General features: G+C 39.0%; 18 protein-coding genes and 2 non-coding genes across 60 annotated transcripts in view; 8 read left to right on the plus strand and 12 right to left on the minus strand.

The window, feature by feature from the left end:
• Window positions 1-12894: 12894 nt before the first annotated feature.
• LOC127945576 (desumoylating isopeptidase 1-like) lies at window positions 12895-22958 on the minus strand. Its single transcript, XM_052541853.1, has 6 exons — window positions 22620-22958; window positions 16843-16864; window positions 16677-16746; window positions 16380-16489; window positions 16079-16201; window positions 12895-13950 (listed from the first exon to the last, which is right to left on the minus strand). Exons 1-6 carry the CDS (start codon window positions 22708-22710, stop codon window positions 13857-13859), a joined length of 510 nt encoding a protein of 169 aa, XP_052397813.1. The 5' UTR covers window positions 22711-22958; the 3' UTR covers window positions 12895-13856.
• Window positions 22959-27407: 4449 nt separating this feature from the next.
• On the plus strand, window positions 27408-31787 carry LOC127945799 (chromobox protein homolog 8). Its single transcript, XM_052541875.1, has 6 exons — window positions 27408-27703; window positions 28796-28839; window positions 29222-29287; window positions 29389-29455; window positions 29922-30240; window positions 30498-31787. Exons 1-6 carry the CDS (start codon window positions 27629-27631, stop codon window positions 31088-31090), a joined length of 1164 nt encoding a protein of 387 aa, XP_052397835.1. The 5' UTR covers window positions 27408-27628; the 3' UTR covers window positions 31091-31787.
• Window positions 31788-32636: 849 nt separating this feature from the next.
• Window positions 32637-72126, minus strand: LOC127945592 (histone acetyltransferase p300). Of its 20 annotated transcripts, none has more exons than XM_052541866.1 (30): window positions 70206-72126; window positions 67538-68121; window positions 64823-64984; window positions 61315-61555; window positions 61101-61214; window positions 60644-60871; window positions 60201-60309; window positions 59978-60109; window positions 59451-59568; window positions 59089-59176; window positions 57437-57535; window positions 57256-57344; window positions 57023-57175; window positions 53300-53758; window positions 50615-50842; window positions 48802-48967; window positions 47923-48074; window positions 44110-44349; window positions 43405-43493; window positions 40805-40915; window positions 40598-40654; window positions 40405-40482; window positions 39908-39975; window positions 39595-39745; window positions 38302-38448; window positions 37890-38169; window positions 37566-37733; window positions 37121-37282; window positions 36751-37032; window positions 32637-36625 (listed from the first exon to the last, which is right to left on the minus strand). In XM_052541866.1, the coding sequence occupies exons 1-30, from the start codon at window positions 70297-70299 to the stop codon at window positions 33767-33769; spliced, it is 7908 nt and encodes a 2635-aa protein (XP_052397826.1). In that variant the 5' UTR covers window positions 70300-72126; the 3' UTR covers window positions 32637-33766. The 20 variants fall into 20 exon arrangements, with proteins under 20 accessions (XP_052397826.1, XP_052397816.1, XP_052397817.1 ...); XM_052541856.1 differs by having other exon boundaries at window positions 59008-59176; XM_052541857.1 differs by having other exon boundaries at window positions 57458-57535; window positions 59008-59176; window positions 61315-61558.
• Window positions 72127-73395: 1269 nt separating this feature from the next.
• xpnpep3 (X-prolyl aminopeptidase 3, mitochondrial) lies at window positions 73396-84425 on the minus strand. Its single transcript, XM_052541882.1, has 10 exons — window positions 83647-84425; window positions 82843-82965; window positions 81411-81824; window positions 81142-81326; window positions 80868-80930; window positions 78592-78705; window positions 77541-77626; window positions 77260-77443; window positions 75451-75571; window positions 73396-74189 (listed from the first exon to the last, which is right to left on the minus strand). The coding sequence occupies exons 1-10, from the start codon at window positions 83726-83728 to the stop codon at window positions 74017-74019; spliced, it is 1545 nt and encodes a 514-aa protein (XP_052397842.1). The 5' UTR covers window positions 83729-84425; the 3' UTR covers window positions 73396-74016.
• Window positions 84426-94016: 9591 nt separating this feature from the next.
• On the plus strand, window positions 94017-100175 carry LOC127945819 (hsc70-interacting protein). 2 transcript variants are annotated; one of them, XM_052541896.1, is made up of 13 exons: window positions 94017-94183; window positions 94475-94626; window positions 94856-94907; window positions 95621-95705; window positions 96294-96367; window positions 96549-96615; window positions 96703-96787; window positions 96868-96978; window positions 97060-97162; window positions 97904-98020; window positions 98112-98169; window positions 98291-98382; window positions 99265-100175. In XM_052541896.1, the coding sequence occupies exons 2-13, from the start codon at window positions 94517-94519 to the stop codon at window positions 99394-99396; spliced, it is 1086 nt and encodes a 361-aa protein (XP_052397856.1). In that variant the 5' UTR covers window positions 94017-94183; window positions 94475-94516; the 3' UTR covers window positions 99397-100175. The 2 variants fall into 2 exon arrangements, with proteins under 2 accessions (XP_052397856.1, XP_052397863.1); XM_052541903.1 differs by having other exon boundaries at window positions 98112-98157; window positions 98288-98382.
• A 692-nt stretch (window positions 100176-100867) lies between these two features.
• LOC127945830 (RING-box protein 1) lies at window positions 100868-102536 on the minus strand. The gene is made up of 5 exons (XM_052541916.1): window positions 102380-102536; window positions 101556-101634; window positions 101394-101464; window positions 101216-101301; window positions 100868-101080 (listed from the first exon to the last, which is right to left on the minus strand). Exons 1-5 carry the CDS (start codon window positions 102455-102457, stop codon window positions 101068-101070), a joined length of 327 nt encoding a protein of 108 aa, XP_052397876.1. The 5' UTR covers window positions 102458-102536; the 3' UTR covers window positions 100868-101067.
• A 120-nt stretch (window positions 102537-102656) lies between these two features.
• Window positions 102657-102728, minus strand: trnaq-cug (transfer RNA glutamine (anticodon CUG)). The gene has a single exon. It is a non-coding gene; the product is annotated as a tRNA-Gln (tRNA).
• Window positions 102729-103813: 1085 nt separating this feature from the next.
• Window positions 103814-109930, plus strand: LOC127945842 (cathepsin D). The gene is made up of 9 exons (XM_052541938.1): window positions 103814-104031; window positions 105989-106178; window positions 106261-106384; window positions 106464-106582; window positions 107074-107273; window positions 107762-107884; window positions 108039-108183; window positions 108369-108467; window positions 109228-109930. Exons 1-9 carry the CDS (start codon window positions 103964-103966, stop codon window positions 109387-109389), a joined length of 1230 nt encoding a protein of 409 aa, XP_052397898.1. The 5' UTR covers window positions 103814-103963; the 3' UTR covers window positions 109390-109930.
• A 247-nt stretch (window positions 109931-110177) lies between these two features.
• On the minus strand, window positions 110178-117821 carry LOC127945835 (mitochondrial dynamics protein MID51-like). The gene is made up of 6 exons (XM_052541930.1): window positions 117735-117821; window positions 116676-116974; window positions 115489-115650; window positions 114930-115110; window positions 113457-113734; window positions 110178-112686 (listed from the first exon to the last, which is right to left on the minus strand). The coding sequence occupies exons 3-6, from the start codon at window positions 115633-115635 to the stop codon at window positions 111868-111870; spliced, it is 1425 nt and encodes a 474-aa protein (XP_052397890.1). The 5' UTR covers window positions 115636-115650; window positions 116676-116974; window positions 117735-117821; the 3' UTR covers window positions 110178-111867.
• Window positions 117822-119587: 1766 nt separating this feature from the next.
• On the plus strand, window positions 119588-126729 carry si:ch211-256m1.8 (uncharacterized). The gene is made up of 4 exons (XM_052541951.1): window positions 119588-119684; window positions 121105-121552; window positions 121690-122088; window positions 122353-126729. The coding sequence occupies exons 2-4, from the start codon at window positions 121106-121108 to the stop codon at window positions 126229-126231; spliced, it is 4725 nt and encodes a 1574-aa protein (XP_052397911.1). The 5' UTR covers window positions 119588-119684; window position 121105; the 3' UTR covers window positions 126232-126729.
• Window positions 126730-127761: 1032 nt separating this feature from the next.
• On the minus strand, window positions 127762-127833 carry trnac-gca (transfer RNA cysteine (anticodon GCA)). The gene has a single exon. It is a non-coding gene; the product is annotated as a tRNA-Cys (tRNA).
• A 195-nt stretch (window positions 127834-128028) lies between these two features.
• mpst (mercaptopyruvate sulfurtransferase) lies at window positions 128029-130021 on the plus strand. Its single transcript, XM_052541959.1, has 2 exons — window positions 128029-128649; window positions 129206-130021. The coding sequence occupies exons 1-2, from the start codon at window positions 128061-128063 to the stop codon at window positions 129505-129507; spliced, it is 891 nt and encodes a 296-aa protein (XP_052397919.1). The 5' UTR covers window positions 128029-128060; the 3' UTR covers window positions 129508-130021.
• A 3026-nt stretch (window positions 130022-133047) lies between these two features.
• On the plus strand, window positions 133048-138213 carry LOC127945868 (SUMO-conjugating enzyme UBC9-like). The gene is made up of 7 exons (XM_052541960.1): window positions 133048-133433; window positions 133645-133726; window positions 133852-133935; window positions 135525-135597; window positions 135791-135900; window positions 137290-137369; window positions 137659-138213. Exons 2-7 carry the CDS (start codon window positions 133661-133663, stop codon window positions 137720-137722), a joined length of 477 nt encoding a protein of 158 aa, XP_052397920.1. The 5' UTR covers window positions 133048-133433; window positions 133645-133660; the 3' UTR covers window positions 137723-138213.
• Window positions 138214-157679: 19466 nt separating this feature from the next.
• Window positions 157680-166006, plus strand: il2rb (interleukin 2 receptor, beta). The gene is made up of 10 exons (XM_052541967.1): window positions 157680-157852; window positions 160993-161083; window positions 161494-161605; window positions 161700-161772; window positions 161861-161948; window positions 162667-162800; window positions 162952-163153; window positions 163237-163333; window positions 163836-163920; window positions 164206-166006. Exons 2-10 carry the CDS (start codon window positions 161005-161007, stop codon window positions 164914-164916), a joined length of 1581 nt encoding a protein of 526 aa, XP_052397927.1. The 5' UTR covers window positions 157680-157852; window positions 160993-161004; the 3' UTR covers window positions 164917-166006.
• A 1807-nt stretch (window positions 166007-167813) lies between these two features.
• Window positions 167814-183101, plus strand: LOC127945889 (complement C1q tumor necrosis factor-related protein 6). Of its 4 annotated transcripts, XM_052542010.1 has the most exons (6): window positions 167814-169680; window positions 171220-171405; window positions 178308-179543; window positions 179901-179984; window positions 180300-180425; window positions 180510-183101. In XM_052542010.1, the coding sequence occupies exons 2-3, from the start codon at window positions 171228-171230 to the stop codon at window positions 178853-178855; spliced, it is 726 nt and encodes a 241-aa protein (XP_052397970.1). In that variant the 5' UTR covers window positions 167814-169680; window positions 171220-171227; the 3' UTR covers window positions 178856-179543; window positions 179901-179984; window positions 180300-180425; window positions 180510-183101. The 4 variants fall into 4 exon arrangements, with proteins under 4 accessions (XP_052397970.1, XP_052397961.1, XP_052397979.1 ...); XM_052542001.1 differs by lacking the exon at window positions 180300-180425 and having other exon boundaries at window positions 179901-180047; XM_052542019.1 differs by lacking the exon at window positions 180300-180425 and having other exon boundaries at window positions 179901-180026.
• Window positions 183102-185733: 2632 nt separating this feature from the next.
• LOC127945884 (beta-1,4-mannosyl-glycoprotein 4-beta-N-acetylglucosaminyltransferase) lies at window positions 185734-202884 on the minus strand. The gene is made up of 3 exons (XM_052541981.1): window positions 202591-202884; window positions 188921-189134; window positions 185734-187680 (listed from the first exon to the last, which is right to left on the minus strand). Exons 1-3 carry the CDS (start codon window positions 202614-202616, stop codon window positions 186430-186432), a joined length of 1491 nt encoding a protein of 496 aa, XP_052397941.1. The 5' UTR covers window positions 202617-202884; the 3' UTR covers window positions 185734-186429.
• Window positions 202885-205700: 2816 nt separating this feature from the next.
• Window positions 205701-210693, minus strand: LOC127945906 (probable ATP-dependent RNA helicase DDX5). Of its 2 annotated transcripts, none has more exons than XM_052542033.1 (13): window positions 210525-210693; window positions 209362-209536; window positions 209167-209263; window positions 208961-209094; window positions 208810-208875; window positions 208588-208729; window positions 208337-208497; window positions 208078-208250; window positions 207889-207999; window positions 207742-207803; window positions 207597-207656; window positions 206518-206739; window positions 205701-206375 (listed from the first exon to the last, which is right to left on the minus strand). In XM_052542033.1, the coding sequence occupies exons 1-13, from the start codon at window positions 210563-210565 to the stop codon at window positions 205984-205986; spliced, it is 1836 nt and encodes a 611-aa protein (XP_052397993.1). In that variant the 5' UTR covers window positions 210566-210693; the 3' UTR covers window positions 205701-205983. The 2 variants fall into 2 exon arrangements, with proteins under 2 accessions (XP_052397993.1, XP_052398003.1); XM_052542043.1 differs by having other exon boundaries at window positions 206505-206739.
• Window positions 210694-212116: 1423 nt separating this feature from the next.
• Window positions 212117-267170, minus strand: LOC127945977 (E3 ubiquitin-protein ligase SMURF2-like). Of its 2 annotated transcripts, none has more exons than XM_052542215.1 (20): window positions 266741-267170; window positions 243405-243443; window positions 242509-242617; window positions 238184-238317; window positions 235707-235772; window positions 233935-234019; window positions 233665-233748; window positions 230360-230562; window positions 229064-229148; window positions 227889-228047; window positions 227722-227766; window positions 225050-225248; window positions 219664-219767; window positions 219099-219213; window positions 218838-219016; window positions 217638-217775; window positions 216822-216942; window positions 216444-216645; window positions 214620-214695; window positions 212117-213939 (listed from the first exon to the last, which is right to left on the minus strand). In XM_052542215.1, exons 1-20 carry the CDS (start codon window positions 266790-266792, stop codon window positions 213840-213842), a joined length of 2295 nt encoding a protein of 764 aa, XP_052398175.1. In that variant the 5' UTR covers window positions 266793-267170; the 3' UTR covers window positions 212117-213839. The 2 variants fall into 2 exon arrangements, with proteins under 2 accessions (XP_052398175.1, XP_052398165.1); XM_052542205.1 differs by having other exon boundaries at window positions 238178-238317.
• Window positions 267171-268529: 1359 nt separating this feature from the next.
• On the minus strand, window positions 268530-272093 carry LOC127945988 (importin subunit alpha-1-like). 2 transcript variants are annotated; one of them, XM_052542226.1, is made up of 11 exons: window positions 272009-272093; window positions 271743-271848; window positions 271489-271629; window positions 271297-271382; window positions 270938-271206; window positions 270753-270847; window positions 269961-270224; window positions 269639-269872; window positions 269367-269549; window positions 269031-269180; window positions 268530-268774 (listed from the first exon to the last, which is right to left on the minus strand). In XM_052542226.1, the coding sequence occupies exons 2-11, from the start codon at window positions 271806-271808 to the stop codon at window positions 268685-268687; spliced, it is 1578 nt and encodes a 525-aa protein (XP_052398186.1). In that variant the 5' UTR covers window positions 271809-271848; window positions 272009-272093; the 3' UTR covers window positions 268530-268684. The 2 variants fall into 2 exon arrangements, with proteins under 2 accessions (XP_052398186.1, XP_052398197.1); XM_052542237.1 differs by having other exon boundaries at window positions 271743-271854; window positions 272009-272027.
• A 1319-nt stretch (window positions 272094-273412) lies between these two features.
• LOC127945917 (nucleosome-remodeling factor subunit BPTF) overlaps window positions 273413-288358 on the minus strand; it is a 24279-nt gene continuing 9333 nt past the window's right edge. For 2 of the 15 annotated variants that reach the window (XM_052542107.1, XM_052542097.1), the window contains exons 11-32: window positions 288213-288348; window positions 287836-288114; window positions 285901-287698; window positions 284867-284991; window positions 284660-284788; window positions 284370-284520; window positions 284064-284103; window positions 283505-283745; window positions 283029-283199; window positions 281933-282069; window positions 281730-281844; window positions 280824-280996; window positions 280242-280521; window positions 279000-279667; window positions 278727-278809; window positions 278281-278506; window positions 277300-277589; window positions 276716-276889; window positions 276436-276628; window positions 275983-276067; window positions 275554-275740; window positions 273413-274022 (exon numbers count right to left, since the gene is read on the minus strand). In XM_052542107.1, coding sequence (XP_052398067.1) covers window positions 273986-274022; window positions 275554-275740; window positions 275983-276067; window positions 276436-276628; window positions 276716-276889; window positions 277300-277589; window positions 278281-278506; window positions 278727-278809; window positions 279000-279667; window positions 280242-280521; window positions 280824-280996; window positions 281730-281844; window positions 281933-282069; window positions 283029-283199; window positions 283505-283745; window positions 284064-284103; window positions 284370-284520; window positions 284660-284788; window positions 284867-284991; window positions 285901-287698; window positions 287836-288114; window positions 288213-288348 — 5718 coding nt within the window. In that variant the 3' untranslated portion in view covers window positions 273413-273985. Of the gene's footprint in view, window positions 274832-275553; window positions 275741-275982; window positions 276068-276435; window positions 276629-276715; window positions 276890-277299; window positions 277590-278280; window positions 278507-278726; window positions 278810-278999; window positions 279668-280241; window positions 280522-280823; window positions 280997-281729; window positions 281845-281932; window positions 282070-283028; window positions 283200-283504; window positions 283746-283982; window positions 284104-284369; window positions 284521-284659; window positions 284789-284866; window positions 284992-285900; window positions 287699-287835; window positions 288115-288212; window positions 288349-288358 lie in introns of all 15 variants that reach the window. The other 13 variants (XM_052542064.1, XM_052542053.1, XM_052542182.1 and 10 more) reach the window with 10 other exon arrangements.

Here is a 288358-nt window from a genome sequence, read left to right on the forward strand (position 1 = left end):
TTTGCATCTTTGGATGCTAACAGTGCTACTGATACTTTCTGCTCCACTCTTACATCTTGTTTAGACACTGTTTGCCCCTTATATTCCAGGCCAGCCCGTAACACCCCTTCTGCCCCTTGGTTATCTGATGTTCTACGCGAACACCGTTCTAAGCTTAGAGCTTCTGAAAGGGTGTGGCGCAAGTCCAAAAATACTACTGATCTTATTGTTTATCAGTCACTCCTATCTTCTTTCTCTGCTAATGTCTCCACTGCTAAAATGACATACTACCATAACAAAATTAACAATTTGTCTAAGTCTTGCATGCTTTTTAAAAAAAAATTCCTCACTTCTTTGTCCTCCTCCTCCCCCTCCTGCTTCATCTCTAATAGCTGATGACTTTTCAACGTTTATCATTAATAAAATTAAACACATTAGTGCACAATTTTCCACACCACAATCAGTCAAGCTCATATCACCAGCAAACTTACACTCATTTACATCCTTCTCTTCACTCTCTGAGGCAGAAGTCTCAAAACTCATCCTTTCTAATCACTCTACTACTTGCCCGCTGCTTAAGAAACCCAACCTCAAACTTTCTTTTAGAGAACTACAGACAAGTTTCCCTTCTTCCTTTCATTGCAAAAACACTTGAACAATCTGTGTTCAAACAAGTCTCTACATTTCTCACACACAACAACCTCCTTGACAGCAACCAATCTGGCTTCAGAAGAGAACATTCAACTGAGACAGCCTTGTTCTCAGTTGTTGAAGCTCTAAGACTGGCAAGAGCAGAACCCAAATCTTCAGTACTTATCCTGCTTGATCTGTCCGCTGCTTTTGACACGGTTAACCACCAGATCCTCCTATCAACTCTACTGGTGAAAGGCATCTCAGGAACCACACTTCAATGGTTTGAGTCTTACCTATCAGATAGGTCCTTCAAAGTATCTTGGAGAGGTGAGGTGTCCAAGTCCCAACATCTAAGTACTGGGGTGCCTCAGGGCTCAGTTCTTGGACCACTTCTCTTCTCTGTCTACATGGCATCATTAGGTTCTGTCATTCAGAAACATGGCTTTTCATACCACTGCTATGCTGATGACACTCAACTCTACCTCATTCCATCCTGATGATCCGACGGTAGCTATTCGCATCTCAGCTTGTCTAAAAGACATTTCTTCCTGGATGATGGACCATCACCTTCAACTCAACCTTGCCAAGACAGAACTGCTTGTGATTCCAGCAAACCCATCGTTTCATCACAATTTCACCATCAAGTTAGGCACATCAACCATAACTCCTTCAAAAACAGCTAGAAGCCTTGGAGTTATGATTGATGATCAGCTGACTTTCTCAGACCACATTGCTAAAATTGTCAGATCCTGCAGATTTGCTTTATTCAACATCAAGAAGATCAAGCCCTTTCTTTCGGAACATGCTGCACAACTCCTTGTTCAAGCTCTTGTTCTGTCCAGGCTGGACTATTGCAATGCACTCTTGGCAGTTCTTCCAGCTAATTCTATCAAACCATTACAATTAATTCAGAACGCGGCAGCAAGATTAATTTTTAATGAGCCAAAAAGAATACAGGTCACACCTCTGTTTATCAATTTGCACTGGCTTCCAATAGCAGCTCGCATAAAATTCAAGGCATTGATGTTTGCCTACAAAACTACCACTGGCTTTGCCCCCATTTACCTAAATTTGTTACTTCAGACTTATGTGTCCTCTAGAAGCTTGCGTTCTGCAAGTGAATGTCGCTTGATTGTGCCATCCCAAAGAAGCACAAAGTCACTTTTACTGACTTTTAAATTAAATGTTCCCTCCTGGTAGAATGACCTCCCCAACTCAGAGTCCTTAGCCATCTTCAAGAATCGGCTTAACACACATATCTTCCATCTTTATTTGGCCCTCTAACTTTAACACTCACAATTCTATTCTTAAAAAAAATCTAACTACCTTTCTAATCTTTTTGCATTCTATTTTCTTTTCATTTATTATGCAATTGTATGTGTGTGTGTGGGTGCGTGTGTGTGTGTGTGTGTGTGTGTGTAAAGATCTCTAACACTATTTTGCTCTATTCTTTTTTTTATTTTTTTATCTGTTTTCTTTTTATTTATTATATTATTTAAAATCCCATGCTACGTGTACTGTGTTAACCTAACTGAGACTTGTTATAGCACTTGTATGTCATTGCTCTTTTTGTTGTTTTTGATTGCTTCCACTGTCTTCATCTGTAAGTCGTTTGGATAAAAGCGTCTGCTAAATGAATAAATATAAATGTAAATGTAAATGTAAATAAATCATTATATAATTATACAGTTCATAAAGATAGTTTGCATTATTTTTTTCTGTTCCACTCTGAATATTTCTCACTCTTTTTGTGTGTAGTTTGTGAATCATTTGCACTTTATTGTACGTTTTTGCACTGTATTGTTGAAGACACATTGTTGTGCAATTGTTTATATGCTGCATAGTTTGTGTTTATTGTTCATACTCAGAGTGAAAATATATTTCTCAGAAGAACAAAAAACCTTGTTTTGTTTGGTTTTGTTATCATATAACACTCTTTCCATTTTCTTTACTCATTAAAATGTTTTTGGACACATCTCTATTGTACGAAATAGGCCTGTTTTTCACTTAAAAGCGTCGATAACAATATTGTAATAAATGGCTATAACTTGCTTGGGGAATGGTATATATAAACATAAATTTTATTTGGAAGTGTAAAACACCCAGACACAACTTTCTAAAGAAAAATATCTAAACTCTAGGAGTTTCTGTTTGAGTACACAGTAAAAACACCCAACTGTTTTTCTTAAAATTCTGTAATTTCATTAATTCTTAGAGAAAACGAAAGGAACATTGAGACTTTAAATTGTTTAGACTTAAATTGTAAGTTCTCCTGTTTATAACTGAAAAACAATGAAAAGTGCAGGTGTGTCAGGCACCCCAAAAATGTTCTAGGTCTTTAAGGGTTAAATGCAGAGCACAAATTCTGAGTATGGGTCACCATACTTGGCTGTATGTCACTTCACTTTCACTTCATATTTTACTGAAGCTTCCTTGGGCGCTACCATTGATTAGTGGAGCCCCACCTGCTGTTAGCCTTTCCATTAACTCCCATTCATTTTGGCATCAATTTGACAGCAACTTTACATTACATTACATTACATAACTTTACATTTGAGGTGTTTAAAGACTCCATTTGTCCATTAATTATTTCTAAAGAAACACGGAAATGTATAAAAGGCTACATTACCTTGTATCTTACGCTGAAGCGGTTCTCAGAGTTGTAACACAAAGTTGAAAGTAAATCTGTAAAGGCTATATAATACACAAGTTTCACAATTTGAGTTGAATTACTGAAATAAACCAACTTTTCCTCGACATTCTAATTTATTGAAAAGCACCTGTATGTGTTTTGCTTGGTTTAGTTATATGTTAGCTATAGATTCATTTATTAAATCCCTTATATTCACAATTGATTTGTAACTGTGTGCTGCTCACAATTCAAAGTCACTGAAAGTTTGATTTCTTGTTACATGCTCAACTACTGCTAGTACTGGACAAAAAAGTAATGCTATTCTTTCTTGGCCAGGAAAAGAACCATTCCTAGAATCAATGAATGATTATAGTGTCTGCTCCTTGGAAGATCAAATAATTGTAATATAAATTCTGCTACAGTTAATTCTAAAATCAAATCAAAATTTCCATTATTAATTATAACCAGTTATAATTAATCATAAATATTTCCTTTTTCAGCTAACACCAGTATATGGAACAGGCTCTGGCCTGCTTATCTTAAGTGAGGAACCACCAGACTTTGTCTACTGGTTCCTCACTAGCTGCGTTCGTAGCCTGCACCTTAATTCAACTGCTCTAATAGAGGGGTAGCACATCCTGATAAGCTCATTGCAGCCATCAGGGTGTGCTACCAGCTTAAAAAATGAGGTAGCTAGTTGTTTCAGTGGCCTACCAGCCATCAGAATGTGCTACCAGCTTCAAAAAGAAAACAATGTCAAATTTGGAACAGAGGAGGGGAATTCATGACAACAGAATGTCAGGAGTTTGGATGCCCCTTTTCACAGTCTAAAGTCCGCTTCATTTAGTATGATCGTTTCGCTAGATAAGACCCTTCTTCATTCTTCCTCCAGGTCTCTCTGTGGGGATTCAGTTTGGGTTTAAACTGCTTCTTTCTATTTATATTATTTCTGATATTTTCCCCCAGAACCTTTCTGGGTTATATTTAGGTATACGTCATATATTTTCATTAAATTACCCCTTTGAAGGTTTTTTTTTGTTGGTGTTTTTTTTTTTTTGCATGAAATTTGAGAGATATTTTATTTACTCAGTTTTGGATGAAAGTATCATAAAGCTGAAGGACAACAGCATTGCCTTGTGCAACATCTCCATCTGGTGTTTTTCTAGGGGAACGCACTTTTAAAATATCTCCCTTTAAACACGTTCCCAGTTGTACTTCACATCACATTTAATCATCACAACTAAATATGATTATTATGGATATATTATGGATTGGTTGTACATATATTTGCATATTTGTGTTTGTATTCAGGTTTACATGCTATTATTTTTAGATTCCTAAATATCCTTAATAAAATTTGTGTCTCTATACAGGTGCATCTCAATTAACTAAGATGTCGTGGAAAAGTTCATTTATTTCAGTAATTCAACTCAAATTGTGAAACTTGTATATTAAATGAATTCAAATGCACACAGACTGAAGTAGTCTAAGTCTTTGATTCTTTTAATTGTGATGATCATTGACACCCTTCACAAGGAGGGTAAGCCACAAACCTTCATTACCAAAGAAGCTGGCTGTTCACAGAGTGCTGTATCCAAGCATGTTAACAGAAAGTTGAGTGAAAGGATAAAGTATGGAGAAAAAAAATATATCCATACCACCTCAGCAGTGCCACAAACTGATCACCTCCATGCCACGCCAAATTGCCAAACAGTAATTAAAGCAAAAGGAGCCCCTACCAAGTATTGAGTACATGTACAGTAAAAACTTTCAGTAAATGAACATACTTTCCAGAAGTACAATTCACCAAAAAAATTATTATTATTATTATTATTGGTCTTATGAAGTATTCTAATTTGTTGAGATTTGAATTTTTTTGAAGTATTGAATTTATTTAAAGTTTGAGTTGAATTACTGAAATAAACTAACTTTTCCACGACATTGTAATTTATTGAGATGCACCTGTAATATGAGTGTGTACTGTGTATATTTCTATACATATATAAATACACACACACACACACACACACATATGTGTGTGTGTGTGTGTGTGATATATACTGTATGCCTACATTTATATATAATATAAAGAATATTTTTATGAATATATACAAATGGGAATATTTCTTAAATTTATATGCCTACATGTATGTGTGTGCATTTATATTTACATGATACAGTACACACACATATATTATGGATACACAAACTTTTATTTTGGATGCGATCCATGCAAATTAATCACCATCAATTGATTTGTCATTTTTCTTCAAGACACTTCAAGAAACCTGCCTGCAATAACTTAAGGCAGTGTATTTAGTTTAGTTTAGACAATATATTTTATTTGTGTATCTATGTTCAACTATTCTTTTTAATAGTTAACATGTCATCAAAGCTCAGTAAATATTGGTCACAGACACAGAAAAAGGTCTACTTTAAATTTCTCCAAGATGATGACTCACTAAAAAACTTCCACAGATCATGTTTTCATGCCATTTTAAGTCTTATTTTGATGTACCAAAGTGATAATATCTAAGTGTGTGAGTTGTTTACTTTTTCCCATTAACACCATTATATTGTTAATTCAGACTGATTCGCAAATGCGCATGAACACAAGAGGTGGGGTTGAATCAATCACAGCTGATCATATATCCAATCATATTATGATGGAGGCTGTCTCCTCTCACATGACTTTCCCCTATTCATCTCACAGTACATATATATTTTGACAGTACTAGTTGAAACTTAAATGTCTGACAGACAAGATGGCACAATGTAATGCTGTTTTTGATGTAACTTTTCAAACATGAATATAAGACATTTAATCAGGACTGGAACAGCCTATTGATAGCAGCTTTCTTCACAGATTCCCATTGGCTGCTCCTGTTATGACCTAAAACCTTTAATGAATGTTTTTGAAGACTTTATGTTTGTAACAGACTGACATGAAATTGAATTAAAAAGTATTGTGACATGCGTCCCGAGCGCTCGTCAGCATCGCCCTGGCAACACACGAGCTCATCACGGGCTGAGCGGCCGCACCTGCAGCTCATCAAGCGGCGCCTACTTAGGCAGAGGAGGAAGGCAGAGTGGTGAGGAATGTCTCCCAACAAAGACGCTAACCCTTACCTCCTCTGTTTCAGAGAGCAGCGTGTGACCGTCAGCCCCACCAAGGAGAGCACAGCACGGGATCCACCACTCAGGACACAGCGAGCACGAGGGACTTGAAGCGCCACGGAGAACACCGCCTTCACCAAGAGCACTATTTCACTTATTAAATCCACCCTTCGGGGACTTTTTCTGTCCATCGGTTGTCGTGTAGTTCCTCACCCCGCCACACTGGTGGAGAATGCGGGCAAGAGTGTGAGGTGGACACCGACAACCGACCCCTGAGGAGACCGTTAAAGCCACCCGTTTGTTTTTTTTTGTTTTTCTTTTTTTCCCCCCCTCTCATTTTCATCTGCTCTGTTTCCACAGGCGGCCGCTCCTCCCCCGGCATGGAAGAACTGCTAAAACACCTCACCGAGGTGAGCATCCGCCAGCAGCAGATAATGGAACATATGGCCTCACGTCAAGGAGACGCCGAACGTGAGCTCGCCGCCCTCCGCGCCGCCACCCACCGCACGCCGCTGCCTGACCCCCGTGTCCAAGCCGTCAAGCTGATGCCACGAATGACGGCGCATGATGACGTGGAGATGTATATTCAGATGTTTGAGGCCACCGCAGTCCGGGAGGCGTGGCCAGAGGACGAGTGGGCCCGACTCCTCGCGCCGCTGCTGACCGGGGAAGCGCAGCGGGCGTATTTCACCATGACGGCCGAGAGAAGCCGGAACTATGGAGAAGTGAAAAAGGAGATCCTAAGCCGAGTAGGCCTTTCCCCAATCTGTGCGGCGCAGCAATTCCATGACTGGGAATATCGAGCTCGACAGCCCGCTCGCGCCCAGGCGGCCGAACTAACCGAACTAACCCGGTTGGCCCAACATTGGCTGTTGACCGGGGGTCCCTCCGCACACCAGGTAGCTGAGCGTGTGGTGATCAACCGACTCCTCCGCGCCCCGCGCATTGAGGCAGGCGGCTGGCATGAGGAACCCCACCGATCTCGACGGGCTCGTGGAGGCCATTGAGCTGGCGGAGGCCGCCCAACACCGGGAGATAGGGGAGCGAGCGCCGCCTTTTCCCCGAAGGGTGGTCCAGGAGCGACGCTCGCCGGAGGGCACCCAGCGACCCGTGAGCAGGCCTGCGGTTCCCGGCCCTCAGGACGAGCCAATGCCCACCGAGCCGCCGCGTTCCCCAGGACGGACATGGCTAGCAGGCTGTTCAGTCCACGGTCCAGCGCCGAAGGCACCGCGGGCCAAGGTGCGCATCAACGGCCGGCCATTCGTCGCCGTCCTCGACTCGGGCAGCGGGGTAAGCCTGATACAACCGACTGTCCTTCCGCCCCGAACAGGTTCCAGAGCCCGGCTGGCGATAACGTGCGTGCACGGGGATACCAGACATGTGCCGGCCCGGCGAGTGACCATCACCGCGACACCTGGTTCCTGGCCCGTCGAAGTGGGAATCTTAAGGAACCTACCGGTACCCGTTCTCCTCGGCCGGGATTGGCCGGGGTTCGATCAGCTCCTCACCTCCAGCACACAGCCTGCTAGCCCGGCCGGGAACCGCCGACGCCGGAGTCCAGCAAGGCGCCCTCGACGAGGCCCCGCGCTGCTGATGTCGGACAGCCCTCGAGGAGGTGAGTCCCCCTCCCAAAACTCTAACCTGTTCTTCGATGTCTTCCAGCAGATAGCGGGAGGGGGGACGCTCGCCAAAGAGCAGCGTGGGGACGAGCGCCTCAAGCATTGCTGGTCTCAAGTGCGGGTGGCGGAAGGAGAGGATCTACAACCAGCTCCCCACCCCACACCCCACTTCATCATCCAAAACGGCCTGCTCTATTATGTCGGCCAGCGGAGGGGGGAGGAAAAGACGCTGTTGGTGGTACCGCGGAGCAAAGTCCCGGCGGTCTTGGAACTCGCCCACGCCCACCCGATGGCTGGCCACCTCGGCGCCCAAAACACTGTGCAACGGATCCGGGACCGCTTCCACTGGCCAGGACTGGAGGCGGATGTCAAGCGGTACTGCCAAGCGTGCCCGACGTGCCAACGGACCTCGCCACATACTCCTCCCCCTAGCCCGCTGATCCCGCTGCCGATCATTGAGGTGCCCTTCGAGCGCATCGGGATGGACCTGGTGGGGCCGCTGCCGAAGTCCACCCGGGGGCATGAACATATCCTGGTTATCGTGGATTATGCCACCCGCTACCCAGAGGCCATTCCCCTCCGCAAGGCCACCGCCAAAAACATCGCACAGGAGCTCTTCCTACTGAGTAGTCGGGTTGGCCTACCAGCGGAGATCCTGACCGACCAGGGCACCCCTTTCATGTCCCGGATCATGGCTGACCTCTGCAAACTCCTCAAAGTCCGACAGATCCGGACCAGCGTATACCATCCACAAACCGATGGGCTTGTGGAACGCTTTAACCAGACCCTTAAACAGATGCTGCGGCATGTCGTGGCCGAGGACCGACGCGACTGGGACCAGATGATCCCGTATGTGCTGTTCGGGGTCCGGGAGGTGCCCCAGGCGTCCACCGGCTTCACGCCCTTCGAGCTCCTCTTCGTCCGCCAACCCCGAGGGCTCCTAGATGTCGCCCGGGAGGCCTGGGAACAACAGCCTGCGGTATGTCGGACCACCGTCGAGCACGTCAAGGCCATGAGAGAGCGGATCGACAGGGTCATGCCATTGGTCCGGGAGCATCTGACCAAGGCCCAGCAAGACCAGCAGCGCCTCTTCAATCGGGCTGCCCAACCCCGGGAGTTCCAGCCGGGAGATCACGTCATGGTACTGGTCCCCACCTCAGCCTGTAAGTTCCTGGCCCGCTGGCAGGGCCCATATACGGTCACCGAACGGGTGGGACCCGTCACCTACAAAGTGCGCCAACCCGGTCGCCGAAGGGAAGAGCAGCTCTATCATATAAACCTGTTGAAGCGCTGGGTGGGGACCGGGCCCCAGCTCTCGGCCCTCGCCGCCACCTCTCCCGTGGTTGTGGACATGGATCCCCATCTCTCCGCAGCCCAGAAGACGGAACTGCAGCACCTGGTCGGTCAGTTCTCGGATGTGTTCTCCCCTCTGCCAGGGCGGACGACCGTCATCCAGCACGAAGTCCGAACACCACCAGGAGTCATCGTCCGGCAGCGGCCCTATCGTGTCCCGGAGGCTCGGCGACACGCAATCGAGACAGAGGTACAGGAGATGTTGAAGTTGGGGGTAATTGAGCCCTCGCGGAGTCCATGGTCCAGCCCCATCGTCATGGTCCCGAAGCCCGACGGCACCCTAAGGTTCTGCAACGACTTCCGCCGCCTAAATGAGGTCTCCGAATTCGATGGCTATCCCATGCCCCGCGTCGATGAGCTCCTGGATCGACTAGGAAGGGCCCGGTTCATATCAACTCTCGACCTCACCAAGGGGTATTGGCAAGTCCCCCTGTCTAAGGATGCCAAGCCTAAGACAGCCTTCTCGACCCCCAGTGGCCACTGGCAGTACCGGGTCCTTCCCTTCGGCCTGCACGGGGCCCCCGCCACATTCCAGAGGCTCATGGATGTCCTGCTGAGGCCCCATATGGCTTACACCGCGGCCTACATCGACGACGTGGTCATCCATTCAGAGACCTGGGTGGAACATTTAGAGCGGCTCCGGAGGGTGCTGCTGGACCTCCGCCGGGCGGGGCTCACCGCCAACCCCCGGAAATGTCACCTGGCTCTCTCCGAAGCCAAGTACCTGGGCTTCTGCGTGGGACGTGGCCTCATCCGCCCCCAGGAAAAGAAGGTGACAGCTATCCTCTCGGCACCGCGGCCCTCTACCAAGACCCAGGTACGAGCCTTTTTGGGGTTGGCAGGATACTACCGATGTTTTATCCCTAACTTCTCCTCCTTAGCCTCTTCCCTGACAGATCTGACCAGGAAGGGGCAACCGGAGAAGATAGCCTGGAGTCCAGAAGCGGAAGAGGCGTTCCAGCAGGTGAAGTCAGCCCTCACCACGGAGCCAGTCCTGCGAGCCCCCGACTTCAACTGCCCCTTCCTGGTGCAAACCGACGCCTCGGACACCGGGTTGGGAGCCGTTCTCTCCCAGGTCCAGGACGGCGAGGAACACCCGGTGATCTTTATTAGCCGGAAGCTGACCCCGACCGAACAACGGTATGCCGCCGTGGAAAAGGAAGCACTGGCCGTCAAGTGGGCAGTCCTGGAGCTCCGCTATTACCTCCTCGGACGCCGGTTCACCCTGCTGACAGATCATGCGCCACTGCAGTGGATGGCCCGCGCAAAGGACACCAACCCCAGGGTAACCCGCTGGTTCCTTGCGCTCCAGGACTTCCACTTCACCATACAACATCGGGCGGGGACGGCCAACGCCAACGCGGACGGTCTCTCCAGGATAGGGGCAGCTTTCGCAGGTCTGTCAGGCCCCACTCCCCACCCTCCCCATATCTCCCCATTGTCCCGCAGGCGCAGGTCGACGCTTAGGGGGGGGGAGTGTGACATGCGTCCCGAGCTCTCGTCAGCGTCGCCCTGGCAACACACGGGAATCACCGGCACGAGCTCATCACGGGCTGAGCGGCCGCACCTGCAGCTCATCAAGCGGCGCCTACTTAGGCAGAGGAGGAAGGCAGAGTGGTGAGGAATGTCTCCCAACAAAGACGCTAACCCTTACCTCCTCTGTTTCAGAGAGCAGCGTGTGACCGTCAGCCCCACCAAGGAGAGCACAGCACGGGATCCACCACTCAGGACACAGCGAGCACGAGGGACTTGAAGCGCCACGGAGAACACCGCCTTCACCAAGAGCACTATTTCACTTATTAAATCCACCCTTCGGGGACTTTTTCTGTCCATCGGTTGTCGTGTAGTTCCTCACCCCGCCACAGTATTTTAAATGAATTGTTCTTGCCCTGCATAAAAATTTGATGTATTTTTATTATTTAAAATAAATAAAAAACCTTCAATAGTTTGACTGTCCCAGCAGTGACTCCTAACCCTAGGGTTGTGGGTTCGAATCTCAGGCCGGCAATACCACGACTGAGGTGCCCTTGAGTAAGGCATTGAACCTCCAACTGCTCCTCGGGAGCTGCAGCACAAATGGCTTCCCACTGCTGTGTGTCTGTGTGTGTGTGTGTGTGTGTCTGTGTGTGTGCGCATGTGCATGCGTGTGTGCGTGCACGCACTTTGGATGGGTTAAATGCAGAGCACGAATTCTGGGTATGGGTCACCATAATTGGCTGAATGTCACGTCAAAATATCAGTGAACCTCCACCATGTTTTACCGTAGGGGCAGTGTTCTTTTCTCTGAAGACTTCATTTCATTTTCTGAAGACAGTGGAATGATGTGCTTTACCAAAAAGCTCTATTTCTGCCTCTTCTGTCCACAGGACATTCTCCCAGAAGGATTTCAGCTTCCTCAGGTACATGTTGGTAAACTCCAATCTAGCTTGTTTTAAACAGTGAGCTGTCACTGTTGTACCCTATGCCTGCAGGTCAGCTTGAATTTGTTTGGAAGTTGACCAAGGCTCTTTATCCACTCTTTGAACAATCTTTCATTGCAATCTTTCATAATATTTCTCTTTCACCCACATCCAGGAATATAAGCTACAGTGCCATGGGCTGTAGACTTCTTGACAATGTTGTGTACAGTGAGCACAGGAATATTAAGATGTCTGGAGATGGACTTGCACCTTGAGATTTTTACACAGTTTTGGAAAAAGGTTAGTCACAAAGGTTAGTCAACTTTTCCTCATTTTAACTGGTTGAAAGTGTGATTTCTATATTGCCAGCACCTGTGAATTGCTTGATTTCAGACAGACTTTAGAAGCAGTGTAACGGTTTAATGACCTAAAACAAAATATAATTATTTTTTGTGATAACTAAACAAATATTTAATTACTAGAACACTGATTTCTCGCTAGAAATAACATCAAAAGTGCAAAACGTTATACACATATTGAAATATACATTTACGCACAAACTGACCACCAAACGCAACTTTCAGATGCCATCTTTTTTTCTTAGCTCAACCATCACGGAATGGAACGCACAGGATTGTGGGATATCAAAGACAACGAAGGATTCATCTATGATCTATGATGAGAATTTGGATTCAAATGTGCCTTGATGCCTACCTGGCTTGGGATGCTAACTCTGAAGGTAGCATTTTAAGAGTTTTTGGATGCAGCAAATAATTTTGTCCATTCCATTTTTGTCCATTCTCAGATTTGGCTTTTTTCCCTCAGCTTGACTACCAAAGCATTTGTAATTAATGCAGGGCTGCCAATATTTTTGTCCATTACTATCTATCTATCTATCTATCTTTCTATTTTTGAAAAACATATTTTGTTTTATTTCAGAATTGTGAACTCAGGTTCAAAGTAAGACAGGATTTATACATTTTCACAAGTACCATGATGTACTATGTCTGTGTTTAGATTGCAGACACAGTGAGGATAAGAACACACACACACGTTTATGTATACTCAGTGCTTGCTCTTTGATGAGATAACTTCCGTTAAAATGAGTGCAGTTTAGGGTATGCAGTAACAATTTGACAATGACAACAGCATGAAAACAAAATAAGAGTGGCAATAGTCTTTCATTTAACATCTCTGAATATTACATTATCATTTGTCCTCAATAAATGCATTTTAAAATAGGAATATGTCAATAAATACCAATAACAAACATGCACTGTCAACCATATAACATTCACAACAGCAGCAAACTTTCCTTTCATGAAAATAAAAATCATTGTAAAGCACAAATAAAAGCTGGTTAAATAAATGACAGAGACAATGTCTACCTTAAGTATTATATGTATAAATAATATGTACTTTACAGTTAAAAATGTTACTTGTGCCCAACCTGGCACGACAAAGGCACAGATACATATATTCCTCTCTGAATCTGAGCCACATTCAGTCATTTCTGCAGATTGTATCATATTATATATCATATATCATAAGTCATATTATAGCACGTGTGCTTCTTTGCCACAAAGTCACACACAATAATAAATAAAAATATTGTAAGTTGCTAAAATTAAAGATAGTCTTTTAACTTTTGGCCTGCCAATATTAAAAGACATATCAACAGACATATTATTGGGGAAAAACAGTATTAAATGATACGAAAGGAATCAAAACTAACAACAGGGAAAAAGTTGGATTGTCATCAACAAACAACAAATGACCTTTGCATGTGGTGGGCTGCAGAGATAAAGAAAATAAAGATACTGTACATATTAAAATGAGAACCAAAGAAACCAAGAAGTCAACACTGTAAAATATGAACCAATCAGTGATCTGGAAAGAATGACCCAGACCTTGTGAATGAAACACTAAGCAAAACTGTCTCGAAATATCTGGGCAACTCTGAATATGGCCCAGAACTGAGGAAATTTGCTCTTGAATTAGCTGTTTTTAAATGATTTATTTTACAACGGAGCTAATGTGTGTGTGTAAACAGCGTATGTGTGTATTATTGCATGTGTAGGTGTGTGTGTGTGTGTGTGTGCAAGATTGCATTACAATGCTGATCTAGCTATGATTATTTTGGCTGCTGATCACGTTTGCTCCTGGAGGGGCAATATGTATTGAGTCCAGGATTGGCCGTAACACCTGACCAAATGGCCTGAGAGAGAAAGAGAGAGCAAGAAGTACTGTGAACAAATCTTCATACATAAATCTTCAGCATTGGAAATGTGACAATTGAAAATGAGAGAACATCACCATTAATACATAAAATTACCAATGAGTGAAACTGAAAATGGTCAAGGTCACAATTCACTAGAAAATAAACTGCATAAAGAAAATGAAGCATATTTTAGGACCATAATATTAATGCAAGTAGCATTTTGCCTACACATATGCTGGCAACATTTACTACCCACTTACTGTTCTATAATTATTAGCATTGTACACTTCAGTTGTGTTCATTCATATGATCTTTTGACCTTTTATAAAGCAACTCATTTTCAGTCAATTGTTATTTCTACTTTTTTCCTGTCACATGGAACTTTTATTTTTTGAGAGTTGTTTAAGTGAGAGAAGATCCTGTAACATGGGAAATTGTTATGTTTCATTTTAATTTCTTGTATTATGAAAGTAATGTTTAGCTTTGATGAAAAGTACATTTTTGTTTGTATATGCTGTCAATTATGGTTCTTAGAAAGAAAAAAATTGGTTTCAGGCCATCCAGGATGTAGATGATTTTGTTTCTTCATCAGAACAGATTTGTAGAAATGTAGTATTATATCACTTGCTCACCAGTTGATCCTCTGCAGTGATTAGGTGCCGTCAAAATGAGAGTCCAAACAGCAGATAAAAACAGCTGATAAACAGCTGATAAAAACATCCAGTCCTTGAATTGTATGACACAATGTCATAAATTGAATGAACCAACTTATAAAGCAAAAAGCTGTGTGCTTGAAAGAAGGAAATTCAGCAAGACATTTCTGACATCAAACATTGCTTCCCGCTAAAATATGAGTCCTATATCCACAATAATACTTTATAAAAAGTCATCTTGTCATTTCAGGACAGAAATATGCACACAGCAAGTACTGTTTACAAGCCAAAACAGTTCTGAATAAGTGTGTTGGTGGATTTTGATGTGAGAGAGCTACAGGGGATGAACTTTTTCACTGGAGGAAACATTACAGACAGACAGAAACGATAGTTAAAATGCATTAATGCTGGGGGGTTTTCTTACAAACTTACAGCTTTTCTCTTCGAAAGAAGTTAACTTATGGACTGGAGTAATGTGGATCACTTGTGGATTATTGTGAATGTGATTGTGATTGGACTCTCATTCTGACGGCACCCATTCACTGCAGAGGATCCACTGATGAGCCAATGCTGAAATGTTACATTTCTCAAAGCTCTTCTGATGAAAAAACATTCCTATACATCTTGGGTGGCCTGAGGATAAGTACACTTTCAGCAGAATTTCATTTTAGGGTGAACTATTACTTTAATCGTATGGATAAAAACATTATTAAAACATTTCACAAGAATATGTAATGAAAAAAGTTTTTTTTTTTTTTGCATTGTCACATTATTTTCCAAACATTTAACCACTTTTCCCTCACATTTTTATTACTATAATGCATACAGACATTTTAGGTTTTGTTTATACTTTTGAAAAGCAATATTTTCACCTTTTTATGATAAATATACACACTGAAAAAAATAGTGTGGTAACAATTCTCTCTCAGAAATTGTTAGTAATTTTCACAATTACAAAGAAACATTTACATTTATTCATTTAGCAGAAACTTTTATCCAAAGCGACTTACAGATGAAGACAGTGGAAGCAATCAAAAACAACAAAAAGAGCAATGATATAGAAGTGCTATAACAAGTCTCAGGTTAACACAGTACACGAAGCATGGGCTTTTAAATAATATAATAAATAAAAATAAAACAGATAGAATAGAAAAAGAATAGAGCAAGCTAGTGTTAGAGGTCTTTATATATAATTGCATAATAAATGAAAAGAAAATAGAATACAAAAAGATTAGAAAGGTAGTTAGATTTCTTTTAAGAATAGAATTAGAATAGTAACATCAAGGAACTTTCTTGTAAAACTTACTCCAATAATCTTGTTATAATAATGCTTTATTCACAACTTTGAAACATAAAAATTTAAGTGCAGATCTCAAGGTATTTATTTATTCTCTAAATGTAGTTACTAAATATTTACGTCTCAGGTGGAAATAAAAATAACACTGGAAATCTACTTGAAATAGCGTACTCACGTGGAGAGCACCTCAGAGGGCAGATCTGTGATATAGGAGGGAATTTTATTGCCAGTGAGAAACTGGGCCAACTCATTAGTGAACGTGTTACAGTTGTGTTCAAACAATCTGTATTTGTCACCACTGCAGAGAGAGACAGAGGCAAGAGATTCAAACCAAACCAAAAAAAGAGGCTTACTAAATTCAAAGAATGCATATAAAGCCAATGTTTATACAGTACAAAAACTTTATAAGTACTTTATTCTGGAAGAAAGGAATACCTCATTTTATTAGCTATCAAATACACACACACACCACTCACCTATATATTGTCTCTCCAAGTGAGGACAGATAATCCATAAAGATCTCCTCGGTCACCTCAGTGTTTCCCAGCTCCACCACTGTGTCTGGAGGTCCGAGCATTGTACCACCCTGTACAAAAATAATATCCAAAAATAATGTGCTAAGATGTGCTGTTCAAATGTATGGCAATAAGCATGTAAAGTGAGGGATCACAAACAGCACAATATGGAGTAAACTAAATATATTTTTGGGCTACTCTTTCCAGTGCTTGTCTTATCTTGAGTTATAAAAGTGTCGCAATGGGTTTCGATTTTACCGGAGGGCAACTAGAGATCCCAGCACCACCATAGAAGAACTCCTCTCCATAGACCACAATAGATGTGTGCCTGTTTAGACATATGATCATACAGGAAAGGCATATAGTTATGTAACTAGAACATAATGTATAATATGCAGATATTTAATAACAATAATTCACTCACCAAATCCCATCAAGCTGTTTTCCTGTAAGAATGAATATGTTTTAGAAATCATACAATTATAGATATTATAGGTATTATATATGTTCCTCATAAGTTATAAATAATTGTATCATCAATATATATTCTTAAGATATAGTATTAGGACTGTAACGGTTTGAACCACTCCAATAGTTTATACTTTATATATAAAAAAAAAAAAATAGTTGCATTATGTTAAATTTAAAGAACCTTCATAGTCATAAATGCTAACTTCGGCACGCGATTGATTACGATAAAGAACATCATGTTCTAAAAGAGTTTGTTTTTTAAATAATTCTAGATAACTGTGAGAACCAGATAAACAGGTCTCGATTAATATAGATGTTACGGTTATGTGAATAACAGATAAAAGTGTTTTCGCAGATCAGCTGCAACCGGACGTGAATTTAACCCGTATAAAGTTGATTCGACATTTGACATTTGTCAGAGATTCAGCTGCAGAAATCTTCAATAGTTCTTTAATGATTTAGCACAATGACAGGAAACATACTGTGTTCTAATTGTTTTCAACTGTAGATGAGAAGACACAATGTGTTTTATTTGTTTTGTCTGCCTTAAGGTATTGTAACTTTATAATGTAAAAGTGCAGGATAGGGACCGTCTGCAAAGTGCAAAACGAAAAGCAAAAATTACCGTTATTCCATCTAAAAGCTTAACTTATGGAATGTATAAAAATAATAAAAATATTTTATAAATGTAAAATATAAGGGGTGTGTCTTATTACTGGTTCATAAACAAAAGTTATTGAAATGGAACAACTGAGAAAAGGCTGGCAAAGCATTACAAAGAAATGCAGTTTACAGTTTACAGCCATCTTTTACTATCATATGTAAGCCAGGATGAACGCTATTGAATTGAATTTGAATCTGTAAACGGGACAGTTTCTGTCTCCCCTTGATTCTGTTATCATGTTCAGGTGTTTTGTGTCACTTAACTTCATTAACATTCCCCTTATGAGCTGCATTCTGTTCAGTGTTTGGTTGTCCGGTCTCGTCGATGTATACGTGGATTACCCCATGTGGTTTAAAAACTTTGTATCATCATCTTCCTTGATTACATGCTTCTATCCTGCACCACACCGAGACACATATGTAATTCATGACGCATGCTATTGCATTAAATAGTGGTTTTCTTGAAGCATCTCGTTCTTCAGTTCTTCTGGATTTATTATCTCTCAGTTTGTATGTCATCTCGGACTGGATGATGATCAGATCAGACCTCTGTGTGGAGCACTGGCTGTTGTCAGACAAAAATCTCACTGGATTATTATCAATTAATGGCAAAATACATGTTTGGACATGTAAACTGATATTTCCTACTGACACTCTACATCAAAAGATAGAAAACTGACTTAAAACCATTTTTAGCTGGTGTAAAATGCTACTGTTCAAATAATTTTGGCCACCACTGTATATATAAAATGCTAATGCAAAAGAGAAAAAAACAGCCCATATATATTGTTTATTAGTTTATTGACATATAGTACATTCATTTTTAAAAAGTATAAAAGTATGGACCAATACAACTTGCAATGTAGCTATAGATCTATAAATACACATACACACACACACATATAAATCAGCATGAAATTTCTAATTCCATTATGCATTACCGCCACCAACACCTAAAAAGTAGTTTTGCAATCTTAAAAGAGGCCATATATAATCCTAATTTTTTTTTTTTTTTTTTTTTTAACAAAAGTTACTGTTCTTTTGAGTAAAATATTGAGGACAGTCCTAAATTTAATTTCATATAATACAGAAAATATATTCAAACTGGAAATTATATTATTCAATGAAAAAAAAAAAAATCACATTACAGAAGGTATTTAAATAGTAAAAATCATGTTCAGTCATTGAAATGGCATGTAAATACAACAAATAATTCAACGGAAAACAACTGTATTCGATCGAAAAAACGTAACAGACAGAATTTAAAATTCAGTCTTGTTAAAGTCAGCATGAACCGGAAGTTGCAAACGACTTTTCTCCAGTGTTGTGACGTATTTCCGAGAGAAACGGAATACTAAATGTAACGGAATACTATAAATAATACATTTTCCAACTATCACCTGATTGGATCTAGAAAAGTAGTTAATGACAGATATCTCACAAACCCCATTTCGTGTTCTGTCCAATTGTTGCAATTTTCTTGCATGGATGAATTGTTCACCAACAAAACAATCAATTTGGGCAAACAAAGTAAATATGGTCAATTTTTTTTTTTTTTCATATTTCTTTTATTATTATTTATTTATTTAAATGGTTTGTTTTGGATAGTAACATTTAGAAATGAGATTCTAAATAACAGTAAAAAGATAAATAAATATAAACATTTTCTAGATGTCATCATAGCACAAAAATGTACAAAGGGTACATTTGACCCACTACTGGGGTTTATTCTGACTTATAGTTTTATGAAGTTATAGTTGTGACCAAAATTATGATTATTTTGCAAAAATAAGAGGTATTACAGAAATTGCATTTTCTTTTTAGTGCTGTCCTGAGTAAGATATTTTGCATCAAAAATGTTTACATATATTCCACAAGACAAAATAATAACTGAATTATGACATAAGCATCAGAAGAAACCTATAGGTACAATTAGTACAATTTATCCAAAGAGTTTGTGAGACCTGGAGAGTTTTTATGAAGAATAGAGGACTGTTTAACTGCTCAGGAAAAATAAGGGACTCATGAACAACTATCAAAATCATTTTCATTGAAGATTGCATTTAGCTTAAACTATAATACGGATTGTTTTAATTTTCAATAGTGTGTGTTTATTATAGTTCTGTGGCTAAAACCACCATCAAAATGTTCTTCTATGAACCAGTAATACGACACCCTTCGGATTTGAGAAAGAAAATGGCATGTATTTTAAATTAATTCATTAACAGATTTGAATTTAATTTAATAGCATGTATCCTGAATTACAAATTAAGAGTAAACCGTCATGGAAATGCTCTTCTAGGCCCACACCTTTTGAAGTTGAGATGAAAAAAAAAAATTATGCAGTTTAAATGACTTTATTAAAATAGTTTGAATGTCAAACTCAGTCAAAACAACTGCAGTATCCTCCTCTAGGTGGCAGTAATACTGGAAACTCTACGAAACGCTTCGCAATCTATTTTCAAAAGTCAGTAGCATCACCTCTGCAAAACTCTTGACAATGTAAACTGTAAAAATGTTCTTAAAGAAATCTGTAACAAGATACAGTCTTTGAAGCGGAGATAGAGGATTTTATTTATTTTGAACAAAATTATGACTAAAACCACCCTTAAAATGTTTTTCTAATCTGTAACAAGACACACCCATTAAAGTTGTGTAATAAAACTGTTATAAAATTTGTTTAATACAATTTAGAGTTAAAACAATTTCATAACAACACTCTTTGCCAGCGTTGTCTTAATTCTTGAATTTCAATAGCATTTCAATAGTTTTATGTTATAGTTCTGTGACTAAAACAAATACAAAATGTTCTTATGAAAACAGTAAAAAGACACACTCTGTGAGGTTGATACAGAAGAGGATATTTATTTTAATTGGATTTATTTATTAGTTTTAATTGTAATTAAACATTAAAATGTTTTCACAAGGACCTGGAATCAGCCTACTGCATAACCACTGGATTATGGAATGAAAATTATTTTTATATTGTTTTTCTTTTATGAATATATTATTTAATAATAATCACTATCACATATCTTGTTTACAATATTTCTTAATTTAATTCCAGTGAGCATTATAAATTGCTCTTGTTTTGTTAATTTTAAAAAAACATTCCGGTGGGGAAATATTAATCGTTTTATCATTTTCATGACTACAGGCCTGTGGCTCTAACGTCTGTAGTCATGAAGTCATTTGAAAAACTGGTGCTGGGCCACCTGAAGGACATCACTGGGCCCTTGCTGGATCCTCTTCAGTTTGCCTACAGAGCAAACAGGTCTGTGGACGATGCAGTAAACATTGGACTGCATTATGTTCTGCAACACCTAGACAGACCGGGGACTTATGTGAGGATCCTGTTTGTGGACTTCAGCTCGGCCTTCAACACGATCATCCCAAACCTCCTCCTGCCCAAACTAAATCAGCTCTCCGTGCCCACCTCCATCTGTCAGTGGATCAACAGCTTTCTGACAGACAGGCAGCAGCTAGTGAGATTGGGAAAATACACTTCCAGCACCCGTACAATCAGCACCGGAGCTCCCCAGGGCTGTGTTCTCTCCCCACTGCTCTTCTCCCAGTACACCAACGATTGCACATCTAAGGACCCCTCTGTCAAGCTCCTGAAGTTTGCAGATGACACCACACTCATCAGCCTCATTCAGGACGGTGACGAGTCTGCTTACAGACAGGAGGTAAAAGAGCTGGCTGTCTGGTGCACTCTCAACAACCTGGAGCTTAACACGCTCAAAAGAGTGGAGATGATCGTGGACTTCAGGAGAGACCCCCCTGCACTCCCCCCACTCACCATCATGAACAGCACTGTGACTGCAGTGGAGTCATTCAGGTTCCTGGGCACCACTATCTCTCAGGACCTGAAGTGGGACAATCACATTGACTCCATCGTAAAAAAGGCCAGCTGAGGAAGTTTAACCTGCCACAGGAGCTGCTGAAACAGTTCTACTCCACCATCATTGAATCCATCCTCTGCACTTCAGTAACTGTCTGGTTCAGCTCAGCTTCTAAATCTGACCTCAGAAGACTACAGAGGGTAGTCCGGACTGCTGAGCGAATCATCGGTTCAACCCTCCCTTCTATTCAAGAACTGTACAAGGGCTGTCAAAATCACTCTGGACCCCTCACATCCAGCACACTCCCTCTTTGAACTGTTGCCATCTGGTCGACGCTACAGAGCACTGAGCACTAGAACGACCAGACACAGGACCAGTTTCTTCCCTCAGGCAATCCATCTTATGAACAGCTGATAATAACGGCGAATACACTACACTTTATATTTATATACACATACACTTTATTTATTTAACACACATACTTAGTATACACTTAAATTTTGCACATAATTTACATGTACATACATAACTGCATCTTGTAATATACCTGCCTACAATTGTCATTTGTATATTGTCATTCACTATCTACTTATTTGTATTTTTTATTCTTTTATTATGTGTTTTATGTTCTGTCTCTGTCATTCTGTTGTACTGCGGAGCTTCTGTCACGAAAACAAATTCCTCGTATGTGTAAACATATCTGGCAATAAAGCTCATTCTGATTCTGATTCTGATTCTGATTCTGATTCTGATACTTTGTAGACGGTCCCTAGCTGGCCGCTTCTAAAGCCTTTAGGAGGATTAAAACAAATGAACTGCGATACTTTTTATAGCTATATTCATTTTATTGACATTTTTCGCGGCTGAATATCTGTCTAATATCCAACATCAAACATCGAACCAACTTTATATCGGTGAATTTAAAACAGTAATGTATAGTTCCCAGTAGTGACGTCTCCTATTAAATATTCATAAGCAAAGCACTTGCCATTGGACAGTAACGTTATAATTAAATTATTTATAATCGAAGAACTAAGCCAATCAACTTTAGAATTACTTCATTTACAATTCAGTAGCCCGGATTTCTCATTGGAGGGTTACCAGGCAACGACAGCATGATGGAATATAAATGAGCTAAACCTTCTTCATGCTAGGATTGGAAACTTCGCGGCCCTCTCCAATATAACGGTGAAGATATAACGTTACTGTTTTTATCACTCACCTAACATTATCGGACTGAGCTGTCGTGCCATTCCCCTCGACAGATCATAAATGAAGAGCTGCACTCCAAACGTCGAGTCGCGCTGATCCATGTTTGTGGAGCGGCTGACTAACGTGAGCCTCTCTGCGGCGAATTCCTGCAGTTAAACGGCCTTACGATTCGCAAATGAGTACAACAGTCTGAAATCTCAGCTTTGAAATTTATAAAACAGTTTGTGTATATTTTACTTTTTGAGAATCAATGGCATTAGGAGGGTCTGAGCAAAAAATAAAGCAAAGCTGCTTAACCACGATTAATAGGCTCTGTCCTTCTGAGGCGCCAATGAAGACGCGCGCAACAGCGCCATCTACCGAGTGTGAACGCGCTTACGTCACGGTCACTACATTGCAACCACATTACCCTCGTCAAATAATAAATTTCACCTTATAAAATCCACAACAACCCGATGACACGTAATCCTTCCTTACTGTATTTATTTTATTGTTTTGTATAGTCTGGCAAATCTTATGCTATAATTTATCTTTTTTTAGATCAGCTTTGACTGTTGAGATCAGAGAAGAGAAGAGACAATTCATCTGAACTCTGAAAAAATATGTTTGTTTTTTTTAGAAAGTTTTCAAAAAGATTTCTTTTAATAAAAAAAATATGTCTATCCAAAAACAATGTCTACAAAGAACGTTTTGTTAACATTCCCATAAAGCATTTTCTTTTTTAATGCGAACATAACGTTATCATTTTGCAAACATTGTGGGAAAGTTTTATTCAGGGTAATAAAAAAAAAAAAAAAAAAAAAAAAAAAAAAAAATTTGAGAACATTACTAAAGAACAGATAACTTTGTAACGAACATTATAACGTTACTGAAAGAACTGAAAGTACTTGTTCATTACTTTGAATTCCCCAAAAACAATGAAAACATTCCCTCTTTTCTCAAAAAAAAAAAGAAAAAGAAAAGAAAGAAAACTCGGTTTCCATCTAAATCAGAGATGCATCTGATTGCCTTTACATTTATAGGTTGGACAATCCTATAATGAGACTGGTTAATTTTCAAGTAAAATCGTTTGAACGTGAAAAACACTTTGTAGCTATGATTAAAATATGATATCGGAGGACTAGATTCGATAGCCGTATTATTAATTATTTATTGATTGATAATTCACAATATAGGCTATATGCAAGAAATTAAACCCCAGTGAATGCAACACACAATGAAGGTAACGTTAAGCGTTTTCTGCCATTTTAATGAAAAAGCTTAAAGTTACTTCATGTATTAAAGGACCGACAGTGCGTTCTGGGTTTATCTGTTTGCCTGTAGGTTATTTTTTTATTATTATTATTATTTTGTCCTTCCTTAATTGTATTTGTGCATTAATTACACCTTCTCATATTTTCTTGGTTTGTGGGTCAAATCAGCAGAATTATTCCGAAGTGATTTAAATTACCTAAATACATCGAATAAACCAAAACACAGTGGTCACAACACGCGAGGGTGGAGGTGTGTGGAACTGTAAATGAGGGGCACTGGAATTCTCTGGAAATCTGCGGAACTTTCATGGAATTCTGTTGGCGCGAATTCTGGGAAGAACTAATTATGAGTGTTATTCTACGCATTTCTCGGAAAACACTATTTAAGAACTCTCTTTTTTCTAGGTGCACGTTAAGAACACGCTAGGGCTTTACATCAGCCTCGGCAATGACCCGATATTCTCATGGATCTCAAAAGTGACTCATCACGTTTTGATCGCTCAGAGAGAGACCACCTTTTCCCGTCTTTCATTTCCATTTCTTGGCAAAAACAGTCGCACTCCTTCCTCAGCGCGCGCAGACTCTCGTGGTGACTCGTGCTCGGTGCACTGTTAAAGGGACGAACGGAGTTTGGCATGCCATTTTAACATTTTTAAAACTAACTAGTAGCCTTACTATGCTTCCTATTTTTTTATTGCAATAATATCTATTATTTGTCGTTTTTGACGGAAGTCTGTCAGAATCCATAGGCAGCCTACTAATACTCACTGCGTTATTTGTTTATTTGTTTATTTATTTGGGTCCCCATTAGCTTCCACAATGTGATTGCTAGTCTTCCTGGGGCCCATAATGTGCTGAAACGTATGTACAATTAAAAATACACAAATATAATATACATATAACTTACATATAACATAACCACATGTATACATTTATCCACATATACACATTCACACACATACAACATTTGAAAATGTCAGTACCTATATAAGTCACAAATTAACTGGTGTAATGCTATTAATAATAATCTGTTTTAGAGTCTTCTTAAAATTACATATGTTGGATATATACCTTGTTCTTAAGTCCAATTTATTCCAAGCAGATGACGATCTAACTAAAACTGTTCTTGTCATACAATTGGACCTTGCGGATGGAACCACTAACACACCTGAGCTCACCTGACGCGTAACATGTGCGTGACAATTCCCACTAAAAACCAATTTATCTACAAAAGATTTTGGATTGCTTTTAAATAGAGCATTGTGCATATAACAGAGAAGACTTATATTAAGTTTGTCCTCCACCTTTAGCCAGCCCAAACAGGTATGCATTTTATCCACACTGGAGCGAAAAGAGCAACCAAGGGCTACTCTTGCGGCTCTGTTCTGAACAATTTGTAATTTTTTTCAGATGTCCCTGTGCAGCACTGGACCAAATTACTGGGCAGTACCCCAGATGTGACAGAACTAAAGATTGGACAACTGTTTTCATAACTAATGGTGGACAATATACTGAACATCTCCGGGAAAAAGCAATGCCTTTGGCCATTTTAGACACGTTAGACATGTAGGGCGTTAGCCCTACATCTTTAACAAAAAACTTTGTGTAAGTTGGCCACAATTAAAACAGTTGCTTCCCTGCAGTTAAAATTGCATCTACATTAAATGGAAAAGTATGATGTCTTAAATAAAGTAAATTAATTTATTCCTAAAGATAATGAATGTAACTACTTTGGATGTTTAAATATTTTCTCATAGCCTTGCACTGTTTAAGTAATGGAGATTTTTCAGCTGTGTGTTAAAAGCAGGGCGATGGTCTGGTCTTCACACATGAGAGATCCAACATAGTTATTGTGGAAATGGGATAACAGAGGCTGTTTATATGTACTTGAATTGCGCTTGATTGTTTTATTTTTACTTCTAAAATGTTTGATAAACAAATGTAAAGTAATTTATACATGTTTAAATTAACGGTTGGAAACTTTAGTCACCTCACAATCCGATTCTGGGAGTCACGATCCGATTTTTTATCTACTTTTTTTCCACCTTATTAATTAATTAGATTACTGACTTGAGAATCTTAAAATCCTTACATTTACATATCCCTACATAAGCTATTAAGTACTTGAAAAAATAATTTCAAATTAAAATTTTTTTTTAAAAGCTTTATTTACATTTTTATCAATTTTAACTACTATAACTTCAAAACATAACTAGGTAACATTAATGATACAATATTCATTTATCTGTCTAATCATGTATTAAAGTATAATAATTATGTCTACCAAGCTCTGATAATGCATGGAATATAATATTAACAGATTATCCTAATGTTAATAAAACAATAGGCCTATAGCTTTAGAAGCACTGATGTGTCTGTCACTTTAATGGTATGGTTCAGACTAAAATAAAATGAGTCATAATTTACCCAGGTTGTTCTAAACCTGCATAAAGTTTTTTCTTCTGTTGAACACAAAAGAAGATAGTTTGAAGAATGTGTCTCAACTAAACAGCTTACAGTTGTAACTTTCATATTAAGGTTAAAAAAAAAAGTCATTGGGGACAAGAAACTGTTTGGTTACCAACATTATTTAAAGTATTTTCTTTTTTTTTTTTTTGTTCAACAGCAGAAAGAAATTATTACAGGTTTATTTTAGAACAACTTGTGGGTGTAAATAATGCCAAAATTAGTATTTTGGGGTGAACTGTCCCTTTAGGTCACCGTGAACAACTGAAATGCCTCTCTGCAAACTGTGTGTTCATTATTAGTTACTGGACAGATACGTTGACAAGTTTATCCAAGTCTTGACTGGAAACAAAACATCTAATTCTTGCAATGTTTTTTAAATGATAGTATGCTGATTTAGTTACTGCTTTGACATGACTACTGAAACTAAGGTCTGTCTCCAGAATCACACCAAGATTCCTGACTTGATTTTTAGTTGTTTGACCCCTAGAGTCAAGGTATGCATTCACCTTGAACACTTCATCTTTGTTTCCAAACTGACTTCAGTTTTTTTCTTGTTTAACTGAAGAAACTTCTGGCACATCCAACTATTAATACATTTACTCAGTTCCTATAAGGGAATATTTTATTTGATTTAACTGCTGTAAAATGTATTCAGTATTTTAAAGTTTAAAAATCTTTCACCAAAAGAAAAATAGAATAGCTTAGAGTTGATTTTTTAAATAAAATTTTTACTACTAGCATTTTCAGTTTTCTTAGTAAATTTTTAATTAACCTATAGAGTTTGCTCAAGTCTACACATTACATCTGACGAGTAAAAAAAAAAAAAAATTAATAAAGAACCATAGTATCTATCTAATAACAACTTGTCTCATTTCCAGTAACTAGATAAACGTACTGTTAACAAATGAAAATGTACTAACCAGTGACCCTAAAAAAATTATACCGACATTAGACTGCCTAGTAAATAAAAAAAGCAAAAATATAAAAATAATAGATAGGCTACTCATTAAAAGAATAAATGTTAACACGCCTTGCCATAGACGGAGAAGTGGGTGGGCGCGAGCGCGTAGAGCGTGCACGCGCCAAGCCAAGCCAGTACGTACATGTGTCGCAGATTTTAAAACTCAGAAAGAGCTGCAACAGCAGCAGACCTGAAGCTGCACCAAGAGGACCAGAGGGCTTAAATCCTAAAAAAGAAAAGATCACTCCAAGAGTGTGCGCAGTATAGTTAAGTGATATTTCATCACCTGAAGAGAAATAAAGATTAGAAACTCTGTTTGCTGCACTGGATGATCTCATGAACATGGAGCTGTCATCAATAGGAGAGCAAGTGTTTGCTGTGGAGTCAATCACGAAGAAGAGGATAAGAAAGGTAAGGACTTTGCTGGTGCGTATAAAAATGCACATCGGTCAGTTTTTAAAGCATTGTATTCTGCACGCGTTGTTTACTTTCCTTTGAAGGCATTAATACAACCAAAGTCTGCACAGTTTTCTTCTGTTGCCAGTTCAGGAATCACTCATGAGTGAATAACACCTAAGCTTGTGTAACATTTCGGAACTTTTTCGTCGCATGACAATTCGTGTGCAAAATACTGCGACAACTTGTATGTTATTGTCTAAAGTTAGTGAATTCTAGCAAGGCTCGCGCTTGAATTGCAAGCTCTATAGATGGAGGGGGGCGTGTGAGAACAGCGCGCATGTCAACATCATTGCTTCTGATGCGCGTCGCGCTGGGAAAATATCCGCGTTTAGCGGCTACGCAGTTTATTTGTAGGCGCGCATGGGCCAAGGGGTGATGCGTGAAACATCCGCGCAGTCGTCAAAAATAATCGGACTAGTTTAGACTAACGACAGAATAAACAAGATTAAAGATGTTTGCATAGAGATAAATAAAATAGGTCATGTTTATTAATAGAGCACGCAAGAAGTAGCCCATCTCACCGGTAGGTGTTAATTTATTTATTATTTTGTGTGTGGTATATAGCCAGATGTTGTAACGTACAGTAATAGCCAGTGATTATGATGACTAACGCTGCATGTGCACGCGGCTTTCATTTCGAACGCTCGAGCGTGATGGGAGGAAAGACCATCGCAGCTTCACGTTGCACAAAATGAGTTGTTTACGCATTTCTATTGCCCCACCTATTTCCATCCCATGCATGTTCCTGAAACTCAATATTTTTTGGATAAAAAAAAAAAAAAATGTAATTCACGTGCTCGCCCCTGTATGACATCACGCACCGTAACATTCTCGAGCGCAGCGCCGCTCTCATCCTGCATAATCTTTCACGTCGAGAGACTACTGCGTGTTGACATCTTAAAGTGAAAGGCATGCTTTTTCAAAATCTGTGGCATGTTTGTATCCAGGATTGGTTAATAAAAGAATTGTGACGCATATCCCCCCTCAGCCCTCGCAACTTTAAAAGTGAAAGTGACTTCTTTTATTCTTTTTTTCTCATTTCAGGGAAATGTGGAATATCTGCTAAAGTGGCAAGGGTGGGCACCTAAGTAAGTTCTCATATAAGACTGAAAAAGCATACAGTCGTTTTATTAAGACAAAACACAACCTACAACTACGACACAATATGTGGGTGAATCTGTCAAAAACATGTCAAAGTCAAATGTCCCCAGCCCCCAATAAAGATTATGTAAAACATGAGAAAAATAGATACCGGATAAAACACAGCATCATATTATTCCTTTCTTTTCATCACAAGATAATACACTGTTATCCTCTGTTAAAATAATAATGAATACATTGACATTGCAGTTTATTGGTTTTCAAACAAATAGTAGCCCTGATATTTGAAGATCATTATAAGATGAAAATGACTCTTTTCGCCATGTGTTACTCCATTGATCTGTTTGGGACTGTCTGTGTGACTGTCAGGTACAGCACTTGGGAACCCGAGGACAATATACTGGACCCCCGTCTTGTCCTCGCCTATGAAGAAAAGTAAGTCGCACTCTGATGAGGAGATGAATGTGCTGGAGGCAACGGGATGTTCTTTCCTTGCCATCTCCCCATTCCTTTGCATATCTCTCTCTTTCTAACAGAGAGGAGAAGGAAAGAGCTCTGGCTTATAAGAGGAAAGGCTTGAGACCTCGTCGAGTCATTCTGCGGGTATGAGTTATCTCTTTACTATTTTGATGTCCAGTAGCAGTTCTTATGTAATTTAAGTAATTCTGATCTGTTATTTCCCCTTAAACAATATTTGAAGCCTCATCCAACTGTTGTCATTTCTATGCAGCTTCTGTAACAACAAGTACCAAAGGTTTTATATCGATTCATATATCCAACAATCTGATACGCATAATAAAAGTGATCTGATGTACCGAAGTGTCCCAGGATCTGAACTTAGATTCATTGTCCAAATTTGGCACAGGATCCAAAGGGGACTATACTTGACTTTTTCTTTCGGATATGGTTCAAAATAGTTTTCTGTAAGTGCACCAAAGGAGCCATCTAGATTGCAAGATAATGTATCTCAGCAGTTGTGAAGAAACTTCAGTATTTCAGAAAGAACAATCTAGTCTAACGATTATTTGCAACATCTGATAAACACTGCATAATCTCAACTTTCTGACAGAGCATCTACCCAATGGACCTACGAAGTAAACACAAGGTTCCAGATAAACCTATACCGAGAATCCGCCTGTCACTCACCCGCTCCATGGGGACGGAAATCGACCAGAATGGGCGACACTACCGTCCCATAGAGAAATACAAGAACAGGCAGTGCAGGTCCAAGCTCTTGAGTGACATCAAACTATCCCAGCATTCACCTCCTGCAAAAGACTCAGAGAAAGAATGGGATGGAGACGATGAAGATGAGCAGAAGAAAAAAGTGAATATGATGATTGAAAACGAAGAGAAAACAACAGAAGTGCACCAGGACATTCCAAGTAGTAGGTGTTGTGTGGCATCAATATGATAACTGTATGCTAAGATACTCTGCAATGACCTTATATTCAGGGGTCATGAGGGCCATTTGGTAAAATGTTGCCAGATATTTCTGAATCACAGTGACAAGTGGCTAACACATGTTTAATGTGATTGAGAAATACTCCAAACTGCCCCCAAAATGACAATGGAATGCCATTCTAAACTTGTAAGATACTCTGTCCTCTGCAAAACACAACAGGTTTCTGTCTTTTTCTGTCAGGTCAAGAGACAATGGACGGGTACAGCTCTTCGGCAGAACATGAAGCCGTTATCATCATCAAGGAAACTGAGAACTGCTCTTCCATACATGCTGAGAAGCCAAGCGAGGATTCAAGTCAAGTTTTAGGAGCAACAGAAACCAGTCCAATCTCAAACACACAAGAGAACGAGCCAGTCACAAACACTACAGGAGGTGAGGACTCCATACGGGTATCACATGACACAACAAACACTGACCATTCACTTCACAACAGCACAGAGTCAGGAGCCAAGCAAGGTGTGCTGGACAAAGTACAGAACAGACCTTCGGTTATCGAGGTACATTCGAGCACTAAATGTAGACAGGAAGAGGTAAGAGAAAGGGATGAGGTAGACCGTTCGGAGGCCAAAGAAAAGGAAGGAATGGATGGTGATATTACAGCAGAACACACGTTATTACAGGTCCCAACTGACCAATCACAGACTCCCTCCACCACCACAGTGCATCCTGGGAAAGTCACTGTGACTCAGGTGACGATAAATTCCTTGACCGTCACCTTTAAAGAGGCCATGAGTGCAGAAGGCTTTTTCGGTGACGATGAGCTTGAGATATAAGTTGACAAAGGAACCCAAGAACATACAATAGATTTATGTACAATTAGTCAGGAACAAGTGAATAATACCGTTTGTAGTAGTGAAGCAGATATTGTCTAAACAAGGTTAAGACGAGTTTATCCTTGTGTCATTGTGGTAAAATAACCTTTGAAGGACAACATTTCTGATTATACTCAGTGATGCTGTATGCAAAGACTTTAAGCATGTAAAGCGAATCTTTGTATCTGTACCACTACCTTTCCATCAGCAGCAGTCATTGACATGACATAATGAGAGGAAACTGTTTTTCAGTTCCGACTTGAAGACAAAACACTGTTACATCACCTCTTTTGTCCTGTAAACAACCAGGTGGGAAAATGAAAGGCCACCTGGCTTTGTCTCCATGTCTCCACCTGAGCTGTCTACACTCTGTTTGGATGCCTTTGTGCATTTTTAAAGAGACAGTATTGGTTTGCATTCACAACTGTTACAGTGGATGCTTTCGTAGGGGTAGATCCTGTTCATCTGAACACATGTGCTTTAGGTGTGCTTTTAGCATGGCAGAAATCAAAGCCAAAGCCTAAACTACATGTTTTGGTCGTAGTGCTAGTTGAACATGGCTTGTAAGCTCTGTTGTTGGTCTCAAGTGACAATTACACTTTCTTTTGCTTGTATTTACAGCAAATAAATGTACAAATAAAGTTGTGATTTTAAGTCATTTTGGAGTAATACTTTTTTGTGTGCAAGTCCATTTGTGCCTCAGAGTAAAATACGTAATGAAATCTAGTGATTTTGCAATTGTAACTTAATTCCCTGCAATTGCGACTGTAAAGGTACCAACTGCAAGACAGTTGCATTGAAATAACCATATAGTGAGTTACAGTTAAAACTATGAGATATTAAGTCATATTTACAAGAAAGTTGCAATTGAAGGAGATGGTACAATAGCAGGATAAAAAGTCACATGAAAACATTTGCAAGAGCGAGATTCACATTGTGAGACAAAGTCACACTGTGAGTTATGAATTTGCAATTACAAGAAACGGTCACAATTCTGAGACATTTAGCAGCTTTTTGTTCCTTTTTTACTGCGAGGCAGATTACTTGAAATGTATTTAATGAAGTCTTCCAGAGAGCAGAGAGCAGTCGTGCCGTCGGCCAGTCATTGTCGCAAAATAAACCCAGGAGGAATATCTCAAGATGATATTCTCTAGTCAATCAGACCAGGTTAAACGTTCTTAACTACTAGTCAAAAATTATGAAGTATAATAAGCTTTCAGTACCAAGTCATATTTGCTGACCCTAATGCTGATTCTTAAATACTTAGGGAAAGCCACACCTTCACCTTCAGGAGCAACAGTTTCTTCAGCATCGGTCTACATGTCAACTGGCAATGACAGCCGGCAGATGAGTCAACTATGACCAGCTTAACAGCCCTTAACACATTTAACCAAACAAACCCAAATCCAAGAGCACCGCCTTTCTGCCAAACAGAGATTAAAGCAGAGAGGCAAATGGTTAAAAAAAGCAATCTTCAAATGATCCTCAAAAATAAATGACCAATAAATGTATCACTTCATTTTATTAAAAAAGAAAAAAGTATGAAGTCCACAGTTTGTGTTTCCTTTGTACAGTACAAAATATTCAAATAAAACTCCCAAAGTTCAGAGCAAAGAAAGTTCTGGAAGTGGAGGAAAATCAGTGGTACTGAAGGACGAAAACGGTGAAATCAGTGGCTCTCCTCTTCTCCATTTCACTGCGTCATACAGTTCATGTGTGAAACGCTGCCCAACATGATTTTGAGCAGATGAACTCTAGCACCACATCCAACACACACACACACACATATATATATACATACACATATATATGTATATATACACACACACACACACATCCAACCAGTACAGACATCTCCACTATCCATCTTATAAAGAGTGCACAAACATTCTGAGGGTGGGTGTGTGCATCTGCAAACTTGTCTTGTTGCAAAAGAAGTGATGTCCAATGGAATTTCCAATGGGCAGTGGAGCGCACACCAAAACCTGATCCCCCAACACTGTAATTTATATTATACTCAATAACCTAAATCTCCAGCTTCAGTAATGGAATAGCTCCTCATTTTAATAGGTATTAACAAAAATATATTCTATGTGAATTGTAGCAGTCTCTGGGAACACACATGAACAAAATTCATCATGACGACAAAATGAAAGCTAGAATAAATAAAATGCAAAACTCAAAATTTACAAGGAAGATATGCATGACGTTCAGATAATTATAATAATATATGCATCACAATGTTTGAAATGTTCCATATGACTCTGTGAATACACATAACAGAGACTGGTACATGGTGAAACAATATATAAAAAAGTCCTTAATCATTTGCGCTTTAATTTTATACCACTTTTAAAATCTTAAAAAATATTTCTTGAAAAAGGAAAAGTTCTCCCCTGGACCTGACATAAAAAATATTACTTGTGGTTTGTTCTCTGAGGCTGAGAAACTATCCTCTCTTTGTACACAACTGGCAAAAGAAAAAAAAGAAATCCCCCCATGCTTATTTGCTATCTCTCTAGGCTGGTCCATTTTAAAGCATTTATGATGAAAAACACTAAGTTCTTCCTTATAGTATAAAAAAGCTAACACTGTCTCTGATGGGGCTTTGCAAATTTTGTGATGATTATATGATGTCTAAAGGGTTTTCATGTTAATGCCAAGATCCTGGCCACTAGGGGGCAGCATATCATTAGCTCCAGGTCCGTGGAGTCCTGCCAAGCCACTGAGCTGAGAAAGCATGGCGTTCTGATCTGCACCAAATCCACTTGGGTCCTTAAAGTTGTGCTGTGGCTGTTGGGGAGGTGGAGGAGGAGGAGCCATGCCTGAGTGATGCTGCTGAAGGTGGTTGGGATGCGGAGAACCCGTTTGGGTCTGAGTTGAGATGTGGTGGGGCGAGGGCGGTGGTTGCGGTTGCAGGCGTGGGGACGGACTTGAGTGAGGTGGTTGGGACTGGGGTCGTGGGGAGGGCTGAGGCGAACAGACTTGGTTGCTGAGGGAGGATGGGAGTTGTTGGCCCTGCAAGTGGGGTGACTGAGACATCTGATGCTGCTGCTGTGGGCTCATGGGGTTGTTCTGCTGTGCCGGCGAGGTGCCACTGTGATGTTGCTGCTGTTGAAGCAGACGCTGATGTAAAGCCTGTTGTAATAATGTCTGTGATGTCTGTAGACTGGGACCTCCTTGTGTGTGCTGCGGACCTCCTCCGTGCCCCATATCAGGACCTTGTGATGCTGCCTTCTGCTGCTGTTGCATCTGTAGATGGTGTTGCTGTGCAAGCCTCTGTTGCAAGACAGCTGCAGCTTGCTGTTGTGCAGGGTTACCCGAAAAACTCTGCTGCTGGCCAGGTTGCACACCTTGTAGTGGTTGACCTCCTGGCGGGACTTGCATGTTACCCTGCTGACCCACATAACCTTGCTGCTGTTGGAATGCTGCGTGATTACTCATTTGTTGCTGCTGCTGCTGCTGCTGCTGTTGTTGTTGTTGCTGCTGCTGAAACTGGAGTTGCTGTTGCCTTCTCATGACCAGTTCTCTGAACTGTGGATTCATGTTGGTCATGTTTGGAGCCCCCTGACCCTGAATTCCTTGCTGTTGTTGCTGCTGCTGCTGTTGTTGTTGTTGTTGTTGTTGCTGTTGCTGCTGCAAGGCAGCTACTTGCTGTTGCTGCAGTAGCGGCCGTTGTTGCATTTGCTGCTGCTTTTGGAGTTGAGAAAGTTGAGTCTGCATGTTAACACCCTGTCCAAGGTGCATGCCAGGCTGAGGCACCCCAGTATTGACACTCACTGGCTGGCCTCCCATTGGTCCTGGCCCACCCTGTGGTACAGCAGGGCCACCTGTGCCTCCTTTATACTTGTGAACCCGCTGCTTGATAAATGCTGCCATTAGTTGTGGGTTAGATCGAAGAATGTTGAGGACTTGCTGCTGCTGTAGAGGAGAACTTGGAGATCGTAGGGTCTGCAAAAGATCCTGCAGGGCTCCCTGAGGCAGATTCCCAGCTGCTGCCCCACTTACTACACCACTCTGCAGACCAGCCTGCACCATACTCATCAATGCATTTCGATTCGGCATTTGGGGTGCCTGCCGTTGTTGCATTTGTTGTGGTTGTTGCTGCTGCTGCTGCGGAGGAGGAGGAGGGGGCTGCATTGCAACCATTCCCGGTTGAGCCATCATGCCAGGTCTCTGCTGGGTTGGCATACCCTGTCCTTGCCACTGTTGCTGCTGAGGCTGAAGTTGTGGGTTTATTCTTGGCTGCTGTAGATGCATTTGTTGTGGCATCTGGCCTTGCACACCTACCTGTTGAGGCTGCTGCATGGGCCCAACTCCCGCCATCATTCCCTGAGATCCTTGCTGCTGTTCCATCTGCACTCTGTTCACTGATGTTTGTGCCTGCGAGGCTATTCCTGGTTGCCCTACCATGCCAATCCCAGGATGGGATACTCCCATCTGTCCCTGTGGCTGCTGATGATGCTGCGGCATCATGCCAGCTTGCACAGCCTGCCGTTGTAGCATCTGAACCTGTGCCATCTTTCGCTGTGCATCAGCCACTTGCTGGATCTTCATGGCTATCTCCACAGCTGCAGCGGGAGGCCCTGAAGGTTGCTGTTGCTGGGACATAGGTGCTGTGCCTGGGTTGCTAGGGAGCTGCGGAGGAGTTGCGGGACCAAGGCCTGGCTTACCCTGCGACTGTGGATTTGGGGAGAGACCAGTGGAATGGGGACCATACTGATTGTGTGGATGTGGAAGTTGTCCCACAGTTTGCTGAGGAACCATTTGTTGTTGCGGTGAGGTCATCATCCCACCTGCACCTGGCATCTGCTGAAACTGGTGGTGTACTGGATGCTGAGGAGGCTGCTGGGAAGCTCCAGCTGGGACTCCACCCACACCGGGCTGGGGCAGAGATGCAAGGTTGGGTGTTAGCTGTGTGGGTGTCTGAGGCGTTGCAGGTTGAGTACCAACTGACGTAGGTGTGCTAGGACCTGTGGCTCCATTGTTGCAGGGTGATGGAGGACCTCCTGGAGGCCCACCTCCACAAGGTGGTGGCTGGCCTGCTCGCTGCATGGTGGCCATACGTCTACGCAGCATTTGCGCTTGTTGAAGCCTGTGTTGCAGCTGCTGTTGACGAAGCTTGTGCTTGATGTTGAGACAGAAGGGCACAGGACACTTGTTTTCCTGGCAGTGCTTGGCATGATAGCAACAAAGCGCAATGAGTTGCTTGCAGATGGGACAGCCACCATTGGTTTTGCGTTTGCAGCCCTTGGTGTGTTGCACTACTCTCTTCATCTTCTGGCAAGATGGCAAAGAGCAATTAGCATTACGGCACTGGCATGCATGCACCAGTGACTGGATGCAGCGTTGGATGCTGAGACGACGCGAGTCACCAGGGTTCTGAGTGGAGGCTGCAGACTGGTTGTTGCTCTCGTCATCAAGACCCAGTCCAAGTTTCTCCATCTTGTGCTCATGGCCCTTAATGTTGTAGCAAGTGATGCAAAGATCATAATCCTACAAAAGAAGAGAGAAGGGAACATTTCAAAAGTTGCTCAGTCTTTTGATCTAAAATACATGTACCCCAATTTTTAGAAACCCTCTTCAAAGACATACAAACCAGCATACATGGCATTTCTTACCTCACAAACAGTGCAGTGAAAGCGTGTCTCAACGTGGTGCTTGCATTCATTGCACGTGTAGACAAAGCGGTCCTGGCTCTGGTTGTGCAGTTCTACAAGCATACACATGGAGCTCCATTTGGCACGCCTCAGCGAGCTGAATTCAAGGTGCTTGTCTCGTGCAAGCGTTAGGAAAGCATCTCGTCCGTCCATCAGATCGCAGGCCATCAGGGGGTCAGCGTCCAAAATGGGTGGAAGGGAATTGGCAGAAGGGCCAGCGATGAGACGGATAACAAAGAAAACCTTGAAATTAAGTAGAGTGTTGACATTTGTGAGTTCAGTCCAAATGTGTAATTGACAAATGGTTCAAATGTTTTTGGGAGCTACATACCTCTTTGTGTTTCTCCATTGAAGCATAGAGCTTCTGGGATAGATCATTGGAGACATTTGGCATTCCCGGTTTCTTTTTATTGGCCCGGCTCAAGCTGCTCTTGTTCTTGCTAGTCTTCTTGCTGTTCTTTTTTTTAGCATTCTTGCTGTCACCACTGGTAGCCTAGACAGTCAATGAAACAATATTAAGCATTAAGTTATAATAATTATGTTTTAAGAATACATAATAAAGCAGCTGCACTAGAATTAATTTTGCCTTCAAGTCAAATACAAAAAAAGGACAGTAGCGGTCTAAAAACCCAGCTACTGAAGTGTTCAGTTTCTCTTGAAGTACTTTTTAAAGTTAAGAAATCTAGTTTATTGAATTTTTATTGATCTATTCCTTTGGCACTAGAGTATATTTTCACCCAGTACAAAATGGTTACAAATCTGTGTTAATCACTCACATCAATGCTTTCACTAGAGGTGTTGTTTTCCTCTCGCTTCCGTTCTTCCTCCTCCTGTTCCAGCTCTTTAATGCTCTCTTCCAACACATTAGGCCAAAAATCACCCTCAAAATATGGGAGCTCCTTCGCACTGGTCAGACGATCCTCTGTTGCCTGCTTAAAAATGTCCTGGGCAAGGGGAAACATGCAATAGTTAGTGAAGGACTTCAAATAGATGGCACATTGCTGTCAACGAGCCAAACAAGGGAAACGACTATATTGCAGTATGCTGACTCAAGTCTAAACTTTTATTATTGTCAGCCAGAAGTACAGCTGTAGCAGTACCTTGTAGTCATGTACAATTCTTTCAGCTACTGCTTTGTCAAGCATCTTCTTGTACCATTCTTGTAAGCGTTTTGGTTTGGGAATCTTCTGATCCGATGGGTGGCAATGGAAGATATAGTCATCGCCTTCGCTCGGTGGACAAGCCCAGATGTGGCCAGTGACAAACCCCATTTTTTTAGCATATTCCATGTATCCAATCAGGATCTCATGATAGACTCCAGTTCTCAGGTGACGGGGTTGGAAAAAGTGCACGCTGTCAAGGTAGGAGATGTACACGCGTCTACATGGAGAGAAAATGACAGAGGATATCGCTACGTTACTTTTGTTTCTTAGACCCCTATGCAATGTCATCCACATGCGCGTGGAGGAAGATTCGGTGATGTATGACTGCATGGTCTTTGTTATTTTTAACCTTTGATTGGGAGGAGGGCAGTCGGAGCCATATTCTTGCACATGCATTCCAAAGAAGCAGACATCTGTCCCATCAATATCTTCAAACGCAAACAGAGCTTTTGTCCTGTACGGGAATGACTCTGACATTTCACCGCTATCAACAAACCTGTAAAAGAAAGACTATTAATTCTTTAAAAAATTTTCATGGTGTCCATTAAAATTCTTGTATTTCAAAAAGACAAAATTGAATTTTTAATTAAGCAAGCATGAATATTTATTTTTTTACAATTACAGATTCAAAGAACCAATTAATTAATCCACTTTTCAATACCGGAGTTTGTGTAATATATTGATCCAATGTTGTTTTCTCATCCTCCTAGAGGCCTTTCAGAGGCCTTTCAAAGTCAAAACACCTTGATGTCATTCATTTTCAATGGCTATTAACACAGCAGTGACTGATGGTGATACAATGCAGTCATGTACAAAGTTTAGAACAATTTTACTTTATGCAAATGATCAACAAAGCAATGAAATTGAAAAAGACATTTCCAAAGAGCAACAGTGATGGGTGAGCGTCTCCTCTGAAATACTGTAGTTGAGTGCAAGCAAGATCAAGATGTTATTGTTTGCTGAGAGTAATTCATCTGCCCACACACATCGACATCATAATAAAAATATATGGCAAAGCATGGACATTCCAAAATAGTTTGATTCATGCATTGATAATCGGTGTTGCTGTTCATGATAATCATTCATGTTCATTTGATCAATTATATAGTGCTGCAATTTCCTTAGACATACTTTCCCCTCAAAATAATTTCTTGCTTGACAATATATAACATATTAATTTTATTGTTTATGATGAGAAGCTATGAAAGGCCACCAATAACATTAAAAGACAAACAGTTTTATTATTGTTAACTAAAACAAGTTAAATCTGTTGTTTTACCAGTTGAAATAAGGCTGAAAATGTAAAAACAAATATTAGATGAAAAACAAACTTCAAAACAAATGAAAGTTAAATGTTGCCCTGACAACTAAAATAACTAAATGACTAAAACTTGAAATAAAACTATATAGAAATATTTAAACAAACTAAAACTGAAAATAAAAGGTAATACAAAATATTATTATTATAATATCCCATAATAGTGAATAAATAATACTAAAATAACACTAGTTAGGGCATGCAGTAGTATAAACAAAAGTACTTTATGGAAAATTAAAAGAAATGAAAGCAAACAGTTCCAAAATTCACAAAACTTAAAAGGAACGACAACAATATTTCAGAATATTCAGCACTGTCCCTCACCTGGACTTCATGCCAGGTTTGACTTCCACCACTTTATCAGACACGTGAACCACACGAATGGTGACATCACCGCTTTCTGGATGATTCTGGCGCTTTAGGTACTCGTTCACTCGTGTCTCCAGGAAGCTACCAAGCTTTGTCTGAGGAAGTCCTGGAATAAAGAGAAAGAAAAGCAGGGAAGTTTAAAATGATGCAACTACTCACCGTCTCCGTTAAGATCTGCCATTAAAAATCTAAATGACTTGATTCTCATTAGCCAAGTATGAACAAAAGGGTATTTCTTTCCCAGATTTTAAAGCTCTTAACCACTTACTCTTTGCAGTGTATTTATTCTCCTTCCTTGTTGCATTGGCTTTTTTCAGACAGCCGTCACAAACAAACCTGATTGAAAGGAACACAGACTATTTGGAAATGGAGCGACATCCCCTGAATATGTGGGAACAACTTAGAAACAATTCGGAACAGTAATATTCATAAAAATGTGTAGTAACAAAGTACATCAAGTTGTCCTACTTTTTCCATGTTTATAGCACTCATCTTGTCACAACATTTGAACATTAATTAGAAGAACTGATAACTTGTTTTAAAGCTAATTTAATGCTGATATATAAAATTCACAAATCAGAGTTGTATTTAACAGGAAAAACCCGGCAAACCTATAAAATATATAAAATAAAAGATAAATGAAAAAGTATTAACTTTTGCTTCCTCAGGTAAAGCCTTACATTCACTAACGGCCTGCTGACTCCATTTTTAAGCCATGTTTTGCCAATGTATCAAATAAAGTGTGCTCAAATAAAACTAGCTCACCCCGACGGCCATATCGTCTCATTGTGCAGAGCGCATATCTGATGCATTTTTCGACCACAGTCGGCACATTCCAACAGTCTGACGAGGAAGATCAGAAAACAAAGGTCAGACGATGACAGCAAATCCACGTCTTGACTTAAACTTAACAAGCAAACTGAGATGACACATTTGGAGGGAGAAAATATCTACATACAGCTCAGGGTCGAGGGTGTCATTCTTTTTCCTTTGAAACTGATCTTTATTGATGGACCTGAGGAGAGAAAACGAGAGACGGAGAACAGGAACCCGCCCAATCGAGTGCGTCATGAGAATCACTGAACTAACGCTCCACGAAAGGAATAGCATTACGACAATAACAATGAAGAAGATGATCAAAACTAGCTTTTAGATGGCTACTCACGTTTGAGGCTGGGTTGGATCGTCCCCCAGAGATACATTCTCCCCCTGGATTTCGTTGAAACACTTCTCACAGAAGTGGTACCTGCCAGCAAGAAGCCCATATTTGGGTGAACTAGACCGTTCGCCAAGAGCACAGCCAATCACAGTGAGGGCACGCGGAAGCAGCCACCAATCAGGGCAGGGCAGGCCAGGAGACAGGCGCACAGGAGAAGGCAGGTTCGTCACCGGGAGCAGCCAATCATGAAGCAGGTTTTTTTGGGGGGCCGGGCAGATTGATTGATTGGTTGCGTGTAAATTTCGGAGCGGATGATTGGTCACATCAAAGCAGGCCAATGCAGACATCACAAGCGTTAAAAAGGAGGGAGAGAAAGGGTAGGGGGGGTGGGGAGGAGGGCAGAATGAATATTTTAACAAAGTGTGAGAAACAAAACCGTTATGAGGGACAAAGAGCTCCGTGTCGGACAGGTGGAGGGGTGGGTCAGATGTAGAAGAAGAAAATTAAACTAAAACAGAGAGCAGGAAGCTGAGGCAAAAGCACAGACGGTCACCCTTGCATCCGCTGAGCTCGAAAACAACCGTGACGCCCAGAGGAGCGAGGGACAATGGACTGAGTGAACAAACTGAAGAGAAGAGTGAGAACAGGAGCAACAGAGACCCATCATCCTTTCAGTACATTTTAAAGAGGGTCTCAAGATTCGATACTAAAACAACACGGGACAGATGAACAGTTAGTACATCCTGAAGATGGCAGCATGAATGAAGCTGATTTCAGAAACTGAAATATTGTACTCTTTGTCAGTAGTTTCTGGGTCAATCTCATGCAACCCATCCAGGTCACATTTTGCCTCCAAAATAAAGGACCACTAAAATCTGAAATTATCATCTTACAAATGTATTTCTTTAAATGCAGCATAAAGGCATCACCACATAATAATAAAAATATATAACATTATATATGGCTTCTTCCACATGGGCTTTTTAGTCGTCTTTTTTGCCTACCATGTGTTGTCATACTCTTTTGTTTTTAATATATTTTAACAACAATAATATTATAAAATAAGTGTTGTTATATTACAACCTTTTATTTTAATAGATTTTTAATAATCACAATTTAATGTTAGATTACATGAAAACAGTAAAAATAAAAAGATTAAAAGAACACAATGTAATTGTGTCATAACATTTTGATTTCAATGTTTTAATAATAATAATAATAATAATAATAATAGCAACAACAATCCAGTACCTTGTGTTACTTTACATTATAACCTTTTATAATGATAAAAAACAAAATTGTAACAAAACTTAACATTTTATTTTTAATAGATTAAAAAAAAAAAAAAAAAAAAAAAAAAGACAATAGTCAGCCTTCATGTTTTAAATTAAAATCTTATTTTCTTATTTTAATTTTAGGCTGAAATGTGACCTTGACGCATACAGTACATGACGTTTTATGTAACGAAAGTAAGGTTAAGATTAAGCCTAAGGTAGCTAAAGTTATACGAAAGCTTAGCACAGCCCATGTTTGTTCACCGCTGAAACCTCCGATACTGGTGAAAGTCTAGGTGAATAAGTGTTTTGCTGTTAGGGTCTAAGATGATGTAACTCAGAAAATTGGCAATGATTTTCATTAACTCATCAGTGGAAGAGCACTGCAATCGTTTTGGTGCTTCCTTCTTATTAGCACTTGTCGTGCTTGTTGCTACCAGCTGAGGTAATCGATACAAATACTTGCCAACACACCTGCCAACATGTTAATTTGTAAGAACATCAACAAAGACGTCAAAACAGAACTGAAGTCAAAAATGCAGACCCTCTTTAAAATAACTGTTTGAAATCAGAAAAAGAGCAGAGATGTGAAATGTGGTCCATTTTGCCACCGAAAGTCAAATCAACAGGCCTGAAATTCAGCAACACCCTGATGTGGGAAATATGTGCTCACAGCAGAACAGCATTTTCAGTTTTACAAAGCACATGAAAACAGACCTCTTAAAAATACTCCCTTCAGTCTTTTAACATACAAATACACAATGGAAACCAAATCTGAATGTGCCAGATGTAGTGGAGCAGCCTAGCGTCCATTAAAACAAAATTAAAATTAAATTTATGCATTTAGCAGACGCTTTTATCCAAAGAGACTTACAGTGCATTCAGGCTATCAATTTTTACATATCATGTGTTCCCGGGGAATCAAACCCCAACCTTGCGCTTGATCGCGCAGTGCTCTACCAATTGAGCTACAGGAACATTAAACATTAGTGTTCAGAAAACAAACAGCTTTTAATCATACTTCATTCTAGCACTGGGCTATCAATGCTGCCAGGCAACATCAAATTGATTTTAGGCTGAAATGCAAATGATCTACAATAGTGTGATGGGGTCAGGCAATTACCCATCAGGGCACATTCACTATGATATAACTGTTCGTATTAATATAATAACATGTTTCTGTTTGTATGCATATTATAGGCCCAATTGGAGTCTGTTTGAACTTTCAAGTGGTTATTCTTACTCTAATAGGACTGAGAAGCAGCTGTACTGCATAGCATTAAGTTAAGGGTGCGAGTGAGTGACTATGTGGACATCATCTCTAATACTGACCTGTTCTGGTAACTGAAGTATGCAGCGTCTCGAGGGATGGTACACAGCTGTTTGCCATAGCAGCACAGAGTTTGAGGAGAAAACTCCAACTTGAAAGAAGAAAAATAGGAACGGAGGGGTTAAAAAAGAGAGAAAACAAGGAAGAGGAGAGTGGGGTAGCAATCAATATCCCATCAGTTTTGGTCAGGTAATGAATGATATTTAAGCAAGAAACCACAATCTACCTCATAATGTGCTAAAAACACTACAACTTAACTGTGGTATAAAAAAAATTAATAAATAAAAAACGCTGTAACAGGTGTTTTGCTGCTTTTAAATATGAAAGCAGCAATATGAGTAAAGTAAAAAAAAAAACGATAACATCATTATTATTATTAGTAGTAGTAGTAGTAGTAGTAGTAGTAGTAGTGGTTATAATAACACATATTAACATACATTTAAAGCAAGTATTACCTATATTGCTTCCTTAAAGAAGTTATTAATAACAAATGTTATATTATTAAAATAAGTTTGGTATTATGTCGTAGTATATTATAATACTTCTCAATAATAACCAAGTAACTAAATAAAAATAAGCATTTATAATTCACATTTAACATGCTTTGCTGTAATTACTATTACTATTATTATTATAATGTTAAATAAGTTTGGTATTCTAAAAAAACTAAACCCATTGTGATGTAGAGGCAAACACACACGGCTCACCTTCCTTCCACAGCAGTAGCCCAACTCCTGCATAACGGGGTCTATTTCCTGTTCAAAAACCTCAGCCAGTTTGGAGCAGTATTTATACACCCGTGACGTCTTCCTGTTATACAGCCAGGCGTTATTGAACATCAGCCACATGTCGTCCACGTACTGCCAGGGCTCCTGGTACTGACCCGTGTCCAGCTTACGCTTGATAGTGGACAAGTCCATCGGGTTTTTCACAATGTCAAAGTAGTCCTGGAGAACGGAGTCCAGATCGCAGATGGAGGTCGTCATCAAAACCAGGTGAAATGAAGTTGCAGTCGGACAGAGCGAGGGAGGGCGGCCCGGCGGGTTGAGAATCAGGGGGAGAGAAGAGGGTGCAGGGGGACAATGTTGAGCGCTGTAGAAGAGGTTCACATGCACAAACAGAGAGAAACGTAACAGACTCCCACTGCCTCACTCAAATCTGTACCCTATTTCTCTCCTGTTCTCCCATACACACAAAAACACAGACACATCTTTGGGCCAGCGGCAATGGCGGCAGACATCTACTCACAAACTGGGGCGAGCAAAGATATGTGAACATAATATGGTCAGACAGTATGCTGAATCGCACTTAAAATGTCGAGAAATGTCAGGAAAATCTGATTTTGCATAATGATAAATATTATGCAAACATTTTTAAGACTTTGCATTGTCTGAAGATTTTGCATTATCTTTATATTCATGACAATTAACCCCCCAATGCTAATTATTTATTACTAAAAATACAATAGTTAGTATATGCCGTTGAAAGTATTTGCAGTAGTTAATTTAGGATTTATAATATTATTATTAATAATAATAATAATAATAATAATAATAATATTATTATTATTAACACTTTACAATAAGGTTCCATTTGTCATACATTAATCTAACATCGAAAAAAAAAAACTTTTAAAACATTTATTAATCTTTGTTCATGTTAATTCCAATATTTACTAATACATTAATACAATTATTAATAATAATAATAATAATAATAATAATAACAATTAAAATAATAATAATTTTATCCATTATTGTTACTTAATAGACCTCAGATGACATGGACGAAACAACGGACAGTTGTAATTTTATAAATAAATACTATATTTTTACAATTATAATATTTATATATTATACATTCTATATATTTATATTATTTGAATATTATATATATTTATATATCACACAGGCAACAAATGGAACTTTATTGTAAAGTGTTACCATAAGGATAATGAGTGATATTATTATCATTATACTTTTCTTCATCATCATTTTAACAATGAATATTATTATTGATTTACATTTTAAAATGTGCTTAACTGTCATGATGCTACAATACAATAAAAATAAATCCTAAAAATAAGCAAAATATAATTGTTTTTTAATATATCAAAAAAAATATAGAGAGTTGCTCTTTTGATTTTGGGGTCGAATATAAGCTCAGCATTTCTTCATTAGATTCAATTGTTAACCATTCGGACTGTAATTCATTCTAATGCTCTTCTTTTTAGCTTGGAAACTGTATTTAAGAAAACATTTACTTATTTTAAATCCAGGCTTAGTGGATCAATTTCACATGTGGAGGACAACCTGGGAATTAAATTAATCCATTTGGCCAAAAAATTCAAATAAACTGAAGCTTTCTAGGATGATGTTGGCAAGGTTATCGTTTAGGGTACAGTACGCCGAGGTGAGTCCAAATTTTGAGGCGAGTAATATTAAATTACAGCAGCGTAGCTATGAGCGTTTACACCACAAAGCACAGCTGGACTCACTTCTTTACAGCCCAACAGCACAAATCATCAAGACACAGGAGAAATACAATCCTTTAGCTGCCAACACCACTGTATTCAGATTGTGTGCGAGACTCAACTTGTGATTCTTTATCAAAACGTTAGTTTTAGAGGAATTTAGTTAGAGGTTTTGGGTCTCATCAAAAGGTTTTAGATCTAATGACTCTGCAGGGTGCCTGCAACCACCAGAAGCATCTGAAAGATCTGCAGAACCATATATTAAAACATGAATGTGTGCAGCAGCGATTACAATAATGGTTCCCTCATCTGTTTACACAACCATGTGAGATCTTTAAGCAGATACGATGGGAACGACACAATGACAGGACAACCTGAGGTGTTTCAAACAAACACTGATCTTAGACCAGAGAAGAGAGTGAACAAACCCAGAATCAGATGGACAAGGCTCATTACACGCACTCTGGAAAGAGATTTACTCATTTCGTTTTCAGGGTTTACTTGACTTTTCGATTGCCCAATATCATACTTTTATACATATTTTACTCAGACTCTTTAATTTTTCGGCTAACTTCTCTCTCCTGTCTGTAATGTTTGCTTGTCACACCTTACATAGGGCCAGTGCCTCATTCAAACAAACCACTGATAAAGCAGCAAAATAACCAGAAAAGCAGGAGATTCATTTTAATTTTCACCACTATTTTAAGAAACAAAATAAAATCAACTGATCCCAAAAGTGATCAGTGTAAGAAATGTGGCTCTTTAAATGTAAATGAAAGCCAATTATGCTTCACATAAATGTGATGCACTGATCAGTCAGTAAATTTCCATCTGCTTTGCTGGTTATTACTAAAATATTTAAGGCCATAGCTCTGGGGAATGATGGTGAAGTCAGCATGAGAATATTATGTGGCAAAATAAAACAACTGCAATGGCTTGAAGTTCAGGTTAAGATAATGAATTACATGGATTTGTATCAGATGATAGCAAAAATGATACTAAATGAAGAAAATAAGGTCAGCACAGACCGTAACACCTTTCATAGCAGTCAAACAACATTTAAGACACATTACTAGTTTAATCTTAAAAATGAACTAGGGAAAAAAAGTACAAATAAAATGAACGCTGTTGAATTTAGATCCATTCATTACTCATCATATTTCTTTTTATGTGTTTACAGCGTTGCTTAATTTAACCCATCACACATGATTCTGTTGAGCTTATGAATGCAATGGCCAGTTAGAGGCATATGTTGCTGTTTGAATAACTGTGAAACTGAAGCATTATAATTAGCAACTTACAATGTTTTTTAATCTGTGGATCATTTTAAACACAAATTCAGACCTATTAAAAATATGTGTGTTTATATGACACAAATATTGGCAAAGAAAAATGTGTATAGTTAATAGATTTCACAAACATTAGTCTACTTCTATCCTTACCCTGGTTCACTCTTCATCTTTCCTGTTTTATTAATAAATGTATGTTAGTTTCATAACCCAATTCGATATCATATTAAAGCTACATATAAAAACAAATTTCAAGCTTAATTGTGTAACCTCTGGATCGCCGGATTCAAAATTAATTATTTGTTTTATAAACGCATCCTGTCTGCCATTGGTGGACAAAAACAAGAAAGAAAAAAAAGATTGTCCCATCCCAAAAACTCGCCAAACGCGATTGGTTGAGTCAAAGTTTAAAAAATAGCTTGTGTCATCAACACATTAATTCAGTGTAATAACTTCAAAATAACCACAAACTTTAGCTTTCAATTTTCCTGATTTGAATTGCATCTAACAAATGGTTAACATGTCAACCACAAAATTAGATGTTTATAGTCTGTGCTGCCTTATATTCACTCTTGTTTTCGGAGAGAAACGCTACAGAAGCAAGCTTGCAACGTCTCTCTCACATCCAAACACAATGTACACAACAGCAAGCAGAAGAAAGAAAGAGAGGGGGTATAAAATAAAAAAGAAGGAATGAGACTAGAACTGAAAAGTGCTAGGTTGTTTGTAGCGTAATGCGTGCCAGCGCAGGCCCTTACCAGGTTAGTTTTGTTACTAGTTCGAATACGTACGGGTATTCCCAGTAACTGGGGGTCCACCGGCTGCCGGAAGGGCAGCGACTCTGGGTCCTGTCTGTACAGAGCTTCCAGAGTGGGCATTAAAGCCTGGCGGAGCTCGTCGGGTTTAAATACTGATGGAGAGGAAGGAAATAAAGCAAGCAGCAGAGTCAAGAATCAGACACATAATCATATGAAAATCATGAGTACTGATTTCAAGCAGTGTTTGTCCTTCATATTAAACTGAGGAAAAGAACAAGCACCTGCTGATTCTAGGTCAGAATTAGTAGATTTCATGCAATGAGAACTTATGATTTCCCAATTTTTAACGTATAAATCTAACCGCAATATAAAATAACAAATCCATTTTAGTTCATTTTTTAAAGGTGCTTTGGTTAATGACTACGGTATATACAAATTATATAAGAATAATAAGGATCCTTAAAGGCGATATAAAAGGTCATCTAAGTTCCACTTACCAAAGACAATCAGAATTTTTTCATTTAAAAACCATGAACCAAACAAACCAGCTTAAACCGATATCAGTTACACAATTACACACTTTGATTTAAAGCAAATTACTTGAAACTGTGTAATTATTTGACCTGTATACTTGGCAGCTTGGATGAGGATAGTATTACATCCCATAAAACACTGTAAATAACACTCAAATAAAAAATGGAGACATCTACAACAAAAAGCATCTTTTCTGAGACAGTCTAACAATGGATTTTTTCCCTAGCACATTACACTTGCATAGAAAAATGGATGGGAAAGCATTAAAAGGAAAATATTTAGCCTAAACCCAAATGAGTTTGGTGAAAAACGCATCTACGAAGGTGTGCTTGAATTTAGTTTTACCTTTCTTCTTGCTTTGTGTGTTTGTGGGAGAGCTGTTCGTCCCTGCAACCTCTTCCTCTTTGGGTTCAGTTTTGACTTCCGGCTTCTTGTCCTCGCCTGTCGATCCAGTTGATGTTTCCATTGGCTCTGTCTTACAATCATCGTCTGCAGGCTCCTCCTTCTTAATCTGGCGGACCAAAATATGGTTAGAGACCATAATTTTGTACCAAAAAGTACTTCTAGATAGATTACAAAACTAAACAGGTATTCAAGGGCAGGCTCTAAGATGGTTTAGATCCTACCTGTCCGATCACTAACATTTTGTTTATATAAATGGGGAGTCATCTCATTTATCACCAGTAAAATATGGAGCGCCACAAGGATCTGTACTAGGTCCTCTTCTATTTTCAATATACATGTTGCCCCATGGTAATATTATTAGAAAATACAGGATTAGAAAACAGTAAACAGAATCTTGTAGATTATAATTTGCAACTAGACTGATGTACTGTTACTTCCTCTACAGTCAAAAATCTGGGTGTTATATTAGACAGCAACTTGTCTTTTGAAAACTATATTTCCCCATGTTACAAAAACTGCATTCTTCCATCTTAGAAACATTGCCAAGCTACGAAACATGTTATCTGTTTCTGATGCAGAAAAGCTAGATCATGCATTCATGACCTCTAGACTGGACTATTGTAATGCACTTCTAGGTGGTTGTCCTGCATCTTCTACAAACAAGCTACAGGTAGTCCAAAAATACAACAGCTAGAGTCCTTACCAGGTCAAGAAAATATGATCATATTACCCCAATTTTACAGTCTCTGCACTGGCTACTTATTAAGTTCAGTATCAGTTACAAATCATCACAATATCATTACTTACCTATAAGGCCCTAAATGGTTTAGCTCCTGCGTATCTAACTAGCCTTATACCACGTTACAATCCATCACGCTCCCTAAGGTCACAAAACGCTGGACTTTTGGTAGTTCCTAGGATAACAAAGTCTACTAAAGGAGGTAGAGCTTTTTCCCGTTTGGCTCCCAAACTCTGGAATAGCCTTCCTGATAATGTTCGGGTTCAGACACACTCTCTCGGTTTACATCTAGATTAAAAACACATCTCTTTTAGCAAGCATTCGAATAATGCATCTCTTAAATTGTGGCTGCAGTTGGTGACTCAATCATAATGTTTTGAGATGCACCATTCCATCTACGAGCTGCTCTATTAAGGTGCCACGAGAGCCCCTCCTTAGAACAGTATTTGAAAATCCATGCTATAGTAAGTGTGCATGTGAAGTCTTTGCATCTGATCAAATGCGCATTATTATTCTTTAGCTTGGTTTAAACTAATTAATTTTACTTTGTCGGAACAGCAGCTATGCTAACGATGTCTCTAATAGTTTCTCTGTTTTGCGCAACTAGGATTTAACACAAGCCCCAGTCTGGATCCAGAACACCTGAGAAGAGATGATGCTGACCCCTCAAAGGACCTTGGGTGATTTAACAACATACAGAAATAACAAATATTGCTACAAGTGTGACTGCATCATATTATAATTGCTGTTAATAATGTTCATCGTCTGGCTGAATTGTATTCATATATTCTTAAAAAAAAAAAAAAAAACTGAGTGCCACCACTTAAGCTACTACTAAATATTGTAGAAAGGTAATTTTCTGTAGTTACTTTGTAATGATTTGTATCGTAAAAAAAAAAAAAAAAAAAAAAAAAAGCAGAGCTATACAAATAAACTTGAAAATAATTGGATTTAATGGACTTTTTGTTTGTTTGTTTTTATGGCTTTCTTTGTCATCCATGTTTTTCTGCTTACCTCTGGTTTCTCCTCAGTCTTTATCTCAGTCTGCATGGCGGCCATTTTCCCTGAGGCCTTATCCTCGGTCTCATTGTCATCCTCTTCTTCCTGCTGTTTGACCTCAGTTTTGGGGTCGAGTGGGGCGGTGGGCTCGGATGATGTTAACTGTGAGCTAGGGTCAGCACTGCTGTCCGAAGCAGGAGTTGAGGCCTGACCATCGGCCGTCAGAGATGACTTCTGAGAGAGCTGAGGGGCGGGACAGAACACCAGATTAGGACAATCAGGGTCAAAAAAAAAAAAAAAAAAGAAAAGCCAAAAAACATACAGCTGATTAAGAGAGAAGAGCCAACATACAAAATGAAAGTGGAACAACCAACAAGGTGCAAATAGAGAGAACAGCCAATGAGAAATAAAAGAAAGGAACAGAGCAAATAAGAAATGAGTCAGAAGGGATGGGAAATGGGCCAATGGCAAACAAAAATCAGTAGGAACAGCTTACAGAAACAATATCATAAGAGCTGACAGTGAAATAAAATAAATGCCAAAAAACATCAATAAAAACAACAGAGCAAGATAAAACAGTCAATAGCAAACAAAATTCAGAAGGAAACTCAGCAAAGTAATGACAAGCAGCCAATGGCGAACAAAAGGAACAGTAAATAAAAAAAGTAACATGCAAACTAAAGGAACACGTGTCAGAAGATAAAAAGGAACAGCAGAGTAAGAGAACAAATAAAAAAAAGTCATAAAAGAAAAAGAAAAACACAACAGATAAAGAGAGCTTTCACGCTGGCCATGTTTGACCAAATCCTAGCTTCTGTGAAATCAGTTTTGTATTTAGATTTTTTTTTCTCCCAAATTCTGTTCCCTTTCGAGGGAACTTCGAACTGCGTCCTCATGAGGGGCTATTTTGGTGATTCTCGTGGTAATTTAGCAGCGTTCCCCTTTTTCCAAAAAAGGGTCACCTATGAGCACGCTACTCTTAGCTTGGAGTTCTCCTCTCATATGAGACTGAGTTCTCCATTTTTTCCCCAGAGCACTCCAGTATTGTTTATATAGATCGAGTTGGTGACTCTCAATCATAATGTTTTGAGATGCACCATTCCATCTACGAGCTGCTCTATTAAGGTGCCACGAGAGCCCCTCCTTAGAACAGTATTTGAAAATCCATGCTATAGTAAGTGTGCATGTGAAGTCTTTGCACACTTTCTGAAATCCACACTTTGGTAAGTTTGCATGCTAGTATTCTGCGTTCTTTCTTCGCTCGGTTGCTTCGTGCCCTTTCTTGAGTTGGTAAAAGCCCCATTCATCTTGGGTGCCACTCCACCTATGTATCCTCGGATACCTATCTAAACAGGGTGTTGCTACTAGTGAACTGTCGAGACCGCTCTTTCCTGCAAGCTTATGCGTAAGCTAGAGGTAGCCCCTGTGTGACAGGCAAGACTTGGTAGAAATGCTAGCTTCTTAGTCGTATCCCTTTAAAGGAATCTTTCCTGATTCCAAGCCTTCAGCTCTACCCTGGTCGGAGGCCCTAACAATTAAGTAGGGTATGTAGCTTAGGCCTTTTGACCGTAAGGGGTACGGTCACAGACAGCTGTCTAAACGTCTCAGGGGCAACTCCCATGGAAATGGTAGAGTTGGTACTTAGTGCTCGCCATGATTCTTGCCTGCACTCCCCTCAGCATGGCGGCGTGGGTATACTGTTCCCCAAAGCGACCCATAGAGGACACAGATCGAAGTTCCCTCAAAAGGGAACTGTCTCAGGTTACGAATGTAACCATAGTTCCCAGAGTAGGGACGAGACACTGTGTCCTCTAGCTCCCTGTCAAGCTTCAGACGAAGAAGTGAAGGACGTGCTCTCCTGGTGCTTGCTTATAGTCGCGCCGGTAGTGACGTTGGAGGCTGTCGCTGGCCAACAAGTTGGTATTTTTTCAATGTATGCTTCAGACACGGGTCACGACGAGGTGTTCCCCAAAGCGACCCCTAGAGGACGCAGTGTCTCGTTCCCTACTCAGGGAACTATGGTTACATTCGTAACATGAGACAGTTTTCAATTTTTCTGGATTTAGTTTAATGGATTAATTACATCTGAAAAAAAAAAACTAACTAACATTTTATTAAATGTTTAACAATGATAGTGCCATTTTTTTTTCAGAAAACCTTTTGTGTGCGTTTACATTTTTGGGGGATTCTGTGTTGATATATTTAATACATACTTGTTATCAAAAACGGTTGTAAATCAACTATTCAGTCTTTTAAAATATAATCAAATGAAATGTGAACAATTGTTTCATTTGTGGCGAAAACAGTCCTGCACAACAAAGGTTTACAGTTTAAATTAAAACAAACATGGACGGAATTTTTTTTTTTTAATAATATTTTAATAAACTGTATTATGACTGTTATTAGTTTATAAAATATAATTAATTAACAAAGAGTTGCAGTCTTTTGTGCTTTAATATTCATAGACACTACTTTATACTGTGATTTGAGTGTACAGCCCTACTTTTGATTTACTCATCCAAATTTTGACAAATTCTAACATTATAATATGAATTCAGTTTTTGCATCATGGAAATCATAGGGCCCTACATTCACAACAGAACATTGATAAATGGAGGCTCTTCAGCGACAGTCAACTTATGAGATGATGTGAAGCAAAAACACCCCAAACACAAACACATTCTCGATTGTGATACTCACCGGAGTGCGTGGGTGTGCACAAAGCCCATGTGCATTCTGGGAAGGCACAGAAGACGCTAGCCCTGTTTGGGGGCCTTCAGCAACTCCACCCCCATGCGACTGCTGCTGTAGCTGACTGGCTTTTTCTGAGCCCACCCCCTGTGCCATCGGGGGCAGCGGCTTTGTGGGTGGGGTCATAGTGGTCGAAGAAGTGGGGGTGTGGGGCTGGGGGGTCTGGTTACCCGGCATCTGCGGGGGCGTTTGATGAGGGGCAGGGGTAGGGGTGAGGCTGCGTGCAGGAGAAGGGGAGTTTTGGCGTAAGGGAGGACAGTGTGTGTGCAATCCGGGCTGCGGAGCAGGTGGAGGGAGGTTGGACGGAGGCCCCTGAGGGCCAACAGTGGCTCCGGAGCCAGAGACTGCAGCCTGGGTTTGAGCTACTGGACTATGGACTGCCAGCGATGGTGGAGTGGGCATCTGATTCTGAGAGAGCAAGACAACAAACAAAAATTATACTTAGCTGGCTGGTATTACTATACATCGAAGGCTGGGCGATTTACAACATATTCCTGGTAGCTTTGTTGGTGATGTAACTACGCATTGTGAATACTGCAGTGATATTCAATTTGTCATGTTTCCTGTAGACTCTTCCAAATTTGCTTCTTGTTTCACTTATCATTTCTGTCCATTTCATAGAATCGGTTCAACTGGTTCAGCAATTCACTTGTGTAAATTCTTACAGCATGGTTTTAGAATCTTTTTATTTTAAAATAAAAACATTCTTAAAACATTCTAGTTAGGTTCCTGTGTACCTAACGAGCCTTATACCACGTTACAATCCATCACACTCCCAAAGGTCACAAAACGCTGGACTTTTGGTAGTTCCTAGGATAGCAAAGTCCACTAAAAGAGGTAGAGCTTTCTCACATTTGGCTCCCAAACTCTGGAATAGTCTTCCTGATAATGTTCGGGGTTCAGACCCACTCCCTCTGTTTAAATCTAGATTAAAAACGCATCTCTTTCGCCAAGCATTCGAATAATGTATTTCTTAAATTGTGAGTGTAGCTGCATCTGATCAAATGTGCATTCTTATTCTTAAGCTTGGGTTAAACTAATTAATTTTACTTTGTTGGAACATCAGCTATGCTAATGATGTCTCTATTTTGTTTATATGTTTCTCCTAGGATTTACACAAGCTCCAGTCTGGATCCAGAACACCTGAGAAGAGATGATGCTGACCCTCAGAAGACCTCAGATGATGCTAACCCTGAATCAACAAACAGAACTAACAAATATTGCTACAAGTGTGACTGCATCATTTAATAATTATTTATTATTAATAATATTTATAATGTTAATCGTCTGGCTGACTACGTCTTGTATACATTTTTCTAAAGATCCTGTCAAACGTGCACAGTCACCACTTATAAGCTACTACTAAATATTGTAGAAACAATTTTCTGTAAAGTTGCTTTGTAACGATTTGTATTGTAAAGAGCGCTATACAAATAAACTTGAATTGAATTAAAATATTTTAGTGCATTAATTATGTATACTAAGTCACTTTACTTCACATCAAGTATTATACACATATAACATTGAGTTTTATTCATGTTTATGAGCACAATCAAGTAACACTAACAAATCGCTCAGCATAACTAAAACATACAAACAGACCAAGATACATGTTTATCAGTGATCAAAATAGGTTTCAATGAGGCAATTTTAAATGAGGCTAAATGTTATGCTTAAATATTATTAATTTACTTTCACTATAATTGTGCGTTTTAGTCATTCATTTCATTCACATTAGTTATTCATATTGTTTTTCACAATAGATCACAACAGAAAAACTTGTTTAGCCACCAAAAGAAAAATCATATTATTGTACTGTACTTATATGGTACTGAGTAATATGGTATGAATCAGGGCTCCACAATAAGGACTGCCCGATGACCAGGGGCCAGCGTGAAAGACGCTTGGTACAGTTGACTGCCACTGCAGTATCGTTACAAAAGTTTATCATTTGTATCGGTTTTAAAGCCACGCTAGTTAAAAAAATTCAAGCAACTTAAAAGCATTCAAGCAAAGCACGAAAGATAACTCCATTCAGTACTCGCGCTCTGTGTTGAGTACCTTTCCACGTCTTTCTTGCACTAACAAATACATACAAAAGTATGTCAAAATAACCATCTTGGCAACTTACTTTGAAGCTTTAACAATGACGAATCTATATTTAATTTATAAACTGGAGTAAAGATGCACCGATCGACCAGGAGTTTTTTTTCCAGACGATCTCTATTCCGTGCCCACACACAAACTGAATCACAATTTTTTTTCCCATAATATAATTTGTCAGGAAATATTACGTTAATTCTATATTTAGTCTGTAAACTGTAACTTTTTGCTGTTGTATAAAAAATTTTAATTGTAAAATTGATTTGGAATCTAAAATACTGGTTTCATACGGGTGCTGGTCATATAAGTAGAATAACGTCAAAAAAGTTGATTTCACTAATACCATACAAAAAGTGAAACTTGTATATTATATTCATTCATTACACACAGACTGATATATTTCAAATGTTTATTTCTTTTAATTTTGATGATTGTAACGGACAACTAAGAAAAAATCCTAAATTCATTATCTCAGATAATTAGAATATTGTGAAAAGGTTCAATACTGAAGACACCTGGTGCCACACTCTAATCAGCTCATTAACTCAAAACACCTGCAAAGTCTTTAAATGATCTCTCAATCTAGTTCTGGAGGCTACACAATCATGGGGAAGACTGCTGACTTGACAGTTGTCCAAAAGACGATCATTGACACCTTGCACAAGGAGGGCAAGACACAAAAAGTCACTGCAAAAGAGGCTGGCCGTTCACAGAGCTCTGTGTCCAAGCACTTTAAGAAAAAGGCGAAGGGAAGGAAAAGATCTGGTAGAAAAAAAAAAAAGTGTACAAGCAATAGAGATAACCGCACCCTGGAGAGAATTGTGAAACAAAACCCATTCAAAAATGTGGGGGAGATTCACAAAGAGTGGACTGCAGCTGGAGTCAGTGCTTCAAGAACCACTACACAGACGTATGTAAGACATGGGTTTCAGCTTCGCATTCCTGGTGTCAAGCCACTCTTGTCATCTGCTGGTGTTGGTCAACTGTGTTTTCTGAGGTCGAAGGTCAACTCAGCCGTATACCAGGAAGTTTTAGAGCAATTCATGGTTCCTGCTGCTGACCAACTTTATGGAGATGCAGATTTAATTTTTCAAACAGGACTTGGCCCCTGCACACAGTGCCAAAGCTTCCAGTACCTGGTTTAAGGACCATGGTATCCCTGTTCTTAATTGGGCAGCAAACTTGCCTGAACTTAACCCCACAGAAAAATGAATTTGGGATTTTCCTTAGTTGTCAGTTATAATAATCAAAATTAAAAGAAATCAACATTTGAAAATGAAGTGTGTAATGAATGAATATAATATGCAAGTTTCACCTTCTAACTGGAATTAGTGAAATAAATCAACTTTTTGATGACATTCTAATTAAATGACCAGCACTTGTATAAACTTTTTTTATTAGAATCCAAGATAACAGATTAAAAACAATGATAAAAGCAGCTATTGAATTTTTTGTGGCAGGGCCAGTGAAAATGTTGGCAGGGCAAGTAATAATCTGAACCACTGGCCGACTTGGTCAGTAGAAAAAATCCTTAGCGTTGAGCCCTGTAAAAGCGTTTTAGTAGCTGACCTGTGCCATGGCTCCCTGACCCGCAGGTTGGTTCAGGCCGACTGCTCCCTGGCCCAGTCCGGCACCTGTGCCTGGAAACTGGTTCTGCATGTACTGGTTTTGTAATTGGGGTACGTTGGGTTGAGTCATCCGAGGTGTTCCATGCATACCCATCTAAAAATACAATAAGGACTCTTAATAAACACTAAATCAGTCAAATTATTTGTCCCTCTTTAGGCCACAAGTAATTTTACCTGATTGTGGTTTGCGCCCATAGGCAGGGGCGGCGTTGCCCTTTGTCCCATTGGCTGTTGCATACCCACCTGGGCAAACTGATTCATACCTGCACAAAAGTTACAAATAAATTAATAAAAAATACAATACAAAACAGTGATTTATTTATAGATGTTAAAAAAAACTGCTTCAACTACAGACCATTTAGTGAGTGTGCCATACCAGCAGGATTCTGCATGCGGTTAACCATCTGATTGGGTCCAGCAGCTTGAACTAAGGACGGATCTGTATTGGGACCATCTACAAAAGACCAGAACATCCATCACAAACAGCATCATCTGATTTAACTGTGTGTGTTTGTACTTTAATACATGGTTTGAATTTAAAGGAATAGTTCACCCAAACACTAACAAACTACGCAACCATCTTTCATTATTGCATCGCTGATAATGAATGCGATACTGCTTAGCTTGTCAGTGAACTAAGGCTCTGTGTAGTAAATGCTGCTCCATCTGAAAGAACGTGCTGGAGATTTACTACCAATCACAGAACCGGCTCTACTTACGAGATGTGCATGATAAACGCACGTGATTTGTTGTACAGCCCTACTGAAAATGTACACATCCTCAGACCTTCCAAGATGTACATGAGTTTGTTTCTTCATGGGAACAGATTTGAATAAATTATAGCATTACATCACTTGCTAACTAATGGATCCTCTGCAGTGAATGGGTGCCGTCAGAATGAGAGTCCGAACAGCTGATAAAAACATCACAATAATTCACAAGTAAACCACATAACTGAAAAGCTGTATTTTTATAATAAACAAATCCATTACGACAATTTCAACTTTAAACCACTGTTTCCATCTATGGACACACATTTTTGCCAGAAGCAACAGTTTATATTTAAAATGCCTTAAAGGGGTCATATGATGTTTCTAAAAAGAACATTATTTTGTGTATTTGGTTTAATGCAAAGTGTTTATGTGGTTTAAGGTTCAAAAAACACATTTTCCACATACTCTACATTATTTTTTTTTTCCTCTATGCCCCGCCTTTCTGAAACGCATAGTTTTTTTTTTCAAAGCTCATTGGTCTGAAAGGCAAGGTGTGCAGTGATTGGCCAGCTATCCAGGGCATTGTGATTGGCTGAATACTTCAAGCTTTTGATGGAAATGTTACGACCCTTACCATACCGTCATGCCATGTCCCGGTCAAAACACCGGCATGACAAGACAAACAATAAAACACATTACAAATGAGCCATTTGTTGCATCCAAGTGGGGACATAAATAAAGATTTATAATGACTTGTACTGTGTTTTTATGCGTTGCTTTGCATCATGCCGCATAATCATAAAATCATGTCTGCATTTGTGATAAGAGAAACGACAAACAAGCACTACTCTACACTGCTTAAACTCGCGATTCAATCATCGTGGCAAATCGCATCATATGACCCCTTTAATGTTGGATTTGTTTCTTACAAACATGCAGCTTTTCACTTCACAAGATGTTAACTGGAGTCGTGTGGATCAGTGTGATGTTTTTATCAGCTGTTTGATCTCTCATTCTGACGGCACCCATTCACTGCAGAGGATCCATTGGTGAGCAAGTGATGTAATGCTAAATCTCTCCAAATCTTTTCTGATGAATAAAAACTCATCTACATCTTGGATGGGACGAGAATAAGTAAATCTTCAGCAAATTTTCATTTTTGGGTGAACTATTCCTTTAAGGTCAGTGTATGCATGTGTGTATGTGTACATACTGGGCAGCTGTGCCTGATTCATGCCAGCTGGTGCTTGAGGTAGAGCACTGTTGGGCATGCCAGGCTGAGCTGGCATCATACCCTGCTTCTGTAGTCTGGTTCTCCTCTTCTCCTCCAGCTCCTTCTGAATCTTATAAATCTTCTCCGCCAACAAGTGGTAATACTCCGCCTGGAAAAGATAGACAGGACTATCATTCTTACAACTCATTTTAAACAATTCAAATGTTTTGTTACAAAGTGATTTCATGCAGATTTTAGAGGAGCCAAATTTATTGACGTATCACGCCTGGTTAGAATGAGGTTTTCCAGCGCTCTGTCCAGCACTAGAACGTGACAGCTGCATCATGGGTGAAATGTGAGGAATCAAGCGATTCTGTGGATTCACTTAGATATTTACCAAATATAAAATCACAGACATGAGACTGTGAAAGTGTTTTTCTTACCCTGCTGTTTGCAGATTCGTACATGTCACCTTCCACTTTGCGCGCGTAAGCTACAAGGTTTTCCATTCGCCGATCCTTCAGTGCTGCAGGGTCCGGAGTGGGGAAGATAGCCTGCACACTACTCACACACACACACACACGTAACAGAGTGAGTTCACGAAATTAAATGGGACCCTATGTGTGACTTTCAAATTTTGTGTGATAAACTATATAAGGATAATTTTGTGGAGAGTAAAGACTTTTATAATGTAACAAAAGACTTCCATGCTGTTTTGCTGGACTTTCTATTCATTGAATGGTAATGTGTGTGTGTGTGTGTGTGTGTGTGTATAAAATGACCTAAAGTCATTAATTTTCAATGAGAGGTGCTTTCTTGTGACACGAGCAACAGTGACAGTTTTAGCCAGTCTTTATTAATTTTAATTAATCTATCATAAAGGTAAAATTCTCAGACATATTTCTACTCTACATCCGTTTATTATAACCGACTAATAAACTGACAGGCTGTGCATTAGCATATCACTCACAGTTTGTGTACGAGGTGATTGCGGAGGTCCTGTGTGATGTCTTCATGCCAGTTCTTCCTCATTCCTGCAGAGGGAGGTGTGGCCGTCACTGCAGAACCCATGTTACCAACACCAGAGCCGTCATTCATCAGACTGCAAGAGAGAGACAAATCATCAAACATCAACATAAAGCTTTCACTGACCAATCAGACCTGGCCCACTGAGCCGGAGTGATGTACAGTACCTCTGAGGCGTCACGTTCCTGTGCATCATGCCGTCAGGCAGCATTCCTGGATGCTGGTTCGTTATCGGAGCGCCGACTCCACCGTTCACTCCCATTGAGTTCCCACCTGCTGGGGCACACAGTTCAAGACTTTGAATGGCAAGACATTTTAAGCATGTGCACTAGCTGACAAAACAAAACAAAAAACAAGATGTATGATTAATAACAATATAAAAATGAAACTGTGGCTTGACTTTGTGCATTTATCAAATTATCAAACTATACAGCAGTAACACCTGTACCACAAAGCAACTCTGCACTCTTCCAGACTACTTCATCAAGCATTACAGGAAAGATGACATGGTTCTTGTCTTTCTGTCCACAAATGTAAGACCTCTCTACACAAATACTTTAAAAACACCATTAAATAACATATAGATACAGATGCCGGCTGAAGCTCCCACCTATAATGTTGAGCGACCTCATTCCGGGTTGAGCTGTTACAGAGGTCTGCTGATTTTGACTGGATGCCTGGTTGCCCTGGTAGGTGAGTCCAAGGGCAGCGTACGCCCTTTCAATGGAGCTTGGGTCAATCTGACTGGGTGGGTTTAAGTTTGGGGCTGAAGGCTGACCACCGGGTAACGACCCACCTAACGGACCACTCATGCCCATCCCAGCACCTCCCAGCAGAGCTAGAGAGAAAGATAACGAAATATTAGAATATTTTGATATTGTAGTATTTTAGCATTAAAAAAGTTGTAATGTCATAAGTAAAGTCAATGGAATCCAGTGTTGTTTCATTTCATGGGTGAAAACAGCTGATACATTCTTCTAAATATCTTCTCGTGTTGGACAGCAAACTGAAGTCTTGCAGATTTCGAACGACATGTGGATCAGTAGCATTTGTGCGTATTAACTCACACTGCTGGTTTCTTTTGTCTCCGGCGTTTTTAAGCGGCAGACAGACGGGACAGTCATGCCGCGTGCAGTTCTTCCAGTGAGAGATGATCTGCCTGGAGGATGCGCAGTGAGCCACTGCAGAGGAACCAAAAGCATTTAAGATGCTATATCATCTGGTTTATGTATCACAGAAAATATGATAAATTAAAAAACATAAATAGGTGACAAGGCTCACCCTGGCAGGATTTGCCGGCCTGACAGTGTGTCATGTGATTAAGGACGTTCTTCATGGTTCTGCAGTGGGGCAAGCTGCACTGGCGGACCTCTCCGTTGGCCTGCTCTCTGCGATGGCACTTATGAGCATGAAGTAACAGCACCAGCTGCTGCTGAATGAGTTTATGCTTCTCGGGGTCTGCTGCAGGGGGCGCCGCCGCTGCCCCGCCTGGGCCTGATACACCACCCACCACACCAGAGCTCTGCTAGAGACAGAAAGAGGGTTTTCATGGGTCAGGATTAGTGGTTGACCGATATATCGACCGATATTTGGCATTTTTCAAATATCGGCATCGGCCGATAAGTTCTTTTACTTGGCCGATGGCAGGACTTTATATTTTGACGACGCTGAGAGCAGCAGCGCCTGAGTGCACAGTACTCACATACTCTATCTTGTTAACTGTCGTTGTTAACAGTTCTGTCTAATACGAATAGAATAGAACTTGTGAAGTGTGCATTTTTATCCAGCATGATCGTGTTCTCTGTGTGGCTGTCGGTCCATGTGTATTGAATGCTTTAAACTTGGGATTTCAAATTATGCTGCGCTTTCTGCATTTGCCCACTGTCATATTCTTGTAATTTTCCCTGTTGCTATATGTAAAATGAGTGTAACCCTTGCTTTAATTTAAAAATATGATACACAATAGTGTTGGGCGATACGGTCATTTTTCTAATTGTCATATCGTCAGCCCGTGAGATCGACGATACACGATATAATCATGCATGGGTGGAGCAAGAGAGAGACTCTTTGTTCTTGGCATAGCATAACTATTTGGTGTTTTAAACCATGCATGTGCGCGAGAGAGAGCCTATGGAATTGCCAATAATCAAAAAAATACACTTTAAACCATACTGATAAACTAACGTTAAATATAAAAATACTGTATTTAAAACAGCTAGTTCATATATAGCTGGACGCAAGTGTCATATAGCACATCTTGTGACAAATCTGCCGCATCTGTGCACAGATGTTGTTAGTCTAAATGTTCTGCAAAATCAGTCAACGGTGAAAATCAATAGTAGATTTCTTTTAAAGTCCAACAATTGAACACTAATATTGGACATAATCGAACACTTTAAATATAAAGTATTTAAAACAGGTAAGTTCATATATTTGGAGTAAAGTTGAATTGAACTGATGCATCAGTCATACAGCGCTCTGGACCGCGCGCCTCGTGACGAGACCAACGCACCGCCACAGAAACAAGAATAAGATACTTTCTAACATGACTGTTGCATTAAACTCAGTTAGTGAGTGCTCGTTATAATATTGCAGGTATATAGGCCGTTCAGATTACTTGTTAAAGTGCAATGAAATACCTTATATCTGCAGACACATGCTACAAGCTCTAATCGTCATTTGCGCGCGCATGTGTGTGTGAAATGTGGTGCTAAAGTGAAATAGCTGTGCAATTGATAGCCGAATTATAATAGGCCGCTCAACAATAAAAACAATAATTATTATTATTATTATTATTTAATACATGAATAGTAGGGGTGTAACGATACGCGTATTCATATTGAACCGTTCGGTACGACGCTTTCGGTTCGGTACGCGGTACGCATTATGTATACCGAACGGTTCGTTGGAGTAATTAATTATATTTTAAAAAAAAAAAAAAGAGAGAGAAAGAAATATAATGATATGCGTTCAACAAGGTAGCCCAATAACCCAAACAACGTAACAGGCAACGCCCCTGACACTCCCGAAGAAGAAAAAAACACCATCTTATATGTTTATGTTAGGCTACTCAGCAGGCGCTCGCTCACTCAGTACACGCTGAAGGCTCGTTGCAAAATAGCCAATGCGTTTAACAGACTAGAAATGAGAAGATCCTCCAATAACCAACAGGTCTGGTGTTTGGGTGCACTTTGGATTCCCTTTAAGCTATAATGGTGATGGCAAGAGAGTGGTGGATAAATAAACAACGGTATGTCGCATCTGCAACATGACAGGGTACACCAGCGGGATTACAAAAAAAAAAAAAAAAAACAGCGGGAATATCTGGGATATATGCGTCAGTACTATCTGGGAAAAGACGAAAAAAAGGAGAAACATGCACGCAGCAAACTATCCCTGCAGCATTTAGACACTATAGCTTACAGGGAATCCAACCCAAACACCAGACCTGTTGGTTATTTTAGGATCTTATATTTCTGGTCTGTTAAATGCATTAGACATTTTGCAACGAGCCTTCAGCGCGTGCTGAGTGAGCGAGCGCCTTAGGGGCCGTTCACATATCGTGCCTAAAAACGCATGGAAAACGCTAAGCGCGTCTTTCTCCTGAGGCGTCTGTCTTTGCTAAGCAACAATGACGTGCTCTCTCCATGAGACGCGGAAATTTCAGCGAAGGATAAATGGATTTGCAGCTCTAAAAATCGCTTGCAGTAGCTCTGCTACTGAATTTATTTCAAAATTGCAATCCATATACAACTATGATCAGCTGTTCCTTCATCTTGGCTGAGCTCTCAACGTTGTTACGGGAAAGGATGAAGCTGATTGGTTGGTTCTTGTCACATGACCCGCGGTGCGCTTGCGGCATTCTGAAAAGTTGAGATGTTTTTACATTTTGCTGTATCTAAAACGTATCGAACCGAACCGAACCGTGACATCAATGTATCGTATTGAACCGAACCGTGAATTTTGTGAACCGTTACACCCCTAATGAATAGGGCTAATTTCATCTTGACTATCGACAGAGACATCTATCATCTATATCTCTGACTATCGTCGATACACGTGCACACAAACTTCCCAGAATACTTCCCAGAGTGCCCTGTTTGTTACAGTGTTTACTTCCTTTTTAATTCTATTTTTATTAAATATTTATTTCTTTGTGAAAAATACTTTGTCATCTAAAGTACGTTTATTTTACACATTAATGTTTTAATCCATTGTCGAAATAATTGCAAATGTATTCAGGATTTCATGTTCCTGCTGCTGCAGAGTGTTAAGGATAAGATAAAAATCTGATCAGAAGAGCTGGGTCTTACAATTTATTCTAAAAATATTTAACTTTTCCATTTATTTGAGTATTTTAGATATAAGGTCACACTAATTGTGTATTTGTTTGTACACATTAACTGGAGAGAGAAGGAAAAAAAGCATTCTGATTTCGTCTTTCAGTCCAGTGTGTCCAGATTTTCCAGTGGCTTACAAGCTTTCATTGCAACGCATCACTATTGAAAGCACTTTCAAGATTAAAACTAAATGAATGTGTAGAATTTCATTAATAATGGGCTTTCAAAGTGTGCAGAAATCTGGGGAAACAAATTTTGTGACTACCCATAAATAATCAATCACCAGGTTCTGTCTGAGGGATGAACCACTGGCTGAACTCGGAGGGGAAATAATGACAGAAGGCTCTTGGTGGCCGGTTAGAGAAGGAATTAATCCCCTTCAGTTAAAGAGGGTCAGGGAATGTGTGTGCATGTGGTTCACTATGACAATTCCCGTTTAGTTCTCTCACCATGCTGACCATGTTCTGCCCATGCTGGGGTTTCTTGTCCATGTTGAACTGGTTAATGCTGTTGGGTTGACCCGCTTTGTTTTGGAGCTGAGGCCCAAGGGACTGTCCTCCGCACTGACCATATGAACCCCCGTAGGCTCCTGGAGCACCCATCATTCCCATCTGAGAGAGAAAAAACAAAGAACTCCTAATCAAAAATTTAAATGAGGTAGTATATAAGTTTCAATAATGACAGAATCTGATCCATCATCCTGAGCAGAATCATAAACCATCAAAGATGAGCTTAAAAAAATTGAGAGAATGAGAGAATGTTAAGAGCAAAACAAGAAAATGGACATCAACAGACGAGCATCAATCATTCAGCCTGTTTGACTCTCACATTCCCATCGTTTTCTCACCGCATACGTAATAATATCAGAGACTGTGGTATCAATTCTGCAAAATAAACCTCAAAACAGCTGCTGAAAATCTAGAAGAATCCAGCAAAACAAAAAAGAAAATGTCATTCCCTCTTTTTTCTGCCCATTTCCTGCGGTCCAGGTTGTGCAATCGCCTGTGAATCAACAAAATGGTGCTCACAGTTCCTCGTATGAGGGAGTAGAGAAGGTTTTCAAACTCGATCACATCACTGATCGTCTCATTCAAACCAAAGAAACATTATTCTTTCACTTGAATAGTCCATTTCACTACCTGATTTCTACAACAGTCTTACTAGACAAAAATTGAACAAAGTTGGGTTGTGTTTTTAAAGGAGGGGGATAGAGTGCTGTCATAAGAACCATAAGCCATCAGATTCCTTTAATCAGATAATGAAAAACTAATTTTTTATTAAGTTTTTAAACCAAGCAACCAACGATGAGTCGTTTTATAAAGTTTGAAAATAAGACAACTTGGCCTTTAAAGGTTATAAATCCTGAGAACTTTTTGTTTGACCTTTAGTTTCTAATATAAGCTTCTCTCTAAAGCAACTTAACCATAAAGTTTGGGGCCAGGACTGATAGGTGTGTGACAGCATCAGAACATTCATTGTGCTTTTTGTTCTCTCCATAAAATAGTTTGACAACTGTTGAAACAGGAAGTTGGGATAGAAGGGCTTGCACTTTTTGTAAAAAAAAAAAAAAAAAATCATTCATTTAAAAAATTCTAACAAGCCAATGGTCTTTCATTTATTATTTTCATTGGGTCTATATATATATATATATATATATATTTTTTTTTTTTTTTTTTTTTTTTACTTGAATATTATTTTAAACAAACATTAGTGTTGCTTTTCATTAGAAAAAAAAAAAATATATATATATATATATTATATATAATTAGATCATAAAATTTAGACCTAATTATAATACCTATAATAAATTATACATAGACACTACTGTTCAAAAGTTGGTGGTAAAAGGGGAATTTAGGATTTTTATACATTTGTTTTTATTATGCTCACCAAAGTCAAATTTATTTTATCAAATACAACGTGAAAACTGTAATATTGTGAAATATTACAATATTTAATAAGTGTTTTTAATTTTAATATATTTTAAAATGTAAAATAATCCTTTGACAGCAAAGCACAATTTTAAGCATCATTAATCTAGTCTTCAGCGTCCCATGATCCTTCAGAAATCATTCTGATATGCTGCTCACAAAACATCATTTTACAAATGTTGAAAACAGTTGTGCTGCATAATATTTCTGAGGAAACGTGATATTTATTTTTGAATTCTTGAACAAAGTTAAAAAGAACAGCATTTATTTTAAATCTAAAGGTTCTCCCTGTATTCTGAGAAGTTTTGAGATATTGAGCTGCGACATTTTTGACAATTCTTATAACATCATATTACATTCAGTTTAATCCTTGATTTTGATTTTTTTTTTTTTTTTTTAATCTTACTGACCCCAAATTAAGGGGCAGTTCAAATGACAACTTTTTTAGCCAAAAACAGTAAACATTTTATGTGTTTTGCCTGTTTGTTTACACAACAACTGCGTTTTGAGGACTGAAAATGCATATTTTTTAAACGAGTTCCAAAGTGCAAGTTTTTGAAAATGCCACTGTTGTCGTTTCCATGTAAACACCCGAAACAGGATTTTTGTTAAAACCGTGACGTCATGCGTGTGTGTAGTACGTGTTAGGTTTATAGACATGCGCAGCAGTACATGTCAATTTTAAAGGGAAGTCCGAACAAACATACACAACAGTGGCGGAGCACATGGTACTCTTGTTTGATGCTCAGGAGTTTGCTAACGCTTCTTCAGCAAAGGGAGGATTTACTTTAATATTACAACCAACAGCGCAAACGCATCATATACAACATATAATGATCACTTCCCTACAGGTACGGTTTACTAACAAGGTGACAGCACCAACTACTGGCCTGGAATACGTTATACAGTGTTTTTGGACATTTCGGGGATATGCGTGAACGCAAATCATTTTGAAAATGTTGTCGTGTATATGTGAAACTTTTTTAAAAAGCAAGGGAAAAGCTTCTCTGGTTTTGACTTTTCCAGTCGTTGTCAAGTAAATGCAGCCTTAATAGCTTTTTCACACAAATCACATTAATTCATAGATGCATAATGAGATCTGAAACATAAATTCAAGTTAACCTTTAAGCTTGAAGCAAAACCATTTGACATGCATTTCATTGGTTTAGGGGCATGAATGCATTTTAAACCGTACACATATTATACTGACACGCTGAGTTGTTCACACATTACCTTGTTCACTGCTCCTGGTTGTTGCGGTCTCATTGCTGCCTGTGCCGTCTGCTGCCCTGTGTTCTGTTGCTGCAGAGCATCGGGCAGCACGTTCCCGTTACCAACCATGCCCGCATTCATGTTCACATTGGCGTAAGCCATTCTAGTTGCACCATTCATCATCTGCCCTCCCATCATGCTCTGCGGATGTCCGTTCCCTTTCTGGGCACCCATCATGCCCCGGTTCAGTCCTGCCACCATGCCAGGCTGTGGCATCATGCCAGGCTGCTGCTGTTGAGGGCCACCCAGTCCCTGAGTAACCGGGGATCCGCTCAGTCCTCCCATCATCCCCAAGGAGGACACATTACCGGGGTTGCCGACAGCCGTGGAGGTGGATGGAGGGCCGCCAGGGCGGAGGAGCTCAGACAGGTGCTTGTGTTTGGCTGCTGTGTCCTGGCTCGAGCTGCCCAGAGGGCCTGACATGCCTCCTCCACCCAGACTGGTGTGTAATTGGCTGGGGTCCATCCCATTAGGAAGGCCCAGGTCGGAGGAGTTAATGAGCTCATCTGGGAGGTCATGCTCCAGGTCAAACAGAGAGCCAAAATCTGAAAGAAAAGGGAAAAGAGACTTTAATCAGATTGTTGCTCACAGAAAAATCACTCATAATAAAATACATCAGAGAATAATTATAGTATGCCCAAAAGTTACACCTGTCCAGCGAAGCCACAGCAAAAGAAACCATATTTTACCCAAGTTGCCAGTTTTTAAATGGTTGAATTGGTTGGTTGGTGTTTTAACGCAATGCCAGCTTCCTTGGTGGATAACAAGTTAAAATAGCCATTTAAAAAAAACTATAGTTTTTAGAAAGCATTTAATCTGATGAGACAAAGTAATACTAAAAGACAACAACAAGTGCACAACACATCTGTAATTTCAATACATCAGGATGTGAGTTGGTCTCCTCAATGCATGGGATGATCCATCACTCTGCAGCAAGAAATCTAGACAATTTGACCGAAGCGTGGCAGAACGGATCTCGTGCAACCGTTTACTGCAGCTCCCGTGATGAGAGAAAGACTGAGATTATATCGGCTCACAGGACAGCAGTATGCAGTAAAGCCGGTGTTCATGTCCTAATGGTTCATCCTAATAAAAAACACATGGCATAACAATGGACAAGCGGTGGGACAAAATGGGAGGGGGGTCTCCTTCATAATAATAGGTCCTGATAACAGCAACACACCAACGACTAATAAACGCTAAACACTCTAAATATGAAGCAAGCAAGCTTTAGAGTGCTGTCTTCACATTAGAGATAGATCAATATATGAGCCAAACAATTAATCAGACAATATTTGGATTTTAATTTGAGATTATGGTGATAGACCAACAAGTTGATTTAGGCTACATAAGTGCTTTGCACATTTTTTTTTTTATGTTTTGATGTCCGCATATAACCCTCTTTGTTGTTTTTATTTGAATTAATTTTTAAATATAATTTTTAAATGCATGCCAATTTTGAAGAGACACAAATAAAAAGTGAAAGCATTTAGCCAATTTTGTGCTTTTTGGACTTTTTCTTTATTTCTAAAAATTTATAAAATTTATTACGACTTAAATATTCTGAATATTATTTATGGGTATCTTTAAGTATCTGCAGATAATAAAATGTGATTTAATACAAAGTATTAGTTGTACAAAAGTTGTTCATTTCTTACTGCCTAGATGACAACATAAACGGTGGCACAACTTGCCCCAATTTCCCTACCTTGTTTTTAGTTGTCAAATTTTTCCTTCTCTTTTACTTAAGTATTGTATGAAACGAAGTGCTGTTTCAAATTCATCCTATTTTGCTTTTATGAAATTATCTTAAATTACACCATCTGTTATGTTGACATCCGTTTCAGCCATTTAAACACCAGTTCTGGAGGACCACTAGAGTTCAGACCTGGCTTTCACTTTACTAGACATGCTTCACTTCTTCATCCTCGCTACTTGTAAAAAAAAACCTGCTCAGAAAGGTTTGCTGGTCTTAACCGGTCAAGCTGGTTTTAGAAGGGTCTTGGACACTTTTCATCTACTCAAACAGGAAGACCTGCAAACCACACGAAGCTCGTTAAAATACAGAGCAACCAGACGAATGAAGAAGCATATACTACTTCGCGTTGATCAGAAACTTGCTTGACAACTATTAAGTACGCATTACATGTAAACCAACTCGAAAAGAAACACCTCTGCCCAACTCCCGACCGAGTGTCAGTAAAACGACGTGATATATAACATGTTCCTGTCGAGTATTCCCTTTCCTGACAAGCTCGAAATGCATCACCTAATAAACATTTGACACCGAACCAAGCTCTCGACATCTCATAACGACGAACAAAGCGAAAAGTTTCTGTACCTCACACCCGGAAAAACACCGCATACTATTTTACACACTCAGATGACCAGGCACAAACAGTTTTGTAACACACATCATCAACTTCAAATGAAAACATTAGCCTGCTAGCTATCCTGCTAAGTTATTTAAATACCGAGGGGCTATGCAAGCAAACAAAAGAAAGCTCTTAAAAACACAGGTCGAGTGTATTTTTTAAAACAAATATATGCGTGCACGCGAGCAGCGGCAGTGTGCAGGCGCGAGACTCGCCTCGCCGCGCACCGCAGCGCGTGAAACATTATTATTTACCGTTTCCATCGCTCGCGGAGACCGACAGAGCCGGGGAAGACAATTTAGGCCTCTTAGCTGAAGGCGGACCGGATTCCAGCACATTATCGGCCATAGCTTTCCTCCGGTTTAGTGTTAAAGCATACAACCCCCGAAGGATAGCCCTTCCTGTGCAGTCGCGAGCCGATGTGCAAATGAAATCTCTCCTCGTTCACGAGCTCCGGACGGATTCCCGTTTCCCTTTCATGGGACGATACATGCATGCAATGCTTCAATGTTCAGTCCACCTTTAATGCTCTCTTTTAAGATTTTCAAGTCTTTAGTTCCTCAAAGTATATTTCCGAATGGAGGAGGTGAAGGGAGGGACAGGCGGTCATGCAAGCTCGCCGCAAACTCACGTAGCCTCCTCGGCGGCTGAGCAATTTTCCCGAGATTTATCCTCGCTGCTTGCATCCGTCTTTTCCGCCATTGTCGGCGGCGAGCTGAAGTGTTGGTTTTTTTTTAAGGCGTTGTGTACGAGAAACCGAACTCGCTCCGGTGCAATGTTTATGAGCAAACACTAAGATTCAGAATTATGTCTCTTTGCATTTTAGCATGTGCAATTCTCAGCCAGCATCACTTTATTTAGAAGATTAAAAGTCCATCATGCTCCTTAAAATCGACACAAGATGTTTGCATCTCCTTCATCAATGTATTTATTTCCTCCAAAGTCATTAAGGTGGAAGGAGAGAACAAATAAATACTTTGAAATGGGAGTAGAATTAAACAACCATATGCATGTAAAAGTTTCCTTTCATCATAGAATAAATAACACGATAAATGTGTATCCAAGAACTGTAATGACTTCAGTTTGTATGCACGAGCTACCACTTTAGATGATTCCCAACAACTTGCATATTTCAGCGTTCGTCTCTTAGTATTTTGCAACAATACTTCAAAGTGACAAGTTAAATGGTTTATTGTGCACTCGCATCTGACTATGGCTCGTGCGCCCTCGGTGTGAATGTGTCCACTGCACGAGTTAAAAGTGTTTGCAGAAAATCTCTGACCATTGCTTTCACGAGACCACGCTGCACTGCGCACAGCTCGTGCATGCAAAATGCACAGCAATTATTTCAGAAGTGTCTGGCTAGTGTACAGCACATCTACGCAATCGGTAGTTCGTCTGATGTTGTCTCGCTGTCGTGCAGTCCGCCGTGCACGGGATAAAGAATGGGAATCAAGCGAAGTTGGTCAATGCATATGCGTCTCCATGCACTGACACATCAAGCAAATAAGAATAATAAGTCACTGCACGAAGAGCCTAGCGGAGCATTAAGAAGGAGCGAGAGGAAGAGCAGCGGGTCGAAAACAGACTGAACCGAACCGGGCTTCAGTAATATCTCGGCGCTGAAGCATCTGCCGATCCGGGAGATATTGCCAGCTGCACCCCCCAAAATCTGGGGGTCCTCAAAACCCCTTCATAGGCTTTGTGATGCCGTGAACCCCCCTGCGCGTGCATCCCTTTTAAATTTCTCCCGTCCCCTGCTCAGTTCCAGCAATTTTTCGCACTTTCACTGTCGTCCGCCAGCAACCGGCGATGCAATTTCACAGATATTCCCACTTCGTGACGCGGTTATTTTCCTTTTCCCCTGACGAGCTTCCCTTCGTTTAAATGTATTGCTCTCTTCCGCCTCGTTTTTTTTTTTAAAGAACAGTAAAAGAAAGGAAAACCCGGTCTGCTCTTTGATTTCCACACGGGAGAATCTATAATCTCCTTCCGCTGCTTCGCTAGTCGCCCGGGTTGTGTTTTATCCGGTTGAGTTGCGCGAGGACGAAGCCGGCGGCGCGCGGAGTCGCTGTGGTCGGCGCTCGACTGGCTTTTTTTCGGTCGCTCCTGCCTCCTTCTCTCTCTCAGCACAAACAAAATGGCGGCTTGTTGTTTCTGCTCCTCTGGCTGGGGGAGGGAAGGCTGGAGGTGCGCTTACATTAGTAAAGGGGGGCGGAGGGGGAGATGGCGATCGGGATTTCCCGGACAGTGCAGTTTCCGTACTCTGTCGGAGTTGCTACTGTTCTGGGCGGGGAGCGAGACACGGTCCAGCATCACCAGACGATGGAGTCACTAGTGGTGAAATGATGCCCACCTGGTGACTGGGCTTCTCTGGAGGTTCAGTCAGCCTTCTCGGAGAAACCCAGGGTCAGGTGCTCTACTGAAGTGCAACACTGATAGAATCAAGAACTAGCTGTTTTTTTTTTTTTTTGGACATCCAACTGCCAAACTAGAGAGTATTTTTTTGACCTCATAGACATGTTCATAGTCAGCTTAGCTCAGAAGCATTGCTATACTAGGATTTTTTTTGGCCATAACTGCATTAGGCATCATCTCGGATGAGAGATTGGGTCTCAAAACCTTGCCTAGAACCAGCCTAAACCGGACGAAATCTTACTATGTAGCAGCAGTTTTGGCATCATAAACAATTTCAGAGTGAATTCTGCTAAAGAAACTCCTAAACCTGGTGAGCTACCTACCTAGGTGGCATTTCTGGACGTCATATGCACATTAAGAGTCTGCTCAGCTCAAAACCGTAGCTAGACGGGCAACAGTGTAACCGGAGCTAGGAGATTGTGTCCCAAAACCAAGGGAACTGAATATGTAGCAGCATAAGTCAATTTGGCTAAAAAAAGTTGCTTTCCAAGACAGCATTTTGGCCCAACTGGATTTTAGTAGTTACTAAATTTAGTAACTTAGGCTTGCTTTTTTGGACACCTTAAGTGTGTTATAGTATAATAATATGTTGAATTAGCTTTTATATACATTTTGTTTTTATTAGATTTGATACTTAAAAATAAAAAACAGCAGCCTCTACACACAAATTCTGATGTCCTTTTTTTCCTCCATTTCCAACCTTACTGAGGTTTTAGAGTACTATTTTAGTGTCTATATGTATTGTGAAAATGCTATTCAATTGTAGTTTTAGACTTAATTGAGCATAAATGTAATCACTTTAAAAAAAAAATAGAATTAAATTTGATTAATTTATTTAGACTTCTAGTAGTATACCATTGTGATTTATTTTAGTATATGTTAGTATGACTTATTTACTACATCAGATAATGTGTGTTTTGGAGTGATTAAAAGTTAAAATATGTATTGAAAAAATGAGTGAATCTGTTCAGATGACTAATTACGTGGTTTAGAAATGCATTGCTCGTACAAAATGCAGTAACATGATCAAGAATTAGACATTTATTTTGACAACAGTAAAAAAACACATTCATGACAATAAAAACCTTAGCAGACAAACACGAACAGAGCCTCTCGCAGTGAAACAGATAAATTATCTCCCAAACACAAACTGTTAAACATTGCTAAATCGTATAGTAACCGCTTTGCTAACACACTCGACAAAAAGCTGTCACTGGTGTGGTACCTGTTCAAAAGATAAAAGAATATGCATGCATGTATACATTTAGGTCCAGATATGTACATTTTAGGTACTAATATGTACCTTTAAAGTACTTTTATGTACCGGTACCTTTGGGGGTAAATATGGTACAAATGTATATTTTGAAAGGGTACCACCCTAGTGACCGTTCTGTAACCTTTTCTCTGAGAGTGTAGTTGTGCATGTCAAATACAAAACACGACCCAACTGGCTATCAGGGAGACGTTGCACGCTGTCCCAACACGTCCAGCTCTTAATCCTCCAGATTTAATACATAACTGGAGCAAGTTCTGTGAGATCCAGACCTCCTGAGTCGACTATTACAGAAATCCCTCCCAGCGGAGGTGTTAAAAGATAGGAAAAACAGTCTCATTCTAGAAGGACTTGCTATGTTTTCCTCTATTCTTTCAGTCCTCTCCATGCGCGCATGCACTCTCCACCTCAGCGATGGTTTTTGGGGTTTCTGCAGATAGGACGAGGGGTCCCCCGTGTTCTCGGATCACCACGTCATCCTCAATTCGCACCCCAAGACCCCGAAATCGCTCTGGACATGAGCTATCGTCCTCGCTGATGTACAGTCCTGGGTGAAAGGAGCAAGAAATGAGAGTTGAGAGATGATGTTCGGTTTAGTTTTTTGCAGTACAGCTTAAAATGCTGAGAAGTTGAATGTTACTTTGACCAGTATGCTAAAGTCCAGTGGTAACTACAGTGCATTTAAGATACAGGCCTGCGGTTTGTTAGTATTATTACTCTTATTTTAATAACATGGTGCTGTATGAATGTTCCCAACAAGTGCATTTTTCAAAACGTCTCTATTGAGACTCAAAGTGCAAAACAAGACTACTTCGCTCTGATTGTAAGCCAAACAAATCTGTCTACACCTCAAGTGCCGGTGCAGTGTGTCCCAACATGCATTCAGATGATTGACGTCTCCTTACGATTTTACTTCAGCTAGTCCAGCCAATGTATTTTTTCTGACTGACTAAATTGGCATTTATCTTTGCATTTTTGTTTTTAATTTAAGTATTAGTAATTTTATGTGCTTTTGTCATTTTTATACGTTTTCTACTAGTTTAACTGGTCTAAGCCCAGTCACGATTTTTTTCTGACTGAAGTAAAAAAAAAAATGTATAAAAAATGTTTTTTTCTGTTTAGTTCAGTACTTATCTATTTATCTAATTTTTTTTTTTTTTTATTAATAAAAAAGCTTTAACGGTTTCAGATGAGAATAACAATGCAAGAGAGAATGTCTTTCTATTTTTATTTTTAAAATGATTATTTATATTTATTTGTGATGGCAAGGCATAATTTTCAGCAGCCGTTATACAGTAAACAAACAGTTACCTCGACCTGGTTCTTAAGAAATCTTTCTAATGTTTAAATTTGATACTCGAGAAACCTTCCTCATTATTGAGTGGAAAATTATTGTGCTGCTCAATGAACTGTGGAAATTACAAAACAGCTGCTGGAGCATTGAGTACACCTGCATTTCTTGCAAGTCACCATACTTTCAAGCCCAAAATTTTGGGCCCAACAAACAATCTGTTGTTGTTTTGGGGGATGAAGGTTACTCAATGCAAGGAAAAAGCCACATCCGATACCAGAAAATAAAACGAAAATAATAGAATGGACAAATAGTAAATGGTAAATTATTATTGTGGATGGATACATTTAAGTTTAAGGTGCTGAAGTCCATGAGAAGCAACCTACAACTCAATCACTAAAGCATGGGATGGAACTTCAAGCAAATATTTTGATAGCTAGAATGCATTCTTTGATGAACTAAAAGTTTAAAAGAAGACATGAAACACTAATTGTTTTGGAATACAAGTGACCTTCACCTGGCTCTATTGTGATCACCATGCCAGGTTGCAGCGGTTGTGAACGGGACAGCTCAGGAGTGTCATGAACATCCATGCCCAGGTAGTGACCCACATGATGGGGGCAAAACTGCCGAGCAGCCTGGGCGGAGGGGGAAAAAAAAGGGACAGGCAGACATCCATTGAGAAAAAACAACTGTAATGTGATTATAATGCATGTTACAACGAGAGAAACAGTTGAAAAGCTGCATGTGAGGAACATGAAAACAGATTTTAACTGAAGTCAGTGCACATGTACATCTCCACAGCCACAGCAGGCTTAACTGACCAATATGTCGGTTTGTTTGCCTCATAAACTCGCTGCATTGAAAGTGAAATGGTGCTTTTAGGGCAGTGTGGTGCTTTACAGACGCTATAAGTGGGTCAGATCTTTGGCCATTTAAATTGGGCAGAAAGTCTTATAGTCATTTCCTAACCACAGAGCTTTAGAGAAGTTCAATTAAATAAATGAAGAATGCTTCAAATTCTTGGTGTTTCATCACTGTGAAGCAGAATTTGGATTGGTGTGACATGCCAGTGATACATTTTACAATATATGCATGCTTGGAGAATTGCAATCGATTACAAACAAAGAAGCAAAAATCAGTTGCATTTGGCATTTATGATGTAAAAGCTGGAACAATGCAATGGCTTTCTGTACATTTGTGGATAGCTGCATGAATTTGTGGATTTTCAACCATTTCTAGCATCAAGACGTTAAAAACGAATAAATGCGTAGACTCCACCCACTGTCTATCAAGCCAATCTCATAACCACATTTCGCCGACCAATCGTAGTACATTCTCGCTATGGCCAATCACGCTTTGCTTTACAATCAGGGCAGTCTTGCCCTGAAATAACTTCTTTCTTCTGCATTGGCTCAAATAGAGAATATAAGGGCCATCAAAATTGGTACAGTAAAAGATGTTTAAAATTGGATTTCATTAAACCATTAGATTGTGTGTATCGATCCACAAGCCACAGTGTTATATCTTAACAATGCTATACTGGATATACTGGAAGAGTCATGTTATTCAAGATGGAAAGAAAACATCAAGAACTGACTAATAAATAACTGGATTCAACCTCATGAAAAACATTAAGTTTGAGTAATTGGTTATATTGTAGTCAAACAACAGCCAACACAGTCTCAGCTTCAGACGTCACGCCCACGAACTGTTGGCTAAACGTCTGATGCATATGCGACACAGAAGTAGAAACACTTCTGGTGTGTCGAAGTCATCATCGGATTGGTTGAATTAAACAGGATTTCCACGAGACATGTGTCGCGTTCTTTAACATTCTGCCTGGGAACAAAGATGACGTGCCGCCAAACCCCTTCACGAAAGAAGAAAGCCTAGTGTTTACAATTGTGACAGCAAGTGCTTAGCAGGATCAACATAACGCTGGTTTTCAAAAATAAATTAGTTTTATTCCTGTGATGCAAAGCTAAATTTTCAGCATCATTACTGCAGTCTTCAGCATCACATAATCATTCAGAAATGATTCTGATTTGCTCCTCAGGAAAATTGTATTATTATCAATATTGAAAACATTTGTGCGGTTATAAATGTCTACTTTATAAAGACTCTCATTTTTGATCAATAAAAAGCATCCTTGCTAAATAAAAGTATATTTTTCCTTAAAAAAATGTAAAATAAAAAAATTCTTACTGACCTCAAACTTTTAAATGGTAATATATTTTTGATATATATTGGAGTAGATAACATCAGAAGTAAAATTTTTGGATTAACTATTCCCTTAAACAGCAAGCTTTTTAAACCGGAGTACCTTCAGTGCATCTGTATCACTAGTGCCTTGTGGGACGATCCCGAGCTCTTTGAGCTGCCGGGCCAACAGCGTCAGCATGGTGGAGTATATGTAGTCCAGACTGACGCCAGGACTGCACTGAGACAGACAGCCCAGCTGCACCTCCAACACGGCCTCATACAGCTCTCTCTGAGCAGGACTGAACCTGGAGACGGCACACGGAGCTCACTGATCACTTACTAATAGCACCAAATTAAAGCTACATTATGAAACAATGAGAGTTCTGTTGAAAACAGACTTACTTTCCATTCACCGGCCAAGTGCGTGTGATGTCGCTCACATAACCGAAATATTCACACCCACCATCTAACAAGACCATTTCTCCATCCTGAGAAAAAAAAGGAAGCATTTAAAAAAAAAAAAAACACACAATACTCAAACATTTGTCTAGATCACCCAGTCCTATGACATTGTGTATACTGTACATTTGACTAAACGTGCACAAAACAGTGATGCACCAAAATACATTTTTTACCAAAACACTAAAACCGATATTAATACCGATATATAATACTAAGGTAATTTTTTTATTTATTTAATAAATCAACACTCAAATTAATACTGAGGGACACAAGTCAGTGTTTCGTTTAACTCTAATTTTTTTTGTCAAAATATAAACATTTAAATGGTGGCTTTAATTTAAAAAAAAAAAGAATTTTAAATAACAGTCAAAAGGTTAAGAAAAAATATTATAAATATGTAAAACAGTGCATATATTTAGCAAAATGCTCCTCTCCAGAGTTTCTAACAATTTTATGGTCACTGAATGGCTCCTGAGGTAATCATTGTTTACAAGCTGGTTTATTATGAAACACTGATTAAGTGATTACATGAGGCATGACACATTTCAGCCAGCTGTACTGCTCCTTCAACATACCTTCTGATGTTCATTCATGTTAATTTGATGTTATAACTAGTGGTAAAGGGAAAGAGAAGATCAGTTGCGACTAAAGCGATGTGTAACGCCACTTTAAAGAGCACTAACAGAGCTAAAATGGACAGTAAAAACAGGCCACTGGAGAACGCTAATTAAATGTCACCATTTCAATCAATGATTTTGGCCCTCCAGAACTATTTGTGCCAAAATGATTGAAAATCACTGAAAAATCTGCTTAAAATTTCTGGGTGCTAAATTTTAACCCTAACCCTAAGTTTACGTATTCATTGAATACAGAATTATAAAAAGAGAAATGTCAAGTTTCCTACTTGTATATCTCATGAATCTTTTCTAGATTCCCACTTTTAGAAAAAGAAAACACCCCAGCAGTGAATATGAGTGCGTTTGTACTTTACCTTCACTATTTGATTATTATTGATGTAATGAAGTGTGTTGGCTCGGTTTCCACCAGCAACCACGGGTGGATATGCAAGGAAGTTCGCACCATGGGCACGGCATTCAAAATCAAACTGTACGGAAGAGAAAAAAGGGAAACAGAAGAAAGAAGAAAGAGAAAGGAAGAAAGAAGGCACAGATGTTAGTCAGCATGTGGGCTGGGCACACTCAAATGTGACTCTCCAAGAGCCTGCTGACGTCACTTTGATTCTGTGCTACATTTTCAGTTCTCAGACGGCGCATTACCTTGGCATTGGCCAAAAGCCAAACAATGACAACTTTATGTAGTAATTCTACCCAAAAATTTCAGAGCTACAAAAAAAAAAAAAAAAAAAAAAACCTTCTGAAAGGCTTTCTGCTACAAAGGAATATACAGGCGTTTCCTACACTGTTGCCAGTTTTAGGTCTGTGGGCTTCTAGAACCTCTTAAAACAATTAATTTGTCCCCTAACATTTTTTTTAAGTATGTTTGCCACCACATCCCAAATGATATATTGTGTTTAATGGTATACTTCATTGGACAATCATTTTATTAAAATAAAATGGCAGATTTCTTCTGTCCGGCATCTTATGTATCCTAAATACACACAATAAAATTATATTTTCACATTTTTTAACAAAGTCACAGCCAGTTAGATGGTAGCATTTTTAGAGTTTGCATACTTCATCATTTTTCAAAGGTTTGGGGTCAGTAAAAAGAAGTAAATTACAAGCACAACAGAACAAATAAATATGAAATAGACTTTTAATTTATTCATCTACAGTAGGCTAGGTTTATTTACCATGTAGTAAGAAATATTACAGAAATTGAATAAAGTGTATCAATAAAACACTGCATAGTCTTCACTGTATCAATCAAACATGATTAACATTAAGATAGCAGCAGGTAATTAAGGCTACTGTCCCTTTAAGACCGACTGCATGGATCCAATACCATTTTCACCCCACTGTTTTACATTTATATAACATAACCTACTGTGTTTCCTTGAATACTCCACAGCAAGCATTATGATATAACTGTGCATATTTGACCATTGTAGCACAATAAAACAAGAAAGAGATCTGTTTCTGCCATTGCATGCTGTCGAGGGGCTTTCTCAATGTGTGTCAGTCAGCAGGAGTCATTTTTCACTGCTTATTGCACTTAATAACTACAAAGTGTGTCCCACTATTTATTTTTTCATTCATGCATGTTTCATTATCACTCAAAAGGTGTATGATGTTTAAGCCGTACTATATACCATCATACCGCCCAGCACTACTCTCAAAAATATTGCAAAAAAGGCAGAAAAACTAAATGATTTCAAAGGTCATGGTATATCTGTTAATATTCCAGAAGTGTTCTCTAAATCAGTGGGTCTCCCCTGAGGTGGGCAGCGCTGGGGGGCTCAGTGGTCCTCCAGGAGGACACAAAATACCTTTAAAGTACATTCAACTCACTCATTTTCTCACTGCGATTTATATTTTTTCTTTCTCTTTGAAGTGTTACAAGCTCTTGGTGCATAAAGAAGATCTGTAAAGTTGCAAAGTTTTAAATCCAAAGAGTTATTCTTTATCAAAGTTAAGAGTCAACCACACCCTCCTAAAACGGGTGGTTCTAACACGCCCCCACATCTCTACCACACTATGTGGGAAGTTTTGTATAACACCGCCCAAACGTTCATGCAAAGAATGAAGGTGTAACTTTGATTCTCTCTGTTGCCGCCCTGCCATGTTGTGGAGACGCTGTGTGTTTTGTTGTAAAAGGGAAACTACTTCTTGTTGTTCTTTTCTTCTTGTTTCTATAAAGTGAAGCAATTCTGGCGCCATCTGTAAATATGTTTACATATTTAAAGAATTTGCTGATGATGATTCAAACCTGAGTTTTGAGCTTCTCAGCATGCTTTTCAGAACAATGAGCTTTGTAAAAATTGATTGCTCAGAAAGGACGGGGCATAGAGGAGAAAAAATAATGTACAGTATGTGGAAAATAATGTGTTTTTTTTTCCCCACACAATCAGAGTGTTTTCAATTGTATTTTGATAGTGATGCTGAATGGATCCATATAGTGGTTTATACTGTATGCAGTACTTTGGCATCTCCCTGTTTTTTTTTTTTTTTTTTTGTTATGGCAGGTTGATTTATACAAATATACACATACACAAACACACATTAGGGTGCAGGTTGCAAAACACAAAATCTTCTGTTTAAACGGACTGTTTATGTGTGTTTGCATGACTTTAGTCCCTCTGCTCACCTTTGCATAGAGAACTGCCTCATCAATATCTCCTCTTGACATGGCCATCGTCTTCTTAAATGCCTGAAGATAAACACACGGCTCAATTAAATGCATGTTTGACCTACATCAAGTCCCTCATATCTGAAATGATCCATTCACTCAGACTTTACACAGACCTCTTCCTTTCCTTAACCTAGCGAAGTCACCCGAGATGACCCAAACCTTCCTTTAAAGTAATCTGCCACAACATACAGTGCTGTTATTATTATTATTATTATATGAGATTCATTGCCTGGGCAGTGATCCGTCCTGCCTCCTTCATCAGAGCGACCTCTGCTGGGCTCTTAATGGCTCTGAGGGAATGAGTGAGGGGTCGGAGAGACTTCGTCAGCGGTCCTCCTTCCAATAGGGGGCACACATGAGTCTGGTGTAGCCGTGGATGGCAAGGCTGAGAGCTATCATACCATATAGTTCCCCCTAAGAGAATAAAAAGTTAAGATACTGCTGCAAATTTAAACCTTGAATACACATTAATGTAAATGCATGTTCCTTTTTTTTTACCCTTCAAGGCTTTTAGCACTACACCGAGCTCCTCTGTGCTGTGAACCCGTTCTAGACCCGTTAAAGCAGCTGCCCCATCCTTCCCTGAGCGGGGGCCGTCCCAGAGCTCTCGTGCCGGGTCTCGCCGTGGGACGAATAACACGGCCTGGTCCGGCTTACCCGATCCATACATCACCAGTGCGCTGTCCGGCTCCATAATTCCTGTCAGGTACAGGAAGTCCTGGTTCTGGTGGAACGGGTAAGGGATGTCATTGGACATGTAGCGAATGGGATGCGATAGGACGATGACAATGTGGGAGGAGTTTGAAGAGGCTCCAGAACCTGTTAGCCGCTCTGCCTGCATCTCGATCAGAGACGCTAAGCGCTGCCGGCGAAACTCAAACTCTGTCTGGGTGAGACCTGGCGTCACCTCACCTGTGAGACCAAGACATCTCAAGATTATTAAACAACCCAGAGCAACCCGTTTTATTTGACATAATGTGACGCACACTAAAGTTCAAATGTTTGCAATCAGTCATTCGTTTATAGAATGTATTACTTTTATTCAGTGGGAATACATTAAATTGCTCAAAGGTTACAGTAAATACATTTATAATGCTTTGAAAGATTTTAATAATAAGATAATGAAAGATAATGTTTCTTGAGCAGCAAATCATCATATCAGAATGATTTCTGAAGGATCACGTGACTCTGAAGACTGGAGGAATGACGCTGAAAATACAGCTTTGCATCACAGGAATAAATTTAATCTTCAAATATATTAAGACAGAATACAGTTATTTAAAATTGTAATAATATTTCACAATTTTACCGTATTTTTTATCAAATAAATGTAGCCTTGATGAGCATAAGAGACTTCAAAATCAAATTACTGACACAAAACATTTGAATTGGAGTATATTTGAGAACGAAACTAAATATTCCATAACCAAAAAAAAAAAGGGATTATATTTCATTCACTGGGAATTAAATAGGGACTGTTAATAGAAGGCATTCCATTATAATTTTATTACTGGTCAGTAATCTGCTTAAAATGACTGGTGTTAATTAAGTGCAAGATTTGTAAAGGCTTCAAAATAAGGGCTAAATAGCTATTTTAAATTTATGCATTTAGCAGACGCTTTTAATCAAAGCGACTTACAGTGCATTCAGGCTATACATTTTAACCTATAATTTTACACTATCAACCAACAGTCTGCATGGCCTTAATAACATCAGATAAAAATGAAAGATGTTTCAGAGGTGAAGCAAGCCGTTACATCTTAGTTAAAGATAACAAACACATTTTTTGTCTTTGTAAAAATGTGTACAACCAATTGTTCACAGTAAGACCAAGAATATACATTGTGAAAGTCATAAAGGTCCGTTTTGATTTTATGACGACTTCAAATGAAAAGAATTGAAAAAGGAGACCAATCTAGCTCTCTCTCACCATATCCGATGAGGTGAGGGTGTGTGTATGGGCTTGGCTGACCCAGGTATCTCTGAGGAACTTTCTTGGTTTTCCATCCTCCTGTTTTCACAGACACATTCCTGCATGGACACCATACAGACCCTGCACAACAAAACAGAGCTACAGGAAACTGTACATGCAACTCATTTCACATTTCTAGAATCTGATGTACACTACTGTTCAAAAACTTGAGGTCATTTATTTGATCAAAAATACAGTAAAAACAGTTATATCATAAAACACAAATTGTGAAATAATGGTTTTGCTATTTTAATATATTTTATGTAATTACATAGTCAAATTATGTAAAATGTTATTTAAATGTTAACTAGTAGGCTACTTGTTAACGTTAACTAAAAACAATATAACATTATAAGACAATAAACGGTATCAATTCTGATTTTGCACAAGTGTAACAACTGACTAATAAGCTAATGCGAGATCTTTTGTTGGGGTGCAAAGGTGCACTTAACACGTTATCTTTAAAATACACAGGCATGAGAGCTGAAGTTGCATCATAAACATGACGAGGTCAGGGAGGTGACTGGTAGTTTCCAATGCAAATGTATTCCTCAGTGCCTAATCATAGAAATCATATTAATTCTGGTTGTGGATATGGAAAAAGAAAAAAAGAATCAGTTTGTGCAATGCTTTTCATCACACACATCAGCAGCAGCGAGGTTCCTGCCATGTCCCCAATACTCAACTATGAGTTAAATGATGAATATACATTGCACTGAATGCCAGATCCATAATCAAGTAACTATAGCTATCATGCATTACCTGGACCCCAGTGAGGGCGAGTCGCGCGCTGGACGGCGGCTCTCAGTAAAGCGCTGCTGGAGCGCAACATTGTCGCAAACATGCGATATTTTTGATCAGCTGTTCTGATCCGCCGACTCTCAGCATGAGGTAGAAGAAGTTTGAACACACGTGTGCAATTAAAAATACATAAACCTGAATGATTTCGGACTTTTAGCCTACAGGTAACATACTGGAAGAATAATGAACACGTAAACCGTCATTTTTAACTTATACAACTGTGAGCATGATCGCGTGGAAGGTGACAGTGTCACTCGCGTGCAAGACCCTGAGCGATGCTTCCTATTGGTGGCCTGAGAGCTGCTCCAGCGCTCTGATTGGACGGCTCTGTTATGACCGCTACAATCTGCGACTCTGAATGATGGAGGACCTTTTTTTTTCGTCTTCTTTTGTTTTAGCTGCTGGCTCTTTGATCGTCCCCTGGTGGCTAACTGCAGTACAGCACAAAAACCTCCATGTAAACGAATGGGACTTGAGTCAAAATAAAAAAAATAATACACTTCCAATACAATTTTCCGAAAGATGGTTTTGGTCATTTAAGGAAGTTCTTATCACGCTGATATATGTTCAATTGTTCGATTTTGTGCTAAGTTTGATTTTAGCTACTAATTTGATGGTATGTAAACGGGGCGATTGACACTTGTGATTGACAGCTTATCTGAGCTGAGTGTCGGAGCTTCGAGAGGAGATTGAAGATATAACTATTAATTTTCGATTTCTTTGTTATTGCACGCCAATAAAATGACTTTTTCAGCAGTCAATTGTACTAACCGACTTACAGGATTTGATGGATCACTGAGTTTTTTTTTTTTTTTTTTTTTTTTTTTTTGTAACGTTAACTAATTTTTTTTTATTAGATAATACGCCACGTTTAGCCATGACGGGATAAGGTAAGTGACCGTTATCTGGAAATTCTAATTATTTTTATGGGTATAAAATAATAATTATGAAGACAAGACTAATAGCCTACTCTAATTAATTACTGTCTTCTACTGCAGTTCATCTCCTGTTACGTTAGTTGAACTTAATTTAAAATGTCAGGAACGTGCCTGATATTTTAGAGTTATTTCTAGTGGCATATTAAACTACATATTATGACCACACATTGTGGTAGACTAGTTTGTTTATTTTAAATAAAAAATATATATCCTCCGTCACTACTCGTTTTCAATATATAGTATATTAATTCCACGGCTCCAACGCACAACACTACTGCACACTACTGGCTCCAAACAAATCTAAGCAGACTCTGGCTCCAAAAGCATCTGCCCAGACACTGGCTCCGAACGCATCTGCCATAACTCTGGCTCCGAACGCATCTGCCATAACTCTGGCTCCAAACGCATCTGCCATGACTCTGGCTCCAAACGCATCTTCCCAGACTCTGGCTCCAAACGCATCTGCCCAGACTCTGGCTCCGAACGAATCTGCCCAGACTCTGGCTCTGAACGCATCTGCACAGACACTGGCTCTAAACGCATCTGCGCAGACTCTGGCTCCAAACGCATCTGCGCAGACTCTGGCTCCGAACGCATCTGCGCAGAATCTAGCTCCAAACGCATCTGCCCAGACTCTGGCTCCAAACGCATCTGCCCAGATTCTGGCTCCAAACGCATCTTCCCAGACTCTGGCTCCGAACGCACCTGCCCAGACTCTGGCTCCAAACGCATCTGCCCAGACTCTGGCTCCGAATGCATCTTCCCAGACTCTGGCTCCGAACGCATCTGCCATGACTATGGCTCCGAACGCATCTGCCCAGACTCTGGCTCCAAACGCATCTTCCCAGACTCTGGCTCCGAACGCATCTGCCCAGACTCTGGCTCCGAACGCATCTGCCCAGACTCTGGCTCCGAACGCATCTTCCCAGACTCTGGCTCCGAACGCATCTGCCATGACTATGGCTCCGAACGCATCTGCCCAGACTCTGGCTCCAAACGCATCTGCCATGACTCTGGCTCCAAACCTATCTTCCCAGACTCCGGCTCCGAACGCATCTGCCCAGTCTCTGGCTCCAAACGCATCTTCCCAGACTCTGGCTCCGAAAGCATCTGCCCAGACTCTGGCTCCGAACGCATCTTCCCAGACTCTGGCTCCAAACGCATCTGCCATGACTCTGACTCCAAACGCATCTTCCCAGACTCTGGCTCCAAACGCATCTGCCATGACTCTGCCATGACTCTGGCTCCAAATGCATCTTCCCAGACTCTGGCTCCAAACGTATCTGCCCAGACTCTGGCTCCGAACGCATCTGCACAGACTCTGGCTCCAAACGCATCTTCCCAGACTCTGGCTCCAAACGCATCTGCCATGACTCTGCCATGACTCTGGCTCCAAATGCATCTTCCCAGACTCTGGCTCCAAACGTATCTGCCCAGACTCTGGCTCCGAACGCATCTGCACAGACTCTGGCTCCAAACGCATCTGCCCAGACTCTGGCTCCAAATGCATCTGCCCAGACTCTGACTCCAAACGCATCTTCCCAGACTCTGGCTCCGAACGCATCTGCGCAGACTCTGGCTCCAAATGCATCTGCCCAGACTCTGGCTCCGAACGCATCTTCCCAGACTCTGGCTCCGAACGCATCTGCCATGACTATGGCTCCGAACGCATCTGACCAGACTCTGGCTCCAAACGCATCTTCCCAGACTCTGGCTCCGAAGGCATCTGTCCAGACTCTGGCTCCAAACGCATCTGCCCAGACTCTGGCTCCGAACGCATCTTCCCAGACTCTGGCTCCGAACGCATCTGCCCAAACTCTGGCTCCGAACGCATCTTCCCAGACTCTGGCTCCGAACGCATCTGCCCAGACTCTGGCTCCAAACGCATCTGCCATGACTATGGCTCCAAACGCATCTTCCCAGACTCTGGCTCCGAACGCATCTGCCCAGACTCTGGCTCTGAACGCATCTGCGCAGACACTGGCTCCAAACGCATCTGCCCAGACTCTGGCTCCAAACGCATCTGCCCAGACTCTGGCTCCGAACGCATCTGCCCAGACTCTGGCTCTGAACGCATCTGCGCAGACACTGGCTCCAAACGCATCTGCCCAGACTCTGGCTCCAAACGCATCTGCCCAGACTCTGGCTCCAAACGCATCTGCCATGACTCTGGCTCCAAACGCATCTGCCATGACTCTGCCCAGACTCTGGCTCCGAACGCATCTTCCCAGACTCTGGCTCCAAACGCATCTGCCATGACTCTGGATCCAAACGCATCTTCCCAGACTCTGGCTCCAAACGCATCTGCCATGACTCTGGCTCCAAATGCATCTTCCCAGACTCTGGCTCCAAACGCATCTGCCCAGACTCTGGCTCCAAACGCATCTTCCCAGACTCTGGCTCCGAACGCATCTGCCCAGACTCTGGCTCCGAACGCATCTTCCCAGACTCTGGCTCCGAACGCATCTGCCCAGACTCTGGCTCTGAACGCATCTTCCCAGACTCTGGCTCCAAACGCATCTGCCATGACTCTGGCTCCAAACGCATCTTCCCAGACTCTGGCCCTAAACACATCTGCCATGACTCTGCCATGACTCTGGCTCCAAATGCATCTTCCCAGACTCTGGCTCCAAACGTATCTGCCCAGACTCTGGCTCTGAAAGCATCTGCCCAGACTCTGGCTCCGAACGCATCTTCCCAGACTCTGGCTCCAAACGCATCTGCCATGACTCTGGCTCCAAACGCATCTTCCCAGACTCTGGCTCTGAACGCATCTGCCCAGTCTCTGGCTCTGAACGCATCTTCCCAGACTCTGGCTCCGAACGCATCTGCCCAGACTCTGGCTCCGAACGCATCTTCCCAGACTCTGGCTCCAAACGCATCTGCCATGACTCTGGCTCCAAACGCATCTTCCCAGACTCTGGCTCCAAACGCATCTGCCATGACTCTGCCATGACTCTGGCTCCAAATGCATCTTCCCAGACTCTGGCTCCAAACGTATCTGCCCAGACTCTGGCTCTGAACGCATCTGCACAGACTCTGGCTCCAAACGCATCTTCCCAGACTCTGGCTCCAAACGCATCTGCCATGACTCTGCCATGACTCTGGCTCCAAATGCATCTTCCCAGACTCTGGCTCCAAACGTATCTGCCCAGACTCTGGCTCCGAACGCATCTGCACAGACTCTGGCTCCAAACGCATCTGCCCAGACTCTCGCTCCAAACGCATCTGCCCAGACTCTGGCTCCAAACGCATCTTCCCAGACTCTGGCTCCGAACGCATCTGCCCAGACTCTGGCTCCAAATGCATCTGCCCAGACTCTGGCTCCGAACGCATCTTCCCAGACTCTGGCTCCGAACGCATCTGCCATGACTATGGCTCCGAACGCATCTGCCCAGACTCTGGCTCCAAACGCATCTTTCCAGACTCTGGCTCCGAACGCATCTGTCCAGACTCTGGCTCCAAACGCATCTGCCCAGACTCTGGCTCCGAACGCATCTTCCCAGACTCTGGCTCCGAACGCATCTGCCCAAACTCTGGCTCCGAACGCATCTTCCCAGACTCTGGCTCCGAACGCATCTGCCCAGACTCTGGCTCCGAACGCATCTGCCATGACTATGGCTCCAAACGCATCTTCCCAGACTCTGGCTCCGAACGCATCTGCCCAGACTCTGGCTCCGAACGCATCTGCGCAGACACTGGCTCCAAACGCATCTGCCCAGACTCTGGCTCCAAACGCATCTGCCCAGACTCTGGCTCCGAACGCATCTGCCCAGACTCTGGCTCCGAACGCATCTGCCCAGACTCTGGCTCCGAACGCATCTGCCATGACTATGGCTCCGAACGCATCTTCCCAGACTCTGGCTCCGAACGCATCTGCCCAGACTCTGGCTCTGAACGCATCTGCGCAGACACTGGCTCCAAACGCATCTGCCCAGACTCTGGCTCCAAACGCATCTGCCCAGACTCTGGCTCCGAACGCATCTGCCCAGACTCTGGCTCTGAACGCATCTGCGCAGACACTGGCTCCAAACGCATCTGCCCAGACTCTGGCTCCAAACGCATCTGCCATGACTCTGGCTCCAAACGCATCTGCCATGACTCTGCCCAGACTCTGGCTCCGAACGCATCTTCCCAGCCTCTGGCTCCAAACGCATCTGCCATGACTCTGGCTCCAAACGCATCTTCCCAGACTCTGGCTCCAAACGCATCTGCCATGACTCTGGCTCCAAATGCATCTTCCCAGACTCTGGCTACAAACGCATCTGCCCAGACTCTGGCTCCAAACGCATCTTCCCAGACTCTGGCTCCGAACGCATCTGCCCAGACTCTGGCTCCGAACGCATCTTCCCAGACTCTGGCTCCAAACGCATCTGCCATGACTCTGGCTCCAAACGCATCTTCCCAGACTCTGGCTCCAAACGCATCTGCCCAGACTCTGGTTCCAAACGCATCTGCCCAGACTCTGGCTCCAAACGCATCTTCCCAGACTCTGGCTCCGAACGCATCTGCCCAGACTCTGGCTCCGAACGCATCTTCCCAGACTCTGGCTCCAAACGCATCTGCCATGACTCTGGCTCCAAACGCATCTTCCCAGACTCTGGCTCCGAACGCATCTGCCCAGTCTCTGGCTCCGAACGTATCTGCCCAGACTCTGGCTCCAAACGCATCTGCCCAGACTCTGGCTCCGAACGCATCTGCCATGACTCTGGCTCCGAACGCATCTGCCCAGACTCTGGCTCCAGACGCATCTGCCATGACTCTGCCATGACTCTGGCTCCAAATGCATCTGCCCAGACTCTGGCTCCAAACGCATCTGCGCAGACTCTGGCTCCAAACTCTGGCTCCAAACGCATCTGCCATGACTCTGCCATGACTCTGGCTCCAAATGCATCTTCCCAGACTCTGGCTCCAAACGTATCTGCCCAGACTCTGGCTCCGAACGCATCTGCACAGACTCTGGCTCCAAACGCATCTGCCCAGACTCTGGCTCCGAACGCATCTGCCATGACTCTGGCTCCGAACGCATCTGCCATGACTCTGGCACCGAACGCATCTGCCCAGACTCTGGCTCCAGACGCATCTGCCATGACTCTGCCATGACTCTGGCTCCAAATGCATCTGCCCAGACTCTGGCTCCAAACGCATCTGCGCAGACTCTGGCTCCAAACGCATCTGCGCAGACTCTGGCTCCGAACGCATCTTCCCAGACTCTGGCTCCAAACGGATCTGCCCAGACTCTGGCTCCAAACGCATCTGCCCAGACTCTGGTTCCAAACTCATCTGCGCAGACTCTGGCTCCAAACGCATCTGCCCAGACTCTGGCTCGAAACGCATCTGCCATGACTCTGGCTCCGAACGCATCTGCCATGACTATGGCTCCGAACGCATCTTCCCAGACTCTGGCTCCAAACGCAACTGCCCAGACTCTGGCTCCGAACGCATCTGCCCAGACTCTGGCTCCAAACGCATCTGCCCAGACTCTGGCTCCAAACGCATCTGCCCAGACTCTGGCTCCGAACGCATCTGCCATGACTCTGGCTCCAAACGCATCTGCCATGACTCTGGCTCCAAACGCATCTGCCATGACTCTGGCTCCAAACGCATCTGCCATGACTCTGCCCAGACTCTGGCTCCGAACGCATCTTCCCAGCCTCTGGCTCCAAACGCATCTGCCCAGACTCTGGCTCCAAACGCATCTTCCCAGACTCTGGCTCCAAACGCATCTGCCATGACTCTGGCTCCAAATGCATCTTCCCAGACTCTGGCTACAAACGCATCTGCCCAGACTCTGGCTCCAAACGCATCTTCCCAGACTCTGGCTCCGAACGCATCTGCCCAGACTCTGGCTCCGAACGCATCTTCCCAGACTCTGGCTCCAAACGCATCTGCCATGACTCTGGCTCCAAACGCATCTTCCCAGACTCTGGCTCCAAACGCATCTGCGCAGACACTGGCTCCAAACGCATCTGCCCAGACTCTGGTTCCAAACGCATCTGCCCAGACTCTGGCTCCAAACGCATCTTCCCAGACTCTGGCTCCGAACGCATCTGCCCAGACTCTGGCTCCGAACGCATCTTCCCAGACTCTGGCTCCAAACGCATCTGCCATGACTCTGGCTCCAAACGCATCTTCCCAGACTCTGGCTCCGAACGCATCTGCCCAGTCTCTGGCTCCGAACGCATCTGCCCAGACTCTGGCTCCGAACGCATCTGCCATGACTCTGGCTCCGAACGCATCTGCCCAGACTCTGGCTCCGAACGCATCTGCCATGACTCTGGCTCCGAACGCATCTGCCCAGACTCTGGCTCTGAACGCATCTGCACAGACTCTGGCTCCAAACGCATCTTCCCAGACTCTGGCTCCAAACGCATCTGCCATGACTCTGCCATGACTCTGGCTCCGAACGCATCTGCCCAGACTCTGGCTCCAAACGCATCTGCCCAGACTCTGGCTCCAAACGCATCTGCCCAGACTCTGGCTCCAGATGCATCTGCCATGACTCTGGCTCCAAACGCATCTGCCTAGACTCTTGCTCCAAACTCATCTGCCCAGACTCTGGCTCCAGACGCATCTGCCATGACTCTGCCATGACTCTGGCTCCAAATGCATCTGCCCAGACTCTGGCTCCAAACGCATCTGCGCAGATTCTGGCTCCGAACGCATCTGCGCAGACTCTGGCTCCGAACGCATCTTCCCAGACTCTGGCTCCAAACTCATCTGCCCAGACTCTGGCTCCAAACGCATCTGCCCAGACTCTGGCTCCAAACTCATCTGCGCAGACTCTGGCTCCAAACGCATCTGCCCAGACTCTGGCTCGAAACGCATCTGACATGACTGTGGCTCCGAACGCATCTGCCATGACTATGGCTCCGAACGCATCTTCCCAGACTCTGGCTCCAAACGCATCTGCGCAGACTCTGGCTCCGAACGCATCTTCCCAGACTCTGGCTCCGAACGCATCTTCCCAGACTCTGGCTCCAAACGCATCTGCCATGACTCTGGCTCCAAACGCATCTTCCCAGACTCTGGCTCCAAACGCATCTGCCATGACTCTGCCATGACTCTGGCTCCAAATGCATCTTCCCAGACTCTGGCTCCAAACGTATCTGCCCAGACTCTGGCTCCGAACGCATCTGCACAGACTCTGGCTCCAAACGCATCTGCCCAGACTCTGGCTCCGAACGCATCTGCCATGACTCTGGCACCGAACGCATCTGCCCAGACTCTGGCTCCAGACGCATCTGCCATGACTCTGCCATGACTCTGGCTCCAAATGCATCTGCCCAGACTCTGGCTCCAAACGCATCTGCGCAGACTCTGGCTCCAAACGCATCTGCGCAGACTCTGGCTCCGAACGCATCTTCCCAGACTCTGGCTCCAAACGGATCTGCCCAGACTCTGGCTCCAAACGCATCTGCGCAGACTCTGGCTCCAAACTCATCTGCGCAGACTCTGGCTCCAAACGCATCTGCCCAGACTCTGGCTCCAAACGCATCTGCCATGACTCTGGCTCCGAACGCATCTGCCATGACTATGGCTCCGAACGCATCTTCCCAGACTCTGGCTCCAAACGCAACTGCCCAGACTCTGGCTCCGAACGCATCTGCCCAGACTCTGGCTCCAAACGCATCTGCCCAGACTCCGGCTCCAAACGCATCTGCCCAGACTCTGGCTCCAGATGCATCTGCCATGACTCTGGCTCCAAACGCATCTGCCTAGACTCTTGCTCCAAACTCATCTGCCCAGACTCTGGCTCCAGACGCATCTGCCATGACTCTGCCATGACTCTGGCTCCAAATGCATCTGCCCAGACTCTGGCTCCAAACGCATCTGCGCAGACTCTGGCTCCAAACGCATCTGCGCAGACTCTGGGTCCGAACGCATCTTCCCAGACTCTGGCTCCAAACTCATCTGCCCAGACTCTGGCTCCAAACGCATCTGCCCAGACTCTGGCTCCGAACGCATCTGCCCAGTCTCTGGCTCCAAACGCATCTTCCCAGACTCTGGCTCCGAACGCATCTGCCCAGACTCTGGCTCCGAACGCATCTTCCCAGACTCTGGCTCCGAACGCATCTGCCATGACTCTGGCTCCAAACGCATCTTCCCAGACTCTGGCTCCAAACGCATCTGCCATGACTCTGGCTCCAAATGCATCTTCCCAGACTCTGGCTCCAAACGTATCTGCCCAGACTCTGGCTCCGAACGCATCTGCCCAGACTCTGGCTCCAGATGCATCTGCCATGACTCTGGCTCCAAACGCATCTGCCTAGACTCTTGCTCCAAACTCATCTGCCCAGACTCTGGCTCCAGACGCATCTGCCATGACTCTGCCATGACTCTGGCTCCAAATGCATCTGCCCAGACTCTGGCTCCAAACGCATCTGTGCAGACTCTGGCTCCGAACGCATCTGCGCAGACTCTGGCTCCGAACGCATCTTCCCAGACTCTGGCTCCAAACTCATCTGCCCAGACTCTGGCTCCAAACGCATCTGCCCAGACTCTGGCTCCAAACTCATCTGCGCAGACTCTGGCTCCAAACGCATCTGCCCAGACTCTGGCTCGAAACGCATCTGACATGACTGTGGCTCCGAACGCATCTGCCATGACTATGGCTCCGAACGCATCTTCCCAGACTCTGGCTCCAAACGCAACTGCCCAGACTCTGGCTCCGAACGCATCTGCCCAGACTCTGGCTCCAAACGCATCTGCCCAGACTCTGGCTCCAAACGCATCTGCCCAGACTCTGGCTCCAGACGCATCTGCCATGACTTGGCTCCAAACTAATCTGCGCAGACTCTTGCTCCAAACGTATCTGCCCAGACTCTGGCTCCAAACTCATCTGCGCAGACTCTGGCTCCAAGCGCTTCTGCCCCGACTCTGGCTCCAAACCCATTTGCCCAGACTGTGGCTCCAAACGCATCTGCCATGACTCTGGCTCCAAACGCATCTACCCAGACTCTGGCTCCAAACAAATCTTTACTGCACAGACTCTGGCTCCAAACAAATCTTTACTGCACAGACTTCCAAATGTATCTACAATTTAACAAAATAATGCTAATTGCACTGTGGTATATCATATTTACAAAGGTGTGCAAGTTTATTTTCTCTTTAATATACAAGCAAATTACCAGACAAATTCCATGATCACAAGAAAAACAAGATATGTAAAATCATATACATTAATTCAAAGAGGGAAATTGTTATTTTAGAATAAACTTAAATTGGTCTTATAAATAGTAATTAAATATTTATTTATTTTTTTTACAGTAAAATTTGTGATTAGCAAATGTACATTTTTTTTTAAGCTTTTTGTCTATTATTCCACAACTATAAAGTAGGTCTTTGACTTTGACGAGTTCTGTATTTAATCCAAAATGAAGGCAATGCCAAAAAGGACCCCTTGTTTTCGTTTCGTCACAGTATAGAGGAGTTTAATTCCCGCCTGTGCAGAATTCGCAGTCTCGCTTTCATTGCGTAGCGCGTGCACACACACAGAGCGAGCTCAAACCCTCAAATCGCCGCTGTGGAAGCGCGTTTCAGGGACTAAGCTCTTTCAGGTACAGTGTTGATGTTTTATTTTTTTGAATGGGCATATATTGAGACAATTGAATAATATAATAATTAAAATACCACGCTGATTTAACAAAGTGCGTTTCTTCCCGTATTATTTCAAGAAGCTTGTATACGTTAATCCCGTACAGCACTAATTACTGGTTATTTCCTGCACTGTTGCATTAGTTACACCGTTCCTGTGCGTTTTTGGAGTTGCGTAAATTACGATTAAGGCCGCGCGCTGATCGGACGCGTCATATGAGGGGAATAATAATTCACGTTTCCTTGTTTTCCAGCGCATTGTTTTCTCCGCGTGAGTTTGGCTCGTGCTGTGGAATATGGATTCGCAGAAAGTGACAGAGTTAAAGGCCTTTGTGCAGCTGTGCAAAAATAATCCATCTGTGCTGCATCTGCCAGAGATGGGCTTCTTTAAGACCTGGCTGCAGGGGTCAGTGCTTGCTTGTGTGCTTCATATTTTTGTATTCAGCAGTGATGTTATGTTTTCTGTTAAAATAATTATAATCATTGATGTAAATTTCTATAGCCCAAGTGTAGAGCCTGTGTGAGCAGTCACAGCCACATCCAGCATGACATGAAAGTTCTAGCTTCATCACGATGCATAAATATCCCTGTATGACTCCTATAACATGCACATATGTAACGTTACTTTATTATAGAATGGGAGCAAACTTACCATTACCAAAAAAGAATGACAGCTCATCGTGCAAGGTAGGAAAATTTATCTAGAATTATTTTACTGTCCTCACGTGTATTTGCACACAACATTGTATTTGTGACAATATTTACTTACTATTAATGGGGAAGGACATGCTTTCCACATGTTTCTTAAATCTTGAGAGTTAATGTGAACATAACTAGTTTGTTCGCGATTTGATTTTCTGGTTACCTTTTAAATTAGGCCCAGAGAAAGCCATTTTGTCTTTCCCTAAATTCTGTTTTTCAGATTATTTATTATTTTTTTTTGTCTAATGACATGAATTTATTAAACTTTAGCAATGAAACCCGTATTTAAAAAATGTAGTCAAATTAATATATAACGTATTTTACAGCAAAGCATTTAATTTTTATTTTCAAATAAGAAAAGAGCTGCAAAAATTAAAAACGTGGATGTAATATATATATATATATATATATATATATATATATATATGATTTTAAAAATATTATCAATTCTTTTTTACTTTTTAGTATAGAATAGTAAATGATTTCTGTCATAATTTCTTCCTGTTTTGGTGGTTTGTTACTAAAAATGCTTTTCAGTGTGTATTTGATGCTAGTTCTTCCTCGGATGAAACCCTGAACCACTCTGAAATGACTCGGTGCTTTAGACTCATGCTACTGTACGTGATCTCAACTGTGGCAGGGCTGGTTCATGATAGTTTTCTAAAGATTGCCGTTGTTGTGTTTTCATTTGTCTGTAGGGAAGCTGTCCTTGTGATGGAGGCCCCAAATCAGCGGCAGAATCTGAACCTGCCCCGCCATTTGAGAGTGAAGAGAGTGAACTAGGTGTGTTGACTCCAATATCTCCTTTAATATCTTTTGTTTGCTCCTCATATGTCATCTTGATATGCCATTGCTCTGGCCTTTTTTTTGGATTGGTAATAGCTCTGAACTTTCTCTAAACTTTTTCCAGCTATTGCAGATTTTATCTGGCTCACGTTTTCTCGACAGTGTGCAACATCAGCTTTGTTTCTGATATTCAAACTAGGGCAATCAGTAGACAATGAAACGCTTGCCAACAGCGTTTGAGGTGAAGCAATACCTAGGCTTTAAAATGTCTTTAAAAACATTTCTTTGAAACAAATCTTTTCGAACATCAATTATGTCTACACTGTCACTGTTAACCGATTGAATGCATTCTAGCTGAATTAAAGTGTTCATTAAAAAACACTTTTACTGCCTGCTGTAGCACCTTGTAGCAATCTCTAGAAATGCGAGCAGCTGACTGGCCCGTGAAGTTTTACTTTGCACAGTCAGTTTTCAATCTCATTTGGTACTTGAGTTTTATCATTTGTTCATGTGGGTTTGGAGAATATGCCCAGTTTCTAACGCTTGTGCGGTTATGTGAACTTCATCTGCCATTAATTTCTCCAGAAATTGACAATGAAGGAGTGATTGAGCCTGACACAGATGATCCTCAGGAGATGGGAGATTATGAAAACCTGGAGGTAAATTCAGTGAACGCACAAGATCGTGTCAAAGCAAAACTTCCATAATGCTTTGAGAAAAGAGTTCAACTCAAACCTACAGACTGGCTCTGACTTTTGGCGAATTGAGTTGGTGCAAAAGTTGTGTAATGTACTGCCTTGAGATACAAACGGGATAGTGAAATGCTTTGTTTAAACGCAGGTGACTGATGAGATGATGGACCAGGCCAATGAGAAGAAGATGGAGGCTATTGAAGTGTTGGGAGACGGTGAGCTGCCTCTTATGACATCATAGTTTCCTTAGTCGCAGTAATAATTTGTGATGAAAGGTCCAACAAAACATGCCAACTTTTCAGGTGACCTACAGAAAGCTGTAGATCTCTTCACAGAGGCCATCAAACTCAACCCCAAACTGGCCATTTTGTATGCCAAAAGAGCCAGGTATCAACCCTTCCCTGCTTTGGATATAGCGACCTGGTTTGCTTGACTGTTGGTTACTCGTGTCTCTTTGTGTCTTTCAGCGTGTTTGTGAAAATGCAGAAACCCAACGCTGCCATCAGAGACTGTGACCGAGCCATCAGCATCAACCCAGACTCAGCCCAGCCTTATAAATGGAGGGGGAAGGCCCACAGGTAAAAGACCTCAGCTAGACTTTGATTGAAGAGGTGTGTGTTCAGTGCTTTGCTGATGATGGAGGACTCTCATTCTTCCAGATTGCTTGGTCACTGGGAGGAGGCCGCTCGAGACTTGGTGATGGCCTGTAAACTGGACTATGATGAAGAGGCCAGTGCCATGCTAAAAGAAGTCCAACCAAAGGTATGTGCTCTGAAATCTCCTTTATGAGCCTTACACAAAGACTGCAGAGTTTTTTGGAAAACAGTTGTATTAATTTGCCACCTGGAGAACCCTCTAGAAGGATGCAATTTAATCAAATAATATAGTAATGCTAATAGTTTAAATTTTAAGCTTATTTAATGGCTTTTATATTTTTTTTAACATCAAAAGTGTTTGTATGAATATATTTAATTTGCATGAACTAGAACTATTTCTTTTTTTTTTTTTTAAAGACTTCTGAACTCTATTTTGATACAGCCATGATGCATAACATGATATAATTTCCTGTTTTATAGTTCACATGACAACAAAATGGCTTTCTGCATGTTGGATATATTTTTGGTTTGGCATTGATGAGATGTTTTAATGTTTTGAAGAATATTAAACTCACAAAAGCTTGACATAAATACAGTAAAGCGGTAATATAATGATAATATATTACAATTTAAAATGGCTGTTTTCTATATGATTATATTTCGAAATGTAAGGATTCTTTTATTTAAATAGCAAGTTCAAAAGAACAATTTATTTGAAATTCTATTTTGTAACAAATGTCTTTTCCTGTCAGTTTTGAAAAATAACAATTAAAAGTAAATCCACAAAAATAAAATCTTACACACCCCAATATTTTAAACCATAGTGTGTATTTAAAATGACTTGTATCTTAAGGTCGTATTTGAATGGTAGGGAATGATTGAAAATCACTACTAATATCCCTCACAGGCCAACAAAATCATTGAGCACCGGCGCAAATATGAGCGCAAGCGTGAAGAACGAGAGAGCAAAGCACGGCAAGAACGAGTGAAGAAAGCGAAGGAGGAGCACGAGAGAGCACAGAGGGTAAGAAATCTATTGATTTGCATCAAGCCACTGCCTCAGAATCTTCTGCACAGTCCGAGTCAGTCCTGTTAATGTGCATCTGTGTGAACAGGAAGAGGAAGCCAGACAACAGACCGGAGGGGCACGGGGAGGATTCCCAGGATTCCCAGGTATCAAACGGTTTATGTAAAAAGCCATATTGATTTGTCAAGCATTAAGAGAGGTTCCTGCAAGCAGTGTTTGTTGTTTGAATTAGTAGAATTGATGTTAGTGTTTGTTGTGATCCTTCAGGAGGTGCTGGTTTCCCAGGGGGAGCTCCTCCGTTCGGAATGGCTGGACTTAATGAGCTGTTCAATGACCCAGAGGTTCTCATGGCCATGCAGGTAAAGTTACGAGCACCAGGACCGGGCTTCAAACAGAGTTAACAATTGCATAGATTACAGTCTAAAGTCAAGGAAAGCCTGAAATAAATAGTATTTGTCTGGACCAAAGAAGTCATCTCAATCAGTACAATTTTTGATGATCATGGAAAGGTCAATAGTCTCATTATTCATCATTTTTTCATTAAGCTCAGCGGAAAAATATTTGATTGTCTGAGTATTGATCTTCTGTAGAGACAAAGCCATGGTGAGAACCAGTTTAGGATGGAATCGTACTTTTTATGTTGGTCTTTACAACAATTTGATCAAAGCAGTTCAACTGATTCCTCATCAGTTATATTATATTAATTCACTGGTATCAGTCTAGATTTGAATAATTTGTAGAAGTCTTATGACAGACTGCTTTAAAAAATAAATTAAAAATCTTACAGACCCCGATTGTTTAAATTGATGTTAAAATTGATTCTTGTTTCACAGATGCTTCAAAAAACATACATTGTAATAATAAATAAACAATTTAAATTGTTAATCGCGATTACTATCGTCCCTACTTTGAGTTGGTTAGCAATGGTATTGAACCCATTCATAAATGTCCATAATAAGCTTTACTCTATCTGGTATTCCTGAGCGTTTCAGCTGACTATAGTTTCTACATGATGAAAAAATTGGGTTGCACTTTATTTTACAGTACATGTACTTATAGTGTATACTGTATTTATCTAAGAAAGTTCTGGTAATACAGGATGACTACATGGGTTAGGGTTAGGGGTTAGTACCTAGTTATTACATAGTTACTATTATAAGTACCTAGTATGTACATGAGAAACGGGACTGTAAAATAAAGTGCTACCAAAAATTGTTTATGCAGTCTCATTTTTGTTCCAGGACCCAGAGGTGATGGCAGCATTTCAGGATGTGGCGCAGAACCCCGCCAACATCGCCAAGTACCAGAGCAACCCCAAAGTCATGACCCTGATCAACAAACTCGGCTCCAAGTTTGGCGGCCAGCAGCCCTAAAAAAAAAAAAAGGGCGAAAGCGTTTCTGTCCCGTTCCAATACTCTGCTGTAGCTTTTTCTTACTAATGGTTTCTTGCCACAAATTACAGACCGCACTTAGCTTGTGAAACGCTAGAGATACTGATTTTAGACGAGTCTGGACTGTGCTGATGACGGCAGAAGAAACTATGAAAGAGTATCGGAACAAGACCAGAGATGATGCGCTTTTTTGGGGGGGGGTGGGGGGAGCTTGAGTGACACATGAACTAAGAATTGGGTTTATTCCTTTAATGTTTTGTTGGGGACAAACTATATTGTGGGCTTCACTGAGGCTAACACATTTAGCAATCACGATCCTGGTCTCTTCTGAATATCAGGGGTTTCAGATTTGAGAGCCCATTAAAGCTGACTGTTGCTTCACTGACAAACTTAACGAACGGGTCTGTTCAGCATCCAGTTGTTCAAGGGAATTAGTAATTCTATTCACCTTCATCCATTCAGTGTGCTACATAGTTTGTTTGTGGTCTTATCCAGTGGGATCAGGATCAAAATGGGGTCTAAATTTTATTCATACATATTCCCCGTCCAAAGCAATCAGTCAATCACTTCCTGTTTAGGGTTCATGGGTGTTCCTTTTAAAGGTTTTTGATTCATGTTTTTGTTCTCAAGTTATTTTATTTTTCTCTCCTTACCCTCAGTGTAAAATTCAGTTATGAATAATGTTCTTACTGTGACAAATTTGCATCTTGTATGGTTTTCGTGATTTAATTCAATAAACATTTTGGTTGTTGCAAATACAAGTCATCTGTTTATTTACGGCCTTGAAATTTTATTTGACTTATCCACCTTTTTCCTGTCGTAAAAATGGGCATGGCCACTTGTAAAGTCTATGGGTCTGGCTCTGGTCGTGCCTTCCAACTATTTGTAACTAAACAATAGAGTTAATTTTGCTGCTTGATATTGAAAGTTGGCATGTCTTAAGATAATACATTAAAATAATAGAAATTATTAACACACTGGTATGTAGAGCAAATAGTTTTACTGTTTTAATACACATTGTTATTGTCCTCGTTATTTACCTGTAGCGGCTAAAGAACCAGAAGTCAACAGCAGCCATTGACTTACATAATATTTTCCCCCCATACTATGGAAGTCAATGGCTGCTGTTAACTACTTGGGTTACATACATTATTCAAGACATTATTTTTTAGTGTTTAAAAGACTGGCTAGACTCCAGAATGGTTTATATGTAATATGCAGTATAGGTACAGTACAATACAGGTATCGCTTCAAATGTGAACTAACCTAGAAACAGGCTCCTTAAACTCAGAACTCATAATCTTCCCTCCAGGTTACTTTTTATTTAACACGAGATGAAGTGACAGGGCTTGGTAAGCCTCTTACATAAAGCCTTACAGTAAACAGCAGCTCAGAAACATCTGAGTTGTGTTAGAATGCGATTACATTTCAGAAATACTGGAACTGATGGAGCTGAATTTAGAGAGACTTTATTAGTAACTTACAGCTCAGAATGTTGCACATAACTCAAAATAAAATAAAAAAACATAACTAGTAACAATTTCAATTTGGACCATTTGGTCTTTAACAGGGAGAGAATGGTGACAACAAAAATGCATCTCAGGCAAGAAAATCCTAGATCTGAAGCACAGGCACTGAGCTGTACAGTTGCTGCTAATGGCCGTACCTGAAAAACAGAGAGTATGAGTATTAATACAAACATTTACAACCAATAAAAGATATGTCAGAAAATGTGGGATTAGATCAACAATGCATGATCCCTTCTGAACGATAAACATAATGAAGAAACAGAATGACTCACTTCTGGAACTCCCACTCTCTGTTGTCCAGAGGACACACCTGTCTGGTCTTCAGCCAGCGAGAGATGCAGTGGAAATGAAACGCATGCTGCACAACCAAAAAACAACACTGTCACAGTCCACACTTTTGATTTCAGCAAATCAAATATAGTTGGTGGGTGTATATGTGATCATACTCACATTACAGACTCCCCAGGCCACTGTGCACTCCTCTGATGTAGCTGACGCCTGATTAGCCTGACACTCTATACCTGAAGAAAGATGAACCAGGCAACTCACTTAATAGCAGCTGAAAGTGTGTTACACAAGAAACTACAATCAAATACAGGAGCCAATACTTACAGAGGTCCATAATGTGATTTCTACAAATGGCACAGTTGTCCACCACAATGTCCCAAGCCCACAGAGCCACAGCGTTCCACTGCAAGAGAATTAATTCAACCAGTCAGGTCTCTCAACACAACTTCATGGCGATTCAGAATTATTTTACATTTACTTACTTCTACAATCTCATTTGTGCATTTTTGTGCAACCTCAGTGACAGTTATGTTGAGTGGTGGACATGTATGCAGTTTTTTTCCTTTATAAACTTGTATGCTTCACCAATTTGTTATTAAGGTTCACATCAAAATAGATACAATAGCAAAATAGTTGCATTTTCCAGTGAGACTGGGATCCAACCCAATGTAAATCTCAATTCATCAGGAAATAAAACGAATCTTGCAATCCATACACACGGGTCGGAAAATACATGAAAAAATTGGAATTAATCTGAAATGATTTTACAAGGTAATGTCATGAAACTTCCTAAGTGATTTCTATCAGTGCTTCATTTATTTTAGTGGCCTAGTTTAATAATCTCTCTGGTTACGCAGCAGAATTTACTAGAGTTCAAATCTAAAGCGTTAAGAACGCCCAAATGACATGTGTCGATCAGATTCCACATATTAACTGGAGATATTAAAAGCTGACTGTAATCATGAACAGAACACAGGGAAGTGGTTAACATAAATAATGATGATGAGAAAGACTAGCGCCGCCGATGCTAACCGGGGATTATAAACACGCCGCTGTGAAAGAGTTTACATTTTAAAGAGACTACGCTGTTTACATGTATAATATACTTAAGATAAATACTTAACACTGACATCTCAATAGCACTGTACCTTTTTCACTTCAAAACGCTTTTTACTGGCTCCACTGTTAGCTCCACCAGGGGTGTCTACGTCCATTGCGGCCGCCATGTTTGCTAATGTGATCTCGCGAGAGTGAGTGAGATCGCATAATTCCTTAGTAAATAATCTGCGGATAGGTTTCAGTAAATAAAGCAATATTTAGCAGTTTATAATTCTGCTCATATTAAAACATTAATATACGTAAATTGGTATTCTCGGATCTATCGTAAAGTAAGCGCTACAGTTTTATCGGTTAGCGGAAAAGATCAGGTTCCACCGAGATTTGAACTCGGATCGCTGGATTCAGAGTCCAGAGTGCTAACCATTACACCATGGAACCAGACGGGACAATACGTTACACATTTATGGTTTTAAAGCAATACTGATATTGAAATGTTAAGGTTTGAAAGTAAATTCAAAACAGTTTTTAAATAAAATATTTATTTGAAATGACACATGCTTAACAGTATGAAAACATTTGAACATTTATATCTAAAGGTATACTAACAAGATGATACAAAGTTTTACACAGTCATATTTAACAAATACTTAGTTGTTTGCTTATTTTTAGATGCAGTAGACCTATCTTTCATGTGTAAAAAAAAAAAAAAAACCTTCGCATGTCTATTTACAGTGGGTATTGAAAAGAACCTCTTTAAAATAAAATTTTTGTTGCTTTGCAGCCTGAAATGAAGACAGACGCATTTTTTGGAGTTAATATATTTTTTTCTTCCCCCAATATGATTTGCTCCTTTACTTTCTCTTCATTTGTAAGTAAAAACTTTAAAGTTACCTGTTTTTCTTTCGAACAGCCAATGATGATTACCCCCCCAAACTCTGACAACATTTTTTTTTTATTCATTAGAATTCATGGCTAATCTTGATTTGACAGTCATGAGATGGATGCTTGCCGTCTGTAGCATGGTGCAGTTTTTCCATCTACCAGCAGGGGCCATATTATCCATGCTAAATCAAGCTTGAAGTCGACTTTTAATACAAAAGCAAAATGTAGTTTATAATGTGACGTCAAAAGTATAATTTGTATTATGTAATCTGCATACTTGGAGAAGTTCGGGTTTTGCTGGTTAACATTACTCCACTTCCTATTTCCTCAACAGTTTCAAACGGATCAGAAAAGAGGAAGAATATTTCTTTATAATTATTTACATTACTATTTATTTATTGTTGGTTGTAGGTAACTAACTTACTATGTTCGTTTGGAAGCCGTGATGCGATGCTTTTTAAAAGGCACATTTAAAATTCACTAAAACAAACAACGAACCAGAAACACCACATTTCATCAGTAGGCTGTTGAGGAAGCGGGGGTGTGAAATTCAACTTGATCGATATGTTCTTTAGCCAATCGTTGTGGAACATCAGTGCTGCTAGCCAATCAGGTTGAAGAAGAACGGAAACCCCCGAGCTTGCACGAAGCTGTCCGAGAGACACTTGTGGATAGATAAGTTGCGCACAAAGGGTTGCGGAGGAAATAACACTTGAGAATTGCTTCTGCAATTCTAAATTTTGTTTTAAGATCAGAAGTGAAACCAATTGTTTCTTTTTAAAGAGCAGAGAATGAATCGCTTTCACCTGTTCGTGTTTTTAATTGGGATGTTCATTGCGGACAGTCAAGCAATAATCAGGTAAATGCATCAGTTATCTTATTATCGATTTATAAGCGCGTTTTATTCGAACAAATTTAAATTATGAAACATTTTTGTTTATAAAAAACTTCAACAGCCCCATTATGACTTTGTACATTTACCTTCAATATTTGTATATTTCAAGAGTCTTCAAACAGTCCGGTGCATTATATTAAATAATACTAGCCATGTTGCAATAAACAGTGCTGCTTTTGAAGTGCTGTATTGTATAAAAGTTTAATATAGCATCAACTGGTGTGGATCAGGAAGTTCTAGGGTTGCAGTTCAGTTAGTTAGTTATATGTGTGAACTGCTGTGGTTGGGTTGCAACATTGTGTAAGCTTGCATCTAAAATAAAAACGACAGAGGAGAAACATTTAAACGCTTATTCATAATAAAAGGAGCTGACATTCATGCATACAGGTACCTTACAATGAAAATTACTGCACTACAACTTGAGTAAAAGTCTAAAGCGTAAGGCCTACTTTATTTTAACAGTACTGAAGTATTTTACTCATAATGTAGGCTCAAAGATGCACTAGTGAAAGAGACATACCAGTGAAAAAAACAGAAAGAGTTGATTTGTGAGGACACAATCACGTTTATTTTCTAAAACCAAAATAAAACTCAACTTTAAAATTGCAAAAAAGGTATCTTCAGTACTGATAACTAAATGTTATTTCGTGTGGGTGGGTGTGTTTTATTTATTTATTTTACTAATTTTGTTAATTTAATTTTTACAATTATATAAGATAAGAAAACAGGAGAATAGTGATGATTTTTTTTTTAAGTGACATTAAAAAAATCAAAGCCACCTTGCTCTGGATGAGCTGTTTTTCGGCCTCATTGCTTATGAACTCGCATTCAAGTAGCCTTGTTGAAAAGTTTGGGTGAATAAGGGCAAAACGCACAAGACAATGTACTTTCAGTGTACTGTAGTTGGTGATATCTCTTCTTTCATAGCAGAAAAAAACTGCTGCAGCAAATGTTAGGTGCCATGCAAAATGTAATGTGTAATTGCAACCATGGCCGCAGGGTTTGAACATTAGTGAGGTCTGAGTGGGGTTAAGAATTGTCCTATAATAACCCCACATACAACTCATTATATACACTAAACACCTTAAAAGAGACAGATATGTAGATGTGTGTGAATTAAAGATGTTTTCTCTGTTTTGGAGGAATGAGTATTGTTAAATTATATCACATCGCACCATTACTGCAGGGTAGGGGTAGATCACTTTATCAGCTGTTTATTATTCATTCAACAATACATAGGCATATTACTGTTCTAGTTTTCATTAATAAGCATTGTTATAAGATGATAACTTTGCCTAGTGATCTTATGAATGATGTTGTTGGCATGACTTTGTGAAAATTTAACTACAATATGAAATAGCTTATAGACGTAACACACTTGTTCTAGATAATAGATAATATAAAGATAATGCTAACCCTAAATTGAAACTTACCGCTCTATTGACTTTCTAAAGTGTCAAATTAAGCAGAAAAGACCAGTCCAAAGACGCACATAATAACTGGATCTGGCAACATGGCTGCCCCCTCACACACACACAGTCACTGTTTCCAAGTCTGTGGTTTTACCATGGAACTGGGCTACTTTAACACTCTTGTCAAGGGTTATTTTCCATGTCCATGGGTTTAATAACGACCCAAATAACTGCAATATTGCAAATTTTATCAAATTATATTACCCCCTGAACAAAATTGGGCTAGTTTTGAGTAGAGATTGGATTTTTTTGTAATTTAATAAAAAAAAAAAAGCAAACTTTCATATATTCTAAATTCACAGCACACAAACTGAAATATTTCAAGAGTTTTAATTCGGATGGTTACGACTGTCTTGTTTGAACATCGGTGTCATTTTATGATGGCCACAGTTATACGTGCGACACACAGGTGCACTCGCTCAGGTGTTGCATTGCTGTTGTATCCCTAGAATCCCTCTGTACAAGATGCGCACTGTGCGCCGCATGCTGGCGGAGAATGGGAGGACTATTGACGAGATCAAATCCATGGCCAGACAGAAAGCCTCCGAAGTCAAACTTTCATCATCAGCCACAACAACACATTCACCATCACCAACAAAACTGCCCCCACCTGTAGAGAAACTCACCAACTTCATGGATGTAAGAGAATGTGGCATCAGTTACTGATTATGCATGAGGAGTATAGGAATTCTGACTGTCCTTTCTCTTTCTCTCATTTCAGGCTCAGTATTTTGGAGTGATCAGTATTGGCACCCCTCCTCAGGACTTCACTGTGCTGTTTGACACGGGATCATCCAACCTCTGGGTTCCTTCGATTCATTGTTCCTACCTGGACTTTGCATGCTGTGAGTGACGCTTTGGGTTGTTGAAGTGGTATGGATTTCTTTTTTCTTTAGTAACTTTGTTACTCCGGCTGTCTCTCAGGGTTGCACCGTCGTTACAACTCTAAGAAATCAAGCACTTATGTTCAGAATGGCACCGAGTTCTCGATCCGATACGGCACCGGGAGTCTCTCTGGCTTCATCAGTCAGGATGCAGTCACTGTGAGTAAAGACTTCAGGAACCGGTCATGAGTACTTTAATACACTTTTTTTTTTTTGCTAGATTTTCTTCCTGATTCAAAGTCAAGGAAGAGTCATAGATAATAGCTAAAGTTCAGAGCCATTCTGCATGATTTCTGGCAGTCAGAGTTGTCAGATTTCACAGAAGATCATGTAGTATATGATGGCCACAGACTCTGATTTGTTTATTCATTTATTTTAGCTTTAGATTGTGACTCCACCCAGTTAACACTGACATTCACTGTTTTTTTGGGGAGGGGGGTTGGGCACATAGTGTTTACATTTCTCAAGCAATTTTGGATGCTTGAGCTTGTGTTCAGATCAGATTGGAAGTGTGTGATCCTCAGTCATTTAGTGTGTGATGCCCAGTTTTTCTCCAGCTATTTGCAAGGCATAATTATTGTATTCAAATAGTTTTAGTTAATGATGAACACACTATTGGCATGCACGCACACATTTGTTTCTGTCTGTAGTTGGCCGGGCTGAAGGTGCCAAAGCAGCAGTTTGCAGAGGCGGTCAAACAGCCTGGGATTGTGTTCGCGGTGGCACGTTTTGATGGCATCCTGGGCATGGCATACCCCGCCATTTCTGTAGATAAGATTACGCCGGTGTTTGACACGGCCATGGCTGCCAAAATCCTGCCCCAGAATATCTTCTCGTTCTATATAAACCGGTAAGCCTCTCTTCTGCTCAGTTCAACGTACATTTGACTGGTATTTCAGATTATTTATCCAATTGGAAGACCTTTAATATTGACACAGGAGAGTCTGGAAAGGAATTGGGAAATGACATTGTGTCTGGGGTTATCCTCTATTTTCTTCTCCTCTTCGCTTTCATAATGGAGAATGCGTGACCTCCAGCATGAGAGAATTGTATTTATTCTTGTATTAAATGGTAATGCATGACTCTGATTACTGCTTGCATAGCGGCGCCACCCTCTTCTCGCTTTCCGCACAGCTAATCTAATTGATCACACTATAGTTGATTGTTCTGTCTGTAATTGAATGATTCATGGCTCAAATGAAGTGTATATGTGGGTTAGGCTTTGCTTACATTTTGGGGACCCAATGTCTATATAAGACACTTCACCTGTGTTGTAGTGACGTTCATCACTGCTGTCTAATGAACATGCTACATCTCATCACTAAATGTTGTGTGCAGGGACCCTGCAGGTGCGGTTGGAGGTGAGCTGATGCTGGGAGGCTTGGACCAGAAGTATTTTGACGGTGATCTGCATTACGTCAACGTCACACGAAAAGCCTACTGGCAGATAAAGATGGATGAGTATGTGATATAACACCCATGCTTCAACAGCCAAGGCTGTGGCATTTAGGCCGATATACTTTGTTTTTGATTTGAGTTTTTATGATGGTTAGAAACTGCGACAAATCATATTTGTACTGATGACTTATTGCATATATTGGTAATTTCACAACAGAGTTCAGGTGGGTGGCACTCTTACCCTCTGCAAAAACGGATGCCAGGCAATTGTTGACACGGGGACATCAATGATCACGGGGCCGGTTCAAGAGGTGCGGGCCCTGCAGAAGGCCATCGGAGCCGTTCCACTGCTGATGGGAGAGGTGAGGAGCATCAAAACATATTCATTGAACCATTTATCATTTATTCTTTATTGATAGTTTTATTTATTTTCATTTATTTAATTGGTCCACTTCAATTTCGATTTGTTGACACGTTCATCGCCATTTTATTACCAGCATAAAGTGAGTGGTAATGTGAATATTTGGATGTTTTTCCTCCTTTTCAGTACTGGATTGATTGTAAGAGGATTCCATCACTTCCTGTTGTTTCCTTCAGCCTGGGAGGGAAGATGTTTAACTTAACTGGAAAGGACTATGTTTTGAAGGTGCGTCGCTCTCTTTACAGAATCTGGTGGGGTTTGGAAATGGATTGGAAAGGGACATTATAGATGAACTTAACTAACCAGTCTTTGATGTGAAAAATTATGGTTAAAATGGTGGCTAAAAGATGGATTTTTGGTATGTGAAGACGTCATTTTGAATTAGTCAGTTGCTCAGTTTTTATGCATGGTATGTGATTTTTTTGAATAGAATTTAACATTTTATATTGTGTAATGGGTTTGGGATATGTTTTCTTCACTTTCATATATGACTCCAATTATTTTTAAACAATAGTTCACCAGCAAATAAAAGTATGCTTAAAAAAAAAGAAAAAATGGGATCCTCTGCAATGAATTGGTGCCAAATACCAATTTTGAGTTGTTTGGACTCTCATTCCGACGGCACCCATTCACTGCAGAGGATCCATTTGTGAACAAGTGTTTTAATGTTAGATTCCTCTAAATCTTATCTGATAAAGAAACAAGCATGTCCTGGATGGCTTGAGGGTAAACGTTCAGCAAATCTTCATGTTTTTGTTAACTATTTCTTTAATAACATCACGGACGACGTTGCATAGGATGATTTTCTTTTTCTTGTACACTGAAAATCAAAATAATTCCAATCAAAATCAAACCATTTCTGTTGCTTTTATGTTTGGGATCTAATCAAATCTCAGGACAGTCAATAAAACTTCTTTGGAACTGGATACCGCATTGAATAATTGAATACTTCACATCAGTTTAACTCGCTTCTCTCTTTTCTCAGGTGACTCACATGGGTGTGAGTGTTTGTCTGTCTGGCTTTATGGCTATGGATATCCCGCCCCCCGCCGGGCCGCTGTGGATTCTGGGAGATGTGTTCATCGGCCGTTACTACACGGTGTTTGACAGGGAGGCAGACCGCGTGGGCTTTGCTCCCGCTAAATGAAAAGAGAGAAAATCGCATTATTGTATTTTACTGGACCATTAGCAATACAGAAAGCACTGCTTGAAGTTGTTAAATCTCTTGCCATTTGAAATATGCAACATAAGAAATTCAACACATTTCTGACTGATGGGATGTTTTTCCAAGTATGAAACTCAATGCCTGAAAAAGAGCTCTAGAACACTCGCTTGTTTTTATTTTGCACTGATTCTATCGATTAAGTCAAAGTATGCTTTTTATTTTATAATTAACCTATTGTTTTTGTAGAAACCTTTACAAAGATTGATTAAATTGCCTGTAGAAGAATAGCACGCTGTATTTGTGGCCCTCTTATGTGTTTTAGTGTTCTTTTGTCAGTTGACTTTTGTATGTGTGTGTAAACCATTTTGATAATATTGGTGTGAATTTATGGATTTATCCTGAAACGTAAAGCTGATAAAGACTACTTGACATCTTTATGGTTTAATCATCACTCAAGCTTTCATAACTCAAAATTGCAGCAAAGGTTCTTCCAAACCTGAAGTTAAATAAAGTGTTGTTTGTAGTTGCGTGTTTGGTCTGTGTTCTGTAGACACACTGTCTGGAGTTTAATTTACTTGGTAAACTTTTCAAGGAAGTTGTTTTCTAGATGCACAGGGAAACGTCATAAAGAGGCCATGCCCATTAATGGCTCTGAACTAAACTGCTTGACCGATGGTGGTTTCCACTTTTACTTTTTTGGTATTTGATGAATCCCATGTGACCTATGTCAGCTATTGGATTTGCGCAAATAATTCACAATAACACTGTAATACGGTTTCACTCCAGTCGACTTTATATTCATCCTTTGCTCAGTATTGCAGCCCAGAGACCGAGGCACGAAACACTCTAACAGAACAAATGATACAAAGTGCTGTTTAATAAAAATACAAATCACCAGGAAATGAAGACACAAGTACACAAGCATCACATGCAAAGTACTAGGCCAAGCTGAACTCCACTAGCAGGTCTACTTTTGGATTCGGTGCTGCCCTTTCATATCATTCGCTAGGTAAATGTGTTTCTGCTACATCACACAGGGAGACACAGGTGTTCTGGTTACACAAGCAAAATAAATGCTTTGAAACATAAACACGATCTCCTGCGAGTTTTGGCATTTCTTATCCGAGACGTAGCCTATTGTATATTTTGTTTGAACAAACGTCACTCTCCAAGCACAAAGTATGATCATAACAAGATATACATAAATACTTTCACACTGATTTTTTTTGTTGTTGTTACATTTGTACAATCAATACAAAAATACTAAAATGTCTCTATGAAGTCTGTTTTATTACAGGTTTCGGTGTACAATACCATATTTCCATATAACTCACAGCCTCAAAACATTGAACGGAGAGTGTTTTTAAACTATTCTAAAGATTTAAGGAGGTCTGCAAGGGTTTCCTTGGTTTATTAGGCAGCTTTAATATAATAAAAATCCCATCTACTCTTTGTATAGCCATTTTAAATATGTGTTTTGATTATTAATTCAGGTTTTTATCTTCATCTGGTTTCAGCAGTGTGGTAATAACCCGTGTCAACCATTTAAATAACATCATATCTCTTCAACATTTCTATGAGCGACTTTTGAAAGATAACTCCGATAACGTAACTGAAAATAAGCATGTATGCTACATTATCAACTAAAAAAAATCATAACATAATACCACAGTTACACTCTTTGTATAATAAGTAATTTGCATATATGGCACAAACCGACAAGAAAGATGGAAATACGTTTATGAAAAAAAAAAATCGCTGGAAATTTAGTCTAGGGTTGCAAAAAGGTGGAAAATTTCCAGATAATGTTGGAAACTCTCCAGGACTTTTTCGAATATTGCAGGGATTTTTGGAAAGTTTCCGGAAATGTATCACCACTTTGCAACGCTATTAGTAAATGAAAGATAATTTTGAAAAAATCTGCCATCTGATTAATCTAAAACACCTCCCCATGTCATATATATATATTTCTCAAAATTCACTCTGATGACAGCTTTTTGATGAATCCAAGAACAAATTGGAGAAAATACTGAACAATGTTCCACATAACAAATAACTGTGGAACATAAACCATGAATTTCATAGATCAGATGTAAAGTATCAAATTACCGTCATAGAAACTAATGGCATTTTGGGTAACGGCAAACACAGAAGAGATGATGGTGCTTGAATTAATAATAAAATATCACTGAAGCCAGAATCTGATTCTCCACTAGATAAATATACAATCAACATTACACTTCACTGTGAATTAGGACAATCAAAAACACTGAAATGAAGATAAGCCACATCAAATATGACCAACAGATGAGGTTGTAGTAGCTGAAAATAACTGATGATGGTATGACTGACACACATATGAATGTGTAAAAAACAATGAGGTTACTGCTCTACTGAGAACAAGACATGTATGTGTATCAACTCAACTCAAAGGTAGTAGCATATGTGAATGCGTGTTTGCTAAACAGTTCTCAAAAGGCTCTCTGGGTCGGACAATGCACAGTAGAGTGTGTATCCCAGTTCATCTATTTCCTGTGGCGTTAGCTCACAGAACAGATCGACTTTGAGGTTAAGGATGCAGGGTAGCCTCCCAGCCTCTAGGTGTCCCACTAGCGCACGAAGAAGCTGCATGAAACGATTGGCGAGAGCTTCCTGAGTCCAATCGCTCTCCTGTTCACACAGGAGGAGAATTGCATTACTGAGCTGGCTTGCGTTTAATCGTGCCAGTGCTGGATTCAGTTTACACACAGCTTTAACGACTTTAAGACATGCGCAACGACATCCGGAGTCTTCCTGATCGAGTGCACGCAACTTTGCTGTTTGCGCCACGTGAAAACTCTGCCGCCACAGGTTCTCATGCCGTTCAGCGGCCAATCGATGCGGTTTGGCGATCAGCGAGACGCCGTCCTCCATAACAAGCAATGGGAGGAAGTCCACATAAAGGCGACGGTCTGTTTCATACTGGACTTCTAGTGCAAGCGTTTCTGACGGGACCACAGGTCGGATGACATAATCTAAAACACTACCGATGGCGGGCCAGTTGATGGAGCCTGCGACAAGCTTCTCGAAGACTTCTAGGACGCTCTTTGGGGAAAGGTAGCCACCCACCATGCAGCGGTCCCAGTAGCTGCTTCCACGCGGGAAGTACTCAAGGTTTTCCCGACGAACCAGCCAGAAGCCAGGAACATTCATGATGGTGTCCTCACCAGGAACGAATGACCAGAGATTCTTCTCAAGGATCATGGGTACCATTAGCTGGGCGTGGTCAGCAGTCACCACCTAAAAATGTGAAAAATGAAGAGTGAGGGGTGAATTAAAAACTAAAGCCCGACCGATATGATCTTTTGGGGCTGATACCGATAACGATATTAGGGAGTAAAAAATAAAAAGGTATTCTTATATTATAGTAAAGTACCAGTCAAAAGTTTGGACACTTTCCCCATTCATGTGTCCAAACATTTGACTGGTACTGTATATAGAATACAGTATACATAAACAGAATATTACATATACATAAACATTTTTTACAATGATCACTCAAATGTGATCAAACACTTACAATGATGTGACAGAGATATGTGATGGAGTCAAGGCATCTAACAATTTAACAATAAAAATTTAACAATAAACTTTACTATCCAAAATGAGTCTGACATCTGTGCACTGAACAGTAAAGCTGAAGTTTATTAAACTTTAATTCAATTTCATTCAACTTTATTCCGTTGAAGTTTATTCCGGCATATTCACAGATACCGATATATCGGCAACAAGCTCATATCGGCAAAACAATATATTGGTCAGACTCTATTAAGATCATTCAAAAATTGGAAATGAATACTTTAATTCAGCAAGCACGCATTATATTGTAATAATATTTCACAATATTACAGTTTTTATTGTATTTTTGATTAAATAAATGCAGCTTTTGTGAGCAGAAGAGACTTTACCAACCTTTAATAGCACTTGAATTAAAGGCCATGTTTTTCCTATATTCTTAGTAATTATTTGACAGAATTAAAACACTCAGAACTGATCACCCTTGTTCTCACCTGAAGGTCATCATATAGACTTCCGCTCAGGTACATTTCTCGTAGAGGCATATCAGGTAGTTTGGCATGGAGAAAGACTCGAAGCTCCGCACAGATATCCAACGCGGCCCTGCGAGCGGCGGCCTGCTCCTCCGAGGGGATCGCCACTCTTTCATGAAAGAAGGCCCAGAGGTGTTCCTGCAGTGAGAGGCGCATCCGTGCCTTCTGGAGTTCAGCCTTACCAGGCGGCCAGGCCTTACCAGCCTTACCACCACGGCCCATGACACGATGTAAAGAATCTAAACAAAAAAAGCAGAAGAAAACACGAATAGACATATGACATCAATTTAGCATACTTAAACAGTTAGACACCTTACAAAGTTCAAAACCTGGTACAACAATTCTACTTAACCACAACACACAGCCTAAAGCAAGACAATCTTCAATCTTACTTCACATCGACTAGTAATTCAGACAAGACAACAGCTAGTCAAAAATTATCATACATATCCCTAATGCCTATACAACAAAAGAAGGGTCTACAGAAACAGTGTTTTAGTTAAAGAAGGGTTTAAATACCCACAGAGCAAGTAAAGCAGACAGTCCAATACGTACAAGCCTGGTAAACAATAAGCATACAAGTTAGGATGAGATAAACCATGAAAAACCATGTCCATGATGGCTCAGGATAAGATAAATAAAAAAAAGTTGATTAAAATTACAAATTATGAATGAAAATTAAAAAATAAACAGATACAAAAATAAATAAATTTCCTGAAATCTATAAAAAAAAAAACAGTTCAATAACATGGAACAAACTAGTGTTCGACCAATGTGTTTTTTAACAGCCGATGCCGATATCTTGGAAAGCAGGTGTCAATATATTTTTTTTTTCAATTATTATTATTAATATTTAAGAATTTTTAAATAATTTGACAGTGGATCAAAAAAAATATCTAAAAGAAACATACTTATACTTTAGATGACAGTATTTTTCACAAATAAATAAATATTTAATAAAATTATTATATATATAAAAAAGTTAACACTGTAACCAACCGGGCACTCAGTATTCTGCGTTTGGTCTCAAGTTTTTTTGCATTGGGAGTCATATTTTTTAACACTCATATTACATACAGCACACAGTAAAAATTACATGAATATGACAGTTGGCAAATGCATAAAACGCAGCATAATTTGAAATCACGAGTTTAAAGTTTAAAGCATTCAATTCACACGGACCGACCGGGTTTGAGATCCAACAGGGTTTGTGAAATTAAATGTTCATTAGTAATTCAAAGATTTGTTTAAATTATATACATTTGTATTTGAAAAATGCCAAATATCGGCCGATATATCGGCATTGGAGATATATCGGTCGACCAATAGAACAAACCTAAAACAAACAAACAGTTGAAAAGCACACATTTTCTCAAGGCTGTTGCATACAAAAGCACAGGATGTTAAGCATGCAAGGCACCAGAGATTCATTACCTGGCTTGAAGGAGCTGGAGGAGGTGGGAAGCGTCTGTAGAGAGCGGCTGACGTTCTGTTTCATGTCATGGTTCAGCGTCCGTGGTGACGACCCCAGCCAGCTTGGTTCCTCCCAGCTTCTTCGCTCCGATGGGTTGGCTTTAGTGGGACTGGATGGAGCACTGAGTGTTCGATCGTACATCTGAGACAAAGCAGACTCAATTATACACTAATAATATTAATAATAATGAATAATATCTACGGTACTGATAACAAAGTATGTACTTTTATGCATGTATGTACTTAATAGGATCTTTTCTTCTTCTCATGAGGTACACTTGTAAGAGGTAAACTAAAACACACCTTTACATGTGGAAAAAAAAAAACTACACAACTTGTGCAAGCCTCTTCCATAGGATATAAAAAAAGGTTGACTTCCATCCGTTTCAATAAAAGCTCTTTCAGAATGACTGGAAGTTACATGTATAGTTTTCAAGATCACTGGAAAAGCTATTGCTTATGACACGACCCCTTTAATATACCCACAGGATCGAAGAGCATTACTTGTTCCTGTACTCACTCTTTTGACCGCCAGTGTGGCGATCCCGAGCATGGCTGCTCCTCCGACTCCCAGCACCAGCTTTGCATTAGAGAGCACAAAGTCGATCGCTGTGCCAAGCCCACTGTCATCTTTCTTTCCCTTCCGATCCCCGTTCACTCCTGCCATCTATCTTTTCCCTCCCTGAGACAGAGCAAGAAAGTAAAGGTTAAAGAAAAGACTAGAAATTGATTTTCTCATCAGCTGCAAGCTGTGCAATATGCAGAGCTTATTTGCAGTTCACTAAGTGATGACATCACATGAATCAATGTCACATGACACGGTCTAGTTATGTCAGCAATGGCTTGTGTTGTTATTGGTAAAACTTTTTTGACAGAGAGAAACAGGTATGGCAGGGCTCGATAAAACAACCGCCCAAGGGAAAGACTGTTTTGAAAATGTTAAATATATTAAAACATATTAAAAAGGTTACATTTATTTGACCGTTTCCCCTTAAACAGCTGGGAGAAAATCAAGTGTGTGTCAACACACAGTATACCTGTTCGGTCTTAAAGGGTTAAAGTGGCAGCAGGCTAATAGACCTACTGCTGTCTGTGTCATTAATGCTAATCAAACAACAAAAGACAGAGAAAATCTCTTGACTGAATGACTTTTAATTTGAGCTTTAATAAGATTTAATCTTGGTATGACACTGGCATCTAAAATTCTGGTGTCATCAAAAAAAACGTATTATAAATGTAAGATTAAATAGTTTATAACAAAAACAGTAACTATTCTTGTTTTTTGGGGGGGTTTTTTGGGTAGGGAAAGTGAAAATTCTTAGCATTGAGCTATTTACAGACCAGTTATTTTAGTAGTTTTAATACACTATTATAGTTTTAATTCATATTTCGAATTAGCATTTATTGTTATTTTTATATTTTTTTGTTTTCATTTTAACTTTTACACAATTCTCATTTTTATAATTATTAAAATTTGTATTAATGTTTAGTTTCCATTCATTTCTAGTTAGTAATTTTAGTTTTTCAATTTAATTTATATGGGTGTCATGGGATTATTTCAAATTTCAAGTTTTAATTTGTATATAATAATAAGAACAATACTAATAATATATTTTATTATAGCTTAAAAAAGTTTTAGCTACTGATAAAAACACCCAGCAAATGCGTACTTCCTACAGTGTTACTGATGCAGAAATCCCTTCTTACCGGCTAGCGGTCAGACTGTCTGTTACTGATGGACCGCTTCTTCTACACCAACCCGCCCAGCCCGCTGCTGAGGAAGAACTGGCCTCTCTTCAGTGCGTCCTCCCTCTCTGCTGGGGCGCTGAGGGTCTGACAGCGTCTGAACTCTCGGGTCACTGTGCGCCGGTAGTAATCTCGGTCGGTGTACTGTAGGTGTTGGCCTGCACGGAGCAGTGCTCGGTACAGCTGCAGCACAGCACTGCGGGACCAGCCGCCCATCAGGGAGAGCTCAGAGCGGCCAGAGACTGACGTCTCACACGCACCTGCAAAAGAAACTGGACGCTTTAACACCACCCTACAATAGATGACAACAGCTCACTGACCACAACAAAGCGATGTGGTTACTGCTGTCAGATTCAATAAACAGCTGACACACCCAAACAAACAGTATTCAGATCACCACAAATTCAGTGCTCTTCTTCAAACAAGGATAGTCCACGTGTGTCTTTTCAAAACACACACATGCATTAAACATGCATCATTTGAGATACAAATCCAGAATGGCTGTTTTTATTTTATGATTGTGGCAGTGTACTTATGTCTCGCTTCCCTGTTTTTTGTATGTCTGTAGTTTTTTTTTTTTTTGCAATAAAGAAAAAAAGGAGAAAACATTTGAGATCAAAAAACAAACAAACAAAACAAAAATAACACTAGGAATTTATTAAATATATATGTTTAAAAACACCTGACTTGATATCTGAACAAACAAAACAGGAGTAACCACTGCGATAGATTTCTAGCCTGTTCCACACCTAATATTTGGGATTATCAGGTAAAAATAAAAAAATAACCAAATATACAGGTTGTTAGGTTAATCGCACGATCTACAGGAATCAATTCAAGTGAATGTGTATGAAAATGAGACGTTTATAAACAGAGCGGCGGTTATTTGCATGCTACCGTTAGCTAGCCTCTGCTCCAGTGACCTTCTTTAACTCTGTATATATGCCGATAAACTCCTCCTCGGAGGTCTCATGTACTTCTTAAACTCGTATTCGAAGCCGATAAAACACTTGAACTCACGTTTGAAATAGACAGAGATGAATGTTTATCTTGTCAAGGGTGGAGAGAGATCAGTCTTCAGTGCGGGGTCGACAAATGCCGCTCCGGAAGAAGATTGGTAAGTGACTAGAAAGTAACTTCCGGGATTATTGGAACAAGTTTGTGGCCAGGGCTGTGGCTCAGATTAAACAAACGTTCCATTTAGAACTTTGTGACATTTGATTTTGTTTCCCAAACCCATATTTTTCCTGAAAAGCAAAAAAACATGATTCGTTCTTTTATTATTTTAGCCAATTTTTATTTTCATTAGACAAAAAATAACTCAGAAGGAACCCTAATATTCATTTTGTAACACTACTGTCAGGATATATTTTGAAAATGTGAGATCATTAAACAAGAAGCTTATAAAAGCAATAATTCTAAAAATTACTTTAAATTCTTTAAATTTAAATTCTAAACGTTAAATTCTAAAGCTTTTCAAATGTTTGTAACTGTCCCATAAAGCACATTTTATCCTAGTATTTATTTTATTATTACATTTGTAAAAAATTTATGTTCATTTGATGTTTTTGTTGTTATTCTCGACACTGATAGATAGATAGATAGATAGATAGATAGATAGATAGATAGATAGATAGATAGATAGATAGATAGGTAGATAGGTAGATAGATAGATAGATAGATAGATAGATAGATAGATAGATAGATAAATTGATAGATAGATAGATAGACATATATATATATAAATATATATATATAGATAGATAGATAGATAGATAGATAGATAGATAGATAGATAGATAGATAGATAGATAGGTAGGTAGGTAGGTAGGTAGGTAGGTAGGTAGGTAGGTAGATAGATAGATAGATAGATAGATAGATAGATAGACAGACAGACAGACAGACAGACAGACAGATAGATAGATAGATAGATTTGAAAGTAAGTTTACTGTCTACTGATCCACAGTGGCAAAACTGACAATAAATTGAAGAAACACCCAGAAACCCAATCAATAACTTTTTGACAAGAAGCAATAAACATAAAATTTTTCAAGTTATATGCATGATGAAGACATATTGTTAGTCTGAATAAGTCACAGTTAAACACTGTTCATAATTTGGATGTCTGATAGCAAAAAGCACCTTCCTCACGTGAGGCATAACTTGTTCAATACGTTCTTTGTTCGGCTAGAAGACACTCACACACTAAAAAAAATCATCTCCGCACAGTACATCACATGACATTTTTTTTTAGGTTTCCATGTCTGAACTCCCCACCCTTCTTCCACCATGTCTTGTAGTTTGATACAAAAAAACTTTTTTAGTTTAAGTGTTCTTTACAGGAAACCAGATTACAGTGAGCACAAATAACTCAAATGTCCAGATTATATTACTGTCATACTATGATATCCTAAAACTGATGAATGAGGTTATAAAGCAATACTAAACTAATTTAACTTCAAGGTCTTTCTGAATGAAGGAAGAAGGTGAATGCAGGAAGAACATGATGATTGTAGGTCATTAGATTTATAAAAACACTGTTTCTATATGAGAGAATAAGCCATAATTAAACACATTATCACAGCATACTGGTAAGGATCAAATGCAGTTTGCACACAGACAATCTACAAAATTCAGTTTATAGAAAGACTTTGCTCTCTAATAAGTAGCTTCTGCAGGAGTTAATGTTCAGAATAAAACTGTAGTATCAAAAATGGTGTACAGTTGTAGAAACTGTAAATGAGACTGAGCTTAGACTCTTTTATTGCTTATACAGAAAAGTAAAGTCTGTTTGCCTGTTATACTGTCCACGTCCATTGGGAAATAGGAAATTAAATTGCTTAATTGGAATCACTAGGTTCAGATTACAGCCCTCTTCTTGCTTGTTCACTGCAACAAAAGCTTGTTGCATGCTAGCTCTCATCGCATTGACAAGTCGACATAAACTTTGGAGGTATTTACTGTCCTGAGGTGAGTTGAATGTTTCTATATTGCTTTTTACTTCATATTTCTGCTCTGACATTGAAGCACATGTTTGTTGACAAACCTTAAATAATTGTACAAAAGTTGAAGAAATCACATTTTGCATTCATGAGTAAATTGCATGGGATTAAAATCAAGTAATAAAAAATAAAATAAAAGTTTTAACTGAAGTAAACCCAACTTTAACCCACTAGCTATGTGCATTGGTTTGCAGTACTAAATTAAAATTTTTAATAAAATTATTAATTCTGAACATTTCAAAATCCAAACAGATATAGCCAATTGTGTTTTAAATCAATAAATTAATGGTAGTTGGAAGCTAATTGATTTGACCTCTTATGGTCAGATGATTATGGATTTACTATTTTATTTATGTAAATTGTCCTAAAAATATAGCTGCTTTTACATTTCATTACATTATAATGCACTGATAACTGATAACTGATAATTTATGAAATGTCGTAAAGCCACAAAACATGAAACAAAATAAACAAAATACATACAATTCAAAAGTTTATACAAATATATGCTGACTTCATTTGTGAAAAAAAAAGATAAATACTGAAAATTTTAATTCATGCATTACAATGTCAGATCTTTATGTAATATGTATTAATCTCTTTGCTAGAAAATATAACTAAAACCAAACAAGATTTAGGTTTGTTGCATAGCGTGGTTTAGGGTGGTTTAAACTGTTTTAAGCAGGCCAATGTAATATTTTGCAGGCATTTATTATTATTATATAAGAATATTGTGTTATGCTTTACTGAATAAGGAGCTATGCTAAGGCAAATTTGTCTAACAATAATTAATTTACTTGTAATCGTACTTACTTGGGTGTTGCTCCTAATTAAGGTGAATTAATTCAGTAACAATCAATGCATCACATGATCAAGGCTACCAACAATGAACTTCCATGTCACCAGGGAGCATAAATGGAAAAAGAAAGACAGCATTACAAGAGTTACAAAAAGAGGCATGGCGTGATTAAATCAGGCAAAATCAAATTATACAACTAGGGACATGCAGCACGAGACATATTCCCATGACGACGGGCTATACAAACAGCATACTATACTCATTATGGCCACATGGTCAAAAAGTCATTTTGAGTATGTGGACCTTTGGAATGTGTAAAGGTTGTCAAATCATTGTGTACATTAAAAACGTTCATCCTTTTAAACATGCGTGTAGAGTCAAACTACATTTCCAAGCCACACTGAGACTTTGTGCTGGAAATAAGCCACTTTATTAAGTCATCTAATGAAATGATTGAATTACACATGACAAAAAAAAAAGTCTGAGAATGCACCGGGTGTAATCATTCAAACATGGACTTAAATTTAAATCACATGAAACAACTGTAGCATGTGGCCTAAAGTTTTATGTTTCATCCTCTACTCTACAGGATGGAGCAACCTGATTATCCTATTCCAGAACTGGATGTTACGCTCCAGGAGGCTAGTCGGGTGCTTCAACTCACTTTAAATCCTGACCAATATAAATACTACAAAACTGCCCTTCTTCAGCAGAAAGATGCACTCCAGGAAGTCCAAGAACAGCTGAAGAAACACATCTCTGGACATGAGAACTGGGTGACTGAGGAATTCAAAAAGCGGCTGCTCTCCTGCTACGATCCTCTGCCCAATTCCACTGCTATTCCTTCTGTCCTGCCCTCCTCTAAGCTAAAGGGGGAGTTTGCACAGACAGAGCGGGCTACGGCCCTGCTGTGGGCAGTTGCTAAGCTGTACAGTGAACCATGGCTGGTAGAAGGGGATGTACCAACTGAGCGAACACAACAGTCACAGGTTTTTGCGGCTAGTCGCCTACCAGGCAAGATTCAGGATGAGCTAAAGGTGAAGTTTTGGCTCCATTATTTTTATACATCTAAGTTCCAGTTTTCACTATTGTAAGATTCTTTAGCAAAGTATTTTTTTTTTTTTAAATTCTGACTCAATTTTAATGACATATTTTCTTGGCCTTAATGTTCCAGACATACCCAGACAGCCTTCACGCCATATTGACCTGTCGAGGGGGTATATTTCCGATTCAAATTTTATGGCAACCAAGTCCAGGGGAATCTCTTTCTCCTTTACCTCTCAATGACATCTATGCCCAACTGATGCATGCAATGAGTCACCCAGGAGCATCCCCCGAACAAGACCCATCTACTATTTGTGGTCTGTCTTCTCTTCATCGCCAAGTCTGGCATTCTGTGAGAATGGATATTTTAAATGCAGGGGGAGAAGCAGCAGTTTCGCTTGAAATGATGGAGAGTGCAATTTTGGCTGTTTCCTTGGACGACAACCCAGCACCAGCTGATCTTGCAAATATACTCAATGCTGTCCGGCTAGGAGAGAAAAATGGCAGATCCTTGCGATACTACGATAAGGTATGTAAAAACTAATTAGGGAGTTTAAAATGAGAGCTTTATAATTAGTACTGTGTAGTAGGAAGCTTAAGTTCCCATGCTAATCAACGTTTGGCAAGATTCAGAATTTAAGAATTGTATCAAACTTAAAAGCTTTTTAAACTTTTTTCAAATAAACAAGTAATATTAATTACTTTGGATTAATAAATATTATTAACTCAACTGTCTGTAATGTTTAGATATGAATGGCAGAATGATATAACTATTTACCATCTCCATCAACAGGTGGTGAACTTGGTGGTTTTTAAAGATGGCCAAGCAGGTATGTTGTTCGAGCATAGTGCCCTGGATGGAATGGTAGCTGGACTTATCGTTGAACGTCTGTGGCAGCTCTCAGAATCAAAAAACATAGAAATGATAAACAACCAAACCAATGGTTTAGCTCCACCCTCAAATGCTGGTTCCCTTCATCCTAAACCTCTGAAGATGCCACCGGAAGGCATAACCATGCCAAATCAGTCTCTTTCTAGCCTTCTACAAGCCAGCCAGTCTGTCATGACTTTTGAAGTTTCATCTTACCCAGATGTGTTCACCACATTAAGGGGCCACAGAGGTTTGTATGATGCATGGATTAATTTTACTTTGCAGCTATCCTTGAGGCAGACACTTGGGGATGCAGCTACTAGACTTATCATGGTGACACCTACTCACATGCGTCACTTCAAACATGGCCGCTGTGATCCCACATACTCCACAACTGTGAGATCTCACCAGCTTGTTACAGCACTAGTGACCTGCATTGGCCCAGACAAGGTTCCCCGGTACACAAATGAGCTTTTCAGGCTCTTTCACCTTGCCTTTTTAGAGCACAAAAACCTAATTAAAGCAACAAAACTTGGCCTTGGCGTGGGGCCTCATCTGGCAGCCTTGCGCAGATCTATGTCTCAAGATAACCCACTCAAAAAGTTTCTTGACCCTTTTGGATGCCCTTCAATTTACTTGACTGGATCAGATCTGATGGAGGGAGTTGAGTGTGCTGTAGGTAATGTGTATGCTACAGACCAACTGGCAGTCACATATCTAGGAAGGAAGGACAAAGTACGTCTAGTGCTGAATGGGAAGGGTACTTTCACCAACATTCTGGGAAATCTCAAAGAAAGACTTGAGCTCAATCTAGAACTAGTAATGCTTCTGGCACTAAGGTATGCCATTGCTGGGCAGATGGGAGCCACTGAATGTCTCCTGCAAGATAATGAAGAAAAACTAGTAAATGGATCTTCAGTGGATGATGCAGTCAAAGCTGTAGAGCAGAAAGGACACAACAAAATCAGGAAGACAGATTTCACTTTAGTGATTCATGGCGGGGCAGGAGAGGAAATTATGTTGAATCAAAAGGTGATTGGGACCATCGAATTTGCTCTTCAAACAGCTCTAACTCTTGGAGCACAAGTGCTTTTTCATGGAGGTAGTAGTCTGGATGCAGTACAAAGAATTGTAGTTGCATTGGAGGATTGTTTCTTGTTTAATGCTGGCAAAGGATCAGTATATAACAGAGATGGGGAGCATGAAATGGAAGCCACCATTGTGGATGGGCATGGAAATAACTCTGGATCTGTGGCTTGCCTGCGAAAAGTGAAAAACCCAATAAAAGCAGCCCGGTGTGTTATGGAAAAGAGTTTGCACTCATTACTAATTGGAGAAGGTGCAGAAGAGTTTCTAGACAGTCTTGGAGAGAAAGACACAATACTGAAATCAGAGTATTTTGACACTGACATAAGATATAAGGAGTTGCTTATGAAGTCAGGTAATGACAAGAATAACCATCCTCAAACTGTAGGTGCAATTGCGTTGGATAAGTGGGGCAAGTTAGCAGCAGCCACATCTACCGGAGGTTTAGTTGGCAAGTGGAAAGGCAGAGTCGGTGATACTGCTATAGTGGGGGCAGGAGTATATGCTGATGAGAAACTTGCTGTGGCATGCTCTGGTGATGGTGATGCATTCTTACGCCAGTCAGTTGCTCACAAAGTAGCCAGCTTATACAACCTCAAAGGTTACAGTCTCAGACAGGCTTGTCGGGAAGTTATCCATAATGATCTAGAGGAAAAGTGTGCAGGAATTATTGCTGTAGACCATCATGGTGAAACCGTTATTGAAACCAATGCTGGGGTTATGTTTGTTGGTTCAATGGTCAATGGCATTCCTCGAGCTGAAGCTTTGAGACCTATAAGGGGGTTTTCAAATGTGATTTGGGAGACTAATGAATTGGTAGCTCACCTACAGCCCAATCCTTGGACACCAGGAGCCACCATTCTCACCCGAAAAACCATTAATGGACCTAGAAGCATCTTTCAGTTAGTGTTGCCTGACTATGTAGCAATGATGCAGGGGGCAAGGACTGTTGCCAATCTCCTTTGCGAGAAACTTGGTGTGCACCGCTGTGCACTTGTGTCCATGCCAGAATTCGACAAGCCAGCCTACATGAAAGTCTTGCCTCTCCATGGCCTAGAACCAAACTGGAAGCCTCATCTAGCTGAGGAAATGGAGTTCAATCCTTATGATCCTGGATACTGTAGCTCCAAATGTGGTCCACGATGTGAAGATATACATCTCGACCAGGTGCAGGCAAAGATTCGCTCTCAACTCCCAACACCCAATGCCCCTTCCTGCTTCGACTTCCATGGGGATCCCTCTGATGGTGGCCTTTTCCCACGCATTATTCGTGGTGAAGAGCAACAGTGGCGTGTCTGGGAAGACAATGAACATGTGGCCTTCCTTACTCCTTTTCCAAATACACCAGGCTTTACAGTTCTAGTGCCAAGAAAACCTCTTACCAGTGATATTTTCCGTCTGAATGAGAGTGACACTACAGCCCTAATTGTGGCAATACGAAAGGTTGCTCATCTTTTGCAAGAAGGAATGAATGCCCACGGTGTAGCACTCATATTTGAAGGCTTTGAATTTGATTATGCCCATGCCAAACTGATTCCATTAGTACCTCAACCTAATGACCTAAAACCTCCAACTGTTGCTTCTCAGTTCTGCCCAACTTATGCAGGATATGTAACATCAGTTGATGGGCCCCCAGCTAACAAAGAGGACCTTACAGAGATGCACACCAAGATTACAAAGACTACTGCCCCTCAGTCCTGGAAAGACCCCCAGACTCATGCTGCATCAGCCATTAAGAGTAAATGGTATCGCAGTCTCTTTCAAATCCAAAACACCCTGTTTCATAGCACGGTAGAGTACTTCAACAACAAATGCAAGTATGCTTATGCACTGACACCTATCACAACTGATACAATCTCTTCTCCAATGGGTCTGGGGTCAGATTCTGAGCCTGTGTTTGTCAACATGCTGGGCCAAGATGTATATCTAGCGGACTCTATGCAGTTTGTTTTAGAGTACTTTATGAGGTTTCACGATGGTCTTCCCGGGACTTACTATGTGTCCCCCAGTTTCAGAGGGGAAGATCCTGATGCTACACATCTAAACCAGTTCTACCATGTGGAATGTGAGCTCTTGGGTGACATGAATATAGCCATTAGTATAGCTGAAGGTTATGTTGCCCATTTGACCCAGGCAATGCTAAAGGAACATTCCGACATTATCTTAAACACAGCTGGTACACTATCTCATGCCAAAGAACTACTGAAGAACTTAGAAAAACCCCTTCCAAGAGTAACCTTGGATCAAGCCATTCACATTATGCCTTCCTCTGATTGCCTTGAATGGGTTCAGGAGGGACAACCACAGTTTGGAAGAAAGCTAACTCGAAAGGGAGAAAAAGTTCTAATTGAACATTATGGAGGTGCTGTTTGGCTGACAGAAATGGACCATCTTGGAGTGCCCTTCTACCAAGCATACACTGAAGGTTCAGACAGGAGCAAAGCCAAGGCAGCTGACCTCCTTTTAGGGTTAGGGGAGACAATCGGACTTGGGGAACGTCATTCTACACCTGAAATGGTACGAGAGGCCTTACAGCACCATGCTGTTCCAGAGGACTCATACAAATGGTACATCAACATGCGCCAAGTCATCCCTCTTCTTACAAGTGGATGGGGTATGGGCACAGAGAGATATCTATGCTGGCTTCTACAGCACAAAGATGTCAGGGACATGCAAATCATACCCAGAATGAAAGCCAAAAAGTTCATGCCTTAAGTGGTATATATTAGGCCCCAAGTGCTGTATCTTATGCAAGTGCAAGAGCTTTTTACAAACACAGGATACTCAGTAATTATACTGACAGGTGTAGGATTATAATTTTACATATAACGCAAGGAATCAATGCCAAACATACTCTCAAGTTAAGTCATGTCAAAATGTTTTTCTATAGCACAAGATAATAATGATATGGAATTTTGAAATACAAGTTATTCTATAACTACACAACATTTCAGATTGTTACATATTTAATTTTCTGACAACAGAATTTTTTATGTTTTGAGCTTGGCTTGGTTGACAGGTTGATTTATAGAAATGCTGAAATTGTTTAAATCTATCTTTGGATCTTTTTCTCTTTCCTTGTTTTATTTAACACTTTCTTAAAATATTATATGAATGCATTACAAACCAGCTTGCTGATTTATAATAAAATGTATTGTAAGACTCTTTTATAACGCTATTTCAAAGTATAATAATAAAATTCAAATAAATCTCCCTTGATGTATTTTAATTGTTTTATCATTAAACACTAAGCTCAAGCTTGTCATTCCAAACATGTGATATCAATTATTGTCATGTATAATGTAGTTGGATAATTATGCTAACACCATAACAGAATGAAAACCACTAAACAGATAATGATCAAGATCAAAGGGCAACAGCTATGCCCTTCTGTGGCAATAACTATTTGGCAAAAACAGGACCAGAGCTTTGCTAAAACCGTCATTATTCACTATGTAATTTTATTCTCATGACCAACACTCACTCCCACAAAATTGCATACCTTGTGACAAGCTACTGAAAGAAGTCTCACAAACTGATAACAACACTCAGATAAAGAAAACAGTGCCTCTTTCTCCAATTCGAACAAGTCACATAGGGCAGTATAACAAACAAAACAATCGTTTCTACTTCCAGGTAAGATATTGGCATATGGCACAGTTTAACTGCGATAAATCATATGAATGAAACAGATGGCTTTTGGAAAAGCTAGATGATATTATATGTCATATATTCATTACAACCCAGACTCAGTTAAATGATTTCAGAAACAATGCACTATTTGCACACATTACTTAACATCACTTGCATGGCTTCTATTCAATTATTTCCATCATTGATTATATTTATATGTATTTCTCATGCATTTTCATACTGTTTAGAAAAGAAGGCTATTTATGTTTGGAATGGACTAAACGGTCACATTCAATCATGTATCTGTCATAAAACCCTTACAAACCTGCCCCATAAATCTATGCCTATGCAATCATGTGTATCATACGTGCTTCTTTACTGAATAGCATTGCAATCTGTAAGGCAGGGGTGTCAAACTCCAAAAAAAAAGTTTAGATTCAACCCTAATTAAACACACCTGATACAACTAATCAAGTACTTCAGGCTTATTTGCAAACTACACGGTGTGTGTTGGAGCAGGCTTGAAACAAAAGAGAACATAAATACTGTTCCAAATCCACTAAAATCATAATTTTATATGATCTACTCTAAAAGGTAAACATGAGAAAAAGAAGGGGGCACCCGGATTTGAACCGGGGACCTCTTGATCTGCAGTCAAATGCTCTACCACTGAGCTATACCCCCATACACTTCTGGATTCCATGTCTCCACAATATATCCCCGTATGTCGCACCTAAATTGTGGTCAAAACTGACTGTAAGACTTATTATAAATAAGCAAGAAACTAATTATTGATTTTTTCCCTTTTCCAACACACAAAATATAACATCGACGTAATATGTGAGCTCTGATTCATTGCTGGCTATTTGCAACAATAAGTTAACGTCACGGAAGAGGCGCGTGAGAGAAACATGGCTGCTCAAGCTCGAGCTCTCGTAGCGGCGCGATGGCTCGCGGACGCTGTCAAAAACAACCGAGTAGGACCAAATCTGCGGATATTAGATGCATCTTGGTATCTACCAAAAATGAAACGCAATCCCAGGGCCGAGTTTGAAAAAACGCACATTCCCGGAGCCTCGTTTTTCGACATCGACGAGTGTTGTGACAAAAGCTCCGAGTTTGATCACATGCTGCCTACGGGGGGCGAGTTCGCACACTACGTGGGTAATCTGGGAATAGGGAACAACACTCATGTCGTCGTTTACGATGCCAGCGACTTCGGCTCGTTCTCTGCTCCACGGGTGTGGTGGATGTTTAGGGTGTTCGGGCACACTTCGGTGTCGGTTCTGGACGGCGGGCTCAAGAACTGGTTAACGGGAGGTCACCCTGTTACCGAACAATATAGTAAACCAGCATGCGCTGAGTTCAGGGCGTCCTTTAACAAGTCTTGGGTCAAAACTTATGAAGACATTTTGAACAATATTAAAACCAAAGAATTCCAAGTGGTCGACGCCAGAGCCAATGGAAGATTTCGTGGGGTTGAACCAGAGCCAAGGGAGAGTGCGTATTATTACACAATTTCTCTGTAAAACAGGGTAGCATTTCCTAAGTTATGATATATTAGGTCTGCAAATGTATCCATGCATGTTACCCCTCTTACTCTTTTGCAAAGACTTAGCAGTTTCCGCAAATTTTGTCCATACAGTACCTGATAGCCTTTTAATTATCTGCAGTGATACAGTATGAGTACACACAAGCAACACGTAGACAAATTAATAACTGCTTTTTATATCTATAACATTTTTATTTATTAGTTTGACTTATTTTAGAATCACAAAAATGAAAAATTTTGCTGAAATAAGATTTTTTTTTTAGCTTTTTATTATTATTATTTTTTTCAGTTAACGTCACACAATGCCATACTTCATACATATTTTTGTTTAATTAGTATACTTGCATTTTGTGTTGAAATTCACACAGACATCTAAGTTATTTGTGAGGTACTTTTATAGAATATATAAGACAAGGTAAAACAACCAAAGATTTATGTACCAATATAAGAGAAATGTTATTTACCAAAAGGACAATTGGCTTATACGGTATCTCTCTATCTTAGACACCGAGCCTGGTCATATTCCTGGATCGATCAACATGCCTTTCCCCAGCTTCCTGGACTCGACTTCAGGTCTAGAGCTTCCTGTGGAGGAACTCAAGAAGCTCTTCCAGCAGGCCGGAGTTGACACGCAGAAGCCCTTCTGGGTCACCTGTGGCTCAGGTGTGACGGCCTGTCACATCGCCCTCGCTGCTCACCTGTGCGGTCACCCGGGGGTCTCTCTGTATGATGGTGCGTGGGCCGAGTGGTTCACCAGAGCTGCACCTGAACACGTGATCTCTGAGGGAAAAGGAAAACAGCCATGAGACCATTTCACAGAAATAAAGACTTCACTGGAGTTTTAATCGAAGCCTCATTTGTATCAGAAATTATTGAGTGAAAAAACTATTAAGTGCTGCACTATTCTACTACTGATGCATATGCATTAAAGCCCCTGTTCTGGTTTAAATAACAGTTATATAAATCTAGGAAGAGAGTTCAAAGAAGGCATAAGCAGACAATTATGCTTTAGCAATTCATAAATCAGATGTCAAGAATACAGAAGAAAACAATTCTTCAGAGTAAGTTTCTAGAATGTAATTATAAATGATGTTAAAATGTTATCTTCATATCAATATAAGTGAATCATTTAGCACCACAGCCTTAATGAAGGAAATATTAGTAATCAATAATGCCACATCTAACATTTTTAGGCAATAGAAATGTGATCTTTACTATTTTAAGTTTTAAAAACAAACTAAAATGAGTGACTTAACTCTGTTGTTCCTGTTTTTACATTTCAGAGTTTATCTAATAAAGACAATGTACTGTAAACACAAACAGCTCCTGTCTTATGTGTCAGTGTTTATAACGATAAAATAAAATGTTTAAATATATATATTTTCAAAATTTCAGTTTCACTCTACACCTGAGGGGCATTTTCAAATTGCCCTCACTGTTAAATTGTCAACTTACACATATATGTGCGTGTGTATTGGAAAAATGATTGCAATACAATAGGAAGAGACACAATTATCAGATATTTGAGGAGTGATTAAAAGAATAAATGGCATAAAAAGGAAATATGAAATGCCAGTATATCAAAATGGGAAAATGGCAATTAGTGATGTGACAAAAAGCTGAGATGTCGGCGCAAGTGCTAGTAAAGATCCAAACCTCTGAAAATTTATCAAATATCAGATATTCTTGATATTTGGGTGTATAGCTTATATGTCAGTATCATAAACAAAGCACTAAGAATATGTAATGGAGCATTTAAATTATCTCCAGCAGCAGCTTTACGTGTAGAAATTGGGGAGATGCCTCTTAGCATTAGAAGATTTATGCTTATGCTTGCATATTGGGTTAACAGACGAGGGCATAGCGAGGTTACACCCAAGAGTACAAAAGTGTTGGGAACATAATAAATCAAGCTGTAGGAGTTTTGGATAGATAGGAAATGAAGAGATATTTTAGCAAAACAATCTCTAAAATCTCAAACAATAGATCTACAGGTTAAGTAAGTTAAGTTAAGCTGAAGCCAAGACTATAATAAAGGTACATACACAAACTCCATGGCAGGAATACTGGGATATTAATGATACAGGAAGACATTTTTATAATATTCAAAGCAAAGTCGGTGTAGGGAGAGAAATGGGTATAAATCAGAGGGAGCGACCAATCATTACTTGTCTCTGATTAGGACATACAGGGCTCAAAAATACTGCATTTAATAGGTAAACATACACATGGTTTATGTACACATTGTAAACAACCTGAAGCAGCAAAACATATCATAATAGAATGAAATTAGAATTTGAAAGATGTAAACTTAAATTTGCTTTGGAAAATACTTGGAACAGGACTAGGGGAACAATATGTACAGGAATAGTAGTTTTTTTTTAAATGTTTGTTTGTTTTGTTCTTCAGTCCAGCAAGTGGCGGTAAAACATATATTCGTTGGTTTGCCAACCGCCAAAAACGCTAAAGAAGAAGAAGAAGAAATAGAAGAAGAAGAAGAAGAAGAAGAAGACCAGAAAATTGGAAAATCCCTGTATGCTGATGATGGAGCATTATGGTTTAGAGGCCGTAATGAATCTTACGTTAAATCAAAAATGCAAGAGGCAATTAAGGAAGTGGAAAAATGGACAAATAAATGGGGATTTAGATTATCAGTGTCAAAAACACAAGTCATATGTTTTTCAAAAAAGCATAAGATCACACCAGTACCCTTAAAATTGTACAGTCAGCCTCTTGAGCAAATGAAGATTATTAGGTTTCTTGGGATGTGGTTTGATGAAAAACTGACATGGAAGATTCATTTGGAAAAAATGTTTAATAAATGTAAAAAGATTGTTAATATCCTACGCTGTTTATCAGGACAAGCATGGGGAGCAAGTAGGGCATCCTTAAAAAATATATATTGGGAACTAATGAGGTCTGTTTTGATTATGGGTGTATAGCATATATGTCATCAGCAGAGTCTAACATCAAAGCTTTGGATGTCATGCAAGCTCAGGCTCTGAGGATATGTAGTGGATCTTTTAAAACATCCCCGGTATCTTCTATGCAAGTGGAAATGGGTGAGATGCCTTTGAGGATCAGAAGGATACAACTGATGTTAGCATACTGGATTAATGTGAAGGGACAAGTTGATAGCCACCCAGCTAAAGCTATCTTAAAAGATTGCTGGGAACATGGAAAGTCCAATTACAAAAGTTTTGGGTGGATTGGCGATGCGAAAGCTGAGAATATTGGGTTACATAAATTACAGGACTGTTCAACGGTTTCAGTCCCTCCTATTCCACCATGGTTTTTCCCTATACCAGATGTAGATTTAGGCATTCATAAGGAAATAAAAAGTAAGTCAAAGGAAGTTGCAGTGAGGGATATTGTTAAATATTATCTGGATATGCATTTCCCTGAATACACATTCATATTTACAGATGGTTCTAAGGATCCAAAGACAGGACATGCTGGGTCAGCAGTATATATTACAAAGAATGGGGTAATATGTCAGGAAAGAATAACAGATAATTTATCAGTATACATGTACACAACAGGGCTGGTTGCAATTTTGTTGGCCTTGGAATGGGTAAAGGGAAATGAGTTAAATAACTCAGTGATTATATCTGATAGTTATTCAGCTTTAGAAAGCATAAAAAATGGGAAATCTATAAGAGATGATATAATTCATAAAATTTTTATGGTTTTGCATAAGTTAAATGCAAAGGATTGGGTACCTGCACATGTTGGAGTGAAAGGGAACGAGGAGGTTGATAAACTTGCAAAACAAACACTGGAACACAATAGAATATTACAGGTTCCATATAGTAAATCTGAAGCTAAAACATTCATTAAAGCATATGCAAGATCAAAATGGCAGGAGTATTGGGTGGATGAAGATAAAGGAAGGCATTTATATAATATACAACCAGAAGTGGATATAGGAAGGACAGAGTGTAGGAGTAGAAGAGAAGAAAGTATAATTACACGGTTAAGAATAGGACACACTGGGCTCAATTCTTCATTGAAGATAATAGGGAAACATCCAATATTGCAGTCATTTAGAAACTGTAGAACATATTCTATTTCAGTGCACAAAGTACAGCCAAGAAAGAAACCAGCTTTTTCAGTCTCTCAGAAGTGTCAATCAGAATAATTTTACAATGCAAGGTTTATTAGGGAAAGCATCCAGTAACATTCATCAATTTGTTTTTAAGTTTTTTAGCGACATTAGCCAGTAGTATTTAATTTTTTTTTTTTAAGATCCAACATCTCCTGATTCACACTCCAGCCCAGTCGGTGGCGGTAATGCACCGTTAAGTTGGTTTGCCAACCGCCATAAAAAAACTAAAGAAGAAGAAGAGGAAGAAGAAGAAGAAGAAGAAGACGCCTATAGTTGACTCTGTTATCGCCTGATGGTCCTGCGAATAATAACAACCAAACGCTACTCTCCGTTCCACTGCCTCTATGGATGAACGTTGTTTGACTATTTCCCCGACGTTTTAGACGAGATCTGGGTGTGATTTTAAACCTCTTATACGATCAGTTGGGCAAATTCACTGCGAGTCCGAGTTGAAGATTTAAAAATCAAACCGTTGAATATCAAACGCTAGGTTGGGTCGCGACCTATTCTCCTCTTACGCTTGGCTCTTTTTTAACGTTCCCAGTTTTTATTGAATAGCTAGTTTTTCACTAAATCAGCTTGGGATTGGCTTAAAAGGATTTTTTTTTAAAACATTTATTAAAGGTGAGTCAAGGAAGCGACTAACGGACAGCGAGTGACATAACGTTACCATGTTAATGAAGACATGAAATGCGTGTTGTAAATTAGCACTGAAAACACTGTATACGGTCTTTATGTGTTGTATCTAAATACATTATACTCGTATAAGGCCTGTTGTGATGTTTTTGTCTTTACGGATGTACGGTTAGTGGTGTATGTGTTTTTCTGTCCGCAGGTGGCGCTGTTAAGTCATGTCCGGAATTGCTTTGAGTCGACTGTCACAGGAGCGCAAAGCCTGGAGGAAAGATCATCCTTTTGTAAGGGACACACATACACGCGATCAAATGATTGAGTTAGACTTGCCAACTATTCAATCAGTGTGTGATTCCTAATAAAAATGTATATAATCTGCGCTGTTGTATTTTTGGTTGTTTCTCTGTAGGGCTTTGTGGCTGTACCCACCAAAAACCCAGATGGCACTATGAATCTCATGAACTGGGAGTGTGCAATACCTGGAAAAAAGGGGGTTAGTATACTTCTAAACAATCTTACACCTTTATCTAAAGTATGTTTCAGGATAAATTGCATAGAGTTCTAAGTAATGTCTCAATCTGTAGTTTTGCAGGGTATTTTTTTATGCTTATTTGTCTTTGTACGTATATATGTGTGTGTGTGTTTGTGTGAGTATATGTATACCAACAGGAGGTCGGCTATTTTTATTGTGGATTTATGAAAAATCAGCCTGTAAATTAATTCATACCCCTCCAAGAAGACACAAGTAGCTCACACCAAACTTTGTCAAAATTATGCCAATATACTGAAGATGTTAAATTGTGAATGTGTTTAGGATATACACACAAATATGTATGTATATATATATATGTATGTGTGTGTGTGTGTGTGTGTGTGTGTGTGTATATATATATATATATATATATATATGTGTGTGTATATATATGTGTATATATATATGTGTGTGTGTGTCTTTTCACTTATTTTTATTTTGTCTTTTTTTTCTGTGTAAGTATACTTTGCTTTTTCTTTCTTTCCCTACATTATGCATTTTCTCCTGAGAACCAGAATTTTTTGTTTTTATGTCATGACATGTTGGAGCATAAGAAACAAATGGAGAGAAAAAAAGTAAAACTTTTGAAAAATATATTTTATTCTATGTCCTTTGTAGAGGAGGCCAGGACTAGGTTAAACAAAAAGATAAACAAACATTAAAAGGCATGTAAAGGCAAAAACGATGTTTTATTTTTCATTCATCAATCAGTTTTTACATTTCAGGATATTTTTAGCCAAACTGTGTACAAAGATGATTCTCAACTATGTTATGAAAGAAATAACAGAATGATATTATATACTGCTGTATGGAATATGTGCATAAAATGTCCATAAATTGGTTTTCCCAGTCTATACAATGTATCTATACATTGCATCCAATTTGCATATTAAAGTGTTCTTGGGGCAAACCATAATGATAAAGAAGTGTAATTATGGGAGTAATAACTTGGCAACATTTTCATAACATTTTTCATATTTCATAGGAATATTGATCTATAATTTCTTTCTCTATTGACTTGTGTCTCTCCCAAGATGTCTGATTAACATGATGATGCTTGTCCTGGTGTCCTCTACAGAAAACACATGAAATTGATGAGTGGTTTCGTAACAGTTAGACATATTGAAAATATTTAAAACCCCATAACATTTTTATGAGATGTTTATGACGAACAACTTTTAAATTATACAGATTTAAATGATAAAACAAAACATGATCATATTTCCCTATGAGTGTTAAATGTGATCACTCTGTCAGAATCAGTCAAGTTTAAACACTGAGTGTTTATGATCAAACCTCCAAACAGTTGATATCTCTAAAAGCCTTGAATCTGCTCCGTACAGGACACCCAGACTTAAAACTGTGGCATGTAGGGTCTCAGAGAAATAGACTAAAATATAACGACTTCCCAATCTGTGGACAAAAGGGAATCCATGGTCTCTTGGATTACTTCATAGATGCATGTCATATCATATTTAAACTGTTAAACGGATAATATTAAATGAGGTATTTTAAAATCTGTGTTTTCTGTATCCTTCTGTGTCCTGTAGACTCTTTGGGAGGGAGGCTTGTACAAACTGAGAATGCTCTTCAAGGACGATTACCCATCTTCACCACCCAAATGTGAGTTTTCTCTTCAACAAAGAAATATTGCACCCTATAGAATGCTTCTTATTGTCGTTGTCAGTAAACGTCCACACACATTTCCTGTATAGTTCTTCACTAGTGTTTATAGACCACAAAACACTTGTTGTAATGCTGATTTGAAACGATATGTTTTGTGAAAATAAACCTGATTTGTTCATTTTCTTGTCAGGCAAGTTTGAGCCTCCAATCTTCCATCCAAATGTCTATCCTTCAGGTACAGTGTGTCTGTCCATACTGGAGGAAGAGAAGGACTGGAGACCAGCCATCACCATCAAACAAGTATGCAACAAAACCACACAAACAAAGCATTTATTTGATCAGAAATAATGTAAAAATCAGTCATATTGTAATATATTATTACAATTTAAAATAACACATTTTTTTTCGATTTGAATACCGTATTTTTCAGACTATAAGTCGCACCCGAGTATAAGTCGCATCAGTCCAAAAATACGTCATGATGAGGAAAAAAATATATAAGTCTCACTGGACTATAAGTCGTATTTATTTAGATCCAAGAACCAAGAGAAAACATTACTGTCTACTAGTGATGCGCGGGTCGTCTCATAACCCACGGGCACCATGGGTAACACGCGGGTCGGGTTGGGGCGGGTTAAGAAATTGGCACTTTATTGTGGGGCAGGTTGGGGCGGGTCACTAAAAACAAATTTATGTTGCATGGAATTTAGTGGTGGAAATTTTGATTCTTTCAAGAGATTCGTTGATTTTCAGTTCGTTCACCAAAATGATTCATTCACTGATTCGTTCAGTTACCATTTCTTCATATTACGCAAATACGCCAGCAGTTGTTGAAAAAGAGTGTCTTATGTGTTATGTCTTAAGTCAAGGTCTAAGTTGCAACAAATTTCTGTGATGTCCCGGATGCGCTGGGCGGGTCAAGAAATTTTACCTTATTTGCTGGGCGGGCTGGGGCAGGCCAAATAATTTCATAAAATCGGGACCCGCGGGTTGGGAAAAAACCCAGACCCGTGCATCACTACGGTCTACAGCCGTGAGTGGGCGCACTATGTTTTCAGGGGTAGACTACAGGAACACTGAGCAGCATAGAGCGCCCTCTCGTGGCTGTAGATGGTAAAGTTTTCTCTTGGTTCATTTGTCTTAGTTCATTTCTCTTGGTTCGTCAAATAATTTTGATAAGTTGCACCTGACTATAAGTCGCAGGACCAGCCAAACTATGAAAAAAAGTGTGACTTATAGTCCGGAAAATACGGTATATATTAAAATGTAAATTTGTTTCTGTAATGGTAAAGCTGAATATTCAGCATCATAACTCACATGATCCTTCAGAAATCATGCTAATATGCTGATTTGCTGCTCTAGGAACATATAATATAACCAAAGTTAAACATTGTGCTGCCTAATATTTTTTGTGTAAATCTATATATATATATATTCGAAAAACGTAGTTCAGAAGAACAGCATTTGTTTTAAGCAGAATGTTTTTGTAACATTGTTACACTTTTTGATAATTTCAATGCGTCTTTGCTGAATAAAAGTACTAATTTCATAAACACAACTTACTGACTCCAAACCTTTTTTTAATGTGTATAGTTTAACATTATTATAGGATTATGGTAGGATCACAGTTGCTCATAATGTTAGGCATTTGAACAAACATTTCATGTCATTATGTTGTTGTGGCTGTAGATTTTGTTGGGCATCCAGGAGCTCCTTAATGAGCCCAACATTCAGGACCCAGCGCAGGCGGAGGCCTATACGATATACTGGTAAGGGTAGCCAAATACCACCTGCATGCTTTTATATATTATTTTATTATGCCCACAACGTCAGCCACTTTCCACTGTCAGGCCAGGCCTAAAACGAACCGTGCCCAGCCAATGCCCTCGCACGCTCCTCTAGCCCCACTTTGCCTGCTTTGGCCCAAGGTAAGGTTCCCAAGCCCTGGAAGTGACAGTGGAAACGCGACTGGCCCTGGCACGCACTAGCATGCCTGCTTTTGGTCCGACAGTGGAAACGTGCCTATTGATTTTCTCTCTCTCACTGATTCTCTCGCAGTCAAAACAGGATGGACTATGAAAAGCGTGTGAGGGCACAAGCTAAGAGATTCGCTCCTACATAGATCCTACAATCTAGAAAATTCTGCACGGATGTCATTCTGATACTCCAGAATCCTTCACCACTCAATAAAACCCCCAAAACTGCAGTTGTGAGTTGAAATAAAGATTTGTTCAAGTTGGCTTCAGCACAGAGCTGAATGAGAATGGGTGCAAAACAATTCTAAAATGAAAGCAAACAAGGCGAGTTGATGTTGGCTGCTGATCATTGACCAGTGTTTTATATAGTGATGGTAAAAGCTTGTTTTGTTTATTTTATTATTATTATTTACTTTTTTTTCTGGTGAGGAAGCGTGTTGGGGATCGGTTGCTAAGAAACAACTTTTACACAGAGCAGAGATTGTAAAGGTTTCTGTGTATATATAGAATTGATATTGAAAATTATTTACTTTTATTTACTTTTTTACTGTTTCATTACATTAAATAAAACATGTGGCCATAATATATGTAATGAGTGTATGTATAATTTGAAATAAAAAGATGGTTGGTACAAGTATTGTGGTTTGTTGTTTCTATTAATGCTAGTAACAGTTTCCTTTTTCCACCTGTATCATCTTGTTTTTTCAGGTAGTTTTAATTGTTAACAAACCATGTTTATGTGATTGTGTGATTTTTTTTTTTTTTTTAAATGATGTCATCAGGATTCGTAACCACTGACTTCTCTGTAGAAGTCAATTATTTATTAATATCGCAGGTAGAGTTTCGCCCATACCCAGCTGCCGGTGGGTAGGTACAAACCACTTCTCAACGGATTCCTGTAACACTCATGGTGTTCCTGGTCAAAAATAACCAGCCTCCAAACAATTATTTAGAAATCTCTCATTATGTTATTATCACCAAATATTGTTCAATATTTTTGTCAACTTGTTTTCTTTCATTTAGGACTGGTTTTATGTTTTCAGTGTGCATCTGATTAATGGTAGGCCTCATTTATCTGCGAGTAGGTACATAATTTTTGCAGTGAAAAAAAAAAACTTTAATATTTTTTACAGTATCAGAAAACAAAAATTATGAAAATTTGCACCGTTTATCACACTTGTGTCCTTTAATGTTTAATCAGGAAGTTTGCTTGGAAATGTTTTAAAAGAACAAAATGGCACAAAGTCACATTTGTGGTGTTCCGCAGCCATTGAAAGTGAATGGGGAAGAATGAAAATAAGAGAAACAACTAGTGTTCAGGAACATGTTGCTTATGCTCACATTTGTACATATGTGCTTGCAAACATATAGGCCTTGGACCTGTGCATGTGTGTATGCATCATACTTGCGCTACCACACACACATTCATATATACAAACTGTTACAGATATTACATGCTTTCTATTTCATCCTACCCTAAGTGGCAACCAACATCCTTTCATCAATCTGACATTCTCTCTCTCTTTCTCTCTCTCACACTTACACTCACACACACACACTCTCACTCACACAAACTTACACTTAATCACTCACTCACTCACTCACTCAACTGTCTTGCCTTTAACCTGCACTGACTGCTTCAAAATAATCTACATTATTTTATCACCTCTTCTAGAAAAAAAAATATTCAGAGGTTTTGAGACTTTTGTGTTCTCATAAAGCTATGGAAACCTGTTTCTGCCACTGAATAAAAAAACGAAACAAGGTAATTGAGACTTTATCTCACAATTAATTTTTTCAAAGTCTGCTTAATTGTCAATTCTTCATGTACAGCACATACAGAGAATTGAAACTGTGATACTGTCAGACCCTTGGTGCATACAGAAAACACTAAAGCCCCTTTCACACTGCACATCGGACCATAGACAGTAAAAGAAATGGACACAGCGACCCCACTGGAACTCAATTGAGACAAGTGAAGCCCATTTTTAGCGTTTTTTAGCACTTCCGTTTCTGTCTCGCAGACTCAAACGAAGCTTGACGACGTCAGCAACCTGTCTGATAGATGTAAATCTTCTAGTAGCTGTGCGTGCAAACTGCCATCGTTAATCTTGCAGAGACGGCGAGCTTGAGCGGGGAGTTCTTTGTCGTGAGTGAGCAGGAGTAAGTATTCAGATTAATTATTTTGTATAGTATTTTAAAATGTAACGCCAGTACGCCATATTAAGTTAATTGCCTGCGAGCTTATCATCCTGTCTGTACGGTAATGCAACAGAGAGACGAGTGGTTATGACGCAATCGTTAGCCTATTTTTTACAAAAACTGTTTATACGGGGCCATAATGTAACATAGAAGGTAATGGAGCCCTTTATACATTGTCGTGTATCTTTAGAAATAAATAATGGACAAACGGACTCTTTAAACACCTCAGATGTAAAGTTATTCGCTGTCAAAGTGACGCCAAAATGAATGGGAGTCAATGGGAATGCTAACGCAAGTGAAGTTCTGCTAAAAGATGGCAGCCCCCACCCGACTTCAACTTCCGGTCGAGTTCCTTGCCCCCTGCGTCGGACCCGCAATATTTCCGGAACATTGCCGGCTCGCATTCTGTGTGAAAGCAACCACGTCCCGGAATTGATTACCGGATTGAACCTGGGTCGGGGACCTAGTAACATTGGGGGGTCGAGCGCTGTGTGAACAAAAGCCAGATCTAATTCCGTGTCGAAGTGATGACTCGCGTTATAGCGCGACTCTTTTACCGGCTGTTTTGAAGGAAGATCAACATTCGCGATGAAAACATATGTGCAAACTGTAATGAAGCAGAGATCAGTTAGTTCCTCACTTTCCGCACTGACTCAGAGATCGTTTGCTTGCTTCAGTTAAAGTATAACGTGCCTAGCGTTGTCGACTCGTACATTACACGTCTCGCGCTGATGTCACGTGTCGTTACGGGATCTTCAAGGGTTGTGTGTTAAAGCACGCACATATACCGGGTCATCACTGGCAGTGTGAAAGTGCCAAATCTAGCGACCAGGGACCAATTGCAGGAACACTCTACCCCTGTATTTGCCGGAATGGCAGTGTGAAAGGGGTTAACAGTTAAGCATAAAATACAGATAGATACAGATTACATATATAGTATACCTATACAAATAAGGGCATGTAAAAAAATAAAGTTAAATAAAGCAGCGCAAAGCACATGGCAGTGCAAACCAGTTAAATAACCAAACAGTGCAGATAAAATGACTATAGTGCAAAAGAGCATATTCAGTCTGATTAAAGTGTAAAAAGTTCAGACAGCAGGAGGGAGGGAGTTGAGCTCCCTGACAGCCTGATGAATGAAGCTGTCCTTCAGTCCTGGCCTGGAGACTCTGCAGTCTTCCTTCCTGATAGCAGCAGACTGAAGAAGCTGTGTGAAGGGTGGTTGGGATCACCTGTGATGCAGAGGGCTTTACGGATGAGACCGGTTCCAAAATGTCCTGGAGGGATGGGAGAGAGACACCAACGATCTTCTCAGCTGCTCTCACTATGCGTTGAAGGGTCTTCTGGCAGAATGCGTTGCAGGCACCAGGCCACACAGTGCTGCAGCTCATCAGGATGCTCTCGATGGTGACTCTGTAGATGGTGAAGAAGATGGGGGCTGGGGCTCTGGCTCTTCTCAGTTTGCAGAAGAAGTAGAGACACTGCTGTGCTTTCTTGGCCAGTGCTGCTGTTTTGTCAGTCCAGGAGTGGTCCTCTGTGATGTGCACACCTAGGAACTAGGTGCTTCTCACTCTCTCCACAGTCGCACCGTTGATGGTCAGAGGAGCATGTTGAGTGTGTGCTCTCCTGAAGTCAACAACAATCTCTTTCATCTTCTCGTTCATAGAGAGATTGTTGTCACTGCACCACCCGGCAGGCGGCTCACCTCGCTCCTGTAGTTTATCTCATCTCTGTTGCTAATGAGACCCACCACAGTCGTGTCATCCGCAAACTTAATAAAGAGGTTGGAGTTGTGTGACGGTGTGCAGTCGTGGGTCAGCAGAGTGAAGAGGAGGGGGCTCAGCACACATCTTTGGGGGGCTCCAGTGTTCAGTGTGATGGTGCTGGATGTGTTGCTGCCGAATCATACTGCATGAGGTCTTCCAGTCAGAAAGTCTAACAGCCAGTTGCACAGCGAAGTGCTGAGCTCCAGCTGGACCAGTTTGTGAATGAGCTGTTGAGGGATGATTGTGTTGAATGCTGAACTGTCTATGAACAGCATTCTGACATATGAGTCTTTTTTCTCTAGATGTGTGATTACTGAGTGGAGGGCAGTGGCGATGGCATCATCGGTCGAGCGGTTGGACCAATATGCCAAATGGAAGGGGTCCAGGGGTGGGGGGCAGACTTGATGTGGTGCATCTAGCCGTTCAAAGCACTTCATGAGGATGGGAGTCATTGAAGCAGTCCTCGGGCCCACTGTCACAGTGTCTGGTCTGTGTATCCCTGGGTGTCCACTAGAGGTTTCACTTCCCCATATCGTCACCCCACTTCAGGAACTGTTTTCACACTAGCCTTTATCTGGACTAATCACTGTTCACTGCATACAGCTGTTCCCACTCACATTGTTTGCACTTGTCTGTATACCCTGTTTGTTTCTGTCATTGTGATGGAGTCCTTGTCTCATGTCACCCTGTGTTTCGTGTTTCCTTTCGGATGTTCATGTTTCATGTTTTGACTGCTTACCTGGATTTTGACCTTTGCCTGGCTGGATATATGATTTTTGGATTCCCCTAATAAGGCACCATTCTGAGCCTTCAGGAGTCTGTTTTCTTTCCAATTGTGAGTTTATATCTTGCAATTTTTTTCATCGCAATTTTGAGTATTTATCTTGCAGTTATTTTTTCTCACAATTTTGAGTATCTTGCAATCATTTTTTTCTCACAATTGCGAGTATTTATCATGCAATTCAGAAATTTTTCTCGCAAAAAAAGGTTATAATAGTGATAAGTTGCAATTACCTTGATTTATTTTTTATTCAGAGATTTTAAATGTCAGACTGATATCCAGACTGGATATTGGTGGCCTTTTAGGGTAGGATGAAATAGAGAGCATGTAATATCCGCAATAGTTTGTATATCAAGATCTTTATGTTTTTTGATGTTCTTGATTAAACTTTAAAGCACACTGTGATAAACAGTGCAATTTCTTTTGTGAAAATATTGTGAAAATTATTCATAACACTTTTTTTCACTCCAAAAATGAGGTGCCTTACTCTCAGATAAATGAGACCTATGATTAATCAGATGCAAACAGAAACACAAAACCAGTCCAAATAAAAGTTGACTTAAAGATTGAATCCAATATTTGACCCAAACATAACCAGGGGTAAGCTATCCAAAGTCCTGATTCTGTTTGATTCATTTTGGTTTTAGGAAATTTGTCCAGCCACTATTTGATATAATGAAAATATCATTGGCTTAAGTTCTTAACTTATCTTAACTAAACTTATCATTAGTGCTGCAACAACTAATCGATAAAATACATGATAATCAATAATGAAATTAGTCAACAAAGAATGGCATTATTGATCAATATGTCTGTCCAAAACTTGTGTTCAGTATTAGAAATTTTCAACAAATATATTGTACTAATTATGACATTTATGCACTTTAGAAATTCTTTTTTAATACACTACCAGTCAAAAGGTTTTGATTATTAAGTTTTTTTTATGTTTTTGAAGAAGCCTCTTCTGTTCACTGTGCCTTCTTTTATACAACAAAAATAGCAAAATTGTGAAATATTTTATCATTTAAAATGACTGATTTCTATTTGAATACTTTGTAAAATGTAATTTATTCATCTGATTCAAAGCTAATTCTCAGCATCATTACTCCAGTATTCAGTGTCACATGATCACATGTATTATTATTATTATTATGATTATGATTATTACATTATTACAAAAAAAAAATCCAGGTTGTTTTTTTTTTGTGAATAAATATAAATATTTTGTAACATTACAAATGTCTTTATCATCATGATTGATTTAAAGCATCCTTGCTAAATAAAAGTAATAACCTACAAATATGTCATTTTAAGAGTACTGCTACAGTGACCAGCTGTTGTACCCCAAAAGGTAAAATTTTGGCCCTTTTTTTCTCTCTGGCATGTATGAGTGGGAGATTTTCCTGTCTGAAATTGCGTTCCAGTCCATCCCTGCTTATAAGAAAATTTAAAGATGAACACCAAACTTTTCCAAACTTTTGGCCTGTACTGTGTATATTTATATATATATATATATATATATATATATATATATATATATATATATACACACGCGCGCGCACACACACACACTGCCCTCCACTAATATTGGCACCCTTGGTAAATAAAATTAAAGGTGGGTTTGGAAATAAATCTGCATTGTTCATCTTTTTGATCTTTCATATAACAATTTAACAAAATTCTAACCCATCATTGAAGTAAAACAGTGGATAGCAAGGGTTAAATTACATTATGAAATAAATATTTTGATCCAATGCATGTTAGCCACAATTATTGGCACCCATAGAAATTCTGAGTGAAATATCTCTGAAGATTCCCATTCATATTTACATTTTCTTAGCACACCAGGGTGACTAGTAGCATGACGTTCTCCACCCATGACTTCCTGTTCCACAGTAAACACAAAGGCTAAATTCCCTTCATCGTCCATCATAAAGAGTAAAACCAAAGAATATAGTTCTGATGTGCAGAACACGATTTTTGAGCGTCACAAAATAGAAAGTGGCTGCAAGAAATTAGCTAAAGCATTTAAAATCCCAGTTTTCACCATCAGGGCAATTATTAAGAAGTTATAATCAATTAAAGATCTCAAAAAAGTTGGGACAAGGCCATGTTTACCACTGTGTGGCATCCCATTTTCTTTTTATAACAGTCTGCTCAGACAAGTTGCTCAGGTTTAGGAATAGGAATGTTGTCCAATTCTTGTCTAATACAGGCTTCTAGTTGCTCAACTGTCTTAGGTCTTCTTTGTCGCATCTTCCTCTTTATGATGCACCAAATGTCTTCTATGTGTGAAAGATCTGGACTGCAGGCTGGCCATTTCAGTACCCGGATCCTTCTTCTATGCAGCCATGATGTAATTAGCCACGTTTCCACTGTCGGGCCAAAAGCGGGCTTGCTAGTGGCATGCCAGGGCCAGTCACTTTCCACTGTCACTTCCAGTTCTTGATTGTGCCTCGTCAGGGCTTCCTCGGGGCCAACGGCCAGGGTTTTTTGGCCAGACGAAAACCTTTGGCCAAAATGGGCCAGCTGGGGCTAGAGGAGTGGTTCTGAACAAAGGCGGAGTTTCTCCGCATCTGGAGAGGGCAGCACCGTGGATAATTTCAGCGAGTGTTTGAAATAACTTGTTCCAATGTGGATTATAATCACCAAACAAGGCAGAAATATTTATAAGTGATGTAAAAGACTATGCACGCTATAGGCATTAATGTCATATTAAAAATGGTAAATATGACCGCTTATTATTTATCACAATCGTGTAGTTATTTAGTAACATATTTTATCTGTCATAAGTCTTGTTTCGGGAGTTTAGCTACGCATAGTCTATGTCATAAAAAAATATATATATTTTTTTTGTTCGGGAGCTTTTATAAAAATATAGAAATGATAATTCTTTCTAAATGTGATGTAGGAAGGCTACTGTGACTACAAACAAACAGAAACAGACTCTTCATAATGCTATATCTGTGTGACTAATTTTAAATCCTGATAAATTCATTCATTTATCAGTTTAGGTTATCATTTATTATAGTAAAACATCAATGCTTTTTATTAAAATAATTAACAAAGCACGCAAACAAACAGTTGCATTTTATCATTTTCATTTTGTGATCACGCTAGTTCAAGTGATTTATTTCTTATTAGTTTTCTAATAAGTTCTCTTTGTTGGTGAAATGATGAGGTTGCATGATGTTGTTCCTGAGAAGCGTGTAAAGGCCGTGTTTAGTGAAGTGCAGTCGAGCTTCTGGCCCCGGTGCTACAGGTCCCAGGCTACTATCCCCGCCCAGCCCATTTAAAGCACTGGCTCGCACTGGCCCGACAGTAGAAAATTGGCTATTGATACAGTATGTGGTCTGGCATTGTCAAGTTGGAAAATGCAAGGTCTTCCCTGAAAGAGACGACGTCTGGATGGGAGCATATGTTGTTCTTGTACTTGGATATACCTTTCAGCATTGATGGTGCCTTTCCAGATGTGTAAGCTGCCCATGCCACATGCACTCATGCATCCCCATACCATCAGAGATGCAGGCTTCTGAACTGAGCGCTGATTACAACTTGGGTTGTCCTTGTCCTCTTTAGTCCGGATGACATGGTGTCCCAGTTTTCCAAAAAGAACTTCAAATTTTTATTTATCTGACCACAGAACAGTTTTCCACTTTGCCACACTTCATTTTAAATTAGCGTTTGCCCAGAGAAAACGCCTGCGCTTCTGGATCATGTTTAGATATGGCTTCTTTTTTTACCTATAGACTTTTAGCCGGCAATGGCGAATGGCATGGTGGATGCAGTGCCGTCTAAGGGCCTGAAGATCACATGCATCCAGGATGGTTTTCCGGCCTTGACCCTTACACACAGAGTTTATTCCAGATTTTCTGCATCTTTGGATGATATTATGCACTGTATATGATGATAACTTTAAACTCTTTGCAATTTTTCTCTGAGAAACTCCTTTATGATATTACTCCACTGTTTTTCGCCGCAGCATTGGGGAAATTGGTGATCCTCTGCCCATCTTGACTTCTGAGAGACACTGCCACTCTGAGAGGCGCTCTTTATACCCAATCATGATGCCAATTGACCTAATAAGTTGCAAATTGGTCCTCCAGCTTATATGTACATTTAACTTTTCCAATTAGGAGAATGTAGGAGGCGGTCAACCACAACGCGCTCCGCTACCTGGTGTATGGTGGAATCCATCAAAATGTCTCACTATTATAAGGCTGTCACGATATCAGATTTTTCACTACACGATTATCCTGGTGGTTATTTTAAAGGGGGTGATTATTTTCTATACCCACTTGATATCAAAAGAAATCTTGAAAAATTTAATAATAATAAGAATAATAAATAAACCATGTTATCAGTCAAAATAATCCTTTTGTTTTTTTTCTGACCAATGAATCACACCATTGTTTACAAAAGGAATAATTACACTGAAGAGAAGAGTCTAAAATACTAACCATTATTAGTTTTATCACCGTGTCAAAGTAAGAAACTCTTTATGAGAATAAACGATTGTTTGAAATGACTTCCTTCTGTGAAGTGATTCTATATTTATAGTATTCTATGCAGCGATGAAGACTATATCAATCAGCATTGCAACATAAATATTACGTTATCCACATGAAAATACCCAAAATGGCTTGAAGAACCCAGATCAACCCTATACTGTTGCAATCGTGTGCTGATTCTCATCATATTTCATCATACAAAACATTTATTTCTGCATTTTATTCAGCTACAGTGACAGCTGCCTTTGTCCATATAAGGGATTACCTGGAAATATATAGATATGTATTATGGGCTGAATCAAAAAGGTAAAAAACCCCCCCCGAAAAACACTGCTATAATTAACTTGTCATTTTCAGGAAGAGTTTAATCAGGTCATCATTATAGGACTCAAATGAAGATCTGTTCATAATGTAGGCCAAATGTATGCAGAAATACAACAAATTTACAAATGTGTGTCAGATGCGTTATGCGTTACAGGCATAAGATAGGAGTTGGTCAACGAAATGTGAAAATATCGCATAGAGAGAGCAGAATATCATCGAACTGTAGATGTAATATTTTGAAGTAGGCCAATGAACAGCCTCTTAGTCCACCCTAGTAACCGCACAGCAACAAAACAAAACAAAAACAAAAACACAGTCAGAATACTATAGCAACAACACAATATCAGAAATGTAGTAGGATTTCTGAAAAAGGAGACTTAGAAATAGAAAATATCCATATACATCATATATATATATATACACACACGCATACACACACACACACACACACACACACATAATTATAGGAATATTATGGCCACATCTCGCTTGGCAGAACTTTCTTTACAAACAACTGCAAAAGCTGCTGAAGGAAATCGACTTCAAGGGTGTGTCCAAATGAGCCTGCAATATTGAAAACCGCAGCAAATAAACATTCGCACCTTCAGAAAAGTGTTATCACAACGCCCACACACTCTTGTCTTTACATATATATCCACACATGAGCATCTGTAGTCACATGTAGACCCTCCTATTCACACTCAGCTGCTCAATGTCTTTCTTCCTGTGCTGTTTATATCACGAGTCAAATGCAGTGAATGAAACCGACTTTGCATCAGCTGATAGAAAGGTAATGGCTGGGGATCAAATGTTAGAGAACAGTGTTGTTTGGTACTTGATAACTGAATGGAGCTCTCACCGTTAAGTTGCTCCTTAGAGTTCAATATCTCTGAAGGTTTGTTTGGATTGCATGTATCCAGATGAGCCTTCGAGCCTGGGTGCTGTTAAGATCCCCCCTGGAGACTGGTACAGCACAGACAGATACCAACACACATACATAAAGAAACCCTTATCTACTTCAAGGTTGAGTAGCTAGGCTCTTACTCTTATCAGGTACTATTCCCAAAACACAGACAATGTGTGCAGCTTCTCAAAGAGAGAGAAGAAGAGAAGCTCAGACCATAATCACTATATTCTTTAACGTACAGACATAGAAAATAATATCAATGCATTGAGTATGAGTTTGTACCGTCACAGAGAGGACTTGATGACCTTAATGATATTAATGTCTACTAATAGTATATGTGAGTGATCTAATATTTATGAGGCCAAACTTAAAAAAATATTTTTGTTCGTTTACTTTACATTTTTCTGGCTTATTAAGATTTTTTCTAGATCCTACATTAAATTTATATTTTGACTTCACTATTCGGGGAACAGACACAGTCTTAATAGACTGCACAGCGCAAGTACTTTTATCATTTAAGAAGGTGGAACAAAAGTCATCATAATAGTTATTTGAGAATTAGCTTACTAGTCACATGGAGCAAAGTGTCTTGGAGATGTAGTCAGAGAGCAGCTCCACTCCAACTCTGCTGGGGTGCGGGCCATCAGCGCGAAAAAGCCTAGGACGCTCCCAGAAAAGATTCCAAGTATTAACAAATAGCAGTTTCTGTTCTTTACACCATGACAACAACCATACATTTAAAGCAAAAAGTCTACTGAACCTTTTGTGTCCTCGTCGATACGTGGGCAGTGGTCCTGACACGATGATTGTCGCCGCGGGCGTCGTGCTGCGAACCGTCTCGATCAGGCTCCTGAAGTCCCTCTTCATCGTCTCCGTCTGCCGCAGCATGGTGTCATTAACCCCGGCGTGATGCACGACCGATCTAGGGCTCTCGGCGGCCTTGAGGGTCGCGGGTATCTGCGCAGAAACATTGAGAACACCAGCACCAGGGAAGCAATGAGTGTGACCTTTACATTCAGCTAACGTTCCGGCGGATTAATGGGTGAATGAAAAACGGGCTTTAATTTGGATACATGAAACACCAGATAAATTTTCCTGTTCGCCGGAGGGAGTTTGAGGCGGACCGCCACTGGACTAATAATCTTGGTGACAGTAAATGGACCAATACATTTGGGAGCAAGCTTATTACTGACAGATCGGAGAGGAGTATTCTTTGATGAAAGCCAAACTTTTTGACCGGCGATGTTGACGGGCAGAGGGGACCACGACTTCGGATTCCAATTCTGGAAAAAGTGGTGGCTGGTACCCTAAACTACACTGAAAAAGTGATAGGCCCATAGCTGAAACTGATAACAAGTTATGTGCGTACTCAATCCATTAGAGCTGCTGGCTCCAAGAGGAGGGGTTCTGAGAAACCAAACATCGCAACACTCGTTCTAGATCTTGGTTGGCCCTCTCCGTCTGACCATTACTCTGAGGATGAAATCAAGAAGAAAAAACCACCATGTTTCCCTGTGAAGGAGGGAGACCCGAAACGAAATCTAGCGAAATGTGGGACCAGGGTCTTGAAAGAACTAACAACGGCTGAAAGAGTCCAGAGGGGGTCGATTGGCAGACTTCGAAACAGCACAGACAGAGCAAGCCAAAATAAAAGACTAATATGACGAGCCATGGCTGGCCACCAAAACCGCTGTTTAACGAGTAAAATGGTATGATTAACCCCAGGATGGCAAGCTACCTTGGAATAATGACCCCATCAGATAACTTCGGACCTTAAAGCCTCTGGCACAAACAACCGACCCGATGGTCATCCGGGCGGGGGCATTACCCCTTGCGTAGCTGTGCGAACCTTTGACTCGATGTTCCATGTAACTGCGGGTTCGGAAAAAGATGGGCGATCCGAAACATCAAAAATATGGGATAATGCATCCGGTTTGATGTTCTTAGAACCTGGACGATAAGAAATAGAAAAATCAAAATGACCGAAAAAAAGAGCCCACCGAGCCTGCTTAGAATTTAATCTTTTAGCGGACTTAATGTATTCAAGATTTTTGTGCTCGGTCCATGCAATAAAAGGAACCCCCGAACCTTCCAACCAATGATGCCACTCTTCCAAGGCGAGCTTGACTGCCAACAGCTCATAATTACGCTTGGCGGGGGACAAACGGTGAGGAAAATATGTGCAAGGATGCACCTTACTGTCCATGAGGGAACGCTGGGATAGAACCGCACCAACCCCCACCTCTGACGCATCAACCTCCCCCTTGAACTGCCGGTAAGGATCAGGGGCAATGAGGATGGGAGCTGAAATGAAACAGCTTTTCAGTTTGGAAAATTCAGCTTCCGCTGCACTAGATCACGTGAAGGCAGTCTTGATGGAGGTTAAGGAAGTCAAAGGGGTGGCTGAAATTGCGAATAAACTGCTGGTAGAAATTGGCAAAGCCCAGAAACCTCTGCAGCTGAATGTTGTCAGTATCCATGCGCACCACCTCGGCCAAGACGATGCATCCCAAAAAAGCGGCTGCAGTGGCTCAGTGGTTCATGTAGGTTGTCTACAAACCGGAAGGTTGGTGGTTTGATCCGCGGCTCCACCTGTTCAAGTGTCGAGGTGTCCTTGAGCAAGACACCCGATGAGCTGGATGGCGCCTTGAATGGCAGACACCGCAGTCTGTGTGTGAATAAGTGAGTGGATGGGTGAATGTGAGGCAAATTGTAAAGCGCTTTGGATGGCCATGTGGTCTGTTGAAAGTGCTATATAAATGCAGTCCATTTACCGCGGGAGCGTTACAAAGGCCAAAATGGAGAACAAGATATTCAAAGTGCCCCCTGGGGGTATTAAAAGCAGTCTTCCATTCATCCCCCTCTCTTATGCAAACCAAATGATAAGCATTACGGAGATCCAATTTCGTGAAAAATGACGCCCCCTGCAGACGCTCAAAAGCCGACGAGCTAAGGATAAGTATTTTTCACTGTGATGTCATTCAACCTTCGATAATCAATACAGGGATGAAGAGAGCCGTCTTTCTTTTTCACTGAAAAAAATCCCGCACCTGCTGGAGAGGAAGAGGGGCGGATGATCTTGGCTGCAAGAGAATCAGAAATATATTTCTCCATGACCTCCCTCTCCGGATTGGGAAGCGAATATAATTTACCTTTAGGCGGAGACTTACCTGACAATAACTCTATAGCACAGTCATAGGGATGATGCAGAGTTAGAGAATCAGCCCGAGACTTACTGAACACTCTCTTCAGGTCGAGGTACTCACGTGGCACATTAGACAGGCCAGTGTGATCATCCTGAAACACAGAACAAGACACATGACAATATTCACTCCAGGACAAGACAAAATTTTTTCCCCAGTTTATGTGGGGATTATGGAGCACTAGCCAGGGATGCCCTAAAACTACAGGAGCAGCGGAAGTGTCAGTTAAGAGAAAGTCAATGTTCTCAGTGTGTTGTCCAGAGATGATGAGTTTGACGGAGACTGTAGAATGTGTGACGGAGGGTAACGGCTGACCATTTACTGCCACCGCAGAGATGGGCTGAGAAAGTTCCACCATGGGTATCTTAAGTCTTTTCTCGACATTAATGTCTAGAAAATTACCCTCCGCCCCCGAATCAACCAAAGCCTCACAGTCAAAAGTTAGAGAATGGAGTGTCAGCCTTACCGGTAGCGACGTGACAGAAAGAGAGGATTTATTAAGAGTTATTAAGAGCCCCACCCGTCAGTAACCTCTTACCTACTGGCGGGCACCGGCTTTTACTGGACATTGCAGAATGATGTGACCGGCGGCTCCACAGTAAAAGCACAAACCTCTTTCTCTGCGTCTCTGCTTCTCCTGCTGTGAAAGGCGAAACCTGCTCATCTGCATGGGTGCAGGATCTGGAAAAGAGAACTCACTCTCGCCAGAGACTGATGATAGGCTGCTCTGATGAGTGACGTCAGGGATTCTCCGTAGTGTCTTCTATTGGACGCGCCTTCTTACTCTGGCATCCACCCAAATAGCCAGCTCAATAAGCTCATCCACCCCCGTGGGTAAATCCGAGGAATAAATCTCGTCCTTGATGGTGTCTGAAAGTCCGTGTAGAAACAGGTCCAACAGCACCTCAGAATTCCAGCTGCACTTCACGGTTAAAGTGCGAAATTCAATAGAATAATTGGCTATGGTGCGATCCCCTTGTCGTAGCTCCACAAGAAGTCTAGCTGCTTCTCTGCCATAAGCAGCGTGATCAAATACCTTCTTCAGCTCCTGTTGAAACGCTAGGAAGGAGGCGCAGCACGGAAATCTCTGTTCCCACATGGTGGGTCCCCAGCTTGCCGCTCGTCCAGTGAGCAGATTTATAATGAACACTACCTTAGATTCCTCGATGGGAAACCATGATGGTTGAAGATAAATATAGAGGGAGCATTTAACCAAAAATGAGCGACACAACTGGGGCTCCCCGGAATAAAAGGCTGGTGGTGGTAGACGAGGTTTAGGAGAACGGGTGCTTTGGTGCATGTATTGCTTTGGATTGGACGCAGGTGGTTGCTGAGAAGAAACGGTCTCTAACTTGAAGCGATGAAACTGAGTGGTAAGTTCCGAAACCTGAGCCACCAGGGCTTGGACAGCACGACCCATGGCCATCATCTGATCCTCCTGGCGTTCCATGTGAGAGTTACTACTTGTTAAAAATTCTCTTAATTTTGCAGAGTTCGCTGGATCCATTCTGGTTGGTTCGTTCTCTCACAATGATCGAGTCACAAGATCCAAGTGCGAGGTAAAAAATTTTTATTTGTAGCTCTGACAGTCAGCAATGAGAATGTAGGAAGATGATGGCATAACCCCAGATGAATCACGTCCAGATCACTCAAGCAGCAGTAACTTCAAACCCAGTGCAGGAATCCTAGGCGGGCGAGGAATAAGGTCCAGATCGCTCAAGCTGCAGATCGCTCAAGCTGGTGCTCATTAACGCAGCTGCTGCTAGTTAACAGACATTCACAATCAGACAGAGATGCAAAATGAGCGCACTGACCCATGAACCATGACAATATATATATATATATATATAATATACATACATGTTGTGCTCATAAGTTTACAAACCATTTGCAGAATAGTACTGTCTTGAATAAACTATTTCACATAATGGATGTTTATATATACTCCACAAGACAAAATAATAACTGAGTTTATAAAAAATTACCCCTTTCAAAAGTTTACATACCCTTAAATCTTAATACTGTGTCATTTTCTGGATGATCCAGGACTGTTTTTATGTTTTGTGCTAGTTGTTCATGAGTCCCTTGTTTGTCCTGAACAGTGCAACATCCTGCTGTTCTTCAGAAAAACCCTCCAGCTCCTGCACATTCTTCAGGTTTTCTGCATCTTCTACATATCTGAACCCTTTCCAGCAGTTACTGTATGATTTTGAGATCCATCTTTTCACTCTGTGGACAACTGAGGGTTTGGTTCCCAGGGAGTGCATTAACTGTTGATACGTACCTTCAAAGCAATGTTGTTCACTTTGGACGAAATAATCTGCCAAATGTATCATTAAATCTTATACAATAGATCGTATGGCAGTCGAAGCACTTTTGGATAAAAACAAATTATATATGTCAAATATTGACTAGATTAAAGACATTTGGCGAGGTATTGTGGGGAAAGTTTCCGCGACTGATGTCTTTTTTTTTTTATTGTATGATGTGGTATGAATGTAACGTAAAACTGACAGCCTCACTTGCGTGGTTTGATCTTAAAAACCACTGAAACCAGTTTTTCTCCCCTCTCCGGTTGTGATGGCTTGATCTTTCATGTAGAGCTTCCTGAAAATCTGGTGGCAAATCGGAGCCATTAAAAAGAAAATTAAAACAACAGTTTTTTTCAAGTATTTTTGATTACCCACTCAGCACAAAAACATGCGATATAGTGCACTCCAATACAAAACATTCTGTGGTAGTACCATGGAAAAGAGTTGGTATCAGGTGGTAAAAATATCACACCACGATAATTTTTGGTGCTAAAAATGCAAAGTTACATGAAAAGAAAATAACATGTTTGTTGATAAGAGATTGGTGAAACGTTCATGTTCACTTTCCTCATCCCACCTCTCCATTTTTATCTATTTATCTTTCAGTAAACCACCGCAAGTCATATCGGATCAGATAAAAAAAAAAAAAAATGTTGCTATCACCACAGATGTTTATACCTCTGTTCCTGTGGTTTTTCACACTCAGAATCCAGGACTGATTCACGTGTTTGCGGCACACGACGAGTGCACAAATACTAAAGTGAACATTTTTGGTTCTTTGCATGGAAAGTGACTGTTATAACGTTTCACAATGATGACAGCTTATAATGGGGCCAGTTTTACAGATTCTTGTCAAGAATTCAGTGCATTTTAGTGAACTGTGGTGGTTATGTATATGTTACGTAAGATCCATGCTCCATTGCATCATATTTTCCTCTATTTACTCTTCTTGCAAACTCCAGTGAAGATGTAACCAACAGCACACCAGCCTTTTAAATCAAAGTTATGCATTGCTTTTTCTTTCTTTTTTGCTTTTTTTCAATAAAATACTCAACATTGTTTTGTTTTTCACCTAAATAATTGATTTTTATTCCTTCCGCCATTCTTTCTTTCTTTCTTTCTTTCCTCATAAGAACAAGTCTTTAAAATAAACAAGAAACAGTACTAATTAGAATTCAATTAAATCTCATTGTCATTCCTAAAAATAAAAACTCGAAAAACATCAGTTTTATTTGTTTTATTTTGTGCATTTTATTTGATTTTTACAGGAATATTGTTCATTCCTTCATTGATTTCAGAACATAATTTGTGAAGGATTTGTACGGTTATTAACAACTCAAAAAACCTATATTTGAGTATTTATGCAGTTACATTCTGTGATTTCTGTACATGTTTTGCATGTGTGTGTGTATGTGTGATTTAGATGCAAAATGAGTTTAATGGACAGGATGTGGTAATGGACAGGATGTCACGGATGACGTTGTTTTCGGTTGTATTGTGAGTATTGAATATGCACTATTTCTTTTATTTTCTTTCTTGACTCTTGATTTCATTCTTGAATGCTGTGTAGTTTAACATTTACATTTATTGATTTAGCAGATGCTTTTTTCCAAAGTGGCATACAAACTGAAGACACAAGCAGTTTGTCATAAGAGCTAGCAATATTTGTCGTTAGCTATATTAGTACACAAGCTAGAGCAGAAGTGAAATGCGGAATAGAAAGAGAAAAGCTGTAATAATGAGCTAAATTATTGCGTTAGCAAAAGCTGAAAATAATTTCTGATGACATATAAGCTCTGATTCAGATGATGGTGATACTATACAGTAGAATTGTTGAGTAGATTTAAAATGAACAGTAATTTCTACAGCATTTATAATATCTTAATGTCATTTCATAATGCAGTAACAAATGTAAACGCTTTAGAAATCTACTAAAAACTATCTATACCCATTCTATTAGTGTAAATGCTGTAAAGATATTTAGCCAGTGTTAATATGCAGCCTTATTGCTAAGTGATGCATGGATGTGGTAATATAATGATACTTTTCCACTGTAAGAAGCTGTAAAAAGCACGATTTGGTTTATTTTGGGTATTGCTGGTCAAGTTATAAAATGCATGGTTGTATTTAGGTTGTAGTTTCTACCCACACATATGCACACACACACACACCCGCACACAAGTCTTAACACCTACTTAAGACCCCTCAAACACCCACTCTTTGTGGTTTTGCAGTTCGAGGCTGTATTCTTGTTTTGCTCAAGTGTCAATCCCTCCCCCTTCCCTTCACAGAGACAACTGACCTTTACCAGATAAGCGTGTTGTGTGTCTCATCGGCTCACCTCATGCTTTAAATTCCTGTTCTGATACATCACATGCTTACTTTTCTTAGTAAGTTTTGAGTACCTTTTTAAACTCTGCGTTCTCACCTAAAACATCTTGCATCACAGTACAAGAGTGTTAACCTTCAGATTCCAGACTGTTAACAAAAAGGTTGAGCTATGGGCTCGCGAGGGAGGCTGAATTGTTGGGCAATCATTAGTGTACATTTTGCTTTTTGGTGACATTTCGCATAGTCAAAAATGAACTATTACTCACACTCAGGGCATCTAAGATGTAGATGAGTTTATTTTTCTTCTTTGTTTTGGATAAATTTTGAGCAGATTTGGAGAAATTTAGCATTTCATCACTTGCTCACCAATGGATGCTCTGCAGTGAATGGGTGCTGTCAGAATGAGAGTCCGAACAGCTGATAAAAACATCACAATTATCCACATGTCTCCAATGAAGGGGGAAATTATTTGTTTCTAACAAATGAATACATCATTAAGATGTTTTAACTTTAAAAATGTTGCTTCCGGCTGAAACTCAAATCTTCTACCCCAAATATTGCTTTCTATTGAAAAAGTCTTGTCATCTGAATCAGGAGAGAAATACGCACAGATCGAGCACTGTTTGAAGACAGTCCAATACATTTCTATACAAATATATTGGTGGATTGCATAAGAACTCACACTTTTTTTTTTTTCTTTTTTGCAGAAACCCAAACATCTCTTTGCAAATTATCAAAATGAGTGCGCTGGTTTACACTTTAGCTCTGTGGCACTATCAAAGCATTGTTTTGTTTGTTTGAGCATCGCAACCATCATAGCACAACAATACTGACTCCTTTGCCTGTTATGAGTTTAGGACGGAATCTATTTGATTGTGTCCAGTGTCCAAAATGAAAAATCAAGTCTAGTTTTTGGTAATTATGTATGGTGATTCTAGTGATGCAGAAATTACACACTTTAACTGTGGTGTGTATAAATGCCTGATAAAAACATACAAACATTACTGGTTTGTGGTATGCAAATACTGGACAAATTTTGGTGTTGACAAGTTTTGCTGAAGTGTTGTGGAGTTTCAAATAATATATTTTATGCATATATATATATTTAATGCTAAATCAGACGTATACTTATATAAGATGATAAAAGTACAGATTTATGCAAGATGCATTTTTTTTCTATATTTTGGAAATTCTTACACTTCAGCAGAGCCCAGTTATCATTGCATGTGGATTCTTGCATGCATGCACTTATGCATGTGTTTGTTTGTATGCATGTTTGTGTGTATAGTCTGTGGGTATAAAAGTTTGTGTGAAACAGGATGTGGTCCTCATCAAACTTTTGTGCTCTGAGCACCGCTCAGGCGCTGTGTGTCGAGCCCAACATGGGGCCCAGGGGGCTAATATTTATATTCTCACCAGAAGCCATGAAATTCAGTCTTTCCAGGCCTTTTTAAAAACTTTTAGCTATCTATACTTTCCCTAAAATCAAACTTCAGACTGTCACAAAACTATACATACTTTAAGTAATCAAGACATAACAATAAATGAGACATAAGTAATAAGAATAAAGATGAACACCCTTCCGAGAATTTTTGAGACGGTCTTTTTTCTCTTCAGGCCCTCTGACCTTTTGATTTAGCGTTTCATGGTTTGTAGACTTGTCTGAGTAACTCTGTGGTTACTCAGTCATACAAAGAGCGGAGAGGAAGAATATGCATTTGTCAAAAGAGAGAGAGAGAGCAAGAAAGAGAGAGATCGGATGAGTAACAGAAAGGAAGGAGTAGAGTGATAGAGAAAGAGATCCTCCTGACAGATGGAGGTAAAAGGGGAGGAGCAGTGAGCGAGAGCGTTGAAGGGAGGAGGTTGAAGGGGCTGGGGGTCAGGTACACAGACAGACCTCAGCATCCATGGTGCCTGCTCAGACAGCTGAAGTCGAAGGGTAAGTCTTATACTACCACTATTAAATAACTGCTTGGTTGAGCAATGATGTATTGTATCTGATAGGATCTGATCTAATCTGACATAAAAAATGATGTAATGTCATGTACACTGAACCTAAAATATATTTGAACCCTTAAGCCTCAGTTAAAAATGCATGACATTGCATTATTTTTCAAAACAAGCAGCATTCATTTCATGTAAAACATTTCACAAAAAGGAATTTGTTTATAAATCATTAGAAATACTGTTGGATTGTTACATTTTGTAGTTCTAATTCATTCTGGAACTGGAGGAAAATCCACTACATCTGCTAAAAAAAATCACCCTGCTGCATAAAAGTAATCGCAAAATGACTATAGAATTGTAGTTCTGAAAAAAGGTTTTTAGCCAGATTTTTATGTTGATTAATACAACAAACTACATTTTTAAGAGTGACTTCGGGGTCCAGATCATTTCTGTCAACAATAAATTAGTGGTAAATAATCACAATGCATTGATTTATTTAAAAAATAACGGTGTACTTGCAATATACAAGTTGGTTTGTATTAATCTTTAGGTGCTCTTTAGAATAACCCAAAAGCTAGGAAATGCTGAAGCATTTAGTGAAACCAAGAGTGTGAACCATATGTTTGCAGCGATCACTCAGATAAGGAGTTGAGGTTTAAACCTCTGTGTCAAATAAACTGTATCGGAATTACTTGTCAGCCACTTTTAAATGTGTTCAGGTGAAACCGCACCGTCAGTGTTTGCTGTAGACTGTCCTGTCATTGTTTGATATCTCTCATCGCTTTGGCCGTTGGTATACACAAAACGCCTCTTTACAAGAAGTCACCTTACGGTTATAGCTTAGGGTTTCTGTTGTTGTCTGTGGGTGTCATTTTGTAGTGTTAGTGGAAATTGCCTGTGTAAACTTTGACCACCCACTCACAAAGAGGGGCGCGCTGCTGACAATGGCCCACTCAGCAAAAGAGACAAAGGTAGCCTGCATCATATACGTAGATCTAAAACTCATCTAAAGTTCATGTCAAAAATTTTGCAATGGAATTCAATATGCATGCTCTGCAGTTTACCGTATTTTTTGGGCAACATCCTGTCAGGTAGAAAACCACAGCAATGCCATTCAAAAGTGAAAGTCTGGATTTTAAAAATTAAAGCTCTTTTGGCTGACTGGCTATTTGCATAATTATTAAATATAGGGAAATATAACACCAACATTTCAACCTTGTTCTAGATATTCTTCAACACATCTTCTTTCGAAAGTAAGAAAGTAACTTGTATAGGTTTGCAAAAATATGAGGGTATGGAAGCCTTTTTATGCCAGGGAATAAAAATGTAAGAAAATAAAATTAATTGCAACATTTTATCTCACATTTCGTACTTTGTTTCTCTGAATTCTGTGAAAAAAGTTAGAATAGTAAGACATAAACTTGCAATTCGGTGCAAGGCAGAGATATAATCTCACAATTCTGAGAAAATAATTTAGAATTCTACGATAAAAAGTCACAATTATAAAAAAAATATATACAATAATTAGAGATGTAAACTCAGAATTCTGAGAAAAAATTAGAATTTCGAGATATAAACTCAGAATAGTGAGACGTAAATTCAAAATTTGCGAGGAAAATATTCCAACTTCAGAGTTGCGAGAAACTTGAAAACAGACATCCATGAGGGTGAGTAAACAATGACCGAAGTTACTTTAAACTAACATTAAAAGGATTTTAATGTGTTTTTTTTTCAGTGTTCATCATCTGGTCGACTACATCTTGTATTCATTTTTCTGAAAATTCTTAACTTTCTGTAAAGTTGCTTTGCAATGATTGTATCATAAAAAGCGCTATACAAATGAACTTGAATTGAATATATATTTTTTTCAATGCCAGGGAAGTCAATGTTCTTCAAAATATTTTCGTTTGTGTTCAACAGAATAAACAAACACATGGTTTAGAACAACTTGATGGTGGGAAAATTTATTTAGTTTTTTTGTGTGAACTATCCCTTTAAACGTCGGAGCAAGGCCTGTTCAGGTATAACATTGACAATAACGATAATATTGACAGCCAATCAGAGCTTCAGATGACTTAAATGAAGCGTGCACGATACAGTAAACAGAACATTATTGTCCACATCATAGTTATTGTTCTTGGGTTTTACAGGCTTTAATGTGGACTTAAAATCATGCAGCTTTGTGAGGAAAATTGTGCTATATAGTTAAATAATTGGCCGCACGATTTTGCCTTGCATATAACAAAACGGATATAATTTTATCCTTTTATTGAATCATGTTCCTGTAGCTCAACTGGTAGAGCATTGTGCTATTAAGTGCAAGGTTGGGGTTCGATTCCCCGGGAACACATGACAGTTAAAAATGTATAGCCTGAATGCACTGTAAGTTGCTTTGGATAAAAGTGTTTTCTAAATGCCTTAATTTACATTGATTTGTTTAATCATCCCATTTCAGTGTGACCAACTTAAATCTTGCTTCCCAGGAGCAATATGGTCTAATTTTGTGCATTTCTATATGTCACTTTCAGCCACAGGTAAAGACCAGCTACATTTGCGGTCTCGTTCTTAGTCATAGTCTCCATAGCGACAGTTCGAGTTATTAGCAGAACACCATCGATCACATCATCTGACTACCTCACAAAATATGATAGAAACCATAGAAATAGATATTTAGGCGATAGATTAATGTAACCACAGTGGTGCTGCATTGAGACCAAGTGTTAACCCCATACACTCTTATAAATAAAGGTTCCAAAATAGGTGTTTTGTTTTGTTTTTCGCAGTGATGCCATAGAAGAACCAATTTGATATTTAATACGATTTTATATTCTAAAGAACCCTTTTTCACTATGAAGAACATTTTGTGTAATGGAAAAGTTCTTTGGATGTCAAAGGTTGCTAGATGCAGAAGAGAAGCCAAATTTAGAGTTAAAATTCTTACAGTAGCATGTGCTGCACAAATAGATGGAATATTAATATATTGTGTTGATATATTTTAGAGTGTTCAGTCATTCAAAAAGTAAAATTATCATCATTTCCTCACCTCATGTCATTCCAGACCTTTTCTGTAATGCAGATTTTTTTAAATGTCAACTTTTTTTTAAAGAAGTGTGTTTTACATGTGTGTTTAAGATCCAAGGAGTGATGAAGGATTACAGACACACCCCTCTCTTCATCTTCATCTTCATCGTATTTTATGGAACTGGCCAGTCCACGCAAAGAGGTACCTAGCAAACACAGAACGTTCCCCTAACATTAGCATACGGTTCCCGTTTAGATATTATATTTTTACAGCCATAAAATAATGTTTCCAGAATGTTGCAGGGAGTATTTTTTTTAGATAACTTTAAAATAATTTATACGGAATGGTCCCTAATAATTATTCTTAGCGGGATGTTCTGCAAACCCTAGAAAAAAGATAATTATTTTTCTAAAAAAAGAAAAAGAAAAGTTTGTTTTTGGAATGTTCTGGAAACCAAAGAGTAACATTTCCAGAACGTTCTGAGAACCAAGTAATGTTAGTTTGGTGTATTTACCTTCATCTGTTTTGTAGGGAGCTCTGTTTTTAGCGTTATGAATATCGAAATTCAAAGCACGTGTTTTCTTATCTCTTCTTGGTTCAACCATAAACAGCAGGTCTGACCTGTGTGAATGACTACGTGACGAACATTTCGTGCGTGTGGTGGAACTCTACAGATTTCTCCGGCCAGCAATGTGAGCTTGTGGGGAAAAGTGATACAAAAAGGTTTGAGGTTTCAGTTTCAAGTCTCAGAATAGGCCATTTTAACATTTCTCAACAAACCTTCTCAAATCTGAATTGAACTGAAATGTGTTTGTAGATCATGTGAGCTGGTGCCACTGAGCAGTCAAAGACATCATAAGAGAAGTTGTTCTTTGAATTTTCACCATCGTGTGAGTAGAAATAGATGAGATTTAAGTTGAATTATTATCGACACTGATTGACATGTATTCTTTTCCAACATTCCCCTCTCTTTAACAGAACTTTTTTTTCAAGAACAAAATCTGGTTGAATGTAACCTGTAATGGATCAGCCATTTTTGAACTGCATTATCATCCTGCCAGACACAGTAAGTGGATGAATTTCTGCTATCGGTGGGTTGTAGATATATTTAAAATGCCAGGTAAATGTAAAAATGAAACACACACACACGTACAGTGTAGCAGTCAAATAAAATGAATCAAAGATCATATGCAAAGCTGTGTTGGAAAAGCGTGTGAATTTCAGTAATTGGATGGATAATGGTCTTTTTAATCCTTGACACAATTAGACAAACACTTTAATACCTTTTACACAAAGCATTTAGGAGACAAACTTAGTGAAATCTATGATTAATGGAAACAGGACTTGCTTCTCAGCGACTGCGACTTGCTTTTGCGAGCGTCTGTGTGGCACGCACTCAGACAAACGTTAACTTTACGCCACTGAAATGTAAATGATATCATGTGTAGAATTAAACGTGTGTATTGCACATATCCAGTGTTTTATATATATATATATACATTTTCTGAGTTATGTGTGTGTGTGTTTGTGTGTTTAAGCCACTATTAGAGGTTTCAGTCACTGTAAACCCCCCATTATCCGTATGCTGCTTGCTGTGTATGAATTTAAGGATGCTACTTGTATAGTTTACATTTAAGCATTTGTAACTTACATCACAGTCAAAGTGTACATCAGTCCCTGCATTGCCTATGAATGAAACCTATGTCTTTGCTGTTGCTAGCACCATGCTCATTGTAAAGGTCCCTCATGGTGGTTTGTATTTTATTTTTGTTTTTATATGACAGTTAAGACACAACCACCAGATAAGCCCACTGTAAGCGGGGACAACATAACTTGGAGTACAGGCAATAACTTTCCAAAATCCCTAAACTCTTATGAATCTCAGCTGCAGTTTAAAGCCGCAAATACAAGATGGGAGGTAAGTGAGCACTTTTTATTTAACTATTTAATGACATACAATTACATGCATTTAAATCTTTACTAACCTGCTCAAATATAGGCATCGTTTTAAATGTATTTTTTGTGTTTATGTGTATGATTGCCTATTTTTGCATGCTTCTGCGCTATAGACGGCAGCATATGTGAATGTCTCTCACGAAAGATACGTGCAGCTGGACATTAATAAACTGACTGTAGGAGAAGAGTACCAGGCCAGGGTACGTGTGAAGCCTGATGAGCCCCTAAATCAGGGTTATCTTCGGGGGGAATGGAGCGACTGGAGTCCTGCTGCGTCCTGGAGGTCTGAGATTGGGCTGCCAGTGAAATCTTCAGGTGGGGCTTCTTGACCGGCCCTCTTATATTTGGCTGTGAGTTAAGATGATATTATATTTCATGCCCGCATTTCTTTTTTTCAGTCACTGATGATTCTGTTGTTCTGATCATTGGATTCCACATATTGATTGTTATTGCTGTGTTTTGTTTGGCCATCTATAAGTCAAAGAAAAGCAGCCGGTGAGTATTAGATGTACATGTGATATGTCTTGATGTCTTGATGGCCCTTCTTTTATTTCGTAGCATATCCTTGTTGTGTTTTTCTAGCTCCTCCTCCTGATATATATACATTTTTTTGTATAATTATTTATTTTTTTCAACAAACGACTGAAATCACACAAGTCTGACTTTTAAACAAGTTTTTTAACAGTATTGCAAAAGCCCTCACAGAGAACACGAGCAAAACATAATGCACACATTTTAGTTTGACCTCCTGAGGTGGATGAACAACATTTTCTAAAGCTCAAAGCCTTGTTATTGACCCTTCGTTGGAGAAGAACAAATATTTGACCTCATTTTTTTTCAAGACGTACAAGCCCTAGTTTTTACTCTATTTGTGGAAAGTGCTGTGTGGGCATGTGTGTGTAGGTGTGTGTGTGCGTTTCTACCTACAGTATTTCCGTGTCATGTTGGTGTCTGCACCTGATATTTGTGTTTGTTTGTGCATCACATTTCTTTGCAGATCATTTAAACCGAACAATCTACACGTACCAGACCCCTCCAAATACTTCCAGCCTCTTCACACGGTTCATGGTGGAAACTTCCGGGTGAGTTGCATGTGCGCTATGCTAGTTTCCAAAGTGCTTGTTCGAACTAAATTTGATGCCAGTACTCAATTTTTTTTTTTATGTTAATGATAATAACAACACTCTCAGATTCACACGTTGCTCTTCCTATGCAAAACCCTACCCATAAAACACTCTCAAACACACCCATGTTAACAGATGTGGCTGAAACCTGCAATTCTTGCAAATGCCTACTCGTGTCTTCTTTCAGCAAGCCACAGAGCACACACACACTGACCGCGTGCGTTTCCTCTTACTCGTCCACAGAAATGGCTGGGCTGTCAGAATTCTGTCGGGCCGTTTCTTACCCCTCAGTCATGTGACGATATCTCACCTGTGGAGGTCTCAGACTTTTGGGACGTGTCCTTGACGGATCCAAATGCTCGGATGTCTGCTGCCGCGCTCATTCGCTCCAATCAGATGGACTCTGGACTGGACAACAGCGGCACTAGTCGTCGATCATCATCTGGTATCTCTAACATGGGCTACTTCTACAGCAAATCCAACACAGGCTCTCTTCACCTCGAAACCTGCCCCGTCTACTTCACCTACCACCCCGAGGAAGGCACAAGCTCCACTCTCTCGTCCCCTGGGTCTTCATACGAATGTCTGCAATCCCCAAGTTACCAGACAGAACAGCCCATGAGCCCAGACTCAGGGTTCGACATGCCTGAAGAGGACGAGCAAGAAGATGAAGACATCAGCGGCGCGGAGAGATGTGCGGCTGAAGGACATGCGCTGGTTTCCTTCATTATATCGCTGTCACGGGGTTCCCATGATGCAGTTCGCCCAGCAGAGCGTTTCACTCCAGCGGCCGTCGTCACACCGTGGTCTGAACCTGTGAGAGCATCTAGTTGCGTTTCCAGCTCTGAGTCTGCAGAGGGCGCTGGGATCAGACCCTCCTCCATGATTGAGCCCAGCGGCAGTGGATATCTGACCCTGAAGGAGATGCAGAAATACAGCAACAAATCCATCTGAACCGAGGCCTAGTCCATCTCTGTCTATGTGTATAAGTGAGACCAGGGTAGAATAAAACTTATTTTTGAACTTGAAACTTATTCTGTACAGACAGATAGAGTACAGTTCTAATGTTTGGGGTCAGTAAATGTTTTTGGCAGAAGCCTCTAGCATTCACATGTATGTACATAAAATGTAATTTATTCCTATTAGTCTTCAGTGTCACATGATCCTTCAGAAGCATTTTTATTATTATCACTGTTGAAAACTGTTTATATTTTAGTGGGACACCGTCTTAATCTTCCAGGATTTTGTACTGAAAATACGTTTATTTGAAATAGAAATCCTTTGTAACATAAATGTCTTTACTGTCACTGTTGATCAGTTGAATGCGTCCTTGCTGAATAAAAGTATTAAAATGTGCTGACCCCAAACTTTTCAATTGTAGTGTACCTTTTGAAGATGATTAATATTCATGAAAAACTGTTTGATTCCTTTGTGCAGCAACATGATAAGCTAGATTTAAAGACATCTTGAATGTCAGTACCACTGTAATAAGGACGATACAAAGTAAGTTCCAGCTCAGATAACATGTTTTTGTGTGGAAAGGGTCAAGTTGAACTGAGTGTCAGATGCTGATATGAACCCAGAACATTCCTGTTAAGTGATTGTTACGCTTTTGTTTGACGCATATGTGTTTAACACATCTTGCTTTATTGATTTAATGTTGTTTTATTTAGCGAATGTTAACTTTAACTGCTGGGGAACCTTTCATGTTGCTTCCATTTCATATTTTCATTGGTGAAATATAATTGGGCAAAAATGATTTAGCTGTTCAAGTCTCCAATCTGAACACTTTCTGTATTCAAAATCGAGCGCAAAGCATTTGCTTGATTTTTCAGCTGCTATATTAATGACTATTTCAAGTTCATCTGACTGCTATGAACATGGTATAAAAGCTGCTTCTTTTTGTCAAATGTGAATTATTTGTTTAGAACAGTAGTTGTTTTGACTGCACGGCAAATCCATCAATACCTAAGCCTCGAGGTTGTTCGGGGGGAAAATCCTAGAGATATTACAATATATATATATATATATATATATATATATATATATATATATATATATATATATATATATATATATGTATACTCATATCTATACGTTTTCTAACAGAACGTTTTAAAGCAACTGTATGCAGTTTAGTGTATTTCTTGGGAATTTCTTACCCGCTCACCAAACCTACATGCTTCCAGAACAAACATTTCAGGAGAACATGGAAAAGAAACAAAAGCCTTTTGCTTTATAAGAAGCCAGTGTACCATCAGAAAATGATTTTAAAACCGATATTTCAAGGTCTAAAAACAAACATACATACAGTTGCTGTGAGGACTTTAGTTGCATAATTTGAGCATTTCTGGATCATACCTTTTAGAAAGCTCTAGCATTAAACTAATCTGTGTTCACTTTTTTCTATGCTAGTAAAATAGGCATTTTTATTTGATCAAAGAATGCAATTCATTTTGTACTTGTTGCAATTACATAATACTTGTTTTATGATTGTTACTTTTTTTTGTATTAATTAATTTTCCTATGTATTCTTGAATTTTGTGGAATGGAATAAATTCCCCAAAATATGATGATGTGAATTTCATGTTGTTTACACAAAAAATCTTGTGTGTGTGTGTGTGTGAACGAGAGTTATTGCAGGTAGCATGTGGTCTGACATTTATAAGTGCCAGCCCGTTTCCGTTCACCGCTGTGGAGCGCGGCTTGCGTAGCTCATCTCCCCTGCGTGGCCTGAAAAATAAACTCAGTGAACCATACCAAAGTAGTTTTTCTAGAGAAGGAGAAGAGGGAGCATCAACATGATGTTTGACTTTATATGTGCCTGAATTTGACCTTATTTTTAAGGAAACCTGCTCTAACTGTTGATATTTCCCACCAGAAGGCAGCAGAGAGCTCATGACTGAGGGATGAATTAAACCGAGACATATATGGGAGGTAACAGAGGACTTGTAAGAATTTGAAAGGATAACAATGGAATCATACTATATAGCAGTTTTCCCGCCTTTTATACTTACACTGCTGTTCAAAAGTTTGTGGATTTTTAAAAAGAAAGAACTCTCAGCCATGATGCGTTAAATTAATCAAAAGTGACAGTTAACATTTATAATGTTAGAATAAAAGATTAAAAGATATATTAAGATAATAAGAAATATATCTTAAGCAGCAAATCAGCATATTAGAATGATTTCTGAGGATCATTTGACACTGAAGACTGGAGTTATGAGTAATGATGCTGAAAAGTCAACTTTGACAACACAAAAATAAATTAGAAATAAATAAAGTAGCCAACCGTCATTTGTAATTATACTTTATTCAGTGGAAAATAGCAGCATGGACACTGTGCCTATAATCTCTTTTTGTGTTCCACAGAAGAAAGAAATACATTTTTGAAAGACATTGGAATGGGTGAGTCCTTTATTTATATATTCATTTAATCAGGGGCAATACACATTAACCTCCTGAGACCCTATAGATTGCCTGTTGTGCATTTTAGAATTGTTCTTGCAATTTGGGATATGTAGGACCTAATAAGTATAATACCTAAAATTTGTTTTTGTACAGGAAGTAGTTTTCGCAGAAAATTATGTCCTCATGTGAGGACAGTGGGTCTATCATAATGTGAAATGATGCAAAGCAGTTTCGTTCACTTTGCAAGCACAGATGCAAATTGCATGTCATGCATCGCACACGGGATTTTCCAGTGCAGCCTTGTGCTCTGCATTCATGCATTTCATTCATAAGTTATGTTATGTCCTCCGTATAGGACATCGGGACTTAATGTCTTTAAAAAAAAAGGAAAAGACATGAATGGAAATGCATAGGCAAAAAATTTTTTTTAAAATCACGAATACATTTTTAATGTACAATATTTTTTATTTTATTTTTTTTAACCAAACTTTGTATAAAGATCATTCTCAAATATGGTATAACATAATGATTCAATATACTATTTTTCTTTCTGCAAAATGTGTGTTAAATTACAATTAATGGGTTTTCTCATTATATACAATGTATCTATAAACTAAATCTAATTTGCATATTAATGTGTTTTTGGGGCAACATGTAATGAAAAAAGAAGTGTAATAATGGGAGTAATAATTGTCAAGATTTTCATAATAATATATAATATTTCATAGAATATTGAAATATAATTTCTTTCTCTATTCATTTGTTATGTCTCCAAAAATGCGTCATAAGCATGCGTTTAGTCCCGGTGTCCTCATCTGAGGACATGTATGAAATCAATGTCCTGTTTAGTAACAGAAAGTCATATTTTGATTTGAAACCCCATAACATATTTCTGAGATATTGATTTATGACACAGAATTTAAAAATTAGACAGATTTAAATGATAACTACAATATATTATAGAAATATTATCATATTTCTATAAGAGTGTCACTAAATTAATTTCAGACATTTTGATGACCAAGGAGAGGGAGTGGTCATGTGAAACATCCAATCATTTGGTATCTCTGAAAAGCCCTGAATGTGCTCTGTACAGGACATCCAGATCTAAAACTGTGGCATGAACACACTCAGAGAAATTCACAAAAATATAATGTCCTCATATGAGGCCACAGGGTCTCAAAAATAATAGATCAAATCAATGTAAATTGAGACAGGGTGGCTAATTTTCGTTTGCAGTTCCAGGGGTTGAAACAAAAAGAAGAAAAATCACACCACGATGACTTTTCATACTTTTTAATTCTATTGGAAGTCCGTTGGATGAGGGTGAACTATAAATATTTAAACATTCCAGAAAGTTCTTACTAAACCCAGTGATTAAAGCTTCATAATAATGTTTTTCCTGACATTAACGGAGAATAATTATCCGTGCAAAGCTGCAGAGGAAAACGTTGGACTACAATGTTGAGAGGAAAATGAGGTGGAGTTGAGCAGAGGACAAACTCTTCTTTTTGCCAATCAAAGGTCAATGACAAACCTTAATTTTCTTTCCATGTGAATAGAATGAGATGATTACTATTGCATAAGGAACAGGAATTCAACCAGTGACCCAGACATGCTAATGCAAACCAGATGAGTGTGTGAATTCAAAGACATGTGTGTGATGTATTTAATATTTCCAGAACCTCAAAAGACCTTGTTTTATTACACTGAAGTTTTTTAATGATCCATATGTGTTGGAAACATGTGTATGTTTCCACAAATGTGCATGGTGAAATTGTGCTGGCATTTTCCCTGAAATTCCTTTGTGGGAGATCTCCGAAGATGGAAAAGATCTGGGGTTTTTTCATGTAACAAGCCGCATCCTGCTAACATGCGTGCAGCAGGACATACTGAGATTCTGTTTGTGTCTGCTTAGAAATGTTTACGCTCACAAACATTGTGGGTTTTCACGGTGTTCACTCAGTTCTAATGTAGACTTTCGAAAGAAACAGACATAGAGTTCTCTTTCAGAAAACAGCTTGTTTGGACTAAGAAAGGTTTCCCTTCTTCTAAACAGTTTTGACAGTTGTTTTATTTTAGAAGACGAGTCAAATACGTCCGTCTGAGCTGGCAGGCTCATTGTGTGTACATTCAGGAATGGGATGGAAGAAAGGCATTGAGGGTGAATGAGCAAGAGAGAAAGGGAGGGTGGGAGAGAGAAAGAGGGAGGGAGAAATAAGCTGACCAAAGAATTTTCCTTTTCTTTTTCTTTATTTCTCTTCTCAGCTCACTGACCCAACTGCAGCTGCAAACGCAACAAGTACTGTAAGTTTTGCTCACACACACACACACACACACACACGCCTGAAAGATCAGATAAATTGTGCTTTATATATTTAAGCTTTTTATAAAGTAAAATGAGTTTAATGGCACTTTTTTGTAACAAGATAGGAGCCTCATTAAGATGATCATTACGAGTAAGTTGCTCAAAACAGTTTTTTTTGTGAGCTAGTTAACATCTTGCTTGCAGCTGGACAGCCTCTGACACAGAGAGCATGTGCAAAGCTTTCTTGCTCTGCCACGCTGCTGTCGATGTATCCCACACGCCTGCACTGCATCTTTTACACTACAGTAATACAAGGAAGACATACTTCATGCGGTTATTTGGTTTTAACATGTTTTAGTAAAGGATTCCAGGGTTGCTGCAGGTTATTAAAATCTTGTTACACTGAAAATGAAAAGTTAGAAACGGGGTCTTCAAATATTTTCAAAAAGTCCTAAAATTGTCTTGCATTTAAAGCCTAGTTTAAAAAAATAAATAAAAAAATAAATAATTAAAAAAAACACATGCATATTCATGCAGTTGCATTCTTTATTATGATGCCTACCTGGCAAATCCATTAAAATAATCGTGTTGATGTACAGAGGCACATACTTGTATCAACTAATGAATAATTGGTTGTTGTGGATTAGAATGTGATTTTTGTTGTGAATCTGAGTCGTGCTTTATTTCATCGTTATCTTTGTTAGATTCAAAACATGTCTATGTCTGTCACTTTTGCCGTGGAAATTGCCAGTACTGAAAGTTTTACGACTAACCCCTTCAGACATTAATTTTTATGCTATTATCAAAAGCTTCACTTTTCTTATGGTCTCAACATGTCCGACCCAGCAGCCTGTTATAGTCTGATGTAATACAGACACTTTTATATACAGATGTATTTTATATCCACTGATTTAAGTCATGATTTAAGGTCTACTTGCAGCTTTTTTTTTTCTTTTTTTTGTTAACTTGCCCTACATGTAAAGCATCCAGCTTTTCTTCTTTTATGTGCTGTTTGGGACAGGTTATCTGTAATAGATTATACCATAATCATAGAGCACTGTGGCAAACCTGCTGCATGGCAAAAAGAAATTAAAATAATTGCAAATAATTAAATAATCTGATATGATCCATGGAAATGAAACGCAGCCTCATTGTTTTCACTTTTTGGGGGAATCAACCTATGGTTATTAATAGTATCTGTACATTTAGCATGAGCTGGATTCTGTCGAGCAGAGAGACAGACAGACTGAACGGTGTTAGTTTAGCTGTAATCATGTGCAGGTTGGACTCGGTCCACAGAAACATTAATCTGGGTCTTGAAGGGGCCTACATTTGTCAGACTGCATTCCACTCTTAGCATTACCCAGAAGCCCCTCTCTTTCTATTCTCTATCTAGTCTACGTTAATGATCCCAAAAATAAATGAACGGATGCTTCCACAATCTCATATAAGTGAAAGAATAACAGTGTGTGGAGAGTTATTATAGGGAGTGACTGAAATGCACATGAAATGAAAGCAATTATATTCTTTTAACTCAGATTGCACAATGTTTGGGCCTCTCCTGCTTGCCTGTCTGTTTCTACATCTGGTTGTCTCTGTACCTCCACCGCCCTGCCGTCGATGCTGTGAGCACCTCCCAGCACCAGAGGAGGCTGCGACCCTCAGAGAACGCATGCCTGCGATGCCCGAGGTCCGCACATACATCAACATGACCATTCTCAAAGGTACACCAAAGTCTTCAAGAAGTACTTCAGCTTACATGACAAAGACAAGCTGTGTAGTTAAAAAGTTACACGAGCACAGCTGCTACTTCTGTCGATCTCCATTCTTTGGGAGCAAACCCTGAAAAATCTGCAATTTTTGGCCTAACAAATAATGAAAATTGTATAAAAATAAAAAAAATACAAATGTACTCTTCAGGCCATCCAAGATGTAGATGAGCTTGTTTCTTCGATCACCAGCAGCTCCTCTGCAGTGAATGGGTGCCGTCAGAATGAGATTCCAAACAGCAGATTAAAAACATCAGTCCATCGATTAATGTCTTGTGAAACGAAAAGCTGCATAAGAAATGTACAACTTTGAACCATTCCTTCCAGTCCTCTATCCAAAATATTGCTCTCTCCAGTGAAAAAGTCTCACCTGAATCAGGAGAGAAATACTCACAGATCAAGTAGCCTACTGTTTGCAAACAAAAACAGTCCAAAACATATCTGAACAAACATTTTGATGGATTATGATACACTGAAGGAAGCATTATTATGGATTGTGGAGTCATGTGGATTACTGTAATGTTTTTATCAGCTGTGTGGACTCTCATTCTGACGGCACCCATTAACTGCAGAGGATCCATTGATGAGCAAGTGAGGAAATGCTACATTTCTCCAAATCTGCTCCAATGAAGGAAAAACAAATGGCCTCAGGGTGAGTAAATTTACAGTTTGGGGGAACTATTCTTTTAATCAACTGAAAACATCCATAATATCTGTGCATGATGTTTCAGAGTCAAATAACTTCAGCACAAACTTTAGGGAATACTGAACAACAATGAAGCCAAATTTTGACCCCAATGATCCTTGTTGGATTTTAGTTTTCCCTGTTTCCCAATCTATTGCTTCTCTGGCACTAGTGCTGTGCGAAATTGGTTCTGAACCGCAAAATATAATTCAGATGGAAAATAAGGCATTCAATGGGCTGAATGATTTGAATATGTGTCTTCAGCTGCTCTCTTCCCTTCTGTGAGCCTCAGTTAACCTCTCTTGGCTCAGAAATATCTGCTCAACTAGAGGCCTATACTTGGTGGACAGGAAGTGACAAACCTGGCAGGAAAGGTGCTGATGTGGCTGGAACCGCATGAGAGTTGTTCTAACATGTCTGTGCATGCACATATGTGCATGTGTTTGTTGCATATACCGGAATGAAGCCTGCAGGAAATTAGGTCTTTGGAAACTTTGAGCTGAAGTCCCAATTAGTGCCAAAATTGTATGATGACAAAATACAAAGGGAAAAAAACGAACCTGAGATAAATGTCTGAGAATGTCTTTTGTCATTTTAGAAGCTGTGATTTGAGGTTCTGGGAAATAATTGTTGTATGCCAGAATTTGTGCTTGTGCTTTTTCAATTAGGATTTACAATACTGAAAAGGCATGAGTCTTTCATACACCAAGCTTTTGTTTAGACAGTGTACAGAAGAATATGCAGCTCATACTCAAATTGTATTTGACTAAGCAAAAATATTCAGTTTGGTGCAGCATCTGATATTTTATCAGCCATAAAGATGGCATTCTGATAGCTTTTGTATAAATCAAATACATTTATTTCCGTATACTACACTTCTTACATAAAATGCATATAAATATCTGTTGTCACTTTATATCTCCCAATAACGTGTCTTATTGGGATTATATCTAAATGCTCAGTTTTATCATCAAAGCTCTGTAGTTTTTAATGTGGGAGAAAGCATATAATGCAATGCAATAATATGATGATTGGGGAAAGCCTGATGTACCATATTTGATATTCACATTTTAATATGATTTTTCTAAAAAAATTATCTATTGTCAGTCAATTAAATGTACAGGTCCTTCTAAAAAAAATAGCATATTGTGATAAAAGTTCATTATTTTCCATAATGTAATGCTAAAAATTTAACTTTCATATATTTTAGATTCATTGCACACCAACTGAAATATTTCAGGTCTTTTATTGTTTTAATACTGATGATTTTGGCATAGAGCTCATGAAAACCCAAAATTCCTATCTCAAAAAATTAGCATATTTCATCCGACCAATAAAAGAAAAGTGTTTTTAATGCACTCAATACTTGGTCGGGAATCCTTTTGCAGAAATGACTGCTTCAATGCGGCGTGGCATGGAGGCAATCAGCCTGTGGCACTGCTGAGGTGTTATGGAGGCCCAGGATGCTTCGATAGTGGCCTTAAGCTCATCCAGAGTGTTGGGTCTTGCGTCTCTCAACTTTCTCTTCACAATATCCCACAGATTCTCTATGGGGTTCAGGTCAGGAGAGTTGGACGGCCAATTGAGCACAGTAATACCATGGTCAGTAAACCATTTACCAGTGGTTTTGGCACTGTGAGCAGGTGCCAGGTCGTGCTGAAAAACGAAATCTTCATCTCCATATAGCTTTTCAGCAGATGGAAGCATGAAGTGCTCCAAAATCTCCTGATAGCTAGCTGCATTGACCCTGCCCTTGATAAAACACAGTGGACCAACACCAGCAGCTGACATGGCACCCCAGACCATCACTGACTGTGGGTACTTGACACTGGACTTCAGGCATTTTGGCATTTCCTTCTCCCCAGTCTTCCTCCAGACTCTGGCACCATGATTTCCGAATGACACGCAAAATTTGCTTTCATCCGAAAAAAGTATTTTGGACCACTGAGCAACAGTCCAGTGCTGCTTCTCTGTAGCCCATTTCCTGCACACGCCTGTGCACGGTGGCTCTGGATGTTTCTACTCCAGACTCAGTCCACTGCTTCCGCAGATCCCCCAAGGTCTGGAATCGGTCCTTCTCCACAATCTTCCTCAGGGTCCGGTCACCTCTTCTCGTTGTGCAGCGTTTTTTGCCACACTTTTTCCTTCCCACAGACTTCTCACTGAGGTGCCTTGGGAACAGGGAGTCAATGATGGCCTTCTGGACAGCAGTCAGGTCGGCAGTCTTACCCATGATTGCGGTTTTGAGTAATGAACCAGGCTGGGAGTTTTTAAAAGCCTCAGGAATCTTTTGCAGGTGTTTAGAGTTAATTAGTTGATTCAGATGATTAGGTTAATAGCTCGTTTAGAGAAACTTTTCATGATATGCTAATTTTTTGAGATAGGAATTTTGGGTTTTCATGAGCTGTATGCCAAAATCATCAGTATTAAAACAATAAAAGACCTGAAATATTTCAGTTGGTGTGCAATGAATCTAAAATATATGAAAGTTTAATTTTTATCATTACATTGTGAAAAATAATGAACTTTTATCACAATATGCTAATTTTTTTTAGAAGGACCTGTACATTGCTTCAGTCCAGTGAGTGTTCATCTTGAAACATTACTAAATAAATAAAGGTTGATTTTAGGGTTACATTTACTCATATTTGCATTAAAAAATATATTTAAAAACTGTGTACCACAATCTAAAGTGTGACGTTTTTACATTTACATTTACATTTATTCATTTAGCAGACGCTTTTATCCAAAGCGACTTACAGATGAAGACAGTGGAAGTAATCAAAAACAACAAAAAGAGCAATGATATATAAGTGCTATAACAAGTCTCAGTTAGGTTAACACAGTACACGTAGCATGGGATTTTAACTAATATAATAAATAAAAAGAAAAACAGATAAAAAAAATAAAAGAATAGAGCAAGCTAGTTAGAGGTCTTTACACATACACACACACATACATATACAATTGCATAATAAATTAAAAGAAAATAGAATACAAAAAGATTAGAAAGGTAGTTAGATTTTTTAAAGAATAGAATAGTGAGTGTTAAAGTTAGAGGGTCAAATAAAGATGGAAGAGATGTCTTTTAAGCCGATTCTTGAAGATCGGATTGAGTTGGGGAGTTCATTCCACCAGGAGGGAACATTTAATTTAAAAGTCCGTAAAAGTGATTTTGTGCTTCTTTGGGATGGCACAATCAAGCGACGTTCACTTGCAGAACGCAAGCTTCTAGAGGACACATAAGTCTGAAGTAATGAATTTAGGTAAATGGGTGCAGAGCCAGTGGTAGTTTTGTAGATAAACAGAGGTGTGACCTGTATTCTTTTTGGCTCATTAAAAATTAATCTTGCTGCCGCGTTCTGAATTAATTGTAAAGGTTTGATAGAATTGGCTGGAAGACCTGCCAAGAGGGCATTGCAATAGTCCAGCCTGGACAGAACAAGAGCTTGAACAAGGAGTTGTGCAGCATGTTCCTAAAGAAATGGCTTGATCTTCTTGATGTTGAATAAAGCAAATCTGCAGGATCTGACAATTTTAGCAATGTGGTCTGAGAAAGTCAGCGGATCATCAATCATAACTCCAAGGCTTCTAGCTGTTTTTGAAGGAGTTTTGGTTGATGTGCCTAACTTGATGGTGAAATTGTGATGGAACGATGGGTTTGCTGGAATCACAAGCAGTTCTGTCTTGGCAAGGTTGAGTTGAAGATGATGGTCCATCATCCAGGAAGAAATTTCAGTTAGACAAGCTGAGATGTGAATAGCTACCGTCGGATCATCAGGATGGAATGAGAGGTAGAGTTGAGTGTCATCAGCATAGCAGTGGTATGAAAAGCCATGTTTCTGAATGACAGAACCTAATGATGCCATGTAGACAGAGAAGAGAAGTGGTCCAAGAACTGAGCCCTGAGGCACCCCAGTAGTTAGATGTTGTGACTTGGACGCTTCACCTCTCCAAGATACTTTGAAGGACCTATCTGATAGGTAAGACTCAAAACCATTGAAGTGTGGTTCCTGAGATGCCTTTCGCCAGTAGCGTTGATAGGAGGATCTGGTGGTTAACTGTGTCAAAAGCAGCGGACAGATCAAGCAGGATAAGTACTGAAGATTTGGGTTCTGCTCTTGCCAGTCTTAGAGCTTCAACAACTGAGAGCAAGGCCGTCTCAGTTGAATGTCCACTTCTGAAGCCAGATTGGTTGTTGTCAAGGAGATTGTTGTGTGTGAGAAATGTAGAGACTTGTTTGAACACAGCTCATTCAAGTGTTTTTGCAATAAAAGGAAGAAGGGAAACTGATCTGTAGTTCTCTAAAAGAGATGGGTTGAGGTTGGGTTTCTTAAGTAGTGGAGTTATACGTGCCTGTCTAAATGATGAAGGAAAAACACCAGTGTGGGGGGATGTGTTGATGATGTGAGTGAGTGCAGGTACAACTGCAGGAGAAATGGCTTGAAGGAGATGAGATGGAATTGGATCAAGCGGGCAAGTTGTAGGGTGATTAGAAAGGATGAGTTTTGACACTTCTGCCTCAGAGAGTGAAGAGAAGGATGTAAATGAGTGTAAGTTTGCTGGTGATATGAGCTTGACTGATTGTGGTGTGGAAAATTGTGCACTAATGTGTTTTTTTATTTTATTAATGAAAAACGTTGCAAAGTCGTCAGCTATTAGAGATGAAGCAGGAGGGGGAGGAGGAGGACAAAGAAGTGAGGAAAATGTTTTAAAAAGCATGCAAGAGTTAGACGAATTGTTAATTTTGTTATGGTAGTATGTCCTTTTAGCAGAGGAGACATTAGCAGAGAAAGAAGATAGGAGTGACTGATACACAATAGGATCAGTAGTATTTTTGGACTTGCACCACACCCTTTCAGAAGCTCTAAGCTTAGAACGGTGTTCGCGTAGAACATCAGATAACCAAGGGGCAGAAGGGGTGTTACGGGCTGGCCTGGAAGATAAGGGGCAAACAGTGTCTAAACAAGATGTAAGAGTGGAGCAGAAAGTATCAGTAGCACTGTTAGCATCCAAAGATGCAAACAGTTTAGGGGAAGGAAGTGAAGATGAAACCATTGCAGATAGCCGGGAGGGTGAAAGTGTGCGTAGGTTACGTCGAAAGATGACATGTGGAGGGGTAAGTGATGTGTCAGGGATCATGTTGAGGTTAAGAGTGAGGAGGAAGTGATCCGACGTGTGCAGTGGAGTAACCAGAACATGATCAGTAGAGCAGTGTCGTGTATAAATAAGGTCCAGTTGGTTGCCTGATTTGTGAGTAGCAGTAGTTGACACTCGGTTGAGATCAAAAGAGGCAAGCAGAGTGTGGAAATCGGCAAACAGAGGTTTATCTAGATGAATTTTGAAATCTCCAAGCATAACTAGGGGAGTACCATCCACAGAAAAGGTTGAGAGCAACACATCTAATTCATCCAAAAAGTTACCCAGTGGTCCTGGGGGTCGATAGACAACTAAAAAAATTATTTTAAAAGGGTAGGTAACAGTAACTGAATGAGATTCAAAGGAGCTGTTGATACCCAAAGATGGTAAAGGATTACATTTCCAATCATTAGAGATGAGCAGACCAGTACCTCCACCTCTTCCAGTCAAACGGGGAGAGTGGGAAAATGAGAAATTATTGGAGTGCTGCAGGTGTAGCAGTGTCCTCTGGTTTGATCCAGGTCTCTGTTAGGGCCATGAGATTAAGCTTTGAATGACTAATAATAGAAGTAATGAAATCAGTTTTGTTTACAGCAGACTGGCAATTCCAGAGACCAATAGGAAAAGAAAGTAGTGTATTAGCAGACATAGGTAAAGTATGCAGGTTGTTAAGATTGCGCTGTCTACATTGTGTGTTGCATGGTTTACGAGTGGTAATGATAGTAGGGATCTGGAAACACATAGTAAGATTTGGTTATAAACAAAAAACAACTGAAACAGAAATGAAACAATTACAATTGTAATTTTACAATTACACTAAATGATTTTTTGACAGAAGGCAATTTCCAGCAAACTTTTAATAATGTTGATCATTTAGAGGCCTTAGGAGCTTGTGTATCAGTGATACATTAGGCTTTATAGGGCTCGAGTTAGCCACATTGCAGAACTCTTTATAATATCCACCTGAAAATCTGTTTATTATTGCTCTTAGTGCTTTTTCATTTAATCTCACATCTTGTTGTCTGTTTTCAAGGTGACAAAGGTGACCGTGGAGAAAGAGGGACACCTGGGAAGTCTGGGATTGAGGGTTCACCAGGACCACGGGGGTCTGGAGGCCCCAAAGGAGATAAGGGACAAGCCGGAGCTCCAGGAGACGCCTGCAAGTCCCAGCATTCTGCTTTCTCAGTGGGCCGACGGAAGTCCCTTCACAGCATTGACAACTACCAGGCCCTGATCTTTGACACTATCTTTGTGAACTCCCCCGAACACTTTGACATGTTTGCCGGGAAATACCGTTGCCAAATCCCAGGAATCTACTTCTTCAATGTGAACATCCACACGTGGAACTTCAAGGAGACGTACCTGCACATCATGCAGAACAACAGCGAGAAGGCCATCGTCTACGCTCAGCCCAGCGACCGCTCCATCATGCAGAGCCAGAGCCTCATGCTACCTCTGCAGGCAGGCGACAATGTCTGGGTGCGTCTCTACAAACGTGAGCGTGAGAACGCCATCTACAGCGATGATGTGGACATTTACATCACCTTTAACGGATACCTCGTCAAACCAGAAACAGAGTGAGACCAGTAATGGAGACAGGACATGAAGTTTGAAAATGTGTCAAAATGCTTGATTAGTGGAGCAGCTTTAACAAAACTGAAAAGCATCCAAACATTTCATATTAGATTTCTACAGTCCAAAAAAAAAAAAATCCTAATGCAGAATCCTAATCCTAACGCAAAAAAAAGTTTCCCAGCAAATGCCTTCTATAGACTGGGATTAGTTGTGTGATTTTCATGATGAAACCTATTGAATTGTAGGCTGTGACTCAAGTTAAAAGTCAAGATAAATCTTGCGTTTGAGACAAAACCCATTCAAACACTTTCAATATACATTGAAAACTTGCGATACACATTGAAACTTGCGCATACATGTGAATCACTTGAGCATACATGTGAGACACTCATTTTTACATGTTAGACACTTATGCTTACATGTGAGACACTTGCGCTTACATGTGAGACACTTGCGCTTAGATGTGAGACACTTGCGCTTACATGTGAGACACTTGCGCTTACATGTGAGACACTTGCGCTTACATGTGAGACACTTGCGCTTACATGTGAGACACTTGCGCTTAGATGTGAGACACTTGCGCTTACATGTGAGACGCTTGTGCTTACATGTGAGACACTTGCGCATACATGTGAGACGCTTGTGCTTACATGTGAGACACTTGCGCTTACATGTGAGATGCTTGCGCATACATGTGAAACACTTGCGCTTACATGTTAGAAACTTGCGCATACATGTGAATAACTTGCGCATACATGTGAGACGCTTGCGCATACATGTGAGACACTTGCGCTTACATGTGAGACGCTTGCGCTTACATGTGAGACACTTGCGCTTACATGTGAGATGCTTGCGCATACATGTGAGACACTTGCGCTTACATGTTAGAAACTTGCGCATACATGTGAATAATTTGCGCATACAGGTGAGACACTTGCGCATACATGTGAGACACTTCCGCATACATGTGAGACACTTGCGCTTACATGTGAGACACTTACGCATACATGTGAATAACTTGCGCATACATGTGAATAACTTGCGCATACAGGTGAGACACTTGCGCTTACATGTTAGAAACTTGCGCATACATGTGAATAACTTGCGCATACATGTGAATAACTTGCGCATACAGGTGAGACACTTGCGCTTACATGTGAGACACTTGCGCTTACATGTGAGACACTTGCGCTTACATGTGAGACACTTACGCATACATGTGAATAACTTGCGCATACATGTGAATAACTTGCGCATACAGGTGAGACACTTGCGCATACATGTGAGACGCTTGCGCTTACATGTGAGACACTTGCGCTTACATGTGAGATGCTTGCGCATACATGTGAGACACTTGCGCTTACATGTTAGAAACTTGCGCATACATGTGAATAACTTGCGCATACATGTGAATAACTTGCGCATACATGTGAATAATTTGCGCATACAGGTGAGACACTTGCGCATACATGTGAGACACTTACGCATACATGTGAGACACTTGCGCTTACATGTGAGACACTTACGCATACATGTGAATAACTTGCGCATACATGTGAATAACTTGCGCATACAGGTGAGACACTTGCGCTTACATGTTAGAAACTTGCGCATACATGTGAATAACTTGCGCATACATGTGAATAACTTGCGCATACAGGTGAGACACTTGCGCTTACATGTGAGACACTTGCGCTTACATGTGAGACACTTACGCATACATGTGAATAACTTGCGCATACATGTGAGACACTTGTACATACATGTGAATCACTTGCGCTTACATGTGAGACACTTGTGCATACATGTGAATCACTTGCGCATACATGTGAATCACTTGTGCATACATGTGAGACACTTGCACATACATGTGAGACACTAGTGCATACATGTGAATCACTTGCGCATACATGTGAGACACTTGCGCATACATGTGAATCACTTGTGCATACATGTGAGACACTTGCGCATACATGTGAATCACTTGTGCATACATGTGAGACACTTGCACATACATGTGAGACACTAGTGCATACATGTGAATCACTTGCGCATACATGTGAATCACCTGTGCATACATTTGAGACACTTGTACCTGCACAAAGAATGCACTTTCAAACATTCTCGCGTGTGAGAGAGAATAAACATTTTTAGTGTGTCCGGAAGTCATTTCATTGCAACCAGAAGTTTAATTCATTTGGAAAAAGAAGTACAGTTTATGCAATGAGTTTCAATGTAACCGCATGTCTTTCATATATATGCACAGAGGGTTTCACATGTACGTGCAAGTGATTCACATGTATGCAAGTTCTCAGTGTGTATCGCAAGTTTTCAGTGTGTATCTTAAGTTTTCAATGTGTATCGCAAGTTTTCAAAGTGCATCGCAAGAACAATATGTCTTGCGATACACTTTGAAATATACATATTTGTATTGCAAGTCTTTCAATTGGTTTAGTCTCAAACGGCCTCCAATAGGTTTCCGCATACCAGTGTTCCTTCTTTTTTAGCCTCTATGGTATTTAAACTTTAGCATCATGTTGCGTTGATCAATACGTTGTTTCATGTTTAATTTTTATTGGCTATTCTGTAGACATAAGTCGTAGCAGCAAACACATTGTGAGATGCTCTGACACTGTCAGAAAATTTTCGCGGGCTATCTTTGGTTGCAAGACCATGACAGAAGCCATCTTTGAGCCTCTCTCACAGAAAAGTACCACAATTTATGAGCCATGACCAAAGAAATCACCACGACTGTTTCATGTTGGACATCCTCCATATGGGACAGCCAAAAAATTGTGCAGTGCATACCAGGCATTACAGGGAACTTTCCCAAAACTTTGGCTAATGTTTTGGCAAGATTCTTTCAATGTTCTGTAACATTAATTTAACGTCTGAACATTGAGTGGGGAACTCATTAGAGAATGCCCGTAAAATGTCTCAGAGCAAAGGTAAATATGACCGCAACATTCAGTTCTTAACTGATGGATCATGAGCCAAAAATTAGCTGCAGGTCTGTTTTGTTGGTTTGTTGCTAGAAACATAAAAAAGGAGGAGAAAACACCCAGATCTTTTGTGGTTGACATCAAAATCTATGCGTCCAAACTATCTAGTATCTATCTATACATACTGTACAGTAGTTTGGTGTGATTTTATTTCATGTGGAATCTAGTCAAATTAGGCAGACGTCAACATGGTCAGGTTGTGTGAGGTGATATAATCTTCAAAAAACAATTGAACTGTGTGCAAAGCAAAATAAAATGTGTACATCAGAGTACTACAAGGTACATCAGATTTGTGGTTGGGTGCTGACCAATTTCATGGTGATATTATCAAAACTGTTTGACTTCAGTGACCTTTCTGCTTACTGTTGGACGATAAACGGTTCTGACCTCCAGATCTTAAATGAAACCAGTTGAGAACCACTGATGTAGCGCAGATATTTAGGTCTGTGTTTAGGCAGGGTCTTCTTAAAGTCCATCAGCAGCACCTGGGAAGTGGTGGCTGGTTTATGTTAGGAGTGATAGGATGTTTACATGGTGTGACAGACTACCTAAACCTGCTGCTGGTGCCTTCAAACATCGACAGGCCGCTGGAGTCATAGCAAACCAAGTTCACTTTGAAGCATGTGCTTGCCACAGTGTTGTAGGCCAATGCTAACTAGCAAATGTTGGTTTTAAATGGGCCAGGTCCTGAGAAGATGTGCTTTGAGTGTATATGTGGTTGTGTCTGGCTCTGTTTATCGGAGGAGGGGGCTTTTTGTTGCTGTTAAACAGGATGTATGTGGCTTTCCTTTTTCAGTAGCAAGAATCCACTTGATAGACTTACATCTTAGATATATAGACAGGGAGAGTGAGATTAAATGCCCTGAAACCACAAGGCACCAATCTCTGCCCCAATCGATGACTTAAAAGACTCTTCAATAAAAGCATTTTTTTTCTTAAAACCACTTCCGTCTGGACTGCAGAATCTGAATCTCAGGAATGTAGAGATTATACAATATTAACAAGTAAAGAAATGATGCTGAGAAACAACAACAACAACAACAAAAATCTGGTTGCATTGTTACTAATGAATCAGGTGCTAAAAATGATTTGTAAGTTGAACACATCAGGTGCTATATGTTACATACTTGACAGTCATTTGAAAAGGTTTTGGGTTTTAACTCAATGGTGCTTAATGTTAATGTACTGTGTGGATGTCTAGCATTCCTTTAATAATTTTATATGCCACAATAAAGGCTTCATTTCACTGATGTCTTTTTGAATAATTGACTTACTGAAGCAACATTTTCTTGTAACGTTCCTCTTCCTTATAAATGAAAGTTAGGAATACAGTTATGGGGTTGTGGTTTTTTAACCTCAACAAATTCCAAATAATAAATTTTTTATTATTATTTTTTTTTATGAGGTTCAAAAAGATTTCGGATTATTCCGTGAAGGATCTGTATGGTTATTTTTGTTTTTGCTGATTTTTGTTCTTAGCAGGACAAATCTGCATACACTTTAAAAACGAAAACATTCTTCCTAGCATTTTGCGTTTCACCCATAATATGGGTTAAGTACAGACCACGTTTTTATTTTCGACTTTAATCCTTTAAACTTGGTTCAATGTGATATCAGTCACAGCTACAGTTTTTATTGAAGGAATAAAGAGAAACGCTTCTAACACCCTCTAGTGGTGAGAGGGACATGCATTTCACTATAATCACAATGCATAGGCTACATATAATCATATTGGGCTTTTATTTTAAAAAGATGACTTAAAAGGAGAAAACAGAATTGTATTTATCCCAATAAATACAAAAATGCATACAAAAATCGCTTCCTAAGTGACTTCTTTGTAAGCAACTATACCTATCTCAGAAAAAATATTTGACAAACACAACATTAATCAACATGGTGTACAATTATCCACATTATTACAAACTGTTCAACCCCAAAAACAGACATATGATAAATACAATTCATTCACATTCATTTCTAAAACACAGGCTGTAATTGCTCAGCAATCATCAACCAATGGAAGAAAACAAGTGACTGCAGTTGTGCAACGTCCAGTGTGCTAACAATTGACTGATGGATATCTGAAAAACAGCCCTATATTTGATGTGTTGGGCAGTAAAACCACCTTTTGACCCACTGATCATTATTCAGATTATGGTTTCTAATTTCTCTAAAGGAATTACAATAGTTTGCATGGCCCTACAAGTGCATATTTTTCACATCTCATGTAAACATATTGTAAAAGGTTTACCCTCAAATGAGTTTTACCATCATATTCAGAATAAAAGGAGATGTTTCACAAAATGTCACACAAGTATGACAAAACATACAGAAAACAAAAGTGTAACTATCCTTTTAGCATATCTCTTTCCATATACATATAACTTTATGTAAATAAGCAACATCAGTTGAACATTAGTAAACAGGGTTCATGTGAAGTAAATATTCATATGAATAAACTTCAAATCAAATTACTGGGTCAATTTAAGTGCTATCTGTTTTGTTTGCTTTCATATATTACTATGATTATGAACATTATGGTGATATTTTACTAGTGAAATAGGAGTAACACCTCATTTGGTTAACTTGTATCATCATTTGGTAACCAAATGAAGTTCTTTTGTGTTTTCTGTTCATGCTTTGAAAATCATGGTTTGAAAAAAAAAAAAAAATTATATATATATATATATATATATATATATACATATATATATAACATTTGTTTCTTTATGCTAAAAACAACCTTAGTAGAATGTATATTGTAAAAATAAGAGTTATCGTACAACATTTTGCAGTCTTGTTGTACAGGAGTTTATGCAAGATGATATAACAAAACAAATCTAAATCAGTAGTGTTAATATTTTAATGCTTTTTACACTGCAGTCCACTGATGGCCTGTCACATCCTGTAAAGGTTTAAGATTTTGCTGATGACTTGTGTTTCAAAGCTTTCAAAGGGTCGGTCACGCTCCGTGTGCTTGAACATGGAAAACGTGGATAAGCATTAGCACTCAGCATCCATGATGTGGGTCTGTAAATTGTGCTTTGAAACCGGATATCCTGTCAGGAACCGACATTACAAGAGCCTTACCATGTGCCAGCAAAGTTAGCAGCAACAGGAAAGAAATGATAAGAGAGCAAACCTAAATAGCCGAAGCCAAATATGAAATGTTTTAGAAAGCAGGAAGTCAAACTTTGAGGTTAATAATTAAAGGGACAGTTCACCCTAAGATGAAATTTGTCACCATTTACCCATGTCTTTCCAAACCTTGATTTATCTACAGTGAAAAAAAAAAAAAAAAAAAAAAATATATATATATATATATATATATATATATATATATATATATATATATATATATATAAAATCCTGTTAATGAAACCCATTAAAATATAGATATATGTATGTATACACACACACACACACAGTAAGATGGTGTTACCATTATGCGATGCATTTTTGATTTAAACCATTATCCACACAGAACAGATCTTTCAGGTGCATCAGCAAATATCAGATTTTATATCAAAACATCAATTAAAATAATAAATTTAGTCCCGATATGACTGAAATACTCTGTGCAGATCTCGTTTATGAATACAGAAATCATTACTGGACATGGGGGTTTAAGCCAGTTACGTGCTCATCATTCAGACGGAGTAAACATTTATATCAATGAACATCATATGAGTAACCTGGAGTTAACCTTGGTATCACCTGACGGTGTAAATAAGAATATTCTCATTAATTGTAACTGTTTTTAAACCATAAAAACAATATTTTATAGCCATGAAGTGGCTAAACCTTAGAGAGAGTCTAAATAAATAAATCTGATTAAATATAAGATATGTTGGCATTCTTAGTTGTTGCTATTGTGATGTGCCTGTGATGTGGTGTGAAGTTGTAAAATTGTGGAACATGAAAATGCAATCATGAACCACAAAAGGCTGTGAAACTTCTTATCACCCAGTTTCACTTCTCACTTAAACTTAAAAGTGCACCAAGCGCTTTTTGAAAAACGCCTTTGACCACTGTGTAGGAATGAGTGCCAAAACAAACCTGCAGCCAATCAGCAGTAAGGGGCGTGTCTAGTAATGATAGGGAGAAAAGAGTGCTCAGTGAGTGCACAGGACAGATATTAGCAGATCTACTATAGATAGCGAGAGATGGCAGATAAAAAATAAATAAAAAAATTTCAGACAACAAAACATTAAAATGAAGGCTTATGATCAGGCAAGTGGTAGAACCATATAAAAATTGGTGCAGGTTTCCAGTGGTGGAAAGAACTCAAGGAGCAGAAGGCAAGCGGATGCCGAGGTTGCTTTGTTTCTTCTTGATAGGTTTAGGGGTGGAGATGGGTGGGTTTAGGTATATGTCAGGTGGGACGCCCCCTGACTTGTGTTCTGCAGTGAGGACCAGGATCTCACAGATACCGCCATCGTTGTGTGGGGCGGAGTTGTAAAAATATGGGCGTGGTCCTGTTGGGGAATGGGCGTTTCTGTTTAGAATATCAACACTGTTGAGTAAAAATCGCTTGGTGCACCTTTAAGCTGCCCACTTGAAACAGTCCCATTTCCCTTAATGTTTCGCTTTTGTGTATGGGTTCTCCAGCAAGTAGCGATATTTTTCATAGTTGTCCAGCAGGTATTTGGGAGCAAACATATGCTCCCTGGGGTCTGAAGGTGGATAGTCTGATATAGACCCATCAAACCAACCCCCTGTCCGTATTAACTCTATAATATAACTCATCTTCCGTTTCTCGCTGAAATCGCCCCAACGTGGGAAGTCTCCATTTTGGGCCGATATGAGTTTGTAATAAATTCCATCTGGTTTAAAACACCAAGAACAGTGCCATCCAGCGTAGTGAACGGGGCTTCCGATGGCCCATGGTACCAGAATGCGTCCGGTGGAGTTCTCATATTCCCGGAATCCCGACATGGAATAATACGAGCGCCGTCGAAGGAGAATCCCATCACCATTGTAAACCTTAAAGAGCATAGCTGCCGTGCAAGCAGATAAAACGTTTAGCGTTCCAAACTGCCTCCAGTAGAATCCGTACAGGGATTTGCGCATGTGGATCCCGACCGGTTCCGTCCAGCCATCGTAGAGTTTGAGGAAAAGGATTCCATCTCGCGCAGGAATTTCATCCGCATCATCGATGATGAAAACATCATCCTTTTTGAGGCCCTCAAGCCTCGACATTCCGTTTTTGGTCAAATAAGTGCGAAGGTAATCATCCGCGATCCATCCATCCACATGGCCGCCATCAGGAAAATGGTCCAGGAAGATGTACAGGATTTTGTGCTTTATATAGTCAAACATTCCATTTAGGATCTGCTGGCGGAAAACAAGAGGTTTTGAGTCACCATATGCAGTGAAATTGGATTCACAGACCAAAAACACATCCACAACATCCCCAAGTTCGTGGAATCGAGCGTGTAGTAGGTCAAACTCGTGGTTGATGTTGATGGCATTGATGACCCGACGTGGAACTTTTCTAGGTATTACTTTTGACTTGGATGGGAGATTGGAATGATACACAATGGTAGGGATGCCACAGTGAGGGCCGTGCCAACCCTGCCGGCAGGGACACCGGACCACCATCTTGTCTGCATTGATTGCTTTGTCTTTGGGGTTGATTTCGTTGTGATGCTGCTGTAACCTGCGGTTAGATGTGAAGGCGGCCACATTCGTCCCCTCTCGGAAGCACACTGCTCCGGATTTGGTGTGGATGAAAAAGGGTGTGAGATCATCATGGAGTACAAAGGTACGCTCATGAAGTTTCCCATCTGGAGGATCTGGCAGGATCACACTTAAGTCAACAATGCCCTGTTTGGAAGTAAAGAGTATTATAAATAAAAATAAATATATATATGGGGGTGTAACGGTACATGTATTCATATCGATAATTTTCGGTACAGGTCTTTCGTTGCAAACACAGCGTTGGTTTAACCACTGCACGAGTGGAACTTCATTTGGAAACTTCAAGTTATATTGTTACTTTTTATAAAAAACAAAGTATCATCTCTCAGTTGATGTAAAAAATAAATAATTCAGGAAATTCAAACATTAACCAATAGCTGTTTTGAGCACAACAGATCGCTGTGTAAACTCTCTTTTACTAGTTTTAACATGAAATAATCATGAATGAACATCTCATGCCTCGTGTAATCGCTCAATCAGCATTCCAGCTGTGGAAAGATGGCAAAAAAACAGCTTGTAAACAAAATGTCACGTAGCATTTCATTTACCTCAGTGTCCACAGCTTGTCAGTGCAGAAGAGCATCTGGCAAAATATTAGACTTTAGAATCATTATATTTTACCTGTTAGTGTTGTCTTAATTATTTAATGTATATTTAAATAAATCTGTTATAAAAACGTTCTGAGAGCCACTGTGTAAATGATTTCAACAACAAATAAAATATTTATAATTTAGAAGTTTTTAAAAACTGCATTATGTGCAATGTGCATGTTTTGCATAAACTGTTTTAAAGATAAGTGTTGATTATTATGTTTAAAAATAAGCAGTTTTTTAAGTGATCCAGTAGCTCAATTGGTAGAGCATTGTGCTATTAAGCGCAATGTTGGCGATTCGATTCCCCAGGAACACATGACAGGTAAAAATTTATAACCTGAATGCACTTTAAGTTGCTATGGATAAAAGCGTCTGCTAAATGCATACATTTAATTTAATTTTTTTAATTCATTAAATTTAAGTTTGGGCTAAGGGCTTCCTATAGTTTAGAGAGTAAGCTAGGGTAGATTTTTATCCCTAAGAAATTTTAGTTATAATTTAATTTATTTAAAGAAAGAGCAATTTGTTCAGTAAACCACTGTTTAATTAAGAAATATATATTAGTTTGCCCCCTCCAAAACCGTACTGAACCATGACATCAAAACTGAGGTACATAGCGAACCATGATGTTTGTGTACCGTTACACCCCTAATGTAAAACTAAACACAAACCCAAAGTATACATTAAAACCTGGCCCAAATCTCAATGGGTTATCAGGTCGGATAACAGACTAACAGCTCAGACTAAAACCCTTAGACCCTCATTGGCTCTACCTTCCAGAGGCTGTCTTTGTGAAGTTCTTGCTTGGAGCCAAAATCAGCAGCCAGAAAATTCCAGAAGATATCACTGAACATCTTCAGAGTGGAGGGAGACAACAGCTCCTGCAGCAGCGAAATATTGTGCAGGGCTCTGTTGTAATGAAGTAAGGAAATGATACAAATCCCCAATAAACACAACAGGAGGACTTTATACCTTCGTATTCTCCTCCTGTAACACAGAAAGAAATCTGTTAATGTAAAACATAAGCATGTCACTCAAAATTCTAAATCAAAATCAAAATAACAGCTAATGAAATAGCAGCAAGCTAACATCACTTAGCAATATCTTTTTTGCAGCAGACCATGGGAGTTGTTCACAAGCAATTACAGACGAACTAACACGATTTAGTCTTTAATCATATATTTATCTCTCTTACTGAGGTGTTTTTGTCTCAGGCCATGAACAGATGAATAGTGTTCTGCAACGTTAGCAACCATGGGGAAGTGTAGTGAACTAAGTCAAGCATGAACAGCACCTTGTGTGCACAATCTCACAATCAAACCACTTTAAGGCCTTACTACACAGACAGATGTTAAACCGGTCTCCAACAACCAGTAAAGATCTGCTCTCAACTTACAGTCACAATAAAACACACGGTAAGCAATGGGTCAATCCAAAGAGTTCTAATGGCAACATTTCCAAGCTTTCTCATATCGATGACATGCTAATTGTGTCTATGAACATGTCCTTTTTACTGAAAGCGATAGTTCACCCCACTATTGCAATTACTTATTTACTCCCCCTTAAGATTTTTCAGACCTGTATGACTTTCTTTTTTCTGTTAAACATAAAAATATACTGTTGAAAAAATATATTCTTCAGAATACCAGCATACCAGCATAAGAAAGACATTGATACGTGTTTGGAATGATATGAGGCGAATGATATGAGGGGAATGTTTGGAATGATATGAGGGTGAGTAAATGATGACAGAATTTTTGTTATTATTCTCATCTTCACGCACTATGTGATGCTGCGCAAATTAGTAAGCAGATGTTCCCATGCCAGATAAAATCTTTTGAATCGAAAAAGTGGTTTTACTGACGCAACCTGTTACCTTCCAAAAAACAAAACAAAAAAAAGATGGAAAACAAACTGATTACGGAATAAAAAACCTACACACACTGAAAAGAGATAGGCGTGAACCAGGGTTTTAATCAGTAACTAAAACCATTAATAATTAATTTCTTAAATAAACATGAACTGAAATAAAATATATTTAATTTCCACATTTCTCATTTCTGTTTAGTTTAACTTAGTTGAACAGAAGCTTGAGTGAATAATTCACCTGATCCCTGAGCTCAGTTTTTCTCTTATCACCAGTTTTCTCACCTCACAGTGTAAATATTGAACAGGACAAACAGAATCTATTGTTGAACCACAAATTATATCCTCAAATCATCAGGTTTATGGTACGAAGGTCAGTGTTTGACCATATAATTATTATGTTGTTGTATGTGTGTTTATATTCATGGCCCTGAGAGTGTGCTGCCATGAACCGTTCTTCCAAAACAACATGCTGAATCTAAAACATCGCACAGTTCCATTCACAGGACGCCCTGCAAGAACAGGCGTTGTTTGTGCTTGCCTGAGCTTGTGATGATGTCCTTTATCCTGGCTCCCTGCTTATCTTCTGACTGAAGGCCTTGTTTTGGTCATCTCTCAGGAAATACAGGTGGGGTAACAATGCTGTTGGTTAAGGTGTGACTCAGGACATATATATCTGAGCTTAAACTCGTACCAAACCTATTGTTACAAAGCTCTTTTTAACAGATGAGGTAATGGGGCAAATTACATCCTTGTTCTTACTTGTTCCACATTTAAGCAGTATTAGTGTGCACTGTTAAACATTTCACAACACTGTTGTCTTGTCTACCTCGGACATGAGCAAGCAAGTAGGGTTTACTGCAGGCTGGAGCAGTGGGCATGCTGAAAGATTAGGGTGTGCCAAAAGGTAGAGGTGTGGATAAAAAAAGGTCTTTCTAATGGTTTAGGGTTAGGGGTTAGTTTCTGTTGTAGCATACACCTTTTGGCACGTTTGCCAGGGCCGTGACTCCAACCTGCAACTCAGTACCGCCACTTCCAAGGTACGAATTTAGATATTCATTTATCACATTAATTTATATGCACAAAGACAATAAGACCTTTTTGTCCCTTTTTTGTTTTAAAGCTTCATGAAGAGAGCGCAAGTTGCTGCAGCTGCGAGGAGGACAGTGATGCACGCATACAAGAGTGATTGACAGTTCGCGGCACTGTGTACAAAAAATATGTTTAAGCTCAATAGCGTTAGCGTTACAGAAAGGTCTGATTTACACACTGTTACAACAGTCATTGTTTTTTTTTTTTTCTTACAATGACATTAGAGCCCCCCTTTTGATCAAATAAATGCAGGCTTGATGAGCAGAAGAAACTTCTTTCAAAAACATTAAAAATAGTAATCCAGTTTCCAAACTTTTGGTCTGTACTGTATATAAATAAATAAATAAATAAATAAATAAATAAATATATATATATATATATATATATATATATATATATATATATATATATATATATATATATATATATAGGCTATAATAGAGTAGCGTCACCTCTTTTGGGCCACCTAAAGCACTGTGCCCCACCATAGCACAGAAAATGCACTTGTTAAAATTACAAATGACTTGCTTCTTGCGACAGATCAAGGCTGCATCTCATTGCTAGTTTTACTTGATTTTAGTGCGTTCGACACCATAGATCATGACATACTCATAGATCGATTACAAAAATATACAGGTATTCAAGGGCAGGCTCTAAGATGGCTTAGATCCTACCTGTCCAATCGCTACCATTTTTTTATTTAAATGGGGTGTCATCTCATTTATCATCAGTAAAATATGGAGTGCCACAAGGATCTGTCCTAGGTCCTCTTCTATTTTCAATATACATGTTGCTCCTTGGTAATATTATTAGAAAATACAGGATTAGTTTCTACTGTTATGTTGATGATACTCAACTATATATCTCATCGAGACCAAATAAAACTTCTAAATTATCTAAGCTAACAGAGTGTGTTGAAAATGTAAAAGTTTGGATGACCAATAATTTTCTCCTATTAAATTCAGATAAGATAGAGAGATTACTTATTGGATCAAAAAAACAGTACACAGAATCTTGTAGATTATAATTTGCAACTATAGACAGATGTACTGTTACTTCTTTTACAGTCAAAAATGTGGGTGTTATATTAGACAGCAACTTGTCTTTTGAAAACCCTATTTCCAATGTTACAAAAACTGCATTCTTCCATCTTAGAAACATTGTCAAGCTATGAAATATGTTACCTGTTTCTGATGCAGAAAAGCTAGTTCATGCACTCGTGACCTCTAGACTGGACTATTGTAATGCACTTCTAGGTGGTTGTCCTGCATCTTCAATAAACAAGCTACGGGTAGTCCAAAATGCAGTGGCTAGAGTCCTTACGAGGTCAAGAAAATATGATCATATTACCCCAATTCTACAGTCTCTGCACTGGCTACCTATTAAGTTCCGTATCAGTTACAAATTATCATTACTTAAGGCCTAACTAGCTACCCTTATACCACGCTACAACCCATCACGCTCCCTAAGGTCACAAAACGATGGACTTTTGGTAGTTCCTAGGATAGCAAAGTCCACTAAAGGAGATAGAGCTTTTTCACATTTGGCTCCCAAACTCTGGAATAGCCTTCCTGATAATGTTCGGGGTTCAGACCCACTCTCTCTGTTTAAATCTTGATTAAAAACACATCACTTTTGCCAAGCATTCAAGTAATGCATCTCATAATTTGTGACTGCAGTTGTATCTGTTCAAATGCGCATTCTGATTCTTTAGCATGGGTTAAACTAATTAATTTCACTCTGTTGGAACAGCTATTGATGTCTCTAATTGTTTTTCTGTAACTAGGATTTACACAAGCTCCAGTCTAGACCCAGAACACCTGAGAAGAGATGATGCTGACCCTCAGAAGACCTCAGATGATCCTAACCCTGAAACAACATACAGAACTAACAAATATTGCAACTTAATATGCAATCACATTATAATTGCTGTTAATAGTGTTCATTGTCTGGTTGAATATGTCTTGTATAATTTTTTTCTGAAAATTCCTGTCACATGCACATAAACTGACAGTCACCACTTTTAAGCTACTACTAAATATTGGAGAAACTTAATTTTCTGTAAAGTTGCTTTGCAATGATTTGTATCGTAAAAAGCGCTATACAAATAAACTTGAATTGAATTGAATTAAGGCAAATCCTGACAATCTAAATGTAAGAAATTAGGAAAATAAAAAAAACACATTGGAATGGCGCTAAAGAGGCTGTTCGGAAAGTAGTATACATGAAATAAAAAAAAAATACATAAATTTTCTGTATATGGTGTTTGACGTCACAGAAAATTCCCATGATGCAAAGAGATTTACAGTTATTTACTGTAATGGTAATTTGAACCAGTCCACCCACCTATCAGACCAGTGCTTACAATCCAACTGAGCTTCTATGTAAAACAGAAATGTTTTGCACCACATGTCGTCATTATCCAGCAAAACTGTTTAATAAACTTATGGAGATAAATTATATATATCTCTGTGTGTGTGTGTGTGTGTGTCTTTAGTGCACATTAAAACATTTTTTATTTAAAATTTTCAGAGACATTTAAAAAGGGCATGACCCTTTTTATCTTAGTGCTTGTTTACAGAACAGGATAAAATATAATGTTAACAATCACCTGATATTTACACTTTCTGTTTGACAAAGTGTAAGTAAGCACATGTGCATGTGTGTGTTTCTTCATAGGGCACCAATGCCAGGGGCACAATGGCTCTTTTTTTTCTGCCAGACTCCGCCTCTTCTGATTCTTAAATGTCAACATGTTTCTCAACCTGTACAAAAGATTTCTTCTCTTGGTTTGGGAGCACGCACACACAGATGGAGCAATCCAGCAACTTCTTTTGCTATACTGTAGCGCTCAACATAGAAAGATTATTTTATTTCCTCTTTCGCATACACAAATTCAAGTCACTTCTCTGGAAGCACTGTGGTTTGTTTCTATCTGAGTGGTAATGTTAACCCTAAAAACAAAGTTATGTTTGGCCATACAATACTTGCATACATAATGCTGCTTTATATATATATATATATATATATATATATATATATATATATATATATATATATATATATATATATATATATATATATATATATATATATATATATATATATTATCACTGTATATATAGTCGAGCCAAAAATGTCAGCACCCTTGGTAAATATGATCAAAGAAGGCTGTGATAATCCTTTTGATATTTTATTTCAATTTCATTGGATAATAAGAATTTAAAATGGGGGAAATATCATTATGTATTTTTTTTTCTCAAAAACTTGTTGGACACAATTATTGCCACCCCTGGAAATTTTTATGAGCAAAATATCTCTGAAGTATATTCCCATTAGACTTTTGCCGGTATTCGGTAATGCAATATATTGCGGAGACTAATATGCACAATATTGTTATCGTGGGCACTTCTAAATACAGTGAATAAATATAAATTACAAATTATTCAGAATTTGGAATGCATTGTAAGAATAGTATTCCCATCAGCTGCTTAAAAGGCACAGCATGGCTGTATGCTGCTTGAAAGAGCGCATGCGCTCTGATGTAAACAAGCATGAATGAGAAGCACATGGAGCAACACGTGAGAGACGCGCTGAATGAAAGCACATTCACTCTCTGACAGCAGATGGCGCTAAAATGCAGCCCATATCCTGTAAACACAGTAAATAAAGCAGCTGTTACTTTCTAAACCATATTTAAATAATTTTAAATAACCATTCAGATTAGTGTTTGTCCTATGGTGTTTATTACAGAGCCAAATACTGAAATATTTAGATTTAATAGGCTATTTATCTTCAAACATTCTTTTTTTTAAAAAATCTGGACTACATATGCCCTAGATATTGTTTGAAAGTGTTTTGATCTTTTATTGTTCATTCACACTTTAAATTATGGCTTCATTAGTTAACATGAACTGCCAATGAAAAAAATATTCGGAAAATTCATTAATCTTAGGTATTCCAATATTTAATAACACATTGTTAAAGCTGAAAGTTGCAACTGCGTTATTTAATGAGCTTACATGAACTAAGACTTGTATTTTTTTAACAAAAATTAATAACTTCTATAGTAAATGTAGCTATTGCTCATTGTTTAGCTGTGCATTTATTGAATGGGCACTATGCGATATCCGAACTGATTACACTATATTTTATGTATTGCACTGTATTTTATGTAAAATCATTTTCTATTTTTAAACTGTATTAAATTTATTTTAAGTAAATTTTTCAATCATTTTCATTTTCAAGTTCTTAAATTGATTGTTTTATTTTCTTCATTACTTTTTTTAAACTTTCTTTTATGTAAAGCACTTTGAATTACCATTGTGTACGAAATGTGCTATATAAATAAACTTGCCTTGCCTTGAATGTTTATGCATTATCTAAGGTTATCTAATTGTCTTATTGTAAAGATATACCTATTGGTTTTTATAGTTCTTTTGCACTATACTGTGTAAAACATTTAACTTTTATATATTTTTCTGTATTGCTTTATCGTTTTAAATGTTTAGTTATTTTTGTTATAAGAAAAAAGTTATTTAACCTGTTATACTGTTTTATGACCACTTTTTTAAAACAAAATTTCAATACCGTGATATAGGGCTGTAGCTATCGAATATTTTAGTAATCGAGTATTCTACCAAAAAATTTTAGGTAATCGAGTAATCAGATAAAATGTGTTTTTGCTTAATAAGTGCAATATTAATTATGCAAGAGAAAATAAGACTCCTGGGTCTCTTTTCTTAGATTTTTTTTTTTTTAAATGCATAGAATGCAATGCATACATCAAAAATAAACATTTAATTATTACCGATTGTTTCTCTGTCTGTACTTGTACTTGTACAATGACAATAAAGTTGACAGATGAATTAAGTGCATTTAAGTGCCATTCAGTTGGGGTTTTAAATAAAGCATTTTCTGAGATGCACATTAAACATTAAACACATAAAACATTAATTTAATTTATCTTTTAATTTTTTGGTAAACAAAGGGGATTTACTATATAAAATAAAACATGGAAGAAATGTTGTGCGATTAAACCTTAAAAAAAATAATGTTTGATGTTTTTTTTTTGTAGGCTATGTAGGGGTTTGCACGGATAGTCAAGCATTCGAACATTCGTTCTGCTCTGATTATTCTATAAATAAAAATTATCTTCGAATTTCGCAAAAATATCACTTTCTGTGATTCTCCACGGAATATTTGAAGATGTATGCAAACAAAAAATAATTAATGAATGAATAAGAACTGCGGTCTTCTACGGTACTTTAAATATGCCGTGGAGAATGACAGAAAGTGACCGAATTCAAGAACATTGTTGCGGCATCTCTCAAGCAACGAATAAACACCGTTAACTTGGAGAATGCAGTGAAACCTCCTCTCACATCTGCCCTAAACCCTCGGCACAAACATCTCAGGTTTCTCGATGAAAACATGAGAGAAGAAAGAAAAAAAACTTTTTTGAACATTATCAGAACATTTTCCTTGATGTGAGTAGTGCGGATGCAGCCACCGTCACCAACGATGAAGAGGATGCAGCAATGCCCACTCATTGGAAAAGGCTGAGCCAGTTCTTCAGCGATGATTACAGAGAGTCCAGCCGAGACGAGTGGGAACAGCTCTTGCTGGAGCCATGTATTCCACCAGATGAGGATCCCATTCAGTGGTGAAAACTTATTCTCTTAGCACACCGTTATTTGTGAGTCCCGCCAACGTCTGTGCCGTCAGAGCGTGTTTTCTCCGTGGCCGGCCTTATTGTTAACAGACTAAAGAGCCGACTTTCCCCCGATTATGTTTACATGCCCGTATTTCTTAACAAGAACATGTAAAACAATAGAAAAAAAGCAAAAAAGATTTGCTGACAGTTTCAAAGTTAAATGTAGGCTACGGAAACATAGCGTCTGTCTCATTAAACTTAATTTTAATGAAGGAATATTCGAATATTCATTTTTTTGTGAACTCAAATATCTGAATGTGATATTTGCAGAAAACGCCCATCCCTAAGGCTATGTACATTCTGCTGAACATGAACAATAGTCTTTAACCGGACTTTTATTTTGACGGGTTGACGTACCTTTATAGTTCTGTGTATGTGATGTGATGCTAGTTTTACTCAAATCAAATGGTCAGCAGTTCTGGAGATGTTGTTCATGTGTTCACGTTCTTATAGTGAGACAGCAGACGCTGAAATCACTGGAGCATCACGCGCGCTTCAGTGTGTTAAAGAATGAAGAAGTGCTTCTGCGCCATTCGTAAATGCGTTGTGTCACATTAAAAAAACATTGTGAAAAAACCTGACGTGAGATTTAAAATAAATTAAAAGTTATAAAATAAATTATAAAAAATTATAAACCATAATTTTTGTAATCGAGTTACTCGAGGAATCGTTTCAGCCCTACCTTGATAATACCGTATACCGTGATAAAAGCATTATCAATTAACCGCAACAGGAAAATTTGATACCGCATATCCATAATTTCCATTCATATTCACAATTTATGAACTGATTATGAACATGAAATTGTACAGCCATGGCTTCATGTTACACAGAAATATAAAGAGGAGGGAAAATAAAGCCCAAATTCCCATAATCATCCATCAAAGATGAAAAAACCAAAGAATAGATTTCTGATGTGCAGCAAGATATAATTGAGCTTCACAAATTAGTGAAGTGGCTTTAAGAACGGAGCTAGAGCAGTTAAAATTTCCATTTCCACCATCAGGTTAATAATTAATCATTTCCAATCAACAGAAAATGTTACGAATCTGCCTGGAAGAGGACGTGTGTCTATATCGTCCTAATGCAGGGTGAGGAGAGTTTGAGTGGCTAAAGACTCTCCAAGGATCACAGCTTCATTTTTAAATATTAATGCTTCGAAAACAAAAGAGATGTTCATTGATTTCTGTAAGAAGAGCTCTGTACCTGTGTTGCCCTCTGTCATAAAGGGACATCAGGTAGAAGTGGTTACCCAGTACAAATATTTAGGGACTGTACTTGATGATAAATTACAATTTGAGGCAAACACTGATATTATTAGAGGAAAAGCTCTTCAGCGTCTGTATTTTCTAAGGAAACTTCGATCTTTCAACATGGATCTTTCAACTTGTTTTATTGAAGCGGTTTTAAGTTTTTCTATTGTTTGTTGGTATGGTAATCTTAATGTTAAGAATAGGAGGAAGTGGTCAAGCATAGTTATAATGTGCAGTAAGATAGTGGGGATCGAATTAAGGACTATCACACAAATTTATGAGCATAGGACGACTAGGAAGGGCCAGTTAGTCCTTTCCGATGTCACTCATCCACTGTGTGTTGATCTTCAATTACTTCCTTCAGGACGGAGATTTAAACTCCCCTTGTGTAAATCAAATAGATATAGAAATTCATTTATACCTGCTGCAATTAGGTTTTTAAATGATTTATGGTCATTTGTGTGTTGTGTTGTGATATGTATGTGTATATACTGCTGTCTACACAAAGAATTGCCCTTGAGGACAATAAAGTTTAATCAGAATCAGCTGGAGAATTGCAAAAAAAAAGTTAATTTATTAATTTATAAGACATGACTTGAACTTAAAATTGGACTGCCTTCTATGCTCAAACCATTCCTGAACCATATTTGCAGTGTGCCAGGGTACAATATCCTGTTTAAAGAGACCACTGACGAGATCACCATTGCCATAACAGGTGTATGTGGTCTTCAACAATCTTTAACTTCCGCATGAATGCCATCCAAGATTTCCCAGCAGAACACTGATCAGAACATTGGGACATGGCTACTATAGTGTGGGAACATGGTTGACCAATTACATAGGAATAGAAATTCAGATTTCAAGTCAAAATTTGAAGTCTTGACAGCAGGGACAGACAATAGGGTAAAGGCTGGAGTACACTATACGACTTTAAAATCTGAACAGATTTCAAAACACTGGGCATCATACATTTACCAGCATTGTAGTCACATAGGAAAATCTGGCCACAGGATCTCAGACTCACACACTTTAAAGTTGTTCCAATCACAACAAACTCACGCAGAACCATGCGCCTTGTTGCTAGGAAACGCATGACAAATGAAAACAACATATGTTCTAAAATTGACTCAATGTTTGGTCTCCTCCAACTGAATGGAATCATAGTCTTAAAGGGATAGCTCACCCAAAAATGAAAATTCCATCATCATTTACTCACCCTCATGTCGTTGCAAACCTGTATGTTGAACATAAAAGAAGATATTTTGAAGATTGCTGGTTATCAAACAGTTGCCATTGACTTCCATAGTATTTTGTTTTCCTACCATGGAAGTCAATGGCAACCACCAACTTTTTGATTGAGGTTTGGAGCGACATGAGGATGAGTAAACCATGCCAGAATTTTCCTTTTTGGGGCGAACTATCCCTTAAGCTTAAAAAAGAGAGTTTGTGACCATTAAACACCACATAAAAAAATCTACTTTGCAGCAAAACCATCACTTCAGTACTGCTTACGTAGAGAAAATATATAGAACAATTGTGAAGGAAGATAATCGTTGACTATGGATTTGGAATAAAGTTTGAAAATTCAAATGAAGTGGCTTATCAAAACAAACACTGATGCTGGCTTAACCAAACAAGGTTTAAAAAAGGCTGTAAAGGCTTATATACTTTGAATAGTAGATGAATAGATATTAAGCCACATATTTTTATACAAATCATGTTCATAGCACAAACTAAAAATACCCAAACACCCTTCTCTGTACGTTCTTACAAAGATGCAGATACAGAAAAGAGAAAGATGATAAAGAACACACAAACATGACACAAACAGGCTTATATCAGGTGGGCATACAGAATATATATATATATAATTATATAGCAGAAACCATACAGCTCATTAAAAACTGCTATCATGTCCAGAGCTGTGTGTTTAAAGCAGGTGTTTCCTGTTCACAAGAGCTTTTGTACTCATTTCGAAACAATGAAACGGTCTAGAAACCACAGTTTGACTCATTGTTTCGCATTGGAGCTCAAAGGCTTACCCTTTCAGAGAAACTGTGTTTGCCAATCGGTTATCATCTTTACATATTCAGATGCGGACACCTGGTGGTCCTGTTGTAAACATCTTTAACAACATATGTTCTTGTGTTGCTTAAAACACCACAGGCCACCCACAATCCATTCACTGAAGCATGCACTTCAAAATAGGAAACATAACACGAAATAGCCAATTCCTATCTGACTGATGCACATGGTTTCTTTTGAGTTTAAAAGGTACTATGTGTACACACAATGAGCAATTGTTTACTGGATTTGCTAATGTTTGTGGCTTCAAATATTTCAAACATACTGCTTTTCTCTGGGGAGGAGCTAACTAGACATCAGCAAACACAACTCTACTGTAACTCTACTCTGATTACGGAGTCAAATCTGTGAAATAATCAAATGGTTTATACTCATTTTATGGTAACTTCAGCTAACTTTCAAGACACTTGTTTGAGCACGAGAGCAGTTGATCTGAAACATTTTGTAACTTAACTGAACGCGGCATAAGGGTGTTAACATCCGAGTGTGTTGCAACAACATAAATCTTGCATAACTGCTGGTCATACAACAATTTCACTTTCACAAACCCCACTCTCCCAATGCATCATCTCCAAAGTACAAACGTATGGCTCACATGCTAATGTCTAATGCCATAGCTGAGCTTGCGTATATAAAAGCTGTTGCATTCACATACTTGCATACTATATATCTCAGGCCTTTCAAACTCACAGGCCTTCACCCTCAGGCCATCCAAGATTCAGATGAGTTTGTTTTTCTCTGCATTGGAACAGATTTGGAAAAATGTAGCATTACATCAATTGCTCAACAATGGATCCTCTGCAGTGAATGGGTGCCGTCAGAATGAGAATCTAAACAGCTGATAAAAACATATAATAATCCACTAGTAAGTCCAGCCATCAACTAACATCTTGTGAAGTGAAAGGCTGTTTGTTTGTAAGTCTACAATCCATAAAAAAAAGTCCATCCGCTCGTGTCCTCTCACAGATATAAGCCACTTTTCCACTATCGGACTGAACGGTTCTCTTTGCTGAACCGTTCCATTAATTGCCAATCCGGGGCAGACAGCACAGACACGGTTTCATTTTCCACTGTAAGTGCTGATAATGGAGATCTTTGGAATGCAATACAAATACATCAGTCGTTGCCTTGGCAATGCAATTTTAAAGTAAACAGCGATACGGACAATGATCTGATATTTCTGCTTTTGGGACTCCTTTTTTATCTGATATTTACTTCGTTAAATACAGAAAAAAAGGACACATCTGTTGAACAAAAAATTAAAACAGAATAAGTGCAAGTGAGACCAAACTGTCTCTGGTCCTTTTTTTTTTTAACTGTTTTCATTTGTAAAGGGTCCTTGATCGGTGCACATTTCTCTCCTGATTCAGACTTGATAACTTTTTTTTTTACTGAAGAAAGACAGATTATGTATAGAGAATACATATTCTAGCCTGAAGCAATGATTGTTGTTCACTTCAAACGATGTTAATGGATAGACCAGTCAGTTTGGATTACTGTGATGCTTTTAACAGCTTTTTAAACTTTCATTCTGACGGCACCCATTCACTGCAGTGGATGGTGAGCAAGTGATGTAATGCTATATTTCTCCAAATCTGTTCGAATGAAAAAAACGAACTCATCTTAATGTTGCCAAGCCAAAATTGAAAGAATTGACCAAATATCCTGAGAAAGACAATGGGATTAAATGAGTAAACGTTGCTGGTGCTCTTACAAAATGAAGGAATGGAACATTTCAGCTTCTTATCGACAGATAAGCCAAGTTCAACTCTCTGCCATACAGGTTAGATCTTCTCTGCCAAAGCCCCGTATGACGAGCTGTGTTTATGTCTGAGTTGGAGGATGTGTGATGTGCAAAAAAAGTGAGATGATTGTAAGGGAGATTTGCAAAGATTGTGTTACATTAAATTTGCGTAGAAACATGAAAAGTGTTTCAGCTTCAGAGTTTCGCTGTGTGATATTCTCAACATTCAGAGTCTGTTAAAAAGAGTTCCAACAGGATATGAATCACTTTTTTCCTTTTATGTAATTCTGCTTTTTAGCTGAACTCAGAGAAAAAAATCAGGAACTTCATTTAACCTTGGAACAAAACAGGCTAAAGAAAGAGGTTTGTACTGGAAATGCAAACAGTAAACATTTTGTGTTTAGGTGTGTGTGTGTGTGATTAGGAAGAATTGCTATTTGGTTTATTAATTACTCAAACGTTATACTCATGCAATACAGTGGAATACTGGAATAGGTTTAGTATACCACCCTAACCCTTTTAGACAAACTTTTATTTATTTATTTATTAAAATAAAACCATAGCATCACCGCTGTGAATCAACTGATTAAATGCAGAAGCTCATGGTATAATGAAATGCATGCTCTGAACAACATCAGCGAAAATCTCTCCAGCAGCACAGCTCGAGCTAGCGGTGAGGTATCTTACCTGACAGACAGGTGTGATCTTCCCATGCTGCTCCTGCATGTGTCCGTCAGCTCCTAGCGTTTCTGTGTGGTCGCGCGCTCGACTGTTGTCTAAACTCGCGCAGGAAACTAAACTAACTGAACACGCGCTCAGGCTCGCGCGTGCCACCGAAGTGAGGGGAACAGAGAAAGCGTGACTTCCTCGTGTAAATAATGATCCCACCACTCCCAATCTCTCCTTATCAAATTTTTGAGAGTTTTATTGGCGTGTCAAAAAACTATCAGACTGGTACAGAGCGTGGCGTTGAGGCAGTGTTCTGTCAAATTGTGCTACCTCCCATTAAAACAGTGGGTTGTACAATTCGACATCAAAAAAATTCTACCTGTAAAGCTATGGTTTATTGACGTCTACACCTGCCACAAGCCTAAACCTAGCCTTACAGGTATGCAAATACACTAATTATATGTTATAATCACGGATGTAGCAAGAAGGGATACAGTTACAGGAAACTAACAATATATATTTTCTTCTACCTATTAGATTGTGTTTTATTAAAGTCTACACATACCCCAACTCTAAACCTACCCTTAAAGTAATGAAGATACATTAAATGTTGTTCAGCATGAAAAAATGGATGCAATATTAATGGTAGAAGCTCTGACGGGTATAGGGTAAAATATCAGGACCCTGGCCAGACCTAATAGATAGAAGCAGTTGCATAGGGCCCCGTGGACACCAGATGTGTGTGACTGATTAATTGGTGTCTCTACATGACACACACATGCCAATGTATTACACACGTGCATGTGAAATATGTATTATAAGTTATTAAACAATTATCTTCAATATTTTCTGTTCTAAACGTATAGTTACCTCAAGTGCTGCAGCCTCATAGAAGTGTATGACTTGTTGTTCATCTTTGGAGAGGAAAGGCAGTTATTTAAATCTGTGGTCGAAGGCAGAGACTGTCAGAAGAATATTCTTTTCTGCCCCATTTCTCTTGACAAGATCATCATGAAAAGCCTGTTTTATTTCCAGGATGATTGGTGCATCATTACCACAAAAACCTGCTTCTGGTAATAACATAACTTGTTCAGTGGCTGATAAATAAATATTTGATTGCTGAATATTGTACCCTAATTGAAGTAGCTGTAGGAGCATGATTTTGCACACAGTAAGAAAACAAAAATATATAATTTTGTTATGTATTGTGACTGGGTGGGCCTGAATGAGTTGTTCTTGATGTCCACCCATCACACATCAGTGCTACTCTTGTTGCCGTCTTCTACACTTCTTCAACCTGTAACTTTATCCTGGTCTCTTGGTATAGCTGAGATAATGTTTTCTCAGTAAAAGGCGATGTGATGGAATGCTGTACGGTGGTTTTCGATAAGCCAGCTCAGTCATGTCCAGTCAACTGTCAAAACCTGCTGTGCTATCAGGTCTCCACATAATCCATTCACAATGATAAGTGTTGTTTGTCTAAGAGGAACATACTGTACTACACCATATATAGTTTCAGTTATGACAAACATAAATGTGTGAAAAATGACACGAGTTAATGCTCTAAATTGTTCCGCAAGTAGTTGACCTAAATTGTTGGTGAAACTGTAGTGTTGTAGGAAACTAACTGACAAGCCGATGTCAAAAATAAACCTGTGCATTAAGTGATTCAGACTAAATTCAGAGTAACCAAATTGAAGAGAGAGAGAAAAAAAGTGTTTTATTTCAGCCAGTTGACAAGGAAACACTACCCATTTTCATTTACGCTGTAAAATAACTAAAACAAAAAGTGAAATAGAATGTAATAAAACATGTAGAAATTTTAAAACAAATCTAATAAAAACAAAAAAATGGATAAAACTAACTAAAATGAAAACGACGGCAGGAAATATAAAAATAATTCAAAATAGACAAAAACTATTAACGCTACCGGAATGATACTAAAACAATATTACTTTAGAAGCTTTCTTTTTTTTGTGTGTGAATAAATTGTAATAATCTAAAGAACCTTTTTCTTTTATGTCTGGCCATATAGCAAACTTTTTTTTTTTTTTTTAATTCTATATCAAGGTGTGATTTTTTCCTCAAATCTTACTTGTAATAAATTGTTCAGTGTGTTAAATCTGATAACTAAAATCTTAATGGTCACATCAAATGGAAAATATAGCCTGAGAAGTGTTGTAAGAAATAACATTTTAAAAGTAATACAAAATTAATACGATTTCAAATTGAATTTGCCAGGCGCCTGAAAAAATCCCTAGCCCCCTTCCATCTTAGTACAACACTTACCTTTTGGTGTCTGTAAGATTAGTTTTTTTTTTTTTTTAGCCTTTCCCATTCGCCAAGACTGCAATTATTTAACAATGCAATTAAAATAACTTTAGTATTTGAATGGATCTTAAGATGTAGTTTATTCCGGTGATGATAAAGCTGTATTTTCAGCATCATCACTCCCGTCTTGTCACAAGATCTTTCAGAAATCATTCTAATATGCTGATCGGACGCTCAGGAAACCTTAAATGTGGGAAATTGTGCTGCTTAATATTGTGGAAAACAGTTAAGAATTACTGCTACTACATTTAAAATAGTTTATCCCTGTCATTGGTGTGATCAATGTTAAAAAGAACACATTGATACAAGTCTTGGATCAATCTAACAGGAAGATTCAAAAAGTTTAAAAATATAGATTTTAGCCCTCATGAAATGTCATTAATAATCATTAAACTGAAGGTAGAGGAGTTAAAACCTTTTTGCAAGTCATTTTTAATATCCCAGTAGTCGGAGAAATTAATACATCTGTAATACAATCAATTGATGATACAAGTATAAAGTACAAAACATAGAACTGAGCAATAAGCCTGAATAGCCACTTAAGATTTGTGCCATAACTATAAAGTGAAAAAAAAAAGAAGTTTTTTTTATTTTTAAGGTTTCATTTGCAATATCAAAATCAGTTCCTTTGCATTCTGAACAGTTATAATTACCAAAACACAGTTGTCTTTGCTCTCCTGCAACAAAATGACTCAATACTACACCGTAAAAGAAAGCTGCAAGATGCATTAATATTAAGATGTCCTAGCCGCAACTTCTACTACTCACAAATTAAGACACCAAAAAAAAAAAAAAAGTTACTTTTAAGAGTTTATTTGAGGACCATGCAATGGCCATGAATGGCCCTTGACATTTTTTACAAGTGTAGATCCTTCATTAGCTCTACAGTACAAAATAACTTTAAGTTACTAAAAAACAAGATACATCTAACAAAACAAAAACAAAAAAAAGGGAAGAAAAAAAAAAATCCTGCACAGCAGACTCTGACTCTTGTGACGGCATGTACATATTACAACCTGCTCTGAAGAAATAAAGTTACATGTACGGAACAGTTAAAGATTTAGATTAGCAAATGAAACTTTACTGAGGGAATGTGGGAGGAGCCATGGGGAACGGCATGGTCTGTGGCATCTGCTGGGGGTTGAAGGGGAACGGTGGAGGGTGGTTCATGCTGTTCTGAACAGGAGCTGGGTTTGGTGCAAACTGCTGGCTCTGATAGCCTTGGTTTCCGTACCCACCAGACTGACTGCCGAAGTTACCCTGTCCGTTATTGCTGTAACCCGCGTTAAAGCTGTTACTGCTGTTGTAACCGCTAGATCCGTTTTGAGTTTTATTTCCAAATACCTTCTTTTGCCCGTAAGAGTCACTGTTACGGTTATCCTGGCCGTAGCTGTTGAAGTCCCGCCTGCCGCCAGAGTGGCGATCGCGGCGGTCATCCCTATACCCTCCACCTCGACCTCCCCTGGAACGACCTGGAAGAGAAACCGGAGTTAAACTTGGATTCGTAAACCGATCAGAGCTATGTAAAAGAACCGTACCCTTTTAAAGAGATAATGCAGGACAAAACGGGCTGAGGGTAAACCACAGTTCTTGTATCTCACCAATTGGATTTACCTCCTCTGTCTTCGGCCATTTGGATGAGCTTGGGGTTTATGGCTTGGTTGGCCTCGCGGAGGACCGAGACGAGGTCGTGAGCCTGTTTCATGTTGTTGGGTGTAAAGAAAGTGTAGGCTGTGCCGGTTTTCTGACTGCGAGCCGTACGGCCAATGCGGTGAATGTAGTCCTCAGAATTGTTGGGGTAGTCATAGTTAATGACAAATTTGATGTCCTCCACATCTGTTAAGAGAAAACGGACGCGCCATGGCAGGAATAGAGGAGTGCGGGTGCACACCGCCATAGCAGCGAGGACAGGAGGTGTTAGCAAGGGAAACAACCAATGATAGGTCATCGACTTACCATGCTGAGGAAAGGATGGTTAAAATCAGGACCTTAAGGATCCAAATGACAATTAACAAAATGTCCTCTATTAAAAGCGACAGGACAAACTGCTGCATCTTGCCAAGACTCAACTCGCTTTAAAAAACGAGACCGATTAAGGGCTTAAATTTTAAGACTGACGCAAGCTTTCCAACCAACCGGTGCTCACTTGAAAGAAAATATGATTCTCTTTGGCAGGACTCGACATGACTGAAGCCAGCAAAAGGAGGGCACGCATCGACCAGCCGGGTAATCGCATTCAGTGCGGAGGCATGTAGGTTAAAGCAACTGCTCTCGAAGGAAAACAGCTAAAATTTCAAACGCACTTCCTCTAGAGAAAACTCCCAGTCCTTAAACTTAAAAAGTTCAACAGTTCAAGCTGTTGCGCGAGAGCAGATGAGAGCAGGACGCAAGTGCAACCACTCAACGGCAAAGCACTCCTCCGTGGTATGCCGCCCCTTGGATTACATCCCAATCACGGAGCTCCGAACACCTCTGAATGCAATTTGATTGGCTGGCAGACAAGTAGAACTCCACAGAGGAGCTCCTTACCCCCTCCTGGTGAACCTGGACGCGTCATGCCAAGGTCCTGCCTCCAAGACTCCACCTTCAGGTGAGAGGGGCTCAGAAAGGCACAGCAGTTAAAAGGAAACGGCAGAACTGTATAGTATACACAATATGAAGTGATAAGGACATATTAAATCTCAATAACAAACCTAGTCCTCTGGAGGCAACATCTGTGGCAATGAGGATGGGCGCTTTGCCATATTTGAACTCTGAGGAAGAGAAAAAAGGTGATCAAATCATGTTAATTAACCAAAAATGCATTGATGATCCGAGACCTTCATGGCGAACACATACCATTGAGCACCCAGTCTCTTTCCTGCTGACTCTTGTCTCCATGGATGCCCATTGCTGGCCATCTGCAACAGAAAAAAAGTGAAATTCCTCCATTTCAGACCCAAACAAAGCAATCATGAAACAGTGAAGCAAAGTAGGTCGTCTTACCCATCCCTACGCATGCTCCTGGTGAGATCGTCACACCTTCTCTTGGTCTCCACAAAAATAATGGTCTTGTTCTCCTTCTCGCTCATGATTTCCTCCAGCAGACGCATCAGTCTGAGAGAGAACAGGTTTGTCGTCATGCGTTCCCTCACAACAATTAAAAACCCAACTTTGAATGTTCCCAGGACTCACTTGTCTTCTTTTTCGCCATCATTGCAAACGTCGACAATCTGTAGGATGTTGTGGTTGGCGCTGAGCTGCAGAGCGCCGACGTTGATCTGTACATAGTCCTTCAGGAAGTCCTCAGCCAGCTGCCTCACCTCTTTGGGCCACGTAGCACTCCACATAAGAGTCTGTCGGTCCGGCTACAGGAGAAAATGATTCAAGAGTTACCATCTTTTGAAATAAACAGCCGATACAAGTGGCTCAAGTCACCTAAAACAATGCATACTCTAATTTGGTCCAAGATTTTTCGAATCTGAGGTTCAAATCCCATGTCAAGCATCCGGTCAGCTTCGTCGAGCACAAGATACGTGCATCTGCGCAGATTTGTCTTTCCAACTTCAAGGAAATCAATAAGTCTTCCGGGTGTGGCGATACAAATCTCGACACCTGACAACAGCAAATGGAAAAAAGTTAGACATTTACCACCCACTTAAAAAAAGCACTCCAAAGAGATTCAAGCCCTGTTCCAACTCGTACCCCTTTCCAGGTCCCGGATCTGTGGTCCTTTGGGAGCGCCTCCGTATATGCAGGTGGACTTGAGACGAGAAGCTTTGCCGTACTCTGCCGCCACCTGCTGGACCTGCTGCGCCAATTCACGGGTGGGTGCCAACACCAAGCACTAAAGGGACCAAAACATCTGATTAAAACACCAACTTTAAGACAGATTGAAACCTATACTAGACAGGTCGTTGAACTTACAATGGGACCTTCACCTCGCTCCAGGAATGGTTGGTGGTTTATGTGAACAATAGCGGGAAGCAGATACTGTAGAAAGAAGGGATTCATTAGAACCAGTTTAAAGGAGTCAAAACCAGGTAACTTGTGTCCGTATAGTATAAAAGCATCATACCGAGAGTGTTTTTCCAGAGCCGGTCTGTGCAATGCCAACCATATCTTTTCCACTCAGTGCAACTGGCCACCCCTGAGCCTGGATAGGAGTCGGATCAGTCCAGTTCTGTTTACCAATCACATCCATCACATAGTCTACAAAAAGGAACAAATGGTTAGTTTAACCTTGCAAGACTCAATACTTAAGATTTTAAAACGTTTACTTACTTGGAAAGTTTGATTCATGGAATTTTACAATGGGTTTGGGACAGTCTCGACCCTTCACGGTGATCTCCTTGGTTCTTCTGTAGTGTTCAACATCTTGCTGCAATAAAGACATATCACATCTTAAACTCTAAAAGACAAGCAAATGAAAACAAAAAACACCTCATACACACAGAACTGCAGTGAGAGTTCACTTACAATTGACCTCCGAGAAACTTCAGGATGCTCCTGGTAGAAGTTCTTCTCAAACTTCTGGAGCTCATCCAGGTTCCAGTGCTTCTTCCGCAGACGTTCTCCAGGATTCCCAAACTTCTTGCCCGGAGGAGGTCCACCTCTGCTGCCTCCAAAGCGCGGGGGGCCACTATTGTAACTACTACGAGAAAAATGGGACATTTTAGAACAGTTGAGGCTCAGTGACAAATTAATTGTCCAGCCCATCTGTGTATACAAATCAAAAGTACCACAGATTATCTATGAGCACTGCCATGGCACTAAAATGGCACTGGCATTTTAGTGTTTTGATAGCAACATACATTATTAATATATATATATATATATATATATATATATATATATATATATATATATATATATATATATATATATATATATATATATATATATATATATATATATATATATATAACACAACTTTTATTGTGTAGTACACTTACAAACCAAAAAACTGATAGCAACACGTGTAGATAGCAATGCATGACATGGCATTATCATGACACTGTCATTTTATGTCGCATAACGTTATATCATTGATGTACCGTGGTAATACACCTACATAGACACACACACACCTACTTTTGAATCTATCCTCGAACAAAACAACAAAAGGTCGGTTAAGGAAGACTCAGAAGGCCTGAATAATAGATGTAAAAAGCTCAGGTTTCGCTTCACATCGTGAGTTCTTGTCTGCGCCACGTTTGAACGTCGCTGCCATTTTATCTTCTACCGGCAGAGACAAAGAGGAAAAAAACCGGCCGGCATTTTACAACAGCACGGTCACATGGCTCACGAGGCCTTTAAACGGGATAAATCCACTAGATTTGTGTTGAATTTCAACCAAACGTGCCTTTTTCGACATTTACGATGTCTTCAACACGTTAAAACACCAGAAGTTCTTTCCTCCGCACGATTTCTGTCGTGTAAACGGATCCGTAACCGACTCGTCCGCCTAATACGCCCAGATGGAATTTACCCGAGCAACAAAAACGATGGTGAAATCATTTTATTAATCAGTGAAAACAATCGATCAACGGCCACGTAACTTAATTACAAAAATCGCGTCGATTAATATTTTAAATGATCACAAATATTTCATCGAAAAAAAAAACATCAACCCATCTTACCCTCTGTCACGACCGCGGTCTCTGTCTGAATATCCAGGCATATTGTAATCTGAAATGATAAATTAAAATTTAAATAATCGGACGTTATTTTTATCCCCCCCAGTTACTCGCAGTGATGGTGCTCGTGAACGCCGATTACTGCGTGAACTCGCCGGGTTTTATATGAAGAGGAAGGGACTTCCGGAAAAATCGTTGACGTCTTTCTGACGTTCAGGCGTCGCGCGCGTTCTCGTCGCCGAGCATGCGCGTTTGGAGATTACTGGCTGCTTGTATAATTCTTACAAAATATTGTGGGGGTATTATGATAAAACAGATTGTAATACATTATTTACATATTTCTATCTCATTGTAATTACATTGAACTGACCATAATACCATGATTCATGATATGCCCCCGAAAAAAAATCGGTATGATCGCACCTTTTTTCCACCTTAGTAAACAGTAACGTTAGTTAAACTTAAAAAATGTAATTGGATCTGGAGCTTACAAAATATTTTAAACCCTGTAAATGTCTCTATAAGTCATAAACACATTTATCTTATTTATAAACGCAAAATTTTTATTTTAGAAAGCTATGAGAAACTCCACTGGTTTGAAAATGCTAATTCTATTGAACTCTACAGCTGTTACAGAAGTTTAAGAGAAAAACATGGATGTTATAATTTAAGTAACGGAGTACACTTATATTTGCTCTGTTGGCAGTAATCTTGGGTTCCATTACCTTGTGTAAATAGCAAAGGTTACCGTGTTGTCTTTAGATTTGGTCAAACTGAGTTAAACACTTAGAAATCTTACCAAAAGGGGAATATTTTCACCTCCCTCTACTTTTCAAGTGAGAGGTCACATTCTTTCTTATTCTAATAGGGACATCTGCCCCCTTTGTGCCAAGATGATGTTAAACAGCCCACCTTGGTATCACAAAAGGATACTCTTGGCACACTGTTGAAACTAAAGCCTAGTGTTTGCAATCATTCTTGCTGCATTTAATAATATGGTAAATACATGATGCATCAAGGATGTAACCCATTCACACAGAATCAGTGATAGAAATCCTCCCCTCTTTAACTCAATTACTGAAATTGTTTGGTTGATGCGTCAATGAAAAACATTAAAACAATATATTTTATGGATTATTAGGACACAGTTATACAGAAGCAGTGATCCCATCGGGAAGGCACGTTTAATCAGATCTAATTACACAAAAATAAAACTCTTACAAAAAAATGATAGTGTGTGTTACATTTAGCAAATTGCACTGGTCAGCTATGAAAGTTAAAAGTGTTGCTAGTAAATCATGCTGTAAATCCTAAAGTCAACAGGAGGTCTGTTTAAATATACAAATAAAAACAAGTAAGAAGAAGAGAAGATGAAGAGATCTTTGTGTGCGCCAGATTTAAATGAAATATATAATCATTAGTCATTAAGAGTTCTGTATATATATATATATATATATATATATATATATATATATATATTTGCCTATTATATACAGCCTTTATATAATGTGTGTGTTTGTGTGTGTGTGCAAAGTGTATTTTTCTTTCAAATTAAATACATTTAAAGATAAATGACAGTCAGTCCTCCACATATATGAATGATATTCTATAACTATCCATCCAGAGGCTTTTTTATTTTTGTTTCACCTTTCACGCTCAAATTTATAAAAAAACAAAAACAAAAGATGTATAGCTCATATTCAGCGTATGCAAACTCTTAACAACAGTCCATGGTCATAGAGGATTGCTATAGACAGGCAGCATCTCAGACACATTTAACTAATATATATATATATATATATATATATATATATATATATATATATATCCGCATGTGTTTATTTATGCAGTTTCTTTTAATAATCTTGAAGGAACAGGTTTTTAAGCTGTGCATTTCAGAGGCTTACAAAGAGCACATCAGACATGCTTTTGTTGTTTTCTGCTAAAGCTGATGCATTTCTATAAAAGATAGAATTGTTTCTTGTTCTTTAATACAGCGATCCTCCTTGCAGTGTGTCTGTAAATGCTCACTGAAGGCAAGTTACATTTTTCATGGTCAAAATGTTCAGTAAATTGGTACTACAATGGGTTAATAATAAATTACAAAACGAACAAGTAATACAGACACTACTCTCCCTTGATTTCCACGAGGGGTAGAGTTACATTTCTTCTTTTATGAAATAATAATAATAATAATAATAATAATAAACAGGCCCAGGAAATAAACCGTAACAATATAATGAGAAGGTATGACATGGAAGACACTTCACATCTCATTAACATGCTCATAGATATGCATCATATTTAAATATTTTAAAGGGTTTGATTGACATCCGAGACAAATAAGAATACAGTTTACCAAAAAAGTTGACACCAATAATGCAACATATTAAAATGTTTTTCTTCACAAATTTTCTTACAAAAAAAAAAAAAAAAAAGATGGAATTTGAACATTCAAAGCAAGCCAATGCCAACCTCATTAAAGCCTTTTTTCATTGGACACAACTTCATTTTCTGCTCTGGAAACATCGGCAGCCATCAGTTCCTGTGACGATGCCAATATATTATATCTGTATAATTTTATTATGTTTTACCTCGTCCTCTCATGCCGTAAAAAAATAAAGCTAGACTACCTACCTACCTAGGAATTCATGTATTCATTCGTTCACGTTCAACAAGCTTATAAATCAGTCTGCAGATGACTCCAGTCTTGAGTTATGGAGCACAGGTAGTCAAGATGACGTCTGGTGTAGGGCAGCCCCGAAGAGGCCAGAGGAGCCCAGTTCCCTGATCGAAAGGAAATCATCTCACGGCTTGCTCAAGTCCAACCCTTTGCAAGTCCCAAATGACAAACTTAGTCTTTTGTTGACATTGGCTTCCTCTTCTCGTCTAGTCTTCGGTAAGGACAGTAGTGCTTCTGCGTTAGCTTATGCGTGAACGCTCTTGTTCTGCGTGCCCCTTTCCCCTTAAGTCTAGTCTGTGAAAATGCTACATGAAATACTGTTAATATGTTGTCTTAATGCTAAAAATCAACCTATGGACTTAAAAAAAAAATAAAATAAAAAAAGGAAGAGGAGGTTCCAAAATAGTAAGTACAAGAGTTTCTAGCAGCTGAAAAGATCCGTTGTTTTCTTCTCTTCTTTTCAAATAATGCAGAAAGATCTGTAAAGCAGCATCAGGCGTGGAGTGCTGCTGTATAATCCACCCTGCCTCAGCCTTTCTGTCTGAGCTCCTCGTGAGGCTCACACGTCTGCCGGCTGACTGACAGGTCTGTCCCGCCTGGAGAAAGGTTCCTCTGCGAGCGCCAACGGTGGACGATCATTCCACAGCGAAGCCGCAGGTCTCCTCGATGGCCGTCAGCAGTTTGTCGTAGAGTTTATCGTAGATCTCGTATGGAGGAATGTCGATACGGTTGAAGCTGAGCCCAAATTGAAAAGAAATGAACAGTGGTGAATTAGTTTTATTATTTGAATAAATCACTGATGCAATTTCAGCATCATTACTTCAGTCTCTGGGTGTCACATGATCATTCAGGAATCATTTTAATGTGTTTATTTTGTTCAAGAAACATTTTGTATTACTGTTAATGTGGCAAACAGTTGTGCTACTTAATATGTTTCTGAAACAGTGTGACAGTTTTTCAGAATTATTTAAGGAATAGAAATTTCAAAAGAACAACATTCAATTAAAACAAATCTTTTATAATATTACAAATGTCTCTGTGCTGTCACTTTTAAATAATTTAATGTACATTTGGTGAATAAAAGTAATCATTTCATAAAATCTTTCTAACTGCAAACTCTTTAAAGGACAGTGTACATTTTAAATATTTATATAATTTATTTAAAAGGAAATATAAAAATAATAATAATAAAAACCATGTAAAAATGCACCCACCCACATATATATCATAAAAAATTACACAAAGTATCACTTATAATTAATTTGCTTAATAGTATTAATTTCTTCACTATCAGTCATATATATTGTGTGTGTTTTATATATATATATTCATTTTATTGAACTTTAACTACACTGCTCTATCTCCTTAAAAAAAACACATACTGGTTGATCACAAGTCTGTAGAGATGTGCTCACCAAGTGTGTGCTTTGGGCAGGTTATTGGTGCTGGCGTCGATCTGATGGATGGTGAAGAGACGAGGTCCAGCAGCACCTGGATCATCAAGCATTTGAGAGCAAACATGCATGCATGATTAGCATTAAAAAAAAGCAATCTGCTACAAATTAAAAATTACTACTAATTAATTGCAATTTGATTACATCACTGATTACTGCATTTAAAAAATAGATTACTTTCAAGTTATCAAACCTAAAAAATACACTACAAAGAAAATCTTTTAGTAATATAATATTGCCTGAAAAGTTTCTTTAGTATCGAAACAGCAACTTGAATGATTACTTGCAATTTTTCCTGTTAACAGCTAAAATAACTTTAAATGTTCAGTCATCTTTGATCGTACAGATAAGTGTAATACATCATTTGAATTTATTTTTGTGTGTACTCACAATATAAACAAAATATTGTGCTTTTGTAAACTAAAGAAAACAAATGGTGCACTTTCTGTTGTCTGAGTCTCTGCAAACTTCTATCTGAAACACTTTAAATGAACCAAAACTCAGCGAATACTACATACACAGATAAGAGATATATCTAAAGCTTGAAGTGTCTATCTTTAAATGAAGTCATGTCTAAAAAAAATATTCTGTGATAAATTAATCCGTATGAAACCAACGCGAGGTCCAGTTTTTCCAGTCTGAGCTACACATTACACATCTGTAATGTGACCATACCCACGAGCAACGTACCCTATTCATACGGTAATAATCCACATGAGACATGCAAGCCTGTAAACCGACACATAACCTCCGTAAACAAAGCCTGTCGTTACTGGAACGCACGGCTTGAGCAGTGGAGGAGATCATTCTGACAAATCAGTTAATCTTACTTATATTTGTGTTATTGTGACAAACTTCTACGCATTTTGTGAGTTGGACGTTTCCCAAACTATAATGCTAGACTAAAATATGTTAAATCAAGTGCAAAATGTTGAAATATGATTTAATTTAATTGCATTTAAGTGTTGTACGACCTGTCAGCGTTTTAGTTCACATTCTCCAGTGATTTAAAGGTGCGCAAAACATGATTTTAAAATGCATTTACATATTTTTTCTTAACACTGCATTTGTTTCTTAAAGCTGCGGTAGGTAACTTTTGATGCTCTAGCGGTTAATAAACAGAACTGCTTGCATCTTGCGGAAGAAAATCATAGCCAGAACTACTTCTCTCTGTTTATGTCTATGAAGAATCACAAAGGTACTGGGTTACTCCGCCGCGGTACCCCCGAAGCAATCTAAAATAGTCTGAATATAAACACTTATTATAGGTGCACCCTAGTGATTCAGGACAAGCTAAAAACACGGTTTGGAAAATGGATTCATGGTGTACTCGCTTATTATATACATTTTTCTACATTTTGAACACAAACAAAGTTACGGACCGCAGCTCTGATTGGTTATTTTTTACCGGGAGCGATGGAGTTTCTGCAAATGGCAATAGGACCACTGGGAGGAGCCAGAGGAGCTTGATTTTTTCACAGATTATCTGTCTCATATTCTACTGTCAGGACATAATGACAGGTTTAACAAATATGTAAAAAATATTTTTTTTACAAAAGTTCCCTACAGCACCTTTAAGTAATGTAATTTTACTGACATTAGAAACTGTAATAGATCTACATAAATGTAAAATGTAACACATTATATTACTGCGTTATCAAGAAAGGTAATAAGAATACAGTAATGCATTACTGTGTAATGCGTTATTCACAGCTCTGATGATTATACGCATAGCTTCTTTTCCAGATCCTGAATGAGGAATTTGTGCTAAAGTATATCAGGTACCTTGCAGGGCTTTGAATCCTTGTAGTGGGACTCTGGAGGAGCCGGTGACAAACTGCAGCAGTCTGGCTCTCCTTTCCTCATCATACGACTCCACGGCCCGCCAGAACCACTTCACAATGTTACTGTCAGGTGTGCAGTGCTTCAGACGGGTGTTTGACTTCCAGTCATTGATGTCGATCTTCCCGAGTCCACACACAATAAGCTGAAAGTACGAGACACACTTGAATCCCTAACCATGCTCTGATACTGCTCATTGTCATCAGTGAAAATAGCAACTAAAATATGCTCCATTACACATTTATCAAGCCAAGTCAACTGTCTGAAGTGGATTTATTTTAGCAAATGGGCATATTTATTTTCTAAAGTAAGTTTTCATACCTCCAACTCTTTCTCATCAAACGCTTTGAGTAGGTGTTGTGGGATGACCTCATTAAAGCCTTTCTGCAGGGCCAGGAACTGAGCCTCGATGCCCCTCAGGAACCGCCAGTTCACATAAAGTCTGCGCAAAAGCAGAGAAAGACACTTAGGCTATTTTTGTACTTCCAGAAAAAAATCTTTTTTTTGCACATCCAGATTTTATCCAGATGGGTTTTCGAAAGCCTGAACAGCCCCAAAAAAAGAAAAAGATTTTTTACCAAATCTGATTCAAACCACATTTAAAAGTTTTTTGAAACTTGATTCAAATCAGATTTTTACAGATGCGTCTCAGTCTGGGCATTCTGGCTGCTCAGATCAGATTTCAAATAGTCTTTTGCATTACTCTTAACATGACACAACACACAATGATAAGATCAAAACCAGGGACAGAAAGTTCAAAAGTATTAATACTGTATTCAAACGAAGCTGAAGCCAGCGCTGACGACAAAACAGAACATCACAATATGTACTAGTCTACTAGAGCGGGCTGATGCACCTCTGCTTATCCTGCATCTGTTTTGAAAGCCTCGTCACATATGTGGGTACTTCTATGCCATTACCAAAGCAACCCATGCAGATAGGTTGGTCATGTCTGGACACACAAATCTGATTTGATCACTTGCAATTAATTGTGCATACAGTCTGCCTGAAAAGGTCTGATCTGAGTAGAATCTGATTTGCCTGAAGTCTGAACAGCCCTTATGATATCTGCAGAGACACGTAAGACAGGGAGGAGGAAGGTGTTCAGCGGTCAAAGCAGCTGAAGTCCACACTCACCTCACATACTCCTTCTTGGTGTCCTGGGTGACAGGGATGTTCTTGCCATTGGGTTTGAGCTCGTGCTGAATGATCTCTCCGTATGCATTGTGTTCGACGCAGAACGTGTGGTCCAACACCCCAGTGATGTCATTATCTCTAAACACAGACATTAAAGAAGAAAAGAATAATTCTACGATTTATTATGCATGCATTATTTTAATATTTTTTTTTTTTTAAATTAAGTTAAATAATTTTAATATTAATTGCACGATCACATTAATTGCAGGATTTAATAGCATAAACTCTCTGGATCTACTTTAATCCCACCTTGAAAGCAGAAAATGTGTTTTGCATTTCAACATGAACACACTAAGCATATAGTACCTTACTGCTGCTTCTGTCTCTTATTTTCTTGACAAAAAGTGCGCTTATTTAGACACAGAAGGTCTTTATGACCACATCAAATAGGAGACATTCAGAAACGCACTCAAACTTCACCTCAGTACCAGGTGCTAGTCAAACAAGCACAGAAAAGGTACAAGTGATGAGGAAGCTTCACTGCGTTCAGATGAGATGTTATCTTATGTCAGTAAAAATCAATATAGCTGTTATACTGTGCTCGTTTCACATGCTCTTCAAATATGGCAGCACGCGCTGTATTATATTAAAGTGCTATATCATATTAATGCACAAATGAAACTGCGAGCATGCAATGTCATAGTTATGTCATCAGGTAAGTCATGAAGTTACCAAAAAAGCTGCGTCAGTTAAAATGGTTAAATATAAATGGTCAAATATTAGTAGAAAAAACTATTTCCTAGAGACTTGGTATCGCCTTCAGTTATAATTTTTTTTTTTTTAAATCACTAAACAAATATCAAAAAATATATTGTCTTTATGTTGGTTTTTACATTCATTTGAAAATTGAATGTGAAATTATTGCATTACAAAAGTATATTTACAAACTTTAATTTTAGGTGGGATTAGTCATGATTAATTTCCGAAAAAAAGTGTAATTATTATTATTATTTATTGATTGATTGACAGCTCTAATATATATTGAATTATTATTATTATTATACAGCATATACATATTATCATGCATCATACCAGACCCTCTTTTTCTGAAAATACGGAGGCAGAGTAATAATTGTATTACAGTTCATTTCTGAGTGTACATTATACAGCGCTATAGATGGACATATAAAGCACACTGACAGGATCCAGACGAGGCTGTTGTGGAGATCTGGATCCACTGACTCCATGTCGTCGAGAGTGATGGGTTTCCCCAGCAGCTGCTTGTAGAAGGGCAGAGTGAAGCCTCCGTCTATGTAGTGACCGTGGAAAACAGCCATTCCCATAATCCTCCCCACGAAGTGGAAATAAGACAAATGCTCCTAAGAAACAAACAAATAAAACAAATAGTTGAGTGCTGAGTTGTCTGAGTAAAAACGGGAAGCTCACGAGGAAGCCACTTACAGGATTAACGGCAGAGTCCGGGTTGATCTGCAGCGTGTAGATGTCATCTCGTGAATACTGGAACAGTCCATAGTATGGATTTAACATCTCATGTGACAGCAAGTATAACCACTCCCTATGACACAAACACACGTAATGGCACAAATTATTGACAGGCACTAAGTCTATCACGGCTTACTGTGACATTATTATACTCTAATTCTACCACTAGATGGACACACAAGCATTAAAAGACAGCAGGAAGCTGCATTCATAACCCATTTTACTTCCTTGTTGTGATACATTTATTAGCGAAATAGGATATCATCCAAAAATGTATTACAGAAGTTGATTTGATCCATTGGGAATTGATAGCATTGTGGAAAATGATTACAGATGGTTCTTCAGTGGATAGTTACACATTATTGAAATGTACATTTTTCATCCAAATTACAAAGAGATGTTTTTCTTTTGAATGATGTTCACAGATGGATCATTCCCAACAAATGTGTTAAGAAAGAACATGGAGCCAATTTTGATTTCATGCTCAGCATCAAGCTTTTGTGTCTGGGTGTCAAACTCGTACCTCGCGACTCCACCATAGTCGAGACCCTCCTCTCCTCTGAACTTGACCATCAACCTCTTCCACAGGTCCTTCGGCCTCATCTTCATCACCTGCCGATATGATTCCTAAACAAACAGTGGAGATGGTGTTAAAATGTAAGAAAGGTCACAGAAAGGTCATATGTTATACAGACGTTTGTAAGAATGCAAGTCATCCTCCAAACGGTCATATTTACAGGTGCTGGTCATTTAATTAGAATATCATCAAAAAGTTGATTTATTTCACTAAATCCATTCAAAAAGTGAAACTTGTATATTATATTCATTCATTACACACAGACTGATATATTTCAAATGTTTATTTCTTTTAATGTTGATGATTATAACTGACAACTAAGGAAAATCCCAAATTCAGTATCTCCGAAAATTAGAATATTGTGAAAAGGTTCAATATTGAAGACACCTGGTGCCACACTCTAATCAGCAAATTAACTCAGAACACCTGCTGACTTGACTGATGTCCAAAAGACGATCATTGACTCCTTGCACAAGGAGGGCAAGACACAAAAGGTCATTGCAAAAGAGGCTGGCTGTTCACAGAGCTCTGTGTCCAAGCACATTAATAGAAAGGTGAAGGGAAGGAAAAGACGTAGTAGAAAAAAAGTGTACAAGCAATAGAGATAACCGCACCCTGGAGAGAATTGTGAAACAAAACCCATTCAAAAATGTGGGGGATATTCACAAAGAGTGGACTGCAGCTGGAGTCAGTGCTTCAAGAACCACTACGCACAGACGTATGCAAGACATTCCTTGTGTCAAGCCACTCTTTAACAACAGACAGCGTCAGAAGCGTCTCGCTTCAAAAAGGACCGGACTGCTGCTGAGTGGCCCAAAGTTATGTTCTCTAATGAAAGTAAATTTAGCATTTCCTTTGGAAATCAGGATCTCAGAGTCTGGAGGAAGAGAGAAAGGCACAAAATCTATGTTGCTTGAGGTCCAGTGTAAAGTTTCCACAGTCAGTGATGGTTTGGGGTGCCATGTCATCTGCTGGTGTTGGTCAACTGTGTTTTCTGAGGTAAAGGTCAACACAGCTGTATACCAGGAAGTTTTAGAGCACTTCATGCTTCCTGCTGCTGACCAACTTTATGGAGATGCAGATTTAATTTTTCAAACAGGACTTGGCCCCTGCACACAGTGCCAAAGCTTCCAGTACCTGGTTTAAGGACCATGGTATCCCTGTTCTTAATTGGGCAGCAAACTCGCCTGACCGTAACCCCATATAAAATCTATGGGGTATTGTGAAGAGGAAGATGCGATATGCCAGACCCAAGAACGCAGAAGAGCTGAAGGCCATAACACCTGAGCAGTGCCACAGACTGATCGACTCCATGCCACGCTGCATTGCTGCAGTAATTCAGGCAAAAGGAGCTCTAACTACGTATTGAGTGCTGTACATGCTCATACTTTTCATTTTTATACTTTTTAGTTGGCCAAGATTTCTATAAATCCTTTCTTTGTATTGGTCTTAAGTAATATTCCAATTTTCGGAGATACTGAATTTTGGGATTTTCCGTAGTTGTCCGTAATAATCATCAGCATTAAAAGATATAAACATTTGAAATATGTCAGTCTGTGTGTAATGAATGAATATAATATACAAGTTTCACTTTTTTAATGGAATTAGTGAAATAAATAAACTTTTTGATGATATTCTAATTATATGAACAGCACCTGTAAATTAAGATGGTAAGTTCACACTGAAGGCATAGTAACTGATCTGACAAACTAGTTTCAGATTTAGCTTCATATAACTGTCAAGTGCGACAAACAACTTTGAGTACAAGTCCATTTTATATATATATATATATATATATATAGCTGTATATTTTTTTTCTTTCATATTTTAGTTTTTAAGTTTTAGTAATTTTGTTGTGTTCTTATCATTTTTATTAGTTTAATTTATTCATTTATTTTAATATCATAATGCCTATATACGTTTTATTCAATTTGATTTCAGTTTTAATTATGTTAATACATAAAGTTAACCTAAATGAAAATGTTTCCTTGGCAACTACCTGAAATAAAATAAGTTGAAGTGTCTTATTTCAGTCAAAGTTATTATTATTATTTTATGGTTTTAGTTTGGGTTAACTATAGTAAGCCTGGTATATGCAGAAGACAAAAAAAATGAATTATTAAAAATACAAACAGTATTAAAGAATGTTATTTACAACTAATCACGGAGAAATAAAATTAATGATAATAAATTAAATAGGAAACACAAAACTGATGTAATCCAGTTCATTTGCCATTTTCCCCATCTGTTTGTAATTGTGTCTCCTGTAAATCTTTTGAGCGCAGGTTTCATTTGATTTGATTTCACAAGATACACTTCAACTGAGCTTAATGTGTACACAAATCTGCATTACTGAAGCTGTAACTTAGCAGCCTCTTATGCTGCAACCAGCACTCAGAGATGCGTCAGTTTATTACAGTTGATCTGTCATCGTATAACCTTGCCAATAAACTCGAAAGAACCCAAACTCGTGTGAAGGGTTCACGTAACCCGATGTTTACGTTCAGATTCGTCCATGGGGAGAGCGCAGCATGTTGGAATGCAGCATCCAGAAATGTCTGTGCACATCCAGCTCAACACCCATAAACACTTAAAACAGATGACCAGACCAAAAATCACTTCAAGCTGAGCGAAGAGAGAGGGGGGCGTAAACGTTTTTCCAACAGGCTCGAGATGGGGCTCAGAAACATGTGCAGTACACGTCACACAAATTAGCTGAACTCAGCATGCTAATGAAGTTTAACATGCTTGAAGCATTATGGCTTTTTCCACACGTAAACGGATTCGTGGCTAATATCCAGCAGAGCTCAAAAGCCTTTACAGTGAAGGTTAACCAGGCCTTTGGGCTTGTTCAGCACTTTTAAAGGCTCGTTCAGGTGTTACCAGGGCAAATAACACCCTCAAACGACGACAGAGCCTCCATGCAGACAGCACTTCTCAGAGCTGACAACTGAGTCAACATCAGTGTGGATTCTCTGCTGCTGTGTGATTGCTTGGGAGGTTGCAGGGCTATTACAAAAAAAAAAACAAGACAGCAAAAACAGCCCAACGAAATAAAGAAATTAGAATTTTATTTATTTTGGCCATTTGAATCTTTATTGGATATACATGCAGGAGAGAAAATAAATGTGTTGAGAAAAGGCAAGAATGAGATGGTAAAAAAAAAAGAGCATTAGATGGGATTGACACTTGTGCCACATAAATTATGATTTAAGATTATACAACGTAACAAGGTTATCGGAGGTCAATCGGAACGAAACTCGGTGGGCTTGTTCGACTCATGGTCCTAAAGGTCTGTAAGAATTTTGAGAGAAATCAGCCACTAGTTGGCGCTAATTAGATTGCTAAAACCATTTAGTATTTCAGTCTCATTTTACACTATATCTTAACATTTTACATTTACTTCAGAAACAAAGAAAAGAGATGAATCCAAATAAATTTTGAGATTAAATAAAAAATAAAAGTTAATTCATTAGGTAAAAGATACCCTTTTCCTTGGATTACTCTAGGAAAGATACTGTCATTTCATCAATTGAGTAAATGTACTTTTTAATAATGTTGAGATTTTTTTTGACAGGAAAAGAGAAGAATAGACAAAAATACTGAAGATGGCATCTGATTTGAGCTTAATTAGCTAAAACAGCTGTAGAGTTTATATGTTTATGAATTAAATTGTCTGCTTCAATGAATTGATTCAAAGCTCTGATTTAATGATTTGTTTGTATCACCATCAGAATATTCAAAGAAGTCTCTCCATATGATATTTTGAATATATTAAAATTTCTTTGTAATATATTTGTAGTAGGGGTGTAACAGTTCACAAAATTCATGGTTCGGTTAGATACGATACGATACACTGATGTCACGGTTCGGTTCGGTTCGGTACGTTTTAGATACAGCAAAAAGTAAAAACATCTCAAATTTTCAGAATGCCGCAAGCGCACCGCGGGTCATGTGACAAGAACTAACCAGCTTCATCCTTTCCCATAACAACGTTGAAAGCTCAGCCAAGATGAAGGAACAGCTGATCATAGTTGTATATGGATTGCAATTTTGAAATAAATTTAGTAGCAGAGCTAGCCTACTACAAGCGATTTTTAGAGCTGCAAATCCATTTATTCTTTGCTGAAATTTCCGCGTCTTCATGGAGAGAGCAGCACGTCATTGTTGCTTTGCAAAGGCAGACGCCTCAGGGGCGCTTCTGCCCGAGCGTTTTGGAAAGGAGGAGAAAGACGCGCCTAGCGTTTTCCACGTGTTTTTAGGTGCGATATGTGAACGGCCCCAAAGGCGCTCGCTCACTCAGCACGCGCTGAAGGCTCGTTGCAAAATGTCTAATGCATTTAACAGACCAGAAATAGAAGATCCTCCAATAACCAACAGGTCTGGTGTTTGGGTGCACTTTGGATTCCCTGTAAGCTATAATGGTGATGATAGAATGAATGGTAAATAGTAAGGTCTCATATCCGTGGCTATAAATGTAAATGTAACGTAAATGTAGCCTACCAATCGCCGCGGTGATGTCTTTTGCCCTGTTTGAGTCAGTTGGAAATGTCTGTTTAATACTGTGGGGATAGTTTGTTGCGTGTATGTTTCTCCTCTTTTTCGTCTTTGCCCAGATACTGACACACTAAGGTGATGTCGGCGTAAATGAGTTGACATGTTTCAAGTATTCCCGCTGGTGTTTTTTTTTTTTTGTATTCCCGCTGGTGTACCCTATTGTCATGTAGCAGATGCGACATACCATTGTTTTTTTATCCACCACTCTCTTGCCATCACCATTACAGGGAATCCAAAGTGCACCCAAACACCAGACCTGTTGGTTATTGGAGGATCTTCTATTTCTGGTCTGTTAAACGCACTGGCCACCGCGTACCGTGCATGGACTGCTCGCTCACTCAGCGCGTACTGAGTGAGCGAGCGACTGACTGAGTAGCCTTAATTAAACAAATAAGTTGGTGTTTTTTTCTTCTTGGGGGTGTCAGAGGCGTTGCCTGTTACGTCGTTTGGGTTATTGGGCTACCTTGTTGAACGCATATCATTATATTTAATTTTTTATTTTTTTTTCAAATATAATTAATTAGTCCAACGAACCGTTCGGTACATAATGCATACAGCGTACCGAACCGAAAGCCTCGTATTGAACGGTTCAATACGAATTCGCGTATCGTTACACCCCTAATTTGTAGGTATATGTTGTTAATTATTACTATGTTTTTGTAACGTTGGTTTATTTGATGGAGGGCGGTGAGGGACCTGGATAATGGGTGGGGTGCACTGGCTCAAAAAAGAATTAATTATCAATGTTACAAGGTAAAATAGTCCAGGGTCTTACCTCAAAGATCTCCTCCCGCGAGACCTCAATACGGCAGTGTCCCGCCTGCGGTTGCTGCTGGGACAGCTCCTGTCTCAGGATTTTCAGTTTCTGCACCAGGTCTCGCTTGTACTTGGGCACCGTGAGACATTCAGGGTCCTCAGGGAGATTTGCAGGAGACACGACAGACTGAGCCTGCTCCTTCAGCTGTGCGGGACGACTGCAGAGAAAGGGCAAGGGGAGAAGAGAAACGGGGGTGATAAAATGAGATGAAATGTTTTGTCCACATGCATGCAAAGAGCGACCAAATACAAGAAATGACATGAGCTCACTTCACAAGCTCCGACATGGTCCTGAACTGATATATAATGCGGAATACACAATCAGCCCAAAACACTAGAGATTTCTGAACTTGTTTAAATGTCACTGCATTAAATTACAGAATGCCAAACGATGTGGTCACATGAGACACATTCTTTAATACCAAAACACACACTCAGACTCCCATTCATCCATGTGACACGGCTCCTCACACTCGTTCTCTGTCTGCACGTGACCCGCATTCCTCAAATATTCCCTTCCTCCTGTTGGTTTTCCTTGACACGCAGAAACTCACTTCTTGCCTGCACTTTTCATGCTGTATTTAAAGGACTTAATAACTGGTCTAAGATCTGGTTTGAATCTGAATCAATGTAAACACAGACAGTCTAGATGGGTGCTTCTTACTGCTGCTTTGTGCATTAAAAAGTGCATTATCCTAACTTCATGATTCATGGATACTATGACAATTATAGATAAGGAGAAATCTTGTTCAAAACCACAATCACTCTTTTTGACTGTAACCCATTAGTGACCCTATGAAATGCTGGATGTGGATCAAAGGGGTGGATCCATGAGAAGACAACAGCAACTCAAGCATGCACACACGCACAGCCACGCACACATGCATGACCATCACCCACCCAGCCGAAGCTCTCATCACGCACTTAACATTACCCACTGATCGTGAGATCATAAACCCATCAAGGCTGAGAGGAAAGCACACGAAAGAGGATTTTTGACTGATGACAGTGAGGTGAGATTTTCTGCGCTGATATAAGGCAGATGTTTCGACAGATATCCACATAATCTGTCCAAAGCCTTTTCCAAATCTGGAACTACGGCAGCGCCAGAAACGTTTAGACTGATTCACTTTGACACTTCGTTTGCTTGACGGATGACGTCTCAATGCAATTGATCTGCTCTGACCGAAGTCTGGCATCTCTTTGTGGAAAACACGGCGATGCCATATAAAATCAAAATCTAGGTTATGAACAAACTGTGATTTCTTTCTTGTGGTATATTGCATATTGTTTTGTTGCTCTATTACCTGCATTACATTCATAGCTCATTAAGTTTCAGGTAAATCATTTTGGAAATAATTATGCATGTGCTGGCCTAAAGCTACAGTACATTTCACACTTGCTCTGAAAGTTAAGACAATCTCGTTTCACATAAACATTTTGTGAAAAATGTCAACTAAAACCATTGTTTCTTGCTGGACTGCTGTATATAATTTCATGAAACATAAACATGATCATAATTGTAATGCTATAAGCTCTTCAGTGGCAACACTTCTTAACAAATATTTATTTGGGATAACAAAATAACTAAATATCCCTTGTACTATTCTCAAAAAGCTAATGGAAACTAGCAGTAGATCATTATTTGTCATTTTAAGATCAGCTCCATAGTACTGAAGATGGTTTCTACCTACAAAAAAAGGCATGTTTACATTATTTAATTGTAATTTTTTACAAAAAAAATGATTCATGATCAGAATGGTAAGTTTCATGCTACGGAGTTGAATTTTAAATATATATATATATATATTTTTTATTATTTAATTAAAATGATTATTTATTGCTCTTTTCTACATATGCAGGACACATTGATTGTATTAATAATATTATTAATAATAATATATATTAATATCAAACTGATTTAAATCATGATAATCCTGATCTGCTAGTGCATTGTTTACATTATTTAATTGTAATTTTTTACAAAAATTTGAAAACATTTGAAAAACGTTAACCACCAAATAAAAGAAAATGGGCTTCATTGGCTTCATTTAATAGAGAATTCATTTAGACTTCTCCCAAAGTCACCTTAAACTTGATCTTTGAAAGTATTACCTTGTTTCTCTTTTTCTAAGTACCTTACCTTTATTTGTTTTCTCTATTTCAAACTTTTCGGGCGATAATTACACCTGCTTGGTCGATTAACAGAGGTTTGGATTTCAATAAAATACTGCAAAATGTAGTTTAAATATTGCCAATGGTCACTGAAAAAGTCATATTGATCTGTAAAGGAAGATGCTTCATATTGAGATAAAATACTATGCAGGTGCAACCATTCATTTGCGAGCTTCTACACGAACCGATATTCCCCGAGATTTCACCCATGCATGCTGTACAGTACCCCACCGAATATTCTGGTTACTGCAAGAACAACATGAAGTGGGACGACGGAATGTGGGACACGTCCTTTGATCTGTCAGGACAGGAAAAGAGAAACTCGATCTCTCCCCATTAAAGCATTCCTCTGGCTCACACGACACACACACACACACGCATACATGCACACACACACACGCATACATGCACATGCAGATATATTATGAATCAAATTCTCTGACTGCGATTCCTTACCTGCTCTGAGCCTCAACAGCACCACGCGAGCCATTGGGACTGGGACTGTTGGGATAAAGGTGAAACACCACGAGATCAGACTTCAGCACAACTCAATTCATCTCATGTCTGTTTTCTCTAGGTTACATGGCGGCTGGTTCTTTCTTAGGATGCTGCGACTGACTCACTTTAGGACGAGGTGCAGGTTAGCGGAGAGACGCGGGTCTGTGAATTGTGTGGTTCGATTGTTGTGGTCCACAAAGTACACGCGTCCGGTGGCTGTGTTTCTGATCTCCCAGCCTGGAGGCAATGGGCCCAGCTCCTCACAGTTCACATTACTGAGATCCCTGTGGAAAACAATTACTACAGTTTCATTTTAGTCATGTGGTTATACGGTATTATGATTATTGTAATCATAAAATTAAAATGATCAAAATACTAATATTGTTCAGATTTTTATTAGCTATTTATGAGCTTTTGCCCACATAATAGAAGTTTTCTCCTTGTTGAGATGATAAATGACTATGATACTTTAATTATAATATTAACTGGCATATTCTTTAGCTGGATGATTCATGATCAGAATGGTAAGTTTCATGCTACGGAGTTGATTTTTAAATATATATATATATTTTTTATTATTTAATTAAAATGATTATTTATTGCTCTTTTCTACACATGCAGGACACATTAAATGTATCAATATTATTATTAATAATAATATATATTAATATCAAACTGATTTAAATCATGATAATCCTGATTTGCTAGTGGAAACGATATTGGTGGAAATAAAAATTCCTAGTACTTATAAAATAGATATAGTATAACTATATTTTAACATGCTCCTTTGACTGAAACTCAAGTAAACATGTGGAGGTGAAGACAAAAACAACAAGAACAAAGTGAGAAAACAGACAAAACAAAGATCAAAATGACGAGAAAAAAAAAAAAAACGAGACAAAACAGACTCCAGGGATGTTTCTTTCAGGCTTCTGCCAAACATCATCAAACTAATAGAGCAGAAAATGTGCAGCACTGCAAAAATGCTCAAAGTCAACTCTCAACAGACTAGAAAAATAACCCGTCGCCCACCCTAATTTTTCCAATCATGTTCTGCTCTCAGATAAATGACAAGCAACTTTCCCTCCACAAATAGCGGCTAAACGGTCTCCGCATATTTCCAAAGCAATTAACAGCATCATTTTTTTTTTTTTTTGCACACAATATCTCATTGGTAAAAAAAAAAAGCTATATTACTACACATTAATATTTTGATTTTATCACAAAAAATTATGCAAATGGTTAAGACAAGGCACAAGCAGTAATAAACAGGTAAAATCCACAGAGGTAAAGGAGGTACCTGGGCACTCTGGGGTCGTGCCATGTGCTGACGCCCGTCTGTGTGTGCAGGAAATAGACCTGACCCTGCTGCGTGGTCCTTTGCTCTGTGAACAAACACCAGAGGGCACCATCGGTCATTCACAATGTGACAAACTGACCAGAGGCATGAATTCAGTCATTGTTTATAAGCTTATGTGTGTATGTGTGTGTGTGTACAGTAGTAATACTTTCATTCTATCACTGTAAACTATGAACACATCACACAAATTAATCCACATTAAGAGGAAATAATGGATAAAGATGTTGTCTAATTAAAGGAAATCATAGAATGTTAATTAAATGAATAGTTTATAATATAACAAATAATTTACAGAACACGTAGCATTTTTATTTACAGAACTATATACATTTATTTGCTTTTTTTTTTTTTTTTAGGTTGCATGCTTTTCCTTAATACAAAAAATTAACATCATAATTATTAATAATGCGATTTAGTTAAACATTGCATGTATTATTATTACATTAAATAGTTCATTCTGCTATGCAACAGTGATGCACTTTTGTCAATGACTTCAAGTTAAACCAAACCGCTGGTTTGTCCTGAATACCTTTGAGTTTCTGTGTGTATTTTCGGATCAAATAAATTGGTGAAGTGTTTGTGAACTCACAGAGCAGCTCTGGAGATGAAATTCACTAAACTGTAGACAGTGAAAACACTACCATCACATGTACTTGAGTATGTAAAGCAGATGAAACTATTTAGCCGCTCATAAACCAGATCAACAAGATGTAGGCTATATAGCAGGGAAATATTTGTATGTTTATTATTGATAGTGAATTTAATTACGACGTACATTGACCCGTCTCACAGTCCCTCTTCCACACATGGTCTTGACCTGCATCCCATGTCTACAGACCCACATTCAGAAACTTGAGCAGAGGAGAGCACACAGAGCTCTATTTAACCTGTTTCTATAACCTCTGCCCTTCTATAATCTCCCCACAGACACACACACATGCACACAGACATAGCAGGATTTCCAGGTCACCAGTCTGACCCTGCAGCTGGCGCTGACGGCACATCAGAGATATTTCAGATGAGTTTCTTGTCTACAGCTCAAGGGACATTTTAATTACTCCTGCTGCAGCACAAATTTCCAGCACAAGTGCATGTGTGTGTGTGTGTGTGGGCGCGCACACAACTCAGAGTGTATGTTGCGGGGTGTTTTTTTGACCTTTGCAGGCTGGCCAGTATTAATGGAAGAACTGATGCGTGTGTGTGTGTGTGTGTGTGTGTGTGTGTGTTTGAACGAACCGTATCCCTCGGGCAGGTCCGGCGGTGTGTGTAGGTGAGTTCTGCTCATGTAGTTTCTGTGTCTCTGAGAGCGAACCCTTCGCTCCTGCACCCGGGGGTCATCCACAGGTACGCCTGCTGCCCCGTTGGGCGTCATGATGGGCGTGTTCTCATCCACAATGCAGCTGAGTGGCCGGCCGGGGCTCGAGTACTCGGATGCAGGCCTGTGTGTGAAAGAGTAAATGAGAACACCAGGGAAAACAGATTACATCACGGGGCCGTTCACATGTTGTGTCTTTTGGGCACTCGAGATTGTTATTTTAAAGACGTGTGGCAGGCGCACTCATAATGGAAGTGACGCGATTGCAACATGTTCATTTTTTCCAGACGCATCTGCACCGCATCGAGAAAAACATTTCAACTTTTCACAATGGCACAAGCACACCACGGTTATTTGACGAGAACCAACCAATCAGCTTTATCCTTTCCTATAACAGCATTGAAAGCTCAGCCAAGATGCAGAAACAGCTAATCATAAGATGCAGAAACAGCTAATCATAGCTGTACAGGGAGAGACGTTTTTAAATACATTTAGTAGCAGAGCTACTCCAAGTGTTTTTAGTGCTGCAAATCCATTTATCCTTTGCTGAAACTTCCCTTCATGGTTGCTTGGGACCAGAAGACGCCTCCGGAGCGCAAGCCAAGAACGCTTGAAAAAAAATAAATCAGAAATCGGCACACCTAGCATTTTCAACACGTTTTTAGGTGTGACATGTGAACGGCCCCTAAAACGGTTAAAATGTTTGGCGCTAGCAACATTAGCGTCATGGGTTGGGTTCCCAAGCAAGGTATTGAATGCAAATTTTGATAAATAAATAATTCCCTTGAATAAAAGTGTGCGCTAAACATGCAAGTAAAATTTACATTAGAAAATTTAGTTGAGAGGTTTTTTTTTTTTATTATTACAAATTGAAATCAAGTCTATATGTACATGGCCATTTCCAAATTGTATGGACTTTGCTGGCAAAAAAAATATATATATTAATAATAATAAATTAGACCAACCTAGGTTGGTCTGCTTGTCTTAACTGGTTTATAATGTTCTCCCAGACTTGCTTAGTTAGTGATTAGCTAGACAAACTAAAAAAAAAAATAAAAAAAAATCCTTTAAAACACACCCACAGATCAGACTAAAGACCCGTTCACACCGGTAACAATAACTATAAAGATAACGATATTAGTATCCACACCAGCGAACGATATCGTCTGTTTATTCTAAGTGCACGTGCGTCTGCCGCTTTAACTTCTCGAGCAGGATTGGTTCTGATTGGCTGTCAATGTTTTTATCGTTCATCAGAAAAAAAAACATTCTAAAAGTGATTCCAACGATATATAGTAGTAGTGTGGACTCTGCTATTCTTTAATATAGAGAACGATTTTTAGAACTATATCTTTATCGTTATCGCAAGCATGGCGTAAGCACCAAGCATGGTATAAAGCACCAAGCATGGCGTGAACGGGCCTTAAGACCAGCAAGCCAGTCCTATCCAACAAAACCATGTCAAAACCATTGACCTGGACAGTAATTTAGGCAAGCCAAAATGCATTAATCCTACAAGACTTTATTTCAGTCTGCAAACCATTCACATCTCTAACAAAACTAGAAAAGAATACAAAAGTATATTTAAAAAACGTAAATAGATAAAATATATAAGTTGGTTTGCCGATCTTGGTTTAAAATTGTCTTTCAGTCTGGCTAAGCAAGTGTTTAGCTAGTCTACCAGCTTGACTATCTGAAAGAAAAAAAAAATCCCAAATTCCTCAAAAACCAGCCAACATTTAAAACTAGGACCAGCAAGTCATCTTAACCTTGTCCCTTCTATCCAACAGAACCACCTTGAAGTCAATGACCTGGACAGTAACTTAGGAAAGCCAAAATGGCATCTTTTTATTTCAGTCTGCAAACCATTTGCATCTCTAACCAAAAAAAAAAAAAAAAAATTCTGAAAACCATCTTAGGCTGGTTTATACTGTTGTTTTAGAAGGATCATGTAACAGTTTAGTTACAGATTCATATTAAAACAGCACAAAAAAGTATGAGCTGTGCAAGGCCAAGCACACACAATAGTGTGACCTTTTGGTGTGAGGTTCAAATCTCAGTTGTACAAAATGTACAGGTGCTTTGGATACTAAATGAATAATGTAACCGTGTCAGCGCCCTGCAGTCCATGTAGACAAACACTGGCAAGCAAAGCCGCGAGGAGCTGAGTGACTTTTAATGTGACAAAGTCAAAGACCTCTCCAAACAAGGGAGTGAATCTCTGTCCGGCTCCGGCTGCCCAGGTTGACCGTGAGTGCTGTTATTGTGAAGTGAAAACATCTCAGCAGCTCAGCCGTGAAGCTCACCGAGCGAGGACAAAGTGCTGAATCATGTAGCTCATAAACACAGCCTGTACGCGCTTTCAATATTCCCTCAGTTCCACACGGTTTCAACACATCAGAGGTTCAAAACGGCCTTTGGAAACAACGTCAGTATGACAATGATGTTTTAAACCGCTTCCTTGGCTGTGAATTGTAATGCGTGCTGCACACTAGGACTAGTCAGCCAGTGTCGACACACAACCTCATTAACGTACTTATGGCTAAATTGAACCAAATCCCCACAGGTATACGGTAACGTAGGAAAGACTAGAAATATAGAGACTGTAAGAGTAGAAACAAGAGTTTATGGGTGCTTCTTAAACTATGGGCACTTTTTGCTCAGTATTTGGAATAAAATGGGGGCTTATTTTATTGCTAGCATTTTATGCAAAAATAAATAAACTGAACGAAAAAAAAAGTTTTCACACGTCTTCTATTTTTTTTTAGGTTTATTCATTGGTGTTGTAGACGCTGTCCTTGCTGTCATGGGCTGAGTTTTCCAAATGTATCGTAAGTAGGTCGTAGAGACCAAAACGTTTGGGAAACACAGCCCAGACCAACTTTTTTCAAGATCTTCATCTTGAAAGCCATTTAGATATCTAACAAAGCTAAAAAAGAAAAAATACAATAAAGCAAATAACAAAAATAAAATAATAAATAAAATTACAATAAATAAAAACAACAAAATAATAAAATAAAACTGAACTGAATAAGTAAAATTTAAATAAACAAACAAATAAAAGTAAAAAGGAATAAAAAAAAACGGAAAAAAAAAACAAATAAACCAAATAAGTAAAATAAAACAAAAGTAAAATAAATAAATAAATACATATAAATAAAATCAAATAGAAATAAAATCAAATAAAAAGTGGACTGGGACTACAACAAAGGAAACCTGATCCCACCTTGTAGGTCTTTCCCATTGGGTGCTGCGTGTGATATGATTCAGATACTGGATCCGGCCAGATGCAATTCTCCTCTCCTCCCAGCTGCAGAAAGAACACAAAGAGACATTCATACAGACGAACAGACAGACACATGCACATCGCGCAGGAACAAACACAGGGGTTGGATAAGAACGTTGGCTGCTACCGTTCAGTATCTGCTAAAGATTAAACACTGTTTTATATTTAAGCACTCATTTATAGCTGCTTTTAAAGATTTGTTTCATGTACCCATCAGGCAGGTCATTGTCAAACAGACGACTGCAGTCCACCACTGGCCCTCCAGTGCCGATCCTGTCCCTGGACTGAAGACTCACTGTTGACAAACGCAAAAACACAGGCTGTTAGAGGGGTCCCATCTGTGCAAGGTTTTAGTGTCATGGAATGACAGAGACTATGTGACAGAAATGTCAAGATGAGTGACATGCATTGCACAGATATTTTGCATCGATAGTATGCATGTGTGTGTGTGTGTTATTAAAATGTTTTACAAAGGTTGGCAGACACCAAAAGGTGTAATATTAGATACTGATATAATCAAGGGATATATATATAGAGAGAGAGAGAAAGAAAAAAAACAATTAACCCATATTGTTAAATACAGATTTTTTTAATAATAATAAACATTGGCCGATATATCGGCCTTGGCGTTCATTTGTGCACTGTCATATTGATGTCATTTTTACTGAGTGCTGCATGCAAAATGGGTGTTACCTTGGCTTAAGCTGAAAAAATCTGATTCCCAATGCACACAAACTTGCCCTGCTGGTTACAGTGTTTACTTTCTTTTTGTTTATATATTTTAAAATATTTGTTTGTGAAAAATACTGTAATAGAATTATAGAATCAGGAAGTCGTCCTCTAAAGTATGTTTATTTTACACCTTTTATTTTTAATATAGGTCATTTTCAAATTAGAATAGAATAGAATAGAAGTTATAATTAAAATAATAAAAAAATATATATATATCAGCTTTATGTCGGCCATCGGCCACCCTGCTCTCTAAGATATCGGCATCAGCTGTCAAAAAAACAATATCGGTCGTCCACTACACTATATTGTCAAATAAAAATAAAGAAAATGAGAACAAATAATCTAATTACGAGCAACAGCACAAATAAATACAACAGAGCAAAGATACAAATAAAATAAACAGTGCTTTTCAGGTTAAGTAGGTCTAACAGTTTTTAGGTACAGAAATTGAATAAAGTAATCAAATGTAAAATAACATTGCATATTTGACTGTAAACAGATGTTATAGATGAATCCTTATTAAAGTTACAAAAGCTATTCAATCAAGAGCAGTGAGTGATGTCCTTGTCTTTAGTTGTTTGATTAACATTAAGAATGTACTGTCAATTTAAGTCAAGGCACAGATCCAGAACGATACGGTTAGATTTTTTCCAGAGAACCGTTCCTCCCCTAATACAAAAGGTGTGCAATGAGATACATTTAGGGTTAGGGGTTTGTTCAAAGTGTTTAGTATAAGCTATAGTAATAGTAAAGCTTGCCTTAGGGTTGAGGTTAATAACTACGTGCTTGCTTACATTCATGTGACTCAACAAAACACGTGACGCCAATCTTGATGTGACATGAAGACATGCAAACAAATAAGAGGGTTGTCTGAAACTCTTAACCATGGGAAAGCATTCATCTTCTGATGAAAGGCTGCTTGCAAAAACTGTGGTGTGGCTACGGGACATGAAACCCGGGGTGCAAAAGCATCACCACCAAAACTCTTTCTTGATGAAGGAACAATGCGGCTCTAAGAGCATGAAAGAAATTTGCAATGGAATAGCTAAACGCAACATATAAATCATACAGGATGAGTGCCTTTTTCCTTCTTTGGTCCCAAACGAGCAACATTTTTAAGGCGTCAAAGGTAAATGTGTGGGTTTAACCATCATTAATGACAAGCTTTGAAGCTGGTGTGACTCGTGGGATAAAAGGCAGATGTGGCAAAGAGAGCGAATTACTCAAAACCAGCAAAGCTTGTGACTCACCTACTATCTGTCCCCTCACGGTATCGCTGTCATTGGGCCCCAACTTGTTCAGGTCCAAACGCTGATCTGTAAATGAACAAAGAGGGGAAAAAGAAAAATGGTTGAGATAAAAAAGTTCACTTGAGATACCAAAGTGCCTGCGTGGCGTTTGTTTCATAACCTCTGACCTCCTCACTCTGCGAACCATCGGACACTTAGAAAAACGGCCTAAAATGCTCCATATTTCATGTGTTAGGTCACATACACTGCAGTGCACTGTGTGTGTGTGTATACACAGAGACTGCTTTATTCCTCTCAGACTGTAGATGTGCTGATAGGAGTGAGACGCTTCCAGAAACACGCTGGGGCTCTCTGTCATTGCCGGAAAGAGGGAGACAGGAATAACAAGTAGCCTGCAGACATTAGAGAGGCCACTATCTGTTCTCACTCACTCACTCTCTCTCTCTCTCTCTCTCTCTCTCTCTCTCTCTGTCTCACACACACACACACACACACACAGTCAGATCAGGATGCACAGCCAGACTAAACAGGGCTGGACACTCGATTCACATTTAAACCCCTTCATATGGTCAAAGACCGGTGTAGATGATTTCTAAATACATTTACTATTATTTCACTATTATTTTAAAATACTATAATATACTAATAATTTTTTTTACTACTGACAAATATTGACATTGTGCAGTTTTATAATTTTTTTATAATTAAAAATAAATCAATATTGGGCAATACCGATAAATGATACATTGATAGACTATATTTTTGTAAATCTACTGTAAAATAACTGATTAAAGTGGCAGATAAAAGCAGCTAATTTTATTTTATTTTTTACATCAACATTATACTACAGACGTACTACTTGCAGAACTTGTGGTAGGCCAGTTTCAAATCACATATCTGGCACACTGCCGTTGTCTTGTCCTCACTCAATGTAAAGTGCTCCCACACAGATGAGGTCTTCTGCATTTTTGGTCTTCTGCATCACTGCTCTTCCAGATAAACTGAATCATGACATTCATGACTTTCACTCATTGGCAGTTCATATTCAAGCACGAATGAGAACTGTTTCAAAGGGGACGCCAGGTGTTCATTGGAAAATAATAATAATATTTGAACCTCAATTTCAAACAGAATGCCAACCCACCGAACGAATATTCAAATAATCTGATATTATGGTCCAGCCCTAGTAATTAAAGCAACAAATAACAATTAAAACTGGAATAAACAGATATTGCGATCTGCTTTTTTTTTGTATATCAGAAAAATTAAGAACATTAGCTGAAACAGATATAGACATCATCGAAACTTATAGAAATATACATTTATTGAAAATGCAAATGCACTCTCTGCCAGCAGGAGGCGCTTTAGAAGAGGCAGAAATAGCGTTTTCCCTGGTTATGGCTGTAAACAATGCAGCGCTGCGCTCCTAAACGCTGCTTTATCAGGCATTATAGGAAATATGAAATGAAAATGACATCAAAACATTTCAGAAGACAATGGGTTCTCTTCAAAAAATATACATTTATATAAAATACCCATGGCGCATTTTGACTGTGAAACGTGCAGTGCTCATGTTTATTCAACAAAGTCAAAGCCTTTTGGAAAATCTATTTGTGTCTATTATTATTATTTTAATACATATAGAAATATATAAACACTTTTAACAATAAGAAGATTAAGAAAAATAGGTAGATGACATTTGCAAGCAAAATGAAGAGGAAGAGCAAAATCTGATATTTTTGTGAATTAATATTAATGATAAAAAAGCTAATAGTGACAGAGACCAAAATCATTTCCATTAAATAATAATTTCCAATTTAAGACCTTGATTGTTACTGACAGACTGAATGGGAGACGGAGAAAGAGAGAGAATGAAAAAAGACAGAAAGAATGATGGCAGAGAGACAGACGGGGTGCAACAGGAAATGGTGAACTGAATCACTTCCAGCTGTGGGAGCGGCTGTGGGTTTCCTGTGCTTATCCAGGACAGTGGTCACGCTGGAGGGTTTCTAGGGAAAGCCTGCTTTTAAAATCCTCTTAAAAAAATAAAATAAAGTGTGGGGCTGGAACGCAGCCAGACAGACTGTGACTGGGGGCCCTCAGGACCCTAAACATACGGACTTAGTTCACCACTGGTTCTTGTGTAGCTGACAGGAAAGTGATGCACAAATAACAGCACGTCTTTACCTGAGACAGACAGTGGTCTTCAACCAAAGATAGATAGGTCTATATTATTACGTTTAAAAAGACTGTTGTTGTGTTTTACTTAAAAGTTGTCTATTCGACACACACAGCCATTACAGTACATACAACCTCTCTGAGCCATTTATACACACACACACACACACACAGAAGTACATTTAAAATGTGCCAGAGCCAGTTTTACACACAAGTTAGACCTGTGTTTTCTGAGCTAATTATACACACTAACAGACAGTTTCTGAGCCAATCACGCACAAATATACACCCACACTCACAGCCTGTGTCCTTGAGTCGGTTAATGGAGTTGGAGAGGAGTCGTACGCATCCCAGGAATCCCGCTCCCTGTTTCTTATGGATCTTCTTGTGGTTCCACACGCTGATGGTGATGGAGTCCGACTTCCCGATATACCTGAAGAAATAACAAGAGACGTCACTTCAAGTCAGATTTCTACATTTGCTATCATGTCTCAAACTCAGACCATACCGGTCTCGGAAGCCCATGGTGTTTGTGTAAAACATGTATTATGAAGCATGATTACACACAGCGGCTCAGAGGAGAAGAACTGTTTTAAATAGAGCAATGAGGACTTCATTAAAAAACAATGAAGACGGTAAAAATGATGCCAGAAGACGACAAAGAGGATAACAAGGAAGACGAAAGCACTGAAGATGATTATGAAGACAAGTAACTCTTCAGTAAGATGAAAAATACATACCAGAGGAAGAAGAAGAGGAGGAAAAAAAGAAGAGGAAGAGTAGAGAAAAACGACAAAGCAGCACAAGATGACAAGAAAGAGGAAGTAGATGAAAATAGCAAATAGGAGAAAAAAGGGAAGAACAGGAAAAGACACGAAGATAAAGAGAAACAACAAAGATGAGGGGGGAAAAATAGGAAGATGGCAGACAAAGAAGAGGAAGAAGGGCAAGATGATGACAAAAGTAGGTCAAAATGACATGAGGAAAAGGAAGTTGAGGAAGATGTTGTGGAAGAGGAAGACGACAAAGAAGTGAAAGAATAACAGAGGAGGTCGAGGTAGATGAAGAGGTAGAGGAAGTAGATGACAATGAGGAAGAAGAAAGAAAAAGAGGAAGATTAAAAAGAAAATCACGATGATTAAAGAGGAGGAAGTAGATGAAAATGAAGAAGAGCAAGAGGAAAAAGACAAATGAAGAGGACGTCAATAGAAAGAAGACCACAAAGAGGAGGAGAAAGATGATAATAAAGAAGAGCAAGATGTCAAAGTAGATTGAAAACAATGAAAGCAGCGGTGAGGAAGAGGAAGTAGATTAAGAAGTAGGAAGAAACAAAATAAGAAGAACAGGAAGGACTAAGAGTGCAAAGAGAACTGGGTTTGTTTTCACTCCTTAACATACGCCTAGTTCTGTAGGGTTCTTTTAAACAGGGTGAAAACACCTGAACTCTTAATACCTTCAGCAAACCTAACAAAAGAAGTTCAAGAACTTCGAGCGATCCCACGCAGTTCTCTTGTTCCCTCACCACCGTATGCATTTCATCAAGTCCTACATAAAACTCAGCTGGTTTGTCTGAATGTTCTGGCATGGCGTTAGACAAAACAAACGATTCGCTTAAACTCTGGGAACAGAAACACCTCCAGAACTGGACATCAAAAGGAGCCAGGCTGTCAAAAAATGTCCAAGCAAAGTCTGAACACTCTGTCAGCCTGCCAATGGGACAGAATCCCCGGGCAACAGTCCTTGTTTGGACGGAAAACCAATCGAAGAGGTAGAGGAGTAGAGAGAGAAAGGGCAGAAAAGGGGGCAGGATGAAAGAAACGAGAAGACTGAATACCAATGACTGCGTGGATGTTCTCACCAGAATGAGTCCAACCAAACCCAAACAATCAGTGTTGATCTGGAGAACATTTATCAACTGCCCACAGAGCCAAAAACCAGCTCATAGCAGCCCTTATACACAATACTTCAGAGAGCCTTTACGCCAATTTTTACTTTACCAGACGAGAGCTTGTCGCAACAAGTTACTCAACGGGACCAAAAGAAGACAGGACAAAACGAAAGCCAAGACAATATACCGAAACCTGCGCTGTCAAGATAATTATGGTTTGGTGCATTTTTGGTTTCTCTGATAACCCTTCATCGAACCTCAGTGATTGTTTCTGAACTTTCCCAGGAAATACACCGATTCGGTAAATGGGTTAACAACAAATAGTTGTGACAACATATTCCTTTTAAATCTATGTGGGAAACTTTTACAAATGTAAATTTGGAAAAACCCTTTTGACCCAAACACTCGATTTAACATGTCTGAAAACATAGCCAAATATTCAAGATGCGTCAACGTACACATAAACTAAAGACAAACACACACTCATACTTGTGTGTTAAATAAAAAAATAAAAATAAATAAAAAAAAGACTCATTTAAATATCGATTTTCTTTGGGATTTTCATTTATTGTTCTAAAATATTAATAGTTTAAAGTAAAACCACTGCACTGAAGTAAGAACACAAGAAATAAGATCACGGCTATTAAAATTTATTATGACTTAATTTCTGAATTTTACCACCTCAAGACAGTTATACAACATTGACCGTTTGAAAATGTACTAATACTACTTTGAGGACCATGACTTCACGCCCCATCACAAACTGATTACAGTACACATAGATTTGTATGCTTTAGAAGAGCATAGAGCCTTTATATATGGACAAAGCCATCAGATATAATTGGCATTGTTTTGTTTTTTTGGTTATCAACCAGTGATTCGGTGTTATTCTTCACTATGCACATTAGGAGTTATCTTTCCGTCCAGCATGCAACCCTAGGAGGCTTTTAGTCCTGTCAGTCTTTCATCAGTAAATGATTTTGACATTCTGCTTGTCCTGACATTCAAGGAAAATAACGAAACTACCAAATAGCTCAATAACCTTTCAACAATGGCGATTTTTCAACTGCGTTCCCTGCCAACGAGGAGACAACCGAATCCCTGTGATGTGCATCATGGGAATCCTAGTTTTACGAACTTATGAGTTCAAAAGCACTTATTAAAACCCAGATGGCGAACAGAAATCCCAAAGTATTTAGGATGTAGGGTTTAAGCTACATCTCCTTGGTTTCTCTTCCCCACCCATTATTCCTGTCAGACGTGACATGTTTGGCTAACTCGAGAGCCGTCCGGGGGTCGAGGGTTAGTCTACGGTTGCCCTAGCAGCCAAATAAACGGAGACGTGTGCTTCCTTTAGCTGCCGACTGTCAGCTCAACATAAGATTGGGACAAGTATTGGAAATCTGCTGCCCTTCTTTTTTTTGTTTTTATATTTCCTAGCATTTTGGGTTTTTTAATGCTTTGTTTGCTTAAATTTTGCTTTCGGTCTGTGGGAAAAACGACAAGCCTGCGCGGAGGGAAATATTCTATTTTTATTCCATGCTGTGAAATTGTTGATACTCGTAGTTTGAGATCAAATCTCTTTAAAAATGTAAATAAACCTAGAAGCATACGGTATAACGAAAGGATATGGGATTTTGCACCCATAGAAATCGTCCTGCACAGATAGAGCTGTTGACTCCAGAGAAGGTGACCTAAATCCTCTAAGCATGCTGGGAGCTTTACTGATGGGCTACACTGATCAAGAGATTGGAAGAAATCACACACCACCGGTTCAAGAAAACCCCCTGGGATTTTTGGAAAGTGCATGTTATTTTTAATGTATCATTATTTACACACCGTCAAGCCATTCATGATTTCCTTTCTTTTGATGAACATCAAATTTTGAATGGAAATGAAAGATATGTTGAAAATTGGTAATTTTATTGTAGAGCTTAATCAAGGAAAAAAGCACCATAAAAGTGGTCAACACAGTGTTTGTTGGCGAGTTTCCCACCATCGCAGCATTCAAATCTCTACTGCGTAAATTCAAATATACTGTGTGACGTGTCATGCTTGGTTTGCATGTCAGTAATGTTTCCCGAGTGTCACATGCATAACATCCCAAAAGAGACTGGAGGTTGAGACTTGAAATACATTACACAACTCATATGAACAACTTCTATAGTGTGTTTTTCTTTTATGCTGCTTGCCTGAAAAGAAAAAGTAAAGTAAAATACAAAAAAAAAAAAAAAATTCACCATTCCCCTTTTTTTGGCATGGAAAGTCATTCTCCAAAATATCTCTTTTTCACAGAAGACAATATACAGATTTGAAAGAACAAAATGACAACAAAATAGTGATAATATTATTTAATCCATGTTATGGATGCATACTAGCTCGATTTGTTCGTTTTCTTTCTTTTTTTTGTTTTGTTTTAAACCCAGACTCAAGTGAACCACAATCCATAAGCACAAAACCAGGCTCAATCGCGCTCTGGGTGACTCACGCAGAAAAACGGCCAAAATGAACCCACACATAAGCGTCTAATGATACAGTCTGACACTCTTAAGCTCCAACTGAAAAGAAATACAGCAAAGCAAGCCAAGTCACTAAGACCAAACTGAACAGATGACCACGTGCTTCGAAATAAGATCTGCTTCTAAATGGTGGTCTTCTGGATTGTGGTATCTAACCATTACTGTCTCAGAGCCGGGATCAATGTTTGAATGCAGTCAGACCAGGAAGAGCTCTTACAGGTCATAGTGCTGGTTCCATTTGGGGTCCAGCGTGTTCCTCACTGTGTCTGTTGAGTGGCACTGCCCCGAACCGTCCACCACCACCTTAGCGAAGGGGTCTGGCAGTCCTGCAAAACACACAAACGCCGTTTACTCAGACTTCTGCGCAGGAATTGAATCCAGCATTGAAATACAAGATCACCAAGTTTATAATGTGGTTTGAAAGTGATTTGAAACATGAAACCTGCAAATGTTGCAGAGGAGTCAAAAAATATATAATACTCCAATTATTACAGATGGACCTATACCGGAAATGGTGACTATCAAGTAACTTGTTAGATTACTGTCATACACCCACACAATAATAATACTATTTACTGTGCATTCGGAAAGTATTAAGGTCCCTTCATTTTTTGTTACACATTTTGTTATAGCCGAATGATAAAATGCTTTAAATTACTTTTATTTGCAGGCTGAGTAGGAAGGGAAATATATGCATGCAGTGGATTGTATTCTTCATTTAACCACATACAGTCTGCTAAAACGCATCCCTCTGCCAGCATCACATTTTTGCTACTCTCTTCTTGACTCTCTCCTGCTTTTCATTAGTCTTGGCTTGTACACTGTCTGTCTCTCTTTGTTATCTATCTGTTCGGCGATTCAGATGTGGGCTTGGTTGTTTGTGTTGGTCAGGGTAGAGAAAGTGAAGGCAGAGAAACCGAGAGGAGTATACATGCGTCTGTCTCCTCGAACTGACCCACATTTCTGCTGTCTCGTGGGGGAAGAGCACTTATCTCTCTCTGCACACTTTTAACTGCTGAAACACTGCTCTGAGATACACTGACAGGAATAGAGCGCTCTCGCAGTCTGTTTCCAGACACACTTTCTCAGTATTTATGAAGGTCGGGTACTTACGGAAGAAGTCTTTCTTCACCAGGTTCTTTGCGCAAAGAACTGCAGAGAGAAAAGAGCAAAAAAAAAATCATTGTTACTTGGATATTTAGAGAAAAAAAAACAGATTTCAAATAAGTTTTAAAACACAGTTGAGTCAGAATGCCATTTTTTATGTACAACTTTTATTGTTTTCCAGTAAATCTCTCAATATCCTTAAAAAAATATAAGATTTATTTAAATTAACAGGCTAATTCACCCCCCCCCCCCCTTATTTCATACCCCTTTTTATTTAGTTAATAAAAAATAAGTATTATTTATGCTTTAAACGAGAGAGCAATTTACATTTAGGATAAGAACAATTAGCCTAATTCAGGACATATTCTCTGAAAACAAATACAGACTTCTAACATCTAACGAAACATGCAATTTTGCTCATGTAAATGAAAGAAAATGACTAATTCAATGATTTTCTGCGGTGCACAGAATGAGTTCAGAGGGATTTAGGTTTCATAACGGCTGACAGCACAGTGATGCATAGATGTGTTTTTCATTTCCGAGTCTTGTATTTTTAGGATCTCGGCGTCAGAGAAAATGTTTAAATCCATAGCACGGCTCTTACGGCGCTCAGCAGTCCCAGATCAAGCTCACAATGTATTAGAGATGCAAAGTACAAAATAAAATAAATAACTAAACACCCTCTGATCCACATCCCATCCCACCGCTGACCTACATTCAGCTTAAAAACTAAAAAAAATGAGGTTCTTTTGACTTCAAACTGGCCTGAACAATCAGTTAACACAAGAAATTTCTGTTTAAACACTTTTTATGTTGGAGAACTTGTAGATAATTACAATGAGAAAGAAATGACAGACAGAGCAAGAAATGCCTGAAGAGGACAAAGATGGAAGAAGGGATGCTAAGCCAATAACCAACAGGGCATTTAAATGATAAAAGTGAATTTAAGCATAATAAACCATATTTTAAAAAATTTAATTTTTGTGTGTGTTTTTTTTTTTTTTTTTATTAAGAATGCGTTACACAGCAGGAAAAGTTAATCTAAATATAAACATGAGCCTGAACAATAAGAATACAATTTCAACAGATATATATGCAATATTGATCAATCAATAAACAAAAATACCAGGAATCACTAACACAAAACGAAAGAGAGACATAGAGAGATGCGTTATACAGAGAAAGAAAAAACACAAGGACAGACAGGTATTTGAGGGAGAGAGACAATAAACTAAAAAGGGAGGACAGACTGCACTCGAAAATGTGACGGCAAGAATGAAGGGCGACTAAAGAGCAGGAGGACAATGTTTGAGGTATTCACACAAAAAACTAAAGCTATTCACTCCTCCAGATGGAAGAAAGAAAGCTGAGATGGTAGGAATAACTGGAATAATAACAGAGAAAATGTTCATGAGCAGGTGAGCTGCAGACTTCCTGGGAAACACCAGTACTGAGACCGCTACTGATTCTGTCTGCGGCACGACCACGGCTAACCCTCAACTCACACACATACAAAAAGATTTTATCAAACCAGTGTCAGGAAAAGCGCGGAGACTCGTAAGCATGCAGGGTTCGGACAGTTGTAGCAGGTGATGATAGCGACCGTCCGAATCAAGAGACAGGAGGGAGATGGCGAGAGAAAGAGGAGAGGAAGGGATCGGATAAAAAGGAAACATGCTTGCTTCAGTCGAGGAAGAATTTCTCTCTGCAAACATCCCTGGGAATGTTTAACGTTCCAGTGAAACCCTCCTCATCATTCCACCATCTGGAATCCATCTCCCTCTCTCTCTGTGTATGGAAGTCTCTCTTCTGCTCTTCTAATAGGCTTGGAGTAGACACTTAAAGGAATTGCTAAAAATTCTCTTCACCCACAAGATTAAGATGAGTTTGTTTCCTCACAAAATTGGAGAAATGCAAAGTTACATCACTTGCTCACCAATGGATCCTTCTGCAGTGAATGGGTGCCGTCAGAATGGGGAGTCCAAAAAGCTGATAAAACATCACAATAATCCACATGACTCCAGGTGATCAGTTAACATCCAGTGAAGTGAAATGCTGAATGTTTGTAAGAAACAAATCCATCAATGAGGCGTGACTTCAAACCGCTGCTTCCTGCTAAAATACAAGTCCTCTACCCATAACATTGCTTTCTCCAGTGAAAAAACTCATCTCGTCTGAATCAGAAGAGAAAAATGCACAGACCAAGCACCATTTACAAGCAAAAACAGTTCAAAACTGTTCTAAATATGCTGCTGCATTTTGATGTAAAAGGACAACAGGAAATAGATTTTTTCGCTGGAGGAAACATTATTATGGATCAAGGACTCATAATGTTTTTTTGATTTCTGTCTAACACAGCTTTAATTGATGGACAGGAGTCGTGTGGATTATCACAATGTTTTCACATGGAGCAATCGATGTAATGCAAAATGTTCTTGTGATTTCCAAGAGAAACAGGATGTTCAACAAGACAAATTAAGTACAATGCTAATTGATTGGAAAAGTGTATGCTACAAATTAAATAATAGAGCCTGTTAAAGGGGAGCAGTTAAACTGGGGATGTCATCTGCAAGGAAAGTAATTTAAAAGGTGGAGCAAGTTGCAATTAATTTTAGTGAAACATTTAAAATTTCCTTTGAATAACCTGGACCAAAGTTTACAGTAAGACTGTGTATTAAATCAAATATGTAAATTCAAATTTTGACTATAAATACAGCGACTCCTTTTACAAAAGTCATTCATTCATTGAAGAGGTTCCTAGATCTGGAGCAATGCCAAATTCCCTGAGCGAAATGTACTCAAGTACTTAACGAAACACACCATCCATCTCACAGCTGAGGAAGTAACAGCACTAGTTGATAAAGCACCATTTCTTGTGGTCTGCCAGTGACCGATCAATAATTCTGTGAGATGTTTAGTGAACTGGCAGTGTGTAACGCAGTCAATCTTCATTCCTACGTATAAGTTTTACCAGCCTGGCTATGAATCACTCACAAAGTGAAATTCCAACGCATCTGTCCTCCGAGCAACAGCATCTGCTGCTCCACAGATGTTCATTTATGAATAGAGTGATTCACGGCCACTAACACACACTTATCAATTCATCAGATGTAAAACATCAATGCGTGAGCTCATATAAATAGACACGTCAGCGAACCACTGATAAAATCCTGGCTTAGATTCTGTCAGTGTTTATCTCATTCCTGTCTCAAAAGTCAACAAAAAAAGGTTTAACTGGTTTCTGTGATGCTCTTGAAGTTTGCAACACTAGTTTAGTACGTCAGATAACAGCATCTACTCAAAACCAACACTGAACACTGGACAGCAATGCTTTCCCTTTACTGTGCCTGAACAATTGTTTTTTAAAGTAAAAATCTAATTTTATTAAATACTAGGGGTTTGTTTGGCCAAATATTCACGTTTAAAGAGTTTCTCCACCCCAAAATGAACATTGTCATAAATGACCCCCATGTCGTTCCAAACCAATCAAAGCTTTGTAAATATGGATGAAAACTGTGAGGCTTGAGACTAGTGCTGCACAATTAATTTAATTTCTAATCGCGTATTGTTCAAAGTGGCAATTAAATTAAATTAAAAGTCCACTTATGTTAATCTGTGTGCTTAAGATGCGTTTTTTTCTTTCTACATGTTTTGGGGCTTTCCCCATTTTTTTTTATTTTAGTATTACATTATAATACCATTCATATTTTTACTTTTTTTATAATTTAAAGAAACCAATCTGTTGTATAGTTGACAATTGAGGCTTAAAATTATAGAAAAGCACTAAAAGTTTTTTTAAGTTAGTGTTTTCAGCTTTTATTTTGTGTTTATTTTCATATAAAAATACGGCATGCAGTTGTATCAAACAATGGTATAAACATCATTCAATGTAAATTGTGATAATCGTAACTAATAAATCACAATTACAATAATCCACAATAAGGCAATAATCCACAATTAGGATTTGTCATAATCGTGCAGCCCTACAGTGAATTGCACTGTCAAGGTCCAGAAAAGTATGAAAGACATCGTGGTTCAACCTGTAACATTATGAAGCAAGGAGAATACTTATTGTACATGAAGAAAACTAAAATAACAACTTTATAAGACTATGTCTTTCATACTTTTCTGGACCTTGACAGTGTAATTTACTTTGCAGTCAATAGGACAGTCAAGCCTCCCGGTTTTCAATCCAAAATATCTTAAATTGTGTTCTGAAGACGAACAAAGCTTTTAAACATGGGACACGCCAATTCGATTTCAAAGATCTTGATCTTGTTAAGTGTGTATGTGTATCCAGCATGATCATGTGTTCTCTTTAAACTTTAAACTCATGATTTTAAATTATGCTCCACTTTCTGCATTTGCCCACTGTCATATTCATGTAATTTTCTCTTTGTGCTGTATGTAAAATGAGTGTTACTCTTGCTTTATTTGAAAAATATTATTCCTAATGCACACAAACTTCCCAGAATACTGAGTGCCCTGTTGTTTACAGTTTACTTCCTTTTTTCCCACAAATATTTATTTATTTGTGAAAAATACTTTGTCATCTAAGGCATGTTTATTTTACAATTTTTTTAATCCATTGTCAAATGTTTTCAAATTTCTTAAATATTCATTTTAAATTTAATGAAAATGATATCGGCTAGTAATGTATCTTGAAATAACTACAAACAAAATTAAAGCATTAAATTAATCTCAATTGTACAAATGTAAGTAAATTACAATGAAAGTTTATTTATAAAGTGACAACCTAAATGCTGTAAAAAAAAAAAAGTGTTGCTAAAGTATAATACATGGAGCAATAATGATTATAGTAATCGTTGCCTTACCAAACGTCATTTTAAAAAGGCCATTAAATGAATATCTACACATGGAAATGTCTCACAAAACATCGTAAAGAGCCAACATGCAGTGATAAAATTTAAATTGAGCTGCAACTTCAGGTTTCCCACAGTTCTTGGATAGATGATTAGGGTACTTGATGTAACTGACTAACTGAATAAGACAAAGCCATTTTCAGATGCATTTTCAACTTGGCAGGAGTCAGACAGCTCTATTTGTTCTCCGTGGTCCAGCTGTGTGTGGCTTTGTGTGTGTGTGTGTGTGTGTGTGTGTGTGTGCTTGGGCAAGATAGTAAGTAATTTAGGCTGTAGAAGCAAAGAGTAGTGGTCTGAGGCGGACAGAGAGCAGTCTGATACTGGGAAAAGGAAGTGACATGGTCAGTACGAGCAGCCGTCGCTCTGCCCTCTGCCCATCAAGGGGTCTAGAAGAGCTGGACAAAGTAGCCTCAATGTGCGCCTTTTTTACATCAAGTATGGCTGGAAGATGAAGATCTCAAGACCTCAATGGCAAGACACAGAGAGTGAGGAAAAAAAACAAGAAAGCATTAATGAAACCAAGGCAGAAAAACAAACGTGCACGGATCGACATCAAGAAGCAGTGTGAAAATAGCTGAGGCGCACAAGAGCCGCTCTTCTGCGGAGTCTCGAAGGACTTCTGGAAAAGTAACTACTCTGTAAAGGGCCTCGTTCCCACAGAAGACGAGCTTCCAGCTCTACAGGATGCATACATTATCATTCACATGACACGTGGCCCTTTTCTTCCATTCTGCTTTTCTTTCTATGTCATGTTCATGCATTCTTGTTCTCTGAATCACATGCATACTATGTAAGTGGCGAAAGAACTGCTTTTTTTAACGTTTTATCTTCTTTCAAGTAGTCTTGGAATTAGACAAAAGCAAACGTGATGGAGAAAACCAATTTTAACGAAGCCCAAACGTGACAGTAAAATGTGTAGATATGAAACCATCACGCTGTGAAGATTTCTGCCAGAGAAACTCTTTGAGATGGTTCCTATGTCCAAGTATCTCATCTAAACAACTTCAACTTAAACACGAGTGAAAAACAGGACATCCTCAACGGTTTTGCCTTTAACCCATATAACAAGTCATCAGGTAGAACAGGAGCTCAAAATAGCATTGAAGTTTAGATGCTATCACTCTTCATGTCTTTTGCATTGGACGCCTCATCAATGACTAGGCAATTTCCTGTCAAGCCGATCACAGCTTTCTTTGGAAAAAGAAGACAATAGAGTTGATCACACACATGGGGCATCACATCAACATTTTATTGGTCATGCTGGGAGTCTTGTGTCATGCTTTCCATGAAAACATTACAAAAACAAGAGAGAAGAAAAGAGAAGAGGTGCAGTGGATATGATTGGACCCGTCGCTTGAGCAAAAACACAAATCTTAGCTGTCAAAAACACTTTTGTGTACTGTCAAAACAAACCAATCATGCCAACTATGGCTCAATGGTCACTGTTGTCAGCTAATCCTGATTCCCAGACGTTTGTGAAGAGAATTTACCATACTACAATCCACCAAACCCCATCTTTCCTTTGAGAAGCGTTCCTCAAAGGTTTACAAAGCTCAACTACTAACAAGCTCAAATGGTTTAGTGTGATGTAAGATTGTCCTGTAATTACAGTTTGATCAAAAACGGACCTTCCATCAACTACAGGGACAAGAAGATGGATTGTCTTCAACAGAGAGCAACAAGAAAATGGAAGGCCATTTTCTTCCATGCTACGAATGTGTCAGGGCCTGAATAATGGGGGGGGGGGGGGCGTTCTACTTTCCACTCCAATTCAGATTTATATTGTGAGGGAGATATTTTAAAACAACTTTGGTCTAGTGCACATGAGTTTTAATGGGGCTCAAGTGGTAGAGCATTGTGTTAGCAGTGAAAAAGGTTGTGGGTTCGATTTCCAGGGAACGCACAGACTGGTAAAATCATTTATAGCCTGAATACACTAAGTCTCTTTTGATAAAAGTGTCTGCTAAATGCATAAAATGTAAATGTAAAATAAGTTTTGTTTCTCAACTGTTTACATTCACTTAATAGCCTATATAGTGACAATGTTTAGTATAAATTGACTGTTTACATTAATATCCATCAAGACGGGCATTTTTACATTATTTTGTATGTATTTGGCCGTTTATGGACAATAAATGCGCAACACAACTTTATTCTGTAGTCGCACAGAGAGCGTGTAAGTACTGAATTGAGCATTTGAATGTTAAAAATTGTAATGTGCAAATGATACATTCCATCATCTGTCCTGAGCATCTTTCACACAGAAATATTTGCTGGAATTTCTTGAGTTACAAGCATGGAAACTGCAACTTACGTGCAATCACGCGTCGAAATTTGAGTCCTGTGTGTCAAATAATACCTAAAACATCAAACTCAAGTATAAATCCCATCCAAACAGATTGCAAAAATGATCACTAATGGAGACAAGTTTTCAACCACCAATGGACTGGAAAGAAGTCTGTTCCCAAAGTTGTTTGATACATGGGAAAGGACACAAGCAATTGTGGGAAGATTTGGGGGTTGACAAAAATGGGGCCAGTGGTTAAATAACAGGAATGCTGCATCATGGTACACAACACTGAAGAGGAAACGGGGGTGTGTGAGAGAAGGCTCTGAAAAACTAAATGCTGTTATACAGATAATTAATACTTTGGGGTCCAATCTAAATCAGAGATGGAACAATAATCCTTACGTTTCCTCGAACTACATGGGCCTCAATACTCAAAACAGGAGCTTTTCAAACTTGTTGATGCCACAAATGTCCAAATATGATCCAAATCCCCTTCTTAAAATGCAAAGGCAGCTATATTTTCCATGTATAAAGACTCAAAGTTTAAAATATTGTCTGGGGAGAAAAAAAAACCCCAAAAAACCTGAGCTGAACCATAAAAACTATAGTTATTAATAGAATAAAATCACTGTAATTGGTCTCGTGATTTCTAGCCAATCTTTAGATAGCAATAATGTTGAATTAAAAAATATATATTTATACACATGTATTTATTTTATTATTTTTCAGATTATATTTAATATATATTGTATAACACATTATACAATATATATATGCGTGTTTGTGTGTCACTAGCATACAGAAGCTAACAAACATGGACTAAAAGCCACAAAGCTACTATTTTGTTTTCATGGGGTCTTTTGTAGTGGAACAAAATGGACGTCTGACTGAACGTTTGCCTTATTGAAAGGTCTGCTCACGAGTTCATCCATGACTTTCTGAATGTATAATCCAGTCACTCCAAACAGGCTGAGGCATCTCACTGGAATGCAGGCCTACTTCCTCCTCGTCTCTCTCTCTTAAACCACTTCCCCTCGCACTATCTGCGGAGCGGCCCAGCCTTGCCCTGCCCGTCTGCAGCCATGTTTTGTCTCCAGGTCTAGAGCCACACACCCTTGTTCGCAGCATTGTTCGTCTGTAAACAAAAAGCTTCCTTTCTCTCCGCCCCTCCTTCCTACTTCGTTTCTTAAAACAGTACAGGAAAGACGACGGAGGAAAGGAGAGAAGGGTGGAGAGGTCGTCTCGTTGTTAGTGGAGAGCTAGGTGTAATCTCGAATTCGCTTCCTGCTACCACACTCTCCGGTTTCCCCCCTTTCATGATTTTCGTGAGTAATGAAGGATTTAGATTTACTTTCTCACTCACTGGATTGGTATCTCATTCATTAGGGCCATTTCTTGGCATCCTGTTTGGCCGAGCTCGAATCTGAGTCAAGATGTGCGCTAATCAACGGGGAACTCAGTGACCAATCGAGATACTGTTATCATAAGTGCTACAGGAGGCGCAAAGACATTATCGGATTGGATCGTAATTCTGAAATCCATTTTCCACCAACTTCTTTACAGTGCCAAAGGTCAATCTCTTAGTCAGAGGTATGAGAGACCACTTAGTCACAAATTGAAGGCCACATAAGACTGAAAGAGACTTAAGGACCATCAATGGCTATCCCAGAATTCCTCTGTGGTTTCTATCTCAGACTATGAATCATTTCTTTCAGGCTGCAAATCAAGCCATATTGAAAGCTTTCTTAAAAGGAGAACATTTTCACCTTTAGTACTTAATTCACTTGGAGGAAAAGTGTCTGAATCAAGCACATTTACCTTTGACAAGCGAATCAAAATTATAATTTACTGACACAGTGACAAAAAAAGCAGAAATGCACCATAAAATGTGGTTTAAGTGTAGAAAAGTAAATCAATATTACAAATTACAGTCACAAATAGGTTGACTGCAACAACATAACCTTCCTGCAATGCTTTCAATCACCAGTGCAACCCTCTACGTACACCTTGGAAATATAATAGTCATTGGCTAGTATAAAATTTAGTTTACTCGCTGATTATTACAGATATCTATAAAAAGCTTATGTTTGTCAAATGGCACAGCTTTTTTTAATATCTGAAAGTACACTCTCAACATCAGTCAGTCAAGCATTACAATATGATATTTCGATAATCAAGTATTAATGATAGAACTTTAATCATTAAAATTAAGACTTGTTAACCATGTATGAATACATAACTGTCATTTTAACTGAACTTAGGACTGGTGGTAATACGTAAAATATTGATGGACATTCAGTGTTTATGTAAACAAAGGGGAAAAAAACTAAATAATACTGATATTAACTGTACTACTAATAAAAATATAAAACGCACTATGGATTAATGAGCTGCTAAGTTGATGAATATGCATCATGTTGTCTGCCTTCGCTTGAACTGATTTGCTGAAATCAAAATAGGGACAGTAAGAGATGAGCGCCAACCAATGAGATTGCCATCTGCACATTAGCTCCACCCACTGCCAGAGCAACCGGCATATCTTATGCTTGTTTCTTAAAAGCTGAAGAATTCCACATGAACTTCATTACTTTGACAGGAAAATACAACAAAGAATATGATTTACATGTAGCTTGTCAATTCTGCATGGTATGTAAGACTCTCTCTCTCTCTCTCTCTCTCTCTCTCTCTCTCTCTCTCTCTCTCTCTCTATCTCTCTCTATCTCTCTCTATCTCTGAGAAATATCTCTCTCAGCAAATTGATGGGGAGTCGTGTGCCATCACACTAGAGTTTATGGTACGTCAAATACAGGCGCATTCATTGAGATGAACTGAAAAATATCACAGACCGCTTGAAGGAGAGAGAAAAACTGTAGTGCTACTTTTTTATAAAAATGTATAAGCCAATGGCTAATAGGGCTGAAACGATTAGTTGACAACGTTGAAAAAAAAAAATGTCGACAAATATTTTTGTTGAGTAGTTGTTTGATCTAATATAACCAAATTTAAAGGGGGGGTGAAATGCTATTTCATGCATACTGAGTTTTTTACACTGTTAAAGAGTTGGATTCCCATGCTAAACATGGACAAAGTTTCAAAAATTAAGTTGTACGTTTGAAGGAGTATTTTTGTTCCAAAAAAACCTCTTCCGGTTTGTCACAAGTTTCGGAAAGTTTTTTTCGAGTATGGCTCTGTGTGACGTTAGATGGAGCGGAATTTCCTTATATGGGACTCTTCTGCCGGAAGAGTGCGCGCTCCCGTATAGCAGAGCACTGAGAAGCTGAGCACAGCCTGATCAGAGCGAGAGCGTCGCGAAATGTCACAAAAGAAGTGTGTTTTTGGTTGCCAGGGCAAGACAACCCTGCACAGATTACCAAAAGAGAAACAGCATTAAGGGACCAGTGGATGGAGTTTATTTTTACAGAGCATCAACGGAGTTGTGCAAGTGTTTTTGTTTGTTCCCTGCATTTCGGATTGCACATCGTTTATTTCTTAAGGATAATGCAGTCCCAACGAAAAAGGGTCACGATCGTGTGTTGGAACCGCATACGGTGAGTAAAACTGCTTCAAATATCTCAGTGTTGTTAACTTAGCTATCAGTGCGTAAGCACATCAAGTAAACAACATGCGATGTTGTCATCAAACTGCACTTTCCACATGTACAGCTTAAAAAAAAAAAAAAAAAAAAAAAAAAGACGACATAAAGTGGAACTTAGTAATTTTCCAAAACCGCTAAGCAAATATATAAGATTTCAGTACATACCACATAGATACGCCTTTGCTGATGCTGCTCTTGTTAAATTTCAGCCTCTGGATCTGTTTCACAGCTTCCAAACGCTCTCAAAGCAAAAGCTTACTCGCGCTCGTGATTCTTTAGCTCCGCCCACAAGTCACGCCTCTAGGCGCTCGTGTTTTTCCGGGAAAAATCGGTACAGACTATTTTTCTCTTATAAATATAATAAAAATAAAGACTTTTTGGAGTTATGAAGGATGCAGTACTACTCTATAGGTACTCAAGATTAACAGGATATTGAGTGAAAACGAGCATTTCACCCCCCCTTTAAGACCCTGCAATAACGTTTGACTAGTATAACGCAAGACTGTAATTCAGCCCTCCCGGATGCAATTTAATAGAAGACAGCACTTCAGAGTAAACTAGTGATGGGATGTTTGAATCATTTTACTGACGTAACTAACACTTTTGGAGTATATTTAAAGATGGGTACTTTTACTCTCACTAGAGTAAATTTTTGGGGAAAAATCTGTACTTTTACCTTTTCTCTGTCGGTCATCTCATTTTGTGCCAAATTTTTATTTGTATAAATTAATTGTATAATAATTGTGATTACATAACATCAAAAGCTGAAGTGATTACCTTTATTTATTTGTTAAAATATCATAACTCAATATTTTAACTAATTGCAAAAGCTAAATAATCAAAGTCCAAACAGATAGAGTAAAATAATCAACGATTAGTTAGTTAATCATACTAATAATCGTTATTTAATTGATTATTAAAATAATCGTTTGTTGCAGTCCAAATGGCTAATAGAGGAAATCATTTAGTCGCTCATAGTGAAGATATTGTTACATATGCGTGATTTACCTGCATTTTAGAGGGCTACAAAAATTTATGAATCACAAAAAATAATACATTTATGAATAAAAAAAGTTGAGTTGGCAAAATGAGACAAAAAAGTTAACATTGCTCCAACTTGATGAAAAAAATCTGACAAGCATGTAGTCAGTTTACCAAAAAACTATCCACACAAACTGTCTAAAAAGGGTAACATTTACACTTTAGTTGAAGTGAAACCAAACAAAATCCACAAAACATTTTTGGAGGTGTTCAAAAACTATATATATATAGCCTGTTTGTTCACATTTAGGTTTAATGAAAATTTAAGCATAGTTACCTGATGATTAACTTGATGACCTAAAATAATGAAGGTATGGAGAATGTTTCTTCTAATCACAGCAGGGTGAATTTCATCAAATTTAACACTAAATCCACCCAACCCAGAGCAATGCCCTTTGGCTGCTGTTATGGTATTAAGGAAAAACAAACTGCTTTGGAAAATGTTCTGTAGTGCAATGGTAGGGCCCTATGATTATTGTGATGTAGAAAACACAGACGGAAGCGCGGAATCCAGTCATAGAAAACGGAATTCACAATTTAACATGGAAAGTGTGAGTTGGTAATTTGAAATAAGGTGAATTATAGCACAATTTGACAGGGTAGGACAAGTCGACAGAACAGGATTGGCACTTATTCCACAACAAATTGCTGTTAACAAGTCGATAACCTAGTTGCGAAAATTTTACTTTTTGTCTTACCTAAAGTAAGAAGCCTTTTCCCTTGTACCTGACTGTGATGCACACAATTCTCCTCGCCAAGAAAGTTCTATCCATGTTATTACTCTCTTGCCAATTTAAATGCTTAATCCACTCATTATTCCAGCTTCAAAAGTCCACAGTTTTTTGTATCTCGAGTCAACATAGGGCACATTTACACAGATCTTATGATTTCTGTCAATTATTGATTATGAAAACAAACAATTACAAAAATTAGGGATGCACCGATCAGGATTTTTCATGACAGATTCCGATACCGATTTTTTATAAGCAAACTGGCCGATTCCGATACCGATTTCCGATTTTCTTTTTTTCTTTTAAGCAACAAACAAGAAAGAAGGAAAGTGTGTATAAACAAGATATTTGGTATTTAATAGGCCAAACTTGCTTTTGGTTATTGAAAACAATAACTAACCATCTGAAATTAACAGCAGTAACTGCACAGTAAGTAGCCTGCATTCAATACAAACATAGATGTACAGACATCAGCATTTAGCTTTTGTTTTTGAATTGTGTTGAAACTACAGAAAACTGGCCTTAAATAAAATATTAACTGTAACCATGTGAAATTAAAGGCAACAACTGCATAGTTCTACAATCCAAACAACACAAATTCAATAAGATGTTTCTTAATCAGCGTTCAGTATTTGTTTTAGTTTTTACATTTGGTTTTAAATGAAAAAAAGGTCTTTACCAGTGAGACTAAATAAAAGTATGCTATATAAATAAATTTTCCAAAATGTTAAAATCAAATAATGTTGGTGCGAATAAATAGATGCAAAGTGTTTCATTCATCCAATAAAAAAAAGGGTTAATGATTCACATCACTATTTTTTTATATTTTTACTTGAGCCAATGAAAAATAATTAACTTATTGTCTCAAGTAAAAAAATATAGATGTGAATAAAATGTTTTAATTGGATGAATGAAACACTTTCTTTTCAGTGTGCTACAGCAGGTGATTTTTAAATCAAATTAAGTCTATGTAATGTTAAGGTAAAATAAAAAATAATCATCCTAATGTAGAACTGACATTTATTTCTGGCTTTTCAAACGTGTATGCAAGTTCTAAAAAAAATTAAAAAAAATAAAAACATTTTAGTATTGTCACAGTTTAGTCCGTTTCGTTTCTCATCCAATCCAACACGTGAGAAGTTGAGCTGAACATCTCTTCACAGTGTACTCGTGTTCAGGGCGCGGACCGGTACAGTGCTCGCGCAGCTTTATTGCGAAGGAAAGGGACTCTTATTTGTGGGCCATTACAACAACTGCTGATCGCTTCCTGCTATCTGTGCCTCAGACATGAAGCTCTGCACTTCCAGTGCTGATCGGCTGCCTGTGTCCTGCGCACAGATTTCGAAATACTCTTCTACACAAATGACAAGGTGAACGATTACAATGTAGTCTGTGCACGCGAGCGCATTTCCGGAAAAATCGGCCGAAAAAAAGACCAAAAACCAGCCGATCGCGTATTATAAGCAAAAACCGACCGGTTCCGATTCATGGCCGGTCAACCAGTGCATCCCTAACAAAAATAACACATTAGCTAGAAGTTTAAAAAAAGCTAGATCAGAAAACAGCTCACATATTCCAAAGCAACTACAATGTGAAAAATTATTTATTTGTTTATAATTATTTATAAGTTGTAAATAAAAGAACTGGTACGTTTTACGAAGAAATACTACTTCTAAATTTTACATTCAATTCAATGTGTTACTTGCCGTTTCATTGTTTCACACACACACAAAATTCAATGCAGTTTAAACTGGATCTTCCAGCACGGAAGGCTTAATAAAATCTACAGTTTGTCAAATGAAGACGTGTATTTTAGTCTATTACCATTTATCACTTTAATTCCCTCTAGAGAGCAACCCGGCATGCTTTTCCAACTGTAAACCATTAACTGCCTCTATCTGATCAACACAACATTACTCTCCCATCTGAATCACCCATAAACAGCATGTAGTTTAGCGGAGTTCATTTTCCTAGCAATCCATCAGTGTCATCTACAATAAACAGCACTGCTCTTAAAGAACTAATGAATCCAATTGACCGACAAGAAGAATATGATAACAGCCAATTTTGAACTATTCGCATTGGCCAATAACCACATTTCAGACGGCACAAATATTCAATAATCAAGGAACTTACCACAGGAGCAATGATATTACACAGCGCCTAAAAATAGTCAGGTAACTTCCGATAAGCCTATTTTCAGGTGCTGTGTAATATAGGGATGCACCGAATCCAGATTTTTGGGGTTCGGCCGAATACCAAATCCACTGTTTAAGATTCGGACGATTCCGAAACCGAATACTGAATCCTAATCGCATCCTTATTCCATTAACACAGTAAAACACATTAATGAAGTAAATAAAGTCCACAGCAATGTTTTTTTTTTTTTTTATTTTATTTTGACTGAAAAAAAAAGAATAGGCAACATTATGCCAGGATGACAAGTAAGAAAAACTTTTTTGACAATTACCAAGCTTATGCTTACCCAAGTAAACAACCAAAACCTTTCAATAAAAGTGCAGCAATGCAAAGAAAAGTGTTTTTCTTTTCTTTTAAAAAATAGAATATGTTTGGTGACTTAACTGAAATTAATGTAATTGAACATTAACTCAATAAACATGGATAGTAGGCTGTTTAGTTTTCATTTATAATAGTAGGCTAGGTTACAATTAGAACAGTAGCCAAATATTACGAAAAATATTACGGAAGATCACACACATCTCCTGCATCATAATTAAATTAACGTAAAACCTCTAATCTTTCACATGAAATGAGAGTTTCATTTAAAAAAAACAAGACGCTCTGCATTAATAGATGACAGCTGGAAATCGCTGCTGGTTTGTCTTCCACCACTGAAGAGGATCCTCTCTAAGAGGAATCAAAGGCTCCACGTCCAGCACCCGATGTGACTGGCTGGCTCTGTATTGCTACGGTATAAATCGTCCCAGCCACTCAAGATTGCACCGATTCCTGGATTCGGTGCATCCCTAGTGTAATATCACTGCGCCTGCTGCTCCCATAGTACAGTAGCACAGATGATTGATTATTACGCCTGAATGAAAAATATCGAAAAATATGCTAACAGTCTAATCAGATTCAATTATCTATGCTACGCTAAGCTAAAAGTGCTACCGCCAGACCCGGAGATAAGCTAAATGGATTCGAAAACAGTAAAACTCAAATGTTTAACTCTAGGGGAGTTGAAAAAAAAAAAAAAAAGTTTAAGTAAAGTGTACCTTTAAAACAGGGTAAGCTGACTTGAGAACCTGTATAGGATTTTGTTTTTTAAAAAAAACAAGAATATATTTTATAGTTTTTTTTAAAAGTGTAAATCTAACAACATGTATTAAGGGTTGTGCTTAAACCAGAAACAGAACTAAACAAAACCTATTATATAACTAGTTACTTGACATTTAACTACTGACGAAATGGGTGGAACTCACAAAACCTGTCTAGATTAGGTCTTCAAGTCACCTTAGAAATACACTGTAATTCAAGGAAACAACTGGCAAAGTATTGACAAAATATCATGATATATCTTTTAAAAATGAGTCTTAATTTCCAATTATTTGCCTTTTTTCCATGAACAACTTTCAGAAAATTCATAAAATAATATGTCGAATTGACGATAAAGTGACAAATTTTTCCCAAAAGGTGGATTGCTTTCCTCCACAACTACTGACAAAAACAAGTAGGTAGAGACAAGTAAAATGAGGCCTATAACCGGTATATAAAAATTCAGGCATTGTGCATTTAACAAAATTCCTATGCGCAGATATATGCATTATACACACAAATGTTTACCATTATAAATTGTTCTGCTTGACCACAAAACCGTGTGAAATGTCTTGAAAGTGGTTCCTGACCTACAGAATTAAAGAGTGCCAATGTCTCGCCAAATGTTTTTGTTTTCAGCCAGACATGCTGTGGAAGTCATACACAGACTTGTCTCAGCTGGCATCGGACCACAAGCCAGATCCTGATCCTGGATCACATTTCCCCCAGTCCAATCTGGTCAATCAAGGTTTTAAAAAAGGGAGGAAAAACAGACAGCATTATTTCTCGGAGTTGTGAAAAACACACCTAAACGCTCCTAGCATTTTGACACCTGGTGTGAAATATTGCTCAGCGCAGCGGTTAAACAGCCTGATTCTGCGATTGTGTTGCAGCTGTCCTGCTTATCTGGCCGTTGCAGTTCAGATGCAATGGCTTGTAAGCACAATCGTCTCGGCCTTTGCCTTGCAGCAGAGCAGCTGAACCAACAGGAAATCCAGTCTCAGTCTATTAATTGGTGGAACAATTTCAATCATTCGAGGGCTCTCGGTCGGAGAAGGAAAACGTTTACAAATGGCGTGCATTTATTATATTTTCTTTTTGCCTCCTTTCGATTTGTTGTTTTTTCCTCCCTCCTGCCCTTTAAACTCTCAGCTAGAATGCAATTCGGAAATTTGGCAGCCGAGTCGACAGCCATATGCAGCTAAACATGGTGTTTTTACCAGCCGCTCCGTCTGGAGACCCACATGAAATGACTTTCGTTGCATTCCATTAACTATTACATCACATTAGACAAGGTCAGCAGTCTGATGCCTACAAAAAGATACTCTACTGTGAGTTTATTTTCTAATATCAATGTTTGGACCCCAGCTATAGATAAGAATTTCATGTTGGACTAAGATTACGATAGCCGCGTTTCCACTGTCGGGCTAAAAGTGGGCGTGCTAGTGCGCGCCAGTGCCAGTCACGTTTCCACTGTCACTTCCGGGGCTTGATCGTGCCTTGTAGGGGCTTCCTCGGGGCCAACGGCCAGGGTTTTTTGGCCCGACGAAAACCTTGGGCCAAAGTGGGCCAATTGGGGTTAGAGGAGTGGTTCTGAACAAAGGCGGAGTTTCTCCGTGTCTGGGGAGCGTCAGCACCGTGGATCATTTCAGAAAGCTAACAGCTATAACACCAGCATTAAAGATTTTATAAAATAAGTTGAGCTCAAAACTCACTCTTAGTAAGCAGCGGGTGTTTGAAATAATTTCCGTAGTAAACATGGTAAATGCAACCACTTGGAGAAATCAGACATCAGCTTCTTATTCTCTATGACAATCGTGTAATTATTTAGTAACTTAAATTATCTGTCATAATTCTCGTCTCGAGAGTTTAGCTCCACGTTTTTCCTATCATAAAAATATAATAATGTTTTTTGTTCGGGAGCTTTTATTAAAATAGAGATATTATGATTCATTCTTAATGAGGCCACTTAGGCCACTGTGGCTACAAATAAACAGAAACAGACTCAACTGAATAAGTAGGCTATTTTCATAAGCGTTAAAAATAAATAAAATAGAAATAAATGTATTTCTGTGTGATTCATGTCGAGTCCTGATAAATTAATTCATTATGATCAAAATATCACTTGTTCTATAGTAAAACATAGATGCTTTTGAATTTTATTATTTAACATGCAAACAAACTGACGCTTTTATTGTGTTCGTTTTGTGATCGCGCTAGTTCCAGTGACTTATTTCTTAGTTTTCTGCTAACTTCTCTTTGTTGGTGAAATGACGAGGTTGCGTGACGTTGTTCCTGAGAGGCGTGTGAAGGGCCGGTTTTAGTGAAGCGCAGTGGAGCTACTGGCCCGAGGCTATTAGCTCCGCCCGGCCCGTTTTAAGCCCTGGCTTGCACTGGCCCAACAGTGGAAATGTGGCTATTGTATACTTGCAGTCAGCGTAACCCAATTTACTTCAGTAATATGATGCATCTTTGAGAGTAACATGAGCAAAACCAATGTTGTGCAGGATTTGTTTGGGGGAAGGGTTGAAAAACAAGAGGGCTTGATGATGTCAGCCAACAAGGAAATTCGTTTCAGAGTTATTTTTTTTTTGTTTTGTTTTGTTTTTATCTAAAACGCTAGGCTTCCTATATACTTTTTATTAAATCTGGGAATAACAATACAAGGACACTATTTATGCTAAATCAAGCCCAGACAACTATAATTGTAACATACAACTGAACAGAGTCATAAAGTGAAACGGAGAAGGAAATGACAAGGAGATGCCAAACCATGAGTCACACAACAAACCTCTGAATGACAATGCTTCTCAGAGTGCAAAGAAGGGCATTTCCCTGGCCTAACCTTGTCGTAGTCACACTGAATGTATGACAGAAGTGATGGATAACTTTAGGGAATTCCACACACAGATTCTTCAGCTCTGTGAATATGACAAATTTTTTTTGTAGAAGTCCTTTCCTTCTGCATCTTCTACATGTTGTTCTACTAAAAAGACAAATGTCGTCAGACTTAATAAATAAATATATATATATATATATATTTTAGCATAATAACAATAAAGCCTATACATTAGACATTTGTGATTTTTACATTTTAAAATTATTTTCATGACAATTAAAAATGCTTGCCACAAAATCTTGTTACTGTAATGCAAAATTTGTGTGTAATTCCCATTATTCTCAATGGTGATTCTAATCCTACCTATTATAATAACTTTAAGTACTGCAGTAATATATATATTTTTTCAGATGGGTGATGCCATTTACTTTGCTTTTGACCTGATACCAAGAACTATTAAGCACAAATCACAGATATCAGTACCACTACTGATTAAACTGACTTTTTTGGGAGGCGGTTTCTGAGGATAATATAGGTAATAATAACTATTATATTTAAAAGCCACCTTTAATAATCCAAAAACAATCATACCAGAATGACTAATATTTCAAGTTTATTTTACATTATAGCAATGAGAAAGCAATAGCTAAAATTTGTAATGGATCTAAAATAAGGTTCATTTCTTTAAGCACAAGACGATTTCATTTGATATAGACTTAATCCAAACAGGCTTTGGGAGATTCACACATACTGTCAGTAGCTAAATGTCAAGTAAGTAGTTAGACAAATGTTGCAATAGCAAGTAAATGTAACTGAAGAACTAAAGCAGAGATCCTAAGATTACAATCTCGTCTACCACCATGGAGCAAGTAACTTAACCTAAAGCTACTCCAAAGGGACGTGAAGTAAACGTGAGGTCTAGACCTAAAATAAACCAATGATGAATCTGTATCAATCCACACAAGCACTCCTTTTAAAGGGTAAGGGTCTTTTTGATTTCCTCAGTGAATTTGCATTCCACAGATGCCACTCGTCACTGCAAAATACCTGAGTCATGATATCAGCTATTAACCATCAGAACCAGACGCTGAACAGTAGTCTGCTGCAGTAAACAAGACTACAGCTCTAATTGTCCTCTCCTCTCCACCTCATTTCATCAGACACAGCGCAAGCTTCAATATTTAATTTGGCTGCTCACGACGAGTGGAGAGACTTGGAATTTGCCGGAGAGCTGATCCTGGAGGCACATCAAACATGGCCGCGCTCCTCTGTCTCAACATCCACTAGTGTGCGTTTAGCTGTTTGCATCAAAACCGCTCAAACTAAATAAAAGTGACCTGGAGGATCACAGCAGAAATGTTGTCATCTGTTAGCAAGAAGACCAAGATGGGTTCAGAAAGCAAGAGATCCTCCTCACCTTCCAACACGATTCAGTAAGCAAGAAAGAATTAGCTTAGCTGTACTCGAGTGTTTATACAAAGCATTGGTTTAAAGATTTAGCTCACCTCAACAATTGAAATTCTGTTTATTTATTTTTGAAATTCAATTTACTCACCCCTTTGTGTCTTTCGAAACCTGTACGAGTTTCTTTTTGTGGAACACAAAAGAACATATTTATAGCAATCTGCTCTTTTCCATTCAAACGGAATGGCCATTGTATAGCTTCAGAAGACTTGAAATACAACTAACAAGTTACCTTTAATGGGGCATTATTGGGATTTTGCAGCTTGATGTTCTAGTTTTGTGCTCCACAGAAGAAGAAAAAAAAAAGTTGTACAGGTTTGGAAAGACGTGAGGGTGAATAAATTAAGTTTGAGTTTTGGGACAACAATGCTTTTAATAAAGAATAATGACAAAATTGTTAAAAGTAATAAAGAGTGTAAGATCACTAGGAAGTGGACATAGTTAAAAGTGGCCTAAAGAAGCTGTACATTACACTGATTTTTTTTTTCACACTATTCAGTGTGTCACTTGCAGTTTCATTGTATCTGTTTGTGTAGCGTAATAGGTTTCTACACCAAATTTCAGTCTACATGTACAACAGCCACTGTGAAAATGTTTTAATACAAAAAAAAAAAAAAAACAACATTAAAATGCTTTCAACCAATCAGGACGTCTTGATTCCAGAGAAATGAGCTGAATTGTTGTGCAACTAGGTTAATCTCTTATATTTTGCAGCACTGGGAGCCGGCGGGAAGCTGTGAGATGACAGCAGGTCAGTCATTGTAAAAGTTTATCCCCATTCCAACCCACGGCGCAGTGAAAATAGCTCATTTAAAAGGTGCAACAGCAACTAGGGAGGAAAATGAGCGCTTTCTATATGTGAGAGCCAGACATCTCTAGAGCCCCACAGACGAATCTCCCAGTCTCACAGACTGCTGCTTCCTCCCACAACCGCACCGCTGGGTCATGATGAATACTACAACATCCTGCTGCATACTTGGAGGCTGATTTCACTGCACGGTATGCTTCATTGTGGAAAGCACTCCCTGAGGTCACCAACAAAATCTTTCATAGAGTCAGTCTGACCATTGGGTTGACCAATCATTTTCGTCGACACTCAGATCTTCGGTTCTTCAAGATCTGGTCTCAGGACCATTTGGTGGGTCTTGAAAGAACATCACCCAACAACAACACAACTAAGAGTTCAACAGGAAACAGCAGTGTTCACAGGAAACACAACTTACTTATTGTTTGCATAAATTGCTCATCTTTTATGCAACAGACTTTCATCCTGAAGTAAGAAATTTGTAACATTTAATATTCACAGCAGGCTAAATAAACTTGAAAAATATTGGTGATTATTAGTGTAATCCATAACACATACTATGCATGGCTCAAGGATAAGGATTTTTTTTTCAGTTTTTTACTGGCCCTGCCACACACACACACAAAAAGTTTTGTTATTGTTTTTGATCCATGTTACCATGCATTCTGATAAATAAGCTTATATAACACCAACATTATAAGATTATAATAAATAAGAACAAATCACAAGCAATAGCACTAGTAAATAAACCACTGCTTAAGATTTTTAGGTGTTCAAGTACAGATATGAAATACTTAAATGTAAAATAACATTGCTTATTCTTTACTGTATAAATATAAAGATGAATCTTTTATATTGTATGTTTATAATGCCTTAAGCTTTGTGTGCTTTTCATATCTTCTAATTCTTTTATATTGACTGAATGCTTAAATGGGCAAAGCTTTACAAACATGTGCAAAAATAACTAACGATTAATCGCATGCAAAATAAAAAAGTTTTTGTTTACATAATATATGGGTATATATAAATGCACACACATGCACATATATATTTAAGACTAATAGGTTTATATATTAAATATTTGTATAAATATATGCATGTAAAGATCTCCAAAATATATACATGCATGCATGTATATTTATATACACATAATAAATAAACACACAGAACCAGATTAATTATTTGACAGCACTAGTGAGGAGGACACAGGGCACAGCAATGCTCAATAAGACCAGTGACAAATCCATCTACTGTCCCAAACTGGCCCCAGGGCCATCGGGAAGTCCTTACTGTCCAGACCTGCTATGCCTTGATTACTGCACTCAAATGATTAAGCTATTTATTAGTTTAATAAAATAGCAATTAAATAATCATTACAATTATATTACTGTACATTTAATCATACATTGGTTGTTAAAACATTTAAACATCTTTAATAAATAAACATGTACTGCACAGGTACAGATGATAACATTGTGAAGATTCATAGGACTCACAAATTACAGTTTGACTTGCTTTTTTAAAAATATATACCTAATTCAAAGATTTAAGTTCGAAATAGACATGTACAACCATTTTTTTATTATTATTTTACTACTTTGACAACAATACCTAAGAAATAACAAAAGTATATACAGTATGGATATTTTAATAAATTGAAAATGTAATTTGTAAACAAATGCCAACAATAACTAGGACAAAGGTGCAGAAAAAAAACAGATTTATTAGTAGAGCTATATTAGGAAACCGTTAAAGATACAAAATATCGGTCAGTATAACGTTACTAACACCCAGTTGTTTTTACCAGTCTAGTCACGCAACAATATTTGGTTAATCCCCACTAACCAGTAAGATAATTAGTGTAATAGAGCCACATGGTACAAACATTTCCAATACAAAAATGAGATTAAACAGCCTAACGTAAATGTGATTAACACAACACCCACATTACTTTTATTTATTTATATTTTGCATTTGGCGTAAATGACTGCATAAAAAGTAACGTTACGCATTAAATTCGCGCGTTCGGTAACGTTAAATCACTAACTTATGAACAATTCATGTAAATAAGCCACATTATTCGCAGCTCCAATGGCTAATCTTAAAAAAAGACACCGATCAGCGAGTATGTGGCGAAGTGTATTCGCTTTAATAAACACGTTAACGACACTGGCGACCAACTTAAACAATGAACGCAAATAAATGGTAATTATTGAGTTCGCGCGGCTCCGTTATAACGTTACACAGCCTGGCTAACACCAAACACGGCATACGCCATAAATTAAGAATCATTTGGATATTAGTCCTCCTAAACAGAAGCCCACATGTAAAGATTGAAACCCACGATGACTTAAAGCAATAGCTGCTAGCCAGCTAGCCAGTTTCAGATGAAACTCTACGATGGGACAAATTCCTTACCTGTTAAACGTAACTTAACGGGCCCGTTTCTTCTAACTCCTTGATTAGACATGTCCTTGACCCTTATCCCGGCTGATTATTACAGAAAACGAGTCGAATGTGCTGTAGAGTTGCTTTCTGGTTGCCCTCAACGCCAGTTTCACAGTGAACAGAAAATAATGGAGTCACGGTGCTGTGGCCCGGATGTGCACAGCCCTGCCATGTCTACATACATAAACACACGCTCGCGCCGCTGCTTTCACGCGCTCCTCGTAGTTCTACCAAACCTACGTTCCCTCAAACAATCCGCTTACAAAGACCTCCAGAAGCTCTTCGCATGTCCCCGCACGGGTTCTGCTGCCGCTGCAGCGAGACCTCGAGGGAAAAGTAGTATCGCTACAGGCGACTGAATTGAGGAAATGTGGTTTGTAGGGTGTCTGGCATATGCTGAGCCACTAAAACCGCCCAGTGTGACATCACACCCACTTATTCATAGCGCTCGCTGATCCTCACTTACATACACTCACCTAAAGGATTATTAGGAACACCATACTAATACGGTGTTTGACCCCCTTTCGCCTTCAGAACTGCCTTAATTCTACGTGGCATTGATTCAACAAGATGCTGAAAGCATTCTTTAGAGATGTTGGCCCATATTGATAGGACAGCATCTTGCAATTTATGGAGATTTGTGGGATGCACATCCAGGGCACGAAGCTCCCGTTCCATCACATCCCAAAGATGCTCTATTGGGTTGAGATCTGGTGACTGTGGGGCCATTTTAGTACAGTGAACTCATTGTCATGTTCAAGAAACCAATTTGAAATGATTCGAGCTTTGTGACATGGTGCATTATCCTGCTGGAAGTAGCCATCAGAGGATGTGTACATGGTGGTCATAAAGGGATGGACATGATCAGAAACAATGCTCAGGTAGGTAGTGGCATTTAAATGATGCCCAATTGGCACTAAGGGGCCTAAAGTGTGCCAAGAAAACATGCCCCACACCATGACACCACCACTAGCAGCCTGCACAGTGGTAACTAGGCATGATGGATCCATGTTCTCATTCGGTTTACACCAAATTCTGACTCTACAATCTGAATGTCTCAACAGAAATCAAGACTCATCAGACCAGGCAACATTTTTCCAGTCTTCAACTGTCCAATTTTGGTGAGCTCGTGCATACTGTAGCCTCTTTTTCCTATTTGTAGTGGAGATGAGTGGTACCCGGGGGGGGTCTTCTGCTGTTGTAGCCCATCCGCCTCAAGGTTGTGCGTGTTGTGGCTTCACAAATGCTTTAATGCATACCTCGGTTGTAACGAGTTATTTCAGCCAAAGTTGCTCTTCTATCAGCTTGAATCAGTCGGCCCATTCTCCTCTGACCTCTAGCATCAACAAGGCATTTTTGCCCACAGGACATGGCGCATACTGGATGTTTTTCCCTTTTCACACCATTCTGTGTAAACCCTAGAAATGGTTGTGCGTGAAAATCCCAGTAACTGAGCAGATTGTGAAATACTCAGACCGGCCCGTCTGGCACCAACAACCAAGCCACGCTCAAAATTATTTAAATCACCTTTCTCTCCCATTCTGACATTCAGTTTGGAGTTCAGGAGATTGTCTTGACCAGGACCACACCCATAAATACATTGAAGCAACTGCCATGTGATTGGTTGATTAGATAATTGCATTAATGAGAAATTGAATAGGTGTTCCTAATAATCCTTTATCTGCTGGACTGGAATCACTAATTTATGTAGACTTCAAGTCTTTGATAACGAAGATACACACGAATGAAAAACCACTGGTTCTTTTCCATTTTTTATTTACAACAAATAAAATTGAAACAGATTTGTATGTACAACTCAGAACATGAGGTCCTTACAAAAGACAAACATGAACAAGACAAGGGTTGGGCAGAAATGTTCAGAACAATCATACGAATATACCACAGTTTATAGAATTAGAAGTTGAAAGTGCTTTGGTTTTCATTGATTTGGAACGCATAGCCGTCGGTCGTCACTTCGGGGGCAACGCATTCATCCTCTTCCTCCTGAGAAACAGAAATAAAAGCATCACTTTAGGAAAACCAGGTTTTCTAAGAAATATAAGAAAAAGAAAGCGAGACAAACCACTTTGAAGCTGAGAGAGACTTCTTGAGTCAATTATTAACATGCACCTACACGATGCATAATATATTGTCCATAGATGTTTTTTTTTAGAGAGATTTTGTGTGCGTCACATTTTTTGCACGTGGCTAATGAAGGCATTCTGATAATGCAGGACCATGCATTTAACGTTCAACTGACCTCTCCAGAGAAGTACTTCTCAATGAGGTTGAGGGAGGCCCTGTAGACCATTTCATTTTCGTGGGACTGCAAAGCTTCGATTTTGTCCAGGCCGCCACATTCCTCGATCATCAGGGACAGCTTTTCGACCTCACCAATCTTTTCGCCAGCCTAAAAAAATAAAAAAAAAATAAAAAAAAAATAAAATAAAATGGCAGGTTTGACACCAAACATGTAATATAAATATAATCCCATATTTAAAGCTATGTTGGAACTATTGTCATGTACATATACATATATAACATGCATTCAGAAAATAGATGGTGTGACTTCTTCCATGTCAAATGATAATCATACCAAAAAGATATTGCTGATTGCATCCAAGATGACAAGAATAGTTTTGCTGTCTTTAGTGGAGAGCAGGTTCAACAATGGTTCTAGTACATTGGCCTGAACGAGGTAAACCACTTGCTCTACTGTGCCTCCGCTGGTGTAGTTGGTCACTGCCCACACGGCCTCCTTCTGGGTCTTGTAGTCACCCTGCAGAAGTGTGAGAAAAAGGAATTCAAAATAAATCATGGACACAGCTTCACGCACAAGTGTTCGATTGTATTCTTGTGGCAACGTACCCGTCTGAGAACTTCCACCAGGTAAGGCACAATGCCAGCATTGATGACCTCCTGAATCTGATGGTCTCTGCCAGCCGTGATGTTGGACAGGGTCCAGGACGCCTCCTTTTGAATGTTGTTCTTATGGTGGCGCAGCAGAGCTGGGAACATGGAAAGAGTGCCAGCGTCGAGCACCACCTGGGTCTGTTCATCTGTACCAGTGACGATGTTACCAATGGAACGCAGTGAAGGGGTCTATGGAAAAAAAAAAAAAAAAAAAACTTTTAATTAAATATTTAATCTCGCTTTAAATATAATTGAGCATATCACTACTTTAATTTACCACAATGGAGAGCTCCCCTGATCCCAGCAGCTGCACCAGTCGAGGAACCACGCCAGCTTCCACCACAACTTCGATCCTTTCATTGGGCCCATCGGTCAGGTATGAGATTGCCCAGCAGGTGTCCGCTAACACCTCCTTATCTTCATGATGCAGAAGGCGAATAAGAGTTGGCAGCATCTGTTTCACGGCATCCAGAGGAGGTGCAGGGTTCTTGTTGCGGCACAGGTTTGACAGGGTCCAGGTCACGTTCCTCAGGTAACCAGACTGCAGAACAAGAAAGACTAGTCAGGAAAAAATTACTGAAGCTTGGAGGCCACCTTCTGGTAAAGGATACCCACTACAATTTAAATAGCGGTTTAAAACCCAATAGTGCTGAACACCAAAATATAATAAAAAATAAAGTCTGTTAAAGCAGTGTTCAAAATTTTTTTTGTACATACACACACATACATAAAATTGTTAAGAATCGATAAAACGATCCAGTTAAGAATCAATTAAAAAGTCAGCTTATTTAAAATAGTAAAGATTTATTATACTTATAAATAGTTTAATTAAAAATAAATATTTGTATTAATGAAAGGTTCATATTAATATTTAACAAATATTTTTTCATCATTAAAAAAATAAAACATCTAAATGTGTAATATTTAAACCATACACACACACACACACACACACACATACACAATTTCAATATTTAATGCGTAAACACTAATAAAAATTATATTCTAAATAATTTTAAAAGAGAACCATCTTGTATTAAAAAATAAATAAAAATAATAATCATCTTACAGGAAATACAGAGAAATCAGGAACAGCCAGCAGAGCTAAGAGGGGGGCAACCGCACCATGTTTAATGACTTGATCTCTGTATGCAGAGCCGTCACCTACACGGACAAAAGAGCAAAAATTTATTCAAACAACCAGGTCAACAAAAATCACTACATCACTGAACGGAGATGCTACTGGCCACCCACCAGCAATGTTTCCGAGGGCCCAGACTGCCTGCTCGCTGATATGAGCGTGTGGTGAAGAGATGAGGGCGATGAAGGCAGGGACAGCCCCTCCCTGGACCACAGCACTGGTCTGATCAGATGTCCCAGATGCAATGTTAGTCAGAGCCCAGGCTGCCTCAAACTGTATGGGAGGAGATTCAACCAAGCTCAGGAAGCTCACGAACTTGGGAATCAGACCAGCGCTGATGATACGGTCAATAGGTGGATGCCTCTCCCTTGACAACAACTTCCTGCATTTCAGATGGACAAATCATAATATGTAAAACGGTTTAAATGAATGCATATTTCTGTGCATGCAAATGCCATCTTTTAGGCTCTACCTGGCAGCTTGGGTGGCCTGGACCTGAGTCTCCAAGTTATTACTGTTCACACCATTTACAATCTCCTCCACCGTCCAGTGCGGAGCCTGATCAAACACAATCATGTGTAATGACGACTAATACCTTAATATCATATATACATTCATCAGCACCGAATGATAACGTGCTGAATTACTAAGGATCCTCACACACCTGACAGTTCTGGCTCTTCTCTTGAAGAGGAGAGGTGGCCTCGTCCGCTAGACTGCTCACGTTTCTCCTCTTCAACATCTGCTCGTCTTTCTTTGCTTTGCGAAGTTCAACATTGACTTCAACCCTTCTACGTCTCAGCTCCTGCATTAAAGCATTCGGCATCTTTTATTTATCTTTTACTGCGGCACATTTGAAAGAAAACAATCGATATAAGCGCTTTTTCTTTTGTTTTATCGTTTTGAAAAATTACTTACAGTTGCATCTTTCCCTTTGTTTTTGAACTGAGTGAGTCGGGCGCTGTTCTCATTCGCAGAAGACATTTTAATGAGGTCTGATCAAATCACAGTGTAATATCGCAACCTGAAACAGAGAAACACGGTTGCGAAAATATCAACATACGTTGTATCACACTCAGTTCTGAAATTAGATACTTTAGAACAAAAACTACATTAAATTATAATAGAGTCGAATAGAACATATTAAAGTATAATAATTATAAATCCACTAAAGAGAAACTCACCCTTCTTTCTGACCGAGGGACTGTGGCGGTAGAAGTATGAAACAGACCTTTAAATTCGCTCTATGAAGATTCTCATTGGTCCGTTCGAGCAAAAGCATTTTCCTATTGGACTGTTTTGAAAAATCACACTGCCTGGCGTGGGGACGGAGCTGACGTATTAACGCGAGATTTGGCGAGAAGGCCAAATAAGATTTATTTTTAGTTTTTCTAAGGGTGTTTTATTTTTTTTTAAGAGTGTCGTTTAATAATTTAGAAAGAAATGACATTCGAATAAACATGTTATTGTATAAACACTAAATTTGTTTATTTAGGATTTTTCATATTTGACTTTTATTATTGACATCCGATCATCTGAATTAACGACCTCTTATAAATATTTATGACGAGTTGTTTACAAAAAGCTGATTATTTAAAAAGTTTTCAGTTTACTCTGGAGAAGTTGTTTCAAATAGTTTTTTATTTTATTTTTATTTCAACCCACTGTTTAAATCATGACATTAAACAATATTGCAGTTTGTATGATATAAAGGCTGTTAAAGGATGCGCTGTGCTGGTATGATTATTAAAATACTGTTTCTGTTTGAAATCAAAAATAAATCTGTATAAAGCACTTTGAAAATGTACGTGTGACAAGGGGCGGGGCTAAACAGCTCTAAGGTTAAGTCTGATTGGTCAGCGGCGACCACACGTGGCTTTCTCAAATTTAAAAAAAATTATGATGGAAGAGAAGAAAGAGAGCCTTTGACACCACGTGTTACAGTATACAGAACGCATTGTGTGCTGAAAATAAAAAGGTATTTAGTATTCCTGTAAATTAAACAATCGTTCTTTGGCGTAATTATCATTTTTATAATAGGCAATTATTTGTTTGATAGTCAAAGCGACTCAGAAACCAGTTAATGGTAACACACAACTTGCCAGTTGTAAATGAAACTTTTAATTCATTAAATCAATTCATTAGACTACGATTTGAAGATCATACGTGTATAAGCGTAGGATTCTATGCTTGAAACAAATGATCCAAAATATACAAACAAATAAGAGAAATAAGTCTTTATAGAAGTATTGTAATTCTATTAAGATCAGAGATAGGAACAAAACATGGTTATTGCCATACAAATTCTGTTAGATGGGAAAAGTGCACTTTAAAAATATAACACACAAAAAAAGGTACTGTAATTAGAATATACTTAACTATAAACATGAGAAAATATGTGGTTTATTTTGTGCCTTTTAACACCAAAATCTAGACAAAACATTAAGAATCGTGTTAGATCATTTATGTATCTAGAAATACACCATATTTAAAAGAAATCCAGTAGGATTATTATATTTTTTTTTATCTGAACTGTCAGATTGTTTGGGGGTCTAAACGTTTTCAAATGAAGAGAATATAGAAACATCTTAATGTAGAAGAGAGAATCCTGTCCCCTCCATTTATTTGTTCCATATACATCAATATTTCTTCAGTTGCAATAAAAAAAAGAAGACAAGTTATACAAACAGGATACTTTCTTGACTACTACTTTCATCAGCCCTCGATGCAACACGTTCATAGTTTAGGTACCTTGATCAACCCCATTGCTTAAAAACCAGTTAGCAGATTGCGTCCCCATTCCACTTCTGAAGTAGTATGCTGAATCATATAAAGGGGGGAAAAAACAACAGGTGCACCCATGATAGACTCCTGCTGTCCTGGAAAATGGGAACATGATCCCAGAGGGTTTTAAAAACGCACAAAACTTTTTTTTTGTAGGCATTTAATCCTCAAAGAAATCCAATAGGAGAGCATCCCAGTCTAAACTCATTGTTTCAACAACCAAAAATGTAAACCGTCCATTCTTGATCCAAACCCACAGCTTTCACGTCCGATATCCCACCAAACGCTGTGGCTATGTGCGATGCTGGCTAACTTGGATAGAGCTCCATCTTGAATTAAATGTTCAATGTTTATTTAGAATAGCATGTGGTTGTATTCTACGAGGCTGATGACTGTAGTTTGTTGTTATGAGACCTAGAGAATACAGAGAGAATGAGGTTAAAAGCCCTTTGGTTTTATTGAACATTCACAAATAAATGTGGACAATTGAATCTACAGCACAGAGGAAAAAAAGCCTCAGGGGTTAAAGGAATGGCAGCCATGTTGGCATGATACAACGGGAATGCCTTCAGTCATTTAATTGGTGCTGGTTTCAACTCCAAATTTAAAAGAAATTAAAAACAAATTAAACTTTTTTTTTTTAAAGCATGGTCCTTTATTTCAACATTGAAATCCTAATAAAAGGATTTAAAACTCTTTATTTTGCTACATATTTAAACCAACCGAAACTGCGCAAGTTATAAAGTTGCACAAATTTTCAGCAAATTCATTAGTCCTCTCAATGAAAACTTGGACAGATCAGCGAACCAGCTGAAACAAACATTAAGCACATTACAAAAAAAAAGAAAAAAAAAAAGAAAAATGAACAGAAAAGTCTTAAAATGCCTTTAATCAGCCAATCCATGTGATAAATATGATCATGCGTTCATGTAAACACCATAAATAACATCATGTGATCAGCAAACGTAATGGGTAAAAAAAAAAAATTACAGGATCATAAATGCACAGACAGCATTTCCCTTGATTTCTGTGTGTTCAACATGGCTGCCGATTGTCAAAGGCTTCACTGGAGTCTTGGCTTGCTTTTATTGACAGGTTCTCCAAACAGTTTTACTCATTTGACTTAAATGTACATCAGCTTCCACTGTTAATAAAACAGCAAGTTCCATGATTCTCTAATACAGAATGACTCCGCCCCTTCAGCCACTATGACTTATGATAATCTGCAAGAAAGGATAATGGACTGAATGAATGACATGCATGAACCACAAACACAAACAGTTATGTTATTAGCATACAGTCATGAAATAAGGACAGGAACAAGAGGATGAAATGCCAGCAAGAGAAATCTAAGGTTAGATAACTAAACTAAATTGCCTCTGAATTAAAAATTATATTTAAAGCAGAAACATTCATAGTGTGAAAACAATGTACATGAAGACAAGCAGATACAAAACAAAACTGTATGTGTGTAAGCCAATGCAATGAAAAAGACTTATGGAACTTGTGAAATCAACACAAGAGCAAACTAAACAGTACAACACAGATAAATTTAGTACAAAAAACTAACACTATGGCTAAAAAGAAATCATACCTGTGATAGAACCACTGTTATACCCTTTCATGTAAACCGATATATCGGTTTGACCATTTTTTTAAATCGATATTTACGATGTTTGTAATTACTCCAAATATTTAGCTTAGCATTAATAATAAATATGAATTAATGTTTTTAAATAATAAAAAAAAAAAAAGAGAAGGAAAAACTCAAATCAGTTAAGGATATCGGTTACGAGACACTCAAAACAATCTGCATCTGTTTTGGTCTTAAATTGATATTATAACAACATGAGAGTAAGTGAATGACAATTACATTTTTTTGGTGAACTAATCCTTACATATCCTAAAAATCATCCTAAAAGATTTGCGTGTGAACAGACGTTACCTGCTTGCTTTGAAAGCTTTGAGTTTCTGTACAAAGAAAGACTCCAGGAACTCCGCACACTGGTAAAAAGGTGAGTCGCTGGGATTGTAGTAGCGGCAGTTGTCAAAGATTTTGGTCATGTCCGCTACGAACTCTGTGAGTTTGCTGTAAAAGCGTTTCTGTATCCTCTCCTCCATTGTAGAAAGGTCTGCAGATATCAGCAACACAAGGGAAGCAGAAAATGAGGAAAATCATTACTAAAACACAGGCAAAATGCTGATTCTTCAGTGTTACTTTAAAATCATTTATAAAAAATAATCTAAAATAGTATATTAACAGTTTAAGAATTACCTTAAAACTTAAACAGAAATCTACATATAACCAAACAGAATATTACAAAATTCACAAAATAATTCTGGTCATACAAAAGAGAAGAACAAGCACTCTTACCCATCGGTTCCTTGATGATCCCATAATAATCTGGAGCATCATTTGGATCCACTGGTTCCAGGAATGGCCATGCCATTTTATGGGACTAACATACATAAAACATATAAAATGATTATAAGATTCCGTTCCTATTGCTTTCCATTATTTTTTTTTTTAACTGATGGGAACTGAAATATCTTCAAAATATATGTTCCTCAAAAGAAAGACGCTCATATGGTCTTGAAGGTGAGTAAACGCTGACAGATGTGTCATTTTTGGGTGAACTGTGATTTAAATAGTGTGCAATACTATACAAGGGTTTTCTGTAAAGCAGCTAGAGGTCAAGTTCATTACAACCAGACAATTGCTTGCCTTTTTTATGACTATAACCAAACAAAATGAAGGGTTAAAATCAACCAATCAAACAATTTTGCACTAAAATTCCAAACAGCCTTGAGAAGCTGCCATCCGAACCTGTAAGGAGCGCAGGATCCGCTTCAGCCCCTCGTAGTCTTTATCTGTGAGCGGCGTCAGGACCGTCATGGCATCCTCTGTGGACTGGCACTGCGGGCACACGTACTCGTCGATATGTGTGGCTTCGCTCTGTAGGATGCCCACGCAGCGCCCGTGGTACCAGTTCTGACAGCGATCACAACCGATGTAGAACCTGAGAAGCAGATGAATCATATGAGAAACTCTGCTTCGTCATGCAGCTGTTGAAAGGCGTGTGGTGAGACTGCAGGTGTGTGATTACTGGGACTCGTCGTAGGGAGTTCTGCAGATGCAGTAGAGCTCCTCTGTGCTTCCCTCCTGAGCACGTTTACATTCTGAACAGATGTAGTCATCCATCTTCTTGGCCTCTTTCTCAGTGATGCCCACACACTCTCCATGATACCAGTTAGAGCAGAGGTCACAACCGATGTAGAACCTGCAGCAAACATGTTCTTAGACATCATGTCTTTCACAAAAAATCATATGCATATTTTTACGGCTTCAGAAGCAGTAGTAGGATTTACATTTACATTAAGCCAAATGCTTTTATTTAGTGTTCAACTGTTTGAGCCTCAGAAACAAAATACACAGACGTGTACCGTAAGCAAAATAAATAACCAATTTCGTTTCAAATTCGATTTTTCGTTTTATATATTGTTCCCTTTTAAAATCTAATTATGTGGTTATATTTTTCAATGCAGAAATTTGAGATTAAAAATGATGTGATTTAAAACACACACACACACACACATATATATATATATTTGAAAAAAACAAACAAAAGAAAAAAATAGCTAACAGAAGCAAATAAGCCCTTAAAATTGCAGGCCAATGTAATTGTCGTACTTGGACTCATCGTAGGGCGTCTTGCAGATGCAGTATAACTTGATGTCCCTCTTGCTGTCCTTTGAGGTAGTGGAGATCATCTTTTTGCGTTTGGACTTGGAGGCGTCTCTCTCCTCTTCCCGCTTGCGTTTGTGTGCCGAGGAGGGGGACGTGACCGTGGCCGTGTACGAGGAGAGACCGCTGTGCCCGTGTGTGCTGGCGGCCGCGGCAGCCGCTGCAGCTTGTGCAGCCGCAGCCTGAGCTTTCTCCTTCTCCCGCCGCAGTTTAATGAGATCGCGCTTCAACTCCTCCTACAGTGAAAGGAAACATGTAAATGATTCAGCAATGTAGCACAATGTAGCGTCTGCTGTCTATTTGCCAAGTCTGCTGTGGTGTTAATAGTGTGTGTGTGTGTGAATAAAGCTGAGATCTGGGCGAGAAATTAAATCATTTGTTGCTATTGGCAGATTCCCACTGCTAAGATTGTCATAAACGGGGAAAAACTCTCCTTAATTACTGAACGTGAACATACGCTACCTGTCAAAAGCTTTTTTAAATGTTTTTGAAAGAAGTCTCTTATGCCACCGAGGCTTCAGTTATTTGCTCAAAAATCCAGTAATATTCTGAGATATTATTACAATGACAACTTTTTTCTATTTGAACATATTTTAAAATGTTATTTATTTCTTTGATGTAAAGCTGAATTTCCAGCATCATTGCTCCAGTCTTCAGTGTCACATGATCTTCAGAAATCATTCTGATATGCTGCTCAAGAAACATTTCTTATTATCGGCTGTATTTATTAATTTGTCAATGAAATTTGGTGATTATATAAAGCATATGCATATGAATTAACTGAATTTATTCATTCGTAATAATTTATTTTGTTAAAAATAGTAGTACAGACACATCCTACACAAAAAATGAAATATAAATACGTATCTCAGATCAGTGAAAATCAGATCTATTTGATGAAGTTAGCACACTTCCTGTTCCCCTCACCTGCACTTGCAGCTGTAGTTCTTTATCAAGCAGAGCTCTTTTCTTTAGGATATCAGCCTTGAGCTGCTCTTTGTGTTTGAAGAGCAGAGCCGACAGCTTGCTGGCGTTCTGCTTGCTGCGCTTTTGCTCCACAGACTCCTCCCGTTTCCTCTTTTTGGCCGCCTGCCTCTCGTCCTTATCGATTTTATCCAGGATGAACTTCATCACCTGGTTACAGACGATCATCCTGCCCGGACAGACCAAACACAATGGATCGGGCTGATTAAAGCCAGTCTATTCTTAAGTAAGACTTCCATGAACACTGCTTCAGTTGCTTATGGTTTATCTGCAGCGCACGCGTTACAAATACAATGAGCCTAAATAATACTTCATGTTAGTTGACATTTAAAATGAGTGAATTTTTAGTGGGGAAAAAGGGAGATGGACAACATCTAGAAAGTATTTACCTCTGGTTCTCCTCTCTTTCAGCAGGGGTCATGGTTTTCTTCTGTTTCAACTGCTCTATGACCACATTCTGCTTCTGAGCCACCTAAGTGGGGAAAAAAGCGAGTGTTTAACACGTTAATGCTCCATAAAGATGGAACATTTTAAAACGACATGAAACACCATCAGTCTAGACAGTTTCTACTGTAATGTCATGTTTCCCCAGTAAATGTATTTATCCCATGTTTCTTAAACTCCAACTAAATGATTCTGGAGTCACAGATCTGGGTCCTGACCTGTTTCTGTATCAGATCGCTCTGGCTGACGTGCTGCTGGGCCTGCTCTCTCTTAGCCTCCTGCTGTTTCTTCTTCTGCTGCTGCTGTTCGCAGAGCTGCTGGATGCGCTGGAGCTGCTCCTGTACGCTGGCTGTCTGGATGGTCACCAGATTCTGGATCTGGTGCGCCTGGTCCGTCCCTCCGGCCTGCTGCTGGATCTGAAAGGGCAGCTGCAGTTTGATCTGCTGGGGCATCCCGGCCGTGGTCCCGACCTGCTGGACCTGAGCCTGAATCTGGGCGGCGACCTGACTCTGGATGTGCGAGATGACCTGCTGCTGGAGCCCGGGGACGCTCAGGAGCTGAGGGGGAAGCTGGATCTGGGACTGGACTTTGGTAACGGTGGTCTGGGCGATGGGGAGGGTGGTGACCTGTTGTAGAGGTGCGCTGGCCGTCACCTGAGCTATTTGGTGGGTGGGGACAGGTGTAGGGGGCGGGACTGAAGTCTGAGGAGGGACCTGGGGTTGAGGTCGGAGTTGTATGGGTGGATGAGGCTGAACTGATGGAATCGGTTGGGGAACAGCTGTGTTTGGGACTGGGGTGGGGGCTTGCTGGGCCGGCAGTGATGGAGGGACAGATGATGTGGGAGGAAGTGAGGTCAGCGGCTGGGGCAGAGGAGCTAGACGAGCAGCTAAAGAGAGAAGAGATAAATGTATTGCAATAGCAATAATACACAGAAACAGGCAACACATTTAAACGGGTAAGTCTAAACAACAGAGCAAAACAATAAGGACTGCATTAATTATCTTAAATATTACTTTTGTGTGTACTTATCTGCTCAAGTGCAAGTAGAAACCAAAGGTTTATATCAAAACACCCATCGTAGTGAGTATACTCAAAAATAGACAGTTATGTCTTAAGTGAAGGTAATCAGTTAAGAAAGACAATGCATATCTATCAGAATATTAGATCCGTGTATTAGGATATATAATATAATCAAATTACGTGATTATGAGACATTGTTTACAGCAAGCTGTTTTGTTGTCTGATTGTTTGTATATACGCGAGACATGAAATGGATTTTAGTAAGTTGAGCTGGTTCTTTCCATTTATCTTCTGAGATCCACTCATGTGTATTTAATGCCTTTTTTTTTTTTGGAGATTATGTAAATCAGCATCTGCATTTTTCTGGTTAAAGAAGCTACATTGCTGGCTAATATTCCCCACTGATGCTTGCGTGAATGAAGTGTCTAATAAACAGCGACCTGGCTGAATGTGTGCTGGAGGTGTGCTGGTGGCGGCAGCGGGTGCAGCTGTGGCTGGGACGCCTGATGAGGTTGTTGTGGAGGGGGCTGCGGGGGCAGACACTGGTGCAGGGGCCATTGGTGTGAACAGGAACCGCTGGACTTGGCCATTGGGCATGGCTGCCTGCATGAGCTGCTGACCCGGCCCCGGAATGACCGTGACCCCCTGAGGAATGACCTGCAGCTGCCCGGTGGTCTGACCTTGCCCCTGGATCACAACCGTCAAGCCCTGGTTCCCTCCCTGGACAGTGAAAGAGGGAGTTTATTTCAGCCACTTTTTAATGCTTGCAAAATATCTGTGGTTAACACAAGCTTAAAATATTTTCAGGTTTTATTCTACAACATAAAATGCATCAGTTATACCATATACAGCTTTTTAATCCTGACGAATGTATTTGGGCTTAAGAATTCATAAAAGTTGTTAATTAGTGAAGAATGATGAACTAAACGTGTATGAATCATTAAAAACCTTTGTTGGTTGCAGAGCTTATTTTCTGCAGTAATGAGCACATTAAAACAAGCTGACTTAAGACTGGTACAAACCTGAGCCCCCTGAGTGAGCTGTGTGAGCTGGGCCAGAGTGAGTTTGACCTGCCCCTGCTGTGGTCGGGGAGAAGAGGCTGTCTGTGGGGTCTGGCCTTGGTTTGGGGTGGAAAGGCGAGGAGTACCCACCACCTGAGCGCCTGAACTCGTTTGCACTGTCTGTTGTGCTTGACCTGTGTGATATAAATCACATTTACACTCTAACAATGTGGTATATTTATATATGCACATCACAACGGTAGCATTATGCAGTCAAATATGCGTGCATAATCAAATAAAGTCCCATTTATTATACAGCACTTTTGCAATACAGATTGCTTCAGTAATGAACAGGGTGTAAATGTTTAAATTCATCAATAACGAAATAAACAATTCCAGCTGTCAATAACTATCAGTTGCAAAGTTGATAAATTATGAAAAAAAAAACGTAATTTTCAGCTATAAAACGACTCTACAGAAGACAATAGTGTCATTATTCAGTTGTATTCAGTTCAGTGTTGTTACAGTTCAGTTATTGTCAATGTTGCAAAGTTCATCAATTATGAAACAAGTTCAATTCAGCTATAAGCAGCTTTACGACAGACAATAGTGTCATTATTCAGCTCAAGACAGTTTAATGTTGATTCACCTCAGTTCAATAATAATGTTGATGCTGCAAAGTTAGTGTCATTATGCCGCTCAAAACTATTCAAATTGTGTTCTTATCCAACAGCGGCTGCACAGATGAATCAGTAATATTACAGACCTTTAATAGTATCTTTTAAACAATGACCACTAACTGAATGGGAGTCTATCATTTCCTGTCTCTATTATACTATTCAATAAAAGGGTTAATTAAATGTAATGAATTAAATGTAAAAAATGAATAATCGTTTCACTTCCAGAATGAAAGCTGGTTGAGAATACCTTGCTGAACCATCAGGGGCGTGCGGATGATAGTCTTGCCCAGGGCGGTGGTCTGTTGCAGAGGAGAGCGTATCACAGTCATCCCTGGTCGGAGAGCGCTTCCAGTCGTAAGGACCTGGGCATACACCATAATATACACCATTATTGCAGGAATAAAAAAAGTTGAGTTTCCCAGAGTGGATTATTTTACTGAGAGCTCATGCCTGCTGCGTGGAGGTGGCTGTGTTGGGTCTGATGTTGACGGTGGCCGCACGGGGCTGGAATGCAGGGAAGGACTGTGCGGTGCCCGCTGTGCTTGATGGAATGATGCCCACCACCTTCTGCTGTACCTGCACCAAGCCTGCCGAGACCATGAGTGCATTTAGTTTCTCCAAGAATGCTGCATTACGTAGATACATAGCTGGTCAAAAGTTTGAGTTGGTAAGATGTACAAAAAAATAAAATAAATGTTTTCGAACAAGTCTCGAAAGTTCACCAAGGCTGACTTTATTGTGAAATATTAATAAAACGTTTTTCATTTTAATATATTCTTTGATAAATATATAAATATTAATTCTACTGCATATTATTAGAAATGCCTTTACGGTCACTTTTAAACTATTTATGCATCCATGCTGGAAAATTAAAAGTTAAATGTGAAACAAACAGAGCCATCTTCAAAAAACGTCTAAAGATACTCTTTTATCATCAGCACTTGCCTTTCTATTGATTTTCTTATTCTATTTTTCTCTTTTTTTGTGTGTGGGGGGGTGGTATGTGTGCTCTGCTATATTAACTGAGACTTGTTACAGCACTTGTATACTGTTGCCTTCCTATTGGTCAGGACTGCTTCTATTTGCTCTCTTCATATGCAAGTCGCTTTTGACGAAAGCGTCTGCTAAAATGATTAAATGTAAATGTAGCAGTAAAACAACAAGTTAGCATTAAAAAAAATAGAGTGATCTTTTGTATTCAACAATGATAATCAACTGAATTAAATTCAAAATATTACAGCCGTAAAACAAACACGAAGATTGTACCAAACTTTAGTGGATGTTCACAATGACAGCAATTTAAAGTGAATGTTTCCTTAAACCACCACCTCTCATCGAAACTAAATGCCTTTTGATTGCAGTGAACTGCTGTCACTCTGAACACCCTTTTACACAACTAACAGGCTGTATTAAGTGATGCTCACGATATGTTGTTCATCAGTTGAAACAAAGTAAAAAATCAAGTCAATATTTTGTATCTCTGCGTGCAGGCAGGCCTAACTTAAAGCAAAATCACATGCCAATGGATGTTGGAGGCCTGCCGTACCTCCTTGAGTGGTTGGCACGTTTACTGTGACTATCTTGCTGTTGGCTGGAACAGGTAGTTTAGCAGCGATGACGCTGCCGGCCATCGACCCCGCAGCAGCAGCGATGTGGAACGTTTGCCCAGACGTGGTGGCGCTACTCGCCGCCACAGTCACAACCGAACTGGTAGAGACTGCAAGACACAGGTCTGATCACCACCCTAACATACACATCTCAATCAGGAAATACAGCAGCGGGTGAATCCAAGTACGCCACGGACTACGAAACGATTTCAAGCACTAAAATAAAACACCATCACAAATACACTTACCAAAAAAACTAAAAAACATAACAGGACTGCAGAAAAAATCAAGCTAATTTCCAACCGAACACACCGACGTGCAAAAAAACACCAAAACAAACAAACAACAACCTCTAAAATAAAAAGGCCATCAAGCTACATTAACCATGCATCCTCATAACATTATATAGACTGACCTGAGTTTCCTTGTTGGCCCTGCTTGACCCAGGAAGCAAAGGACTGCTGGAAGTTCTTGTTTTGCTGGAATGTCACTGGAGGGCCCAACTTGGTGGTCATAACCACTTTTGGCGCTGAAGTTACCTGACCGCTAATCGAGCCCACCACCACCTTTTGAGTAGTGGTCCCAGGGGTTGTAGGCGTGTTGGTCAAGGTGGACGTGTTGCTGGTGCTGCTAGGCTTCTGCTGTTCCAGCCGTTTCTGCAATATAGTCATTGAACAGTTCACAGTATAAACAAAGATACAAGGCACAAGATAAAGTTAAAGATCATTCAATTTTATGAGTTTACCCAACAAAACTACGAGTGAAATGATCATTAAATGCCAATGAATAAATAAATCATAAGGCCCACTGGGAAGAACATTCATTTAATTGAATATTGTGCCCCAGGTTAATAAAAAGGGGCGCCCCAGGTGGGCACATGTCTACATTCCCACCTGCTGGGCTGCCAATCTCTGCTGCTTTAGCTGAGCTTCCAATTGGGCCTTGACTTCCTCTGCTTTCTTCTGCACACTAACCTTAGTTGGGTCAGCTGCTTGCACCTTTTCCCTCTCAACCCTGTGAAGTCAGAAGGTATTAAAATCTTTAAAAGAATACGAATGATCAAATAAAACATGGAAAATTGAGACACACTGACCGTTGGGAAACATAAATATCATTAAAATAAATAAGCTAATATATGCATATATTCATGTCTCATTTACAACCCCCCTTTGTCCAAGATATTTCACTGCAGAGAAAGCATTGATGGAGTTTTTGACAGAAGGAATCAGTAAATTTGGTTTTAGGGTTTGTAAATTCACAAACAAAGAGGTAATTCCCACCTTTCGGTAAAGGCTCGAATCTCCCAGAGTTCCAAGTCTTCCTCGGCCACCCAGGTTTCGATCACAACAGGCCCAGTCTGCTTAGCTGGCTCTGGCTTCTTTGGCCTCAGAGCACTTGAACGAAGGCCTTTCCTTTGAGGAGTGGGAGTTTCTGTTCAAAGGAATGATGGACAGATCAAATATCAGTGCGTTTCTGGTCAATCAAGGCTGGCAAGATAGAAGACTTTCAATGTCTTAAAAACAAGCACTAATCGATTGTCCGGCATAGGGACTCTTTGAGTCAGCTTTACCTTTGGGAGTCTCAGGCACCCCAAGGGGACAAATGATCTTCCTGATACAATACTCGGAACGAATACCATAAGGACCAACATCTCTCCGCTTGATGATCTCAGTGGTGGTGATATCGGTGTCAGATGTCTCTGTTAAGTTACACAAAAAAGGTTGAGTGCTTAGCACCAAATGATAAAGTGACATGTGACAAGCAGTTCAGTGCCAACCTGTTCGTGTTGTTCCTCCTGTGGGTGAGGGTTTGACAGACATATCGTCCCATCTGAGACAGGCCCAAAGCAGCCGTAGCATTAAGCTCACTCCAGCCAAAGATCTCACCGTTTGGAGTCGATACCTGTATGACAGAACCTCCAGCTCATTAGCATTACAAACAAGGTTTAAAAGAACTAAGCATTCATGCAAACTATTACTATTCTTAAGAAAAGGCAGCTAGCATTAATACCCCTATTTTTTTCTGGACACCAAAGGGACACTAAGAAAAGACAATACCAGTAATTAGGACCAAGAACATAATAATACAGGAAAGCGCTTCAAAGACCCTTAAGGAAACTAACATATGTTAAACTAGATTACTACATAATCTGAACAAAAAGAGAGTGGTTCTTCAAGCTGAATCTGCAAACTAAAAGTGCTAGGGGTTTGCCAAGATTTTCAATATAATTTAACGCATTGCTACATCAATGCTAGGATGTTCTCGATGGTTGCTGGGAGACTGGGCCGCGGCTGCTCACTGGTCCAAGTCAAAAGAGCCGCCCTCTATGATATTCTGGTTTTAAGGTACAAGTCAGGACATGCTACGATCGATTTGATCATAAACCAGGCAAAATCATAAGTGACTGACTGCATAGAAAGTGATGACACACGTCTATTTAACAAGACACAGAGTTTTGAAGTTATGTTTTTGCATAACAGTTAATACTTAAATTTAGGGGCTTGTTCAAATTTATATCCTAATGTCCAATCCTGCTCCTAGAGGGCCAATTTCGAGGTTTAGCTCCAACACACCTGCTTAAGATTTCTAGTGACCCTAAAGACCTTGATTTTGTCAGTTCAGGCGTGTTTGGTAAGGGCTAGAGCTAAATGTTTCTGAAAGGTGGCCATCCAGGAGCAGGAATGGACATCCCAATGCTCTAACCCCAAGTATAAGCCATATTAAAAGTGATGTTTTCAGGTTCAGGTTATCAGAAAGACAATGCTTAAAAGAGATTTCAAAGATCAGAGGAAAAAACGAGAAGATATAGACCTCCATGTGATCCCAAATGTTGGTCGTGGGGATGGGTAGGGCCAGATGTCTAAAGCTGGCTTGGCGTTATAATTAAAGATAGGAACTTCACGGATGCCACCGCGCCTTGCGAGTTTCTTCAGCTCGTCATTTGGAAGAACGAAGATACTCTTCTTGCTACTCTTGGTCACAAACTTGCGGTATGAAGGCAAGGCCGTTCCAGACCTTGTTTTCTTGGTACATGAGAACTTTAACAGTCGTACCCTGTCCCTGGTGGAATATTCTTGACTCACTGTCATAGATTTTACAGTGGAACCACTAGGACCAGACATAGAATCGATCAGTGTTTTCGTGACAGTGGCTTTGCACTCTTTTGTTAGAGTAGCTTCCTGGGATGAGTTCATAACCTTGGTAACAGTAGTGGTAGATTTAGTGGAGAGTGTCGAAACAGAGCTGGTAGACTCCACCTTAGAATCTGCTGGTATAGATGTACTGATCTGGTTATTGGAAGCAAGACTGTCACGAGAGGTCAACACCATGCGAGACTCTGTGGACACTGTGGTTGTAGTTGTGGTGACTTGAGTAATGACGGTCATAATCTCACTAACGCTGTTGCTGTTTTCAGTGAGGTCACTGCTTAAGCTGGACTCTTCAGCTGAAGGGATAGGTGAAGGAACAGGAGGCTTTGCCTCCTCAACTTGCATCTGCTCCACCTTTGAGCTATGACTAGGCACCTCGGATCTTGCATTTGGCTCAGAAGCTACAGAAGATGGTTTGGGTACAGAGGAACCAACCGAGGAGTCTACAGGTCCTTCGATGTTGTTTTCCAACTTGGCCACTTTCTGAGGTGGTGGACAATCTGGGTCAAGCTTGGTAAGTCCTTTCTCCTCATCTGAATTCACCTGAGGAAGCGTGCTATTAGTCCATTCTTTAAGACACTCTTGAGTGGCGTCACCATTCATTAGTGACTTCACTGGTTCCTTTGGTGATATTGCTTTAATCTCCACCCCAACGGTATTGGTCAGCTCCTTTGTGTTAACATTATCAGTCAAATTCTTGCATTGTGTGTCAACAAGAGCATCCTTCCCATTTACTTGCACAGGCCCTGTTCTCGTTACGTCTTGATCGTTCTCATTGTTTTCAATGATGTCCTTTCTCTCAGAGTCTTCAGACGGACATGTAGTTTCTGTAACCGTTTTATCAGGTTTAGCGTTCAAGCTTTGATCCAGACTTTGAGAGTTTCCATTAAGCTCAGACATTGCCACCCTACTGGTAGTCTTAGGTTCTGGCTCTGGAGACTTCTGCTGATGTTCTTTAGGGGCTAAGTCACACGAGTCACTTAATCTGACATCCAGGATGTTCTTCTGTCCTGAAATGTTTGTCTTCACCTGCTCATCCTCTTGGTTAAAGTCAAGCTTTTTGACCACATTGTCTTTTTCTTGGATCGCTAGACATGCTACCCCCTCTGTCTGTCTAGACTTTGGTGTTTCAGAGATAGTTCCTTCAATCTTGACCTTTTGGTCTTCAGCAGCAAAGGTTGTCTCCTTGTTTTCCATTATCTCTTCAGTCAAGGGTTTTGAACTGCTGGCCTGCTTGAGTTTCTCATGCCTCTGCTTCTCTTCTACAGTGAACTGTTTGACCCGTCTCTCCAAAAGGCCATCAAGTTTTGATGTCTTCAATTTCTTGTATGCTGTGCGTAGCAAGAAGCCTTCACTGACATTCACAACATCATGCCAGAAGGATTGCTGGGGTTGGTTCAGGGAACTAGAAGGCTCTCCTTTCAAAGGAGAGTCATCAGGTGAGACATTTGTGATGTTAGCTGCAAATATGTAAAACAGAGACCAGTTAGCAACTATTTTCTAAAAGGGAACTATTTTTTTTACAATACATCATTTCTGATATACTTCTGTTCTTGGAATGGGTTAAAGCACAGTGAATATTAAAGTTTGCAAATACCCGCTTCATCGTTTAGGGAGTTAGGTGTGCTGGTGTCCATTTCTTCCACAGATTCATTTTTCTCAGCACACATTTTTTCAGCTGTTTCATTCTCTTTTTCTTCATTTGGTTCTTCATCTTTTAACCCAGGATCTTTCTCCACAGGTAGATTTTCTTCAGAAGTATCCAGTGACATGTCCTGGGCGTCATCCTTTTCAGGCACATTTTGAGATGAAATTTCTTCTGTTTTAACTGAAGTTTCTGGGAGAACTGCCTGATTGTCCTTTCCCATTTTAGCTGCTAAAAAAAGAATTAGTATGAGAGAAATTCTGCCAATGGAAGACTCTTCTTTGTTCCAGATTACATTTTGTAGAATTATATATGAGCACACAACATACCCTCAAGTGCTTTCCGGTAATTGACATTGGTGTTTCCAGGTAGCTTTGGGAGAAAGCGATGGACGTGCGTCTTACTCTCCCAGCTCCAGCCTCCATACCCAGTTACTCTGTACTCCTCACCCTTCTGCTTCCACACCTACAGAAGA

Source organism: Carassius gibelio, chromosome A3 (genome assembly GCF_023724105.1).
Source record: "Carassius gibelio isolate Cgi1373 ecotype wild population from Czech Republic chromosome A3, carGib1.2-hapl.c, whole genome shotgun sequence".
NCBI lineage: Eukaryota > Metazoa > Chordata > Actinopteri > Cypriniformes > Cyprinidae > Carassius > Carassius gibelio.

Excerpts from the sequence above, each read along its gene's own strand:
- LOC127945576 (XM_052541853.1), bottom strand. The coding sequence starts at position 22,710 with ATGGATCAGCGCGACTCGACGTTTGGAGTGCAGCTCTTCATTTATGAT. Across the intron at positions 16,865-22,619 it reads GCTCAGTCCGATAATGTTAG|GAAAACAGCTTGATGGGATT; the intron begins GTGAGTGATAAA and ends TCATTCTTACAG. Across the intron at positions 16,202-16,379 it reads CTTGGAGAGACAATATATAG|TGGTGACAAATACAGATTGT; the intron begins GTGAGTGGTGTG and ends CTCTCTCTGCAG.
- LOC127945799 (XM_052541875.1), top strand. The coding sequence starts at position 27,629 with ATGAACATGGAGCTGTCATCAATAGGAGAGCAAGTGTTTGCTGTGGAG. Across the intron at positions 29,288-29,388 it reads GTCCTCGCCTATGAAGAAAA|AGAGGAGAAGGAAAGAGCTC; the intron begins GTAAGTCGCACT and ends TCTTTCTAACAG. Across the intron at positions 29,456-29,921 it reads CTCGTCGAGTCATTCTGCGG|AGCATCTACCCAATGGACCT; the intron begins GTATGAGTTATC and ends ACTTTCTGACAG.
- LOC127945592 (XM_052541854.1), bottom strand. The coding sequence starts at position 70,299 with ATGGCCGATAATGTGCTGGAATCCGGTCCGCCTTCAGCTAAGAGGCCT. Across the intron at positions 57,176-57,255 it reads TGGGCGCAAACCACAATCAG|ATGGGTATGCATGGAACACC; the intron begins GTAAAATTACTT and ends TTGTATTTTTAG. Across the intron at positions 36,626-36,750 it reads TTCACTGCACTGTTTGTGAG|GATTATGATCTTTGCATCAC; the intron begins GTAAGAAATGCC and ends CTTCTTTTGTAG.
- xpnpep3 (XM_052541882.1), bottom strand. The coding sequence starts at position 83,728 with ATGTTTGCGACAATGTTGCGCTCCAGCAGCGCTTTACTGAGAGCCGCC. Across the intron at positions 82,966-83,646 it reads TCGCCCTCACTGGGGTCCAG|GGTCTGTATGGTGTCCATGC; the intron begins GTAATGCATGAT and ends TTTGTTGTGCAG. Across the intron at positions 80,931-81,141 it reads CAGGACGGATCACTGCCCAG|GCATTTAAGAAGACGATGGC; the intron begins GCAATGAATCTC and ends GTTTATCTTCAG.
- LOC127945819 (XM_052541896.1), top strand. The coding sequence starts at position 94,517 with ATGGATTCGCAGAAAGTGACAGAGTTAAAGGCCTTTGTGCAGCTGTGC. Across the intron at positions 96,979-97,059 it reads TGGAGGGGGAAGGCCCACAG|ATTGCTTGGTCACTGGGAGG; the intron begins GTAAAAGACCTC and ends TCATTCTTCCAG. Across the intron at positions 98,383-99,264 it reads AGGTTCTCATGGCCATGCAG|GACCCAGAGGTGATGGCAGC; the intron begins GTAAAGTTACGA and ends TTTTTGTTCCAG.
- LOC127945830 (XM_052541916.1), bottom strand. The coding sequence starts at position 102,457 with ATGGCGGCCGCAATGGACGTAGACACCCCTGGTGGAGCTAACAGTGGA. Across the intron at positions 101,635-102,379 it reads AGCGTTTTGAAGTGAAAAAG|TGGAACGCTGTGGCTCTGTG; the intron begins GTACAGTGCTAT and ends ATTCTCTTGCAG. Across the intron at positions 101,302-101,393 it reads TGGCCTGGGGAGTCTGTAAT|CATGCGTTTCATTTCCACTG; the intron begins GTGAGTATGATC and ends TTGGTTGTGCAG.
- LOC127945842 (XM_052541938.1), top strand. The coding sequence starts at position 103,964 with ATGAATCGCTTTCACCTGTTCGTGTTTTTAATTGGGATGTTCATTGCG. Across the intron at positions 106,179-106,260 it reads AACTCACCAACTTCATGGAT|GCTCAGTATTTTGGAGTGAT; the intron begins GTAAGAGAATGT and ends CTCTCATTTCAG. Across the intron at positions 107,885-108,038 it reads TGGCAGATAAAGATGGATGA|AGTTCAGGTGGGTGGCACTC; the intron begins GTATGTGATATA and ends ATTTCACAACAG.
- LOC127945835 (XM_052541930.1), bottom strand. The coding sequence starts at position 115,635 with ATGGCAGGAGTGAACGGGGATCGGAAGGGAAAGAAAGATGACAGTGGG. Across the intron at positions 113,735-114,929 it reads CTCCAGCTCCTTCAAGCCAG|ATTCTTTACATCGTGTCATG; the intron begins GTAATGAATCTC and ends TTTTTTGTTTAG. Across the intron at positions 112,687-113,456 it reads GTCTATATGATGACCTTCAG|GTGGTGACTGCTGACCACGC; the intron begins GTGAGAACAAGG and ends TCACATTTTTAG.
- si:ch211-256m1.8 (XM_052541951.1), top strand. The coding sequence starts at position 121,106 with ATGGAGCAACCTGATTATCCTATTCCAGAACTGGATGTTACGCTCCAG. Across the intron at positions 121,553-121,689 it reads AGATTCAGGATGAGCTAAAG|ACATACCCAGACAGCCTTCA; the intron begins GTGAAGTTTTGG and ends TTAATGTTCCAG. Across the intron at positions 122,089-122,352 it reads CCTTGCGATACTACGATAAG|GTGGTGAACTTGGTGGTTTT; the intron begins GTATGTAAAAAC and ends CTCCATCAACAG.
- mpst (XM_052541959.1), top strand. The coding sequence starts at position 128,061 with ATGGCTGCTCAAGCTCGAGCTCTCGTAGCGGCGCGATGGCTCGCGGAC. Across the intron at positions 128,650-129,205 it reads TGAACCAGAGCCAAGGGAGA|ACACCGAGCCTGGTCATATT; the intron begins GTGCGTATTATT and ends TCTCTATCTTAG.
- LOC127945868 (XM_052541960.1), top strand. The coding sequence starts at position 133,661 with ATGTCCGGAATTGCTTTGAGTCGACTGTCACAGGAGCGCAAAGCCTGG. Across the intron at positions 133,727-133,851 it reads GGAGGAAAGATCATCCTTTT|GGCTTTGTGGCTGTACCCAC; the intron begins GTAAGGGACACA and ends GTTTCTCTGTAG. Across the intron at positions 137,370-137,658 it reads GAGGCCTATACGATATACTG|TCAAAACAGGATGGACTATG; the intron begins GTAAGGGTAGCC and ends ATTCTCTCGCAG.
- il2rb (XM_052541967.1), top strand. The coding sequence starts at position 161,005 with ATGAAGGATTACAGACACACCCCTCTCTTCATCTTCATCTTCATCGTA. Across the intron at positions 161,084-161,493 it reads TGGCCAGTCCACGCAAAGAG|CAGGTCTGACCTGTGTGAAT; the intron begins GTACCTAGCAAA and ends AACCATAAACAG. Across the intron at positions 163,921-164,205 it reads TTCATGGTGGAAACTTCCGG|AAATGGCTGGGCTGTCAGAA; the intron begins GTGAGTTGCATG and ends ACTCGTCCACAG.
- LOC127945889 (XM_052542001.1), top strand. The coding sequence starts at position 171,228 with ATGTTTGGGCCTCTCCTGCTTGCCTGTCTGTTTCTACATCTGGTTGTC. Across the intron at positions 171,406-178,307 it reads CAACATGACCATTCTCAAAG|GTGACAAAGGTGACCGTGGA; the intron begins GTACACCAAAGT and ends TCTGTTTTCAAG.
- LOC127945884 (XM_052541981.1), bottom strand. The coding sequence starts at position 202,616 with ATGGGAAGATCACACCTGTCTGTCAG. Across the intron at positions 189,135-202,590 it reads AGATCACACCTGTCTGTCAG|GAGGAGAATACGAAGGTATA; the intron begins GTAAGATACCTC and ends TCTGTGTTACAG. Across the intron at positions 187,681-188,920 it reads ACAAAGACAGCCTCTGGAAG|GGCATTGTTGACTTAAGTGT; the intron begins GTAGAGCCAATG and ends ACTTCCAAACAG.
- LOC127945906 (XM_052542033.1), bottom strand. The coding sequence starts at position 210,565 with ATGCCTGGATATTCAGACAGAGACCGCGGTCGTGACAGAGG. Across the intron at positions 209,264-209,361 it reads AAGTTTCTCGGAGGTCAATT|CAAGATGTTGAACACTACAG; the intron begins GTAAGTGAACTC and ends TCTTTATTGCAG. Across the intron at positions 209,095-209,166 it reads CCATGAATCAAACTTTCCAA|ACTATGTGATGGATGTGATT; the intron begins GTAAGTAAACGT and ends TCCTTTTTGTAG.
- LOC127945977 (XM_052542205.1), bottom strand. The coding sequence starts at position 266,792 with ATGTCTAATCAAGGAGTTAGAAGAAACGGGCCCGTTAAGTTACGTTTA. Across the intron at positions 230,563-233,664 it reads CAATGGGAAAGACCTACAAG|GCCTGCATCCGAGTACTCGA; the intron begins GTGGGATCAGGT and ends TTTCACACACAG. Across the intron at positions 219,017-219,098 it reads CGGACTCTGCCGTTAATCCT|GAGCATTTGTCTTATTTCCA; the intron begins GTAAGTGGCTTC and ends TTTGTTTCTTAG.
- LOC127945988 (XM_052542226.1), bottom strand. The coding sequence starts at position 271,808 with ATGTCTTCTGCGAATGAGAACAGCGCCCGACTCACTCAGTTCAAAAAC. Across the intron at positions 271,630-271,742 it reads ACAAAGGGAAAGATGCAACT|GAGCTGAGACGTAGAAGGGT; the intron begins GTAAGTAATTTT and ends GCTTTAATGCAG. Across the intron at positions 271,207-271,296 it reads CAGGCCACCCAAGCTGCCAG|GAAGTTGTTGTCAAGGGAGA; the intron begins GTAGAGCCTAAA and ends TCTGAAATGCAG.